This window comes from Zootoca vivipara, chromosome 10 (genome assembly GCF_963506605.1).
Source record: "Zootoca vivipara chromosome 10, rZooViv1.1, whole genome shotgun sequence".
Taxonomy (NCBI): domain Eukaryota; kingdom Metazoa; phylum Chordata; class Lepidosauria; order Squamata; family Lacertidae; genus Zootoca; species Zootoca vivipara.
In genome coordinates, this window is record NC_083285.1 from 71,774,243 (window position 1) to 72,052,374 (window position 278,132).

A 278,132-nucleotide genomic window follows, 5' to 3' on the forward strand; every position below is an offset into this window, starting at 1 on the left:
AGGTCTTTTCCAAGGATTCTTCTCTTCTCATGAAGTGGCCAAAGTATTGGAGCCTCAGCTTCACGATCTGTCCTTCCAGTGAGCACTCAGGGCTGATTTCCTGAATAATGGATAGGTTTGATCTTCTTGCAGTCCATGGGACTCTCAAGAGTCTCCTCCAGCACCACAATTCAAAAGCACACTTCTTCAGATATGCACACGAAAGCTCATACCAATAACAAAATTAGTTGGTATCTAAGGTGCTACGGGAAGGAATTTTTCTATTTTGTTTCAACTACGGCAGACCAACACAGCTACCTACCTGTAACTATAACTCTAAATATTACATTTCCATCAATGGCCATGAAGATTCCTCTTGACAGCATTAAGTCTGAGCCCCTTAAACTGTCTCTTCCCTTACCAGGAGTTGGAGCTTATCCTGATTCTGTCATGGACGCTTTAGTTGAGACTCCTGCATTGGACTAGATCAGTCCCCGAGTCCCCTTCAACTTTACTGTGGTTTGATTCTATGACCACACTTCATGTCTTAAGGAGTCAGCAACATTCCGCATTCAGCCTTGGTAATGCCAGTGGCCACTAAACCTCTGTGACTCAGTTCCCATCAGCCTGACACTCCAATTTTGGCGTCATAAACAAATCAGAAATAAATGTCAAAAAAGAAATATTGGGCAGAAAGTGGTCTTGAGAAACAGGGTCAACCTTTTTGTTATGTTGCCAAAGTAAAAGACCTCTGTTTTTGGAGGACAGACTCACAGCTGTCCATGGAGGCGCAGGTCAATTCTGTGTCTAGGGCGGCTGTCTACCAGCTCCACCTGGTACGCAGGATGAGACCCTACCTTCCCGCAGACTGTCTCGCCAGAGTGGTGCATGCTCTAGTTATCTCCCGCTTGGACTACTGCAATGCGCTCTAGGTGGGGCTACCTTGGAAGGTGACCTGGAAACTACAACTAATCCAGAATGCGGCAGCTAGACTGGTGACTGGGACCACATAACACCGATCTTGAAAGCTCTACATTGGCTCCCAGTACGTTTTCGAGCACAATTCCAAGTGTTGGTGCTGACCTTTAAAGCCCTAAACAGCCTCGGTCCGGTATACCTGAAGGAGCGTCTCCACCCCCATCGGTCTGCCCGGACACTGAGGTCCAGCTCCGAGGGCCTTCTGGCGGTTCCCTCGCTACGAGAAGCTAAGTTACAGGGAACCAGGCAGAGGGCCTTCTCGGTAGAGGCGCCTGCCCTTTGGAACTCCCTCCCATCAGATGTCAAGGAAATAAAAAAACTCTTATCACTTTCAGAATACATCTGAAGACAGCCCTGTATATGGAAGCTTTTTAATATTTGATGTTTTATTATGGTTTTTATATATGTTGGAAGCTGCCTAGAGAGGCTGTAGCAAACCAATCAGATGGGTAGGGTACAAATAAAATCACTACTACTACTACTACTACTACTACTGTAATCCTCATCCTCCTCATTAAATCATCCGACAATTAAATTTGTACACAGTTATTACTATGGTTCCCCCCTGCTGTGAGTTGTTTGATGGTCCCTGAGGTGGGCGTTGTGACTGAAGCTCTTTCCACCTTCCAAGCACTTGTGTGGTTTCTCTCCCGTGTGGATTCTTTGATGGGAAGTGAGACTTGCCCTCTTAGCGTAGCCCTTTCCACATTCCAAGCACTGGTATGGTTTCTCCCCGCTGTGAGTTCTTTGATGGGAAGTGAGACTTTCCTTCCGGGTGAAGCTCTTTCCACATTCCACACACTGATAGGGTTTCTCCCCTGTGTGAATCCTTTGATGGGCCTTGAGATTAGAGCTCTTTCTGAAGCTCCTGGTACATTCTGAGCAGTGATATGGTTTCTCCCCTTCATGAATCACCTGATGAGCTGTAAGATGAACTTTCTCACTGAATCTCTTTCTACATTCTAAGCACTGGTAGGGCTTTTCCACTGAATGAATTCTTCTTTTATGAGCCGTGAAGCTTTCCTTCCGACTGAAGCTCTTTCCACACTCTTGGCATTGATGGTGTTCTTCTCCATGGTGAATTCTCTGGTGTTGGTGGAAGGCTTTGCTTCTCTTAAAGCTCTTTCCACATTCCAAGCACTGATATATTTTCTCCTTACTGTGAATTCCTTGATGGGAAGTGAGACTTTTCTTCCAACTGAAGCTCTTTCCACATTTCAAACACTGATATGGTTTCTCCCCAGTGTGGATTCTTTGATGGGCCATGAGATTAGACCCCCTACAGAAGCTCTTCCCACATTCCACGCACTGATGTGGTTTCTCCCCTGTATGGGTTATTTGATGGGCCGTGAGATTGGAGCTCTTTCTGAAGCTCCTTCTACACTCTGAACACTGATATGGTTTCTCCCCTGTATGAATTCTTTGATGGGTCATGAGATGGATGTTTTTACGGAATCTCATTCCACATTCAAAACACTGATACGGTTTCTGATCGCTGTGAGTTCTTTGATGGGAAAAGAGATTGGCCCTCTTAATGAAGCTCTTTCCACATTCCAAGCACTGATATGGTTTCTCCCCGGTATGCATTCTTTGATGGGAAGTGAGATTAGCTCTCTGGTTGAAGCTCTTTCCACATTCCAAGCACTGGTAGGGCTTCTCCCCGGTATGAATTCTTTCATGGCAAGAGAGATTGGCCCTTTGGCTGAAACTCTTTCCACATTGCAAGCACTGGTAGGGTTTCTCCCCACTGTGAGTTCTTTGGTGGGCAGTGAGATGAGAGGTGCGAATGAAGTTCTTTCCACATTCCAAGCACTGATATAGTTTCTCCCCACTGTGAATTCTTTGATGGGAAATGAGACTATCTTTCCACTTGAAGTTCTTTCCACATTCCGAACACTGATATGGTTTCTTCCTAATGGGATTTATCTGATGGGAAGTGGAATGCAATCTCTGTCTGAAATGCTCTCCACACTTCAAATATTTAGATGGCTTTTCCACTGTGTGGATTTTGCCCTGTTCTCCTTTGTTCTTACTTCCCAGTTCATCACCACCTGCAGTACAGAGAGAAATGGATTAGACCCTCAGGAAAAAATGAACTCCCAAATTATTGAACAATGCTCATGAATGCTTGTGATAGAGGAAGAACTGAAAGGAGTTCTTGCTCTCTGATTGCATGGAGCCCCGACGCCTCGTGGTTTCCCTGGAGCTGAGGGCAATGAAATAATTGCTGAGATGGCTAGAGAGCCAGTGGTGGAAAACTCATTCTGAATTGGACTAGACACTGGTTAGAGCTCAACATTGAGCCTACCAAGTGGTGATAGTGATGGCGAGGACTTTCTTCACCGCCTCTATAGCATCTGCAGAAAACGGCAGCAGGAGATTCTTTCAGGTGGTTCGCGATATAATGGAACCACATTTGCCATTGGGGCCTGGCGAGTACCCCAAGACGTCCTGCAATGATTTTGCAGTTTTTTGAAGATAAAGTTGCTCAGTTTTGGAAAGAGGTAGACTGCACCATGGTACCAGGGCTGGAGAAGGAGAATCCTAGGGTCCTGTCTAGTCAAGTTGCATGGGATCAATTGTTACCTTTGAGGACGCGGACAGGATGCTTGGGCGAGTGAAACCAACCACCTGTCTCTTTCATCCTTGCCCATCCTGGCTCATAAAAGAGACTGAAATTAGACTCATCATGGGACTGAAACTGCCTTGGTCGCGCTGGTTGATGAGCTCCAGCAGGCTAGGGGCAAAGGTGAAAGCTGTTTCCTGGTTCTGCTGGATCTCTCAGCAGCCTTTGATACCAGCAACCATGACATCCTTCTGGACCATCTAGAGGAGTTGGGAGCTGGGGGCACTGTCATACAGTGGTTCTGCTCCTTCCTCCTGGGTCGTGTCCAGAAAGTGGGGGGGGATGAGTGTTCAGACCCCTGGGCTCTCACTTGTGGGGTGCCTCAGGGCTCCGTCCTCTCCCCCATGCTTTGTAATATCGATATGAAGCCATTGGGAGAGATCATCAGGGGGTTTGGGCTGGGTGTCCTTCAGTATGCGGATGATACCCAGCTCTACCTCTCCTTTAAATCAGAACCAATGAGTGCGGTGAATGCCCTGTGTGGCTGTCTGGAGGTGGTTGGAGGATGCATGGTGGATGGAGGCTGAATCCCGACAAGACAGAAGTACTGTTTTGGGGGGACAGGAGGCAGGCAGGTATGGGGGCTTCCTCTTCTTGAATGGGGTAGCTGTGTCCCTAAGGGGCCAGGTGCGCAGCCTGGGGATCATTTTGGACTCACGGCTGTCCATGGAGGTGCAGGTCAATTCTGTGTCCCAGGCAGCTGTCTGCCAGCTACATCTGGTACGCAGGATGAGACCCTACCTGCCTGCAGACTGACTTGCCAGAGTGGTGCATGCTCTGGTTATCTCCTGCTTGATGGACAAGATGAGCGCCGCACCCCGAAGTCACCTTTGACTGGACTTAACTGTCCAGGGGTCCTTTACCTTTAGCTTTTAGTACTGCAATGCGCTCTACGTGGGGCTACCTTTGAAGGTAACCCGGAAATGACAACTAATCCAGAATGCGGCAGCTAGACTGGTGACTGGGAACGGCCGCCAAGACCGTATAACACTGGTCCTAAAATATCTTCCCTCACTCGCGTTCCATTTCCAAGCACCAAAGTGTTATTATTAATAATAATATGCTCCCTGTATGTTTCCAAGCACAATTCAAAGCGTTGGTGCTGACCCTTCAAGCCCTAAATGGCCTTGGCTCAGTAGACCTGAAGGAGCGTCTCCACCCCCATCGTTCTGCCCGGATACTGAGGTCCAGCTCCGAGGGCCTTCTGGCGGTTCCCTCGTTGCGAGAAGCCAAGTTGCAGGGAACCAGGCAGAGGGCCTTCTCGGTGGTGGCGCCTGTCCTGTGGAACGCCCTCCCATCAGATGTCAAAGAGAAAAACAACTACCAGACTTTTAGGAGACATCTGAAGGCAGCCCTGTTTAGGGAAGCTTTTAATGTTTAATAGATTATTGTATTTTAATGTTTTGTTGGAAGCCGCCCAGAGTGGCTGGGGAAACCCGGCCAGATTGGCGGGGTATAAATAATAAATTATTATTATTATTATTATTATTATTATTATTATTATTATTATTATGTGAGGTCTTATGACGGAGTTGAATTTTGTTTGGCCCAATCATGGAATCTGTTCCATCTCCAACGTCAGCCATCCCTTTGGAGAACTGAAAACCAACAGAAGCAATAACAAAGGACCTGACAGAAGCTACTTCCACAACAACTCTGAAGCCTAGATTTTAAAAGGCCTGGGTGGTTCAGATCAGCCTGTTTAAAATGGCAAAAATGGAGCAAGAATATTTACAGACAAAACAGTCAATAGTCCTCCATTCAAGATGAGCTGTATCCCAGATAAGAATCCCAGATGCTGTAAGTGGTTCTGTTCAGTGGCGTATTAAGATGGGGGCGGTGAGGGTGTGGCGCCCCGGGCTGGGGGGGGGGCAGCAGGCTGGACGAGGCGGACCACCTCTGACAGCCACCGTCGCCACATGATGTGGCTGCCGCCATCGAGGACTTAAATCTCGATGCAAGCGAGACTGCCTCACTCCGCGGCTTGCTTGTGGGGTTTGCCGCGTTGCCGCATCATAGGCCTCCTGCGCGCGCATGCATCGTGCTTCAAGACGCGTGTGTCGTGCGTCACAACGCATGCGCCGTGATGCGTGATGCATGCATGCGACGGATGCCCCGCCCCCTGGCAGAGTGCCTTCAGGTTTGCCGCCCTGGGCAGCCAGAAGGCTAGCGACGCCACTGGTTCTGTTGAGCTCCATCAAAATCTGAGAGGTTCATCACTGAGATTATGTATGGAATTTCAAAACACATATTATGATCCAGCAGGGAGCCTTACTGAGAGAGGCCATGATCCCAAGATTCTCTGCCATGACTTCCTTATGCAGAGCTCTTTGGTCAGGATCCAGCAATGCCCACTCCTCATATGTGAAATGAACAGCGACATCTTCAAAGCACACTGGGCCCTAAAAGAAATAGATAAAAGTCCTCCTCTCAGACATGCATATATATATATATATATAACACATAACCCATTTTCCAGGTGGAAGGATTCCCCCTCTCCTCTCCCTGTGTGCTCTTCTGAGGGGGAGGGGCCCTTCTGTTGCCCTAAAGCCCACTTCAAGGGGTGCAGGGGGCACTGGAGGGGGGAGGAAGCACTGGGAGGGAAAGAAGTCCCGTTGTGAAATGGATGGGGCTGGGTAGGTCCATCCTGGCCACTGTTCTGTATGGTTTGTCAACAGCTTAGAAGCCTAGTTACAGGTAGGTAGCCGTGTTGGTCTGAGTCGAAGCAAAATAAAAGAATTCCTTCAGTAGCACCTTAAAGACCAACTAAGTTTATATTTTGGTATGAGCTTTTGTGTGCATGCATCTGAAGAAGTGTGCATGCACACGAAAGCTCATACCAAAATATAAACTTAGTTGGTCTTTAAGGTGCTACTGAAGGAATTCTTTTATTTAGCTTAGAAGCCTGTTTCAGCATCCATCGATCAATCAATCTAGAAATAAAATTATAATGACTGATAAATCAGACTAGGGACATTCAGAAGGCAAGTTAAGGCAAGGTGCCTGATCCTTTTTCTCTGCACATTAACCTTCTCAGATGGCATTTCCAGCCCTTGTTAAGGGCAGCTTTGACAGAAGCCAAGAGGATGAGAGAGATTAGTTTGAGGACAAAGGCACCCTGGCTGCCCCACCCCTCAGCCCCCTTCCCCACAATGCTCTTTCCCCCTACCTGATCTGGTTCCACAGCCGTTGCTTCTCCTTCACCACCAGGAATAGATGGAAGAGGAGGTCTAGCTGGCATCATCCGGTCACCTGTAAGAGACAAAGGTAAGTGGGAAGCCAGGAGTGCAGCTCCTCTCCAAAAAGTCTCACCTTCTGAGTGTGGGAATGTTGTGGGTAGCAGGAGAGGACATATTGATTAAATATTATCCTTCCTAACTCACGCTACTGAGTTTATTCATACAGCAGAGTTCATCCCTCTCTTTACACAGCAGTTAACTAGTTGCAGATTTGTTAGAATCTCTTAAGTTCTAATATTCCTGGTAAGACCCCTTTGATTATCTCCTAAAAGAATAAAGACACAACATTCTTCTTTTAAAAGTAACAAGAAGTTTACTCACATTCAGTTCACAGTTGGATCCCTGAAAGCAGGCTTTAGCTTAGAGTTACAAGGGAGGGTTTGAGTTCATCCCATATGAGAATGAGCCCTTGTCCTGGTGGCTGAGAGCCAACAGTGCAGTCCAAGAGAAGAAAAGGCAACAAAAGAGGGAGGTGGCTGCGTGTCTGGACCTTTTGTGGGGTCTGGAAGGGTCACGCCCACCTACCTGGCTACATGCAAAGGAAGGATGAAAAGAACCCATGGATTCGTTTTGATATCCACAGAAAGGGACCAAATGGAGAACGGATTCCTTCCTTACCCAGCAGCCTCTCTCTGGTGCCCAACGGAGTCCTTTCTGTCTCAGAGGAATCTGGGCCCATTTCTGCAAACAGATCCTGTCTCTGAAATAGCAACAAGGATTCAAAACAGAGAATATGAAGAAGGGTTAGAAAAGGAATGACAAAGGCAAAAACCTAAGGGAATCTGATAACATTCAATGGCTGCTTTCCAAAAAAGGATGGTAGATTAATAGAGAATTTTCAGATACTCTCGCTCCCATTCAGAGCTCCTTTGTAATATCTAGAGGAAAGTCTCTCTCACCTGCTTTCTCTCTGCCTGCTTCCTCTCCTCTGCCTGACTCAGGAGGAAACCTTCGGCCAGGGCCACTGCCTGGGAACTGGTCTCTGCTCCGCATTCCCTCACCCAGCTCTCCATCTCTGGGGGAAGGACAGCCAGGAACTGCTCCAAGATCACCAGGTCCAGCATCTCAGCTTTCATGTGTCTTTCTGGCTTCAGCCATCGATGGTAAAGGTTGTAGAGTCGGCTGCAAACCTCTCGAGGTCCTTTGGCCTCCTGAAAGCAGAACTGCCGGAACTGCTGGCTCTGCACCTCGGAGCGGAGAGTGTCCTCCTCACCCAGGATCTTCTGCACAGCATTTCCCCAGAATCCCCCACTGCTCCCAGTTCTGACGGCATGGCCTCTTCCTCCTTCAGGGCCAGCTGAGTCTTGCTCATCCATCTGTGCTCTCAGGAAGACTCCAAGAGATCAGAATGAACCTCTTGATATTCTGCCAAGTTCTGTCTGTCCAAATTAGAGGTGCTAGCAAATACTACAAAGGAAATAAATTGTTCTATTATGAAATTGACATATTGCCTGGAGGAGAAAAATATACCCTGAGCAAGCATGGATGAGTCTTGCTAGGGACCAAGGCTGGACTGCACCACAACCCAGACTCTACGGTATGATCCTTGTTTATAAAACCAAACCAAAATTTATTTCCAAAAGAATGTGAAAAGGCAGCACACACATCTACGATCCATCTGTGCTATAGCTGGAAAAGAGGGCGAGATCCCTTCAAAGAGTCATGGTGGCTTCCTCCCAAGAACCCTTGGTTTGTTCAGAATTCTGAGAACTGCTAGGAGGCAATTATCCCCAGAGTGGTTTCACAATCCGGGGGGGGGGAGGGTCTTCCAAGCACCCTAAGCACTGTGGGTGCTGCCTCTCCCCCCCCCCCCAAGCTGTGATACCTACATTCCTGAAATGTGGGAATCACAGCTAAGCTTCTCCAGAGGGCTTTCTGTTCAGTCTCAAAATATCCTCTGAACATCGGAGGGGTTGCATGTCTGAAGGGACACACCTGTGTCAGCCAGGAGTCTGGACAGAAGTCCTGCCTGGTTGATGGGCTGTTGGGGGTGGGGAAATCTTTGCTTCTGATGGAAGGAGAACGGAGGGCCCACTTGCATGTGGAGGAGCTCAGCATCGGAAAGAGGAACCATGCAGGATCAGGCCAAAGGGCCCCCCTTGAGTCCAGCCTCCTTTTCCCACAGGGGCCAACCAGGGGCTCCTTAAGGGAAGCCCACCAGCAGGACTGGCGCGCAAGAGCCCCTCTCTCCACCTGCAGCAAGTGGGACTCTGAAGCCTTGCAGCCTCCGACGGGGAGGCAGAGCAGAGGAGCCCCCCCCCCCACGGAGCAATGGATTCAAACTTCAAGAAAGAAGATTCCACCTAAACATTAGGAAGAACTTCCTGACAGTAAGAGCTGTTCGGCAGTGGAATTAGCTGCCAAGGAGTGTGGTGGAGTCTCCTTCTTTGGAGGTCTTTAAGCAGAGGCTTTACAAGCATATGTCAAGAATGCTTTGGTGGTGTTTCCTGCTTGGCAGGGGGTTGGACTGGATGGCCCTTGGGGTCTCTTCCAACTCTAGGATTCTATGATTCTATTATTCTAACTCCTCCCGCCTGTCCTAAATCTTCCCGCATTTCTGACTGAGGCCAAGCAAGCTCTCATTTTGGCTTCAGTTAATAAATGGAAATCTGAATTTGGGGTTTGGGGTTAGCATGCCTTCCCCGCCCCCGACCCAAAGACCCTCCCCAAAGGGGCCAGCAGCTCATTGGGGCAAAGGAAGCGCAGAGCTGCCGCCGGCTCTCCTGCCCCCTCGCCCGCCCCTCTCGGCAGGACCCTCTGCTCCTTGATTTGGGGGTGGTCGTCCGTCCCCCCCATGCACGCCCCCCTGCAGCCCTGGGACCCCCCGTTCTCCCAATGGGACCCTCTGGGTCAAGGGGGAGGAGACTCACCGGGTGGGAGGGAGGGGGGGCCACGGAGGAAACATGGGCAGAGAAAGACAACAGCCCCCCCCCCTTTTTTATTGGCGGGCCTCTCTAGGAATGCAGCTCAGTTCCCGGTAAGTTCCTTCTTGAAGGGAGGTCCTTTTCCTCTGGAGGACCTGCCCCCCTTTAGCTCCTGTCCCTTCTAGGAATCCAGCTCTGGTCCTTTTAACCCTTGGCTAGCCGAGAAGTGACAGAGATCTTGCCAAGTCTTATTAAAAAGAAACCCCACGGACCACAACCTCATCCTTCTGATTCACGAGAGTCCAAACAAGCTTGTTTTCTCCTGCTCTCCCTCCTTGTAGGTTTCTAAGCAGAGGCTGGCCTTCTGTCCTGGATGCTTTAATTGAGATACCTGCATTCCTACCATTTTATGAAATACATAGCTATACACGTGTGGTGTGTGTGTGTGTGTGTGTGTGTGTGTCAAACATACATGTATTTGGCTCCCAATTAATTGAGGGCTTTCTTGCTTTATTTCAGCTTAGGAGTCAGGAATCATAGAATCATAGAGTTGGAAGGGACCCCAAGGGTCATCTATTCTAGTCCAACCTTCTGCAATGCAGGAATCTTGGCCAAAGCATCTGTTATGGAAAATGAAGGGGGGTGCACTTCGTTCTCAGTCGCATAAGCACTACAAAATAGTTTGTCATTGGTATGAGCTTTCGTGTGCATGTATCTGAAGAAGTGTGCATGCACACGAAAGCTCATACCAATAACAAACTTAGTTGGTCTCTAAGGTGCTGCTGGAAGGATTTTCTTTTATTTTGTTTTGACTACGTCAGACCAACACGGCTACCTACCTGTAATAAGCACTACAGTCCACCATAGCCATAAACTTGTACGTTAGGAGTAATCCGCTGCTGAATTGTAAACTCAATGTGCATCAATGAAAAGGGAATACTGTATTACGGTTTTATGAACTCCATATTTTGTGAACCACCTGAGGTCAACCAATAGGGAGCTTTAAAATCTGACAGATACCTGAAGAAGATGCTTGAGAGCATCTGGCTTGAGAGCAGTACATGTGAAAAGGATCTAGGAGTCTTGGTAGACCACAAACTTGACATGAGTCAACAGTGTGATGCAGCAGCTAAAAAAGCAAATGCAATTCTGGGCTGCATCAATAGGAGTATAGCATCTAGATCAAGGGGTGTAATAGGACTTCCGCTCGTGCTCGTGGGAGTTATGGCTGACCCGTACCATCACTCCCGACTCCCATGAGGAATTTTGGCGGCTGCCAGGGGAGTAAGGCAGTCCCCTGACCCCCCCCCCGGGGGTGACGGGGGGGCGCTGGCCCGCGGGTGCCCCTTAACCCACCCCGATTCCTGAAGGGGTGGGGGGGACTGGGCTAAGCACTCATGGGAGCCGGAACTCCTGGAGGCCCCCCATGCGAGCACGAACGCCATGATTAAGAAGAATAATTAGATTTAAAACCATGGACATGCTTCAAAGGAAAGGGAAGAAGATACTGCCAGGACTTTATCAGCTTCTGAGTGAGAAGAGCCGAGAGAGTATTTTATCAAGAGAAAAGAATGACTGGGGCGGAACGAAAAGGGAAGTGAACTTTCTATTTTCATATTTTAAGACGTACATATAACTTTCCTGGACGGACAGCCTGACTATTTTAGACAAATGAGAAATGGAAATGAACTGTGTGGCATTGGATCTTATTTAAATAGAGGATTATCATCTGGTATGATTTTAGAAAATGTTTTTTTTAACTGGAAACCCCCCCTCCCCGGAACGTTTATCAGTACTGCCTGAATGCCGCTGACGAGTGGGATTTACGAGCTGTGGCGTCTTTGGAATCTGAGAGCTAATTGTGGTTTAATCGGAGTCTCGGACTGCAGGGTTCAGCAGAAAGGTGAGGAAAGCTATAAATCAATTACGGCCCCTCGCTAAAAAGCTGTTCTCTCGCTAAGTTCATAATCAGTTTGGAAGAAGAAGGTACATCCCGAGGCACTCAAGATGGCGCTGAGTTGTGGCGTATGTGAAAATTGATGGATAGTAGCAGCCAAACGGGAGTCTCGGAGTGCGGGGACCAGCTGAAGGACGAGGAAGGCTGTAAGTCAATCATAAGAGGTTATACATAATGTGAAACAGCGGTTCCACGCCAAAAGCTGGACTCGTGCAAAATCTATAAGAAGTTTGGAAGAAGAGTGCATAGAATCCGAGATTCCTAAAATGGCGCTGGTTTGTGTCGGACTGTTGACGTGGCAAGAAAGGCATACTGGACTAAGAGAGATTTATGGGGAGGTTGGACTGGATAAAAAACCCACACAGGAAAAATGGACAGTGTTAAATCTTGTTTGATGCTTATCTCAGAAGCTGCGACGAAAGATAAAAGAGAGAGGAAAACATCTAGAAGGATTATTTAAAAGATTGGGACTATGATGGATAACAGCAAGATTTTGACAATAGGATTAGGATGGCAATGTTAACAGCTGCTTAAAATCCCAGGACTTTGGAGCATGGGGAGTCGAAAAAAAAATTGTTTTAAGGATTTGGCATAATATTTGGCTTAATTGATATGTATATGTATAATTGGATATAATTGAAATAATTGAATTTTTTTTTAATTGGAAAATTTAATAAAAAAGTATTTATTAAAAAAAAAATAGATCAAGGGGTGTAATAGTACCACTGTATTCTGCTCTGGTCAGACCTCACCCGGAGTACTGTGTCCAGTTCTGGGCACCACAGTTCAAGAAGGATACTGACAAGCTGGAACGTGTCCAGAGGAGGGCAACCAAAATGGTCAAAGCCTGGAAATGATGCCTTATGAGGAACGGCTTAGGGAGCTGGGTATGTTTAGCCTGGAGAAGAGAAGGTTAAGGGGTGATATGATAGCCATGTTCAAATATATAAAAGGGATGTCATATAGAGGAGGGTGAAAGGTTGTTTTCTGCTGCTCCAGAGAAGCGGACACGGAGGAATGGATTCGAACTACAAGAAAGAAGATTCCACCTCAACATTAGGAAGAACTTCCTGACAGTAAGAGCTGTTCGGCAGTGGAATTTGCTACCAAGGAGTGTGGTGGAGTCTCCTTCTTTGGAGGTCTTTAAGCAGAGGCTTGACAGGCATATGTCAAGAATGCTTTGATGGTGTTTCCTGCTTGGCAGGGGGTTGGACTGGATGGCCCTTGTGGTCTCTTCCAACTCTATGATTCTATGCACAAGAAAGCTCATACCAATGAGAAACTTAGTTGGTCTCTAAGGTGCTACTGGGAAGAATTTTTTTTAACTTACAGGGAGAAAGGCTGTGTAAAAAGCAGGAAAGCCCATTGGAGAATCAGGGAGTGGGAGAGCTGGAAGGGACCCTCAATGGTCATCTGGTCCAATCGCCCGCAGTGCAAGAATCACAGTGCAAGAATCCGAGACAGATGACCATCGAAGCCACCATCTCATGGCTTTGGATGCAGGGCTGGAGAGAGAGAGAGAGAGAGAGAGAGAGAGAGAGAGAGAGAGAGAGAGAGGACACCCCCAACTCAGGCCTTGACCCAGTCCAAGGCCACCTTGTCACTCTCCTCCTCCTCCTTTCCTGGGAAAGTGGAAACATTCTATCTGAGCTGTTTCACAAAGGAAAGCTTGTATTTTTCAATGAAACTTCATAGAAAATCATTCGTAAATGTACGGTTCTTTCTTTTGGAACTTGTGTGCTGTGTTCCCCCATGCATTTTGGGAAGCCTACTATCTTCCATGAACTTCTTTCAATCGATGGGAGACAAGCCAATTATCTTCAAATGTTGTACTGTTTGCCCAGGTGTGCTGCCTGAGGGGACGAACCCCAGGAAAAACCTATTTCCAGGGTCAATATTGGCCTTGTGTCAGCTGTGTCTGGAATATGTCAATTCTCTAATCTTCATGGAACCCTGACCTGTCTGACCCCCTTGTAGCCTCCCCACCCCAGTTGTATTTCTGACTGCTGCTTGACAAGGGAGCGTCCCAGATTGCAAATATTTAAAAGACAGTTGCACACCTTTTCCCAGGCTGCATTTTTTTCTTCGCTTGCAGGGACACTGAACCTTGATCACAATCAATAGAGACAATCTAAGACTTCAAAGTGCATTTTGCTTCTTCTTTTCCCTGGTTACCTTCCCATTTTTCCTTGCTCTAACAGAAGGACCCAACAACAGTTGGTGGGGTGTCTCAAAGGGGGTATCACCATAAGCCAGCCCCCCGTCCGTCCGTCCTGGTAAGGGATGAAGGGAGGAAGGCCATTTGTTTTTCTGCAGTGCTTTGAGTGCTGTGAGTGCGCTCTAGTTTATCTCCCCATGTTGAGCCCCCACCGCCTTTGCTCAGAGGTGCTCTGGCCCTGCCCATCCATCTCTGTGCCACCTTCCCGCTTCATTCGAGGTGCACAGCTAAGGAGCTGGGTCTTCCACCAAACTCCCCCAGAGAACCCTAATCTGAACACTTCACCCCAAATGTGAAGTGAAAAATGAGCCGAGTGGTGGAATACAATGGATTTATTAAAAAATAAGCAAGGGTTTCAAGGTAACTTTGTGTACATAAACGTATGGTTTCAAATGTTCCCATTTCTTTTCCTTTTTGTTGCTACTTTACTACAACTGCAACAATGGGGATTATAATGCTATCTCTCTACTACGGATCTAACCAGCCCTGCTCCACAATTGCCACCACTCTCTCATTCCATTCCACTCCACCTTCCCATCGTCTCTACTGAAGAGGCCAGAGACCATCTTGGCTGCAAGTCCTGGGAGATGTGCTCCCTCCTTACAGGCCTTTCCCATTTGGCCTGGGAGGGACCGGACTGACTCCAGCTGCAGAAGCGGAGGGTGCTGAACAGACTCCTGGGCTTAGTGGGTGGGGGTGGGGTTTGTTCCTGTTGGTTTCTTGTATCTTTGTTGTAGATTTTGTTGTGATTTATATGAAAATTGTTCAGTTTGGTTGTGCATTTTTTTTACTTACGGTTTATCACAACTTTTGCTGCGTTGTTTTTATGATTCAATGATTCTATTCAACCGCCTTTTCAAACTCCCAGCCAGTCACCACTCACCCCAGCATTCCAAATTCACGCTATCCCCACCCCTAGCTAACATTAAATCTACTATTACACTGTAGTTACCATTATTACATTATTTTGATACAAACACCAGAAGGTCGCACCCGAACTTTAAGCAGACCCACATGGACGCACATTTTCTGAGAGTCTTGTTAGAGAGCCGGTGTGGTTAAGAGCTCTTCAACAGTGGAACAGACTCTCTTGGAAGATGGTGGTTTCTCTATCCTTGAAGGTCTATAAGCAGAGGTTGGACTAGATGATAATCAGGGTCCCCTCCAACTCTACAATTCTATGATTCTCCCCACTGTGAGTTCTTTGATGGGAAGTGAGATTGGCTCTCTTACTGAAGCTCTTTCCACATTCCAAGCACTGATAGGGCTTCTCTCCTGTATGAATTGCTTGGTGGGAAGTGAGACTTTCCTTCCAGGCAAAGCTCTTTCCACATTCCATGCACTGAAATGGTTTCTCCCCGCTGTGAGTTCTTTGATGAGAAACGAGATTTGAGTTGCGACTGAAGCTCTTTCCACATTCCAAGCACTGATGGGGCTTCTCCCCTGTATGAATTCTCTGATGAGAAGTGAGACTGTCCTTCCACGTGAAACTCTTTCCACATTCCTTGCACTGAAAAGGTTTCTCCCCTGTATGAATTCTTTGATGGGAAACGAGCCTTTCCTTCTGAGTGAAGCTCTTTCCACACTCTAGGCATTGAAATGGTTTCTCCCCACGATGAATTCTCTGATGTTGATGGAAATTTGTGCTTACATTAAAGCTCTTTCCACATTCCATGCAATGATATGGTTTCTCTCCTGTGTGGATTCTTTGATGGGAAGTGAGACTTTCCTTCCGACTGAAGCTCTTTCCACATTCCACACACTGATAGGGTTTCTCCCCTGTATGAATTCTTTGATGGGAAGTGAGATGGGCCCTGTGACTGAAGCTTTTCCCGCATTCCATGCACTGATAGGGTTTCTCCCCTGTATGAATTCTTTGATGGGCTGTGAGGTTGGCCCTTTGGCTGAAGCTCTTTCCACATTCCATGCACTGATAGGGTTTCTCCCCTGTATGAATTCTTTGGTGGAAAGTGAGATTGGCCCTCTGACTGAAGCTCTTTCCGCATTCTAAGCACTGATAGGGTTTCTCACCAGTATGAATTCTTTGATGGGAAATGAGACTCCTCTCCGAATTGAAACTGTTTCCACATTCCATGCACTTGAAAGGTTCCTCCCCTGTGTGAATTCTTCCATGTGAGGTGAGACTTTCCTTCCAACTGAAGCTCTTTCCACATTCCAAGCACTGATAGGGTTTATCTCCTGTATGAATTCTTTGATGGGATGTGAGACTTCTCTTGGAATTAAAGCTGTTTCCACATGCTAAGCACTGATACGGTTTCTCCCCACTGTGAATTCTTTCATGAGAGGTGAGATGGGTGCTCAGACTGAAGCTCTTTCCACATTCCAAGCACTGATATGGTTTCTCTTTGCTGTGATGGGCAGTGAGAGGGCTGGTCAGACTGAAGCTCTTTCCCAACTCAGAATATTCATATGGTTTCTCCAATGTGTGGATGTTGTCATTGCCTCCCGTGTTCTTAATTTCCAGTTCATCGCCACCTGCAACAAAGAGAAATGTATTAGAACCCGAGAAACAGATGGAGACCCCGATTTTTGAACAATACTAATTAACACTTGTGATAGAGGAAGAACTGAAGTGAGTCTTACTATAGGGTTCACTTAATTTGTTGACTGGCATTAACTGATATATTTATGAGGACCTGAGATTTGAAAAGCCTAGCTCTTTCCTGGGATGAAATCTGTTTGACCCCATCAAGGAATCTGCTCCATCTCCAATGACAGTGGTCTCTTAGCTCAACCAAAACCAACAGAAGCAAAGACAGAAACTCCCGACAGAAGCTACTTTGACTTCTGTCCCTTCTCTAAAACCAACAGTTAAAAAGGCCCAGGCAGTTCACACCAGGCTAGTCATTGGAGGAAGAATATTCAAAGACAAAACAGTATTTAGCCCTCCATTTAAGGTGAGCTGTGCAGCATATTAGAATCCCAGATGCTGTAAATGGTGCTGTGGAGTTCCACCAAAATCTGGAAGGTTGATCAAATTGAACTATGTATGGAATTTCCAAACATGTATTATGATCCAACAGGGAGCCTTACGAAGAGAGTCCACGATCCCACAAATCTCCTCCATGACTTCCTTATGCAGAGCTCTCTGGTCAGGATCCAGCAATGCCCATTCGTCATCTGTGAAATGAACAGTGACATCTTCAAAGCACAGGGAACCCTAAAAGAGAAAGAAAAAGGTCCTCCTCTTAGTCAGAATGAAGAACACATTGCTCTGTTCTTTTCTTTTTTCTTTTAAATTTTTTAAAATTAGTTTTCCAATATACCCCCAATAATAGCCAAATTATAACAATAGCAATTAATTCCCAAATTATACAATTATCAAAGTGCCAATCAACTTCCAATTAATACATTTTAGTTAAAGTGACTCCCCACATGATGGTTTGGGTGTTCCATAACCTAATTAATGTCAATTACATTTCACTAATAATAATAATAATCCCTTAGCCAACAGCTACATAATTATTTCCATTTGTGATGTTACAATAGATCAATTTATAAAGCTTCAAGTGAGGAACTGAAACTATTATCTTTATTCTGCCCTGCGTGTGAAAACTGTTATATCCATGGAGATTCCTTCTGTCCATATATGATATTGTCTTTCACTTCCCAGTTGTTGTTTTCTCCTATCATGGCTTGGGATGGAACCGAATCTCGAAGTTTCTCAGAGGTCTTCTCTCTCTGTCCTTTGCGTCGATGTCTTGGAACAGGCAACAGTATGCTAGAAACTATTCTGTCTCACTAGTAAAACAATGTCACAGATCTTCACTATTTCCCCCTCACCCTAGGAAATGGTGGGCAGTTTTCAAACATGCTAAAGATTTAATACTCCTTTCCAACTCCCAGAATCTCTGTAGCCTTATCTCAGCCTCCAAATTCTTTTCCTTACAACAAGAGACATGGCCCAATTGAACTTTATCTTCAAATACCATTCTGTCAGTATCACACACAAATCTCACTCTATTTTCCCTTATCTCTTGTTTTTAAACGGGGGTGAGGGGAATTACTGTCTTTCCAACACAGTCATACTTGAACTTCCCCTCCTCCTCCTTTCTTCATTTCAGATCATACACGGTTTCCATTTTTGCTTGTTCATATCAATATTACTCCAACATCCCTTCCTCACTTGTAAATAGCTATTTATCTTATTTTCCAGAGAGGGTGGCTGAATCATAAATATATAAAAGAAACTTAGAACAAACAAACTGTGGGCTTCCCTCTCCCCAACCGACTCTCACGCCAAAGAAAATCTCAATTCAAACCTTTGATCCATGTAGCTGGTACAGTGGTACCTCGACTTACGAAGACGATCTGTTCCGTGGCCGTCTTCATAAGTCGAGGTTTTTGGATGTCGAAGCACGCAGACGGTGCATGTGCGAAGCATGATTTCGCGCTTCTGCGCATATGCCGACATTCTGCGCATGCGCCAGGAACGCACGGCGAAAAGACTTCCGGGGTTGTCGACTTCGGAAGTTGAAGCGTTTGGATGTCGAGGTATGACTGTATATTCGAAAGTATGTTGTTGCAACCCTTTTCCATCATGTGCTGGTACTTTAAAGCCAATTAAAGATCCAATTAAATGGATCTAGTTACAGGTAGGTAGCTGTGTTGGTCTGCCGTAGTCGAAACAAAATAAAAAAATTCCTTCCAGTAGCACCTTAGAGACCAACTAAGTTTGTCATTGGTATAAGCTTTCGTGTGCATGCACACTTCTTCAGATACATCATGCACATGAAAGCTCATATCAATGACAAATGGAGAACCTCTTCTTCTTAATGGCGGCATAGGAGGGTTTTCGCCAGGCAAAGTGCTTTTGCACTCAGCACCTCCCTGCCTCCCATATTCCATGCAGGAGCAAATGCCAGGTACCAATCAAAGTGCAAGTGAAGCCCATTCCCACCCCTCTCTGGGGGGAATTTGCAAGGATGATTTGCCTTCTGCCATCATTGCATTTTGTTCACCGCTGTTATGGGATGGGGGCTGCCTCCGTTAAGGCAGGTGGGACTGGAAGCCTGCCCTGTAGTTCTCTGTCTGTTCTCTGCTGTGTCGTTTTAATGGGATCCCTTTGCCAGTGCATTTTATTGATGCTTCTTTTAATGTCTCCATGGAATTATTTTATCGTGTATTTTAATGACGGACATTAATCTTAGTGTAAACGGGTGGAACTCCACATTGTTTTCTTCAGATCCTCCCAGCTGCGTAACATCCCCCTTGGCCAGACAGGAGGATTTCCGCTCTTGTTTCCCTGTGTGCCATTCAGGAGGGGGGAACCCTCTTGATACCCTAAAGCCCATTTCAAGAGGCACATGTGGGTACAGGGAGGGGAGGGAAAGCCTCCCAGTGAAACTGATGGGGCTGGTTAGCTGAATCCTGGCCACTGTTTGGTATGGTGTGTAAACTGCATGGAAGCCTATTTTAGCATTCAGTGGTGACTCTAGAAATAAAGCTGCAATGACTTCTAAATCATACTAGCGACATTCAGAATGCAAGCTCAGAGGAGGCAGCTATTTCTTACTCTCAGCACATAAATGAATGACATTTGCAGCCTTGTTTAAGGGCAGCTTTGATGGAAGCCAAGAGGAGAGAGATTTGTTCAGGCCCAGAGGCAACTGGCTGCCCCCCCCCCCGGTGCTCTTTCCCCCTACCTGATCTGGTTCCACAGCCACTGCTTCCCTTCTGCCACCTTGAAAAGATGGATGAGGAGGTCTTGCTGGCATCCTTCTGTCACCTGCAAGAGACAAAGGTGGGTGGGAGGCCATGAGGGCATGCTTTCCTCTGACGTTGAGCACTAGGTATCAAACTACAGGCGGGCCTCTGAAAATGTCTCGTCTGCTGAGCACATTTTGACATTGGGACCCATTTCAAAGGGGCAGGTGGGACCTGTCAACCTGGGAAGGTAACCCATCTGGGAGGTGGAGAACTCTGATCCTAAACCTCCGCTGCTTTGTAGCTATGCTCATTTGTGAGAAAGGCTTCAGGAGTAGTAAAACTTGAGGGGAAATCCATGGCTGCTGCCTTGAAGTAAAGCAGAGTGGGGTCCCTAAGATGGTTGAATAATAATAATAATAATAATAATAATAATAATAATAATATATTATTATTATTATTATTATTATTATTATTTATACCCCGCCCATCTGGCTGGGTTTCCCCAGCCACTCTGGGCGGCTTCCAACAGAAAAATAAAACACAATAATCTATTAAACATTAAAAGCCTCCCTGAACAGGGCTGCCTTCAGATGTCTTCTAAAAGTCTGGTAGTTGTTTTTCTCTTTGACATCTGTTGGGAGGGCGTTCCACAGGGCAGGCGCCACCACCGAGAAGGCCCTCTGCCTAGTTCCCTGCAACTTGGCTTCTCGCAATGAGGGAACCGCCAGAAGGCCCTCGGAGCTGGACCTCAGTGTCCTGGCAGAATGATGGAGGTGGAGACGCTCCTTCAGGTATACTGGACCGAGGCCATTTAGAGCTTTAAAGGTCAGCACCAACACTTGGAAACGTACTGGGAGCCAATGTAGATCTTTCAAGACCAGTGTTATGTGGTCCCGGTGGTCGCTCCCAGTCACCAGTCTAGCTGCCGCATTCTGGATTAGTTGTAGTTTCCGAGTCACCTTCAAAGGTAGCCCCACGTAGAGCGCATTGCAGTAGTCCAAGCGGGAGATAACTAGAGCATGCACCACTCTTGCTAGACAGTCTGCAGGCAGGTAGGGTCTCATCCTGCGTACCCGATGGAGCTGATAGACAGCTGCCCTGGACACAGAATTGACCTGCGCCTCCATGGATAGCTTTGAGTCCAAAATGACTCCCATGCTGCGCACCTGGTCCTTCAGGGGCACAGTTACCCCATTCAGAACCAGGGAATCCTCCTTGTAGACCTGGCACCTTGTAGACCTTCCGACAACTCTTGCAGCCAGGCAGGCTCCAAATGTCTTGCTCTGCTTTCCTTGGCCACATAAGCAAGGCTGAGCGGGGGGTCAGGACCTCCAGACACTCTGCCCTCGCTTGCTCTCCGGGGAAGTTGGTGCTAACACAGCAGTCTGACTTCACCCCCAGGGAAACACTCCATTGACTCTGGAGACAACTCACTTCATATTTTAGCTCTGTAAAAATACTGTACATCTATCTCCCTTCCTTGGAGTTCTTGTTCCCAAGTGCCTTCTCCCAAAAGATGAATAGAATCCACGGATTTGTTTCAAAATCCACAGAATGTCACCAAAGAGCGGGGGACACACACACATTCCTCCTTACCCAGTGGCCTCTCTCTGGTATCCAACGGAGTCCTTTCAGTCTCAGAGGAATCCAGGCCCATTCCTCCAAACAGATCTTTCCCCTGAAAGATCAACAAAGATTCAAAACAGAATGGGGAGAACTATTAGAAAATAAATGGCAGAGGCATCCAATCTCATTCCTTGGGTGCTTTCCAAAAAGGAATGGGTCATTAGTAGGGAATTTTGGGATACTCTCTCTCTCTCATGTTCTGAGCCAGAGGAAAGTCTCTCTCACCTGCTTTCTCTCCTCTGCCTGACTCAGGAGGAAACCTTCGGCCAGGGCCACCGCCTGGGAACTGGTCTCGGCTCCGCATTCCCTCACCCAGCTCTCCATCTCTGGTGGAAAGACAGCCAGGAACTGCTCCAAGATCACTAGATCCAGCATCTCAGTTTTCGTGTGCCTTTCTGGCTTCAGCCATCGATGGTAAAGGTTGTAGAGTCGGCTGCAAACCTCTCGGGGTCCTTTGGCCTCCTGGAAGCAGAACTGCCGGAACTGCTGGCTCTGCACCTCGGAGCGGAGGGCGTCCTCCTCACCCAGGATCTTCTGCACAGAGTTTTCCCAGAATCCCCCACTGCTCCCAGTTTGGATGGCATGGCCTCTTCCTGCTTCAGGACCAACTGAGTGTTGATCATCCATCTGTGCTCTCAGGAAACCTCCAAGTTCTGTCTGTCCGAATTAGAGGTAATAGGAAATTCTACAATGAAAGCACATGGTTGCGTTACAAAACTGACACATTGTCAGGAGAAGGAAAGGATTCCATTAAGAAGCATGTATGAGTCTTGGGAGAGCCAGCTCCTGACTGCGCCACAACCCAGACCATGAGGTTTATTTAAAAAGGAAGGAGAAGGAGGAGAACGAGAAGCAAGTCTCTAGCCCTCCTAGAGGGAAAGTGACCGTGCAAAATGGGCAGGGAAGTGCTGGACTTTCTGAGAGATGAATCAGCCCCAGGAATCACAGCTAAGCTTCTCCAGAGGGCTTTCTGTTCAGTCTCAAAATATCCTCTGAACATCGGAAGGGTTGCATGTCTGAAGGGACACACCCGTGTCAGCCAGGAGTCTGGATAGCAGCCCTGTCTGGTTCATGGGCTGTTGGGGGTGGGGAAATCTTTGCTTCTGATGGAAGGAGAACGGAGGGCCCACTTACATGTGGAGGAGCTCAGCATCGGAAGAGAAGAGGAACCCTGCAGGATCAGGCCAAAGAGGCCCCCCAAGAGTCCAGCCTCCTCTTCCCACAGGGGCCAAACAGGGGCTCCTTAAGGGAAGCCCACCAGCAGGACTGGGGTGCAAGAGCCCCTCTCTCCACCTGCAGCAAGTGGGACTCTGAAGCCTTGCAGCCTCCGACAGGGAGACAGGGCAGAGGAGCCCCCCCCCCCCGGCCACCGCCCTCTCCTCCTGCTCCACCAACTGGCCTCATCCTCTTTCAAAGGCACCTCGGTGGTGCCCATTTCTGCCCCTTACGGGAACCAGTCCCAGGAAGGAAGGACTTTCTTTTATCCGCCTTCAATCTGCCCAAAGTCTCTCTCTCTCTCTCTCTTCTCTCTTTTTTTATTGCATCGGCCAAATTTAATAATAATAAAAAAAAATTTTATTTATACCCCGCCCTCCCCAGTCAAAAACCGGGCTCAGGGCGGAAGAGGAGGCTGGACTCTTGGGGGGGGCCCTTTGGCCTGATCCTGCAGGGTTTCTCTTCTCTTCCGATGCTGAGCTCCTCCACATGCAATTGAAGGTTTTAGCGTGTACAGTATTTCACGTCTGAATGTTTCCGTCCGGCTGCAACCTCTATTCATAAATGAATTGGATTCCCCCCCCCAACGCCTTTTTTCCTCGACGCCAAGACCCTCCCCAAAGGATCCAGCTGCCGTCCTCCTGCCAACTCGCCCCTCCCTCCCCTGCAAGACCCTCCGTGTCCTTCTTTGGGGTCCCCCCTCCCCGCTACACCCTCCCTCCCCCTGCTGCCCTGGGACTCCCCTTCTCCCCAGTGCACCCGGGGGGGGGGAGAGGAGAGGGGAAACTCACCGCGTTCCCAGCCGGCTCCAATTCGCCCAAAGAAACAAAAGCGCCCCTTCCTCGCAGGGAAAGACTGGCGAGGGAGGGGCTTTTGCTCTGGACTTCCTGTCCTCTATAGGAATCCAGCTCGGTTCCTTTTAACCCTTGGCATGCAAGCTGAGCTCGGCAAGCTCCCTCTTTTCTCCCTCTCGAGCGCACCAGGAGCACAGGAGGCTTAGAATCATAGAATCATAGAGTTGGAAGAGACCCCAAGGGCCATCCAGTCCAACCCGCTGCCAAGCAGGAAACACCATCAAAGCATTCCTGACAGATGGCTGTCAAGCCTCTGCTTAAAGACCTCCAAGGAAGGAGACTCCACCACACTCCTTGGCAGCAAATTCCACTGTCGAACAGCTCTTACTGTCAGGAAGTTCTTCCTAATCATAGAATCATAGAGTTGGAAGAGATATAAACATATACGGTATGTATACTGTATTTACATATGTGTATATAGAATCATAGAAACCTAGAGTTGGAAGAGACCACAAGGGCCATCCAGTCCAACCCCCTGCCAAGCAGGAAACACCATCAAAGCATTCTTGACATATGCCTGTCAAGCCTCCGCTTAAAGACCTCCAAAGAAGGAGACTCCACCACACTCCTTAGCAGCAAATTCCACTGCCGAACAGCTCTTACTGTCAGGAAGTTCTTCCTAATGTTTAGGTGGAATCTTTTTTCTTGAAGTTTGAATCCATTGCTCCGTGTCCGCTTCTCTGGAGCAGCAGAAAACAACCTTTCTCCCTCCTCTATATGACATCCTTTTATATATTTGAACATGGCTATCATATCACCCCTTAACCTTCTCTTCTGCAGGCTAAACATACCCAGCTCCCTAAGTCGTTCCTCATAAGGCATCGTTTCCAGGCCTTTGACCATTTTGCTTGCCCTCTTCTGGACATGTTCCAGCTTCTCAGTATCCTTCTTGAACTGTGGTGCCCAGAACTGGACACAGTACTCCAGGTGAGGTCTGACCAGAGCAGAATACAGTGGTACTATTACTTCCCTAGATCTAGATGCTATACTCCTATTGATGCAGCCCAGAATTGCATTGGCTTTTTTGCAGCAGCTTTTTTAGCTGCTGCATCACAAGCAGAGGCTTGTTTGGGGTTTGGGGAGGCGCTGGCTGGGGGCTGGGCTGAGCTTCTCCCTCCCTGGCCCAGAAACAGGAGGAGCAACTTGCAGGAGGAAAGGCTGGACAAGAAGCAGGGAAGCCCCTCTGAGAATCAGGGAATGGAAGAGTTGGAAGAGCCCCCCCCCAAAAAAAGGGCATCAATCGCCCGCAGGGCACGAATCACAGCGCAAGAATCCCCAGCTGAAGCCCCCAACCTCTGCTGCCCCAAACGGGCAACAAACCATAGTCCATCGTTAAAGACAAAGCGTCTCCGCTGCGCATCACCAACCCGTTCCCTCGCGCGCATTCTCTGCCTTTCCCCCACCAAGTCAAGAGAAAAAGACAGCAGCATAGGAGTCATGTTTAGCCTGGAGAAGAGAAGGTTAAGGGGTGATATAATAGCCATGTTCAAATATATGAAAGGATGTCATATAGAGGAGGGAGAAAGGTTGTTTTCTGCTGCTCCAGAGAAGCGGACACGGAGCAATGGATTCAAACTACAAGAAAGAAGATTCCACCTAAACATTAGAAAGAACTTCCTTACAGTAAGAGCTGTTTGACAGTGGAATTTGCTGCCAAGGAGTGTGGTGGAGTCTCCTTCTTTGGAGGTCTTTAAGCAGAGGCTTGACAGGCATATGTCAAGAATGCTTTGATGGTGTTTCCTGCTCGGCAGGGGGTTGGACTGGATGGCCCTTGGGGTCTCTTCCAACTCTAGGATTCTATATCTGCAAAGCCTTGCATTGCATCTGCAAGGGAGGCTCCTCAGCTCAGGACCCTGCGACTCCCCACCGAGCCAGACCCGGGTCTCCAACAGAGGAAAACAGGGAAAAGGCCAATACCCAAGGGAGCAATTCGCTGATAAACGTATCTGTGTCCTGGCTTAATGGGAAAACTTTAGAAATTCATAAGAAATCACTCGCCGCATCCGTCTTCTCGGTTCCAATGGCATTTAGGGCCCAGGGAAGTGAGGTTTTAGGGGAGGGGTCAGGGAGCCCACCATAATCCCCGAGATGCACAGTCACATGTCTGCCTGGCAAGATACAGCCACGGGGTCATGACCGGTGATATTCAATACTTTCCTTTGGGAGTACATGCCAATATTTGATTGACAGGAGCATGCTTGGTTCCCAGGTTCTACCTGAGACCACGCCCTTTCTGTGACAAGCCTATGATGTCTTGATGATGCATCCTGAGATGCATTAGGGGGAACTTTAAAATACGGATGTAACCATGGTTTGGGGGCTTCTGGCTGCTTTGTCTTTGTGGTAGCTGGAAGTCTGGTTGCAACAATAAAGATCAGACCCACAGGCCGCTGTTTTGCTTCTATCTCCTGGCGGAAGTCTCTTGCTTGTGACCCCCGACCAGAACCTATGGGAGTCAAGGTTAGGCAATTGTGGGGTGCTCCAAGGACTCCCTGTTACACCACCCCCTTGGAGGGCTTTTTAAAAAGACAAATTCACGGAGGTGGAGAGAGCTATGGATGGCTAGTACAAGCCACAATGCCTATGCTCTACCTCCACCGAAGGAGGCAGGAAATACTTTTGAATACCAGTTTCTGGAATCCAGAGGAGGGGAAAGGACTCTTGTGCTTGGATCCTGCTCACAAGCTTCCTATTGGGACTTCTGGTTGGCCACTGTGAAGACAGGAGGCTGGACTAGATGAGCCATTGGCCTGATTCTGCAATCTTATCTTAGGTTCTTAATATTATTCTTTTTGCAGATGTAAGGGCCCAGAGAATCCATTTACGTATATTCCTGCGTATAAGACTACTTTTTAACCCCAGAAAATCTTCTCAAAAGTCGGGGGTCGTCTTATACGCCGGGTCGTATTTCTTATATGGCGAGTATATCCCAAACTCTATAATTTAACTGGAAAAGTTGGGGGTTGTCTTATATGCCCAGCAATATATGGCATGTTGACCATTTGCCATGCCCCATGGATTAAGTACATAGTTTCAGATGATGCTATCTAATAATACTAATATATATATATATATATATATATATATATATATATATATATGTAGAGGGTGAATGTTTGTTCCAACGAACCTTTCTCCACAACCGCTTACCCGATCGTCCTCAAATTTGCTCACTGTCAGTGTTTTGAAAAAATATGCCAAAGCTTCTGACCTGCTTTGCCTGGCACAAAAGACTCCACGAAGAGTGTCCTTGCAGAGTATATTCTGCTTTTATTCTTAAAAGCCTTTAACTGCAGAACGACAGACATCAACACCACCAGCTTTCTCCAACCAACCAACCACAACAACAACCAACTAACATCCAGCAAACACCACCAACATATATACAGGTATAATACAATTAGGTGAAAGGTTGCATGAGTCACTGCAGGCTGCTGACTCATGCTGACCCAGCTCCCCAGCATTAAAGAAACAGCGGCCAATTTTTAGCCGTGACACCCCTTCTGTTTCTTTAAATGCAAAAACTCCAACAGAAAACAAAACATGCATATACTATATACATAAACCCAGTTTTGTCATCAATTCCCTATGACATGTTGCTGGCAAAGGCTTGGTAAACAAATCAGCAATATTATCTTGTGTTTGACAATACTCCAATTTGATTAACCCATTCTGTACACAATCTCTAACATTTGCATAACGGATGGCAATATGTTTCGATGCGGATTTCATTATTTCTGAGCCCGCTAATGCAATGCATGATTGACTATCTTCATACACTTGGATAGGCAAATCTATTTTACAATCTAGATCTTTTAGAATCTGTATAAACCACACAATTTCATTGCATGCTAGCGACAGGCTCCCATATTCTGCGTCACAGGATGAAGTTGCTACAAATCCTTGTTTCTTCGAACGCCATCCAATTATGGAATTTGCAAACATCACAACCATTCCACTTGTAGATTTTCTGGTAGTTACGCAGCTCCCCCAGTCTGCATCAACAAATACTTCTAGCCTCTCATCTTGTGTACTAGATATCTTTAAACATACACTTGATGTCCCCTTTAGATATCGAATAAGCCTTTTCAAACCACACCAATCAACAGTACTGGGTTTAGATACACGTTGGCTCAGAACATTTGTAGCACATGCGATGTCTGGCCTTGACCACTGGCTTAAATACAGCAATGATCCTATTTTTGAGCGATACAACTCAGGCTGATCAAATTCATCATCACACACTATCTTTGTGAAATCTGGTATCATGGGAGTTTGAACTGGTTTGCAGTTTTCCATACCAAACTGCTCTATCAGATGATTAATTTTCTCTTTCTGGCTCAATAGAAAGCTTCCATCAGCTTCTCGCCTTACTTCTACTCCCAAGTAATTGCTTACAGGCCCCAAGGCTTTAAGCTTAAACCTCTTTTCCAGCTGACTAGTGAGCTTCTGGATTTCATCTGTGGAACTCCCTGCTACAAGCAAATCATCTACAAAGACTAAGAGCATTAGATATTTGTTGCCTGTCCCCTTGGTGTACAGGCATGGATCAGCCACACTCTTTTTAAAACCTAGTTTTACAAGGGCTTCATTTAAACATTGGTTCCAACATCTTCCACTTTGTTTGAGTCCATAAACAGCCTTTTTTAAACGCCAGACTGCACCATTCCTCTCTTCAAAACCTGGGGGTTGTTTCATTAACACTTCATGGTCTAAATTTGCATGCAAATATGCAGCATCAACATCAAAATGGTGGACTGCTAGTTTTCTTACAGCAGCAATGGAAAGCATTAAACGAAAAGTTTCACTCCTTAAAGTGGGAGAAAACACTTCGTCATAGCTCTCCCCTTTAATCTGAGTGAACCCTCTGGCTACTAATCTGGCTCTGAAACGTGGCTCCCCCGATGCAAGGGTTTTTCTTTTGTAGACCCACTTGCATGACACCACTCTGCCACCAGGTGGCGGCACTATGACCTCAAACACTTTGTTACGTTTAAAAGAGTCCATTTCTTCTTTCATAGCTTGTTGCCACAAAGCACGTTCCCCAGGGGGTAAGTTTAAGACTTCATCATAACTTTGTGGCTCTACACAATTCATATTACATGCTCTCACTCCTAAGGTCAAACGCTGAGGAGGTACACCCTTGTTTGAACGCTGAGAACGTCTAGGCAAAATTACTTCTTCCTGCTCACTTATCTCTGGCTCTTCTTCCTCTGCCTCTGGAGAAGAAGTATCATCTATTGTCACATCTTTTGGGGAAATCTGTGCCTCCTCCTCATCCTGCTCCTGTGTTGCCAATGGCTGAGAAGAAACCTCCTCTCTTACTTGCAGGGGCAGTAGGCAATCTGGGTTCGCGTGGATCATGGTCCACCTGTCCTGGTCAGCGAAGTCTGCACTTCGTGACAGAACCACGCGTCCTGGGCGTAAACTGAAACGCCACCCTTTGCCATAGGACTGATATCCTACAAAACGCAGTCTCTGTGCTCTAGCGCTCCCTTTTTGGCGCTGAGCTTTGGGGATATTTACATGTGCCCAAGAACCCCAGTTATGGAGCATCGTCCACTCTGGTTCTTTCCCAAACAACACACGATAAGGAATATCCTTTATAGAGCTAGACCAGGTTCTATTAATCAGGAAGTTCGCTGTGAGAAAAGCTTCACCCCACAGCCTATGGTTGTGACCTAATCCTGCATCCACTAGCAGACAGTCCTTTACTGATTGTATTACAGCCCCACGTCTTTCACACAGACCATTTTCTGCAGGACTATAAGGGTTAGTTAAACGATGAGTGATCCCCTTACGTCTCAACCATGCCCCAAACTGTTTATTCAAAAATTCCCCGCCCCTATCTGTTTGCAACTGCACAACAGGGCGATTGAAGAGCCTTTCAGCTTGGGCAACCCATTCTCTGAATGTGGGGAAACACTCTGACTTCTGTTTTAGCAAAAACAGCCAACTAAAACGTGATTTATCATCTATCACCAGAAAAGCGTATCTGGCGCCCCCTTCAGTCTTCTGTGGAAAAGGGCCTATCACGTCACAATGGACAAGTTCTAAAACCTCTTTAGATACTCTGTCACTTTTAGAAGCCACAGGCTTCCTCTTAGATTTGGCCATTTTGCATACATTGCAGTCTAAAAAACAGTTACAGCTTTTTACTTTTAGGTTCTTGCACACCTTTTGCATCTCTGAAAGCACACGAAAATTTGCATGACCCAGTTTCCTATGTAGTTCATGTATACACCCCTTATGAACTGGCAAATTCTCTTGAACCACCTGGGCTGCTTTAACAGGCTTGTCTTGCATTACATACAGCCCATTTTCTATCTTTGCATGGCCACATACCTGAGTTCCTTTCTTTATCAGACAACCATCCTGCGTGAACTCAACACTATACCCTGCTTTAATCAAACAACTTACAGACAGTAAACAATAGTCCAAACTGCTTACAAACAGAGTCTCTGGCAGAGTAGTGTTCAAACACTGCAGGAAACATGTTCCCTGGCCATTAATCTTGCTTTTATGACCATCAGCAAGATAGATAGAGTCTTTTCCATCGACTGGCTTTCCCAGGGTCTTAAAGTCCTTCCGTTTGTTGCAGATTATGCTGCTGCTGCCAGAGTCCAGCAACCACGTTCCTCGAGGTATCTTCCTCTCCTCTCGAGAAAATGCAGAAACAAACTGAGCAGAACGCGTGTTCCTCTTCCCTGAAGAGAGCCCCTTCTGCTTACGTTTCTGTGTCGATTGCTGTCTCTGCTCCACGTCGTCTCCTGGAAGTCTTGCCCTGCATTGACGCTGGAGATGCCCTGGTTGGTTGCATCTAAAACACCTCCTCACTGCCATGGCCAAGTCCAAATCTTGACTTTGCTCCTTTGGCAGATTCTGCTGCTGGCCCCCTCGGCTGTAACTCCTCCTCTCTTGGAGTTCAGCCTGTCTATCTGACCTTCTCTCTGCTTCCTCGGTCAATCTTCCAACCACATACTCAAGGGTCAGATCTCTGGGACGCATACTCTCCATGCTGTTAATCACGGGCATCCAGCTATCAGGCAAACTCGAAAGAATAATGTATGTTTGATCAGTTTCATCATAACGCTTACCTCTCTGCTGTAGTTGTAGAAACAGAGATTTCAGCGTTTGAAGATGAGTTGCCAAACTCTCACCTTCTTTCATAACAGTCCTGAACAGCCTTCTGGTCAGAGAAATGATGGTTCCAGCAGTTTCTCTGACATGCACTGCCCTTAATAAATTCCAGCACTCAAACGCTGTGCTGGCATTCACAACATGTAGTAACTGGGAGTTGCTCAAACACAGCATAATTTGGGTACGAGCCCTTTCATCCAGTCGTTTTTTATCAGCAGAGTCCCATCTTGAAACCTCAGTCTCAACACAGTCCCATAGTCCATCTCTCCTTAGCAACAACTCCATTCTTATTGACCAACTCAGCCAGTTGCTTTCTGAGAGAAGTTCAAAAGGAATGCCTCCCCCAATATTTACAACTTGGGAAGACTGGAAATCTGCCATCTCTGCTGGTGCTTGCTGAGCCCCTTCAGAAGGGCCTCCAGCAATCTCTCCAGACTCTTTCTTTAGAGTCTGACTGGATGGTCCTGGCTGGCACTCACCGGCTTCTAGCTGCTGCCTCTGTTGACCCTCAGGTTCCACCTGGCTCTGCAACCAATGTAGCCGCTCTGTGAGTCGCCTGCTGCGGTCCTGTAGTGAGTCAAGCTGCTCCAGTAGCCCATGCTGGGTGCCTTCCTGCTGCTCCAGCGTCGCTGCAGACAGTTACAGCTTGTCACCAACTGCTCCAACGCACAGCCACTGGCTCAATGCACCACCAGGACTCACCAGCTCCCTGCTGAGATGCTGTTAGTCGTTTTGCACTCTGCACATGCTCAGAAACACTGGGCCCATAACCTGTCAGTGTTTTGAAAAAATATGCCAAAGCTTCTGACCTGCTTTGCCTGGCACAAAAGACTCCACGAAGAGTGTCCTTGCAGAGTATATTCTGCTTTTATTCTTAAAAGCCTTTAACTGCAGAACGACAGACATCAACACCACCAGCTTTCTCCAACCAACCAACCACAACAACAACCAACTAACATCCAGCAAACACCACCAACATATATACAGGTATAATACAATTAGGTGAAAGGTTGCATGAGTCACTGCAGGCTGCTGACTCATGCTGACCCAGCTCCCCAGCATTAAAGAAACAGCGGCCAATTTTTAGCCGTGACAACATCGGGAGCACATGTGAGAGTGTCTCTATCCACGTACATTGTCCATACACACACCTTGGACAGGTAGAAACCCGGATTTGTATACAAAAAAATTGCTCCCTCCAGTGGACATCCAACAAACAACATCCAACATACTGCCAAAATCCCGCCCACTCCCCATCCACCCCACCAAACAAAATCAAACATACACTCAAAATCCCGCCCACTGGCAAAATGACGGCCACTCTCCATCCACCCCACCATCCCGGGACATAGCCCACCCCGGAGAACAGACCTCTGCCAGGGACCAGGCCACCCCAACAGTAGCCCATTCCCCAAAGACCCCTCTCACTAGGGAGGTACCTACCCCAGAGATCCCCTCTCTCTCTAGAGATCCCCCCATAGGTCTCGGCCTTCACCATCCTACCCGATCCACAATCCGTGCCCTCCGTGGAGATCTCCGCACCGACACAAAACAGCTCAGTGGGGCCTACAGGGGAGTCTGAAGGGGGACTCTGAGGGCCTATTTCACAGACTAAGCCACAGCAACGCGTGGCAGGGCCAGCTAGTAGTAATAACAACAACCTAACTGGCTGGGTTTCCGCACAATAGATTTCTACATGCTAGTATTCTCCCCCCCCCCCAAAAAATGGCAATGTCAAACACTGTCTAAACATATGTTTCAACAAGGCATTCTCCTAATTGCAACAACATGTTGTCACCACTAGAACATGTTTATGCTATCATAATGGATAAAATCTAAATAAAATCTTTTGTTGTATGAGACATTGTTTATAATCTAATGACACATTAGATATTGAGGCTGGAACATTTTCCCATTGTTTAATTGAGATGGGGCCATTAGTTCTTTATTCCATTCATTTTTCAAAGTCTGAGAGTTAAATTGATTAATTGACACTAAACATCTATAAAAAGGAATACAGTAACTGTTTTTTTAGCCTCTAAGAATTCGATTCGATCAAGTGTTTGAGTATCTCAGGCATCTTGGATGTGACAAAAGCTGCTGGTCCAAATACAGATGTTAGCAGATGTTGCATATATGGGAGGATATACATGACATATCCTCCCTAAAAAGGATATAATAAACCATCTGGGGCAAAACCAGGTTATTCATTGCTCCAAACTTTGGACCTCTGGCTATTTGCTGGGGAAAGCCTGCCTGCCTCTTCTTCAGGGCAACTCCCTTCCCTCTGCCCCAGTCTGAGGGCAACGTTGTTGTTGTTTAGTCGTTTAGTCGTGTCCGACTCTTCATGACCCCATGGACCATAGCACGCCAGGCACTCCTGTCTTCCACTGCCTCCCACAGTTTGGTCAAACTCATGTTCGTAGCTTCGAGAACACTGTCCAACCATCTCATCCTCTGTCGTCCCCTTCTCCTACAGTAGTACACTCCATCTTTCCCAACATCAGGGTCTTTTCCAGGGAGTCTTCTCTTCTCGTGAGGTGGCCAAAGTCTTGGAGCCTCAGCTTCAGGATCTGTCCTTCCAGTGAGCACTCAGGGCTGATTTCCTTCAGAATGGATAGGTTTGATCTTCTTGCAGTCCATGGGACTCTCAAGAGTCTCTTCCAGCACCATAATTCAAAAGCATCAATTCTTCGGCGATCAGCCTTCTTGATGGTCCAGCTCTCACTTCCATACATCACTACTGGGAAAACCATAGCTTTAACTATACAGACCTTTGTCGGCAAGGTGATGTCTCTGCTTTTTAAGATGCTGTCTAGGTTTGTCATTGCTTTTCTCCCAAGAAGCAGGCGTCTTTTAATTTTGTGACTGCTGTCACCATCTGCAGTGATCAAGGAGCCCAAGAAAGTAAAATCTCTCACTGCCTCCATTTCTTCACCTTCTATTTGCCAGGAGGTGATGGGACCAGTGGCCATGATCTTGGTTTTTTTTATGTTGAGCTTCAGACCATATTTTGCGCTCTCCTCTTTTACCCTCATTAAAAGGTTCTTTAATTCCTCCTCACTTTCTGCCATCAAGGTTGTGTCATCAGCATATCATCTGAGGTTGTTGATATTTCTTCCAGCAATCTTAATTCCGGCTTGAGATTCAACCAGTCCAGCCTTTTGCATGATGAAATCTGCATATAAGTTAAATAAGCAGGGAGACAATATACAACCTTGTCGTACTCCTTTCCCAATTTTGAACCAATCAGTTGTTCCATATCCAGTTCTAACTGTAGCTTCTTGTCCCACATAGAGATTTCTCAGGAGACAGATGAGATGATCAGGCACTCCCATTTCTTTAAGAACTTGCCATAGTTTGCTGTGGTCGACACAGAAGTATATGTCTTTCTGGAACTCTCTAGCTTTTTCCATAATCCAGCGCATGTTTGCAATTTGGTCTCTGGTTCCTCTGCCCCTTCGAAATCCAGCTTGCACTTCTGGGAGTTCTCGGTCCACATACTGCCTAAGCCTGCCTTGTAGAATTTTAAGCATAACCTTGCTAGCGTGTGAAATGAGCGCAATTGTGCGGTAGTTGGAGCATTCTTTGGCACTGCCCTTCTTTGGGATTGGGATGTAGACTGATCTTCAATCCTCTGGCCACTGCTGAGTTTTCCAAACTTGCTGGCATAGTTCCAGCCCCGCGCACATCCCGCCTCCTGGTCCCCAAAGCAACAGCTGCTTTGGCAAGGCCAGCCCAGTCAAGCAGGAGGTGGGTTAGCTGCCCAAGCCCGGAAGCAGCTAGACAATGCAGGCTGTAGGAGAGACAGAAGTTTTGCTGAGCAGATAACCATTTAATATTTTTTTTGCTTCGGGGGGGGGAGGCAGCTGCCCCCCTGCCCCTCGCTGGGTACGCCCATGGGTGTTGCACATTTTCAGCCTGGAGAAGAAGAATAGAATCATAGAGTTGGAAGAGACCACAAGGGCCATCCAGTCCAACCCCCTGCCAATCAGGAAACACCATCAAAGCATTCTTGACATATGCCTGTCAAGCCTCTGCTTAGAGACCTCCCAAGAAGGAGACTCCACCACACTCCTTGGCAGCAAATTCCACTGTCGAACAGCTCTTACTGTCAGGAAGTTCTTCCTAATGTTTAGGTGGAATCTTCTTTCTTGTAGCTTGAATCCATTGCTCCGTGTCCACTTTTCTGGAGACAGAGAGGAGACCTGGCGTAGTCACATGGGAGTGGAGCATGTGAAGTTGAGCCTGAACCAATGCCTTCAAATTACAAGAAAGGAGATTCCAACAAAACATCAGAAAGAACTTTTTGGCGGTAAGAGCTTTTCAACAGTGAAACAGATTCATTGAGAAGGTAGCAGCCTCTCCCCTCTGGGTATGTCCCCTGTATGAATTCTTTGATGGGCAGTGAAGCTTTCCTTCCAGGTGAAACTCTTCCCACATTCCAAGCACTTATAGGGTTTCTTCCCTGTATGAATTCTTTGATGGGCAGTGAGATTGGTCCTTTGACAAAAGCTCTTTCCACATTCCAAGCACTGATAGGGCTTCTCCCCTCTATGAATTCTTTGATGGGCAGGAAGACTGTCCTTCCGACTGAAGCTCTTCCCACATTCCAAGCACTGATAGGGTTTCTCCCCTGTATGAATGCTTTGATGGGAAATGAAGCTTTCTTTCCATCTGAAGCTCTTTCCACATTCCAGGCATTGATAGGGTTTCTCTCCTGTATGTATTTTTTTATGGGAAGTGAGACTTTTCTTCCTGGTGAAAATCTTTCCACATACCAAGCACTGATGTGGTTTCTCACCTGTATGAATATTTTGATGGGAGGTGAGACTGTTCTTCCGAGTGAAGTTTTTCCCACATTCCAAGCATTGGTAGGGTTTCTCCCCTGTATGAATTCTTTGATGGGAAGTGAAATGGTCCCTCTTATAAAAGCTCTTTCCACATTCCAAGCACTGATATAGTTTCTCCCCTGTATGAATTCTTTGATGGGAAGTGAAGCTTCTCCTCCTGATGAACTTCTTCCCACATTCCCAGCATTGAAAGGGTTTCTCTCCTGTATGAATTCTTTGGTGGATCGTGAGACTTTTATTTGTGGTGAACATCTTTCCACATTCCAAGCACTGGTGTGAGTTCTCTCCTGTATGAATTCTTTGATGGGAAGTGAGACTGTCTTTCCGACCAAAGCTCTTTCCACATTCCAAGCACTGATAGGGTTTCTGTCCTGTATGAATTCTCTGATGGGAAGTCAAATGGGCCTTCCTACTGAAGCTCTTTCCACATTCCAAGCACTGATACGGTTTCCCCCCTGTATGAATTCTTTGATGAGAAATGAAATGGGCCGTTTTACTGAAGCTCTTTCCACATTCCAAGCACTGATAGGGTTTCTCTCCTGTATGAATGAGTTGATGGAAAATAAGACATTGCTTTGTGGTTAAAATCTTTCCACATTCCAAGCACTGATATGGTTTCTCCCCACTGTGAATCCTTTGATGGGAAGTGAGATGAGTGACCAGGCTGAAGCTTTTCCCACATTCGAAGTACTCATAAGGTTTTTCTCCGCTTTGAATTCCTAGAATGGAAGTGAGAGGGCCGCTCTGGCTAAAGTTGTCTCTACATTCCAAATATGGATATGGCATCTCCTCTGTGTGGCTTTTCTCACAGCCTCCCCTGTTCTTAAGTTCCATTTCCTCGCCACCTGTAACAAAGAGGGAAATGGATCTGAACCCGAGAAACAAATTGGGACCCCAATTAGTGAACAATACTGATTAACATTTGTGATAGAGGAAGAACTGAAGGGAGTTAGATGTGAGAACTTTCTAGATTGTTCCCTGCCCTTGGCATGAACTGAAATATCTATGAGAACCTGAGACTTGAAAAGCTCGTCTCTTTTCCGAGATGGATTTGGTTTGGCCCAATCATGGAATCTGCTCCATCTCAATGTCAATAGTCTCTTTGGTCAGCCGAATACCAATAGAGGGTAAAAACAAAAACAAAAGAACCTGACAGAAGCTAATTCAACTTCCCTCACTACTCTGAAGCCTTTATTTTGAAAGGCCTGAGCAATTCAGAGCAACCTGGCCATGGTTTCAAAGGCATAAACGGAGGAAGAATAGTCACAGAGAAAGCATCAACCTCCGTTCAAGGTGAGCTGTGAGGGGTGTTAGAAGCCTAGATTTTTGCAAGCTGAGCTGTTGAGTTCCGCCAAAATCTCTGAGCTTCATCACATACAGATATTTATGTAATTTCCAAACAGATTTTATGATCCAACAGGGAGGCTTACTGAGAGAAGCCAGGATCTCACGATTCTCCTCCATGACTTCCTTATGCAGAGCTCTCTGGCCAGGATCCAGCAATGCCCACTCCTCATCTGTGAAATGAACAGCGACATCTTCAAAGCACCGTGAACCCTAAAAGAAATAGATAAAAGTCCTCCTCTTAGACTGCCTAAAAGATACACATCATTGCTCTGTTGTTTTCTGCCTGTTCTTTGCTGTGTCTTTTAATTGGGTTGTTTTGTGGATGCGTCTTTTAATGCCTTAATGGAATTACTTTATTGTGTATTTTAATGATGGGCTTCAAACTTTGTGTAAATGGGTAGAACTCAATATTGTGTTATTCAGATCCTTCCAACTGTGCAAGCTTTCCCATTTGCCAGGCAAAAGGGTCCCCACTCTGCTCTCTCATGTGATGTTCGGGGTGGGACCTCAAAGGGATAGGAAGAAGTGGGATGGGGAGAAGCCCCCGAGTGCAACTGATGGGGCTCTTGAAGTGAATCCTGACCATTGCTCAGTATGGTTTGTCAGCTGTGTAGAAGTCTACTTTAGCATTCAGTGCTTAGAAAGAAAACTCATCGACACTTCTGGGTTTGAGGAATGGCAGAATGAAGTCTTCTCTTCTGGCTCGTGACTGGCAGAGATAATTATGCCGTGATAAGAGACGGTCAGGTTGTTAATCTGGCCCTCTAACCTTGCTTAGGGTAAGGGATGGTCAAAGAGCAGACGCCTCAGATGTTCTGAGAGACATCCGTCATCCTACCGGGAAAAGATAAAATCTCCGGGTTGGTGGCGGAGGTGATGGACAGAAGAGGAAGGGGCCTGTGTGAGAGAGGGATTTTCCCACGGTGAGAGGCTGAGAAAGGAGGAAGCCTGCCATGTGGGAGAGGGGAGGATGAAATTCTCAGTATGTGGATCAAAGATTAAGATAAAATGAGAACTATATATGTGTTTTGTTGGGATTGTTGTTATGATAGTGGTTGCATATTTTATTTTCTCTCTCTTTTTTCTTTCTTTTCTTAATATTGTTCTTTATTATTATTTCTACATCAGTTTGTTTCTTATTGCATATGTTGAAATCCTCTATCTATCATCTATCTGGACCGTCTAGAGGGGTTGGGAGCTGGGGGCACTGTCCTACAGTGGTTCCGCTCCTCCCTCCTGGGCCGTGTGCAGAGAGTGGGGGGGATGAGTGTTCAGACCCCTGGGCTCTCACTTGTGGGGTGCCTCAGGGCTCTGTCCTCTCCCCCATGCTTTTTAACATCTACATGCAGCCGCTGGGAGAGATCATCAGGGGGTTTGGGCTGGGTGTCCATCAGTATGCTGATGATACCCAGCTCTACCTCTCGTTTAAATCAGAACCAGTGAAGGCAGTGAAGGTCTTGTGTGAGTGCCTGGAGGCAGTTGGAGGATGGATGACGGCTAACAGATTGAGATTGAATCCTGACAAGACAGAAGTACTGTTTGTGGGGGACAGGAGGCGGGCAGGTGTGGAGGACTCCCTGGTCCTGAATGGGGTAACTGTGCCCCTGAAGGACCAGGTGCGCAGCCTGGGAGTCATTTTGGATTCACAGCTGTCCATGGAGGCGCAGGTCAATTCTGTGTCCAGGGCAGCTGTTTATCAGCTCCATCTGGTACGCAGGATGAGACCCTACCTGCCCATGAACTGTCTCGCCAGAGTGGTGCATGCTCTAGTTATCTCTCGCTTGGACTACTGCAATGCGCTCTACGTGGGGCTACCTTTGAAGGTGACCCGGAAACTACAACTAATCAAGAATGCGGCAGCTAGACTGGTGACTGGGAGCGGCCGCCGAGATCACATAACACCGGTCCTGAAAGACCTACATTGGCTCCCAGTACGTTTCCGAGCACAATTCAAAGTGTTGGTGTTGACCTTTAAAGCCCTAAACGGCCTTGGTCCAGTATACCTGAAGGAGCGTCTCCAGCCCCATCGTTCTGCCCGGACACTGAGGTCCAGCACCGAGGGCCTTCTGGTGGTTCCCTCGCTACGAGAAGCCAAGTTACAGGGAACTAGGCAGAGGGCCTTCTCAGTGGTGGCGCCTGCCCTGTGGAACGCCCTCCCAACAGATGTCAAAGAGGAAAACAACTACCAGACTTTTAGAAGACATCTGAAGGCAGCCCTGTTCAGGGAGGCTTTTACTGTTTAATAGACTATTGTGTTTTATTTTTCTGTTGGAAGCCGCCCAGAGTGGCTGGGGAAACCCAGCCAGATGGGCGGGGTATAAATAATAATAATAATAACAACAACAATATATTACTATTATATCTATCTATCATCTATCTATCTATATCATCTATACAGTCATACCTCGACATCCGAACGCTTCGACTTCCGAAGGTTTCGACTTCTGAAGTCGAGAACCCTGGAAGTCTTTTCACCACATGCGCCAGGTGCGCGCGGTCTGCACCTGCGCAAAGCTGCACGCACGGTTGGCGCATGCACAGAAGCGCGGAATCGCACTTTGCGCATGCGCACAAGCGGCGCTTTGACATCCGGAAACCTCGACTTACGAAGACGGCCGCAGAACGGATCGTCTTCGTAAGTCGAGGTACCACTGTATATCTGCAATGACTGAGAAATCATACTAGCGACATTCAAGAGGCGAGTTAAGGTGAGGTGGCTGTTCTAGATCAATCTAGAAATAAAATTATAATGACTGATAAATCAGACTAGCGACATTCAAAAGGCAAGTTAAGGCAAGGTGGCTGATCCTTATTCTCTGCACATTAACCTTCTCAAATGGCATTTCCAGCCTTTTTAAGGGTGGTTTTGACAGAAGCCCAGAGGAGGAGAGAGATTTGTTTGGGTCTGGAGGGACCCTGGCTGCCCCACCCCTCAGCCCCCTTCCCCACAATGCTCTTTCCTTCTACCTGATCTGCTTCCACAGCCATTGCTTCTCCTTCACCACCAGGTAAAGATGCAGGAGGAGGTTTTGCTGACATCACCTGGTCACCTGCGGGAGACAGAAGTAAGTGGGAAGCCAAGAGGGAATGCTCACCTGAGAGGTTCAGCAGTGCCTCTCTAACTCCAGCTGGCCCTTCACAAAAGTCTCACTCACCAAGGGCATGTTGACCTTTGCACCCATTTCATATTATAGTTTTGTAAAAATACATCTCCCCTCCTTGGGGCTCTGGGCCCCACTTGTCTTTCCAAAAACAAAAAAGATTAAAAGATTAAAAGAAACCACAAATTAGATTCAAGATTCACAGAATGCGACCAAACAGAGAAAATCTACTTCCTCCTTACCCAGTGGCCAATCTCTGGTGTCGCACAGAGTCCTCTCTGTCTCAGAGGAATCCAGGCCCAATCCTGCAAACAGATCCTTTTCCTGAAAGAGAAACAAGGATTAAAAACAGAAAAGGATTAGCAGTGACACAGGAAAAAACTTGAGGGGTATACAATCTCATTCCTTGGATTTTTTTTTTAAAGAGGAGGAGCCATTAGTAGAGAATTTAGGGATCCTCTCCCTCCTGTTCGAAGCCTCTTGGGAGTATCTAGAGGAAAGTCTCTCTCACCTGCTTCTCCACCTGCTTCCTCTCCTCTGCCTGACTCAGGAGGAAACCTTCGGCCAGGGCCACCGCCTGGGAACTGGTCTCTGCTCCGCATTCCCTCACCCAGCTCTCCATCTCTGGGGGGAGGACAGCCAGGAACTGCTCCAAGATCACCAGGTCCAGCATCTCAGCTTTCGTGTGCCTTTCTGGCTTCAGCCATCGATGGTAAAGGTTGTAGAGTCGGCTGCAAACCTCACGAGGTCCTTTGGCCTCCTGGCAGCAGAACTGCCGGAACTGCTGGCTCTGCACCTCGGAGCGGAGAGTGTCCTCCTCACCCAGGATCTTCTGCACAGCGTTTCCCCAGAATCCCCCACTGCTCCCAGTTCTGACGGCATGGCCTCTTCCTCCTTCAGGACCAGCTGAGTCTTGCTCATCCATCTTTGCTCTCAGGAAGCCTCCAAGAGAGATGAAGGAATCCCTTGATCTTCTGCCAAGTTCTGTCTGTCCGAATTAGAGGTGGTAGGAAATTCTACAAAGCAAATACATTGTTCTGTTACAAAACTGACATATTGCCTGGAGGAGAAAAACATTCCCTGAGCAAACATGGGTGAGTCTTCCTAGGAACCAGGGCTGGACTCCACTACAAGGCAGACTCTGAGCTGTCTTCAAAAAGAAAATGGAAAAAGGAGAAGCAAGTGTCTAGCCCTCTTTACGGGAAACTGACCATGCAGAATGGGCAGGGATGAACCAGCCTGGGAGCTCCTGTCCGAACCCAAAGACCCGTCCCCAAAGGAGCCAGGCAGAGAAAGCGCAGAGCTGCCACCCTCCTGAGACCTCGCTCCTCCCTGGCAGGACCCTCTGCACCCTGAATTGTGTGGGATGCAGGAGAGGATATCTTGTTTGATTATATCCTTTCCAACTTGTGTTAACCAATTCCACAATTTAGCAGAGTAACACCCCCCTTTTAAACTTACAGCGGATGCATTTCCTCAGGCTCGCTAAAGCCTCTATAATAACTGTCCTGGTATTTTCCCTTTATTCCCTCCTAAAAGATAAGACACGACACAGTCTTCTATAAAAGTATAAAAAGAGCTTACTCACACATTCTGTTCACAATTGGGTCCCAGAAGGCAGACTTAACTTAGAAAAGTAACATACACCTGGAAACTATCCCATAAGGAGACAGTCCCTTTGTTCTCTCTTGGCTGGACAAAGCATATTAGGCTGAGCAGATGCTGCTTCTTTGAATGTGGTCCAATAGAGAGAGAGAGATGGCTGACCAGACCTGCTCTTTTGTTACCTGCACAGGTGAGGCCACGCCCACCTCTAGTCACATGCAGCGGAAGTCTGTCCCAGCCTAGGAGAAACAGGAAGTCCCGACTGGCTGGTCCAGACATCCCCTTTTATGTCCACTCTAGGGATGTTGTACTTGACAGCTCTTGTCTTTTACACCCCACAACTTGGGGGTCCCCCATCCCTGCATGGGTTAATCTGCCCCCCCGGGCCCCAGGCACCCTCCCCTGCAGCCCTGGGATCCCCCTTTTCCCAACATGCCCTATGGAGGGGGAGAGAGGAGACCCACTGGATTCCCAAAAGCACCACTGAGGCAGCATTTGCAGAGCAGAGACAACTGCCCCTCCCCTCTCAGGAAGGGACTGGCAAAGTGCTTTTGCTCAGGAGGAGCCCCCACCCTGCGCGCCTTTATTATGCAGCTCAGCTCTTTGTAACCCTGGCAAAGCCTCGCATAAGGCGCTCCCTCCTCTCTCCTTTTCTGTTTGTGTTTCGAGAGTCGCAGCCCAGGAGGAGCGACCGAAGTCCATTGCACACACGCCCAGGCCTGCTTTATTTAGGGGACCCTCCTGGCTGATGTATGGAAGTGAGAGCTGGACCATAAAGAAGGCTGATCGCCAAAGAATTGATGCTTTTGAATTATGGTGCTGGAGGAGACTCTTGAGAGTCCCATGGACTGCAAGAAGATCAAACCTATCCATTCTGAAGGAAATCAGCCCTGAGTGCTCATTGGAAGCACATTTCCTGAAGCTGAGGCTCCAAGACTTTGGCCACCTCATGAGAAGAGAAGACTCCCTGGAAAAGACCCTGATGTTGGGGAAGATGGAGGGCACAAGGAGAAGGGGACGACAGAGGACGAGATGGTTGGACAGTGTTCTCGAAGCCACCAACATGAGTCTGACCAAACTGCGGGAGGCAGTGGAAGACAGGAGTGCCTGGCGTGCTATGGTCCATGGGGTCACGAAGAGTCGGACACGACTAAACGACTAAACAACAACAACCTGGCTGGCAGGAACATGGGACCCCCAGGGACATCTGGTCCAACCCCCTGCAATGCAGGAATCTTAGCTCAAAAATTCCCCACAGTCAGCCATCCAACCTCTGCTAAAATCTGCAAGAAATGCTGTGAGATTCAGGCAGGGCCCAGCTCTGCTTCTCTTTCCCTCCAGGGTGGGGCAGAGGGTGCAAACCCCTCCAGCTCTGGGCTTGTAAGGATTTTTTCCCAGTAATTTTGCCAGTGGCAGGATTAGCCCCGACGCTAGACACCTCAGGAAGCAGCCCAGACACACCCAGCCCAGCCCTCTGCTTCCTACAGGGGCTGCCCAAAAGGCGGGGGAGCTTCAGAGGTAGACTGCTTCAGCATGCGGAGCTTTCACTGTGCTATCTGATGCCACGCAGAACGGGAGGAGAGAGTGCCTTTGCACACCAGGACTCAGCCCCACATGGCTTCTTAACACACCTGTAAGAAAATTGGGGCTGGCTCTAAAAGCCCAACTCCCCATCAATAGGCCAGCTTATATTTATTCCTTTTGACATTGTGCCTGTGCCTGCCTCCGCTTTCCTCTCAGGCCATTAGTTAAAGGGTTTGAGACCCATCAGAATACTTTCCTAATAAATATTCTGCTGGGCCCCGGGGACAAAGCCTGGCTGGAGGCAGGGAGGGACAAGTTTCAGAGGGAGGATAAGGAGCCCGGCTAGCAGCCCTTGTCTGCTGGGGGCAGAGAGAGATGGCAAGTGGGGCAGACCAAGCTGCTTGTCTCCTTCATAGGACTTCTTTCTTCCCAGGCAGGACAGGGCTCTGCTCAGCACCCCCAGCCCAGGAGAACCTGGGGGTGAAGGCAGGAGCAGCCGCTGCTTCCGTAGGTGGAAGCAGCAAGCTTCTGAGCCAGAGGCAGGAGGGGAGAGGGCTCTGGGGCACCAACCCTGCTTTGGGGCTTCCCAATGGGGGCATTGGTTGGTCACTGTGAAGCAGGATGCTGGCCTAGATGGGCAACTGGCCTGATCCAGCAGCTTCCTATGTCCTAAGTCAGGCATCCCCAAACTTCAGCCCTCCAGATGTTTTGGACTACAATTCCCATCATCCCTGACCACAGGTCCTCTTAGCTAGGGGTCATGGGAGTTGTAGACCAAAACATCTGGAGGGCCGCAGTTTGGAGAAGCCTGTCCTAAGTTCAGTCCACTAGGAGAGGCAGAATCAGGTCTTCTGAAGATACTCCAGTTTTGACCAGAGCGGCTCCCTTGACTGACTAAAGGGCCGTCTTTAGCAAATGCGGTGCCGGGGTGCAAAGATCAACCCAGCGCCCCCAAATGTTCATCTTACTGCTGCCTCCTCCTCCAGAGTAGTAATAAATGCTACTTTCACGGAGGGAATACTGGGGGTGTGGGGGGAGGGAGGGAGGCTTGGCAGGCAAGCTGCGTGCCCGTCAGCCATATTGTTGGTGAGGCACAGCTGGCGGGCGTGCAGGGAAAGGGGAGGCCACCGGCAAAGCCACACAGCTTCCCCCCACTCACTGGGGCACCCCTGAAAGGCTGGCGCCCTGGCACAACGTATCACTAAGCCCTATGGGAAAGACGGCTCTGACTGACTACCTTCTTTCTGCAGCTGCCTGTGGGGCTCAGGGGCCCAGCTAGGTCACTCCTTGGCCGCAGAGCCAGCAGCCCTTCCCCCCTTGTCAAACTTCCTCTCTTGTAAAGTGTTCCTTCATCTTCCTCCCCTCTCCTCGAGAGCCCTCCAGCCAGCCACTGCCACCCCCCGGTCTCTGAGCCCCACCCCAAAGAGAGGTGCCTCCTCACACCGCCTTACAGGGGCCTGGAAAGAGGATGGCCCCAGTCTTGGTGGCCTGACAGAGACAGGCCAAAGGTGAAAGCGAGGCCACCCCCTTACTCACCTTGGGAGGCAGCAGCTCCCCTTCCGCACCGGACCCTCGGCTCCCAGGCAGGCACCACACACAGCAAGCACAAGGAAGGCCGGCAGAGCGCCTGCCGGCCTGGCCTCCCACTTGTCTGCCCGGCCCCAAGAGCAAGGGCTGGTGGACTGGCTGGCTGGGCTCCCTCACCCACCTGCTTGTTTACTCTGAGGCTGCCTCAGCTCCTGGCAACCAGCACCCCCTGGCCAGCCCCAGAGGACCATTTGCCCAGGGAGCTTGCAGCCAGGGCTGCTGCAACAAACAGCCACAGAAGTCTTTGGGAGGTAGAGACGCTAGAGGGCAACCTTTTGAGCTTGGTGTGTCAAATTTTGCCAAAAAACCGAGCATAACTCAGGTCGTGTGTCACTTTGAGAAAAAACCATAATTTCACGATGTTTTTTTTTTAAAAAAAAAGGAAAAAGGGGAGAGAAAAAATTATTAAAGTTTTTTAAAAATAAAAATAAAAAGGGGAAAAATAAGGCAAAACCCAGAGGGCTTTCCCAGTGGGACCATAGCTGCCAAGTCCGGGTCGTAAATATCCGGGATCGGCAGCGCGCGCATGACCGGAAGTTGCGTGACGCAACTTCCGGTGGCGCTTCGCCCTTCTATGGGCACCAGAAAATGGCGCCGCCGGCGCCGGAAGTCGCTTCCGCGCATGACCGGAAACACGTAAAAGCGACTTCTGGCGCCGGCGGCGCCATTTTCTGATGCCCATAGAAGGGCGAAGCGCCACCGGAAGTCGCGTCACGCAACTTCCGGTCATGTGCGGAAGCGACTTCTGGCGCCGCCATTTTCTGGTGCCCATAGAAGGGCAAAGCGGCACCAGAAAAATGGCCGCCGGGCAGAAGCCAATTTAAGGGACAATACCGGGATTTTCCACCAAACGGGAGACCGCCGGGAAACGGTAAGAAAAAAGGGGTTTTCCCGGCGGATACGGGATACTTGGCAGCTATGAGTGGGACTCTGGGCTCAGGCCTTCCTCATGGCCCTCTTCAGCCCACCTCTCCCCTCACTCCCACTCCTTGAGAGAGGAGTTTTAAAATGCATTGGGATTGACCCCCCTCTTTCCCTTGCGGTTGTTTTTTTTTGCGCCCACCGATCTCCTGCTTCAGTCTCTCAGATTTTTAACAGCTTCCCAGCTTTGTTCCACCCAGCCTTCTACCGCAGTATTTTACTTATTATTATTTTAAAAAAGATAAGGGGTGGGGAGGGGGAGGGAAAAGGCTCTCCTCTCAAAAACAGTCAGACAAGCAGGTTTTAATTTAATGGCAGGCCAACCAGCAGTCAAACAACAGTGACAAAAGTGGGAGTGGGGGGTGAGAAGTGGGGTAGGTGAGGATGATAAGGAGGAGATGAGTAAAGGAGGGGATTTGGTGTATAAAATGAAGGGGGGAGTCTATGTATTAAAAGTGGGAGATGGGTGATAATAGTGATGTAGAAGTGTTGATATTGGGGGGAGGGGGGAAAGGGGGATTTAAAAAAAAATGAAGTTAAAAAGTAAACGTAATAATAATAATAATAATGGTAAAAAATGTGGGAAGAAAAATTTAAATGGTAAAAAGTCTAGCTAAGGGGGGGAAACGAGGAGGGTGGGGAAATAAAGTGGTAATAATAAAAATATTGGTTAAATTTTTTAAATTATCTATAGAAAGGAAAATGCATGAGATTTTCACTAGCAGTAGCTGCACTTGCGATATAATTATTAATTTGTATAATAAATTTCCATATATTTAATACTAATATATGTTATTATCGTGGAAACTAAACACATAAATTTACTATTGTACTGTAAAATTGTCCTGTGAAAGAGTTCTAGAAAAAAACAGCCAGCCCACTGGCCAATTCTCCTTTAAACCAAATGCAGAACGTCAAACTAATAAGTATATAAGTTAAAGCAAAATTAAATTTGAAAACTCAGCAATGTTGTCAAATATAACACAAGCCACTCAGGTCAAGGATAAAGCAACATAGCTGCCAAGTTTTCCCTTTTCTCGCAAGGAAGCCTATTCAGCATAAGGGAAAATCCCTTTAAAAAAGGGATAACTTGGCAGCTATGTAAGTTGCAAAAAGCAATTATTGCAAACACGGGAACTAAAATAAATTGAGGAACTTAGCAGTACCAAATGAGAAGAAGTGTGTATCTGAAGAAGTGTGCATGCACACGAAAGCTCATACCAAAATATAAACTTAGTTGGTCTTTAAGGTGCTACTGAAGGAATTTTTTTATTTTGCAAATGAGAAGCATTACTGTTGCTATGCAGGCACAAGCGATTCAATGTAGCCGGCTGATAGGCGTTAAGTATCCAGCAGAGTTGCACAATGTGGCCTTAAGTACCCAGCAGGAAAAAAAAACAATTACTGTTCCCAGCCAAGAACTTGGTATGATAACCAAGGAGTAATTAAGTTGCCGGGAAGGGGCTGCAGAGATGCTTAAAAGTTTTAGGAATCAAAAAAAATAAAGGAGGCTGAGTATTCCTCTCAATAGCATCCACACACCCACCCCAGCAATGACCCAGAGGAGAGGGCAGCTGCTTGCAAGAAATTCCCCCAGGTAGGGAATCCTCCAGTCCAGAACTCAAGCACCAAAACAATTGGCAAAGCAGGGGAAACCCCACTAAACGCGAAATTAGCGGACTTAGGGTGGGGGGCAGTCAAATTGAAAGGGGGGGGGGATAAAAGAGGCGGGGAGGCAGCAACCAGCAGCACAGAGAAATTAATGCAAGCCCGAAAGACCTTCACAGAAAGCGTGAACAGTCAAACAGCCCCCTCCCTCACGCTCAGCTATGCTCATAGCTGCCAAAATAAAAAAAATTCCTTCAGTAGCACCTTAAAGACCAACTAAGTTTTTATTTTGGTATGAGCTTTCGTGTGCATGCACACTTCTTCAGATACGTGCATGCACACGAAAGCTCATACCAAAATAAAAACTTAGTTGGTCTTTAAGGTGCTACTGAAGGAATTTTTTTTATTTTACTTCGATCCAGACCAACACGGCTACCTACCTGTAACCATAGCTGCCAAGTTATCCCTTTTTTACAGGGATTTTCCCTTATGCTGAATAGGCTTCCTCGCGAGAAAAGCGAAAACTTGGCAGCTATGGCTATGCTCGCCTGGTCTTCTCCCCCCATCCCCACACACCAGCACACAATACTCCACGGAGATAGGGCAAAGACTGCAGAGCGAAAATAATAATTACACCCCCCCCACACACACACACGCACTGAGCTACTCTCACATTGCCAATACTTACCCAGGAGAAGCAGGAAGGTAATGAGGCTCAGCAGAGGCTGCAGAAAAAAATCCCTCCGAAGGCAGGTGACGATGTGGTGCAGCAGCAGAAAAAGGGTTTGAATGCTGCTGCCGCGCCGGCCAAAATGTAGTCAAACCCCGCCCCCCCAGCTGGCCCCATAGGCCAGCCAAGAGGCTCTGCAGGGATAGGCTGGAGCAGGGGGCCGAAACACGCCCCCTGCTTAGCGATGGAAGCTGGAAGCGTTCGGCTCCCGTGTCAGTGAAAATGGCTTCGCGTGTCAGCACTGGCGGCACGCGTGTCATAGGTTCGCCGTCACAGCGCTACAGGGCATCAGAGGAGGGAGGGAGGGAGGGAGGGAGGGAGGGAGGGAGGGAGGGAGGGAGGGAGGAAGGAAGGAAGGAAGGAAGGAAGGAAGGAAGGAAGGAAGGAAGGAAGGAAGGAAGGAAGGAAGGAAGGAAGGAAGGAAGACACTGGCTGGAAACCCCTGGTTTAATACACTGAAAATGCTTTTGATTGACTTATTGAAACCGCCCCTGTGAACTGTGCACTGTGCAGCTAATCCTTTTAAAAGTCTGTAGCATCATGTCCTTCTAATGCAAAAAGTGCAGCTGGGCAGGCCATCTTGAGAGAAGCTTCCTTCTCTCTCTCTCTCTCTCTCTCTCTCTCTCTCTCTCTCTCTCTCTCTCTCTCTCTCTCTCTCTCTCTCTCTCTCTCTCTCTCTCTCCCTCCCTCCCTCCCTCCCTCCAGGGATGCTCATCAGACGCCACCTACTTGCCTGCGCTGCATCACCTGCCAGCCCAGAAGGCTCTCCTACTCCTTCAGGACTCTGGTTTTTATCGCCATGCAACACTTTAGTGGAGGAATCTATACGCGTTTAAAACGGACTTTCGGCTGAGCTGGCATAGCTCAGTTGGTAGAGCATGACTCTTAAAGCTCAGGGTTGTGGGTTCAAGTCCTACGGTGAGCATCAGATTCCTGCATTGCAGGGCCCCTGGAGTCCCTTCCAACTACAATTTTGTGTTGGCACTAAGTTTTCCTTAGCCTTCCTGCTGGCTCTGCTGCCCATCCCCTTTGCTGGCTGCAGTTATTAGCCCACCGGGCTCGGAACGGTCTAGGCAGGGAAAAGGAGCGCATCCTGCCAGGCGCTTGAAGCCCTTTGCCACCACGGATCATTCTTCTGCAAGATGACCCATCGCCACAAACTCTCTAATACCACTCACATCGTTTGTACAAGATCTTCCTCTTTCAGGTGCAAAATCGTAATACTTTATTTGAAGGTTTAAAATGAGCTGTTTTGCCTCTCCTCCTCTGAAGAGTCAGCGCCTGACATGGTTCTGCCATGTGGAGCTTCTCTGGTGTTCTTTTACTCGACAGAAGATGGGAGACGCTCATGTGGAAATGTGTTTGGTAGACATTGAAAAACATTGTGTGGGATTTGGCCTATGGAGCTTTGGCCGTGCAGGAAGTTTTTAGCGTTTGACATTTTTGCTACACTTTTATTATGCTGGAAGCCACCCAGAGGGACTGGAGCAACCCTGTCAAGGGGGTGGGATAGAAGTAATAAATTATTGTTATTCTTAGCAGGGTGTTTGCACATAACTGGGCACTTTATGCATCCATCTCCCCCAATTCAGTGGGTCTACTCTGAGTAAACTAAGCTGGGTTCCCTTCCTGTCTCCAAGAGCATCCTTTTCTTTCCTCTCAGTTGGCTTAGGGTGGGGAGAGCCCTGGGCAACGGGGAGGGGGCCGTGCCTCCATGGTCCACATCAGTCGAAGGCCACCTTCCCCCTGTGCCTCCAGGTGCTATAAGAAAGCTGTAGATATTGTGCAGGATAGTGTGCACCCCGGAAATGGTCTCTTTCAGCTTCTGCCTTCTGGAAGGATGTATAGGGTCATAAAGACCAGGACTAGCCACCTGAGAAATAGCTTCTATCCAAGCAGGGCCGGCTCTAGGTAGACCCCTGGTGGTGCAGGGCACCACGGCGCCGGCCCGCCAGGAGCGCGCCGCGAGCTGTGCCCGCCCGGTCCGCCGGTTCGACAACCACGCTGTGCCTGCCCACCCGCCGCGCCTGTGGCCACCCACCGCGCTGGTAAACGGGGCAGGGGGGCGCCGGAGGGATCCGTTGTTCCACAGCGCCAGGGGCGCTTAAGACGGCCCTGTATCAAAGAGTGATTTTGGTTTTGAATGCAGAGAAAGGCAGTCTGTGAGGAAGGGTCTGTATTCAGTTGTGGTGCACCAGAGTTTTAGGGGCAAATCAGGAGGGGTATTAGAGGTTTTTTTAAAGGGGTTAATTAACTTATATGCAGAATTCACCATGCAAAAGGCTGGACTGGATGAATCCCAAGCCGGAATTAAGATTGCTGGAAGAAATATCAACAACCTCAGATATGCTGATGACACAACCTTGATGGCAGAAAGTGAGGAGGAATTAAAGAACCTTTTAATGAGGGTGAAAGAGGAGAGCGCAAAATATGGTCTGAAGCTAAACATCAAAAAAACTAAGATCATGGCCACTGGTCCCATCACCTCCTGGCAAATAGAAGGGGACAGCAGTCACGAAATTAAAAGACGCCTGCTTCTTGGGAGAAAAGCAATTACAAACCTAGACAGCATCTTAAAAAAGCAGAGATATAACCTGGCCGACAAAGGTCTGTATAGTTAAAGCTATGGTTTTCCCAGTCGTGATGTATGGAAGTGAGAGCTGGACCATAAAGAAAACTGATCGCTGAAGAATTGATGCTTTTGAATTCTGGTGCTGGAGGAGACTCTTGAGAGTCCCATGGACTGCAAGAAGATCAAACCTATCCATTCTGAAGGAAATCAGCCCTGAGTGCTCACTGGAAGGACAGATCCTGAAGCTGAGGCTCCAATACTTTGGCCACCTCATGAGAAGAGAAGACTCCCTGGAAAAGACCCTGATGTTGGGAAAGATGGAGGGCACTAGGAGAAGGGGACGACAGAGGACGAGATGGTTGGACAGTGTTCTTGAAGCCACCAACATGAGTCTGACCAAACTACGGGAGTCTGACCAAACCAAACCCGAGCGCAGCAGGCTCCCCCCTCTCCCTCCCGAAAGCAGGAGCCGAGGGAATTGTGCACAAACAAGGAGCCCCTCGCGAGGTGCTCTATTGTGGGGGGGGGGGCTCTTGGCTGCGGGCCGAGCTGCCCTCTCCCCGGGCCAGAAACAGGAGGAGGAGCTCGCAGGGGGAAAGGCTCTGCAAGCAGGACAAGAGCCTCGCAGCTGTTGCTCCTGGAGGAGACGTTGCTGCCCGCCTGCCCTTCTGCGCCCCATCTTGCCGAGATGCATGCACAGAAGTGCCTCGAAATGTTGCCTTAAAGCTAGGGCTAAAAAAAAGCCAAAAGCAAAACCAAACCGCTCAAAACTCTGTCCCGATTTTCACTTCGGGGAATATGGCAACCCTACTTAAAGCACAACACTTCTCACCAAAGCTTCCCCAGACCCCATGGTTGTTCCCATCAGGGCCTGCGCCCCGAGCTCCCCTTTAACCTGTCAGAAGCCCCCCCCCCGCCGTTTATACCCTGATGGGCGGGGTATAAATAATAAATTCATTATTATTATGAATCCGAAGCTGTCAAATTCGTGGCTCCGCAGCGCCCCCCAATGGCCAAAACGGAAACAGCCGACAAGCGCTGCTCTCTGTCGATTGAAGAATACCTGCAGGAAGCTGGGGGGGGGGCACTTGCATCAGGGCACAGGAGCAGTGCCCGATTTACATATAAGCTAAACAAGCTCCAGCTTAGGGCTTCACTCTCTTGGCCCCCCCAAACCATAAAAAACAAATAAAATAAAACCTACTTACAGCAGCCGTGTTTTGTGTTGTGTAGGCTCCTAGGATGTAAGCCATGGGTCCCACCTGCTCCCTCAAATACCACTGTTAGGTCCATCAATGACCATATAGCATATATTCAACAACAAAAAAACAGTGACCATTTGTTGCTGACAAAGGACAGCTGGACACGTAAACGGCCCCATTACCTTCAGTAGCTAAGGGCCTCATCAAACCTAAATCTGGCCCGGAGCAGGCACGCCTTACATAGGGAGTTTTACTGGGGGAAGCTTGTACAGAATTACCGGGATCATGCAACATCAGCCCACAAGGATCTACACTGGTTTGCAGTATGTTCCCGAGCAGAATCCAAAGCCCTCTATGGCCTCTGCCCTGTTTACCTGGAGGGTTTCCCCTCGACCTGCCCCACCCGCTTGCCCCCTTGAAGCAGCACCTCCATCCATTGACCGCCATCCATCCTGCAGACACTCACACAGGACGTGCCCTGCCTTCCCCACTTCCGATTTAGGGGAGCTCAATCGGGGCACCGTCCACGTCCTGGTGATCTCACCCAGCGGCCTCATGCAGATGCTGGAAAGGCTGGCGGAGAGGAGAGGGCCCTGAGGCAGCCCACTTGTGGGTGAAGAGGGAACCCATGAACCCTTGTCTACCGGTAGCAGCACTGGTGAGATTGTGGGCCCATTCTTCGCTTCTGTCCTTCAGCTCAGCCCATTCCCATTCCCAACATTTGCCAGCCAGTTTCCCTATAAAAAGCTTTATTCAGAAGAGCAGTTTGCACCACCCACTCCAGAAGAACAAATGAAATTAAAAACAAGACCAATTAATTGCACATTTATTCCAAAGCCTGTTAAAACGACTGAGTTTAATTCAACAAAGCGGGTGAACTGGATCCAGTGACGCCAGCGTTTCAAAGACTGGTGATCCTTTACTCCTCCAGCGCCCCGTCGGGGAATCTTATTGCCCCCCCAAAGGGGGGCACTACCCCCCGCATTGGGAACCTCTGGCTTAGACAAGGGGGGGTGTAAAAAGGCAATAAATAAAGATGGCCGAGGCAAAGCTCAGCAGCAAAGGCTCCTGACGACCAACACATATTCATTTACTGCCGCTGCACAGCAGGCACATCCAGACACACATGGGGGGGGAAGGGGTTTGGGGGGGCAGGGTGGAGGGACTGCCTCTTGCCCTCACGCAGGGCCATGAAGGAGAGGGGCTTGCTCACGCCAGGGCCACTGCCTGCCTTGCGGAAGACATTTCTGCCTTCTCCGGCACAGGGGAGACGTGGGCGCAGCAACTGGCAGGAGAGGGTCCTGCAGGCAGAAGAGCTTCTGTGGGGAGGAAGGGCGGCCCCCTCCAAGAGCCCACGGGGCGCCCCACTCCAGGCCCAGCCTGCCAAGATGGGGGGCAGCTGCCTCCCCACAGTTGGGTTCCTCCGGCCCAGGCAGCCTTTACTGGGGGCCCAGGACGGCCTGGAGGTCCTCCGGCAGCGACCCGACGGTGGTGGCGATGTAGAGGCCCACCCGGTGCAGAATCTCCTCCTTCACGGGGAGGCGGTGGCACCTAGCGCGCACCTGCCGGGGGAGGGAAGGCACAAGAGTTAAGGCAGCAGAGAGCTGAACTCTGGAATTCCCTGCCGCAGGAGGTGGCTGTGGCTTGAAAAAACACATTAATGGAGGAGGAGGAGGAGGAGGGGGCTCTGCCCTCCAGAGTCAGATGGAAAAATGCTTCCGAGCGCCATTTTCTGGAAAGCACAGGAGGGGAGAAGGCTGCTCCTGGGCCCAGATCCTGCTTGGGGGGGGGGCATCTGGCTGCCCACTAAGGACAGGATGCTGGCTGAGATGGGCCCCTGTGGCCTGATCCAGTCTCAGGCTCTTATATTCTGAAGACCAGTCCAGTGGGAGAGGCAGAATCGGGTCATTAAAAGTGACTGACTGACTGAAGCCGCCCCATAATCTGGGCAGCCCGTCCTTTCCAACGTCTGTATCACCATTTCTTTCTGACGTACCAAGTGCCCACCTTGAGAGAAGCTGCTCCTCTCTCCATTTCGCAACAGGGGATGCTCACCAGGCGCCAACTGCCTGCCTGCCTGCTCCCACAGACGGGCACCAACCCATCGCCTGGCGACCCAACAGGATCTCCTCCTCCTTCAGGACTCTGGTTGTTGCCCACATGCCAAAGTTTAGCGGAGGGATCTCTGGTCCCCTGAGATTTCCTTAGGGGATTCCCAAGGCTGAAACAGGCCTGGCCAGAGTCTGGAGAGGCCAGCCAGCCAGGCTCCGCTCTGCTCCCTCGAGAAGAGAGCCCTGATCTGAGCACCTTCCATCCATCAGGCACAACTCGCTTGGGAGCATCCTGCTTACCAGCTTCTCCTGGAGCTTCAGGACCAGGTCGACCACCTCAACCTCAGACTTGTCCTTCACCCAGGACCGGATGTTCTGTGGGAAGAGTAGCTGACTCAGCTGGGAAGACACCTCCTTGCTTGCTCCCCCCCCCCCAGAGCAGAGCTGGGCAACGGCGGCCCTGATCCTGGTGCCACTTTCTGGCGCACCTGCTAGGAATCTTGCAAAGCACGGGGGGGGGGCTGTCTGGGTAAATCTGAGCCCGACTTAGCTGGAGAGGAGCCCAGCCCAGGTGTGTCTTGCTTGGCTCTTTGTGAAATGCTGAGCAGCAGACGCTTGGACTCTGCAAAGCCCTCAAGCGGACGGCGAAGAAATACTAGTCAAGGAAATGGAGCAAATGCCCATCTCCTTTCCAGCCTTGCTGCTGCCCGAAGGCGGTGATGCGAGCCCAGCTCTGATCTCCACCCAGGAAACCTGGTCAGGTAAAGCAGCAGCAGCCAGGGGGGGGGGGGACTGGGGACCGGGACCAGTGCCGATTGTTTGAGGCTGAATCGCCCAGGAAAGTGCTGGCCTCGCAGGCAGCAGCAGCAGCAAACCCCTGAGGGCTGAGATTGCCCAAAGTATAGCAGCCCCAAGCGGAAGGAGGGCGTGTGGGCAGCCCCCCCAATGCAGGAGCCCCCCCCTCGCCCTCCCATTCCCCACGCACCGCCTCTGAGATGGCTTCCAAGTGCAGGGCCTCCAGCTTGTGCATCATCTCCCGGTGCCTCTGGCGGTACCAGCCATCAAAGTTCGGGGATCGGAAGAAGCGCCTGGTGGTGGGGAGAGAAGGGGGCTGGGTGGGTGCTGCAAAGGGGCCACGGGGGGGGGCGGGCTGGGGTTTCAGACAGAGGCTCGGCCTAGTCCTTAAACCACAGGAGCAAACTGGGTCCTGCAAGGCCTGCCGGGCCTTCGTTGGCTTCCAGTCCTCAGTGGCCCCGAGAGTGAGGGATGGCCGAGTCCCATTTGCGATGGGCAGGGAGGGTCCGGCGCTTATCAAGGCTGAGATCTGCAGCTGAGACCCAGTGGAGGGAAGCGGCCCAGAGTGGGGTGTGCAAGGAGCCGAGCCAGGGGATTTGGGGCGCCAGGGGAGGACTGCAGCCTAAGCCACGTCTGCCAAGGAGCCGGGATGTCAGCAAGAGGGAGCTCCATTTTCTGAGTGACGTGATGCAGACAGAGCCAGCTCCTTCCCTCTCTTGCTCTCTCCCTCCTACCCTCGGCTGTCCTCTTCTGGCACATGACCAGGGCAGGGCTGGAGCTCCGGGGCAGAGCCTCTCCCTCGCGTGCAGAAGGTCCCAGGCAGGGCTGGCAAGGAAAGCTGAGCTGTGGACCCCAACTCAGGCTCGGAAAGAGGCAGCAGCAGCTTCCCACACCAAGTCTGGCCCTCTTCCTCTAGGGCTGCCCCCAAGGGCTGTTGTGAGACGGGCGAGGGGGCCTGCTGCTAATAGCTACAATGTCCCCTTCCCTGCTTGTAGAAAAGGAGGTCCCCAGGGAATGGCCTCTCACCAGATTCAGGAGTGAACAGCTAACCCACAGTTTAAGGGAAAAAGCAGCCTTCTTTTTGGATTGTGTACTATTTCGAAATATGATTGGAGTGAGTTTGGAGGTTCCCCCATAGGACCAACTCCCCGATGCTGAACATCTTGCTCCTAAGGGCTCCTGCCTGCTTTGCTCCTTGACACCCTAGCTTTCCCCACACAGGGAAGAGCATTGGGGTTTGTATGGGATCAGCCACCTCCCCCCTGGTTGAGCCCTCCTGGGGCTGAGCTGTCCCAGTCGGGAGCTTTCTGCCAGCCCAAGGCCTACCTGTACAGGCCCACCCAGTCCCCCTTCAGCACGCAGGTGAGCTGAGGCCCAGCATGCTCCAGGGTCTTGAGGAAGTCCTCCTGCTGGAAAGGGCGGATCTGAGGGGGGTTCTGAGCACGTGAGAGAGAGAGAGAGAGAGAGAGAGAGAGAGAGAGAGAGAGAGAGAATGAACCCGTGGCAAACTGGGCACTCCCTCCTTCCATGCAGGGGAGCCATGCTCAGCCTGGCATGCCTCAACCTCCTCCCACAGCCGAGCGACACCCATTCCGGCCAGGGGGCTGGAGCCACAAAGTCCACTGTGGTCCGCAGAGCATGCGCTCAGCCAGTTGTTCCACTTGCCTGCATGCGCCCTGCAGGACTGGCCCCTACAGCAGCCGGGCCAGAGGAGCCTGCGGGTGACCCAGGGGGTGAAGACCCACTGGTGCTGCACCAGAGGGCAGCCCTGAGAGCTCAGAACTGAGCGGGGGGGGGGGGACCCGACCACATACCTTCCAGGGGGTGATGGCCCTCTGTAGTGGCATGAGGCTCGCCATGTAGTGCTCCTAGAGAAGGCCAGGAGGGAGGGAGAAATCAGAGGACCCCCTTTCAGCTCTGCCGAGAAGAGGCCTCCCCCCCGACAGTCATGCAGCTCCAGGGGTGGGGGGTGGGGGTGAGATGGCCTGAAATAGGCAGCCTCCTCCCAGGGGGCAGCAGGAGGACAGCAACCTCCCATGGCCCCCCCATGGAAGAGAACCTGCTGGGCATGCAGAAGGCCCCCAGGCCCCACGTAGGGCAGGGAGAGAGCGCCCTGGCTGCCAGTCTGTGGGGGCAACAGGGAGGGGGACGCACCTCCATGCCCACGTCAGTCAAAGGCTGCCTTCCCCCTGTGCTCCCTTGTCCTCCAGGCCTCCGCATTTCCCTGGGAAGGCCGAGGCTGGGGGGAGGGGGCACCTGCCCCCCTCCAGCTGCCGCTACTCACCAGGGGAATAATGAAACTCTGCGTGAGCTCCAGGAGGTGGCGCCGCAGCAGGGCGCTCTGGGCGTCGGAGGGCTGCTTCTTGTGGATGCCCTGCAAGGTGGGAGGGGGGGTCATTGCGCTTGTGGGGCCACTGGCCTCTCCCTGCACGGCTCTGACCCCCAGGGGGGAACTGGGCTCCAAGCAACCAGCCCCTCCCCACCCGCAGCGCCCGCTCACCTTCAAGAGCTGCTTGATCAGGTTCTTGTCCTTGTGCAAGAAGGTCTTGTAGGAGGTGTAAAGTCCTGCAGCCAGAGACACCCCCCCCCCCAGGAAGTGAGGCCAGGAGGGTCCTTCGCAGGGAACGCCATGGAGCCCCCTGTGTTTCCCAGGTGAGTGAGAGGCACCTGATGCAGCCCCCCACCAGCAGGGGCTGGGAGAGCCCCCGAGAGGCTCCTCAAGGCACCCTGAGGCCCACCTTTGCGGCCCCTGGGGACAGAGCCAGAGCCTTGCTCCTTACCCGGCTTGGCGTCCAAGGACTTCAGCTTGGCCAGCTTCTTCACCTTGACCTGCTTGGGCAAATCCCCTAGGGAAAAACACAAGGCCAAAGGGTGGGGGCTGCGGCTGCTGTGCTCCCTCCCGACACAAGGAGCTGCAAGCCAACCCGTCCCTGAGCCTGGCTGGCCTTCCGGGCATGGGCTCCTGTGGCCCTGGCTGAGCCCTGGACTGCTCCCCCTCCCTCTCCAGTTCCCAAGGGCCAGGATCCTGGCAGGCAGGCGGCCCCAGAGCCCCTCCTCACCGGCCATCTTGAGGTCCCCCAGGCGCAGGATGTGAGGCCAGTGCTGCAGAGTCTTGATGAAGAAGGGATTGGTGACGCCCAGGACAACGCTTGGCCTGGGGGGTGGGGAGAAGGGGGAGGTCAATCCTCAGCTAGGAACCCCCAGTCTGCCCCCCCGGCAACACCCCCCCGGACACTCACGGGGCCTGTGTCCGTGTTGTGTACTCCTTGAACTCGCTGTCGTGGATGGTGAAGTAGGGGCGGAAGTCGCAGCAGAACTTCAGGGGGGCCAGGCAGCTGGGGGAAAGGGAGGGGGCAGTCTGTCAGGGAGCTCCGACAGGCACCCCCAAACCAACCAGGGGGGCAGGGAGACTGCTATAGGTGCTGGCAGAACCCCCCTCATTGCCCTGATAGGGGGTCCTCTTTGTCCTCCACCCTCCCCTTCGCCAAGGGGCTCTGAGGGTCTTTTAACCAGGGGCAACTCTGGAGCCCAACAGGCAAACCGGGCCTAGGCGCCCAGCGGCCCCCCCCCCCCCACCTGGTCAGGGCAAGGACCATCTCGGAGGAGGCGGCAGGCGAAGGTGCCATGACCACAAGGGGCTCTCCCAGAAGCAGCAGCTCCCACAGCGCCTGCAGGTGGATCAGGACCGGCTGGAAGCACCTGCGGAGAGAGCGGGAGGGGGGCAGGTGGGGCCAGGCCAGGGCAGGCTCGCCTCGGGGCAGAGGCACCCTCACCCCTATTGCCAGGCCCCAGAAAGCGGGGCGAGGTGGCGCATCGAAGCCTCCCCAGGCTCCCAGCCAGCAGGCCCCCCAGAGACAAGAGCCGCTTTGTCCCCAGAGCAAAACTGTCCCCATGAGCCTCTGGGGCTCCCACCACCAGATGGGGGGGGATGAAAGGAGCCCCCCAGGGTGAGGGGAAAACTCCTAAGAACCCCAGAAGAACCAGCTGGATTAGGCCCAAGGGAGCCCCAACGTCCTCTTTTCACAGGGGCCAAGCAGATGGGGATCACGCAGGATCCGAACTCAAGAGCAGGTCTCCCTGCCTGAGGTTTCCAGCAACTGGGACTCAGCAGCAATCCTGCCTCTATCTGGGGAGGCTAGGAGCCAGCCACTGCCCTCTTCCCTTCCATGCATTTGTCCATCCCCCTTTAAAGCCACCCAAGCTGCCTTTCACTGAAGCAAAATCCCCTCCCTGGGGAGGCTCTGGGCCAAGGGGGAGGGAGGCAGGCTCCCCCGAGAGCCCCCCTTTGCCCCTTCTAGCAGGGGGCAGAAAAAGAGAGTGCTCTCACCTGAAGAGGTCCAGTTCGTGGATGCTGGGAAGGACTAGGGGGGCTGGCAAGAGGTTCTGGGAAGAGGAGGGGAGGAAGGGAGTCAGTGGTTGACCCAAATGGAGCTTCAAGTCTCAGTCCAAATCACAAGGGAGTCACGGTTAGCATCAGAGGGAAGGGCAAGAGGAGTCATAATAATGACAACAATAATTTTATTATTTCCGCCCCGCCCATCTGGTTGCGTTTCCCCAGCCCCTCTGGGCGGCTCCCAACAGAACACTAAAAGCAGAATAAAACTTCAAACATTAAAAACTTCCCTAAACAGGGCTGCCTTCAGATGTCTTCTGAAAGTCAGAGCGAGTGGCATTTAGAGGTCCTTGGAGGGATGCAATCTGGCAACTCCAGGCAGAGACCAGCAACAAGCCCTCCCCCTGGTGGAGGCCCCCACAGACCGAACCACAAGGGCAATCTCTGCCCTGCGGAGCTGAAGAACGGCATCTTGCCACCCAGGCTTTCTGACACGTCACATCTAGTCCCCGCTCCCCTGGAATGCAGGAATTGTTGCTAAAGCACCTCTGACAGGTGGCCCCCCCAAGCTCTGCTTAGAAACCTCCAAGGAAGGAGAGTCCACAGCTTCCCGAGGGAGACCCTCGAACGCTGGTTACTGTGCTGCAGGGAAAAGTATGTGCCATGGCAGGGTCCCCCCCCCCAGCACCTCCAAGTCCCAGCAGCTCTCACCTCCTGATTCTGGGGCTTGGCGGGGCTGGAGCCAGGCTTGTCCAAGCGGGAGGGAATCCTCACCTGCGCCATGAAGAGGGACAGGCAGAGTGAGCGCCCAGAGCCCAGAGCCCCCTCCCCTGCTGCCCCCCGTCCCTGCCAGGTACCTGAATGACGACACCCATCACTGGGAGATTGAGGATCTGGCCGGGCACAGGAGGCGGCCACTGGTCAATCTCGCTGCACACTGGAAGAAGCAAGGCCGTTTTAGGAGGGGGCCCTGGACTCCCCCACCCCAAATGCGGTGGTCCCCGCCTCCTTCCATCCCATCCTGGGGGAGGAGGGGAAAGGCCAACATAGTGGCAGCCATCTCTCCCCACGTATCTGGGAGATGAGAGGCTGAGAAGCAGGGAGTGGGGCGCCTTGGAGATAAGACAGAAGGGGTTCCTCTTGGGATGGGGTGAGCAGCAGGTCACCCTGCAAAGCTGGCCGGCAGGAGATTCAGGACAGGCAAAAGGGCCCCCTCTGCACGGTGTTCCCGGCAGCCTTGGCCAACCTGGTGCCCTCCAGGCCTTTCGGACCATGGCTCCAATCAGCCAGCACAGCACAGCTTCCCGTCCCCTGTGCTGGTTGGGGCTGCTGGGAGTTGTAGTTCAAAACACCTGGAGGGCGCTAGGTTGGGAAATGGTGTTGCCTGCCAGGGTCACAAGGGGTAACCAGTCCCTCCTCACCTGCCTCCAGGCACGGATCCAGCTTGTCAAAGTATTCTGGGGCTATGAGCTGCAGCAAGGCCTGGAAGAGGTTCACGTAGGGGAGGCGAGACACCAGGACAAGAGACTGGAGGAGAGAGGGAGAGAAGGAGGGAGAAAGAGAGAGAGGGAGGGAGAGACATGGACTTCTGGAGCCAATTAATACAGAAAACTGAAGCAACAGCAGACAACTTACACAAAATATTACAAGAACATAGGTAAAGGTAAAAGGACCCCAGACCATTAGGTCCAGTCATAGAATCATAGAGTTGGAAGGGACCACAAGGGCCATCCAGTCCAACCCCCTGCCAAGCAGGAAACACCATCAAAGCATTCCTGACAGATGGCTGTCAAGCCTCTGCTTAAAGACCTCCAAAGAAGGAGACTCCACCACACTCCTTGGGAGCAAATTCCACTGCCGAACAGCTCTTACTGTCAGGAAGTTCTTCCTAATGTTTAGGTGGAATCTTCTTTCTTGTAGTTTGAATCCATAGCTCCGTGTCCGCTTCTCTGGAGCAGCAGAAAACAACCTTTCTCCCTCCTCTATATGGCATCCTTTAATATATTTGAACATGACTATCATATCACCCCTTCTCTTCTCCAGGCTAAACATGCCGAGCTCCCTAAGCCGTTCCTCTTAAGGCATCGTTTCCAGGCCTTTGACCATTTTGGTTGCCCTCCTCTGGACTCTGGGGTTGCGGCGCTCATCTCACTTTACTGGCCAAGGGAGCTGGTGTACAGCTTTTTCCGGGTCATGTGGACAGCATGACAAAGCCGCTTCTGGCGAACCAGAGCAGCGCACGGAAACACCGTTTACCTTCCCACCAGAGCAGTACCTATTTATTTACTTGGACTTTGACATGCTTTTGAACTGCTAGGTTGGCAGGAGCTGGGACCAAGCAACGGGAGCTCACCCCGTCGTGGGGATTCGATCCGCCGACCTTCTGATCGGCAAGCCCTAGGCTCAGTGGTTTAAACCCACAGCGCCACCCATGTCCCTTATTACAAGAACGTAGTTACGTATAAAAATGTTACGTTAATACAATATTCCTGATACAGTAGTGTCACAGGCGCGGTAGCGGCTACTCTAGAGTAACGACTCCTCCAGGCGTTGTCTTTTCATGCTTTTATTCAGTGCTGATTATTTACAGTGCAGAACAGTGCTATATACATGTTGTCAGTTAGGGGTCAGAACCTCCAAATGGAGATTCGCGCATTTTCTTCCAGCAAAGTAGTCTAGGAATACTGAATCTCCGCCCCCGTCGTTTCCTGCGCAATTCCGAGGTCGGCGGGATTGGCCTTCTTCCCTTGCCTCCCACTTCCCTTCCCACACTGGGCATGGGCTCCGCTACCTTGCCTGAGCCTCGGTCACCACTTCCTGAGTCGCCGCTGGAGATATCTCCCTCCCCACTAGCACTAGCGCTGGGCGACGAGCTGGTACTTAAGATGGGAGGGACCTGCCTGTAGCTTCTGTCCCTCACAAGTAGCTATACATCAATACCGAGTCCTGGTCCTCCCTCTCAGCCTCCAGGTTCTCACCCAGCCAGGGTCCAAACAAGCTCTTTGCTCACCCACAGAGAAGAGTTCTCAGAAACAGCAGACATCTTCCTCATCTCTCCCTCTAGACTCGCCTTTTATGGGCAGCCCAAGGTGGATGGTGCTTCCTCAGGCTGCCCACAGCTGTGCCCCATTCAGCCTCCCTCTCCACACCCAGCTCCTACACTGGCAAGGAGCGACTCCAGCTTTGTGCAAAGGAAAAGGCTGAGCGGCCAGGCTTGGCTTGCGCCTCCACTCACCTTCTGGAAGTAGCCTCTCTTCACAGAGCTGTCCTTGACTTGCCGGAAGAACACATAGCCAAAGTAGTGTGCAGGGTCTCTCTGGGTTGGGGAAGCAGAAGTGTCTGTGAACAACCCCCCACAATCACTTTCAGCCCCAGTGCCACATCCCCACAGCTACAACCCTCTAGAGCAGGGATAGGCAACCTAAGGCCCGGGGGCCGGATGCGACCCAATCGCCTTCTCAATCCGACCCGCGGACGGTCCAGGAATCAGCATGTTTTTACATGAGTGGAATGTGTCCTTTTCTTTAAAATGCATCTCTGGGTTATTTGCGGAGGATAGGAATTTGTTCATTCCCCCCCCCCAAAAAAATATAGTCCAGCCAACCACTTGGTCTGAGGGACAGTGGACTGGCCCACGGCTGGAAAAGGTTGCTGGCCCCTGCTCTAGAGACTGCTTTCCATTCAGCAGGAACTTGCCACCCTCACATCAATCCGCCTGGCACATGGGGGCCCGAGTCCTCCAGGAGGGGCACAGGGTGTGCCAATCCAGACACAGCTTGGCTTGCGCATCACTAGGAACCCATGGAGGGAAAGGCTCTCCCCTCAGAGAAGGAAACACTTGGGGATTGAGCCAAGAAAGGAGAGCCCCCGGGGGTCTTTCTCCTCAGCCTGATGCTGAGCCTGGGTCTTGCGGTGCACTCACTCTCCCAAGGACCAGCTGACACACACACACACACACCCCCGGCAATTGCTCCATTTCTGCCTCTCCGCAGAACAGTGGTCTGAGAAAGCCAAGTTCATCCCCAGAGATGCTGTTCAGAATTGATGCATTTCAAATTTAACATTTTTTTAAAGTAAGTTGTTTAAAGTCTATTTTTGGTTCTAAACGACAAGTAATAATAATGATAATAATTTACAGCTCAGAAATGCTAAAAACTGACGTGTCGTGGAGAAAAAACCCAGACCAAAGGCAAGCATCTCAACCCTTTTGCTTTGAACCCTGAAAATATCACAACTGACCTGTAATGATACCGCAGCTTCCCTGTTATATTCAAAGTCATCCCCAAACAACGCATTTCGCTGCCCCCCAGACTGTCGGAAGCGAAAGCTGAACTGGGTGTCTCCAAGGCTGCCTGGGATGCACAGAGACAGGGCAGGAGAAACAGAGCAGCTGAGAAAATGGATTCAAGAGGATTCTGCCCTCCTCAAAAATCAACAGGCCTGAAGCCATCGTCCAGGGTGACTGCAGGGCCCCACACAAGCTGGAAAAGGACACCGGCGTGAAAGTCCAGAGGCAGAGGACTCCTCTGCCCTGCCTAAGAGTTGCTGTGGGCAGTATTCAGGTTGGATGCATAGCACTAATCCTGATAGGGGACAGAACCTCTACCCGTTACACCAGTGTTTGCAACTCCTTCCCTAACAATTCTGAGTGACTGCAGAGACACAGACTGAATGCTACCAATTAAGACTCTGCCTTTTTCCAGGAATCTGTGTGGGGCATTTTAGAAAGTCCATAGAAAAGCCGTTCTCTGTTGAGCCACCGCTTCAACCGCCTAGAACTTGACGTTGTTGGAAAAACACAATACAGTCATACCTGGGTTTAAGTACGCCTCTGTTTGAGTATTTTCAGTTTAAGTACTCTGCGGACCTGTCTGGAACGGATTAATCCACTTTCCATTACTTTCAATGGGAAAGTTTGCTTCAGGTTAAGTACGCATCAGGTTAAGTACGGACTTCCAGAACCAATTGTGTTTGAAAACCGAGGTACCACTGTACATGTAGTAAAGCAGTTCATATCAGCCGGGGGTTCAATGACTGTAATGCCTCCATATTGCACTCTGTCCTGACCCTGTGCCAAACCCACTTACCTGAGTAAGAGTCGGGGAAGGACAGGTAGCAGATGGTTGTTTTCTGGAACACAGGAAGTGAAGAGGGTGTGAAGAGCAGCTCCTCCCCCCACACCCTACCCCACAGGCTTTGGGGCCAGGGCAGCAGCGGGGACACAGCCCTCTCACCTCTTTTTCCGTCAAGGTGTAGTCAGGGGGATACACCAGCTGCAAAAAAGGAGAAACTCTCAGCGGTTGGACATGGCAGGGAGACCAGCTTCTTACGCCCTCTGAGCCGCAGGTGGCAGAGTCCAGCCCCTCCCAGCAAAAGCCACCTCGATTTCCTTGCAGCATTTGGAGGGGGCACTGGAGACTTCTGGAGGCTCCAGAAGTCCATGTCTGCACCTGCTCTGAGAGGCAGCCTGGCCCGGGGAGATTGCCTCACCTGAGGCTTCTGCTAGGGTGGCCCTAAAGTTATCTCCTTCTTGGACTACTGCAATGCACTCTACCTGGGGCTCCCTTTGAAGGTGACTTGGAAACTACAACTAATCCAGAATTTGGCAGCTAGACTGGGGACACTGGTCCTGAAAGACCTACATTGGCTCCCAGGACGTTTCCGAGCACAATTCAAAGTGTTGGCACTGACCTTGAATGCCCAAACCGGCCTCGGCCCAGTATACCTGAAGGAGCGTCTCCACCCCCATCGTTCTGTCTGGACACTGGGGTCCAGCACCAAGTGCCTTCTGGCAGTTCCCTCTCTGTGAGAAGTGAGGTTACAGGGAACCAGGCAGAGGGCCTTCTTGGTTGTGGCACCCTGGCACCCACCCTGTGGAACCCCCTCCCACCACATGTCAAAGAGAGAAACAACTACCGTGTTTCTCATATTATAAGACACGTCTTATATTTATTTTTTCCTCAAAAAAACACACTATGGCTTATTTTCAAGGGATGTCTTATTTTTTTCCTCCTCCTCCTGCCGCGGCCAGCATTGCTGCTGCACCTATCACTATGTCTTATTTTCGGGGTATGGCTTATATTCCTTGAATGCTTAAAAATCCTGCTATGGCTTATTTTATGGGGATGCCTTAAAATATGAGAAACAGGGTATCTGACGTTTAGAAGACATCTGAAGGCAGCCCTGTACAAGGCAGCTTTTTAATGACTGATGTTTTAATGTATTTTTAGTCTTTTGTTGGAAGCCGCCCAGAGTGGCTGGGGAAACCCAGCGAGATGGGTGGCGAATAAATAATTTTTGTTTTTATTTTATTATATTATCTTCTCTCAGAGTGTCCCACCCAAGAGAAGAAGTGGGCAAAGGGGCCGCACGGCTCAGTGTCGCCACAAACCGGGAGAGCCCCGAACCAAGAAGCAACGGGGGAGAAGCTGCTCCGCTTCCCGAGGCGACTGCCTGACCTGCGGAACTCCCCCCGGGCGCCTCTGGGCCTCACCCACCTCCACCGCCTGGCCCAGCTCCAGGTCGAAGGTGACAGCGCACACACACTCCAGCCACGCCGACAGGCGCCCCCAGGGCAGAGCCGAGCCGCCGCCGGCCGAGGGACTCCCGGGGCCCGGAGAGGAGAGGCGCCGGCGGCCGCGCATCGCCTCCAGCCCGCCCGGAGCCTCCATGACGGCGGCGGCGGCGGCGGAAGCGGGCCCTGCGAGGAGGCCCCGCCCCTTCCGCCACCGAGCGCGCCGGGCCTAGAGAGGCCCCCCGAGCCCTCCAGCGCCCCCAGCAGGCCGGAACGACCGAGAGCGGGGAAGGGGGGGCGAGGGGCGCCGCGGCGGCGGCAGATAGTCCTCGCGCCCGGGAGGAGGGGGAGGCGGCGTTTGCCGTTTGCTCCCGCGAGGCCGGCCGGGTCCTCCGCCTCCTCTGGCCGACCTGGGTCGTTGTGCGCAGGCGCGCCTGGCCTCTCCCCCTCCCGCGCTCTCTGTCGGCGCCGCCATTTTGGAGCTGAGGGGAGGCCGCGAAGCCGCGAGTCCCGGCGGAGGGAGAGCGAGGCAGGCCGGCCGGCCCAGGAGGCGCCTCGGGATTCCCTCCACCTCCGCCCCAGGTAAGGCCTCCAGGGAGGGAGGGAGAGAGAGCGGCCTCCTCCGGGTTATGGAAACGGAACCCCCCTCCGCCCCCTCCCCGCCTCGCGTGGGCCTCTTCCTCAGGTAGACTGCGCCTGGCCCTGGAAGCACCACCGAGCGGCTCCCCTTCGGCGAGCGAGAAGCGCCCCGCAGAGCCGGCAGCGACGGTCCCTCTGCCCCCCCCGGGGGGGCTCGTGGCGGGTGGGGGTGGCTAGCCTCCGGCAGCTCCCGAAACCCCGGGCCTCTTCTGGGGAAGGGCCAGGCCCTGCCCGCTGCGCCGGGGGACTGCTACCTGCAGGCCCGCCTCCCGAGAGGGAGCTCACGGGCCCCGCCGCCTTCCCCCGGCCTGCTTCTCCTGGAGGGGGCGGACGTCAGCGGGCAGGACTTTGGCGTCCCCAGGGAGGGAGAAGAAGAGGAAATTCTAACCAGAAATGGAGTAAAGATTGGACCATGTTCAGAGAATATCTTAAAAGACTCAACAACAACACAAATCTCCTGACAGACTTGGATTGAATCTTGAAGATGAAGGAAATTATAAAGTAAATTTTTTCCTGATAACTAACTGAAAAGAATAATAAAAATGATGTGCGTATAGACTTTGTTGTTTAGTCGTTTAGTCGATCGGGGCTGACCCCATGGACCAGAGCACGCCAGGCACTCCTGTCTTCCACTGCCTCCCGCGATTTGGTCAAACTCATGTTGGTACCAAAATAAAAAAAATCCTTCAGTAGCACCTTAAAGACCAACTAAGTTTTTATTTTGGTATGAGCTTTCGTGTGCATGCACACTTCGTCAGATACACTGTTGTCATGTTGGTAGCTTCGAGAACACCATTCAACCATCTCGTCCTCTGTCGTCCCCTTCTCCTTGTGCCCTCCATCTTTCCCAACATCAGGGTCTTTTCTAGGGAGTCTTCTCTTCTCATGAGGTGGCCAAAGTATTGGAGCCTCAGCTTCAGGATCTATCCTTCCAGTGAGCACTCAGGGCTGATTTCCTTAAGAATGGAGAGGTTTGATCTTCTTGCAGTCCATGGGACTCTCAAGAGTCTCCTCCAGCACCATAATTCAAAAGCATCAATTCTTTGGCGATCAGCCTTCTTTATGGTCCAGCTCTCACTTCCATACATCACTACTGGGAAAACCATAGCTTTAGCTATACAGACCTTTGTCGGCAAGGATGTCTCTGCTTTTTAAGATGCTGTCTAGGTTTGTCATTGCTTTTCTCCCAAGAAGCAGGCGTCTTTTAATTTCGTGACTGCTGTCACCATCTGCAGTGATCATGGAACCCAAGAAAGTAAAATCCCTCACTGCCTCCATTTCTTCCCCTTCTATTTGCCAGGAGGTGATGAGTGGCCATGAGCTTAGTTTTTTTGGCCACTGGTCCCATTACCTCCTGGCAAATAGACTAGTAAGGTATACAAAGCACAGTGAGGTGAATCAGAAGTTAAAGGGTACGTAATGTCAAATGAGGTGTTGTTAGTGTCTATGGTCTGTTTGTGTTGTTTTTTAATGTGTTTATTTTCTGTGTAAATTCTTCTGTAATAAAGAATCTAAAAAATAAAAAAGACTGCTTCCCCACCAGATGGAGGTGTGTTGGTGCAGGATCAGGGCTTGGAGGCAGCCAGGGGCCTGGAAGCAGGATCCCCGGAATATGGAGGGTTGAGGGAGAGCTTCCCCAGGAACTTGGTCTCTGGCCTGCTCCGGATGGAGTCCTGCTTGCCTTCAAAGGGGCAGCTGCATGGCCTGGGGGGCGGTTGTTCCTCAACCCACCTTTGCCCTTTGAGGTCCAGGTGGCTTCTGTGGCTAAGAATATTCTCCCCCCCCCCCCAGTTATGGCTGGTTCGCCAGCCAGAGCTGTTCCTGAACCAGGGCAGTGGAGCCATGGTTCTGCATGCTCTGCCAGTCTCCAGTTCCAGTGGTCCCAAAATCCAGCGCCCCAGAAATTCCACGCCCAGTACAACTGAACTGGTCATTCTCCCCTAGATCCACCCTGGGTGCTGCTCACCTCCCAATTCTGCCTTGGGCCCTGTGCATAGGGCACCCATGGGAGGTGGTCGGGGGGCTTGGTTTGATGTGGCTAGTGCCGGATTCTGCTGCTGTGAGGGCTACCTGGCACCTCAGGGACACAGCACCTGCTTGGGCTGCCGAGGGGGCTTCGTTGGATGGGTGAAGCCCTGGACGACTTGGGATGTAGGCATCTGTGAGGAGGCTCACCTTCAGCAGAGGTAGTCCTGGTAAACATGGGACTATCCCTGCAGCTGTAAGAGGCTGTGGAAGTTCATAAACCCATGCATGATGTGTAGAGAAAGTGGATAGTTTTGTCCTCTCTTTCATAACACTAGAATGGAGGGATAGCTCAGAGAATGAGACTCTGAACCGCAGGGTGATGGGTTTGAGCCCCACATCAGGCGAAAGATTCCTGCATTGCAGGGGGTTAACTTAGACTAGATGATCTTCTTGGTTCCTACCAACTCTTTGATTCTATAATTCTGGACATCCAATAAAGCTAAATAATTGGAAGAGTCTCCCCTTGGAGAGGCTCCCTTGGTGCCTTCATTGCATACCTTTAGGTGCCAGGCAAAAACGCTTTTCTTCAACCAGGCCTTGGGCTGATTAACATTCTATGCCTTTTAAATTGGTTTTTTTGGGGGGCTTATTGGTCTGTTTTTGTTTCGTAATGTATTTTGTGTTCTCGGTTTGTGTTTTTATGTTGTGAATCACCCTGTAATATTCACGCGAAAGGCGGTATAAAAATTTAATAAGTAAATAGATAATAAAAAGATAAAAGAAAATGCTTAATCAGGCAGCACATAGTTAAAACTCTGGAACTCCCTCCCACAGGAGGCAATGATGGCCAGCTACCTAGAGGGCTTTGGAAGAGAATTAGGCTAATTCATGGAGGAGGAGAAGGCTCTTAATGTCTGCTAGCCATGGTGGCTGGTGAAAGGGATCAGGCTCTTATGCTTGGGACCTACTTGCGGGTTTCCCAAAAGGGGGCTCTGCTTGGCCACTGTGAGAACAGGACGCTGAACCAGATGGGCCACTGGCCTGATCCAGCAGGCTCTTTCAACTTTCTGACGTTCTGGATCAGACCAAAGGGGCCCATCTAGTCCAGTTGTTCTTTTGATACCATTGGGCATCAGGTTGCAGAAACTGAGATGTCCTTTGGCTTTTGAGCTGTGGGATGCCGCATGGCCCTTACGGTCTCCAGTGCTGTTTAACATCTGGAGTTGAGAGTGGTCATTAGGAGTTTCGGAGCAAGGTGTCGTGAGTTTGTGATGATACCCAACTCTGTTTCTCTGTAACATCTGAATTGGGAATGGCTGAGTAGGTGGGCTGGAGGAGGGCTAATAAGCTGTGCCTGAAGCCTGGCATGGGGGAAGAAGCTCTGTGGGTGAATCGTTCCTGCGTTTGGGAAGTCTGCAGTTGCTTGTCCTAGATGGGGTCACGCTATCCCAGAAGCAGCAAGTGTGCAGTTGGACTGTTCATGGATCCCGCTCTCCTGCTGGATGCGCACATGTTCTGGCAGCTAGTTGGGCATTTCTCTGACCTTGTTTGGTAAGACAGCTGTGGACGTTCTTGGCCAAGGGTAGCTTAACCACAGTTGTTGGTGCATTGGCAACCTCATGGTTTGATTACCGCAATGCACTCTGTGGGGCTGCCCTTGGGGTTGGTTTGGAGGCTGAAGCTGGTTCAGAATGGAGCAGGCTTTCCTGAGAGGGAAACAACTGCCAGCAAAGAACACCTGGCTTGGCACGGGGCCAAAATCAAGGTGTTGGGCTAACATAGAAGACCCTGTGCAGCGCAGGACCGGGGTGCCTGAGAAGCCACCCTTTGTCTTATGCACCCAGTAGGCTGCTGTGGCCTGTAGGAAAGATTCTCCTGCAAGTTCCAAAAATTGGAGCAGAGCCCCTGTTCTGTGGAATAGCATTCTTGCTGAGATCTGACAGGTTCCCGCTGTCTGAATTTTCTGGAAACAGTTGAAATGAAGACATTTCTGTCCTGGTAGGCTTTTCCAGCTGGATGAATGGGCCTTTGCCAGGAGTGGCTATTTTGTAGTGTTTTATTCATACTTCAAATGTATCTTCTGCTACTAGTATCTGTTACTAACTGTATTTTGCTGTTTTTATTGTACGTTGGCTTGAGATGATGGTGTAGAAGGAGATTAATAAATTACTGATGATAGAGGTGTGTAAAATTATGCATGTGGATAAACTGGGGCCTCCCACAAAGCTGAATGGGAAGATTCAGGACAGACAAAATAAAGTTATTCACGTAATGCATAGTGAAACTGGGGAATTTGCTCCCAGAAGATGCCATGATGAACAGCAACTTGGATGGCTTTAAGAGAGGATTCTGGAAGGAGAACAAGGTTACCCATGGCTCCTAGCCATGCTGGCTGTCGTCTCCACTGCTAGAGGCAGCCAATGCCTCTGAATACTCGTTGCCTAAATCAGTGCATGGGGTAGAGAAAAAGGGATGGAAGGTTTGTCTCCATCTTCCAATATGTAGTGACAGCCACTAGCTAGGATGGTTTTCATGGGATTCATTTTGCAGGTGCCTAGGGATTGTTGGCTAATCGCCGAAGAATTGATGCTTTTGAATTATGGTGCTGGAGGAGACTCTTGAGAGTCCCATGGACTGCAAGAAGATCAAACCTATCCATTCTGAAGGAAATCAGCCCTGAGTGCTCCCTGGAAGGACAGATCGTGAAGCTGAGGCTCCAATACTTTGGCCACTTCATGAGAAGAGAAGACTCCCTGGGAAAGACCCTGATGTTGGGAAAGATGGAGGGCACTAGGAGAAGGGGACGACAGAGGACGAGATGGTTGGACAGTGTTCTCGAAGCTACGAACATGAGTTTGACCAAACTGCGGGAGGCAGTGCAAGACAGGAGTGCCTGGCGTGCTATGGCCCATGGGGTCACGAAGAGTCGGACACGACTGAACGACTAAACTAAACTAAAGGGATTGTTGGAGCACAAAATGTGGTGGTTCTGTCCCCCACTAGGACTGGTGCTGAGTGTCCAACAGTGTCTGCTCACAGCAACCCTACTCTAATGGGAATATTGAACGAGATGTTTTGCTTTTCTCCCTGTTTTCATCCAATTCCTTGTTTAAGAGTGGAAGTTTCTTTTCCTTCCATCTCCTCCCCCTCTCCAGCCAGCCCTCCCCCCCCCTCTACATCTGCAAGGGCTTCCTTGCCTCCTGTCTGTTCTTCCTCTTTCCTAACTTTCTCTGTTGTAACTTCTGTTCCATTCATTTACTGCTGACTCTTGCACAGGGTTTGGCCAGTGTTAGAAACTCAGGTGTATAAGCTAATCGTCAAATGGCACTTTTCTGTCCCAGTTTCTAATACTGCCCCCAACCGAAAAGGAGCCTCTGAGGATTCCCTTCTGCCTGGGCCCACAGGGGAAGCAAAGCCCAAGGCATTCTTGGTCAGCCACCGCCAGCTCAGACCTCAGTAGCATCTATGTAATGCTAGGATATTTTGCCCCTGCGTGCATGCTTCCCCTTACGCTTGTTAACGCTGCATCCGATTTTTCATTTTAAAACTCATTCACCCAGTTTGGAGAGATCCTTTTGGAGTAGTAGTAATAATAATAATAATAATAATAATAATAATAATAATAATAATAATATATTATTTATACCCCGCCCATCTGGCCGGGTTCCCCCAGCCACTCTGGGCGGCTTCCAAAAAAACAGAAATTCTAAAATACAGAAATCCATCAAACATTAAAAGCTTCCCTAAACAGGGCTGCCTTGAGATGCCTTCTAAAGGTCTGGTAATTGTTCTCTTTGACCTCTAGTGGGAGGGCATTCCACAGGGTGGGTGCCACTACCGAGAAGGCCCTCTGCCTGGTTCCCTGTAACTTGGCTTCTCGTAATGAGGGAACCGCCAGAAGGCCCTCGGAGCTGGACCTCAGTGTCTGGGCAGAACGATGGGGGTGGAGACGCTCCTTCAGGTATACCGGACCGAGGCCGTTTAGGGCTTTAAAGGTCAACACCAACACTTTGAATTGTGCTCGGAAACGTACTGGGAGCCAATGTAGGTCTTTTAGGACCGGTGTTATGTGATCTTGGCGGCCGCTCCCAGTCACCAGTCTAGCTGCCGCATTCTGGATTAGTTGTAGTTTCTGGGTCACCTTCAAAGGTAGCCCCACGTAGAGCGCATTGCAGTAGTCCAAGCGAGAGATAACTAGAGCATGCACCACTCTGGAGAGACAGTCAGTGGGCAGGTAGGGACTCAGCCTGCGTACCAGATGGAGCTGATAGACAGCTGCCCTGGACACGGAGTTGACCTGTGCCTCCATGGACAGCTGTGAGTCTAAAATGACTCCCAGGCTGCGCACCTGGTCTTTCAGGGGCACAGTTACCCCATTCAGGACCAGAGAGTCCTCCACACCCGCCCGCCTCCTGTCCCCCACAAACAGTACTTCTGTCTTGTCAGGATTCAATCTCAATCTGTTAGCCGCCATCCATCCTCCAACCGCCTCCAAGCACTCACACAGGACCTTCACCGCCTTCACTGGTTCTGATTTAAAAGAGAGGTAGAGCTGGGTATCATCAGCATACTGATGGACACCCAGCCCAAACCCCCTGATGATCTCTCCCAGCGGCTGCATATAGATGTTAAAAAGTATGGGGGAGAGGACAGAACCCTGAGGCACCCCACAAGTGAGAGCCCAGGGGTCTGAACACTCATCCCCCACCACCACTTTCTGAACACGGCCCAGGAGGAAGGAGCGGAACCACTGCATGACAGTGCCCCCAGCTCCCAAGCCCTCTAGACGGTCCAGAAGGATGTTATGGTCGATGGTGTCAAAAGCCGCTGAGAGATCCAGCAGAACAAGGAAACAGCTCTCACCTTTGTCCCTAGCCCGCCGGAGATCATCGACCAGTGCGACCAAGGCAGTTTCAGTCCCATGATGAGGCCTGAATCCTGACTGGAAGGGATCCAAATGGTCCGCTTCTTCCAGGCATGCCTAGAGTTGTTCCGCAACCACTCGCTCAATCACCTTGCCCAAGAATGGAAGATTTGAGACTGGGCGATAGTTGGCCATAATGGCCGGATCTAAAGATGGTTTTTTAAGAAGCGGTTTAATAACCGCCTCTTTCAGCGGGTCTGGGAAGGCTCCCTCATGGAGAGAAGCATTTACCAACCCGCGAAGCCCATCGCCCAGCCCTTCCTGGCTAGCTTTTATAAGCCAGGATGGGCAAGGATCAAGGAGACAGGTGGTTGGTTTCATTCGTCTAAGCAGCCTGTCCACATCCTCAGAGGTAACAGATTGAAATTGATCCCACAAAACTTGACTAGACAGGACTCTAGCACTCCCCCGCCCCGGCCCTGCTCCCACGGTGGAGTCTACCTCTTCCCGAATCTGAGCGACTTCACAGCCTCTTCTAGTTAAAAACCACCATGAACAACTTGGTGTCATCAGCAAACTTTGCTAACTCATCTCCAGGAACAGCTAGAAAACACTTTGTCTCATGCTGCAGACTTGGGTTCAAAAAGCAAGCATTTACCCAGAAAATCTCACTCACTGTCACCAAGAACGAGAGTAGAATGGTTTTCTTAGGGTTGCCATATTTCAAAAAGCGAAGATCAGGACACAAAGGTTGTTAATTTTTTTTTTTTAAACACACCCAAAAACCCTGCTGATATGGGCTGCTATATACCGAGTTTCCCCAGACATCTTAACCGCTTTTATGAAATTCTGCCCAAACGCCATTTTCGAAGGCATTATTGCTTGGACTCGTGGCAGTCCTAGGTTTTCTAATCTATTAGAATAGAATCATAGAATCATAGAATCAGAGAGTTGGAAGAGACCCCAAGGGCCATCCAGTCCAACCCCCTGCCAAGCAGGAAACACCATCAAAGCCTTCTGGACATATGCCTGTCAAGCCTCTGCTTAAAGACCTCCAAAGAAGGAGACTCCACCACACTCCTTGGCAGCAAATTCCACTGCCGAACAGCTCTTACTGTCAGGAAGTTCTTCCTAATGTTTAGGTGGAATTTTCTTTCTTGTAGTTTGAATCCATTGCTCCGTGTCCACTTCTCTGGAGCAGCAGAAAACAACCTTTCTCCCTCCTCTATATGACATCCTTTTATATATTTGAACATGGCTATCATATCACCCCTTAACCTTCTCTTCTCCAGGCTAAACATACCCAGCTCCCTAAGCTGTTCCTCATAAGGCATTGTTTCCAGGCCTTTGACCATTTTGGTTGCCCTCCTCTGGACACGTTCCAGCTTGTCAGTATCCTTCTTGAACTGTGGTGCCCAGAACTGGACACAGTACTCCAGGTGAGGTCTGACCAGATCAGAATACAGTGGTACTATTACTTCCCTTGATCTAGATGCTATACTCCTATTGATGCAGCCCAGAATTGCATTGGCTTTTTAAGCTGCTGCATCACACTGTTGTCTCATGTCAAGTTTGTGGTCTACCAAGACTCCTAGATCCTTTTCACATGTACTTTTCTCAACCCGGGTGTCTCCCATCCTGTATTTGTGCCTTTCAATTTTTTTTGCCCAAGTGTAGTACTTTACATTTCTCCTTGTTAAAATTCATCTTGTTTGCTTTGGCCCAGTTGTCTAATCTGTTAAGGTCATTTTGAAGTGTGACCCTGTCCTCTGGGGTATTAGCCACCCCTCCCAATTTGGTGTCGTCTGCAAACTTGCTCAGGATGCCCTCAACCCCATCATCCAAGTCATTGATAGAGATGTTGAATAAGACTGGGCCCAAGACAGAACCCTGTGGCACCCCACTAGTCACTACTCTCCAGGATGAGGAGGAGCCATTGATGAGCACCCTTTGGGTTCGGTCAGTAAGCCAGCTACAAATCCACTGAATGGTAGCATTGTCTAGCCCGCATTTTACCAGCTTCTTTACAAGAATATCATGGGGCATCTTGTCAAAGGCCTTGCTGAAATCAAGATAGGCTACATCCACAGCATTCCCTTCATCTACCAGGCTTGTAAATCTGTCAAAAAATGAGATCAGATTAGTCTGACATGACTCATTTTTCAGAAACCCATGCTGACTTTTAGTGATCACAGAGTTTCTTTCTAGGTGCTCACAGACCGTTTGCTTAATGATCTGCTCTAGAATCTTTCCTGGTATTGATGTCAGGCTGACTGGGCGGTAATTGGGTCCTCTCTTTTCCCCTTTTTGAAAATGGGGACAACATTTGCCCTCCTCCAGTCTGCTGGAACTTCGCCTGTTCTCCAGGAATTTTCAAAGATTATTGCCAGTGGTTCTGAAATCACCTCTGCCAGTTCTTTTAATACTCTTGGATGTAGTTCATCTGGCCCTGGAGACTTGAATGCATCTAAACTAGCCAAGTATTCTTGTACTACCTCCTTACTTTTTCTGGGCTGTATTTCCCCTGCTGAATCATCTACTCCATATTCTTTCTGGGGGTTAGAGGGATCCTGAGGTTGGCAGCCTTCCATTCTGGATCTAGCTGGGCTCCGATCAATATGTTCCTCTGAGCAGCCAGCAGGATGAGAAGCCAGAAAAGACATTGTTGCCATGGTTGGGAAGTTGTGGGAGGGGGGACTCCCCACACGGCAAATGGCTGCTGGATTGGCCCCATTTGGCTTGTGTATGGAGACTTGGCTGGACATTCACAGCCAGCTGCCTTTTGGGAATGGGCCTTTGGCAGAGGTGGCTGGGGGCAGGCAGAGCCCGGCTCTCTCACTGGGCTCAGGTCAGGAAGGGACAAGGAGACTCTCTTTGCCCCACTGACCTTTGGCGGTTTGTGGTGTGCCATTGGAAGTGACACGTGCATGTGTGCCTGCGTGTTTGTGGACCCCAGAGCATGTGAAAGGATTGAAATTCTTGTTCTTTGGGAAGGAGTAAGAGGAAGCGAAGGCCACAGGCCACAGCATATTGTGTTTTGGCAGTGTGTTGAAAATGTTCCCTGTTCAGCACCTCCAGGTCTGTGCCCCCAGGTCACCAGATGTTGGCTTCTGCCCCTTTCGCTTTGTCCTCATTGCCTGGAAATAGCACCCAGTGCTGAAAAGAACTCAGTGGCCTTGTGGAGAGTCCGCTTTCTTTCCTAAAGGGCCTCCTTAAAGGCCCCCGACTGGTTTGAGTTTGATGTGGTTATGGGGTACAGGTGGGTAAGCCAGGCTTCGGATGGGCCCCTGGGGTTCAGCATGTTTGCTTTGTGAGGTGGTGCCTTTTCTCTGGCTTCAGGCATTCTTCAGTTCAGATTCAGAGTCCTTCCAGGCTTGGGGAAGGCTTCCTGTTGCCACCTTTTGGCCGGCTGGTGTACCTTTGGGGGCATTTCTTATTGCATCTGTTACACTGTGTTGTTGCTCTTTCCCCCAATGAAATGCCAGGTTTCCCTTCCCCAACTGTCTGGACTGCTGAAGGGAAAACCCAGTCAAGGTCTGCTCAGAAAGAGCAGAAGGGAGAGATGGGCTCGGTTGCAGCCAGGCTTGGGCTCATGCAGGGATTTTGGGGACATTACCTGGATTCCCTTTTGCCTCTTTCATGGAGCAGGGGGCCTTAATGAATGCGCTGTGCTTGTATTCTGGTGGTGTGAGGATTTTTGGAATGAGGGGAAGTAGCCTTTGGGTTTCCTTGACAACCTAGATCTTTCTTTTGAGCGGTGTCAGGAAAACAAAATGTGTGTTCTTCTCTTTTCACAGCTGAGTCTGCAAACTGAAGGGGGCTGTAAGGAAAGGCTCCCTCAATCCTTTGCTGAGACTTGGCTCCGAGTAAATACGTACAGTGCAGGATCAGGCTAGGCATGTGGGAAATGGCACCCTTGTCCATTTAGCCACCCACCCACTGGCCCTCTCTATCTGGTGCAGTTTCTTACACCTGGAGGCCTTCTGCTTGGTTTGTGCTTTTCAGTATTAATGGTGTTTTCATTTCCTTTTATTTGTCAGGCAAAAACAGCAACTAAAGGTAAACTGAGATCAATGGAAGGTGTTCTCGAAGTGGAGTCCTCTGTTGAACCAAGAAGCCAGATGTACCTCTGTCTGTGGCGAAGGTCTTGCTTTTGAAACAAGGTTTGCACAAGAGGTAGGAGCTGTTGCTGGCTTTTCTTTATCGTTTGGCTTGTGGGCACTGCCAAGGAGCAGGAGGGGGTGTCCATATTTGGTAGGAGAGGACCCTCAGAAGTATGCGAAGGAGGAGCCTGGGTGTGGGGTCCGTGAGAAGTGCCTTTGGGATGAGGCCAGAGGACCCTCTTGGTCTGCTTCTGGCATTGGCCAGGAAGGTTCCCCAGGAAAGCTCCCAAACAGGACTTGAGGAGGAAGGGGTGTGTGTGTTTTGGAACATGGCTTCTTTCTTCAGAGACGGGTTTTGGCAAGCAGCTGTGACAGTCACAGTTTCAGGGCCTTGTCATATCTTCTGATCAGCTGCACTTCTGCCTGGAGCCACTAGCACTCTCAGAAACAAAACTCCCTAATGCCACCAACTCTGGGGGGCTGCTGGCAAGTTGCTTTTCCCTTCTGAAAAGCAGAGGCGTAGCAAGCCCAGGTGGTACCTGGTGCAGAATTTGTTTTGTCAAACACCCCCCCCCCAAAAAAAACGCGGCTCTGGCTCTGGTGAAAAGTGAAAAACATGAATTGCAAAAAACTAGAGCTTACAGAACAAAACCAACTTCAGATATGAAATCAGCATTGAAAGAACATATAAGAACAGTTGAAAAATCTCATGCAACAGGAAAGAAATGTTCCCCAGTGGGGGGCGCCGAGTGGCACCCCCCCTCCAGGGTGGCACCCAGGGTGACCCACCCCCATCGCCCCCCCTTGCTACGCCACTGCTGAAAAGGATAGCTCAATATATGGTCAGATCCAAATAGGATCTTATTAGTGTGCCTGTGTAGAAATCAGGCAACCCTGTTCAGTCTGGGTGTGTTTAGCCTGGAAAGCTGAGAGGGAAAACGATAGCCATATCTGAATATCTAAAGGGCTGTCATGTGGAAGATGGAGCAAGCTTGTTTTCTCCTGCTCTGATGGATTCAAGTTACATGAAAGGCGATCCCAACTACTGTAAACATCAGGAAGAACTTTCGGACAGTTAGAGCCGTTTGGCAGTGGAATGGACTCCCTTGGAAGGACTCTCCTTCCTTGGAGGTTTTTAAGCAGAGGTCGGATGGCCATCTGTCATGGGTACTTTAGCTGAGTTTCCTTGATGGCCCTTGGGGTCCTTTCCAACTCTATAATTCTATGATTCCGTCTGTTTTGTCCTGAAAGAGAGTGTTGCAGCTCTCTTCAGATATCAAAGAGCCCATGAAACAGCAACTAGCCTTCCTCAGTCCTCAGCCTCAGAGCCTGCAGGAGAAGGTAAATGGAGCAGCACAGAAGTTGGAGCTGACTCGAAGCTCGGACTGGGTCTGAGGCCTGACAATGAGGAGCCACTGCTGTTTCTTCAGCTGAGCAGCACAAAAAAGTGGGTGTTGGTTGGCATCCACTTGTGGCCTTGGCATTGAAAGGCAGCTTCGTATGGATGGAAACTGCCTGCAGAAAATGGCGATTGTTTGATGTAACATTTGGGAAGAATTAAAGTCTTGAGCCTAAGTTAAAAGCTCCTTTGATGGCTTGTCTGTCTCCCTGGTGCTTTCACATCCACTTCTGTCTATTCAGATCTGAGTTCCCCAAAGGAAGTTGCCACAGCTCCAGACGGCTTTTACCTTTCTTTCTGTGGAGTTGCAAACCTGCCAGTGTTGGAGCCCCCGTGTTTTGGCAGAAGGCTCAGCACCCAAATTCAGTCCCAGGCAACATCCCTGACGCTGCCAGTCAGTGCAGGGATGGACCCCTGAGGCCTAGCTCCGTGTAAGGCAGCTTCCTCAGAGCATTGCAGGGCAGGGAATGGGGAGGCTACACTGGGCAGAGGTGCCCTCCCTGTGCCCACCTCTCAGGGGGTCCTGGCTGGAGTCCCTGGTGGGAACTCCGAAGCTTCACAATTGTTGGTATGAAGTAGCTTCCTTGCGGCCAGGGTGGATTTGATTTAAATCACTAGTCAGTAAGGCTTGATTTAAATCATAGTTTTCTACGTAAAGACTAATTCTTGCTGGTATAACTTTAATATGCAAGTAGATGAAGGTTTTTGGAATAACAACTTTTCATATTAGTTTTTTATCCCCAGTTTAATGGGTTATTCATATTTGGACAACTTTACTGTTGTACTTAGGAAGGAGAAAAATAATCATTACCTTAATAACAATTTAAATAGATTTATTCAACTGAAACAATAACATTACAGCATATGTTATTTGCTTAAACAAACATCCATGTTTGTTAACTAATTTGGCTAAACAAAAACAAAATATATATATTTTAAGAAACTTAGACTGTCAGCCCAGCCTACACATGAAAAACTTAAATACTGTCCACTCCAAACAATCAGAAAAATATTGTTTCTATTCTATTCACTGAACTTCTTGAAACTTAGCACTGAAGGGGTTGTTTCTGTATTCATAGGTTTGTAGAACAATAGGATTAAGGTCTTTTTCTCAACTCTGTTCATGTTATAACATTTTTGCTGTGAAGAAGAGGCATGTGATCTCTGTTGAGTCAAATTCAGTTTTGAGAACTGCAAAAGTAAACCAAGCATCTGTGATAATATCTTGTAGGCAGAGAAACTGCCCAATAATCTTACAAAAACCTCTGGAAGAGCATGACATTGTGAATGGATTAATGGAATTTATTTATCCAAAAAATTAAACATATACAACCTTATTCTACAAAATTAAAAAACTAATCTTTATTTCATGATGGAATAACCTTAGGATGGTAATATATTTTCCTCAAAAAGCATTTTATTTTAAAAAATTCAATTTAAATCAAAAAAATCGATTTAAATCAAAAAAATCCGATTTAAATCAAAAAAATCCGATTTTTTTTATTTTTTTAAAAAAAATCATTGATTTTTATCCACCCTGCTTGCGGCTTTCCCCCTTTTGTCAGGGGATGTTTCATGCAGGCATCTGCTTGGACCCGGTGAGCACAGGATGCTGGACTAGATGGGCCCCTTTGGGCTTGATCCAGCCACAGGGCTCTTCTCAGGTTCTTACCTAGAGATGCGCACAACACGCAGTGTTGCACCAAGAGGCTTCCACATGGGAGGTGGTGGAGCAAAGGACTCCCTGTGTCTCCCTGGGAAGGATGGGGAGACTGTCTTCCAGTTGGAAGTAGCTTAACAGGGACAATGTCAGGCGGCCCCAGGAAATGTGAGCCTTGCACAACCTCAAAGGGAGCCCCAGGCCCTGGCTGGTGGAGCATGAGCTAGAAGCCAAGAGGAAAGGCTTTGGGGTGTGTGGGCAGGGCAAGCGCAGGCCAAACCTGGCAGGCACATCTGCCTGACTTGGGAGGGTGGGGGTGCAGGCAGGATACTGCCCCCCCTTTTCCAGCATTGCAGGGGAGGGGGACCTGCTCTTGGGTAAGACCCAACGACTCTGCTGAGACCCCAGGCAGGGTTCATCCTGCCAAAGCCCTTTTGTTTCAGCTGGCCTAATTCTGCATGCCCTTGGGCTCCTTATGCCATAGAAAGCAGAGAGTCTCTTGCCACGCACACATGGGGCCAGAGGTTAGGTCAGGGTGGGCCTTGTGCTCCATAGTCCAGTAGCAAAGGAAGGGGAGGTTGAAAGCAGAGCTCCTTTGCAGCCCTTGCTTGCTGGCTTGCTGACATTTCTTGCGCAGCCCCATTACAAAGAGCAGTGGGGCTGAGGCTGCTGGCCCTGTGTGCTTTGCAGTGCTGTAGGGTGCAGGATGGCCAGAAAGCTCTCGGTGGGGGGAGGGGATATACTGATGGTGAAACTGCCATCGTACTCTGCCCCGGCAGAGGGAGAATCAAGCTGAATCAGTGAAGTGCCGATGCAGCTTGTTCCTTCCTCTGCTTCTTCAAGCTGCTTGGCTGAGGAGCGCGCTGCTGCTGCCCTCGCCTCAGCCAAGCAGTTTTATGGAGCCCATGCCAGCGAAGGCAGAGGGCGCTTGGCCAAGCACCCCAAGGTCCTTGCTGTTCCAGTGCGAGTGGAAGGGGAATCGGGGCTGGCTCCGCTGGGGGCAGGAGCCTTTCCGCCCCCCCACCCCCACCGGCTGAACAGCCGGCGGGGGCCAGCTGTATTGGCCGCAGCCTGCAAGGTGCTGGGGTGAAAGCACCTCAGCTTCCACCATGAGAGCTGCAGCAGTTTCTCCTGGCATCTCGCTGGCTGGGGCCAGTGCAGCTTTTTTCAGCATCATGGTATACAGTGGTACCTCGGGTTACAGACGCTTCAGGTTACAGACTCCACTAACCCAGAAATAGTATCTTGGGTTAAGAACTTTGCTTCAGGATGAGAACAGAAATTGCGGGACGCCCCATTAGCTAAAGTGGTACCTCAGGTTAAGAACAGTTTCAGGTTAAGAACGGACCTCCGGAACGAATTACGTTCTTAACTTGAGGTACCACTGTATCACCAAACTGCAATGTTTGTCTGGGATACACCATGATGTTGAAAACCCAACATTGCCTAGCCTTAGTGCCCGGGCTGAATGATGGGGGTGGAGACACTCCTTCAGGTATGGTGGATGCTTTCCCCAGGAAGAGAAAGAGAGAGAGTCTAATTTGAAAATGATTCAAAAGAGTGTCTTAAACTCTCCCATTTTCTCCTGACATTGAGCAGAAGTTAAACACTGATCTTCCCTCGTTTAGTCCTTAAACACATTATCTCCTCCATAATCATCCAGCTCTCGAACTCCATTATTCACTTTTGCATCAAATCTTAACTGTTGCAATGGGTGAATTGCCTGGGAGCAGCGCTCTATTTAATTCATCCCATCTCTATTGTCCAGTGATGCTTCTTTAATCAAATTTAGAAGACTTTTCCCTTAGCCACAGAGGAGATGGAGGGCTGCTGCCTTCAGGGGACTCCCAAGTGGGGGGCTCAGGCTGCCCTTGGAAAGATGCCTGGGGGGGGCCCACCATTTCCGTCTTGGAGTCAGGTGAATGATGCTTTTAAAAACACAAGTTCTTGGATTAATTTAGGTGGGCTTTAAATGTATTACTATTTTGTTATTATTTTTAGTTAAAGTTCTATGCTGCCCTTCATATGAGTATCATCACAGGGCAGTTTCCAATATAAAAACATAAAAATACATACCATAGTAACACAAAAAAATACTTCCCCCCCCAAGGGCCACGGATTGTTTAATCAGTCCAAGCCTAGGGAGAAGAGGAATGTTTTTGCCTGTTGCCTAAAGGTATGTAAGGATGGGGCCAGGTGAGCCTCTCTAGGAAGAGCATCCCCCAAAGGGGGAGCCACTGCAGAAAAGGCCCCTTCTCATGTTGCCACCCTGCTTGGGGTATTGCGGTTTTAAAATGCCTGTTCCATTTTCCTGTTAACCCCAAGCAGCCAATAAATTCCCTGAAATGTAACTGAAAATAAAGACTGTGTAGCCTCTGTAAACACAGGAAGACGGTCACCAGAGTGGTGGGGTCCAGAAGCCAAGTCCTGCAGGTCCAGGGGCTCTATTTCCAGCTCACAGGCAATGTTGCAGGAGCACCTTTTAAACAAAAAAGGGGGGGTTGAATTATAGTAATTGGTTATGTTTGTACAGGTTACATATAGAGGTCATATAGAGGAGGGACATGTACAGGTCATATAGAGGAGGGAGAAAGGTTGTTTTCTGCTGCTCCAGAGAAGCGGACACCGAGCAATGGATTCAAACTACAAGAAAGAAGATTCCACCTCAACATTAGGAAGAACTTCCTGACAGTAAGAGCTGTTTGGCAGTGGAATTTGCTACCAAGGAGTGTGGTGGAGTCTCCTTCTTTGGAGGTGTTTAAGCGGAGGCTTGACAGCCATATGTCAAGAATGCTTTGATGGTGTTTCCTGCTTGGCAGGGGGTTGGACTGGATGGCCCTTGTGGTCCCTTCCAACTCTACGATTCTATGATTCTATCCTAGTTTGCAAAGAGAACAAAATATCTGGTGAAAACCCTGAAGAGCCTTTCTTCTGCTCAAAGGTGATAGATCTCCAGTCAGCTTGACTTGAGCTGAATGGCATCTGGTCCACCGCTGCCCTGCTGCCTAGGAGTATGTATTTTGCAACAAGCAATGTGTTCCCTTCCACCCCCAGGCCCCGAGGTAATATATGTAGGGAAGGAATGTTAAAAGAGTCCTAGCTGGGGGCCAAAAAGCTGTTTGACTAGGAGCCAGGCCTGTCTCCCTCAGGGAAGTGTTTCAGGACAAGAAATCCCTGCCGAAAAGCCCTTTCTTGCTTGGCCACCTTCCACACACCCCTTGGAAAAGGTTTATGCAGCCACCCCGTGAGATGGGAGGGGGCCAGTTTTGTTGTGTCCCTCACTAGCATGGTGCTTTTCAGAGTATCCTAAGCTGAGGGAGCCAGCCCTGCACCAAGGAGTTTCCTACCTGAATTATGCTGGGGGGGGAGGGGACAAACTGTTTGGGCATCATTTCACTTGGGGAATATTGCAGGAGCCAGCATTTTCTTGATGGTTTCCAGAAGACTGGATGTGCTCCCTTCATCTGAAGCATCCATTGAATTTGGAGTGGAAATCTACCTGCAGCCATGTTAAAAGTGACTGCAAGAGGGGGTGAGGGGCAGCCCAGTCAGCGCCCGGGGGCCACAGGGCAGCTGAACCATAGCTGCCAAGTTTTCCCTTTTCTCGTGAGGAAGCCTATTCAGCATAAGGGAATTTCCCTTGAAAAAAGGGAGAAGTTGGCGGGTATGCAGCTGAGCAGTATTGCAGCACAGAAGGAGGGCCCTGCCTAACTCTGGATGGCTGGCAGCCTGACTCCTCCGGGGGCCGTTGGGCTTTGCACAGTCCTTGAAAAGGGTGGGCTGCAGGGACCTGCATGTCGGTGGAGGGACTGTGTGCCCCCTGATGGTGTGGGAAACGAAAGAGGAACCTCTAACCTGAGGAGAGCTCAGCCTTAGCAGGGGCAGGGAAACTGCAGGATTTGGTCCCTACTGACTGCAGCCCCCCACAAGGGTCTCCTGATGTTTGTGGTCAAGGCTTTTGCTTTTAACTTGTTTTTAATTTGTTATGATTTTGCTGTATGTTTCGTTTTCCTATATTGTTGTAAACCGCTGGGATTTATTTCTGTGATACAAGCAGCATACAGTGGTACCTCGGGTTACGAACACGATCCGTTCCGGGACACAGTTCGTAACCCGAAATGGTTGTAACCCTAAGTGTCATTTTGCGCATGCGCAAAGTGCGATTTTCATGCTTTGTGCATGCGCAGAACGTGCATGCGACGAAAATACTTCTGGGTTTGCAGAGTTCATAACCCGAGGTACGACTATAAATACAGTGGTCCCTTGGTTCTCAAACGCCTTGGTACTCAAACAGCTTGGAACCCAAACACTGCAAATGCAGAAGTAAGTGTTCTGGTTTGCAAACTTTTTCTGGAAGCTGAACGTGCTCCATTTTGAGTGTTACGCTTCCATTTTGAGTGTTACACTGAGGTCTGCCTATTTGTTTTGCATTTTTGTTTTTCCGGCTCTTTTTGTTTTGTTTTTGTGAGTGTGTGCAAACCAGTTCAGCTACTGATCGATTGATTCTGTGACTGCCGTACATTGTTTCTTGCTTTCATTTTATGGATCAATGGTCTCATTAGATAGTAAAATTCATGTTAAATTGCTGTTTTAGGGGTTGTTTGTAAGAGTCTGGAACAGATTAATCTATTTTGCATTACTTTCTATGGGAAAGTGCGCCTTGCTTTTGGAGAGCTTTGGTTTTGGAACAGACTTCCAGAATGGATTAAGTTTGAGAACCAAAGTACCACTGGTTTTTTTTAAAATAAATAAATAAATAGAATCAGTAAGGGAGCTCCGTAGGAAGAGGCTGTTTATTACCCGTTTCTGCATAGCCTGGACTCCTGCCCAGTTAGCAGAAGATGGAGTTTCTCCAAGGGGCGGGCTCGTCTGTTACCCAGTTTTCCCAGAGTGCACCTGTTCCTGTGAGGTTCTCGGGCCCTGGCCCAGGCATTCACAGAGTCTTTCAGGGAAAGGGGACGTGGGGCTCTCTTCTGGCCTAGCGTTATGCTGACTGTGCTGCTGCTGCTGCTGCTCTCTCCGGCTCCTTGCAGGTCGGTGCTCACACTCACCATGTTCTGGAAATTTGACCTGAACACCACGTCGCATGTTGACAAGCTGCTGGACAAGGAGGATGTGACTCTGCCCGAGCTGATGGACGAAGATGACATCCTCCAGGAGTGCAAAGCGCAGAACCACAAGCTGGTGGACTTCCTGTGTCAGCAGCACTGCATGGAGGAGCTGGTCAGCCTCATCACCCATGAGCCCCCACTGGACATGGACGAGAAGGTCCGCTTCAAGTAGGTACCTGGCCCTGGAAGTCCTGCCAACTGGCCTTCCTGATAGGGCCCTGGGGCAGAGCGGGGGGAGCCCTTCGTTTCTTTGCATGCCAGCTTCATACAGCACTCTTCAGCAGTCCCTTCCCAGCTAGTTTGCAATGAAGCAAAACAATAATAAAATCCCAAAGCCAGTTGTTTATACAAAATGGCATGCACATAAAAAGAATGGAGGCAACCAAACAAGCCAGCAGCACGCGAAGAGGCAGATCTGTGTGGGTATCCAGAGGCTGAGGGCATCCTGCACCGTCGGGGCTGTCTCTGAAGAGGCCCTGGGCAGACAGCAAAGGGGCCCAGAGCCTGAACGTGGCCGAGTCCCTGGGCCAGAAGGATGCTCCGCTCTGCCAGGGAAGCTGGGATCCTGCTGCGTCCAGCCAGCGCCATGGCAGAGAGGCTTTGGAGCCATGGAGGCTGGTGGAGAGGAGCTCTGAGGGATCCCAGGCAGGGGTGTCACCCTGGCAGTCTGGTCCCCCCAGGCGTAGCCCTGCTTATCCCAGGGGAATTGCCATTCACATCACCCATCATGAGAACTTCCAAGAGGCAAGTTCTATTTTGTGAGCCGAGATTTATGCTGGCAGACAAACTGCCTCCTCCATCAACCCGTCAGGTGAAGGAGAGTCTTTTGCTCTGGCAGAAGCTCCATATGGACTGCATGTCCAGCTGCCCCGAGTTTGAGATGGCTGCCTTGTCCTCTTTCCCATTTCAGGGCAGAGGTGGTGGGGGTGGGGTGTCTTCCGAAGCCCCCTGGCCTCCCTGGTGGGTCTCTGCCTGGCTGCCTTTGGGCTCCATGGCTCTTGGCACCAGCGGCACCAGCGGCAGCAGCTTCCCCTCTTGGTTTTGGCTCTGTCCCTGCAGGTACCCCAACACAGCCTGTGAACTATTGACGTCTGATGTGCCGCAGATCAACGACAGGCTCGGAGGGGATGAGGCCTTGCTGAACATCCTCTACGACTTCCTGGACCACGAGCCACCCTTGAACCCTTTGCTTGCCAGTTTCTTCAGCAAGACCATCGGCAACCTCATCGCCAGGAAGACGGAGCAGGTCAGGCGAAGTCCATCCGTCCGTCCCCCAGCTTAGACTCAGCCTGCCTCCTTTGGGTTTTGACTGTTCTTTGGTTGGCAGCTGAGGGATAATTCACAAGGCTGTCTCTAACTAGCTAGCTCTCTAACCTGTCTTTTTTTTCTTTAGGTGATTTCATTTTTGCGGAAGAAAGCCAACTTCCTCGACTTGGTACTGAAGCATATTGATACGTCTGCCATGATGGACCTCCTCTTGCGACTCATCAGCTGCGTGGAGCCAGCTCCGCTGAGGCAGGAAGTACTAAACGTGAGGGATGCTCTTGGGCTCAGAGGGTTGTAGAATTGTAGAGTTGGGAGGGACCCCCAAGACTCCAGTGTCCCTGGCCTTGCTCCTTTGCTTTCTCTCTGCTGTCCGGCTTGGCCTTGGCCTCGTGGGGAGCTGGGAAGAGCAGCTGCGCAAGGCTGTTCTCCGCTGGCTCCTTCGGATGCTGGAGGCTCCGTCCACGTCCCTTTGCTGAGGCCAGGCTGGCCTGGAAGCAGAATGGCCTCGTGACATGTGCTCTTTATTTATGGAAGTGTTTAGGTGCTGCCAGTTCATACCATCAGAGCAATGGGCAGCAGGATAGACAATAAATTATGAACGACCATAAATACAAGGAGTCAAGTGAAGGGCTGGTCAGGAAATTCCAATGGTTGCCCTGTCTCTTTAAGAAATGGAGACCGTGATCTCTGAGGAAGCACCTCAGTTGGCTCCTCTTGGGCCTTGTACAGTCGTACCTCGGAAGTCAAGCGCCTTGCAAGTCAAACGTTTTGGCTTCCAAATGCTTCAAACTCAGAAGTGAGTGTTCCTCTTTGTGAACATTCTTTGGAACTTCCTGCAGCCATTTGGAAGCTGCATCCTGGTTCCCAAACATTTTGGAAGTTGAACAGACTTCCGGAACGGACCCCATTCGACTTTCGAGGTACAACTGTATTCTGGTGCCCCCCCATGACTTCTGAAGGGACTGACATAGCCAGAGTCCTGAAGCTGCTGTTTTTGGTGGCGGAAAGTGGAGCTTCATCTGGAGGGCAGAGAGAAGCCAGCTCCAGACTGGCAGGGCCATGAAGGGAACTCGTCCAGCCTCCTTGGCCTGGCGTGGGCCATGCAAGGGTGACTTTCTCACTGGGGCGGCTTCCTCTTCTCTCCTTCCCTGCAGTGGCTGAATGAAGCACGGATCATCCAGCAGCTTGTGGAGCTGATCCGCCCTGACCAGGATGAGGATGTGAGTGCAGCCTCCTGTCTATGGGGCTCTCCAGCTCTGTCTCTGAGAGCATCTTAGCAGAAACCTTTCCTTTGTTTGGTTTAAGCTGTTTTGCAGGGAGAACCTACCAAGACATTTTGCCAATGAGCAGTGGGAGTGGGTGGGCAGGAAGCTCTGGGCAGTGCCAGCGTAAAATGGGCAGCTGTGGTGGCGACGCTTAATTGTGGAAAGGAATGGTTACAGGTAGGTAGCCGTGTTGGTCTGGATCGAAGTAAAATAAAAAAATTCCTTCAGTAGCACCTTAAAGACCAACTAAGTTGTGGAAAGGAAAAAAGGGCCTGGTGCTTCTGTGGAGGGAGGTTCCTGAAAGGAAGAGAGGGGCTGCCTCCTGGGTCCCAGGCGGGGCCAGGCAGTGCTCTGCTTGCCCCCAGCACCCCCCCTCCCCTCTGCAGTCTGGTCTGCTTCCCCCTTTGGGTGCCAAGTTTCAAAATTTCACACACCCATTAGCACCTCTTGTGAGCTTTGGCTCAGGTCCACCCAGTGTTGAGCTGCAGCCTCTTCAGAGAGCTTGGAGTGGGCCTGCCTCCCCAGTCCCACAAGTGAGAGCCTCTGCCACCCTGGTGCGATAGATCTGCTTTTGCTTTGGCCTGGGGTGTCCTGTCCAGGGACCCCACTCCCCGTGGCCTGAAACAGGTGGGGAGCAGGGGGCCCTCCCGACAGTAGTATGGAGGGTGGGAATTGTCATCCATGAACAGTTGGGGGGCGACAGGTTCCTCATCCTCGAGTGAAAGGGCCTGATCCTGCTCTCCACCCTCTGGGCTTCCTCTGATTTTGAGGCAGTACAATCTGGGGTCATGTGCCTGCCTAATAATAATAATAATAATAATAATAATAATAATAATAATAATTTATTACTTATACCCCGTCCATCTGGCTGGGCCTCCCCAGCCACTCTGGGAAGCTCCCAACAGAATAGTAAAAACACAATAAAACATCACACGTTAAAAATTTCCCTTAGTGGAGCTTTTAAGCTGGGAGGTGGAGGGGAGAGTGTGGAGTAGCCGGCTTGTGTGTTTGTGTGTTAGGGCAGAACCACTCCTGGGCACAGAAGGCAGGCAGGAGTTCAGTCTGGGACTCCTCACCTTTGGAGTCATTTCCTGCTGGGCTGCACCATCTTTACCAGGCACCCCCAAACTGCAGCCCTCCAGATGTTTTGGCCTACAACTCCCATGATCCCTAGCTAACAAGACCAGTGGTCAGGGATGATTTAGGGCCGAAGTTTGGGGATGCCTGATCATTACGGCTTTAGCCCAGGCGAGAAGCTCAGTCAAGAGGGGGACACTGGCCCCCTCCCTCCCTCCCTTTCTAGGGGTTTGGGGTTCTGCATTGCTGTCAGCTGCCCTGCCCCCTTTTCTCTGAAGGCTGAGAGAGAGGAGACCACTTTTGCCACGGCTGACTCGTCTCCTGTTTGCAGAGGCAGTCCAACGCTTCCCAGACCTTGTGCGACATCATAAGGCTCAGCAGGGACCAGAGCAGCCAGTTCCAAGAGGTGGCTGAGCCCGACCCACTCCTGGCAGCTCTGGAGTCGTAAGTACAGTGGGCAGAAGCACCAGGGGCTGCTCTCGGCCACTTTCTTGTGGAAGTTCTTAAAAGACAGAGCAGGCAGGCGCCTCCTTTACTGATGAGGAGCACAGCTTCCAGGGCACCGGACCTGATTTGGGTCTCCCCGCTCGGTTAGCTTCTCGTGGGGATGCTGTGTTCGAATCATAGAATTGTAGAGTTGGAAGGGACCCCGAGGGGCATCTAGTCCAACCTCCTGCAATGCAGGAATCTCAGCTAAAGCAGTCGTGGCAGGTGGCCATCCTCCATGTGACAGCCCTGTGGAGATTTCAAAGTCAGTGTGATGTCGTGGCTGGAGGGTTGGACTTAGGAGGCCCAGGGTCAAACCTGTACTCAGCCAGAGCCTCATGGAGGGGGAATTGTTGAATATCAGTGTCCACTGCTTAAGAAGGCTGATGGCCCAGCTGCAGCCAGGGAGGGGGGAGAGGAGGGGGAGCAGTGCACAGCCAGGCAGCTCCCCCTCCCCCCCATTCTCTGGGCAGGCCGTGCCAGGTTGGAAGCCAGGGGTGGGGAGGGGGGCAAGGCTTGGGGGCTCGTTTGGGGGAAAATGCTGCTGCATCTTGACTTGTGAATTCGCCCCCCCCCTTAAAAGTAGCCTCTAACTTGTCCTTGGTTTTTCCAGGCAGGAATGTGTGGAGCAGCTTCTGAAGAACATGTTTGATGGCGAGCAGACGGAGAGCTGCCTTGTGAACGGGACTCAGGCGCTGTTGACGTTACTGGAGCCGAGGCGCACCAGGTAAGCTGCTTTGGGGGCCAACCAGATGTATCGCAGCAGAGACTTCGGGGTAGAACTTTAACTCTTGGGCGCCTGGCAGGCGGTTGACGAATGCTTGCTCAAAATAAATAAGCGGAATACGGGAGACCCCAACTTATGCCTGTTTTACTTAGATGATTGCAGCTTTGTGAGAGTGGCAGGAAAATAAGTAAATAAACGGAGAGCTTGTGGGGAGGGAATAGTTGGAAGGAGCTGTCCAAGATCTTGCGTGACCTTCCCAGATCTTGGGAAGCAAGACGGAGAAAGCTATTTCTGCCTTGCGTTTCCTGCTGCTGAAAGCGTTTTTAAGCCCTCCGCCTTGCTTATCGTCCCCTGGGAAGGTTGTGTGAGGCCTGTGAGGTCTTGCATGGCCTCCCATGACCTTCCCCGGAGCTCTGAGATAGCGATAGCCACGCAGGGGTTGTTCTGGGGGTCTTCCCAACTTCTTTGCCCTTGTGTGTGAACTCCTGGAACGTCACTCCCACCTCGTAAGCTGCAGGCCTTCTGTATGCCAAACATCTTTTTCACCAGCTGCAGCTAGATGCTTGGCGGAAGGCCTCTAGATGGAAGGCTTTGTGCCTCCTCCACTCCAGGAGCAGCCGGGCAAATGCAGTCAGCTCCTGGAAGAGCATTCAGGACAGAGGAAAGAAGGGCCTTTTCCACAGCACATCGCTGAACTGTGGACTTGGCTCCCACAAGAAGCAGTGTTGGCTTTCAAAGGGAATTGGGCTGGTTGATGGAGAATCAGTCCGTCGGTGGCTGCCAGCCATCTTAGCTGGGCTCGACTTTGGAGGCAGTCAATGCCTCTGAAGGCCAGCTGTTTTTATGCTAGCGTCCTGTTTGGGCTTCTCACGGAGGCACCTGGTTGGCCACTGTGAGAACAGGATACTGCACCAGATGGGGCCCTTTGCCTCATCCAGCAAGCACCTCTTATGCCATTATGGCCAACTTATTCCCTCTGAGCCCTGCCCCTCTACGTTCCCTCTGGAACACCACCAACTCCATATTGTGAGACGTGCTGACAGCGGAGGGTCTCCTCCTCTTGGCGCCGGAGGAGCGGACCCACTTGTCTAGAGCTCTCCAACTCACGGGGCTTTGCTTGGTCTGAGTCTTGAGCCTGGTTTGCCTCTCTTCCCCCGCAGTGTGGAGGGGCTGGTGGACTCTTTCTCTCAGGGATTCGAAAGGTCTTGCACTGTCAATAGCAGCATCCTGGGGGGCATTGAACCGCGGCTGAAGGACTTCCACCAGCTGTTGCTGCACCCACCCAAGGTAGGGAGATTCTCTTCCCCCCCCCCCCGCTTCTCAGGGTTAGCCCTCAAACCCTCCCTCAGTCTTCCCAGGAGGCTGTGTGTGTAAATATAGAGGTGTATTGGTGATGGTGGGGTCTGTCAGATCCAGTTAGTACATTGGTAATCAGAGGGGAAATCCAGGAAAAGAAGTGTTGGAGGATCGGGCATCTATTTTGCTCAGACTTGGTCTCGGTTTGTGGAATTTTTTAAGTTTCACCAAGGAAACACTGTAGAGTAAAAGACACAAAATGAAATGCTTTCTGTTATGGGATTGGAAAAGGACAGAATCTTTTGAGGTGCAAGGGACTCTTCATCAGGTGGAAACCTGAAAGCTTGCGTACTTCTGCAGCAGCTCAGATCCGTCCCCTAAAAACCCCTGCCATCCCTGTTGTGCATTTCTTGGGTGAAGGGCTGAGTACAGGTTCTGTGCAGGCAGAGACTGACTTCTGCCTCCCTCCAAACAAACCACCCTGTTAAGGATTCCTGCAGCTTTGTGCTCTGCTGTTCTGACCCCCAGCCCCCTTGCTGTGGGGTGTAGGGCAGGGGACAGGAGGAGCCAAGGCTCTCTGCAGGGGCGTCACATTGGTCTGGCCTGAGAAGCCCATTTTTTCTCTCTGCGGGCGGCAGGCGGCATCCATTCTGACGACCATCGGAGTCTTGGAAGAGCCGCTGGGCAATGCTCGCCTCCATGCTGCCCGCTTGGTTGCTGCCCTTCTGCACACCAACACGCCCAGCATTAACCAGGAGCTGTGCCGGCTCAACACCATGGACCTGCTGCTGGTGAGGAGCGCCTTGGCTGGTGGGGACGGGGAGAGGCTTCAGCTTGGCCTGCGCTGGGTCAGGCTGCCTGCTCACCTTTGACAGGAGTTCCCCATTTGGGCAGCTCTGGCTCCTCCTTCTTTGCCCTCTGGGGGTGGAGGAAGTGCCTTTCTACCTTGGAAAAGCTCTGCTCACTGGCCTCCTTGGTTTTGTTCCAGGACCTGTTTTTTAAGTACACGTGGAATAATTTTTTGCATTTCCAAGTGGAATTGTGCATCGCAGCGATCCTGGCCCATTCTGTGAATGAAGGCAAACTGGCCCCAAGTGAGGCGGAAGGGAAGGAGGGAGCGGACGGGAGCGCAGCCTCGGGGAACTCGGAAGCCCCGGAGAACAGCAGCAGCTGCTGTCGCGAGAACATCATGGTGACCCACGTAAGGAGGCTCCTAAGCCCAGCCAGGATGGGCTTCCCCAAGCTGCCCTTGGAGCTTGTCTGCCTGCATCCAGGGCGGAGAGCGGAGGGCAGAGGGAGCGGTTCAAGGCCCTGGATCAGAACCCCCAACTTGCCAAAGGGCCCATTGGTGACACCTCTCTTGGTTTGCTCCTGGCACCTCCTCACTTCTCGGAGGCTCCTGTCCAGGCGGGAGGGAGGTCTGTGTTGCTGGGTGGCTGCAGTGGGGTGAGAGGCCCTGGGCGGGAGCGGTGCTAAACCCTTGGAGAAATGGAGCTTCATGGCTCTTGAGGGTGGAGAAGCCCCTGGCTGCTGTGATGGGGCTCAGGGTTGGGGGCTGGACCTAGTGCTGCCTCTGCTCTCGGGGATAGCCCTGATGTGCCTGTCCCTCCTCATTTCCCTCCAGCTGTTCCAAAAGTGCTGCCTGGTCCAAAGGATACTGGATGCCTGGGAGACCAACGACAAAATGCAGTAAGGCTCCTCCCCCCCCCCCTGCTGGGGTCTTGGCTCTACATATTCATCCAAATAGCCCCGTCCCCCATGGCACTGGCAGGCCAGTGGGCAGGAGGCAGGGCAGCTGCCCTGCAATGCAGGACAGGCCCAGAAGGGTCCGCACCAGCTGGCCATGACTTTATCGGCCGCAGGCCCTTGGGCTGGAGGGGGCCAGCAGGAAAGAGGCTGTGACATGCCACTGGCCTTTTGTCATGGGCTGATCTCCACCTGGTGAGGGTCCCTTGGGTGGGTGTCCCACCTCTACGAGGTTAGTGAGGCCTTCCTGACACCCCTCAGTCCCTAAGTAATGTGTCAGTCTGGATTCTGCCCTGGCTTCAGAGCGGCTGTCCAGGGTATCGTAGAATGCTAGAGTTGGAAGGGAACCCGAAGGGACATCTAATCCAACCTCATGCCCTGCAATGCAGGAACCGCTGACCTTCCGATTGGCAAGCCCAAGAGACTCAGTGGTTTCGACCACAGCACCACCCACAGCTCCCTGTACCTTTGCCTTTTACAATGCAGCAACCAGTAGACAATGAGGGGTGTAGAAAGGTGATAAGTACTAGCAATAAAATAATCTTAACTAAAACCTCACTGACTAGGCCATCCGACCTCTGCTTAAAAACCCACAGAGAAGAAGAGCCCATTCATTCCACAGTCAAAAGGCTGCTCCTCTTTGGAAAATTCTTCCTGGGGCAGAAGTGTCTCTGGGTGGGGATGTTCCCTTCCTGGGCTGGAGATGCCCTCGGGAGTTCTGCACTCCAGGCAGGTGCTCTCTGCCCCTGAGCTGCTGCTGTCCTCCCAGCCCACAAGCGGCTCAGGCAGCAGCTGAGGAGAGACCTGTCCAATGTGGAGTCGCTCCTCATGGTTTATTTTTCCAGGGCAGAAGGCGGAATGAGGCGAGGCAACATGGGCCACCTGACGCGGATAGCCAACGCAGTGGTGCAGAATATGGAGAAGGGCCCCGTCCAGACCCAGATCAGCGACTTTGTCCGAGGTAGAAGGAGCCTCTGGCATCTCAAGCCCCTTCTCTTTGCAGAGCAGTCTGGCTGCTGGGCTGCTCATCTGAGGGGGGGTGGGTCTGGGGAGGGTGGCTCCCTCTCTCCCTCCCTCTAGGATCAGGGGGGGGGTCCTAGAGAGGCCCCAGCGGCTTCCTGGCCTCAGAGGGAGCCGGCTGCTTCCTCCCTTCTGGGCGGCTGCAAGGCCTCGCCCGTGCCCTCCCTCTCGAAAGCCTCTTGGGTGCTGAAGCTGAGGCCGTGGGCTGTGCCCGCACCCACAGACGCCTTTGTCCTGCTGGGTTTTAAACAGCCCCACACCCAGTTTGGAGCAGTGTTTTCAACCCCTTTCTGTCTCAGGGCCAGCCTGATCAGGATGGTTGGCTCCTGCTCAAAGCTGCAAGTCCTGAAGGGTCCCAAGGGTCATCTAGTCCAACCCCCTGCAATGCAGGAGCTGCAGCTCACGGATCCCTGGCAGATGCCCCCCCTCCCCCCTTGAAGGAGAGCCCACCCTCTTCCCCTTCACAGCACCTTTCCAACGGGCTGCTTGCCTCCACTTTTCTCTTTGGTTTTGTTCTGCTTTTTCCTTACCTGCCCTTTCATCCTCTGGGGCTCTTACTGGGAGGGTTTTTCATGTGAGCTGCTCTGCAAACCCTTCAGAGGTGAAGAATGAGACAGAAATTTGTGGAGGGGGGGTGTCATTGTGTAAACATGTTCCAGGTTCTCTTAGCTAAGGAGCTTCATGGGGTGATGGTCTGAGGAGCTGTTTGTGGCAGGCAGAAGGGACGCCGTCTGTTTCTCTTGGCAGAGGGCAGTCTCGGGGGTTTGGAGGAAGGCCGGTGGCTCCTGCTTTGCCCAGAGGGCAGAGGAGCCCTTTGCCGTGTGTAGCAAGCAGGGTGAGCAGGGATGAGGGGGCAAAGAGGCAGCAATGGGGCAGTGGCTGGGGGGGGAGGCATGGGGAAGCGCTTTGGGGTCCCTTTCTCCTGGCTGGGGGACGACGACGACATCCGTTCCCTTCCTTGCTCCGCCACCCATGTGTCTTTAACACGAGGCTGAGCAGCGCTGTCGTTTTGTCCTGGGCCCCCAGCCCCATCAGGAGGGCTAGATAATGAGGGAGGGTCTCTGATAGTGGCCAGTCCCTTGTTGGCCAGGGACGTGCCCCCTCCCCAGCAAGGAGCAGCACAGGGGTTTCCTCCACAGCAGGATCCCTAACCCAGGCCTGCCTCTCCTTTTCCTTGCCAGGGCTGCCTGAAGATTGCAGAGGGCGGTGGGAGAGCTTTGTGGAGGAAACGCTGATGGAGGCCAACCGGAGGAATACGGTCGACTTGGTGAGATTTCCCGGGGGCTGCTTGCCCTCCCCTCCCCTCCCCCTGTTTTGGGAGGGTTCTGAGGATACACTGAGTCTCCATGTACGGGGCTCACTTCCCAGCAGAGGAAGCTGGTTGTGGGAAGTGTGCCGGGGGGGGGGGGAATGGGGAGGGCCAGGGGCTTGTGCCCCTGCCCCTTCCCTTGCTGGCTGAGATGTTCACCTTGGTTCACCTTCTCCTTCACAGGTGAGCACGCACCACCTGCACTCCTCCAGCGAGGACGAGGACGCGGAGGGAGCCTTCCCCAACGAGCTCTCTCTCCAGCAGGTAGGGCTCCTCCCAGGAGGTCCTCTGGCTGTTGCTGTTACAGAGCTGTCCAGGATCTCTGTTGGAGAGCCTGCTGCTGCCTGGCCAGGGGGGCGGCTGCATTGCAGGGGGTTGGACTAGAAGACCCTCTGTGACCATTGGGCAGAGCTCTCTCTGAGGGCTGCCCAGGTGAATTGCTTGGGCTTTGCAGCAAGCAGGTGTCCTCCAGCAGGCAGGCAATGGAGGGGAGTCTTACCCTGGGCATGTTCTCTACCTGCTTGCACCCAGGGGCTGGGGGGCTGGGATGCTTTATATCATTTCTCTGTATTTGTTGCACTCGCATCCAAGGAGCACAAGGTGGCGTACTTGGCTCTCTGCCTCCAGCGCACCCCGTCTCCTCATTTAATCCCCACAACAGCCCTGTGAGGTAGGTTAGGCTGAGAGGGGGAATGCCTGCCGCCGCCATCATTGTAGTTTCCTTTTTGGTGCTGGGTTGAAGTCTTTTGTAGTTGGCTCTGGCCTTGTAGTGAGAATGTGATGCTGTTAGCGTTTTGTTTTATGGCTCCGCTGTGTTTGGATTTATTATGAGTTTATCTTGGTTGTTTGGCTGTGTTTCCTGAAGAGCAGCTTGAAAAGAATAATACAGTAATGTAATGATTAACGGCAACAAAATGCCACACACCCAGAGCATCTCAATACAGGGCTTGGGCCTTCAGGTGTCTGTGGAAGAAGGAAGTCAAATTCTCTCTCTCTCTCTCTGACATCTGGCGGGAGGGTGTTTCACAGGGCAGGCCCCACTACCGAAAAGGCCCTACATAAACTGTGGCCCAAGGTATGGCTTTTCTCACCTGGAAGGAAGCGCTTGGTTTTCCTCAGTGCAGGTGTTTCCTCTGCAGCAGCCGCGGTGGCTGGGATTGGGACCGTCCTTGCACTCCCTGTTCCCACTCTGCTTTACAGCATAGAAATCATCACAACTTGCTCAAATCCAGCTGTTCAAAGAGGCAGAAAGAGCACAAACAAGGTTTCTGAGGAGTATTAGAGCACCAGTCGCTTGCTAGGCCCCAATGCTCGCTGAAGTAACAATCGCTTGCAAGGAGGAGGGCAATGCAGGCCTCCTGTGGCAGGGAGTTCCACAGCCTCAGTGTAGCTCCTCTCTCTGTGTCCTGGCTAGAAGCCACTCAGGAGGGGTGGTCTGTGAACATCTTGGTTCACAAAGTGGCTTCCAAGCGCTGACTGGAGCGGGCAGGGGGCTCAGCGCCAGCGCTGTGTAAGTGGTGCAATGGCTGTTCTCCCCTCTCCCCACCCCTCCCCTGCCAGGCCTTCTCGGAGTACCAGATCCAGCAGATGACAGCCAACTTTGTGGATCAGTTTGGCTTCAACGATGAAGAGTTTTCCGACCAGGATGACAACATCAAGTGAGTGCCCCCCCCCCCGGCCCTTTGGTCTTCACCCCACGAGCAGGTCAGTCTCCCCATCTGGGAAATGGAGCTGGAAGGCAGAGGGGCAGGGCAGGGCTTTCTCCTGGGGGCCACAGGGGACCCTGTGAGGGAGTGCTTGAATCATTCGCTCAGCCCTTTGTTCTGCTGCTTGTGGGTCCCCTTTTGGCCTCCAGAGGGCCCCACTTGGATAGGATGCTGTGCAGCGGGGGTGGGGGAGCGGAGGAGCAGGCAGCTGCAGGGACCAGTCAGGGCAGAAGAGCCCCCTCCCCTTTGGGAAGCTTCTTTGTGAATGAAGACCTGGGTGAAGGGAGCAGCTTTGGACAGAGACCCCTGCAACCCCCACAGCCCCCTGGTTTGCTGGATAACAACAACAACAACAACTTTTATTTATACCCCGTCCTCCCCGGCCACAACCAGGCTCAAGGTGGCTAACACCAAATATATGATACATTAAAAACACAATCAAATGATTAAAATACAGCTTAAAATTAACATCTGAATGAAATTAAATGGCAGCCCACGAGTCACAACTATAGGGGTAGGGAAAATCCAGTGTTCTCCAGGGCCAGCTATCCATGCTGGTCCCATATGAGCCGATAAAAAGATGTCCTCCCTCTGCCCTCCATCCTCACAAGAGCCTGGTTGGGTCGGCTAGCCCATCCCCTCTGAAGAGCAGCTTCCTTGCTCAGGGTCCCTGAGGTGGGAGCTGCTTCTGGCCCCCTCCCAATGGGCTTCTTTCTCCCTCTTTTCCAGCGCACCTTTTGACAGGATTGCGGAGATCAACTTCCACATTGATGCCGACGATGACAGTGTAAGTAGCTGTGCTCGGTGTGTTTGGGCATCTCAGTCGGGGGAGCCACCTTGCTCCACTTTGCGGCCTCTCTCTTGCGACCTGCCCTGCCCCCAGCGCTGTTCAGCACCTCCAGTGAAGCCGCTGGGCCACGCTGCCGGGCAGTTGGGGCTGCAGTGCCACCAGCATGTGGGCAACATGCAGCTCTCCCTCTCCTTGCCACCTCCTGAGGAATCGGCTTGTGCAGCGCAGGGGGGAATGTTCCCTGGGGAGGATGCTGTTCCCTGGCGTCGCCTCTGTGAGGGCAGGAGGCTGTCTTAGCTCAGAGCAGAGGGAGGATCTAGAGCATCCCAGGATGCCGTCTCTTGGGGCAGCCGCTGGAGACGGACTGCATTTCTTCCCCACCTCTGGTGCCCCTGGTTGCCATCTCTATTCAGCACCTTCCTGGGCACCTGGAGGGAGAGGTGCAGGCCCAGAGCTGGGCAGGCGACTGCGGCAGCAGCTTCTCTAGAAGCCCCCCGAATCCTAACCCTCCGTCTCCCCCTTTTGCTGCAGCCCAACGCTTCCCTGTTTGAAGCCTGCTGCAGCGAACGAATCCAGCAGTTTGATGACAACGAGGAAGAGGAAGACATCTGGGAGGAGAAAGAAATAAGCTACACCGCCCAAGTCAAGTCCAGGACGCGGTAAGGGGGCTTTCTGCCTCTCCTTAGGTCTGTCCAAGGGGCAAGAGGATCATAGGGTTGGAAGGGGTCCCAGGGGTCATCTAGTCCAACCCCTCCGTAATGCAAGAGTCTCAACTACTAAAGCATCCTTGACAGATGACCCCCCAACCTCTGCTTAAAAACCTCCAGTGAAGGAGAGTTGACCACCTCCTCTATATGTGATGGAGGGACCTCCTATTTGCTTGTGGTGACTGAAGCACAATGGACCCGATTCCTTCTTAAAATTCGCGTCAATTTTCTCAACTGAGGGGCTCACAGGATTATTCCTTCTGAAGCAGGAAGTCCGTGTCTCACCTGGGTGGCCTGGTTGGGCGGCGGGGGGTCAGTTTACAGGACCTTGAAGTGCACACCCAGGCGTCCTGAGAGTGTCCGAGTAGGGGGCTGATCCCAGAAGTTGCAGGGGCCACCCCTGCCTCCCAGGGGCATCATGGCTGCCTTGCCTTCCATTCCTGTGCTCAGGTTTGGCATTTCTGGCACGTCAGAGGGATCCTCCAAAAGTGACCTGGAGAACGGAGGCCACGAAGGCAGCCCAGACTCTGGGGAGGAGGAGTCCGAACGGGCTGCTGTGCCACAGCCGTCGCCTCCTGCACACACCGAGGGCAACGGCAGCCTCCCGGAGGGCAGAGGGGCAACAGAGCCCCCTCCTGAAGGTAAGGGGTCTCTGAAGGAGCAGGGGGGGTGGCTGCCAGCCTGGGACCGCTGCACAGCAGGTCTTTCTGGTGGATCTGGAGGGGCTGGCCAGCTGGACGGCTGCCTGGCCACAGCACCATGCCTTTTGGGGGTGAGCAGGAGAGCCTGCTGGAAAAGAAGGGAGCTGTGGGAGGAGAATCACTCCAGGCCGAGGCAGGGCAGCCCCTCCCCCTTGGTCGGCCAGTCGGGGATGAAGAACAAAAGCCACGGGGGCTTGGCCAGGAGCTGCTCCTGCGACCAGCGGCCTTGAGCAGGTGGGCTTTGCTCATTTTCATGAATGAAAGGTTTCTGTGCTGCTTTTCATTTCCCAAAAGAATTGCCAAGTGCCTCACGCTGTAGTAAATGGTAGCAATTACTTCCAGCAATATTCATTTGACAGTCAGGAATAAAAAGGCAGAAATCCTCACTAAAGCCTAGTAAAAACAAGGGTCAGGGGGCGCTCAACTGAGCAGGTTGGTCTTCATTTGGGGACAGAAGCACCCCACGGTGGGGGTCATCCCATGTGGCGAGTGCCAGAGAAGGCTCTTCCCCCCCTCCCCACTAGAGGGAGCCGTGTCCTGGGCGCTCCCCTGGCTTACCTGCTTCTGGGCAGTTCAGGGCTTTGCACACCAAGGTGGGCGCTTTGAGTTTGGCTGGGCAGATAGAGCATCTTCCTTGGCCACAGGGTTTACGGGCACCAGAAGCCGCCCTGAGTACCCAAGCTGCAGTCAAGACAGCCCTTCAGCGGGAGGTTGCCCCTGTCAATTGGATAATATGAGCCCTGGTCTCCTCCCCCGTCCCATGGCCATGGCTGTAGCTGCTCCTTGTCTGAAGGCAGCTGCTCAGCCCCAGCTGGCTGATCCCCCTGTGGTTGTGATCTCCCCTCTCTGGCCATAGCTGCCAAGTTTTCCCTTTTCTCGCGAGGAAGCCTATTCAGCATAAGGGAAACTCCCTTAAAAAAAGGGATAACTTGGCAGCTATGTCTCTGGCGGCTGAGCCAGGCTCCTCCTGGCAGTTGCAGCGATGCAGGCCTGTAGCCACCTGGTGAAGGCTGGACTCAGAGGAGCTGCTGACCGATTGCATCTCTGCAGGGTCTGGGTGGGCGACTGCCTTTGAGCCAGTGAACGCCAAGGGCCCAACGTCATGTGTGGCCATGGATGTCGGATCCAGCGTGTGGGACTCTGCCACCCCAGACGCAAAGACCCCGGAAGAGAGAGGCTGGGCCAAGTTCACAGACTTCCAGCCCTTTTGCTGGTGAGTGAGCAACAGCTGTCCTCCGGGACACAGATGACCATGTGGAACGGAGAATGGGAAACGGGCCTGATCAGGTCAAAGGTCTGTCTCCTCCAGCGCTTGGCTTCTGTCCACAGCCAGACAGTTCCCCCCCTCCCTCCCTCCTTCCAAGGCCAGTGAGGCCCCGGCCCTCCCTCTCTTCCTGCTGGTGCCCCCCCCCCCGGGGCTTTAGGCAAGATCAGGAGTCGGCAACATTTTTCAGCAGCGGGCCAGTCCGCTGTCCCTCAGACCTTGTGGCGGGCCAGAGAAGCGGCACGGGGGGGGGGGAGAGCTGGATGAAGAGGCGAGGGGGGGCAAGTAGTCCTCCCCAGCCCCAGCCTCTGCGCTTCCCTTCCCAGGGGCTGCTGCCGCCGCCGCCACCGGCGGATTCTGGCTTCGCGGCGCAGGCTGGATTTAGGAGCCGGGTGGGCCTGATCCGGCCTGGGGGCCTTAGTTTGCCGACCCCTTGGCAAGATCCTATCACACTGCAGCCCCGTTTCCAGCGTGAGCAACACCCCCCTTCAGAGCCTTTTCCCTTCCAGCTCAGAGGCCGGGCCCAGGTGCAGTTCCCCCGTGGATCCCGAGAGCAGTAATTCGGAAGGGAAGCCCAAGCAAATCCAGGACAAGAACTGTGAGTGCTTCCTCCCCCCCCCCCCTGGAGCTGGGGAGGCAACTGGTGGGGCTCATCTCCTGTGAGGGGGGCGTTTCAGGCTGTGAGGGCAGCTCCCAGGCCCTTTTCCCTGTGGGTGAGTGACCAGGGGAGGGGGACTGGCCATTTCTCCAGCCTGCCTCTGTCCTTCCTCCCCATATCAAGAGGTGCACTTCCCCCGGTCCAGCCAGCTGGCCACTCAGGACATCCCCCACCCCCGTTTTCAAGATTGGGGTGTCCTGGGAGGCAGCAGGGCGGCTGCTGCTCTGGCGTCCTAGGAGAGCCCTGCAGGGTGGGCCTCACACCCTCTCCCCCCGTCCAGTCAGCGCTGCCTCTCCTTGCGTGTGGAACGTCTGCGTGGCACGGAAAGCGCCTCTGGTGGCCTCAGACAGCAGCTCCTCTGGCGGCTCGGACAGTGAGGAAGAGGAGGAGAAGGCGGGTGTTGTCACGGAAACCATCAGCACAGGCTCAGGCCAGGAGACCATCAAGCTGACCATGGATGCCAAGAACGAGAAGGCGCTCTTTACCAGGTGTGAGGGGGGGGCAGCAGTAGGGGGGGAGGAGCAAAGGCCAGCGGGGTGGGGGGGGTGGGGATGAAGGCCAGCCTGCTCTGTGTGCAGGTCTCGGGCAGGCAGTGGGCTGCCAAGGAGCGCCCACCTCTGGCAGCTTGGGTGGGCCATGCTGGTGCTGCTGTGCAGAGACCCCCAGGTGGGCAGCCTCTTTCCGGAGGGGATGCGAGACACGGCAGGGGCTGGAAAAGGCTTGTGGTGCAAGAGGGCCTGGAGAGGCCATGTTGCCTTGCTTCCGCCCTTTCTCCCCAAAGGCAGTGCGCAGCTTGCGCCACCAAGCAGCTCTCTGGGCTGCAGGAGCCTCAGAGCAGTGGGTGCTGTGCTGGTCCAGAGAGGAGGTGTAGAAAAGCCTCCCCTGCAAGAGCTGTCCCCCCCCCAAAGAATAGCTCCCCTTCCCTGACGAAAGGCCTCTGGGGCTTCCTCTGACTCCTGCTCAGTTGCCCAGAAGCTCCTCGGAGGCCTCCCAGGTGGGCCCTTCAGGGGAAGCTGTGCAGCCAGGGGAGAGAAACCACCAACAGAGGCTTCTCAGGCACCACCTGAGCGGTTTTCCTTCTCTTTGCGTCCCTCTGAGAATAACGCCGAGTTCTCGTGGCCTGAGATTTTGTGGAGAAAAGGGCCCTTTGTCAGTGCTGCCTTCAAATGGGGACACATGGCAGCAAAAAGGACGAAAGAGAGGCTACTTAAAGCTTAAGATCAGAAAAATGATCGTTTTTAGGAATTATGGAAACAGGATCTTCCCAGAGCTGCTACGTGCTGAAAGCTAAACTGGCAGTCTCCTGGGGACAGATAATGCCCCGTGGGCAAATGAGCCAGAGGCCAACATAGTCAGCTCTTGTGTGGTGGTGTTGCCTAGCCCCAACCCTGGGTGGACGAGGGGCAGAGTTGGCATGTTGGTTTGTTGCCGGATTTGGCCCCTGCAGTTGTGGCTTGGCTGTTGCTGGTGAGGACGTGTGGGGGGAGGAGGTTATCTGCAAGCAGGGTCAGCTCCATGGCCTGAGGGGTGGGGCGGGGGCAGGTTTGGGGTGCAAATGCCCGGAAAAGGCTTGAGGTTGTCGCTGACACGCTGGTTTTTGCTGTAGGCGTGAAAAAACGGCATTTGCTCAGCTTCTCTTGAGTGTCTTCCTGGGTGCCACTGAGCTTCATTGAGTCTCCTTTGTTGTCATTCCTTTGGGCTGTGTTTTTGTAGTTCCAGAGATTTTAGGTATAAATTTGTATCTTCAGGTACAATGTGCAGCCCAGCAAGCTGGAAGGACAAAAGGGTGACTCTGGAAAGTGGCCTTTGTGGTGCTGAAGCTGGAAGTGGCCAGTGGGGTCCCGCTCTCAGGTGGCGGCCATGTCCCTCTGGTGGCCACAGGCCTTGCCAATGCCACCTCCCCTTGCGCCAGGGCTGGCTTGTTGCCTGGAATCAGTGCTGTGGCCTGGGCAGGCCTGGCTGGCAGTGGGCAGAGGGAAGAGCAGCAGCCTTACTTTGGAAATCCCCCCGTTGCAGTTCCTTATTTCCTCCCTGTTGCAGCCGGTTGGGGGCAGGGAGGAAGGGGGTCTTCAGATGAATGTGGACTTTGCCGGTGCTGTTGTTTGCCGAAAGAGCAGCCAAGTGGTCCGTGGCCTGTTCATAGTTTTCCTCTTGCAAATGCAAAGAGGTTGCAGTCCTCTTTTGAGCATTTCCCACAGCAAAACTGCCGCAGGTGCCAGGGAAGCCCTGGGCAGCCTCTTTCAGGGCAGGTGGAGGGAGGCTTTGGGGGGGGGCACGACACCTGTTTCTTACCTGCTAAATTTGCCGCCAATGTTTCCATTCCTTCTGATGCTGAAATTTCTACTGCTCTTGCAAAGGGGGGCTTTAGATGAGCAGAGGAGTCGTGCTGAACACTTGAGGTTTGGCCAGCCCTGCCCCCTCAGCTGACCCACAAAGGGGCCCCTGGCGAGTGGGCATGCGAGCTCAGAGAGTGCCCTCTCACTGGATGTGGGGCGCAGATCCCGTACACGGGGATGTACGGAAAGTCTCACCAGGTGCTGCCATGCCAAAGGTGGAAGCAGCCCCTTCTTCCTTCACAAGAGTTCCTTGTCGTGTTGAGATGGCATGTGAAATGCTGGGGGGGGAATGGGATTGTGCTTGATTTCTTTCAGTGACTGTAGGAGATTCTACCAGTTGCTTCCCTGATCCCTCCCAGCAGGCAGAAGTCAGCAGAGTGCCAGGTGGGGGTGGGGTGGGGTCCACTCATGCAGGAGGACCTCCCCCCTGGACTCCCTGCACCTGTTCTGGGGCTTGCTCTGACCTTCCAGCCTTGGCAGAGGATGGGGTCGGAAGTCCGCTTGCCAGAGTGGATCGTGTTCCCTCGCCTGCAACCTAGTGGACTCCTCCTGGTGGCTTTCCTGGTTGGGGGCTGTGTCAGCCCCTCAGCTTCTGCTTCAGGGGTGCTTTTGAGGTCTGGGACTGGCTGGTGGAGGCATTCTGGGTGCCCTAGTGGAGAGGGAGGGGTGATGGGTGGGGCCAACAGTGAGTAAGCGAGGAGGGTGGGCTGGTTTTGCAGCCATTTTTATCTTTCCCTTTCTCTCTCTCTCTCTCTGTGTCTTTCTCTCTCTTTGTGGGTCTTGCTCAGAATAATAAGGCCTGGCGCTGGAGGGTATGTATCCTGGCCCCCACTGCAGGGTTCCAAACATCCACCGGACAATGCACTTCTGTGCAAAGGAGACGCAGAGTGGCACCTAGCTAGCCAAGGGGGCTTTTCCCTGCAGGGGCAACCAGGGCAGAGGTCCCCCCCTCCCTCCCTCCCTGAGTTAGCAGCCTCTTCCACCTCTTCAGGAGCTCGTTCTGCAAGGAGGGAGAGAGAGAGGGAGAAGAGGGCCTCTGCCCAGCCGCCCCAGGGACCCCCACCACAGCTGCAGGGGGTGGAAGGGGGAGTCTCTAAAGTGCAGTTCCCTCAAGGAGGACCTGTCCCCCCTCCTCTGCAGTGCTGGCTGGAAGCTGCCCCGTTGGGGGAGCTCTTTGCACAGGGAACACATCACCCTAGAGAACAAGTAGGCAAATTTCTTTCAAAGTTAAAACCCCAACTTTTCACAAATCCAAAGAGCAGCCTTTTTGTAACTGAGGTTGGAGTGGAAGGGGACCAGTTCTCCAGCTCAGCCAGCTTCTCCCTTGGTGGATGCAGGGAGCGTGTGAGATGGGCAGGATCCTGTGCCCCGCCCCCCCCAGCCAGGCTTCTCCCAGGAGCCTTCAGTCATCTCGGGTCTGCCTGGATCAGGCAGCGGCTCAGCCTGAGAGGAGCTTGCAGCTCTCCTGTGGCTGTCGCACATGACCCACCCCCCTCGGCCTGCAGAACGGGGACCTTGAAGGAGACTGATGTTTCTTGGGGTCCGTCCAGGTCTTGGCTGTGTTTCTGGCTTGGGGGCTCGGCTGTTTCCTGCGTGTTCTGAGCAGCCCCTGCCCCCTCCCCACTTTATACATCTCTGCCTGAACCCCCATAGCTGCTGCTGCTGCTGCTGCTTTCCTTTGCTGTCAGACTCAGGAACTGAATCAGGAGGCAGACGGGGGGTGGGGGCTGCTGGGGCTGCCCTGCCCTGCCCTGCCCTGCCCTGCCCTGCCCTGCCCTGTCTAGATGGCAGCGGCATTGCTCCAGTAATGTGGTGAGCAGCTCCATCCCTGGCCAAGGGGCTGCTCTGAGCCTCCCTCTCCCTCTGGAAGAAAGGTGTGGGGCCCCCTTGCACCCCTCGAGGCCTCTGCTCAGCTGCACTGCACCCCTTTTTGAGCAGAAGTTTGCCAAGGCCCTTGGCTGGGGGGCAGGGCCAGCAGGGGTCCTCTGGCCAGGGAGGAGCGCAAGGGGGCCTGGCCGCTGGCCCCTCACAGCCTCCCCTTGGCTGCTGCAGGAAGCATTGAGCCCCAGCTTCTCATTGGCCTGAGAGCAGTGGGGCTGCGTTGTCCCTGTGGATGTTTAGGGCTCTCCTGGCGGGGGGCGCTGCTTCCCATGCCTGCTCCTCCTGGACCCTGCATGGCTTGGGGCTTCCTCCTCCCCCCCCACACCCAAGCATGCCCCCTGCCCCCAGCATGATGCCAGATGCCCCACCAGCCCTGCCACTAACGGAGCCTGCTTGCCAGAGCACCTTCAGCAGATCCTTTGCCCACTAACCCAGCTGGGAGGCCTCCCTCTGCAATATCTGGCCCTCCCAGCCCCACTGCAGTCTGCTTGAGCGGCTGGACTCAGTTTCTCCCGTCATCCGGGAGCGGCTCCAGAGCCAGACGTGAAAGTGGACAGTGTGTGGGTCCTGGGCTCAGCCCCTCTCAGGGGTGCAGAAGCTTCTCCATTGGGGTTTGGAAAAGCAGCTCTCACTGGGAGGGGGGCTGCTGGCCTGGTTGCTGCTGGGGAACCTGTGTGGCTTGGCATGGCTGCTGTTTGCATCCAGCCTGTGTTCTCTGTGTGGCTTTGGGGGCCAGTTCAGACCAGTGGACTCCTGGGTGGTGTATGCCCAGGGACTGCCCCCCCCCGTCTCTGCTGGAGCCTGAAGCCGTGTGTGTTTGGCATCTAGTATGGCTGTGGGAATCTTTTCCCTATTAATTTAGCAAGCAGCATCAGGAAGACCCCTCAGGCCAGGATGGGTGCAAACCTGGGTGGCTCAGCAGCAACCCCCCCCCCCCGGTGCCAGCACTCTCCCCTGGCCAGGCTTTTCTTGCCTCCTCCTGCCCGACTTTGGCCCTGAGAGGCACCTGCCAAAGGAATGGCCTGTTGGCCGCTCTCTGGTGAGCTGTGGCCTTCCGACAACAGCAGCAGCAAGGCCATTTTATTCCATCTTCCCAGAGGAAGGAGAGGCATCGGATGAAGCAGCTGCTCCTGTTGCCCTTCAGCTGGGCAGTGGCTGTGCCAAGCCTGAGCCATTTGCTCTGGTTGACACGGGCACCACTCAGAGCCCCTCGGGAGCGTTTCTCTTGCCCATGGGCCTGTGGCGTGGGAGGCCATTGCTGCTCCTCTGGGCTGCCCCATTGGGGGCCCTGCCAGGGCTCTCCCTCCCAGAGGTGAGCAGGGGGAGGGAAGCCTCTTGCTGCAGGAGGGAGTTTCCTTTGGCGGAAAAAGGAGGCTCTGGTTTCCATCTGAGGGGGGAAGCAGCAGCAGGGAAGGGAAAGCAAAGCCTGGCCCAGGGAGCAGGCGGGGCCTGGGAGGAGGTGGCCCCATTCTCCTCCTCAGGGCTGAATGGCATTTACAGTGGTACCTCGGGTTACAAATGCTTCAGGTTACAAACTCCGCTAACCTGGGAATAGTACCTCGGGTTAAGAACTTTGCTTCAGGATGAGAACAGAAATCGTGTTTTGGTGGCGCAGCGGCAGCAGGAGGCCCCATTAGCTCAAGTGGTGCTTCAGGTTAAGAATGGACCTCCGGAACGAATTAGGTTCTTAACCAGAGGTACCACTGTACTACTCAAAGCATCACTTTCTTTGAAGAAGTCTTTATCACATACATTTTTATACTGATATATATATATATGCGGAGTGTGTCTGGCTTGGGGTCCGCAAGTGGGGGGCAGAGCTGCTGAGCCTGTTGGGGGGCAGGAGGGGGGGGGGGCTGGTGGGGCAAAGCTCCTCATGAGCACAGGAAAGGGCGGCCCTGAGGTGGCGGCAGCAGCTGCCCCAAATGCTGCTTTGCGTGGAGGTTTTGACCCAGGGCTCAGAAAGTGGGAAGAGCCACCCAGAGTCAGAGGATTGGGGTTTTTTTGGGGGGGTTCAAATGCCAGGAAGGGGCCAGGGGGATCAGGATGGGCCAGAGCAGAGGAGAGGGTGGGATTCTGCCTTAGTGCGCTCCTTCCAATCCCCAGGTTGCTTCTGCCTCGGCTTCCATGGGAGGGCAGGCACTGCCCTCCCCTCCAGCGTGGAGCCCCTGAGCCCCCTCGAAATCCCCCTTCCACCCCAGGGCAGGCTTGCGGGGGGGTCTGGACATTCCTTCTGTGGGGAGTAGGGCGTGTGTGTGTGTGTGTGTGAGCTCTGATGAGTTTGGGACCAGGATTTGGGGGCCCCACTTTCAGGGCTTCCATTCTGGCAGGTGGTTGGGCCTCTCCCTCCTCCTCCTCTTCTGTGCCCCCCCCCTCGGGGAGTGGTGTTTCTGGGTGTTTGGCCCTTTGCGGCTGATGCCCCCACCTGCCTTGGAAGAGCAGCGTCAGGGTCTGCTTTCTCCCAGGAGGGACCCCCCTGGGTGCTCTTTAATGTGAGCTTCCGTTCTCTCCCTACAGCATGGGGGCCTCCCAGGTCGCAGACAAGCCCCCCAGCACCGTGGAGAGTGGATCCCCCCAGCCCTTGAGCAGCAGCACTGCCCCTGCTGCCATCATGCCGCCTGAGGGTCTCCTGCCGGGTTCTCCTGCCCCTGCTGCTGCTGCCACCCCAGAGGCCAAGAGAGACAGGTGAGGTGGGGAGTGCTGGCCGCTGTGCCATCTCTGGGTCTTCCCTGGCTGGTTGTGTGTGTGTGTCTGTGTGTGTGTGTGTGTGTGTGCGCGCGCTGGAGAGAGCCTGCCAGCCTGGGGTGTTGTGTCTGCAGGGATCAAGTCACAAAGTCACAGCTGCCACGAGAGCGTCTTGCCTGGCAAAGAGGGGAAAGGAGTGAGCCGACGGGAGCCGCTCTTGCTTCTTCCTTCCTGTCCTTTATGCTATAGGGTCATAACATTGCAGAGTTGGACGGGGCCCAAGAGGCCAGGTAGTCTAACCCCTTGCAATGCTGGAGAAGCGTTTATAAACGACTTAGTATTTCAAAAATCTCTTAAGGACCAAAAACAATCATTAAAACAAAACCAAAAAAACCTAAAGGCAGTAAAGCAGCAATGTAAAAAAAACCCTAAAGGTATATAAAAGCAAGTAAGAGAAAACCAGAGGATCCAGGCAGGCTTTAATCTGATGGCTCACAGGAAGCCTGGGCAGAAGCCACTGAGGGCAGAGGGAAGGAGGGCACCTCACAGGATGGGGCAGTAGCAGAAGGCGCCCCCTTTGGAGCCCCTGCCCTGCGCCGGATGGCCTCTGCCAGCTTGCTTTTACCAGGGCAGGCTAAGGCCTTGAAGCACCTGAGGCAAAATGGCCCACTGCTGCTGCCCCCGCAATGGGGGGGGGGGGGAACTCTGCAAGAGCTCCTTTCCGGATCCCCCACCGGGCTTTGCAGGGCTTTGCACCGGCTTCTCCCTTCAGGAAATATTCCCCCCCCCCCACGGAGGAGGGGCAGGCTAGTCCTTGGGGGTCACCGCTTGAGGCAGCCAGTGGGCTGGCTCTGCTGCTCCCTTCCCTCCCTGGCCCACCTTTGGACTGGGAGGAGATGCTAGTGCTGGGAGACTCTTGCTGGGCTCTGTCCCTTGGACAGTGGGGTCTCCTTCATTGGAAGTTTATTATTATTGTTATTATTATTCATAAACCAACAAAAGATAACAATATAAATTAAGTATTGTCATAGAGACAAAAACAATTATTCATACACCTCATAAAGAAAAAGAAAAGAAAAAAGAAAGGAAATTATAAACATACTTATAAGCAAAAAAAGATTTTTCCTTCCATACAGTTGACTTCCCATTCATTCCATATTTCTTCAAAAGTAACAAAACTTGATGCATCAGTTTTTCTGTTAATCAATGTTAAGTTATTTTTATACTGGATTCTTTTTTTTCTTTCATAAATCTTTTACAGAAATTGTTCAAGGGCTACGACAGAATTTAGATTGCAACAATTACTTTTGAGATTTTTTTTAAGAACTTCCCAATTAGAAATAAGTGTCTATTTAGAATTATCTTTAATTCTCCATGTGAGATCTGCCAAGTCTACATACTCTACCAGACCAGATTAATCAACCATTCAGATATTCCAACTCCATGGGAACTTTCTCAGCAGAGGTGGCCAGGCATTGCAGGGGGGGGTGGAGTGGATGACCCTCGGGGGTCTCTTCCAACTCTACAATCTTCTGATTCTGTGGGGAGAAGCTGCTTCCTCCCCGCTTAAGGCTCCCCCACAAGGCTCCCTCCTGGCCCTGGGCCCCCACCTCCCTGGCAGGTGCCAAAGGCAGCCAGGCCCTCAGTGGCAGAGGGAATGCCATGGGCATCCTTGGGCGAAGCTTCTCCTGAAAGGGCAGCGTCTGCCGGCCAGCCCCTCACGCCTCCCCCTCTCCCCCTCTCTGCAGGACAGAGGAGCCGCTGCCGGGAGGAGAGCCCACCTTGAACGGTCCGGCCTGACAGACTTCCTGGGCCCAGACGGTGGGGATGCAGCTGGCCCTCCTTCGGACAACCTAATTTAATTTTGAATCACAAATGCTGCGTTGTCGAGAGGACTGGCGCTCGAGAGCCGAGGTGCCGCATCAGGGTGGCCACCCTGTTCTGAGAGGAGGCCCTCCCTGTGCAGTTGACATGTAGCATTGGCCAGTGGCCGCCCAGGTGTCCTGCCTCCGCCCCCCAACGGACGCCGCCTCCTGCACCGCAGCGTCCCTGGCACACTCTGGGGTGGGCGTCCTGCCCCGCCCCCTTGTCTTCTTGCTTCCAGGATCCAGCTTCTCTTCTGGAGGGCAGGAGCTGCTCCGCGGACACTGGGACAGCCTTTTGTATAGCAATAATGCCTTAGCGGAAACGTTGGCTGGCAAGAGGAAGCAGGAGGGTCCCGGAGGCAGCGGCCGGAAGGCAGGGTCTTCTCGCCACACTGTTTTTCTTACTGTTTCAGGGAAGGAGCCTCTGCTTGGCCTTGCCTGCTCTTTTTCCGAAGGCACCACGCCAGCCCCTGGGATTGGGGCTGCTGGCGCTGGGCTCTGGGGGAGGAAGCAGCAGCCTCCCCCTAGAAGGAACTGGGGCACTGGCCGGGCATCTCCGGAGGGTCAGAGAGGCTCCTGGAAGCGGGTCGCTTTCCCCCGATGGGATGGGCTCCGCTCTGTTTTGTAATGTTGTTAATGGATGCAGGAATTGCAACACTTTGCACTTTGAATCTCTTGCCAGCCTTGGAGGTCGGAGGCAGCGGCGGCAGCTCCCCTCAGGCTGGGCTCCTCTTGTTACTGCCGGGCAAGTTGGCAGGAGGGGAGGGAGAGGCTTGGCCCAATGGCTGCTCTTCCTCCTCCTTTCAGCCATGGCAGAATCTGGCGTCTGCCCTGTGCCCTGGCTGTGCCCTGGGAGGGGACTTAGGAACTGCCTTCAGCCAGGGGGCATCTGGGGGGGGGGAGCCACTCTCTGTTTATCTTCAGTGGCTGCTTGCTGGTTGCCAGTAACAGCTGAGCTGGAAAATCGGGCCCTGGGGAGTCCCTGGGACTGACGAAAGCAGCTTCTAGGCTGATTTGAAGGTCTGGCTCTGTTCTGGTGGGTCTCTCCCCTCAAAAAAACAAGAAGCCACCACCAATTTGCTTTTGGAAATACTCTTCCTTAAAATGTGGGACTGTGACTCCCCGTTATTCTGCACATTGTGAAATATTTCCATTGAGGCCAAGGGCGGCTTCCTCCTGCTTCTTCAGCTGCTCCAATTTGGGCTTCTGTGACGTCAGGGCACCTGTGGCATCAACTCCTGGGGGGAAAGAGTTGTGGGAGGGGACACACCACTGTGCTGCTTGGGCAAACCGCCCCCTTCCCATGTAGCTCAGCCTTTCCATCTGGGGGTCAGGGGTCAGTCAGATGCGGTTGGATTCCCTTTCTGAAAAAACCAGGCTGTGGCTACCTTGGAAATCCTGGGACGTATCCTGGTCTCCCCCTCTCAAAAAGGATTGAGGGAGAGGTCCTGTAAATGGGCCCCCAAGGGAGGGGCTGCCCCCGAATAGGGATGGCGATTCCATCTAGCAATTGTGGCCAAGTTGAGTGGAGCAAGAGGCCTCTGTGGCTGCCCCCCCCCCACCTTCCTTGTGGAATGAGGGCTATGGGGAGGGACAGGGTTGGGTTCTGCCCCCTTCCCCCTCGATCCGGGCGGCCCAACTCTTCATCCCGAGTGGGCCACGAGTACTTCAACATGAAACCTGTGGGCCGCACACTGCCTTGTCGCTTGGGGTGGGGGAAAGTGAGGCCAAACTTTGAGGGGGGGCCCATCACTTGCTGCCTTCCCAAAGCCAGCTAAGTGAGGCAACAGGCTTTGGGAAGGAGGTACAAGGCTCTGGCAGGGTCCTAGAGCGCGCCCCCCCCTTCCCAAGGCTGAGAACGCACTGAGGCTTTGAGAAGGAGGAGGAGGGCTCTAGGACCCTGTCAGAGCCTCCTGCTTCCTTCCCAAAGTCCATCGCCTCACTTAACTGGCTTTGAGAAGGCGCATGAGGGTCACCAAAAAGGGCCTTGAGGGCCGCATGCCTTGGACCATTCTGCCCTAGAGAGTGCTGCTCTCATGTGCCAGGTTTGGGGTTGAAAAGTCAAGCTGAACCATGTTTTCGCTGCCCTTTGATTGGGCCCTGCATTTCCATGCGAGGGAGACTTTGGGAAGGGGTCTCCTGAGCCAGGCTTGGACCCCTGTGGCATCTCCCTTGCCAGTCCAAGGGCCTCGCGCCAGCAAGGGGTGAGGAGTTGGGGCCTTGCATTGCTTGTGTGGCGGCAGCAGCAGCAGCAGCAGCAGCACCCAGCCTAGCGCTAGTAGCTTTGCCTGGTTGTTGATTTGAGAGCAGCAAGGCCAGAGGTCAAGGCTGGTCCCTGCGCCTTCCTCTCCCCATTGAGATGCACCTGTAGGGCACACAAAACAAGGCATCCCTCAGCACCTGGGCAGCCAGTGGGTGTGGCAGGGGCCCTGCTGGCCTGAGAGGAGCTTGCTCCTGGCCTGCAGCCGTCTTGTAGTGTTATATTTGCAGAGAAGATGCCTCTGTTACAGCTGGCCGTGTGGCTCCAGAAGCAAGAGGCCGGTGGAGGGCTTTGCGCATTTGCCTCTCTGCTGCCAGCTGCTTGTGTGAGGCCTTGTGGTTTTCTGGGAAGCGGGTGTCTCCCCTTGGATGCCTTTAACTTGGACAGACTGGGATGAGGAGTGTGGCTGTGGGAAGGGTGCAGGATACGTCCTGTCTTCCTCCGGTAAAAGAGCCACCCCCATCGCATAGCAAGGTCAGGGCTGTGAAGAGTCACATGCCTTTTGCCCAGCCCCAAACACTCACTACACGGAATAGTTGTGGCGTCCAGCATGTTCCAAATGTCCTTTGAGCAGAAACCCGCATGGTGGATTTGAAGCTGAAGAAGGAGGTGGGCAGAGGCTCCAAGCCAAGAGTAGTAAGAAAGAGACACTTGTGTCTTCAGGGCATGAGCAGAGAGCCAGACCAAGACACACACATTATCAGTGCTCAGCTTGGTGGCGGAGGGGAATCTCTCTCATCTTAAGTTCTGGGCTTGACATAAGTTTGCAGTTAGAGCCACAAGCAGTTGCCTCCTGGGTTGACAGGAGACCTAAGGGTCATCTAGTCCAGCCCCCAACAATGCAGGAATCGCAGCTAAAGCATCTGACAGGTGCTTTCAAACCTCCAAGGAAGGACAGCTGGGGTGGCCTCCTGTTTTCCGTACACATGAACTGCCTTGAAGGAAGGTCAGAGGCTGCTCTCCCCCCCCCCCCCGGAGGATTGGCGGCCTTTTCTCCCGGGCAAGAAATCCTCTTGGTGTTTGTTCTCCCTTCCCTCCCTATCTGGTCTCTTGAGTTCCCCGTGGCTTCTCCAAAAACAGTGTTTGCTTCCCCTCTGACCTCCTTGACCCACAGCCCTGCTCCGGGCGGTGGGCTCATGTCTTGTGTTCAAGGGCACCACGATCAGGCTGGGAGGAGTCCGTCCATCTCCCTGTGCAAGGTGAGCGGTGGGCAGCCCACCCTCCGCTGCACGGCAGCCCAGCTCTGCCTGGAGGTCTGGGCAGGGGGCTGGCTGGGCTGCTGGCGGCTGCAGGGCCTGGGCTGCTTCAGCAGCGGAAGCGCAGCTTGAGGGGGGGGGGAGCTTGCAGAGTCTGCTGAGCGAGACAACCAACCTCCTCCCTGTAGCAATGGCCACTTCCTCAACTGCCAAATTTGAACCCACCATCTCAAGGTCCCAATCCACAGATTTGCAGCTGGAGCTATTGCGACAGGATCTGTGGCAACTTTTTACAAAAGCAGTCTATAAAACGAAATGAAATGTCTTCTGCCTGAAGTCTTCTTTCTTCGCTGCCCTGTTTATTGTCTGCCTGCACATCCCAGGTGATGTCTCTGGAGGGTCTTCCACCCCCAGCTCAACCGGAACTGCTTGGTCCCTCTTGCCTCTCTGCTGGAAGAGAGGGCGATGGGGGCATGGCAGCCCCTCAGGGAAACGGGGGCCGCCCCCTCCCCCCCTTCCTCGTGGATTTAGTCCCCACTTGGAAAGTGGAAACAGAAGCAGAATGAACACTTCATGGAAAATGGCAGGAACACATGCCAACCTCAGACTCCGCCTCTTCTCCAAGTTGTCCAGGCTTGCCCAAGGTCACACTCGCAGCGCTTGCTTTGCCATTCCCACCACCACAGTGTTGTCTGCCCCCCCCCCTGTGCCACTTCACCAGCTGGCTTTCTTAGTGTTTGGTGCCCCCCTCCAATGTCCACTCAGGCAGGGGAAAGTTTTCTGAGAGGAAGCCTCCAGCCTAGCAGAAAAGCTCCCAGGAGGATGCAGAAAGGATTTTTTTGAGGAGCAAGTATCACTTTAAATTAACAGCAATTTGAAAATTATTTGTATCAGAAGCTGGGGAGCCTATTTGGCTGTCCCCCCCCTTTTTTTTTGTCAGGAACAGCCTTGACCGCAATGTCCTGCCCTTTGGTCTTGAGAGGCAGCAAATGCCTGAGGCATCTCTGGAAAGCAGAATGGATAAACATTTTTATTAGATTTTCCCATTTAAATATCAAATCCATTTTCAAATTATACGAATTATGCAGATATCAATTAAACAATCCAAATCTTCTGCCAAATTATACAAATTTAATCGGGCTTCCCATGCTTCAGACTCAGAAGGCCTAGCCATAGTCACTGCATTTCTATTCAGTATTAACCTGATCGTATCCAATAATCTATTATTATCTTTCTACTTTCAAGTCTCTGAGTTGTTCCAGCAAGCATGTTTAACCAAACAATATAGATTCTGTGTGAATTTATGCCTATATTTCCCTTGTAAGTTAGCACTGGCTCTTCGCACGCTGGTATCTTGCCAAGTCAGTCCAGAACTCCAAAAGTCCCCCTCACATCTAATGTCTTATCTCTGGCTCGCTCCCCCTTTGGCTGCTCTCGTAGCCAGCTTTATCTCCAATATGTCGGACTGATTTATAATGCGTCACATCTCAGAAATTTCTTGACAAGTTTCCAACTGTTATTGCTTCTCTTTAATGTCCATAAGTTAGGGAATTTTTAGCCACGTTCCAAGTGAATCCAAAAATATAAACTTGGATTGTTTATAATTTCAGTTCACACAGTTTATATATTTAAGAAATCATATTGTCTCAATAAATTTTCATATTTCCAGTCTTGCTTGCTTTGTAAGTATTATACGGTTCTTCTGGGAGGAGTTTTGTTAAGTAAATAGTGAGGCACAATAAAGCACAATTATAAAGTCCCCCCCCCCCCCCGCTCTGTCACACATACCATTTCTTGCTCTGCTGTAAACATTCCTCGGTTATCTTTTATTTTCTCAGTGGCTAGGCTTAGCAGAATAAATCTTCCTCCTTTGTCTGAAGCATGTCCACAATTTAAATCCAATTTTTCTCTAAAATCTTGGAGCTTGGTTCGCTCGTAGAATCAGCGTCCAGGAGATCCAGACTCCCACGGGTGCTTTTCATCCAGTACCCCCAGCCCCTCCTTCCTTGCGAAGTCGAAGCTGGTTGATGAGCATGTGTGGATGAGACTGCATCTTCCCGTACTCCCGGGAAGATTTGGGGAGGCTGCATACTCCCATTACAGCCTCTAATTACCCCCTGGGAGCCAGAGAGATGGTATTTTCCAAGTGGAAGCCTATGCCTGGAAAGCAGAATTGATTGGCTGCAAGAGTGGGAAGGGAGATGCCTTGGTGGGAGGCAGGAGAGAGTCTTCGTTGTTTTTCAAAAAGTATAGCCCGTTTTTTACCATTTAGGTCTGAAAGTTGGCGTCTGTCTCAGGAGACAATGGAGGAGGGCCTTTGGAGGTGAATTCAAACTGTTGGAGGGTTGCAGCGCCTGCTGTGGCTGGAGAGACCGACTTGGGAGAGATGTTTAGTTGCAGCTGGGGCAGATGAAGGCATCCGGTTGTGCTGGGGCAGATGCACATGGGCATTTCTTGTCTCTCCGCTTGTCCCAAAGTCTGGAAGTGGCATGCAAATATATAAAACACAAGCAGTTTGGGGGAGGGTCGTCTTAATAGTGGCAGCTGCCCTGTGGAGCACCCTCCAATCAGATGTCGGGGAGAGAAACGAACTTTTAAAAGACAGGTGAAGGCAGCCCCATATGGGGAGGTTTTTAATGTACAGTGGGACCTCGCAAGACGAATGCCTCGCGCAACGGAAAACTCACAAGACAAAAGCGTTTTGCGATGTTTTTGGTGACTCGCAAGACGAATTCTTTTTGCAGGGTTTTATATTCATATAAATATTTATATTTTATGTATTTTGTGTTTTTATCTTGTGATTTTATCTTGTGAACCGCCCTGAGACCTGTGGGTATAGAAATTAAATGCATTAGGCTAACACCATTCAAATGACACTTCCAGTGATTAACAGATTTAACACGTTCTGTTCATTGTACCATCTGGGCAAACCTAACAAGATAGCTTATCAATCACGCTTACGGAGACCCATTGTTTGGGAGAAACCCTGCCTGAACCTGAATGGATTATTGCCTAAGTAGCATCACACTCCAGGGATATGGTAGCTGTGGTTTTTGGCCATTCCTCCATGTGATCGCTGTTGCATGCTGACAGCTTCTTGGAGCCACAGATGAGCTGAGTGCAAGCAGGGGAGGACCATTGGTAACTACCCTGAAGGAGCACATCTGTGCTGGCTTGATCTGGTCCACAGAATGGAGGATAGCAGGATCGCCAAGGACATGCTCTGTGGGGAGCAGCCTTCCAGCACCAGACCCATTAGCAGACCAAGTCTGTGACAAAAATATGTCTGCAAGCGTGATATAGAATCCTAGAGTTGGAAGAGACCACAAGGGCCATCCAGTCCAACCCCCTGCCAAGTAGGAAACGCCATCAAAGCATTCTTGACATATGCCTGTCAAGCCTCTGCTTAAAGACCTCCAAAGAAGGAGACTCCACCACACTGGCAGCAAATTCCACTGCCGAACAGCTCTTACTGTCAGGAAGTTCTTCCTAATGTTGAGGTGGAATCTTCTTTCTTGTAGTTTGAATCCATTGCTCCGTGTCCGCTTCTCTGGAGCAGCAGTAAACAACCTTTCTCCCTCCTCTATATGACATCCTTTTATATGTTTGAACATGGCTATCATATCACCCCTTAACCTTCTCTTCTCCAGGCTAAACATACCCAGCTCCCTAAGCTGTTCCTCATAAGGCATCGTTTCCAGGCCTTTGACCATTTTGGTTGCCCTCTTCTGGACACGTTCCAGCTTGTCAGTATCCTTCTTGAACTGTGGTGCCCAGAACTGGACACAATACTCCAGGTGAGGTCTGACCAGAGCAGAATACAGTGGTACTATTACTTCCCTTGATCTAGATGCTATACTCCTATTGATGCAGCCCAGAATTGCATTGGCTTTTTTAGCTGCTGCATCACACTGTTGACTCATGTCAAGTTTGTGGCACAAGACTCCTAGATCCTTTTCACATACACTGCTCTCCAGCCAGGTGTCTCCCATCCTGTATTTGTGCCTTTCATTTTTTTTTCCAAGTGTAGTACTTTACATTTCTCCCTGTGAAGGCTGGCAACATCAACCCCACCATGTGAGAATCCCTTGCAGGCAGCCGCAGTGCCTGGAGACAGGCAGGCAGGTCGTGAGTCCATAGCAGTGACGAGAGGATGAATGACCCCTGGGAGGAGCAGAGAGAAGAAGTGCCAGGGTGCGGGTGCCTTCATCTGCCCCAGCTGCAACTAAACAAGCCTCTTCCACATCACTCTACAGCCACGGCAGGTGCTGCAACCTCGCAAAAATTTGACTTCACTCCCAAAGGCGCATTACTTTATTGTTTCCCAAGACAGATGCCAACAAGGTTTCCCAGAATCCCAATGGATATGGGTGATTATTGTCATTTTATTAATCATAATAAAGCATTCAAAAACCATTTTATAGAGTATTTTATTTAGAAATTACAATTTTCTTGAAAAAGCAGTTAATTTATCATTTCTGGGCATAAGAGGAAGTCTCCATACCCTACTGTGTGAGTTGCTACATTTTTACCGTTGACCGCTTCATTAAGAAACTAGTGCATTTCCCTGCTTTGCTCTCTGGCCACTGGAGGGACTGTGGCACAACTGCTTCGACAGCAGAGCTTTGGACAGCTTGACACTGGCATTTGCAGAATGTGAGCCTCTCTTGAAAGGGTCCTTTGCAGAGAGAGACGGATGCCTTTAAGGGGTGCTGTGCTTAGGATAGCACACTGGTGTAACATACACAGCAGCCTCCCCTCCCGCCTCAGCCAGGTCTGCCTCCAGACCCAGAAGGGGCCATGGCTGGAGGCATGGGTCCCCTTGAGGAGTTGCTCCTCCCCAGCTGGGCTTAAGCCAGGCGTCGCCCCCCCCCCCAAAAAAAAACTCCCTTAGGCACTTGCTTCTTTTTCTGCCTTTTGCTGCTGCTGCATCTGTGAATGGAGCTGTTTGAGAGAGGCAGGAACTGTGATTCGATGTTTGTGTTCCAATGTGAGTCACATGCACTCCAGCATTTCACAAATCCCACCCAGGACACCCACTTTTTCTCACAGGAAGGCTCAGTGCCTGAGCACCCACAGCACCAGATGCTGCTGAATCAGGCTCAGGTGGCCAAGCCCTTTGCAGGCAGAGGGTTCCCCCAGCTCAGTCCCCAGGAGCCTCTCCGGCTGAAAGGGGAGGGTGGGAAGGCAGCAATGGAAGCACCCCCTCCCCACCCACTGCCAGGTCCCATGTTTAGCCTGAAAAGGAGACCAAGAGACATATTAATGGGAGGTGTCAATCGAAGATTGAGGAAGCACCAGGGGGAAGATCAGAAACCAAGGATTCAGGTGGCAAGAAGGGAGATTCTGGCTAAACGACAGGAAGAACTTATTTATACCCTACCTTTTTATCCTAACAAGGACTCAGTGGCTGTGTTGTTAACAAAAGTGCAAACATCTGTTTGTGTATTAAATTTTATTTAATACATACTTTAAATCTATTCAATTAAATATACTAATTGTGTGTTTTAACTATATTGCAAATACTTTAATTAAAGATTTGGAAATTTAATTCATCTTGTGGCCCATGGGTTCAGTGTCAAAGTACCCTTGTAGTCCACTTGGCCTGAGAAGTTGGACCACCCTGGTCCAACTTCTCAGGGCTTTGGACACTATATAAGTGTGCAAGAACTTGACCCACTAGCAGATGGGAAGCCAGTGTCGGTCTCAGATAATAATAATAATAATAATAATAATAATAATAATAATAATAAATTATTTATACCCCACATATCTGGCTGGGTTTCCCCAACCACTCTGGGCAGCTTCCAACAGAAAAATAAAATACAGTAATCTATTAAACATTAAAAGCCTCCCTAAACAGGGCTGCCTTCAGATGTCTTCTAAAAATCTGGTAGCTGTTTTTCTCTTTGACATCTGATGGGAGGGCGTTCCACAGGGCGGGTGCCACTACTGAGAAGGCCCTCTGCCTGGTTCCCTGCAACTTGGCTTCTCGCAACGAGGGAACTGCCAGAAGGCCTTCAGTGCTGGACCTCAGTGTCCGGGCAGAACGATGGGGGTGGAGACGCTCCTTCAGGTATACTGGACCGAGGCCATTTAGAGCTTTAAAGGTCAGCACCAACACTTGGAAACGTACTGGGAGCCAATGTAGGTCTTTCAAGACCGGTGTTACGTGGTCTCGGTGGCCGCTCCCAGTCACCAGTCTAGCTGCCGCATTCTGGATTAGTTGTAGTTTCCGGGTCACCTTCAAAGGTAGCCCCACATAGAGCGCATTGCAGTAGTCCAAGCGGGAGATAACTAGAGCATGCACCACTCTGGCGAGGCAGTCCACAGGCAGGTAGGGTCTCAGCCTGTGTACCAGATGGAACTGATAGACAGCTGCCCTGGACACAGAATTGACCTGCGCCTTCATGGACAGCTGTGAGTCCAAAATGACTCCCAGGCTGCGCACCTGGTCCTTCAGGGGCACAGTTACCCCATTCAGGACCAGGGAGCCCTCCACACCTGCCCGCCTCCTGTCCCCCACAAACAGTACTTCTGTCTTGTCAGGATTCAACCTCAATCTGTTAGACACTATCCATCCTCCAATTGTCTCCAGGGACTCACACAGGACACACAGGTTGGTGGTGTTCTCATCCCTGAGCAGCCCCAGCATTCTGCACCAGCTGAAGCACCTGGGTCAGGACCAAGGGCAGCCCCACGCACAGCCTGCAGCAGTAATCCAGTCCTGAGGTGACCAGCGCATGAACTACCTATAGTAGTCAACTATAGGAATGGCTGATAAAAGGCATGCCTTGCCATAGAGGCCACCCAAGTCCCCCGTGACAATGATTCAAGGACATAGCTGTTCCTTTAGGGCAGGCGACTGGCCTGTCTCCCACATCCAAGCACCCCCCACCCACAGTCCCCCAAGCCTCTGTCTGCCAAGGCTTTAGTCTCAGCTGACCGGCTCTCATCCAGTCCACTGGTCCTGGTCTTTCCCTGGTCTTTCCCAGCCTCTCCTAAATCAGATGCACTGGGGAAACCGAGCTGGGCAGCACCAGCAGACTGAGGAGCCCTTCCTCCCCAACTCCCTACAGCTTCATCTATGCTAGAGGTTCCCTTTGAAAGCCTCCAAGAGAGGGAGCAGGTGAGGGAGGGTGGCCCTCGCGCCTCTCTTTCCTGCTAAAGGCCCTCCATCAGGCAATGCTGGCCAGCCCAGTCCCCAAACCAGCTCTGACACCACATGGAAATGAATTGAGATCATCCGTCTGCTCCAGAAACGCCTGAAGTTGCTCCACCACCTTCATCCAAACATGGAGTGTTGGCAGCTTAAGGAGAAGGGGCGGCCCGGCTTCTTTCACCCCGCCCTGCCAAGGAGCGCTCACCCCGCCCTGAACCCAACCAGTCCCCCCACCCGGCTGGCTTTCCTCTGCCAGGACAAGCTCTTGAGAGGTGCAACAATCAACACGTTGTGTATTTCTTTTTTATTATTAAATTCCATTAGTTTTTCTCCCCCTCTCCATATATTTTTTCCTCTAGGCACAATACAATACAAGAACTCTGCAGGTTTGACACAATGTACAGAAACTTCAGTAATCTACAACTGCTCAAGGAAGTTACAAAACCCTCCGATGCACACCAGCCACAACCGTTATTGTACAAATAAAAAAGGGGGGGAGGCAAAGGGGGCAGCTGGGGCTCCAGACTATGTACAACGCTTCAGGGACAGGAAAGGGTGCCCCTTTGCCTTTGAAAATGTGGAGGGTGGGGGCTGCCAGGCCAAACTGGAGCTCCAGGGGAAGGAACCCCGTCTGCTCTGGCAGGGAAGCAGGCTGCATGATCTGCCTTGGGGGGGGGGGTCAGTGCAGGACACACAATTGCAGGTGCTGAGCTGCCCCCAACAGCCAGCCCCCAGCCTTCTGCAAGGATGCCACAGAGGGAGCTGGGAGCGCAGCAAGACACCCGCCCCTCGGGGTGGGGGGGAGCCTGGCCAACCCCGCTCTTCGCTTGGTGCTTCTCCCCAGGACAGAGTCCCTTTCCCCCCAGTCACAAAGAACTGCAGGGGAGCTTGTGGTTTGCAAGGGGGAGGCAAGGAGGGCCAGAACCCCCACCCCACCCCACCCCTCTCCCCCAATGTCCCAGAGGCGGGACAGGGGCGCTGGAGGCCCTAACACTGTTTCTGCCCCCCTCCGCTGCTCCAGGTCACCAAGCTCCCCACCCCTGCCTTCCCTGGCAGGGGGCACCCCTGGGCAGCCAGTGGGGCTAGGGAGGCGGCAACAAGGCGGTTTGGCACATCTGCCACAGCCTGCGGGTGCTCATGGGGAAAAACTGACGGTGGCCAGACCCATCTGCTTGGGGGGCCCTGCTGGCCACGTCACACCCCCCAACCTGACCTGCCAATGCACCTGAGGCAGAGGGAGCAGGCGGACCCCATCTCCCCAGGGGGTCCCAAGGGGGCCTCTTCTATGCGCCCCACAGCACCTCTTCCAGTCCTGCCTGTCCTGGTCCAGCTCTGGCTTCACTTGCGGAGGCCTAGAATGGCGGCCTCAGGGCAGCCTCAGGCGTCAGACAAGCAGCTCTGGATGCGGTCGATCCACTGCTGGGCCAGCTGCACATCCTGGGCGCAGAAATAGTAAACACGCTTTGTGGTCTTCACCTGCAACGAGACAAGGGGTGAGCGGAAAGGTCTGCCTCTGGAACCCCAGCCTTCCTCCCCCCTTGGGCAGCCGTGGGGAGAAGCCACTCACGTCAAAGAAAGCCTTCTCCTCCACCATCTTGGGGGCCCCCATGGTGGGGGTGCCTGGGGTGATGGACTCCACCTCCGCCAGGTCAATGACGCCTTTGCACTCCAAGTCCAGGCGGCTGTCGTAATATCGCAGCTGCAAGGAAGGAGGGCCACAGGTCAGTGCCCCCAGGAGAAGGCCCCCCCTTCCCCATCCCCCTTCCCCTTCCCCACCTGCAGCCACCCACCCACCTGGTGCTTGGTTTTATCCAGCACAAACCAGCGAGGCTTCCAGGGCTTCATGAAGGCTCCTTTCTTGTACAGTGTCCCCTCATAGGACCTGTGGAGGGCAGAGGGGGTCAGTGGGGGGAAGGCGGGCAAGCAGAGACCAAGACCTCCCTCCCTCCCCCCCCCCAAGGGCCGTGTCTCGCACCGATTCTCGCTCTCCGCCGTCTGGAACTGGCTGTAGAGGGTGCTGGTGCTCCTGCGGCCTCCCTGCTTCCCACTGGAGGGGGTGGAAGCGCTGCTGCTGTCGCTGTCCAGGCTCAGGTTGAGGGTGGAGCTGCCCCGGCCGCTCTCCTGCAGGTAGACCCCGAAGGAGCGCCTCTGGTGCGACAGGCTGGAGGCCATCAGCAAGGAGCCAGCCGCCACCTGGGGGCAAAGGAATCTCCTCCCGTCAGAGGGTGGCTCTGCGCAGGGTGGGCACAGCCCCCCAGCCCCTCAGCCCCCCAGCCCAGAGCCCTTACTCTGCCGCTGGGCTCCGCCGGCACCTCCGACCGCTGAGAGGCCTTTGCTTTGTCCCAGAGGTCCTTCCAGCGCTCAGGGACCTGCCCCAGCTCCATCTCCAGGTTCTGCAGCTCCTGCAAGAGACAGAGAAGGGGCAGTTGGGAGGCAAAGGCAAAGGGGTTCCTACAGCAGCAGCAGCAGGCTCCTCTCTCTGCCCCCAAAATAGATGGCCGCTGCATGTTCTCAAGCTCACCTGCCTTGAAGGAAACAAGATTCTCACGGTGACTCCCAGCTTTGATTCAAGGCGGCCAAGAAACGGCCAAGAAAGGGAAGAGCTGGGCCAGAACAAGAGCAGGCCCAGTTGCCCTTGTCCTAGCTGCACCCCCTGCCCACAGCTCCCGCCTGCTTCTCGCCCAAGGCCCCCACTGACCTCCAGCAGCCGTGAGATGGCGTCTGGCTCGGTGCGGCTGCGGTTGTCATAGCAGGGCCAGACGATCTTGCGCCGGCTCTGCGGGGCGCTGGTGTCTGGCTGGGCGGCCTCCTCCACGGGGTCCGCCTGGCTCTGCACCAGCTCCCAGTCGTAGGAAGGTCCTTCCGACAGGGTCTCCTGCGTGTAGTAGTCCCACACCTTCAGGTTCGAGACGTTGCTGTACGGGCGCAAAACCTAAGGGCAGGCAAGGCAAGAGCCGAGGAGTCACTGCCCCAAAGGCCACGCTTGGCACCCGCCAGTGGCACCCAAGGCAGGGAAGCCTTTGGCCCCAGCACCCACCCACCAGCCAGGCCCCACTGCCCCCGACCCACAGCTGCAGCTGCTCACCTCCCCATCCTCCGGGGCATACATGTAGTTGAAGAAGGCCGGCGTCTTCTTGTTCAGCCGATCCAGGTAGTCCCAAACGGACCGAAAGAGCTGCGGCCCCTTGCGCTCCCCTTTCTCTTCGTACAGCAGCCCTGCCAAAGAAGCACAGCCTTTGGCTCCTGCCACTGTCCCAGGGGCCACAGGGGACCCCCTTCCCCAGGCCCCAGGGGCTCCTTACCCAGCTCCAGCCGCTCGTAGTCGGAGTCCAGCAGGAAAGTGCGGAAGCGGCTGGAGACCGAGTGGTAGCTGAGGAACTTCAGGTAGTACTGGCTGAACTCAAACTCCATGGGGAACTGTAGGTGGATCTGTGGGGGGAGAGGCAGCAGGAGAGTGGGGGGGGCAGGAAGAGGGTTAGAGCTTGAGGTGTCGCCCCCCCTGGAAGCATTTCTGGGGTGTGTGTGTGTGTGACCAGCACACCTCACCCCAGGGACAAGGAGGGCTGGGGCAGCCTCCCTCCCCCAGAGGCTTGGACTGCTCTCCTCACCTGATGCACACAGTCCAGGAACTGCAGGAAGATGGGCGTGAATCCGCTGCTCTGGCTGGCCAAGGTCTGTGCCCCTCGGTGGCTGAAGCGGTGCCCAAAGGAGAGCCACTCCTTCTCCACCAGCAGCCGAAAGCCCTCCATGGTGCGGTAATAGGGGTCCGACAGGAGCTGCACCAGAGACACCACCTGGGGGGCAGAGGAGGGGGTCACGGCCGGCCTCCGGGGCAAGTGCTGGGGGGGGGGGGAAGGAAGGAGGCTCACCTGGGTGGTGATGTCCCAGCCGTCCTCCAGGCTGACCAGCACAGAGGAGCCTGTGTCCAGCAGCTCCACCACCAGCACGGAGATCTGCAGGATCTTGTGAATCTGTGGAGAAAAGCAGGATCCCAGAAGGTGGCCGAGGCATCGCACCTTGAGCAAACAGTCCAACATGCACAGCAAGTGCCAACCTCTCCCTGACCTTCAATGGGACAAATCTCTCGCAGAAGCTCCTGCAGACCCACCTCAGAAACACCCAGAGCCTTCCTGGCAGCTGCAGGCTGGGAAGCCACACTCTGCTTTCTGCTTGCGCAACACCCAGCCTCCCCGCCACTCCACTGGGAAATATATACCTTCCAGATACCTTTCTCTTGACCACTTCCTTTTAATTTACTGCTCTTTTAACCATTTTACTAAACTCCTGAGCTTGCTAAGCTCCTCCAGTTCTGCATCACAGGAAACCTGGAAACGGCCCCCTGCCTGCCTGGCCCAGGAGCTGTGGATGGACAAGGTGGTTCCTGTGACAGAAACAAGACTCAGCAGCCAGGGCCTTCTTGCAGCTCCAGGGCCTGGCAAGTTTCTGCCTGCCAAGTCTTTGCTGACCTCAGAAACGGATGGACTTTGTTCCTTATCGGGCGAATCTCAAGTCCTCCTCTGCCTTGACCTCTCTGGAGTCTTTGGGACCAGGAGGATGGAGGCGACTGCAGCCGAGAACGTCGGCCTGGCCACTGACCTGGATCAGCCACTCAGACTCCTCCAGGGAGCGCAGGTAGGTCTGGCCGGGCTCGGCGGAGGGGTTGCCCGGCACACAGGCCTTCATCAGCTTCTTGAAGCTGGTCTTGACTTGCCGGGCGTCAAACACCTCGATGGGCACCACCTCCCAGTGCTGCAAAGGGTCCGGCTTCACGCCCTGGATGCGACCAAGAGACACCATCAGGAAGGGGCCCCACAGCCCCCCTTCCCAGCCGCTGCCTCTCTGCTGGGCACCCAAGAGAACCATACCCGCAGCTGGGACTTGTCTCCGATGATGTAGAGGGAGGCGCGATGCTGGCGCAGGAAGCTGACCTCGGAGGGGGCCCCATTGGCTTGCGTGCTCAGCAGCTCCTTGCCGGCCAGGCGGGAGCCGACCTCCATGTTGAGAGCATAGCTGCTCATGCGCCCGCTGGCGCGGATGCTGCCCCATTTGCCTACAAGGGAGGGGGTGTCAGGTGGCGCCCAAGACTCCGCTCTCTCCTGCAGGCTGACCCTGGAGCCTGCTGCCCCCCTCCCAGCCAGAGCTCTAGGCCAGGGGAAGGTGGCCCCAGCCATACCCACCCAGGAGACGGGACGCAGCGGCCCCGGCCAGCCGATCCTTACCTAGAAGGGGCCAAGAGGCAGGCCAAGCCAGGCGGAAAAGCATGCTGTGAGGCTCCGGAAGGGTTAGCACAGAGGGTGGGTTAGACTGCCTGCCTGCCTGCCTGCCTGGGGGTGGGCACCAGTGGGGCGAGTTAGCAGTGTGAATGCCATGTCCCGGAGGTTAGTGCCCCGTACTGTACCTCGGGGGGAGAGGTGTCCCTTTGTTGCCAGGCTCTTGGGGCTGGAGAGGGTAATGAGCCTACCTCTGTGACCTAGGGCTGAGAGAGGACAGGACGGAGAGGCATCTCAGCAAGGGTGGGGGGGGGAGGAAGAGAGGGAGCAGCGATGGATGGCAGACGGATGTTTGTCCCCAATGGAGAGGGCAAGACAGATGGGCAGGCAAGATGGAGGGACGCAGCCAGAGGCGGCGGCTGTGAGCAACAGCCCTGGGGTGGCCGGGCCCCCTTCCGTCTGCTGGCTGATTGGAGAAGGCCCAGCCCAGCCCCCCAGGAGCCAGACGGCCCTTCCGTGGCTACTCTACGGGGGCCGCACGCAGCATCTCACCTCCGCGGCTAAGTGGCCCTTCGTCCTTCCCTCCCATCACCTGCTTCATAAGAGATCCCAGCCTGGGCTGCCGCTTCTCAGAAGAATCTGTAGCACCAACAGAAGGTGGACGTTCCACACCCAAGGAAAGCAAACCAGCCCCAGAGCTGCAAGGCCTCTTCTCTCCCTGGGTCGTCCCCACCCAAAATCCGGCAGGGACCGGGGGGGGGGGCACTGGCCCCTCCCACAACATGCCCAATGGCCTCTCCCGGCAGAGCCAGAGGGCTGCTTGGCTCCAGAGGGCCGGTTGGGGCTCTTCTCTCCAGGATGGCTCAGACAGACGACAAATGGAGGGGGGGGGGCTGATGGGGATGGCAAGGGCCCTCGCTGGCTGCTCCACCAGCAAGGATGGTATGGAGGCAATACAACAGCTGCACATGGACAAGACTCACCTGGGCCTGTGGCCCCATGGCCTGGCAGTCGAGGGGATGCTCTCTCCCGCTGCACGCCCAGGACCCCACCTACCGCAGCTGCCTCTGAGCCCAGGGCAGCCCCCCCCCCAGGCCCTCACCTGAGCTGCTCATGTGGGCCGAGGTGAAGCCACTGAGCGTGTTGCGGCCTCCACTGTCGGCGTAGTGAGGCATGGAGTTGATGACGGCCTGCAGGTACTTCTCTTGCTCCAGGCTGGTGGAGTCGGCCTGAGAGGGACCTGAGAGGAGCAGCAGGGAAGGAAGGGGTCAGCCTCAGGGCCTCCTCGGGAGGGAGGGAGGGAGGGAGGGGGGAGGCAGCTGTACCTGTGGCAGGAGCATTCTGGGACTTGAAGAGGCCCGCCATGCCCTTCCCATGCAGCCCGCCTGAGCGCAAGAGGACCGCCTTGGTGCGCGAGTTCCGCCAGCAGACCACCGGGAAGCGGTTCTGGCGGTAGCAGCGCGAGATCCGCTGGATGGCATTGTCTTGGATACTCTGGGGGACAATGAGCAGCCCAGGGTAGCTGCAGGGAAGAGAGAGAGGGATGGGTGGAAGGATGGAAGGATGTAAGTTATTCTTCTTAAGTATTATTTTAGAGAGGAAGAGGGGGTGCGGCTGTCCACCGAAACACTTCTGTGCAACCTCCTGGGTGGTTATCTCCCAGTCAAGAGGCTCTGGGTCAGGACTAGCTTCCAGAGTGGACCCCTCTGCCCCAGAAGGCGCCGTGCGGCCATTTCAAGAGGCAAAACGGAATATGCAGCCCCACTTCCCCCCACCAAAAGCAGGGGCCCCACCAACAGACGGGGCCACAGTTGAGAGAAGGCCAGGAAATAGTGGGGCTGAGGAAGAGGAAACAGGGCATGGGCAGAAAACATTTCCCTGCAGAGGCGGCCTGTTCCCTGATCTGGATTGGGGCCTCAGAGTGCAGTCAGAGGAATCAGGCAGGTGGCCAGAGAGCCCCCCCCCTCCTCAAGAAGGGGGAGCAGGGAGGGGGCAGAGCATCCCCAGCTGGAGGAAGAAGCTTGGACCATGGACACAGATACACCCCCTGGCATCCAGTCTGTGAATCCCCCTTGTCAGAAGCCCAACTCGCTCCTTTAGGGTGACAGATGGACGGACTGTGGGCGAGTGAGGAGCGCTAGGTGCCCTGTCCCTGGACCTTCACAGGGAGGCTAAAGGAGGAAGGTGCAGACCCCTCTTCTAGCCCAGAAGCCCACTGGCTCAGAGAACCTGCTGCTGAACTCCTCCTGATCCCGTGCCCAGACTCTGAATCCCAGGTCTCCCCTCAGCTGCCTGTCTGGCAAGCATAGCTGCCAAGTTATCCCTTTTTAAAAGGGATTTTCCCTTATGCTGAGTAGGCTTCCTCGTGAGAAAAGGGAAAACTTGGCAGCTATGCTGGCAAGGGCCCCCCATGGAGACCCCCCCCCCCGTGCCCTGCCCATGTTCTGGGCATCCTCCCCACTCACCTCCGACAGATGGCGTACATGCGGTTGACCGTGGAGATGCGGAAGGGCTCGTTCTTGGAGCGGGTCAGGCTGTTGCTCAGCGTCCCCAGGCCCAGGCGCTGGTAGTCGCGGCAACAGGCGCGCTCTACTAGGTGGCTCATGGTCATCTTGTCCGAGGGCCGGATGGTGGTGGACGGGGTCAAGGTGCTGCGGTCCACTTCTTCAGACACTGCAGTCAGCCAGGCAGGGTTGGGCAAAGCTCAGGAAGAGGACCCTCCACCCCAAGCAGCCCCCCCCGGGACCCAGGGCCACCCATACCTGAGATCTCGTCCTCATTGTCCTCCAGGAAGTGCTGCTGGTTCCCCCGCGCCTCCCAGGGAGGGGGCGTGTACTTCTTGCGCGTCACATACTGGCGGCCAATCGTCCTCTTGGCGTTCTTCACCAGGTTCCTGGAGATGGTCCTAAAGCAGGAAGAGGGTGAGAGCCAGTGAGCTCAACTGCAGGCTTGGTGGGGGTGCAAGAGAAACCCCGTCGTCAGTGCCTCCCCCCACCCCCACCCCCAGCCAGCAGGAGCAGAGCAAGGCAGAAGGTGGAGCAGCTGTGGGGTGAGGGGTGAGGAGAGGGTGAAGGCCAGGAGAAAGGGCAGCGCAGCCCAGCCCAGCCCTTCTAGGACACAGAAAGAGGGAGGGAGCTGTTTGGCTGGCAGGGGGGCCACACCAGCCCCAGCAGGCAAGACGGGGAGCTGGATGGGGCAGAAGAAAGCTGCTCCTTTCAGTCTTAAGCAGACCCTGGAACAGCAGCCAGCCAGCGCAGGCTGGGGAGAGCCACATGGGGACAATGTCCCCCTGTACCCCAAAAGGGCCCCCAAGAGTTGGAGAGGACAGGGCACTGGCTGTGGGACGGTGGTAGCAGCAGCAGCAGGCGGGAGGGAGGGAGGGAGGGAGGCGCCTCTGGGGGGCCGGCTGCAGCCCCTGCTCCGTGCCCTGCTGCCTCCTCGTGTGGCTCAGGGGCCCCAGGGGCCCCAAGGAAACAACACCCGCCAGCAGAGCTTGCAGCATTGCTGCCTCCAACTGGGCGCTGGTCACTAAAAAGGCACCACCCACCAGGGGGCGGGGGGTTCATCTCAGAGGCCAGCGAGACACTCACATGGGCCGCAGGCAGGACAAAGCCTGAAGCCAGAGACCCTCTAGGGAGCACCACCCAGCCCCACCCAGTCAGAGGGTCCTGCTTCTGAAGGGGGGACCCCCAAGTCTCCCTCCCCCAAACCTGAGCTATGCTCCTTCGGCACCTGCTCGCACCTGAGTGACGGGTTCTTCTCCTTGACTTTGGGCTGCAGGGCAGCCTTGCTCAGGTGGCCCACTGTGAAGGCAAAGGTGTCGGAGGCCTGCTGGGGGTAGCGCAGCTTATTGAGATGCTTCCGGAAGGTCTCTGCGCTCTCAGAGGCCACCTCCTCGTCAAAGGCAATGCGCAGCAACTGTGGGCCAAGGCAAGGCAGGGTCAGGTCTGGCGGAACTGGGCCAAGCTGACCCCAGCTCAGAGCACGGCTGCCCTCCTCTTGGGAGGGGCTCCGAGGTGCCTCCCCCCCCTCCCCCCGGGCTCACCTGGAATGTGCAGGAGCGCAGCTGGAGCTGAGCGCAGCCCTCCGTGATGAACTGGTCCACCTGGGCCTGGACTGTGATCTTCTCCTCTTTGGTCAGGGAAGCGATGGGGAAGGAGCGGACCACCACCTGCTCCCCGACTGCAGAGAAAGAGGCAGCGTCAGCCCAGCTGGCGGCTCAAAGCTAGATGGGCGGCTCTGCTGCCAGAAGGGAGCTCAGCAAGTCCCCCAAGGACAGGGCCGGCCAGCAGTGAGAGCTCCCTCTTTCCCTCCCCATAATAATGATGATGTCATTACTGGGATCCCTCCCACCTGGCTCTCACCTAGTGGATCTGTTGGGGTGCCCTTGAAGATGACGCGGTAGGTGGTGAGGAAAATGGCGCCTTCGGCTGGAAGCAGGGGGGGTCCTCCCCCAGCCCCCCCAGATGCCTCTTCCCTGCCATCCGGCATGAGGTAGACGCGCAGCCCCTCCATCACGCTCTCTTCGCCCATCAGCAGGCTGGGCCGGAGCAGCTTGGGCTGCAAGAAGCCAAGCGGGAAGCGGGGATGGAGCCAGGGCTGGGCAGGAATCTCCCTGCCCTGACCCCACAGCTCCTCGGAGGAGCCCCTGAGTGGAACAGCCCCTCCCCACCCCACCCTTCTTGCTCAGGACCCCCACCCTCACCTTCTGTATTGGGGGGAGCCTCTTGCTTTCCCTTTGCACGGCATCCAGGGTCTCAATGTGCATCTGGACAATGTCTGGGGGGAGGGAGGAGGGCAGGGTCACAGGCGGAAGAGAGAGGAGACCCCACTGACCCCACTCGGCACCAGAGGGTGGGGGGCAGAGCACCTACCGGGGATCATGACATGCAGCCCCTTGAGGTGCTCGTTGGTGACGCCGCTCTCGGTGCAGACCTTGTCCACAAAGCGGTTGATGAAGCGCACCACGTAGTTGGCCACGTCCGAGCTCTCTGCCTCCTCAAAGCCACTCTCCGTGTCGTAGCTGTCGGCCACGCTTCCTGCGATGCTGGCGAGGCAGAGGGGAGGCTGAACTCCTCTGGGGCCAGGACTGCCCTCCCCACGGCCGAGACGCCTCCTCTCCCCCTCCTAGGTGCCTCCCCGGCCGAGCCCCACAGGCTACCTGTTAGTGATGAAGCTGTTGCTGACGCTCTCGGCATCGCCCAGGCCGGAGCCGCGCAGGAGCCGGTTCTTGCTGGTGTCGAGGGGCAGGAGCAGGTAGCTCATGCGGTTGGCGTAGTGAATGGCCTGGCTGAAGACCGTGCTCTCCTCCTTCTGGATCAGCTCCTGCTGTTTCTCCCGGCTCACAGTGGGCCACAGGCGACATTGCTCAGCCGCAATCTCCAGGGCCGACTTCTCCTCTTGCGATGGCCCTTCCTCATTTGCCTGGGAGGGGGAGCAGGAAAACCATTGTCCACAGCCCACGGGCACACACCGCCCCCGCCCCAGGCCCCCTTCTCCCCTGCTTCTTTCCTTACCTTCTCCACGTGGTTCTCCCCCTCGTCCTCGATTCCCTCCAGGTACAGAGCCCGGATGTGGTTCTGCACGTCAGAGTAGAACATGGCCTCCCAGAACTGGATGTTGGTCCACACCAAGTGCTCCTGCACACAGCTGTAGGCAAACTGGGTGATCCCTGGGCTCAGTTTCTGGGGTGGGAAGAGGAGGAGGAGGCAGCTTGCGTAAAGGCCACAAGCTCACTAGCCCAGCCACCTTCATCTTGGGCCAGCTTGGGCCCAAGGGAGCCCTCTCCCCACCAGGCCCAAGGGCTACTCACGCGGCAGAAGGCAGTCACCAACGGCAAGAGCGCAGCCGCCACCCCATGTTCGTCTGAAGCACTGCAGTCCTGAGGCGGACAGGAGGGGAAGTCAGCATGGAACCCCGGAGAGTCCAGAGCCTCCCCCCCCCGGCCCGGCCGCTCCCTCCCTCCCTGGGCCCCATCCCACCTGCAAGCAGCAGTTCATCATGCGGACGATGAAGTCAAACTGCTGGTGGTCCAGCACCGCCCGGTTCTGCTGCACGTGGAGGTTCAGCTCTTGGGTCAGGCAGTGGCGGGCAGCCCGGCTCTTCATGGCACGGAGGACGGCCGGGAGGAGCTGCAAGGCGGCAAGAGCAGCGCTGAGGTGGGGGCCCAAAGGGGCGAGGCCAGCCCACCCTGCGCTGCCCAGGGACCTCCCAAACACACACACACACACACACACACACACACAGTACCACCCCCCCACCAGAGTGAGGCTCCAAATCGTCCATACAAGAAAGCTGAGAGACAGAGGGGGGGGGCTGGCTTTTCATTTCCCACCAACTGCAAGGGGAGGTCTGGCAGCACACGGAGGCCCCCAAGTGAAACCTGCCAGTCAGTGGAGAAGCAATGAAAGTGGGCAGAAGGAGAGAGCCAGAAGAGCTGGATTCTGCCTCCTCCGCAGGCCCCTCTTGGGGGAAAGGGGCTGGAAGGCTCCCAGGAGCTCACCTTCTTGGCCTCCAGCATCTTGCTCTCAAAGACATAGGAGATGCAGTTCCTGACCACCTCCAGCCGGCGGGCGCTGTTGGCCAAGATGATGCCATTGCGGTCCATGATGGCCCCTGGGGGGAGAAGGAAGATGCCCGTCCCCATCACGGCCCCTTCCCTGCTGCATCTTGGACACACCCTACATGGGGGGCAGGAAGAGGAGCCTCCGCAGGGCAATGGACAGAACCACAGGGTTCTGCAAGGCTCAGGGATGGAAGAAGAGGGCCAGCAGGCCTATGAGGCTGCCATGGCCTCCTCCGGAGATCGCAAGCACTGGTCCTTTCAGAGCCCTGGTTCCAAGTCAGAGGCCCAGAGAGAGGCTCCGCTGGCACTCCTGCTCCTGACCACTCTCCAAGGGGCCAGCGGCCATCCAAGGAGCAGACAAGCATCTCCAGGGACCACAGCTGCCAAGTCTCCCGTTTTTAACGGGAAACCCCCGTTTTTAAAGCCATTTATCACTGTTATCCCGAATGGCGAAATATCCCGTAATTCCCCCGGATTTTCAAAGCAGCTCCTGCCGGCCAGGGAGGTTCCTTCTGCGCATGTCTGGACATGCACAGAACCGATTTCGGGTGCCACTCTGCCCATGTCTGGGCACTGGAAACCGGGCAGTGCCGGCACCGGAAGTCGCTTCTACGCATTTCCAGACATGCGTAGAAGCGACTTCCGGTGCCGTGCCGCTGCTGATCCCGGATTTTTCACTCCGGGAGTTGACGGGTATGCCAGGGACCCAGGCAACCCACAAGACTTCCCTGCCCACAGCACCACCTAGAGGCAGGGGCAAGACTCTGCATGCTCCACATACCCAGGGGAGGCCCAGACGGCACCATGCACTTCTTCTCTGCCTTGACTAAGGGGGGAGCCGTTTGCAGCTTGGCTGTTGCCTGGTCAACGATCCACTGGATGGTGCCTTCATCCAGGCGAGGGAAAGGCCGCTGGTGCAGGCGCAGGTGGCAGCCTTCCGTAGGCTTCTGTACTTTGTGCATCGTCACAGCAGGATACGGGTTCTCCTGGGCAAGCAAAACCAGGGGAGGGGGGGTAATCAAGGAGGCTCTGAAGGAGGCCCTCCCTCCTGAGCTCAAGCTCAAGGGTAGAGAGCAGCAGCACAGCCTTGCTCAGCTGCCATGGGGGAGAGGAGGAGGAGGAGGAGGAGGAGGAAGGGCTGCCACTTGGGGAGAAGAGGGGCTGCTGGATGTGGCAGGAAGGGATTCCAGCAAAGTCTGTGGTGCAAGCTGGCCCCCCGCTGCCTGTTCCACTGTGTGCCAGGGACAAAGGGACAGAATTACCCCAAGCTTGGGGGGGGGCATCATCTGCACACACAACACCCACGTACGTTTTTGTACAGGTGCTCTGCCAGTTCCTTGATGTGGCGCCGCACCCTGGCCTGACTCCCTTCGTCCGCCTGCATCCGCTTCGCTTCATTGGCCACCAGCTAAGAGAGGGAAAGGGCGGGAGGAGAGAAGGACTGGGTGACTGGACCTTGTGGCCGTGGAGGGCCCAGGGGGAGATCTCCTCCAGCCGCCACTCCTCACCTCATCAAACAGGTCAATCTCTCGGTAGGGGGGCCCCCTCTCCGTCACAAAGCCAGCGAAGGCCATGCCCTCCAGCACCTTCGGAAGGAAGTCATCTTCCACCAGCCCCCTCTGCCCTAGGAAGGCTGCCTAGACCGAGGGAGAGGAAGAGGCACTGGTGGGTCTTGTGGGAAGCATCTCAAAGCCGCTTCACAATGCAATCAAAACACAGGCAGAACAGCTGCACATCTAGAAAGCCATTTCAAATCCCAGAGAGACACCGACTGAAAGAGGATCTTCCCCATGCGCCCAACAGGCAACAGGGATGGTTAGGATGGAGCCCTCGATGCTTGTCCAACTCCGGAAAGACAAGGTTTGCCAGCCTGGCGTGCAGAGCGGGAGAGCCAGAGCAGCAGTGGCTTCCGAAAGGGGGGCTCCTGCTCTGTGGGCCCTCGCAAGGAGACTCCTGCCTCTGGCTTTGGACCCCTGAGCCACTGGACTTTTGTTCTTCATGTTGTGCAACCCACCCAAGAGCGGAGGGTGAAGGGTGGGCAACCCATGGCAACCCTCCTCCGCCCCCCCCCCTTGCTACCTTGTGAAAGCGAATGACTGGCTCCGGGTGGATGCGGATGATGTGGAGGCACCAGCGGTAGCCCTGGAGCAGCTGTGCAAATAAGCGGAGGAAGACAGCCCGGATCTCCTTGTCCTGCAGCCCAAGACGGAGGAAGGGGAAACGGTCAAGCAGGGGGAGCTGGCTGAGGAGGGCAGCTTCGGCCAGAGGACAGGACGATGGGCTCTGCAGCACCAACGGCTGCTCCTCCAAAAAGGGTGCTCACGCCTTCCCCTGGCCGGCTCTTCCTGGCTGTGGGAGTGAAGGGGCTCTGCACTCCCCACCCAGAAGAACACAAAAAGAGCCTGCTGTTGTTGCTGCGGCTGCTGCTGCTGGATCCAGCCAAGGGCCCATCTAGTCCAGCATCCTGGGAAGGAGCCAAGCCAGGTGCCCCCTCCTGCCAGCAGCCTGTACCACTTACCTGCATCTTGAGGGAGGATGCAGAGATGGTGGGCGATGGGGGGAATGCCAGGTCTGCAATCTCCAACTCTGGATCCAAGACCTGCACAGAGAAACAAGGGCAAGGGCTCAGCCTCCAGCCACACACCCCTCCTTCCCCTGCCCCCCCTGCAAGCCCAAGAGCAGAATCACTCTCCCCCCCTCTCTAATTACTTGGAGAATCAGTTCCCAGGCTTCATGACAGATGGTCATCTGTCGTGGATGCTTGACCCTCGGGATCCTTTCCAACTCTATGATTCTGTGTAAATCATATGGGCACACACACATGCCCAGTTTTTACAAATAATGTGGGGGGAGCTTCTCTCCTCCAAAACATCACTCCATGGAGAAAACCAGAAGGGTTCCACTTTCCCCTTTCCCCCCAGCATCCAGATTCTCACTTTTCCATTCCGTTATTTATCATTAACAATATTCATTGCAAGATGGCAAGTTCATCCACTGACGAGTCCTTGGCCTCTTGGCCTTGTGGGTTCGGGATGCAGCCCCCTTGCAGCACCAAATGCCACTTGGCAGTGCCAGGTTCCCCCATGACCAGCTGCCACAGATCCCCCTCCCCCGGCTGCCTACTGGCCATGAAACCCAAGGCAGAGGGTCTTCAGGCCTCTTGTGAGGCGCAGGAGCCAAGGGGCAGCACTCACCATGGACAAGGCTTCCCGCGTCTGATGGAGAAGCGGCTCAGGCAGCAGAGAGATATGGATGCACTCAGGGACAGTCACCGTTCCCCCATCCAGGTCAGCGATGATCACATCCAGCTGGGAAAAGTCCGAGAGCAATGGCAGAGTCCACAAGGGGCAAAGAGGGAAAGGACACAGGCCAGGCTACCGAGAGGCCCCTTTGGCCCCAGACTGGCTCCCCCTGTCCCAGGGCACCAGGGAGGGAGGAGTTGGGGGGTCTGAGGGGGCTCCTTTTTCGGAGGAGAATCTGTTTCTGACACCCAAGACAAACTCACCTGTCACCCCAGGAGAGAAAACAAGTTCCCAAGAGAAGAATGGGATGACCCCCCTGCTCCTGAAAAGCCCCCCTGGCAAGCCTAGCCTCCGCTGTCCCCCAGAGTCCTCCTTCCCTCCGCTGAGCTCAGGCTGGCTCAGAGACTCACCAGCTCCTGTGTCTCTGCCTGGAAGATGGAGCTCACGCCAATTATGAAAGGGGTTGGTGTGGTGAGGACCTCCAAGAGCTGAGCAGGCAGGATGGGCACGTATGTGAAGCTGGAACCAAGAAACCACCAATGCAGGCCGGCAGACTTGGCAACAAAAGGCGCCCCTCTCCAGGGAGCACCCTCCCCCTCCCTCCTTGCAGGTGAGCTCCCTTTGCTCACCTGTACTTCAGGGGGAACAGGAGGGCCAGCAGGGCCCGGCAGGCGTCCGTCAGCCTCTGGTAACTGCTGGAGAGAAACAGGATCTTGTGCTCTGTGAGGGCCGCGCAGAAGAGGCACAGCACGTTGGTGATCCCTGGGAGGGAAGGAAGGGAGGAGTTGGAGAGGCCCCTCCCAGCTGGGTCACCATGGAGCAGGGCAGGGGGCAAGCCCTGCGCCCAAGGCCCAGCCAGAGCACCACCCTCTCTCTAGAGACACGGACTCCCTCCCAAGTGGGCCTGAGGCGGGTCTCACCGAGCTGTCGGAAGAGGAGGGCCACGCTGCAGTTGCTGATGGGAAGGGAATCATTGATGGGCGTCTGGATCACCTGCCGGTCGCCTGCGCCCAGAGAGATGGTCCTCTGGAAGAGACAAACACAATCCCCACGGCCAGCAGTCAGTCAGAAGCAAGAAGCCCTTCGCTCCTCCCTTGGGCTCCAGAAGGCAGACTGGCAGGAAGCGCCCCCAAGACACCCCTCACCCAAGGGGGTGCACATGGGGAAGGGAGCTCCCTGCCTCCAGGGCCAACTGCAGGCCCGCTGTTAGGAAGGGGATCTCAGAGCTTGGGCTGAAGAGCACTTGCACCAAGGAGACAGTGAGAGAAAGAGAGACGGACAGAGACACAGAGAAGAGGACAGGCAGCTGGCACAAATGTCCAGCTCCCTGGGAGCTTCCAGGCACTGCGGAAGGACCTTGTCAGCCTACGACGCGTGACATTCAGGGCTGGCCTATGAAGCCCTTGCCCCCGCTGAGGCAGGACACTTGCTGTTCTCCCCTCCCTTTCTGTTCTCTCTCAGTCCCTGCCCCCCTCCCCAACTCGTAGGCACTGCCCCACACCAAGGGCCACAGAGAGCTGTGCGCTGATCTTTCCTGAGAGGGACGTACTGAAGCAGCACCATCTCAACCCCCAAAATGCCTCCGAGGAGAGAAAAGTTGTGCATACCGCTCCTTCGTCCTCCGTGTCAGGCTGAGATAGAGACAGACAGAAACAGCACAGAAAATTAGAAACACGGGGCAGCGGACGGACAGGCGGGCAGCGGGCGGGCAGGCAGGCAGGCAGACAGCCACACAAGAGGGAGAGGCAGCACGCCAAGAGGGACACAGCAAGCCAAGAGCACATGGGGGCACCCCACAAGAGAGCCAGGAGGGGCACAGGCTGCCCAGCCAGCCAGCCGCTCTTGGAGCAGGATCCCCAAAGCCAGAAGCATCCTCCCAGCATGCTGCCAGCTGTGCAAGCTCTCCCTGCCCACAGGGCACCTGGCAAGCTGTGATCAGAAGAGGTCTCAGCCCCCTTGCCAGGGAGAGGGCTGAGGGGCCGGGGAAGTGCTCAGCCAGCCAGCCAGCCAGCCAGCCCCATGAAGCTGCTTGAAAGGCACTGCCACTCTCCAGCCAGGTATCTTTCACCTGATCACTCCCTGTGATGCACGAGAAGCGGGACTGAGCGCCAAGCAGAGGAGGCTCCATCCTGGGAAGACCAAGCAAGTGAGGGAGCTCTACCTAACCTGCTTGAGACCCCTGGCCACATCAGCCCCCAGTGCTGGAGGGGCCTGGGGGAGAGCCTGTTCCCCAGCACTCACAGGGCTCCATCTTGCCTAGAGGGCAGCCTGGTGGAAATGCCAGGGGGCATCAGGAACCCACCTGGGCACCTCCTGTGATGGGGATGGTGCAGGTCAGGAGGCTCCCGATGACCGTCTCCAGGGAGGTGTTCAGTCCGTCCACAAAGATGGTGTAAACCAGCCCCAGGCAGTTCTGCAGGTGAAACAGGATAAGTTGACATGCTGGTGGGTTATTGGCCAGGGACAAAAGCAAGAAGAGACCTGCTCAAAATAGGGAGCGCCCCCCTCCCAGGAGAGCTTCAGCCCCAAGGCAGAAGAAGGGGCCAGGAGGTAGCTTCACCTTCTGTGCCGTTCAGGGGCAGAGCTATAAAGAGAGCAAAGAAATGGCGGCTCCACATGGAAGGACTCCGCATGGCCGGCCCTTCCCGTCAGTTGCCCCTGGCAGGCAGCACCCGGGAGGCCATGGGCCAGCCACTCAGGGAGCGGAGGAGCAGAGGGCTTGGCTCATGGTGGAGTCCCTCAGACAGAGGTTTCTCTGGCCTCCAACGCCTCCCCCCCCCCCCAACCTTACCCGGAAGACCTCTGCGTGGTCCAAGCGGGAGACAAGCACCAAACTCTTTGGGGCAAAGAGTTGGGCTGGCTGTATGAGGGCGGCCACCTCCCCCTCCTCCTCCTCCTCGTTCCTAAGGTGGTTCTGCAGCTGGCAAGAGAGAAAGGGGTCAGGCCGTCCTGCTGGCTGAGGGCAGCCACCTTCATGAGGCTGGTTGTCAATGCCCATCACGCTTTGTGGGGCTCGTCCTCGGAGGCAGGTCTGCCCTGCAAGTGCTGGAAAGACCCAGGAAAGCCCACTGCCCCCCTCTTACCTGGCTGCTCTCAATCGCCTCCCAGAAAGTGAAGCAGGCACAGTAATGCCGCTCCGAGTTGATGTCGGTCAGGACAGCAATGAAGAAGGTCGGGGGGTTTCTCTCACTGAAGAGCTGCCACCCGCTTGGCTGGCAAAACTGCAAGAGCAAAGGCAAGGAGGCAGCTGAGCAGGCCTCTCTTCCCTGTGCAGGGGGGGCTCAGGATGCCCCTGGTCCCCAACCGAGCAGAGTTCCAAGGCCACCCCCTGGAGCCAAGAGGCAGAGGAGAAGCCAGCCTGTGCCCTTTGTTCCTCCACAAGGAGATTCACTCATGGCCAGAGGTTCTCCATTTCCCATACAAGTCTTGCAGAGAGCGGGGCAGGGGTGTCCCCCAAACACAGTACTTACTCACAAGGAAGCTTCCGAACAAACCACAGACAGACAAGCCCAGATTCCCAGGAGGACTTGGGAGTGGTGGCTCCACCCCAGAAAGCTCTTTCTGTCTGCTGGCATCCTGGGTGAGGCCAACACCAGGCGTCCTCAGCTGGCTGTGACACCAGGCCGGCCGGCCCCACCCTCTGGGGCACATTGCAGGTGCAACAGGCACCAGCCCACACCTGCCCATCCCCTTCCAAGCCTGGCCCAAGGTGGCAAATCCACCCCACCCACTGTGCTGCCTCCAGCAACCCGTCCCTGCTCCCGGTCTTCCCTCCATCAGGGCAGCAACAGAAATAAACGGTACCCAGCAGGGTCTTGTGGAAGGCAAACCGTCCCAGGCCCCTCGGCACAGAGTGTTCAGGGCTGGAGGTGCAGCCCAAAGGCTTCCTGAGTTTAGCCAAGCCACAGAGAGTGTTTCCCGTGTCCCCTCTTGCCAATGCCCGCAGCCAGAGAAAGGAAGGGCTTGAGGCAAACAGCCTCGGGACGGAAGACTGGCAAACGTGGAAGAGCACGGTGGCTGTGGGAGCTCACAGGAGCTGGCCTACAAGCTGCCACCGACAAATAAGATAAAATGCAAACATTGTGGACACAAATACAGTGGGAGCTCGGGTTATGGACTTAATTTGTAACCTGAAACGGTTGCCGTGCTGCCAGTGCGCGATTTCCGTTCTCATCCTGGGGCAAAGTTTGCAACCCGAGGTACTACTTCCAGGTTAGCAGAGTTTGTACCACGGTACAGAGAGCTGCTACATGTCACGGGTGGTGGAGAAAAAGGTGAAAGCCTTCGGTTTGTGTTTAAGTACAGAAAATGTTGGTGGTAAGGAAGAGGAGGAATAATCCACAAAGAGACCTAACCAAATCCAGCTGGCAAGACAATGGCGGTGACAAAGAGCTCCCTGCTCTGAAAGGGAATGAAGTGATAATGGGGCTTTTCAGTTGGTTATGGTTAGCTCAAAGCTCAAAGCCAAAAGGTGTGGAAAAAGCCTGCCTGTCTCTGAGGGAGAACAGGGCTTCCATTCCCTCCTCTATGTGAATCAACTGGAGCAAGCAAAGATTTCAGCTTAAAGGAAGAGGGGAGCTTAATCTCCTTCCACAATGTAAGCTTTCCGCAAACACTCAGTCCTAACATTGCTTCCCATTTCAAACTATTAGCTTGAACTGCAAGAGACTAAATAGAAAGATGAAGTGATGGGCTAACGTCAACCATTTATGAAATGTCCCTGTTTTCAGCCCCCTGAAGGAGGTGGCTTGAAATCTGCCAGCAAAACTGACATTCCCAGGCAGTGACGGTCACCAACTTGGATAGCTTGAAAGGAGGATTAGACAAATTCATGGAGGAGGAGACGGCTCCCAATGGCTACTTGCCTCAATGGCTATGCTGGGCCCTCCAGTCAGAGGAAGAAATGCTTCTGAACACCAGCTGCTAGAAACTGCAGGAGAGGAGAATGCTCCTGGGCTCAGGTCCAGGCCTACCTGCCTCACACCTGCCGTCACAGGTGACTCCAGGTGTGGGTCAGGATCTGATGTGGCTACAAAGGAACTATCAGAGGCTTAAAGTATGCTCCCCTTTGCTCCTTTGCTGAAGCCCAGTGCACTCCCACTTCCGGTCAACCAATGGGCAGTGGGAACTGCAGTATGAAGTGATTTGGATTGAATCTGTTGTTAAAATAGAGCTTTGCCCTTCCAGTTCAAGACAAAACACTTTCTGCTCCAGAAGCAAATCAAGCCCCCAGCCCCAGCCCCTGATGGGTGGCAGGAAGGCCCCTTCCTCCAGGAGCACCAAGCAGTTTGCATTAAAAACAGGGGGAAGCTGTCTTCCAAGGTGGTTTCAGGGCAAACTTTGGCAGGTGGGTGGAACAACCCACATGGCAATCATTTGATGTCATAATGACATCAGGCAAACACAATGGGTATACCTTGACCAAGAAAACATAGCTGAAGAAGAATAATCGAAACAGGGCCTTGTCCTGGAATTTATTTCAACTGGAATTTGTCTCATTATTGGAATTTATCTCAACTGGAATTTGTCTCATTATAAAGAAATAAAACTGCTTGAAGACTTTAAATCAATCTCCCTTCTGGCCCGAGTTCTTGGAACCTCTTCTCATCTCCAGCCAGCATGACCAGTGGTCAGGCACAAAGGAAGCTGCATGTAGCCTAAGGTATATCCAGTTCTCATCTTGATCTCTTTGGAGAATATTTAAAGAGGTCCAATGGTCAAATAAACCTTCAGGTAGTACTAGATATGTGAACAGCAGAAACAACAACTAGGTTATAAACTGAAAATGGTTGATGTAAGAAGAAATGCAGCATAACTAGGAACAAATATGAAACCACGGAGGAAATAAGAGAAAAATAAAAATATCTGGAAGTTGTATATATCAAATTCTGCAAAATGCACTAATAATAATAATAATAATAATAATAATAATAATAATAATAATAATAGGAATCTGCAGCCCACCAACCCCGGTGCCAACTGCTTGTCTCCTGTTCCTGTTCCCTTAAAACCCACTGTGTGCCGTGAGATGGGATCTGGGAATGCCAGACTCTGTGGTCTGCAGCCGCCCTCAGCCGCCCTACTCACCAGTTCAATGCCCTGGGGGAAAGGGTTGTCCTCCCAGTCCTTCTCTGGAAAGCGCTGCAGGATCTGCCCCTGGCCATCTCCGCTCCCTGCAAATGAGGAGGCAAACAAGAAGCTTTACACATGAGCAGGACCAGAGCCCACAAGAAGCTGTTGAGTCCAAGAGGCGGCTCCTGGCCCTAGAGCCAGAGAGCACAGCAGACACGGCTCTGACTGAAAGGTTTCCCCTGGCCTCTCCCTTCTTCACCCTCAACATGAAAACACAATGCCCGCACTTCTGCAGCAGCAATGATGGGCAAGAACCCCAAATTCCACCACTGATGCTGCCTCCCCCTTTCTCTTAAGTAGGCAGACCATTAAAAGCCTGTAAACTCAGCCAGGAATCTGGATCAAGGGAGTCAGGCGAGGTCAGGGCCTGGATCCCACCCAGGCAGAGGGGGCTCCTGGACTTTCACACCTAAAATAGTGAATAAACACACAAAAAGTGGTGCCCAAATTAGACGTCACCAGAAAAAGCTCTGAAGGGCGGCACCAAATAATGACATTATAAACCAAGCAACTGAAACCACCAAGGCGGCCATTACCAGACCCCTAGGCCCCTGCCAGGCCCCCACTAGGCCCGGGGGGGGGAGAGGGGGAGCACCCGGATCGCAGGCCGCAGCACGCCCTTTGGTTTATGTCGGCCCCTAGGCCCCTGCCAGGCCGCCAGGCCCCCACTAGGCTCGGGTGGGAGAGGGCGGTGGGGGGGAGGGAGAGGGACAAAACAATTAAAAAAACCCAATCCACAAACAATGCACAGCCTTTTCTAAAAGTAGGCATTGCTGGCCATTGTTACCAGGCCTGACTCTGCCCAGCAGGCACACAGGAACACACTGGAGCCTGGGAGGCTCCAGGCTGTGAGTCCTCTCCACTGCCAGCCAGTGGTTGGAGAGGTCTCTGTTTATTCCTGCTTGCGGTGTCTTTCCCCTTTGGACCAGGAGAGCCTATAAGTAGCATCTCTTGGCTTGCTTAGTCCTTGAAATAGAGCTGCAGGCGGCTTGTGGGAAGAGGAGGGCCCAAAATAGTCTGACAGAGGGAGACACCCTGCAGGTCCCAAGCCCAAACCCAAGCAACAACTTAAGTTATCTTCAGAGGGTATTTGAGAATGCAGCTGGATTTGCTGTTGTGCAGGTTCCTGTCCCTGAGTCTGGTGTGTAATTAGAGGTGACAAATCTCCCCGACAAAATCTGGGCCTTGAGTGCCACAGCTGGTGGGATGGCCCAGCTAGTCCTGGGATTTGGTGCATCACAAGTGTTTCCGCTGAGTTGTGACTTAGAATCATAGAATCATAGAGTTGGAAGAGACCACAAGGGCCATCAAGTCCAACCCCCTGCCAAGCAGGAAACACCATCAAAGCATTCCTGACATATGCCTGCCAAGCCTCTGCTTAAGGACCTCCAAAGAAGGAGACTCCACCACACTCCTTGGTAGCAAATTCCACTGCCGAACAGCTCTTACTGTCAGGAAGTTCTTCCTAATGTTTAGGTGGAATCTTCTTTCTTGAAGTTTGAATCCATTGCTCCGTGTCCGCTTCTCTGGAGCAGCAGAAAACAACCTTTCTCCCTCCTCTATATGACATCCTTTTATATATTTGAACATGGCGATCATATCACCCCTTAACCTTCTCTTCTCCAGGCTACACATACCCAGCTCCCTAAGCCGTTCCTCATAAGGCATCGTTTCCAGGCCTTTGACCATTTTGGTTGCCCTCCTCTGGACACGTTCCAGCTTGTCAGTATCCTTCTTGAACTGTGGTGTCCAGAACTGGACACAGTACTCCAGGTGAGGTCTGACCAGAGCAGAATACAGCGGCACTACTACTTCCCTTGATCTAGATGCTATACTCCTATTGATGCAGCCCAGAATTGCATTGGCATTTTTAGCTGCTGCATCACACTGTTGACTCATGTCAAGTTGGTGGTCTACCAAGACTCCTAGATCCTTTTCGCATGTACTGCTCTCAAGCCAGGTGTCCCCCATCCTGTATTTGTGCCTTTCATATTTTTTTTGGCCCAAGTGTAGTACTTTACATTTCTCCTTGTTCAAATTCATCTTGTTTGCTTTGGCCCAGTTGTCTAATCCAGGCACCCCCAAACTTCGGCCCTCCAGATGTTTTGGACTACAATTTCCATCATCCCTGACCACTGGTCCTGTTAACTAGGGATCATGGGAGTTGTAGGCCAAACATCTGGAAGGCCGCAGTTTGGGGATGCCTGGTCTAATCTATTAAGGTCATTTTGAAGTGTGATCCTGTCCTCTGGGGTATTAACCACCCCTCCCAATTTGGTGTCATCTGCAAACTTGCTCAGGATGCCCTCAAGCCCATCATCCAAGTCATTGATGAAGATGTTGAATAAGACTGGGCCCAAGACAGAACCCTGTGGTACCCCACTAGTCACTACTCTCCAGGATGAGGAGGAGCCATTGATGAGCCCCCTTTGGGTTCGGTCAGTCAGCCAGTTACAAATCCACTGAATGGTAGCATTGTCTAGCCCGCATTTTACCAGCTTCTTTACAAGAATATCATGGGGCACCTTGTCAAAGGCCTTGCTGAAATCCACCCATAATTCATCTTAATCCAAATGTAAATTCATTTTCCCATCCATCTAACCTCTATTGCTCCCCTTAGCCTCAAATTTATACCAAAAAAAATCCATATATTCAAAATTTACTTCTTTTTATCATAATAACATTTAAACACTTAAATCTAATTCAGCCCCCCCCCTCCCCTGGACTCAGGGTCTCCCAGATGAATCAGCCAGTTCCATAAGTCATTCCAGTTTCAGGGCATCTTGATCAGTCAGAAAATAACACCCATTATTACTCCTCACCCCACTCCCGCTCTTTTACCTCCTATCCACCACTCTCCCTTCTTCATCCCCTGCTGCCTACCCAATTTCCTAGCTGTTGCACAATACCATCCAACTACATTTCCACTTTTCAGCCCTGTCTCAATTTTTGTTCCCCTTAAGTTCTGCCCCAGCATGGATCCTGTCCTCCCTCTCTCACTCACTGGGAGGGCATTATTCCATGCTGGTTCTTCTTTGAAGGCTCTTTGAATCAAACATGAGTTCTGTCCCCCTCCTCTCACTGAGGGAACAATGTTCCATGCAGCTTCTTCATCATCTTTGAATTCAATTACATTGTCCATTGCTCACTGGAAGGACAGATCGTGAAGCTGAGGCTCCAATACTTTGGCCACCTCATGAGAAGAGAATAATCCTTGGGAAAGACCATGATGTTGGGAAAGATTGAGGGCACTAGGAGAAGGGGACGACAGAGGACGAGATGGTTGGACAGTGTTCTCGAAGCTACGAACATGAGTTTGACCAAACTGTGGGAGGCAGTGCAAGACAGGAGTGCCTGGCGTGCTATGGTCCATGGGGTCACGAAGAGTCGGACATGACTAAACGACTAAACAACAACAACATTGTCCATGGCTGATGATTGTTCATCTTGCTTCTCTTCATGCTTTGTTGGGATTAGTCCTTTTTCACTTTCCGCACAGTTCTGTTTTATTTTATCAATCTGTATAGTATTCTGACGCAGTTCACTTTTAAAATCCAAAAGCAATTCCAAAAGTTCCTTTTGAGAGTCAATAAAGTCAGATGATGTTGTGTCTACTGACATCCTGGTCGTCTCCAATTTCGTGGGAACAGCACAGATTACAAGCAGGAAATGGCGCAGTTCGTATTTCCAAACTTTAGAAACAGAAATTATGCCCGATCTGGTCACAAACTCTCATTTTTAATTCTTCTTCATATCTGAAAACTCATATTACCATTTATGAAAAGAGCATCTGTCAAACTTCTTATTCACAACTGTGAGGGACAGGGGATATCGCGAAGTCCCTCCCCTCCTGAGTTCAAGCCCGTCCCCGAGCAAAGGGGAAAGCAGGGAGAGTTCCGATTCCAGTGGGGAAGCAGGAAGTCGTGTCCGAGGCTCAGGCAAGGTAGAGGAGCCAGGGTCCCAGGTGGGACAGGAAGGGGCAAGTAAGGGGGGAAGACCCATCCCCCCAACTCCAGAATTACGCAGGAAGAGGAGGGGCAAGAGGATGGGTCTGCCAAAGCTTTTGTGTTGGAGAAAGACGCGCCAAAAGCCATTAGGAGGTTCTGAAACCGACTGACAACATCGCTCCGTGTAAATAGCAATGACTTGAGCACTGTAAATACGCAGCACCAATAAAAGAATAAAATGCAGAGCTGCGTAGCGTCGTTACTCTGAAGTAGTCCACTCCGGCCACTGTGACAGCAACCTCCTAATCATTTTTGGGCTACTTTGGAGTTGCCGGGATGAGCGTGTCAGAGGCGGAGAAGTGGCGGCAGATCGCTGAGCAAGCCCAGCTAGAACTGCAACAGCTGTCGCTGCAGGCGCAGGGAGAATTGAAGGCAGCTAAAGAGGAGACTAAGAAGGTCCAGGACGACCGGCTACAACTTGCGGAACAGGTGAGAGAGCTCCAGGAAAAAGAGCAGCATTTAAGGGCGGTGGCGGTAGACCTCCAAAACAAGCTGGATGCAGAGAAAAACAAGGCGGGAGGGGCACCCCAAGTCCAAGTGCTGCCAAGAAGGAGAGCCGGGACCCTAGTAAGCAAGTTCAATGGAGACCCGAAGGAGTTTCAGGGCTTTGAGACTGAGATTGTGTATGCTCTTGAGCTGCACCACGATGAGTTCCCTGATGATGAGCACAGAGTAGCGTTTATTGTGGAGCACCTTACAGGGGCGGCCAGGGAGTGGCTAAGACCGTTAATTGCAACAAGGAATCCTTGCATGAAGAATGTCAAACTATTTCTAGAAGGTTTGAAAACGATGTATTCGTCCGATAGTCATATGGACCAGACTAAGGAGGAACTTCATAATTTACGCCAAGGAAATATGACAGTTCGCGCGTATTGGGCGAAATTCACCATGCTGGTGCACAGATTGGGGTGGGATCTGGAGTCTGCCCCAATGCAAGCGGCGTTTTACTTGGGGTTGCATGAGGAGGTAAAGGATGAGCTCTCGAGAGGTCCAAAGCCCAGTAATATGGATCAACTGAGCAAAGCGGCTCTGGCGGTGGGGGTGAGGCAGGAATCCAGATGGAGCGACAAGCAAGCAACGCGCGCAAAGCGGGCTTGGTTCCCACGGTCGCAGGAGAAGCCACTCCCTCAACAACCCTTTCAAGCCACGCCTGGGGCCAGTCAGGACCAGGAACCCATGCAGATTGATAGCGCGCGCGCGCGGGCTTTTCAAACCCCAGCGGCGCCAAGACGCAAGGAGGGAAGGGGTGGGAATTGCTTTCTCTGCAACTCCCCCCAGCATCTCGTCAGAGACTGCCCACATCGCAGGGAGTGGCAAGGAAAGGCGGGAACGGTTGTGCCCTCCCCCACTGACGCAGCACCACAGCAGGGAAACGGGAAAGCCTGGCTGCAGGAGACAAGGGGCGGCAGCCAGGCACAGTCAGCAGACAACAGCCCCAGCCCACCCACCCGCACAGAGAGGAGCAGAGCCAGCCCACCCCTCCCAGAGCAGGAGTGGTTCTAGAAGTGACGCTCACGCTCCCAAATGGCTATCCATTGACGGTCCTCGCCCTAATTGACAGTGGTGCCTCAGCCAACTTCTTCTCGAGAAACTTTGCAGAAGAGCACCAGATCCAGCTTCTGCAGCTGGATTTTCCTCTGCACGTGGCAACCATTGACGGCAGAGAGCTGCTGGGAGGGGCCATCACTCATCAAACCCCCCCCATGAGAATGACGGTTGGAAGGCACTCAGAGACACTGGCATTCAACGTCACCACCATCTCAGACCCCCCAATCGTTTTGGGCATGAGCTGGCTGGCGCGCCACGACCCCTCCATAAGTTGGCATCAGAGATGCATCACTTTTGGATCGGACTTTTGCCTGGAACATTGCATGCAGCACCAACCAGGGGAGGGGCCTCCGATAGCCACGGTGGCCACCATGCACGTCAAAGGGGGTGAGGCGATACCCAAACCATACTGGGACCTGCAGGAGGTCTTCAGTGAAGCGGAGTCCGACCACCTGCCCCCACACAGGCCTTTTGACTGCCAGATCAACCTGGTGCCTGGGGCAACTATACCCCCAGCCAAGCTGTACGCCATGTCAGACCAGGAACTGGAGGATCTGCGCGCTTTTATCGACAAGAACCTCAAGCGGGGGTTCATCAGAGAAAGCAAGGCAGCAGGGGGCAGCCCGGTCTTCTGGGTGGACAAGAAAGACACGCAACAGCGCCGTCTTGTGGTGGATTTTAGACGGCTGAATTCGGTGACAGAGCCAGTGGCTTTCCCCATGCCCAGAGTGGATGATCTCCTGACAGCGGCACGCAGAGGCAAGATTTTCACCAAGCTAGACCTGAGGGGGGCGTACAACTTGATCAGGATCCGGGAAGGCGATGAGTGGAAAACCACGATGTTCACGCCTCTGGGCTCTTTTGAATATCTGGTGATGCCCTTCGGGTTGCAAGGGGGCTCAGCATGCTTCCAGGCCTTCATGCACCACGTCCTGGGGTCCCTACTCTTCAGGAAATGCTTGGTCTTTCTGGATGACATCCTTATTTACTCCAACGACCCAGTGCAGCACGTGAAGGACGTCAGGGAGGTGTTACAGCGCCTGAAGGAGAACCACCTGTATGTGAAGCTGGAGAAGTGCAAGTTTCACACCAAGGAGGTGGACTTCCTGGGCTACAAGCTGTCAGACAAGGGGCTGGCAATGGACAAGGACAAGGTGCAGACCATCCTGGACTGGCACAGCCCCAGGACGCGCAAAGATGCCCAACGCCTACTAGGCTTTGCCAACTTCTACAGGAAGTTCATCAAGAACTTCTCTCGAGTTACGGCTCCCATCACTGACTGCCTGAGAGGCAAGCAGAAGTTCAGGTGGACACCAGAGGCGCAAGCAGCGTTCGAAAGCCTCAAGAGGGTGTTCGCCTCAGACCAGAACCTGTTCCACGTGGTTCAGGACGCGCCCCTACGCATTGAAACAGATGCTTCTGATAAGGCTGTGGGCGCCATTTTGTTGCAACTGGACGCCAACAGAGAGTGGAGACCCTGTGCCTTCTTCTCCAGGAAGTTGACCCAGCCCGAGCGAAACTACACAGTTTTTGATCGGGAACTTCTTGCGATCCACGCGGCGTTCCAGCACTGGAGACACTTCCTGGTGGGCGCCAAGCACCCCATCCAGGTGTGCACAGACCACAAGAACCTGGAGTTCTGGAGAACTGCCAGGGTGCTCAACCAGCGGCAGATACGGTGGGCGGAGTTCTTCTCGAACTTCAACTTCTCCATACACTACATCCCAGGAGAGCAGAATGTCAGGGCGGATGCCCTCTCCCGCAAGCCAGAGTACATGGAGGAGGAGGCGCCACCAGCCCCAAGGCACATTTTCCCCCCGTCGGCATGGTCCTGCGGAGCAGCAGTGGTGAGCGAGGCAGAACTCACAGCACTGACGGCAGCGGATGAATTTGCCAACCGCATCTTCAGAGAACTGAGAGGGGGGAGGGAGCAGGCAAAAGACTTTGCAGAACGCAGAGGGCTGCTTTTCTACAAGGGTGCGCTGTACCTACCCACCACCCAGCTTCGACGTACGGTCCTCAAGCAGATGCACGACAACCCTACAGCGGGGCATTTTGGAAGGGACAAGACCACTCACCTAGTCATGAGACACTTCTGGTGGCCAGGGGTGAGGGAAGATGTTCGAGACTATGTAAGGGGCTGTACCACCTGCCAGCGGGCGAAGGTGGTCAGAGCAGCGCCACCAGGGTTGCTGGAGCCCTTAGCCACACCACACAGGCCGTGGGAAGTGGTGTCCATGGACTTCATCACAGATCTGCCTTCGTCCAGGGGTAAGACTGCAGTGTTGGTGGTGGTGGACCTCATGTCCAAAATGTGTCACTTTATACCGTGTGCCAGGGCAGTCTCGGCAGAAGAGACAGCCAAACTGTTTGTTGATCACATTTTCAGACTGCATGGATTACCTTTAAGGGTTATTTCGGATCGTGGCCGCCAATTTGTTTCCAGGTTCTGGCGGCGGCTCATGAACCTCCTGCAGGTGGAGGTCAGCTTGTCGACGGCTAGACACCCGCAGACCAACGGACAAGCGGAGAGGGTCAACGCCATTCTGCAGCAGTACCTGAGATGCTACGTCAGCCAGCGGCAAACGGACTGGGTGGATCGCTTGCCACTAGCAGAATTTGCCTACAACAATGCAGTGCACGTCTCCACAGGGGTGTCGCCCTTTAAGGCCAATTACGGGCGCGACCTCAGATCTTTCCCAGAGAGGGAGAGGGAGGAGGAGGAGGAGGGCCCACAGGCTGAGGATTGGGCAGAGGAACTGGAGACGGTGCACCAGCAGCTCAGAGAACACTTGGAGAGGGCCAAGGAAGCGTACAAAAAGGGGGCAGATCGCCACAGGCGACAAGGGGAGGTCATCAGGGTGGGGGACAAGGTGTGGTTGTCCTCGGAGGGCCTTCCCACCAGAGGGAGGTGCAAAAAGCTGGCACCCAAATGGCTGGGCCCCTTCACGGTCACGCAACAGGTCAACCCGGTGGCATACAGGCTGGCACTGCCAGAGGACATGAGGGTGCATCCAGTGTTTCATAGATCGCTGCTGTCGCCGTACAGGGAAAGCAGCAGGCTCAGAGACAGCGAACAAACCCCCGAGGGAGGGGGGGAGAGGGAAAGCAGGGAGCAACTCAATGAGGCCACGGCCATCCTGGATTCAAGGTGGGGGGTGGGGGGCCTGGAGTACCTCATGGCATGGGAGGATGCTCCACCGTCCCAGAATGAATGGGTTCCCGCCACTCAGATACAGGAGGAATTCTTGGTGGAAGAATTTCACGCCCTCTTTCCCCACAGACCCAAGCCCTGGCACATGGAAAGGGAGGGGGAGGAGGAGGAGGCACGGGAGAACAGCTCACCATGGCGCTGGGAAGCGGAGTTTGAGGAACCAGAGGATGAGGTATGGGTGTCGCCAAGATCCACCCAGTCAGAGGAAGGAGCAGATTGGCAAAACATTTTTACCCCCACCAGCTCTGACGCCACGGACTTTTTGGGATTCCCGTCCTCCCAGGCGGAAGGGGGGGGCTCGCAGGACTGGGGGGAGGTGTTCACACCAACGGGCTCGGAGAGCACCGAGTTTTTAGGCTTCCAGTCGTCACCGACACATGGGGGGGGCCTGGGGAGGGGTGAAGGAGAGCTTGGGAGGGGGGTGGATGTGAGGGACAGGGGATATCGCGAAGTCCCTCCCCTCCTGAGTTCAAGCCCGTCCCCGAGCAAAGGGGAAAGCAGGGAGAGTTCCGATTCCAGTGGGGAAGCAGGAAGTCGTGTCCGAGGCTCAGGCAAGGTAGAGGAGCCAGGGTCCCAGGTGGGACAGGAAGGGGCAAGTAAGGGGGGAAGACCCATCCCCCCAACTCCAGAATTACGCAGGAAGAGGAGGGGCAAGAGGATGGGTCTGCCAAAGCTTTTGTGTTGGAGAAAGACGCGCCAAAAGCCATTAGGAGGTTCTGAAACCGACTGACAACATCGCTCCGTGTAAATAGCAATGACTTGAGCACTGTAAATACGCAGCACCAATAAAAGAATAAAATGCAGAGCTGCGTAGCGTCGTTACTCTGAAGTAGTCCACTCCGGCCACTGTGACAACAACCTTATATTTTACGCTCTCTTCAATGTTGACAGTTTTCAGCCTCAAAGAGATAAACAAATTCCATCCTATTGTGAAGTCATAATGGCGGCTCGCTGATCCCTCCAGGGACCCGACTCCAGTTTCCAGGGGGACTTTCCCCAGACCGAATTAAAGAACCTTTACACGGATTTTGCAGAATTCAACCTTTCTCCTGCCTTAGGGGGAAAGTTTTAAGTCTGATTTTTGGTAATTAAAAACTTCCTGTCAGTTTCCCGGCTTCGGGCAAGTTAACTGCGTCTCAATTTGCTCAATGGGGGAAATAGACTTCCTGTTTTAATCTCCTCCTGTGTCCAAATCTTTTCAATTAAAATTTTTAAAAGCCTTTTCCTTTACTCACGGTGTCCAATGTTTTCAAATCCTTTGAGTCTGGAAAAATCCACCACTCCACAGGCTGCCGGCTCGGAGCGTCACGTTGCGAGGGTAGCAGATTAACTCAAGGCACCACGCCTCCACTCCGCTCGCTCTCGGCTCCCGTAATAGGGCTTAGCAGGGAGTGGAGGAGACAGAAAAAGGTGCTGCTGATTCCCCACGTCTCCAGAACGCTCAATCTGGAGCTCTTTTGGGGGTCCGCGGCACTCTCGCGGCTCCCCCCTCCCTCACAGCGCTAGAGAATCTCGGAGCTCGAGATTCTCCTGCCGGTCAGCAATGGCAGTAGACCGGAAGTCTCGAGCGTAGCAGTTTCTGTGCCAAAACCCCAACTGAAAAGGATCTGGTCAATAACTTGCCTAAGAAGGGAGATTAGCAACTGGCAGGTAAAATTACTTTGATTTTCCAAATCCAGGGAGGGAATTCTTGAGAAGTGGTTTCACCGCTGCCATCTTCAAGCAAGCAGGGACCACCCCCTCCTCTCACAAGGAGGCATTAATGGCCTCCCCAGCCCAACCAGCTGCCCCCTCCCTGCTAGTTTTTATTGGTCAAGAGGGGCAAGGGGTCGCTAAGGAGACCCACGGAAATTGATGCTAATAACAGAAACCTAATTTCAATAGGTTTACTATAAAAAGAACTAGCATGCAATACATCCTACAGTGCCTTAAAGACCAGCTTAGTGTGGAAAGAGCCGACTTTCATTAGGTAGCTGGCATTCTTCATGAACAATGTCGTCACAACAAGCTGACTGACAAGGCAGTAAAATGTCAAATATGGCTCAGCTAAGGCAAGTATAAAGTGATGAACACTGGAGCAAAATAATGCCAACCTATATTCTGATGGAGGCTGAGCTGACAAAATAAAAAGTGGGGGTTTTGGTGGAGAACTCAATGAGTAAAGGTGGGAATGTTAGAGGTGCTGTGGGGAGAAATGGGATAGGAAGGTGTTTTTCTAGCTCTCATCATATGAGAACCCAGCAGGGCCACCCAATGAAGCTGAACATGGTGAGATTCGGGGCAAGGAAAAAGGAAGGATTTCTCTACAGACCTAAAATATGGACTTGGTTACCACAAGATGTAGCAATGACCACCAACTTGGATGGCTTTCAAAGAGGTGAATCAATTCATGTGTCTGGATCAGGCCATCAAAGGCTTCTAATCATGATGGCTCTGCATTTCTTCCAGCACCAGAGGCAGAAGGAGGCCTCTGAACACAGTTGCTGGGGGTTGTGAGCAGAGGAGCGCGCTGCTCACACTCAGGTCCCGCTTGTGGACTTCCAGGGTCTTGGCCACTGCGAGAACTGGATGCTGGGCTGGGTGGGCCTTTGGTTTGAGGCACCAGCCAGGCTTGGCCCATGCAGCAGAAAGGCCTGGGCACCCCCCAAGGGTGCCTTGGGGGACTCAATGGATGTGCTGCCAGTAGCAACTGGCCTGGCCGACCACAACCTGGCCCATGGAGGAGTGGGCCACATCCAGTTCTTAGCCACTTGGCACACAGCACAGTTGTTGTTGTTGTTGTTGGTTCTTCTCCCATAGGCAGGCTATTATTTTGAAGGTCCGTCCCATCACTCAGCAAGGAGGGAACAGGCTGCGCATTGTCTCTGCTGCTGACACTGGTTGCGCTGCTTAGGAGGGGCACTGAAATGCTCTTACTGCCAGGCCATGAGGCCTCAGATGTGCATTTGCATACTGGGACGTTGGGCTGGGCAGGGAAAGAGAGGAATTGTGGCTGAGGTTTCACTGGAGGAAGGTTCAGTGAAAGAAGCACCTCCTCCAGAAGCCCAGCAGAGAGGAAGCCACACACTGCATAGCTGTCTACTAGGTTTAAAAGAAATCTATTGGGAAGGATAATAACAATAAATATTATTATCACTATGACTATTATTAATTACCTGTACCCGCCCATCTGACTGGATTGCCCCTGCAACGCTGGGTGACTTCCAACAGAATATAAAACAAGATATATCACAGTGCCAGATTTAAAAACCTATTACGAGGTGTCCTGTCTGGTATGGATTAGAGAATCATGATGGCTGGTTTTAAAAGACACAGACTTGTTGGACTTGGAGGGGGTTTAATAACAGGTACGGGTGGCACTCGTAGCTGTGGTACAACAAAGTAAAAGTCCACAAGGGATTCCTAATTCATGGATTAAGAAAACCGATATTTGAGGTACAGGAAAGATATAAAAACTTGCTGGAAAGGAAAACACCTAGGTGGTTATCACCCACAGAAGCCCTGACTGTCAAGAAAAAGAATATGGAAACCAACTGGCTAACATATGAGGAGATGACAGTACAGACAGATAAAGGTTGGAAAATTAAGTCCTTTGAGCAATTACAAGGGAGAGTAACGGGATGGTTACAGTACCACCAGATTAATGATTTGTTTAAAGAGGACAAAAGAACTAATGGATTTGAATATATTAAATCTAAATTCCAAATAGAATTGGTGGAGGGGAAACATAAACTGTTGTCAAAAATGTATGATCTTATATTAGAGTGGAACACCAAGGATGAGTGGATGAAGGAGGTGATGATCAAATGGGCAGCAGACTTTGGTTATAACATCGATTATGATTTGTGGCTTAAGTTATGGAACCAGCATATAAAATTTACAGCATGTATAATCTTAAAAGAAAACATCATGAAAATGATGTACTGCTGGTACCTGACACCAGTCAAGTTGGCAAAGATTTATAAGAAGAAAAATAAATGGAAATGTAACCAAAAAGATGGAGAAATATATCATATGTGGTGGCAATGTGAAAGAGTAAAAACATTTTGGGAATTAATTTACATTTAGTTAAAAAAGATGTTAAAATACTGTATACACTTCCCAAAAAGCCAGAAAGTTTTCTATTAGGATTGATGGGAAATGAAATTAAAAAGGAAGACCAAAAACTATTCATGTACGCCACCACAGCAGCCAGAATGGTGTTGGCTCAAAGATGGAAATCAACCGAAATTCCAACAATAGAGGACTGGAGGGTTAAAATGATGGAGTATTCGGAGTTAGCTAGAATGACAGGAAGGATAAGGGAACAAAAGGACCAGAAGTTCCAAAAAGATTGGAGGAATTTTGTGGAATACCTAAAGGAGTACTGTAAGACTATAAAGACACAGGATTGACATAAAACCTACAACAGATACAACAGATACAATATAGATATATTTAAAATATGGTAATGTAATCAAGAAGATGATAGAGATATGAATGAAGAAAGCGCAATATGTATGATGATGACTTAGAAAACCGAAAAAGGAGGAAGTTACGTTCGGCAGAACAATAGAATGTATACAGTAAATAATAATAGAAATGTAAAAGATGACTTGGTTTTTTTATTATGGATTATTTTTCTTGTTTGTATATTGCAATTTTGTGCTTAAGAAAACAATAAAAAAAATTTAAAAAAAAGATATATCACAGTGCCAATGCAGATGTCTACAGAACGTAGTATAATTGGTTATCTCTTTGACATCTGATGGGAGGGCATTCCACAGGGGGGGCGCAACAACCAAGAAAGCCCTTTGCCCAGTTCCCTGTAACCTCACTTCTCACAATGAGGGATCCACCAGAAGACCCTCGGAGCTCGACCTCAGTGTCCAGGCTGAACAATGGGGGTGGAGATGCTCCTTCAGACATACAGGGCCAAAGCCATTTAGAGATTTACCGGTAAAGGTCAGTACCAGCACTTTGAATTGTGCTCGGAAACGTACTGGGAGCCAATGCAGGTCTTTTAGGGCCGGTGTTATATGGTTCAGGTAGCCACTCCCAGTCACTAGCCTGGCAGCTGCATTCTGGATTAATTGCAGTTACCAAGTCACCTTCAAAGGATCACACCTTTCTATTATTTGATGTTACAGCATTAATTTGTATTTACTTATAAAAATAAGGTAATATTGCAAAACTCAACAACAAATATTTTCCATAAACATTTTCACACACAAACACAAGACATATGAAACGACAAGCTCATTATAAGCTTAATAGACATCTACAGATGGGTGCTTTAGTTGAGATTCCTGCATTGCAGGGGGCTGGACTAGATAACCTTCAGGGTCCCTTCCAGCTCTGCGATTCTGTGATTCTACATACATATGCCAATACAAAAACTATCCTAATAACCAACTCTCACAGTCCAGAGTCTTAATGACACCCTTCTACATGTGGAACTCGTGTGCTATGAGGAGCATGAAGGTGCAGCCCCACATGTGTACTGCTTGACCATGCTTGTGCCCACACATACAGGTCGCAGGCATCTTGAAACGGCTGCGGAGCGTTTATTCCACTGGCCAGATCTGCTGTGAAGGCAGCGCAGGCGATTTGTGGGCACAACGGGGTTTCCTTGCGCTCCCAGTGATGCATCCCTGTGGTTCCTGCGATGGAGTGTGGCTTCTGGGGGAAGCCTTGCACCATTTTGGCAGATGCAGAGGGGAAGATGGTAAGTCAGATGTGGGGGGGGGGGGCTGGCTGCACAGAGAGTGCCCACATGGGAGAAGTTAAAATTTGCAAGTCATACTGGCATTAAAGGTCATCCATCTCAATACTATATGCAGCATCTTCTAACTCTCCACTTAAGAATCAATTATAACATTATTATTATTATTATTATTATTATTATTATTATTATTATTATTATTACAGTGGAACCTCAGTTTTCAAATGTAATCCATTCTGGAAGTCCGTTCGACTTCAGAAACATTCGAAAACTGAGGATCAAAGGGCTGTTAGCAAGTTCAATGGGGAAAATTGAGAAGCGCACCTTGGAAGCCATTCGACTTCCGAGGCATGTTCGAAAACGGAAGCATTCACTTCCAGGTTTTCAGCATTCAGCTTCCGAAACATTTGGCAGGCGAGATGTTCAAAAACCGAAGTTTGACTGTATTAATTATCATCCTCCTCATCCTCATCATCATTTATATATCACCCTAAACCCAGAGGTCTCAGAGTGGTTCTTCACAGAACAAAATCAAAATATAAAACCACAAGATATAGAATCAAAAGAAAAACAACAGCCTTAGCCCCAACCCAATATTACAGGGATAGGTAAAGGTAAAGGGACCCCTGACCATTAGGTCCAGTCATGACCAACTCTGGGGTTGCGGCACTCATCTCGCATTATTGGCCAAGGGAGCCGGCGTACAGCATTATGTGAATGAGCCACACGGGGTGTCAGGTCCCCTCCTTCCCTCATGTGCCTCTAGTCCTGCATCTTGCTAACCATGGTCTCTTGTATCATCCAACCTGATAAACTGTGGTTAACATTAACTATGGTTAGTTTAACCAGGCATGGCCAAACTTGGCCTTCCAGCTGTTTTGGGACTACAATTCCCATCATCCCTGACCACTGGTCCTGTTAGCTAGGGATGATGGGAGTTGTAGTCCCAAAACAGCTGGAGGGCCAAGTTTGGCCATGCCTGGTTTAAACCAAGCTAACTTCAAACTGTGATTGCTGTTAAACTAACCATAGTTAAGGTGAACCAATTTCCCATCTGGATGACACCGTGAGGTGTGCTTACGGCTCCCCCCCCCCCAGCCACACCTGAGTGTCATGGGTCAGGAGTCGGCTTCACCTGCAGAGCAGCAGCCTGAAGGAGCAGAAGGCAAAGTGATAATCTGAGAGGAGTGGCTAATACCCCAGAGGACAGAATCACACTTCAAAATGACCTTAACAGATTAGACAACTGGGCCAAAGCAAACAAGATGAATTTTAACAAGGAGAAATGTAAAGTACTACACTTGGGCAAAAAAAATGAAAGGCACAAATACAGGATGGGAGACACCTGGCTTGAGAGCAGTACATGTGAAAAGGATCTAGGAGTCCTGAGGGGTTCGGGTCAAAGTTTCAGGGAGGAGGAAAGCCCTGTTTTGGGGGGGGGGGTGCAGGGCTAAAACGTTGACCTTTCTTTTAGAGGAGCCAAAGTTGTTGAGCTTCTTTGGGGGGAGCCAGTGATCTACCAGTGATCTACCTGTTGGACGTGCCTGCTGTATACTATGCAACCCAGTTACCTCCCTCCTTTGAGTTACTCTTCTCTTGTAAGACACAACACGCACACAATCTTTAAATAAGTGACTTAAGGACCAAGCAACATAGCAGACACCCCTCACGTGGACTAGCAGTCAACTCTGCCACTGGCAGCATACGAATCAATCTGGCTTATCTGACCCAACAAGTGCTCCCAACCCTTCACAAATGCAACAAACCCCATTGCAGGCAACCACAGACAGCCAACGTCTCCCTGCCCCCCAATATCTCTCGCTACCAAGGAAATGTAATAAACGAAAAGAGAACCTACCCAGTTGAGGCTGACACAAAACCCCACACAGACACTATGCAAAAGAATATAAGCCACCCTTCCCCCCTCCTCTCCCCCCTTCTTCCCCAAGCTTGTATGTACCTGTCAGAGGGCCTGGTATGGCTACTCTAGAGTAACGACTCCAGCATGGTCTTTTAAGGCTTTTATTAAGTGCTGACTATTTACAGTGTTCAGAGCAATGAAAATGCATCCTTAAGGTGAGGTGTCAGAACTCCCGAATGGCGATTGGCGCGTTTTCTTCCAGCACCAAAGCTTTGGCAGACCCAACCTCTTCCCCCTACGTTTGCGTCGCAATTCGGGAGTTGGGGGGATTGGCCTCCCCCCCCCCCGTGCGTCCAACTTCCTGTCCCACCTGAGGCATGGGCTCCACAACCCTGCCTGAGCCTCGGACACCACTTCCTGACTCTCCGCTGGAGGCAGAGCTCTCCTTACTCTCTCCAGCGCTTGGTGATGGGCTGGAACTTAAGATGGGAGGGACTTCCCTGTATCCCTTGTCCCTCACAGTACCCAACATAAAGTCTCACAACAAATGAAACTGATTTGTAAGAAAGACTTTACAACCTGAAGAAAGAGACAAGGCATGTACTTTTGTAAACCAAGAAAATCTATACTGTATATATAAAAATGTAAAAATCGTGAAACTGCGTTTTCCACTTTTCTCCGTAACCGCTTGACCGATCGTCCTGAAATTTTGACACAATGATCCAGGCCACTCCCCGAGCGTTGCTGGGGACAAAAATCCCTCAAATCACACAACACACCTGGGCAGGTATAGACCTGGTTTTCCACCAAGTCAAACAGCGCCCTCAAGTGGCGTAATACCCTCCTCCGCCCCCTCTCTTCCTGTGAAATCTAAGCCATACCCACAAACCAAATGACATCATCAACCAAGCAACTGAAACCACCAAGGTGGCCATTATCAGACCACTAGGCCCCCACCAAATAAGCAACATTGCCAAGTGGAGGCAGGGGCCTGCCTGGAGGGGATGCGGGGGGGGGGGAATAGGGAGCAGGGATACATAATGGGTCAGAACAGGGTGGGGGGAGACACAGGGATGATACCTGCCCTCTCGACAGTATCTCGCCTCGACTCAGGGGGACTCTGAGGCTCAGGGGGATCTGAAGTGGGGCTATTACCCTCCATTTCACAGACTAACGCACAGCAACACGTGCAGGGCCAGCTAGTCTTTAAGAAAAATAATTTTTAAAGAAACACAAACTTTGCCACTGGTCCTTCTGCCAGCACAAATGCAACTGACCCTGGAGCCCCTCCCATCCCAGCAGCACCCGCCCTGTCCAGCTGTGATCTTAGGGCCCCCAAGTGATGCAGCTGGGCTGAACGTGCTGCAACTCTCCAAGATGCTAAACAGATCAGAGGGGGAGCCCTTGCCAGAGAAAGCGCTGGAGACTCAGGCCTTCCAGGCTCTCCGGAGCTCAAGTAACACAACAGAAACATGGAACAACCCTGCAGCTGGGAACCATTAACTGCTTTTCTTCCACCCCACATCATCCATTCAGGTCTCACAGAGCCTGCAGGATCAGTTTTCTAAGCAGAGTATAGAGCAGGGCTGAGGGACTTCAGGCTTGGGGGGCCATATACGGCCCTCCAAGCCTCTCCAGCTGGCCCTCAGGGCTGTCCACAAGTCATACTCATAGAATCATAGAGTTGGAAGAGACCACAAGGGCCATCCAGTCCAACCCCCTGCCAAGCAGGAAACACCATCAAAGCATTCCTGACATATGCCTGTCAAGCCTCTGCTTAAAGACCTCCAAAGAAGGAGACTCCACCACACTCCTTGGTAGCAAATTCCACTGCTGAACAGCTCTTACTGTCAGGAAGTTCTTCCTAATGTTTAGGTGGAATCTTCTTTCTTGTAGTTCGAATCCATTGCTCCGTGTCCGCTTCTCTGGAGCAGCAGAAAACAATCTTTCTCCCTCCTCTATATGACATCCTTTCATATATTTGAACATGGCTATCATATCACCCCTTAACCTTCACTTCTCCAGGCTAAACATACCCAGCTCCCTAAGCCGTTCCTCATAAGGCATCGTTTCTAGCCCTTTGACCATTTTGGTTGCCCTCTTCTGGACACGTTCCAGCTTGTCAGTATCCTTCTTGAACTGTTGTGCCCAGAACTGGACACAGTACTCCAGGTGAGGTCTGACCAGTGCAGAATACAGTGGTACTATTACTTCCCTTGATCTAGATGCTATACTCCTATTGATGCAGCCCAGAATTGCATTGGCTTTTTTAGCTGCTGCATCACACTGTTGTCTCATGTCAAGTTGGTGGTCTACCAAGACTCCTAGATCCTTTTCACATGTACTGCTCTCAAGCCAGGTGTCTCCCATCCTGTATTTATGCCTTTCATTTTTTTTGCCCAAGTGTAGTACTTTACATTTCTCCTTGTTAAAATTCATCTTGTTTGCTTTGGCCCAGTTGTCTAATCTGTTAAGGTCATTTTGAAGTCTGATCCTGTCCTCTGGGGTATTGGTCACCCCTCCCAATTTGGTGTCGTCTGCAAACTTGCTCAGGATGCCCTCAAGCCCATCCTCCAAGTCATTGATAAAGATGTTGAATAAATACTCCCTCCCACAAGCTCTACCCTCCTGGAGTGAATTTGCCTGGCGGGAATAGGTCTAACTCTCATTGCCTGGAAAGAGGTTGGAGATACATATGGTGTGTTCGCCTGTGTGGAAACCTCCACCTTTTGCATGACCAGAATGCAACATCCTGTTCCAAGGTCAGGGCCTCACATCCACTGCTCTGCTCCCTTCTGGCCCCACCCATTGCAGAAGACGGCCCATAATGGCATGCGGACTTTGTGAACCTAAAAAGGGCTCCCCATCCCAGTATGGACAAGTCCCTTTCTCTCATGTGCACATTACTCTGAAGACCCTTGTCAAAATCACTGTGCAAGTGAGGAAGTGGGCCACCATTTCACCTCTTCAAACTTCCCTGAATGCAGACATGGGGAAGGGGTATTCTGTTGGCAGACAGGTTTGACAGGAAGCTCACCACAACATCTTCCTAAAGCGCTGGCCTTCACCTCATGGATCCCCCTTACTGTGACATCGGAACCTCCCTTATGCCAAGTGAGGCTACTGGTCCAATGAGACTGGCAGGAGGGAAGCCTTTCCCAGCCTGAGTTGACGGAGATTGAACCCGGGGCCTTTTGCATGCAACTTAAGTGCTCCACCACTAAGATCCTTCCGTTCACTGGGGTAGTGCAGATATTTTCTAGTATTTTTTCCAAGAGCAGATGCACGGGCAGAGGGAGAAAGAATAAAAGCAGGCACCTGAGTTCAAGAGGGGGTCCTGTGTTGCAGGTTGAGGTTAAAGGCAGGCGCCAAGTCTGGAAAAGTTGACAACTAATTCCTGAACCTGCAACCAAACCCCTTCTTGCATCCAGACCTTCCAAAATGCAGCACTTGAGATCCCAAGTGAGTCACAATTACCGCAGCCCAGGAAGGTACGAAATGTTGCTTCTATATAAGGAAGAAACTGATGCGCCAAGCCTGCCTCAAAAACCATTCAGCTTCCTGATCGTCCTGCTCCCCACAAGACGGCAACGCAGCACCAGGCAAGCAGCACAGCAAGACTGACACCAGCTCAGCCCCCAGCTGCTCCTGAGGCAGGTCTGCTACCGCTAGCAAAGGAATGAGGGGCTGCCCAGACCAGCACCACTCCTGGGGTGCCGGTTGACATGGCACCAGGAAGCACAAGAGAAAAGAAGGCGCTAAAGGAAACTCCCTTCACCAAGTTTAGCCTCCACAGATTGAAAGCAGCTTGGCGGAGGGGAGGGGGATGCAGAGAGACTCCATAAGTAACCTAAGCCCAGTGGCAGAGCAGAAGGTCCCGGGTTCAATCCCTGACAGCTGCTCCAGGCAGGCTGGGACAGAAAGAAAAACATGTGCCTCAAACCCTAGAGAGCCAATGCTGCCAGTCAGTGTAGCAAATACTGAGCTAGCTTTGAGAACTGAAAGAGGAAAAGTCACATGATTCAGGGACTGTCTGCATATATATTGGTCTATTCCAACTTCTTTTTCTTAATGGTGACTGCTCCTGCTCAGGCTGCACAGAAAAAGCATTTTGGTTCAATCAGGCATCCCCAAACTGCAGCCCTCCAGATGTTTTGGCCTACAACTCCCATGATCCCTACTAACAGGACCAAGATGGGAATTGTAGTCCAAAACATCTGGAGGGTCGAGGTTTGGGGGTGCCTGGTGTGGATAAAATATAACTGATAGAATTCTACAGGATAGGGGATTCATGTATGAAAGCAGCACAGAATCCAATGATCCCCAGGCAGGCACCTCTATGGTGGAGATGTCCGGCACCACAAGTGGTTGAAAGCCAGGTGCAAAATGTGCCTGGAGCCTGGCTAATTTCAAACACTGCTTCTGCTATGGGGCAGCTACTGTATATAAATTAAGTAAATAAATACAAGCAAAGTGTCAGAGAAGGATCTGAAATATTTTCCTTGAAGCTTGAATTTGTTTAACTCTGGATTGTTTTATTTGGTGTTTTAACGTGTTGTAAACCGCTTTGAGAAATGAAAAGAAAAATACTACCGGTACTACTACTACCGGTAGTAAATCCCACTGGGGTGGGGTGGGGAATGGCGCCTAGACCTTCTATTGTGGTGACGCCAACCTAGGTTTAAGGTGCCATTTGGCAAGTAGCTGATATATCTGAGTTTCTAACACAGGGCATAAGGAAGCCAAACATCCATCCAGCTGGACGCACCACACCTCCCTTAGGGTGGGGGCTGCTACTAGAAAATTGTGAAATTATGTTGTGACCCAGACCACAAGCAGCTCCCAGGTTGCTGATGCAGAAGAGCCAGGATCAGGGACAGAGGCAGGCAGGACTTCTGAGTTGTCATCTACTTCATGATCCAATCCTGTTCTGTCTACACTTTTTTGTGTCTGTGCTACTGTCACAGCTAGAATACAGCCATCACAAAATAACATTGCACATAGTGGCTGCCTGCAATGTGACCGGCTGCTTCTTTCTGCACTAGCAGAGGACCTAGCATGAAAAGCAACCATTACACCAGCGACTGCTAAATTAGAAGGATCAAGAGCAGAATGGCTGTATTTGGATTATATATGAGATTATGTGCAGGATTTAGGAATAATTATCTCCAAACACTTTTGAATTATGGTGCTGGAGGAGACTCTTGAGAGTCCCATGGACTGCAAGAAGATCAAATCTATCCATTCTTAAGGAAATCAGGCCTGAGTGCTCACTGGAAGGACAAATCCTGAAGCTGAGGCTCCAATGCTTTGGCCGCCTCATGAGAAGAGAAGACTCCCTGGAAAAAACCCTGATGTTAGGAAAGATTGAAGGCACAAGGAGAAGCGGACGACAGAGGAGGAGATGGTTGGACAGTGTTCTCAAAGCTACGAACATGATTTTGACCCAACTGCGGGAGGCAGTGGAAGACAGGAGTGCCTGGCGTGCTCTGGTCCATGGGGTCACAAAGAGTCGGACACGACTAAACGACTAAACAACAACAATCCCCAAACGATCAGAACATAGGAAGTCACCCAATTTGTTTAATTTGGAATGTATAATCTTCTATATATATAAAAATGTAGGCATTGCGCACGTGGATGAAACAGCCTTTCTCCATAACCGCTGAACCGAATTGAAACAAATTTGGGCAGAACGTACCTTGCCCATCAGGGAGGGATCTGGCATTTAAAAAATATCAAAAAACCACACCTTTCACACCTAAAATAATGATTAAACACAAAAAAGTGGCGCCCAAATTAGACGTCACCACCAGAAGCTCTGAAGACTCCAACAGCTGCGCTGCCAGATGACATCACAAAATTCCACAGCAACCAACTGAAAACAGTCCTTTTGCAGCAACAAGGCCCAGCTTTTTCAATAGGCCGCAGCATTGCCAAGCAGGGAAAAACAAACAGAATAGGGCCTTTCACAACGGGGGGGGGGGGGGTGTCACAGGGATGAGGCACAACAAAGGGAGGGGGAAACACATAGCCATGGGGGGGGGGAGGACCCTGAGTCAGCCAAAGCAGTGGGGGGTGGGTTGGGACAGGGAAATCTGAGTAGGCCCGACCGCCAAAACGGCCATTCCACCTCCAAAGCCCAAGCCCAAAGCCTCTCCCAAAGGCTGCATTAATAAATGCCTGGCAGCATTAGGCAGTCGTTCATCATTTCTCCTAACACGCACTTGGGAGCATGGCGAGGGGTTTTTGCTTTTTAATTTAGTGGGCGTTGTGTCACATGCGAGGCTACGGTGGCCATTTTAAGTAAGGGCAGTCGTGCCCCTTTTAACTTAGGCTTTATACTATGGCTGATTGCCAGCCTCTGCGTCTTTAAAAAAACAACAACCAACCATGCACTTTCTCTCCCCAGTTTAAGTCCTCAAACCAACACCAGATCCTACATTCAAAACACCTACTCCAAAATTAGAAAATCCTAATAACCAAAACAAACAAACCACAAAACACACAACAACGCCCAAATCATACAATACCCACCAAAATAAATGACAACCCCAAAAATAAAATTAAACAATAGTAACTTCTGCTTCTGATGTTTTTATTTAAAAATAATAATAATCAATAAATATATAAATGTTCACGATGTGTGCGCAGTAGCCAATGTACAGAGATACAGGGGGGAGGGGACAACACTCCCCGGGGACAACAGAGAGCTCAGACAAAAATGGCATGCTGGGAAACAGAACCCAGAAGCTGACAGTTCCTTCTCCAAGGGTGGGGGCCAAGGGGAGGAGTGGAGGGAATCACAGGGATACGTCATAGGGTAGGGGAAATCACACAAATAACCCACAGCAATGCGTGGCAGGGCCAGCTAGTTGGCTTTATAAATTGTATTATGATTTGACATGATTTGATATTGTAATGTAATGAAAAATGAATAAAAATTATATTTAAAAAGAAGAAAAGAAACCCTAACCTTAACCCAGACAGTACTGTATTGCAAAGAAGAGGCTCTGCCAACTGTAAGGCTCAGGACTCAGAGGGAGACAGGCCACTTTCCCAATCCAAGACCACCTCCCCACCCCCATCCCCAGCTGACAGCGTTCCCACCTACTGTAATCTGGATTGGATTCCTGTTTCTCACCCAGGCCCCGCCTCCCATGGCTCCCAGATCATTCAGGGTTTCTACTACATCCTCAGGAAGATACAATCAACAAGTGCAGAACAAGATGGAATTGTGCAGCATCCCATAAGCAAATGACCACCATCACCTTCTGGGACCTTACCCTCCAAGAACAGCTGGAAGCCACCTCAACACAGCGCCTCCTGGACCCATCCTTGCAAGGCATCCCAGCAAGAGATCTATGGTGGCAGCGGCTGCTAAGAGCGCCAGGACACCCAGCAAGGCCATATACAAGTCAGACTAGCAGGAGCATCAGAGGAGCTAACATGCACCTCAGAAGAGATGGAGTCAGAGGACTCTTGATGGGTCAGCGAGGCTAACCTGGCCTTTGTTTACCAAAGGGCCAACTGCACCAGTGCTGAGCAGAGCAGCAGCACTGTCCACAGGGAAAGTACCGTATTCCTGCTAATACAACCCAACATGACATTGGACTTTTGTATTATAGAATCATAGAATAGTGGAGTTGGAAGGGACCCTGAGGGTCATCGAGTCCAACCCCCTGCAATCCAGGAATCTCACCTAAAGCATCCAGGACAGAAGGCCATCCATGGAATCGTAGAGTCAGCAGGTCACACAAGAATTGGCAGAAAGCAAGACGCTAGGAGGAGCCTGGAAGTCCAGGCCATCTCCTGACTGTGTGGTGCAGGAAGAATTGCCCCTAAAGGCTGCTTGTGATTCAGGCCATGGAGGCTGCAACTGCAAGCTCTGAGGCAGCAAGCAGGGAGAGAGCACCAGCCTCAGCCCATCATACGTCACTGGCCTATGGCCACTTGGAATGTTTAAATGCTTCCCCAGAGGGTCTGCTGGCAACCCCCCACTGGATCAACATCATCCCAGAACTTGGGCAATGTCACACTTCATGGGAACCACTGATCAGCACCAGACCTCAGACTAACTCTCCGCTGAGCCCTCCAGACCCTTCTCTGCCTGCTCCAAGCCAATCCTTCTGCTCCATTTCCCCAGAACACTCAGGCCAGGCACCTGGCCAGGCGACCACTCCCCTGCCCTTCCCCATGGACACACCCTGGGTTCATGTGCCATGGCCAGTCCTTCCACTCTGAACCGCCAGCAAGCTCTTGCTGCAGAAGGGGCAACTGGCTGCACATCTGGCGACCAAGCAGGTTCCAGAAAGCTGAGGCTCCCAGGCAGTCAGGCTACCATGGCCTCTAGCCCTGTAAGGAACACACAGGCAGGATCTTTTCCTCCAAATGCTCATATTGAACACATTTGACTGAGAAACTCCCACACAGTGCAGTCCAAACCTCAACCACAAGGCAGCTCTTCCAAAGAGAGACGTGGCTGCTTTGGCACAGCTCCATTCAATGCACAAAAGCCCGTTCTGAGTCAGAGCAACACTGAGCTCTCCCACCCCCACCCCTTGGAAGCCTACTGCCCGGATGCCCCCAGGAGAAGCTTCACTGTGCCCCACACACCCAAGCATCTGCACAAAAGGGGGCCTGATGCCCAATGCTCCGGCCCCTGGGACAAGTGGGGGGGGGGTGCCAATTCATCGGGGGGGGGAGCTCCGTCTGCTAGAGCCCCATCAAGAAGTAGCTTGAATAGCCAACAAGGGGGGAAAACCTTGAAGTGTGCATCCCCTATCAACACCTTCAGCCTCTATCTAGTTCAGGGGTCAGCAAGGTTTATCTTGCCTGGGCAGGATCAGTCCCACGGAGATCCCTCCATGGGCCGGATCATGAGCGCGTGTGCCTGCGACTTCCAGCACTGCAGAAGTGAGTCCCCGTGCCACGCTGCGCCAGTTTAGCGCAGCACGTGAGCAGGCAGTTCGGTTCGGGGGCAGCTCGGGGGCCAGTCAAACGACCTCCACGGGCCGCTTCCGGCCCATGGGCTGTAGGTTGCTGACCCCTGATCTAGTTAATATCAGAAACACATACCAAAGAACAGTTGCCATCTCAAAGGCTGCCCTGCCTCAGGAAATAAAGCTCTCCTACGTACCAGACTGTGGATCACAAGCATAATGTGATGTGATGCAAAGTGTACTTGGAAAAAGCATCGGACAAAAGCCTTGGAAAAAGCTGCAGGAGTCGAAATTGCCAGAGCTGGCAAGCTCATGAATGCTACAGTAAAGGGCAGGGTGGCCAAGGAGGAAGAACCAAAGGGACAGGAGGCAGGTGGCTTCCAGGAGCTACTCTGTTATTTTCCCTCAGACCAGGAAAGTGGGGGAGTTTGAATAAATGCTGCAGGAACATTATGGGCAGAGAACAGAACATGCTGCCGAAAGCAATGTGGTGGAAGAGGGGCTCAGAAGGCAGGAATGAAGGGGTGGCTGTGGGCAGGAAGAATGCCAGCAAGCCCCCCACTCCATGAGGGAGAGAGAGCCTGCGGAAGACTTGGCCTGGGGCTCCATAGGCTGGTTTCACCAAAGCCTCTGGCTAAGGCAGCCTTTCCTGAAGGAATTCTTCCACAGGCGATGAGCCAAAGGGCTGCTACGGTAGTTCCTTGAGCATCACACCACCAAACACAGGCAAAGGGCATGAGCCTCCACAGCAAAAGGGTCACGGGTGTCAGACCTTCATAAAATGCTAACAACAAGAGTCATTCACATATTTGAAAAGGGTGGCATCAGGGCACTTATGAATAAACAAGTACAGTTTTAGTTTTTTAAAAAAGCCTAATAATTTTATTTAAATTATATACTTCCAATGATATTAAGCGTCTCTAAAAATAACTAGTTTTAAAATTAAATCTGAACACGAGCATGTTAATGTCTACAAGCACAAAACTGTAGAGTTGGATGGGATCCCAAGCGTCATCTAGTCCAAACCCTTGCTGTGCAGGATCTCAGCTAAGTTCGGGTCCTACCCTCCAGGGCATTAGAAAACAAGCTTGTTCCACCTTCCATATGACAGCCCTTTAGATGTTTGAAAATGGCTATCATATCTCGTCCATCTCCCCTTTTCCAGGCTAAACATACCCAACTCCATCAACTGTTCCTCCTTAGGCTTGGCTTCCAGACCCTCCATTGCACACATTCCAGATTGTCAATATGCTTCTTAAATTGTGGTGCCCAGAACTGGACACAGTAGTGCTCCAGGTGTGGTCTGACTAAGGCAGAAGAGAGTGGTATTATGACTTCCCTTGATCTAGACACTAGACTTCTGTTGATAGAGCCTAGAATTGCATTAGCTTTTTTTGCTGCTGCATCACACTGTTGACTCATGTTAAGCTGGTGGTCCACTAAGATCCCTAGGTCCTTTTCACATGTACTACTGGCAAGCCACGTGTCCCCCGTGTTATATTTGTGCAGTTGGTTCTTCCGGTCTAAGTACAGCAGCCCACTGAAATTCAAGTTTTCCAATCTGTTAAGGTCATTGTGAATTCTGATTCTGTCTTCTGTCCCTCCCAGTTTGGTGTCATCTGCAAATATGAGCATCACCTCAATTCCTTCATCCAAATCCTTTACAATCACTGGGAAAGAAAAGCTAGGAGGAAAATGGCTTCTTGAACGTGGTTTGTGGGCACCAAAACAGAATGTCTAGTCACCACTGTGGAGGTCAGCAACACTTTTTGTGCCTTCTCAGTAGTGGCCCCCGCCCTGTGGAACGGCCTCCCACCAGATGTCAAAGAGAAAAACAACTACCACACTTTTAGAGGACATCTGAAGGCAGCCCTGTTTAGGGAAGCTTTTAATGCTTAATAAATTATTGTATTTTAATACTTCTGTTGGAAGCCGCCCAGAAGTTGTTTTGTTGTTGTTGTTGTTGTTGTTGTTGTTGTTGTTGTTGTTGTTTTGATAAGCATGAATTAATATGCAATTCACACAAGTGACACATTGTTAATATCACATTTTTAGCAGAAATTGTTAATACATGCTTAACTTGGTGTTGAAAAATATTGATACCATACTTCCCATTTTCAAAACACTCTACTCTTTATTTTAAAACTCCTTAACATATACTTGGGTCTTCAAAGCACATACATTTCAGTACGGTAATCTTTGAGTGTCAATCACGTCCAAAAAATGGCACCCGGACTTTGGGAGGTGCTCGGAAATGGAAAACCTTTAGATGCAAAATGCACCTGGCGCCCCGGTAATTTCGAACCCTGTTTACAACAACAGGCCCAGGAAAGAAGCCTTTGGCACCCAACTTGTCACTTTTTCCAGGAAGATACAAACAGTGACTTCGTCCAGCCCAGATTTTACCAGCTTCGCCACAAGGATCTCATGGGGGACTTTGTCAAAAGCCTTACAAATTGAGATACACCACATCCACAGCATTACCCTGATCCACCAAGCTTGCAACTCCACCAAAAAATAATGAGACTGGTTTGGCATAACTGTTTTTTTGAGAACCCCATGCTGAGTAATCACAGCATCCTTTTCTAAGTGCTCACAGACCATCTTTTTAATCATCTGTCCCAGAAACTTTCCTAATATCAATGTCAAGCTCACCAGTCAGTAATTACCTGGATCTTCTCTCCCCCCCCCTTTTGAAGATGAGGAGCTTTGCCTGCCTCCAGTCTGCAGGACCTCACCTGTTCTCCAAGAATTCTCAAAGATTATAGACAGAGGCTCTAAGATTACATACACAAGATCACATCTACTCTAGGGCTAGGTGATATCTGGTTTTCAATATCATGATATATCACCAGCTAAACATTGTGATATCTCGATATATCACGATGTCTGAAATAAGGCTGCAGCTTATAAAAATCTGGGAAAATATTGTGGGGGGAATCTAAATTTGATGTGTATAATTAAATGAAAATTTACTCAGTGATAGCATGCTTAACTAAACCATTAAAGATTTCTGGAGAATATATTGCTGTTCTGTTAAGGGCTTTATATACCCATAGTAACACCTTGAACTTGGCCCCGTAACAAATTGGGAACTGGTGTAGATCAGTGTTAGACAGTCAGGTAGACAATTTAGATGCCACACGGTGCCTGAAAACTGGGTTACTGGTGGCCATCCAACCTCTTCTTAAAAACCTCCAAGGAGAGTGTACCACCTACCTAAGGAATCCTTTCCACTGTTGAATAGCTCTTACTGTCAGAAAGTGCACACTTCTTCAGATACCATGCACACGAAAGCTCATACCAATGACAAACTTAGCTGGTCTCTAAGGTGCTACTGGAAGGATTTTTTTTTAATTTTGTTTCAATTACTTACAAGCCATAAGGAACACCATTTCAGATAAAAATCACAGCAGACTTTGCTACCAAACTCTGCCATTTTGTCCTTACCCACAGCCACTTCAAATTAGGTGATGACCTGTTCCTCCAGATCAGCAGCACAGCAATGGGCACCCGCATGGCCCCACAGTATGCCAACGTCTTCATGGCAGATTTAGAACAACGTTTCCTAAACTCCCACCCACTCAAACCTCTCTTGTACCTGCGATACATTGACGATATTTTATTACCTGGACACATGGTCAACCGACCCTGGAAACCTTCCACCAGACATTCAATGACTTTCACCCCACCATCAACCTAACAATGAACCAATCTATACAAGAAATACATTTTTTGGACAAGATGGGCGTATAGACACCACCTTATACCAGCAAGCTTTTTCAGCCATGGGCCGGTCCACCGTCCCTCAGACCATGTGGTGGGCCGGATTATATTTTTTTGGGGGGGGGGGATGAACGAATTCCTATGCCCCACAAATAACCCAGAGATGCATTTTAAATAAAAGCACACATTCTACTCATATAAAAACACGCTGATTCCCAGACCATCTGTGGGCCAGATTGAGAAAGCAATTGGGCCGCATCGGTTGCCTACCCCTGCCGTAAACCAAATGACCGACAAACATATCTACATGCTTCTAGCTACCATTCAAAACATACCAAACAATTCATTGTATATAGCCAGGCCCTACGTTACAACATCATCTGTTCCAACTCTACAGACAGAGACTCTCACCTAAGAGATCTACAGCAAACCTTTTTAGAACTAAAATATCCACCCGATGAAGTTAAACAACAGATCAACAAAGCCAGACTGATACCCAGAGAGAACTTGCTGCAAGACAGACCAAAAAAAAGAGAAAATAACAGAACACCACTAGTCATCACATACAGCTCCCAAGTTAAAACAGTACAGCGCATCATCAGAGATCTACAACCTCTCCTAGAGTCAATGACAGTTCTCTTTCTCAAGCTCTGGGAGGAAGACCTTTCATTGCCTACAGACAGCCACCCAATCTTAAACAACTTAACATGGACACTGGTACCAGAGCCTGCAATAAACCCAGATGCCAACTTTGCTGCCACATACACCCGGACAACACCATTACTGGCCCCAACAACATCCAACATACCATCACAGGACTATTTAATTGCTCATCTTCTAACATTGTGTATGCCATCAAATGCCAACAGTGCCCTTCAGCTCTCTATATTGGACAAACAGGCCAAACCCTACGCCAAAGGATAAATGGACATAAATCTGACATCAGGAATCACAAGACAGAGAAACCAGTAGGAGAACACTTCAGTCTCCCAGTCTCCCAGGACATTCTCAAAAGTAGCTGTCTTATTACAAAAGAATTTCAGAAATAGACTGGAAAGAGAAGTTGCTGAACTGCAACTTATTACCAAGCTTAAAACAATGGAGAGACCTGGTCTGAATAAAGACATTGGATTCTTAGCTCATTATACATGATAAAGCTGTCTTTAGCCATCTCACCCCTTGCTTTTTCCTGTAAGACCATTGCAGTTGTTAACAGTAGTCAACAGCTATCAGTCAATCACCCATTCCCACCACCGTTCTGAGTAATACCCTTCCCCACCCTCTCACTATATATAAGGGTCTGGTGGCTTCTGTTTCAGTGTATCTGAAGAAGTGTGCGTGCACATGAAAGCTCATACCAATGACAAACATAGTTGGTCTCTAAGGTGCTGCTGGAAGGAATTTTTTTTATTTTGTTTCTCTCTTTTCTGCCAGTGAGTACCAGCTCTTATTTCTGGACAGCCTTCCAGTGAGGGATCTTGCAGCAAGTCCTTGCGTGGGTACCAAGAGACAAACAGAAATCCTTGGTTTCAAAATTGCTCCCCTTTCTTAACACATATCCATAGTGCAAAACACATGTGGGCTGCATGAGTAATTTTTGTCCCATCTGCTGGATTGAGGCTGGAGTGGCTTATGTTAGGGAGAATTTGAATGGGTTGGAGAATTCTACTTGGGGTTTTTTTTTTTTTTTGGTAATACTGATTTCAAAATAAACAGCCAACTTTATACAAGAGACTCTGGATAATACTCCTAGATGTTATGCAGGCTCCACAGAATTATAGACTTGTAAGGAACCCCCAAAGATCATCTACGATCCCCTCCAATGCAGGAATCACAGCTGAATAATGTACTTCGTAACTATTTAATTGTCATAGCAACTGTTTAAGAAACATATGAATTGCAATATAAATGGCTGACTTCAATATTTCCTTGGAAGCTTCCAGAGGAAGCTGGGAGAAGACTGAAACATCCAGTTTTAGCTAGAAGATAGCCTGCTAAGGACATGTGCTGCAATGCATGCCCCCCTAAGGCCCTTCTAGACTCTTTACCTGAAGCATCCCTGAAAGATGTCGATTCAGTCTTTCCTTGAACACCTCCAAAAAGGAGCTCTGTCCAACATCATTGTGTCACAGAAAGACCGAAGGACACAGAAACCTGTTTCCTTCAGTATGAAACCGGCATGTGGGAGGAGACTATTGCCTAAAATAACCCAACCAAAAACCCCTCCGTCTAACTATCCAGGCCATTTCAGCAACAGAACCAACCCTAAATGTGAAAAGCCCTCCTTTGCAGCTGCCAGACAAGACATTCTAGAGGCGGAAAGAGGCCCAGAGACCCTGAAAGACACAGCGAGAGGCACAGACAGGGCCACCAAGAGGAGGGGAGCCCAAGTCAGAGAAGCGGCAGGTGCACCTGCTGGACAGGCAGAGACCTGCCTTTCTCGGGCCAGGATCTACCTGATGAGTCAGTCAGGTACCAGGAAGCAGAAGAGAGTCTGGCAGGTGAGGAGATGCAGCGCCTGGTCAGGACCCCAAGCCCCCCAGAGCAAGCCGAGGACCTCTTGCCCAGCCAGAAGGGCTCTCCTTTCTTTCCCCCTCCTGCCCCGAGCGGCTTCCTCCCTCTGCCCCCAACCTGCCCGGGAGCTGCTGAGGGGGACTTGTCACGTCACTGGCACCACCCGGCGCAGGCTCCCACGTGGGCGACGCACCTGCCAACTCGGGGTCCTCACGTGCACCTGCGTGCAGCTGGCGCCCCGGGATGCCCCGTCAGGCAGCTGGCTTGCTTTCATGGGTACCAGGCCAGTCCTGCCGCTTCCGTCCCCCTGGCGCGCCAAGCCGCCCCGGCCGGGACCCCAACCTCGCGCAGGCCCTTCCGCCCCAGCCCGGCCCGGCGGAGGGCGCGCCCGCTCTGACCGAGGGCGGAGGCGCTGGGCCGGCCCCAGGGCCCGGTCTGCAGCGTGAGAGGGGCCTGGCGGGCCTCCCGGCTCCCTCCCTCCTTCCGTCTGCCCCCCCCCGGACTCACCGCGCTTCCCGTGCGCGAAGGAGACCACCACGAAGTAGTCGGCGAGGCGGGCCATGGCGAGGCGCGCGAGGGCGGCGTGGGGCGCGAGGGTGCCGCGGCTCATCCCCGCCCGGCCGCTCCGCCTACCGCTGCCGCCGCCGCCGCCGCCGCCTCCTCAGACGACGCGGCCGCCATCTTGCCTGGGCGGCGGGATGCGACCTAGCCCGGGCGGCCCCAGCAGGCGCCGGCGCCCGCCAGCCAATGCGCGGGGACAGGCGGCCGGGGAGGCTGCCCATTGGCCCTCCGCGGGGCGAGAGCCCGCCCCTTCCTTCCTTCCTTCCTTCGGTCGCCAGGGGGCGGGGCCTCACCGCCCGCCCGCCCGCCCCCGGGTCCCTCCGCCGCCGGGACTCTGGAGACGGGGCCTCCGACGGAATATGTACATCCTAGGAGCCTGCGCAACACAAAACGCTGTTGCTGTATGTAGGTTTTGTTTTATTTGGTTTTTTAATATTATATTTTGGAAATGTACATCCAGTTTTTTTCTCCTTTAAAATTTTTGGGGGCCCTAAGCTAGAGCTTGTTGAGCTTAGACGTAAATCCGGCCCTGGCTGTGCCCAAAGCAGCTTACAACAAACACCAGAACGTGGAAATGCACAGCATTGGAAAATACAAAATACAGAACGCACCAATAAATTCAGAATTGACAAAAGACTACAATTTGGCAGTCAAAGAATTAAGCCTAGGTTGTTTATATGCATAAGTGCAGGAAGACTTTGCTTCATGTACACAGCTGGCCACATTCCTCAGTCCTCACCATGGAACTTTAAAATGGGCCTTTTCCCTAAGTTGTCAGGAACATGAGAAGAGCCTGGCTGCTGGATCAGGCCCAACGGAGCCCATCTAGCCCAGCATCCTGTTCTCACAATGCCAACCAGATGCCCCAATGGAGGACCCACAAGCAGCAGCAACTCTCCCCTCCTGGGGTCTCCAGCTCCTTGTGACCAGAAGCCCAGCTGCCTCTGACTGGGGAGGCAGAGCCTGGCCCTCAGGACCAGTAGCCATTTGAGAGCCAGGATTAGGACAAATGTTTCAGACTTCCCAAGGATCCACCAATTTAGAGGGCTTGGCGGCTGGGCTTGAAGTGACCTCCTCTTCTCCTCTTCAGCCAGCACAAGTTCTGTAGCCTCGTAGGGCCTCCCCCAGGCCCTCTGGCCTTTCTGCTGGCCTGTCTTCTGTCGGGCACCTGGACTTGCACATCCCCCAGGACCCCCCTCTCCCCAGAAAGTTAGCCTTTAACCTTGTACATAATCAAATTAAATGAGATCAGAAGTGCCTGGGAAAGCCCAGTATTGTCCTGGGCGAGGGGCATAAAGCTCAATGTACCTTTCCTTTCCAGGTGTTGCCTTATAACGCTTTGTCCTAAAATCCTCTCTGACTTGCAGAAGAGACTTAACCTTTGCATGCAGTAGGGCAAGAAGTCCAGGATCACATGCAGAAGTGTTAGCAGAGGGTGAGGAAGACTAAATGTGTGTTGACACTACGAGGCTTTAAATGTGTCTCCTTTCCAGAATGCAACATATGCAAGGTGGAAGGCTAAACCGAGGGTCTCCGTTTTTGCCGGCCGCCTTCCGGAGCCTGGATCACTTTCGGATCCCTTCCTGGAGGGTGACTAGTTGCCAGATTTAGAAGAACGAAGGGCAGGCAAGATTGTGCTCCCAGCCTCGCCGCTTCTACCAACTCTGAGTCAGCCACTGTTCTTTGATGCCTCCCAGTGTTGTCAGCTTAAGGGTTAGGAGGCAGGTGAGCTGGCTGCAAATCCTTCTTGCATTCTGCACACAATCCAGCTGGAAGAGAACCAGCTGCCAGACAAAAGAAAGTCTTGAGAGGTTGGCGACGCCTGCTCCTTTCTATGAGATCCCCCTGGGAGACGGAGAGGCTTTGTTAGACTAGTCCAGGCGTCCCCAAACTGCGGCCCTCCAGATGTTTTGGCCTACAACTCCCATGATCCCTAGTTAACAGGACCAGTAGTCGGGGAAGATGGGAATTGTAGTCCAAAACATCTGGAGGGCAGAAGTTTGGGGGTGCCTGGACTAGTCAGGGCAGGTGCTCTGGGGTGCAGCAAACCCCACTGACTTCACCTGAGTCCCAGGTGAGGCACCCTCAACTGTTGGACTAAAGGTCAGCCTAGATTAGGAGAAGCTTACTAAAATGAGTCGCCGCTTATATACTCAAACAAACAAACCATAACAGCCGCAGGAAGTTTTCGCAGCACACCAACAGCAGAACGATCATCATCAGCCGGGGGGGGGGATGTAACTTTTTACCTGACACCAAAAATATGTCAGCGTCGGTGCCAGGTGGCCCTCACCGGGGAGAGCATCAAACAGGCAGGAGGCATGACTGAGAAGGTCCTTCTCTTCTCTAATAATAATAATAATAATAATTTATTCCCCAGCCACTCTGGCTGGCTTCCAACAAAATATTAAAAATACAAGGAGTGGGGCCTCCGATGAAGATTTAGACATTCAGATACATTCCTATTTGGAGAGGCATTCCAGAAGGTATTGGGGCCCTGAGCCATAGAGAGCCCTTTGGACTGGGCTGGGAAGGGTCCGAATGTGGGCATTAGCCGATCTGATGCAGCGAGGCAGTTCTAATGCAGCTTGTCAGATGCTACAAATCCCAGAATCTGGATGGTACAAATATGAGTCAGCCTCATATTTGAAAGCTGGCAACTGGGGTGCCCTGCCTGGTATTAAGAGGAAGATTATCCTCTGGCAACAGCTGCAAGATGATTAAGACACAGAGCGAGTGCCAGGATCATTACATTTGGGTGCTCTGGTGTCAACAACAGTTAAGAAACACCGCGAAACAAAAGGTATACATGTTTTTTCCTCTCCACATCCTATGGACACGACCCAGGCCGCATCTAGTCCCACCAAAGGCCAGGAAAATGTTCTCCTTCTGCAAACCATTTGCCTGGGCTGAGGGTGACCATACCTGCGTCTGGGCCTGGAGGGTGCAGAGAAGCTGGACAGGAAAGCAACCCCTACTTGGTTGGCCAGATGAGGGCCAAAGGACAGGGACCTCCCAGCATGTATTCATCCCAGGCCTGAACAGCCCAGACTTGGCTTCATCCTGCCTGCCAAACATGGGAGCTCGCGGTGGGTTTTCTGCAGGGAAGGCCTTCCCAAGCTCACACGCTTCTCTCCCAGCACAAACCACGGGAATTGTTGCTGGCGTGTAGCCAAAGAAGGTTCAAACCCCCCTTGACTTGGAGAAACGAAGCCTTTCTCTGCTTTGAGCAAGAATGAGTGAGTGAGATGGCTAGGGAAAAGGCCTGAGGTGTCACCCTCTGGTCATGGGCATGGCAGGGTCCTTGAAGAGCCTCCAGGCCAGCAGGCACAGGGAGACCCCAATCCTCCTGGCACCCCTGCATCCCCTTCTGCCCAAGGAGTTCTTCCTTCTCCCACCTGCCCCCCTGGGACCCATGGCTGACCTTCCCACCCCATAGGCAGATGGATGTCTCCAGCGTTGCATGAGGGAGATGGGCTGCACCATCTAGTGACTTCTCCAGTCTCTGATAACGGGAATAAAGATGGAGTCTTGTGCGAGGGAAACGGATGTTTCATCTTCCTTGCAAAAGGAAACCTATAACTCGGCCTTCAGCCTCTTCCTCCTGGACCACAAGCATCCACCTTCAAGGACCTGAAAGCCAAGGCTGAGGTGTGTTGGGCTGGCTTGCTGTCCACAAACTTGCTTGCAGTCTGCTCAAGTGTGGTCCATGCTCTGTCTAGCCTGTGACCCCCCAGTTCAGCCACAAGCTTGGACCTCACAAGTCCATTTGTTTTAAAAAAAGCAAACACATTATTTGGCGATTCTGAAGAAGTGAAACTTTTGGAGAAGAGCCTGACTTCCTGCAATTTTGCTGCAACCTGCTTGCATGAAACAATACAGAAACTTTTTCTTGGGGGGGGGTCCTCTTTTATTGGCCTCTGAGTCTGTGAGTCATGAAATTGGCCCAGGTTTCCTATATCAACAGGGGAAATTATGGGTAATCATTTCTGTCTAAAAGGTTCAGGTTGCATTCCATGCTGTTTGCAGTAAGAAGGACCAGATCTAGACATCACACACCTCTTCTCCCTCCCTCTTGCTCCTGTTCTGGATGAGGGCAGCTGCAATGCCCTCTCTTGACCGGAGAGAACTATACACTTGTACAGGGGCAGATGCTGGAGGTGGGGCCCCTCTGCCAATAAGACGCTTCCTTGGCAAATCCTCCCTTCCTCGGGGAGTCTGAGTCCCTTCAATCCAGAGCAGAGTCTGAGAAAGCCATTTGGCTGACCAGGACAGCTTTCAGGAGCCCAGAGTGGATTCCTGCCACCTGCTCCTTCAGAAGACTCACAATGCCAGCCAGGATCAGGTCCCTGGTCTGTGGGTGCCAGGCAGCCTCCGCCTCCACTTCTAGAAATGTGGCTCAGGGCCAGATCCCTCCTGGGCTTTGCTTGCTGCCTGTCTGACCCTGGCATTACCTGAATGGAAACCCCCCACCACACACACACCGCAAGCCAGATCTCGTAGCACCTTCAAATCTAGACCCTGACACACACACCCCACTTCACCAGTGGGGGCTCTTGGTGTCCAGGTGGTGGAAGAAGCACCCACACACAGATGCCCACAGTACCAGCTCTCCCTTCTCTTGGAGACTGCTACTGCCCTTGGTCCATGGGCACAGCCGGGGGGGGCAGGGAGGGGCAGCTGCCCCCCTAAATCAAGTACAGTGGAACCTCGGTTTATGAACACCTCGGTTTACGAATTTTCGGTTTACAAACGCCGTGGACCCATCTGGAACGGATTAATTCACTTTCTATTACTTTCAATGGGAAAGTTCACTTCAGTTTATGAACGCTTCAGTTTATGACAGACTTCCGGAACCAATTACACCCATGCTTCGGGTTAAGTACGCTTCAGGTTGAGTACTCCGTGGACCGTCTGGAACAGATTAATCCACTTTCCATTACTTTAAATTGGAAAGTTCGCTTCAGTTTATGAACAGACTTCCGGAACCAATTGTGTTCATAAACCGAGGTACCACTGTAAATAAAAATACTAACTGACCAATTATGTCACAGATGCCTTGGTTCTGCTCCACCCCCCAACATAAAGCCTGCCACCCCAACATACGTCCTGGCTATGCCCATGCTTGGTCTTTCTGATTTTAACTCTAAAGCACCAACCGTAACCTATAGAAGGACAGCACAAAGGAAAGGTCCCTGCCCCAGGAGCCTTACAGTTCAGAGACATCCTGCATTGCAGGGGATTGGACTGGATGACCCTTGAGGTCCCTTCCAACTCTACAATTCTAGGATTCTACAATCCAGTCTTGCCCCGGGATCATCTCCTACTTCTTCTTCTTCTTTGGCGATCCCTCGTAGCTGAGTAAGATTGTCTTCCACAAACATGGCTTTAACAATGAGTCCGTAAGTGACTGTGGAGGCCAATTCTGGATCCACACATCCTTCCACAGCGGGGACATTGGTTTCCGGGTGGGAGTTGATCACGGTGTGGATTTGCCTTCCTCTTAGCATGTTTCTCCCTTCCGTCCTGAGTTCGAGTATCTTCAAAGCCCGTGATACTTTTGGTAAAGCCTGTTCTCCAACTGGAGCACTCGCAGGCCAGTGTTTCCCAATTGTCAGTATTTATACTACATTTTTTTAGATTTGCCTTGAGACAGTCTTTAAACCTCTTTTGTTGACCACCAGCATTACGCTTTCTATTTTTAAGTTTGGAATATAGTAGTTGCTTTGGAAGACGATCATTAGGCATCCGTACAACATGACCAGTCCAACAAAGTTGATGTTGAATAATCATTGCTTCAACACTGGTGATCTTTGCTTCTTCCAGTACACTGATATTAGTTCACCTGTCTTCCTAAGTGACGTGTAAACATTTTCCGAGACACCATTGATGGAATCTTTCAAGGAGTTGGAGATGGCGTTTATAAGTGGTCCATCTTTCACAAGCATATAGCAAGGTTGGTAGTACAATAGCTTTGTAAACAAGCATTTTTGTTTCCCTGCGAATGTCCCGGTCCTCAAACCTTCTGCACTCCAATCAGGAGAAAGCCACACTCGCAGAGCTCAGGCGATGCTGGATTTCGGCATCAATGTTGGGCCTTGTGGAAAGACAACTGCCCAGGTAGGGGAAGTGATTGACATTTTCCAATGTTACACCATTGTGTTGGATTTGTGGCGCTGCAGAGGGGTTATTTTGTACTTGTTGGTGCAGCACTTTGGTTTTTTGGATGTTGAGTGATAGGCCAAGCTTCTCGTAAGCTTCTGCAAAGATGCAGAAGATCCCTGGGTGTCAAGAGCCCTTCCCAGCTGTGAGGGACAAGGGATACAGGGAAGTCCCTCCCATCTTAAGTTCCAGCCCATCCCCAAGCGCTGGAGAGAGCAAGGAGAGCTCTGCCTCCAGCGGAGAGTCAGGAAGTGGTGTCCGAGGCTCAGGCAAGGTTGTGGAGCCCATGCCTCAGGTGGGACAGGAAGTTGGGCGCACGGGGGGGGGGAGGCCAATCCCCCCAACTCCCGAATTGCGACGCAAACGTAGGGGGAAGAGGTTGGTTCTTCCAAAGCTTCTATGCTGGAGGAAAACGCGCCAATTGCCATTCGGAGATTCTGACACCTCACCTTAAGGATGTATATTAACCGCTCTGACCACTGTAAATAATCAGCACTTAATAAAAGCCTAAAAAGACCATGCTGGAGTCGTTACTCTAGAGTAGCCACATCAGGCCCTCTGACACCAGCCAAAGGAATGCACATGGCAGATAGTTGACTCTTTATTGTCAAAGCTGACACAGCATTTTCCACTGCTCTGAATCCCCACGCAAACCAGCCTAGTGTCTAGGCAGCTATACCTCACTCTGGAGATTATTATTATTATTATTATTATTCCTCCCCCCATCTGACTGGGTTATCGCAGCCACTCTTGTTTGATTCCAACAAATTATTTTCTCGACATCCTTCATTGGCGGCAGCAGAAGCCATTCCCCCTCCACCTGCTGATGTATCTCCCCCCAACTCTGCTTGCCTGGAAGCTGCCTCTGCCCTTCCCGCTGGTTCTGGGAGACAGTGGGGGGCAGGAGAGGGTGGGGAAGCCCCGGGCCCCTCCTTTGCCTGACCTGCCTCTTCCTCCAGTGCTACCCCCTCCTGCTCTGCAGCTCCCCTGCCTCTTCTCTGAGTCAGACTCCGGCTCCGCTCCCCCCCCCCCCGCCAGTACCTGACTCTGGTAAGGAGGCACTGAGACACCTCATAGGGTTTGTGGGTGCACCCCCCCAAGTGGGATCACCAGGTATTCTGAGGCAAAGGGGGAAGCATAACTGTCTTCTTAAGGGTGGTTTAAAAAACAGAAGCCACAAGACGCCCACACGTGCAGGATGATCACCCTCTTGACCACAAGGTGTCGAAATGTCCTCCTTTTGCCTCCTGTTGGTTTCTGGTTCTCCTTAATTTCTCTTTCCCACAGAAAGGAAGAGAGAAAAGACTCTGAACCTGGAAAAAAAGGCAGAAGAAATGAGATTAGCCCAGGGGTTCCCAGAGTGGTTGGTACCACCACCTGGGATTCCCCAGGGGGTGATGGTGGGGGCTGGAGGTATAAATGACCACCAAGCTTTGAGAAGCATCTATCACTGGATCAAGTTCATCAGTTTTGTCAAATTATTTAAACTACGTAACTTTAATTGGATTTTGAGTAAATGTGCAATTGACTGCTGTTTTGAATTCTGTTGTGTTGTTCTCCTCCTTCGTGAGTCATGCAAACCACTATTCTGAATATTGCTTTTTGTAGGACAGGGTAGGGGGCAACAGGAATAAGTTTATGGAACCGGGGGGGGGGCTGAAAAATGCATAGGAACTGCTGGTTTCAAGCTTCAGATGATGAGATTGCTGGGCCTTGCGGACAGTTGCTTACCTCCCTTCCCCCCTCTGCCTCCTGGCTTCTCATCCTAATTCCTCTCCCTGGGGGAATTTAACATCCCCACCCCAGTCCTTGGCCAGACAGGGAGTGAAGGCAGTAGGCTAATAATAATATTATTATTAACGCTGCCCCATTCTGTGTATTGAAGCTGCCCACCTCTCCTGTGCCCACGGTGTGTGTGGGTGTGGGTGTTTGGAGTTGGCCTCCTTGGCAGGAATCCTGCCCTGGATCTGCCAGTCCCCAGGGGTCATTCTGTGCTCAAGCAGAGCTCCTGTTAACCTAATTTTGGAGATCCTCTTAAAGATAACTCTGGATCCCTGGATTGAGCTGCTGAGAGGACACTTAGTTGAAAAGCCTCCCAAGTGATTTAAAAATGGATAGGTCACAAATTGCAAAGACATCATTCTTTTAACGCTGATGAGACCAGGAGAGCCAGGCTAGTTTTCATTTGCAAAGTAGAATATACACAGAACCAGGGGGGGGGGAGCTGGATCTGACCGTGGCCTGAATCTTCAGCCCTCCCACCCTCTGACAGGAGGGCGAGGATCCAGTTCTTCTTTGCCAGCTGCTTCACGGTGATCGCAAGCCCTGCTTTGGGCGGGGGGGGGAGCAGCTTCGCCCCCTTTCCCTTGCCCGATCTCAATTCAAAGCGCCAGCAAGACTCCCAATCTGCCCCACCCCGACCCCCCTTTGAAACATGGCCTCAGGTGTGGGGCAGGCAGACAGGTGTGCTTTGCGGATGGGGCGGGGACCAGTCCAAAGGGGCAGGCCTGGCCACTAAGTCTGGGGTGGGGAGCGGGGCGCCTCCCTGCCTGCGCAGAGGGGCTTCCAGCGAGGATGAAGGAGCCGCGCAGGACCCCCCCCCCCGCCAGGAGTCCCTCCGTTGCGGCTTGTCTCTTCGTACTAGGCGACCAAATCTCTGGCCAGCCCTGGAGTCCAGGCGCCCCCTAGTGGGCGGCGCAGACCCTGCAGGCCAGAACCTCGGTGCGAATTCTTTTTTTAAAAAAAAAATGTATTTATTAAAGATTTTTTTTAAACAACAAAAACATACAAAAATACAAAACACAAAAAAAGAAATACAGAACACAAAAAATGCAAAATACAAAAAATACAAAAATGCAGAAAACCAAAATTCTAATTTATAACCCTTATTTCTAATCTATTGACTTCCTCTTTCCCCCTTCTACTGCGATTCTTTACATTTCATGCTTAGTAAATTCTAAATCTTATATAAACTCTAATTATTACTTCAATATTACCTTATTGCTATATCTTTTATATCTTATCCATATAAACTCGATCGATATCTACTTCTTAATTAATTTATCCTTATCTTCTTTCAATACATATTTCACACCCTTGTATTATCTACAACCTCTTTGTATCTCCCTCACTTCCTTTGGTTCAATCTATTAGACGCTTATTTTTCAAATAAATTTTAAATTTCTTCCAATCTTCTTCCGCTGCTTCTTCACTCCGATCCCGAAGTCTCCCCGTCAATTCAGACAGTTCCATATATTCTATCAGCTTCTTCTGCCATTCATCCACAGTTGGCATTTCTTCATTCTTCCAATTCTTTGCCAGGAACCTCGGTGCGAATTCACCCAGGAAGGCAGGAAACCCGAAGGCGCACTCGACGGGAGACTCTCCCCGGTTTCTCCGCCTCCCCTCGTCCCCGCGGCGGGGAGGGGGTCGTCAGCGCAGAGAGACCAAGGCGGCCCGTGGGAGCTCTGGGGAGGTGTGACCCTGGACGGCCATCCCGTTCTCCCGGGCAGCCCCAGCCAGTCAGTGGCGGTCTTGGATGCCCCGCCCCGTCGCGGAAGGAGCCTCCAGAGGCAGCGCCCAGGGGCCAGGAGGCTGGTATTTAAGCTGGCTCAGGCGGCGCAGGGAGGCAGTTTGCTGCTGCTGCGGGATATATGTCCCGAAGGCTCCCGGAGCCGTCCAGGAGGAGAGCCAGCGCGCCGTCCAGCTCACCGTCCAGGATTCCCGGGGAACTCTCACCTCTCCGAAGGAACGGGCAGCCCGAGCTCCACCAGCCAGCATTGCATTCGACTACGGCACTGGAGCCAAGCGGCTCCCCTGCGAGGCAGCGCCCCTCACCGGGACCTCGCGCCCCTCAGCCCTCTCCGCCGCCATGAAGCGCCAGCTGCTGCGCCGGGAGCCCGCTTGCATCAGCCGCGGTCGCCTCCTCCTCCTCCCGCTCCTCCCGCTGCTCTTTCACCTGCCGGGCGCCGAGTCCGCCTCGCCCGCGCCATCGGGGCGCATCTCGCCGCTGTCGCCCAGGTGAGTCCCTGTCCGTCCGCCCGTCGGAGAACTCTCCTCCTGCATCGTCCCCTCCAGGGAGGGCGAAGGTCGGCAGCCGTGGGGTGGGATGGGGTGGGTGTCTGGGTGCCTGAAATGAGGCCGGGAGGTGACCAGAGCCCTGCCCCGATAGAGGCCCGCCTGCTCAGCCCCATTTCATTGCGGGGCCTGGCACTGGGGCACACAAACACAAAGCGCACATAGAAGCAGACACATGCACACACTTGCCTAGGGGTTCCATTTACAATGAAGCGGTATATAAATGTTGTTAAATAAATTCTATATACAAGTGTGAAAAAGCCTGCCTGCTAAGAGAGAGGGCGGCTTGACGAAGCAAGCCCAGCTCTATACTGATTTTCTCTGTGAAAAGGGGGTGGGTGTGCAAACGAGAATTATGCAGGGAGGGGGCACATGACAGAGAAAATGGGTTTGGGCCAGCTGGGCCTTAACACAATTGCAGGGGAGAGAGAGAGAGAGAGAGAGAGAGAGAGAGAGAGAGAGAGAGAGAGAGAGAGAGAGAGAGAGAGAGAGAGAGAATTGATCCCTGCTATTAGTGATCCCTGGAAGGACAGATCGTGAAGCTGAGGCTCCAATCCTTTGGCCACCTCATGAGAAGAGAAGAATCCTTGGAAAAGACCCTGATGTTGGGAAAGATTGAGGGCACTAGGAGAAGGGGACGACAGAGGACGAGATGGTTGGACAGTGTTCTCGAAGCTACGAACATGAGTTTGACCAAACTGCGGGAGGCAGTGCAAGACAGGAGGGCCTGGCGTGCTCTGGTCCATGGGGTCACGAAGAGTCGGACACGACTAAACGACTAAACAACAACAACAATTAGTGTATAGGTCCTCAGAAGTTGCTGACTGCACAGCTGGCAACTGCATGGGGGCATGTGAGTGTGGCATGACTTGGCACCCTTGGGTGCTTCAACTCCAAGCATCTGGGCTGTCAGAGCATTTCTGTCAGCCCGGCAGGGAGCGGGTGCGGCTGAGTGGGTGAGGGTTCAGGCCGAAGGGGGTGGTCAGGCACTCCGGGCTGGATGTCTGGCTCATCACCTGACCATCGGATGGCTGGGGGGAAGTGAACCTGAACCTGAGCTGCCCCTGAGCCAAGGCAGCGGAAGGACAGGCCAGGGTTCAACGGGCATCGTTGGGGCTCAGCAGAGCTTGGAGCAGAGCTGGGCATGCTCCTGGCTGCGCTGTGGACTAAGCTGTTGGCTCTCCCACTGAGTAGGGAGGAGTTCCTCCACTCGAGGCAAGTGGGCAGGCTACTGGTCCCTGCAGAGAAGGATGGAGGGTTTTCAGCCAAGGGCTGGTGGGACTCCCCAAGGCTCTTCTGCTGCTGTTGAAAATACAGCTCCAGGAAGTATGTTGACATAGTGGGGGGTGGGGAGACCCTGTAGACCTTTGACCACTGCAGCCCACTAGTTCTGCTCAGAGGATGGGGGTAGGTGGCAAGGCATTGGGGGGGGGCTGACTTCTGTGTCATGCTCCCTCCTTTGTCTGTGAGCCAGGGGGTGGAGGCATCCAGCTCATTGCTTGGGACCACAGCTGGGCAGGATGCCAGCATCTTCTCTGGTCCCTATAGCCCCTGTTCCAGTGCTAAAGGGGGTGAGGAGCAGCAGGTGGAAGCCCAGGAGATGAATGGGAGCCCATCCGAACCCTTCCTCCCCTCCACCATGCAGCACTTGGGAGCCTGGAGATGGGAAAGCAAGCAAGGCTTCCATGAAGGGCAAGCGGAACAGCTTCCTAAGCAAGAGAAGGCCGTGGTCCCCACAAGCACCTCCTGCCCTGTTTACCCAGCCCTCAGTGGCAGAGCAGAGGCTGCTTCCTATGCAAAGGATGGGGAATGAATTACAGCCCCACCTGCCCTTCCTCTAGGGCAGGGGTAGGCAACCTCAGGCCCTTGGGCAGGATGCGGCCCAATCGCCTTTTTAATCCGGCCCACAGACGGTCCGGGGATCAGCGTGTTTTTACATGAGTATAATGGGTCCTTTTCTTTAAAATGCATCTCTGGGTTATTTGTGGGGCATAGGAATTCGTTCATCCCCTCCCCCCAAAAAATAATAGTCCGGCCCACCACATGGTCTTAGGGATGGTGGACCGGCCCACGGCTGAAAAAGGTTGCTGACCCCTGCTCTAGGGAGACCCACATCGTCCCAACAGTCCTGTGAAGCAGAACAGCCTAAGGGTGAGAGACTGGTTCGGGGTCAGCACAACCAAGCAGAGATTGGAACTGGAGTCTTCCCAATTGAAAGACAAACTTTTATTGAGGCACCTACTGGGAAGTGCAAATTATGATTCTTGGCTTAGGTTTGTGGCTCCCCTACAGGCTTCCGGCTGTTGCATCAGCTCTTGCGACATTTTTCCTTTTCAAGCAAATGGCAAGAGGTGCTGCTTTGCCCCCCCCCCACACCCTGTGTGTGTAAAGAATGTATGGGTGTTTATGTGTGGAGGTGGGCAAATGTTGTCTCGGTCTTCAAAAGGGGAGAGGGGAGTGTCTCTAAAAACTACTGAATGGTCAATACAAGATGAGTAAGAGGTCAGTCTGTGGCCATCTAGAAAATAAAGCATTGCTGACTAGGAGCCAGAATGGGTCGAACAACTGTATGGCTTGCAAGACTAACCTTTCCTCCTGTAATTTTGTCTAGAGTGACTAGTCTAGTTGCTTTATCTACAATGAACATGGTATATCTTGATTTCAGCAAAACATTTGACAAAGTCTCCCATGTTATCTTGTTGACAAGTAGGTAAAATAGAGGCTGGACAACACTCCTTTGAGGTGGATCTAAAACAGGCTGAGCAGCTGTGCCCACTGAGTGCCCACGACTGGTGGCTCTGTGTTGGCCGACAGGGAGGTCTTGAGCTGAGTGCCAAGGGACACTGTCCGGCTCAGCATTGCTTTAGATTCCTTGGAGCCTTGGAGCCTGGCGGATGCTGATGCCAAGCTGGGAAGGGAATGAGGACCTCAGAAAAGGTTCCAAATATCTTGACAGGCTGGAAGACTGGGCTGAAACCAACAGAATGAAAACCTACAGTGATAAATGTAGAGTCCTGCATGTAGAGTCCTGGGCTCTCAAATTTCAGTGGTGCAACAATAAATTTGGCGACCCCTGTCTCTCCTGCTCCATTCTACATCATTGTTGCGGGACCCCCTGTGGCGCCAACACCCAGTGGGGCAGAACCAGTTGTGCTACCCTAAAACCACCTCTGTGCAAAGAATCAGGCACAAGTATAGGATGGGGAGCCCAAGTGGGCAGAAACGATCTCAGGGTCTTAGTGGCTCCCAAACCGAACAGAAGCCCCGGTTGTGTGATGTGCCAGCTCAAAAAGCTGGTGCAATGCTAGGCTGCATTTGCAGAAGCAAACACCTCTCTCTCTCTCTCTCTCTCTCTCTCTCTCTCTCTCTCTCTCTCTCTCTCTCTCTCTCTCTCTCTCTCTCTCATACACACACCACAGGCCAGAGGACCACGGCCTCTGCAGAGCCAGGCAGTCACCACACCCACCTACCCACCTGCAGTTGTGCCAGGCGCCCTCACTTGTGGAGGTGAGAGGCAGCTCCTCCTGTCCTGTTACCTGAAACTGTGGTGACAGTTTGGAGAGAGACTGTGTGTGGGCTGCAGGCCTTTGATGCAGCTGGCCTCTGCTCCCTCCCTGCTCCCTCCCTGCTGCCTGCCTGCCTGCCTGCCTGCCAAGCGTACGTGTCCTGTGGCAGGTATAGCTCCCTTGCCTTGCATGGGCTCCTCCCCCCTCCCGCCCTGCTCATTCCCTCTGGCCATCTCCCAGTCTCTCCCTCCTCCTTCCCTCCTCCAGACCAGTTCCTCTTCCCTGGTGGAAGGAAGCTGACATCCTTCTCCATGCCCCAACCTGACACATGCTCTCTCCTCTCCCCCCCCCCCAATGGAAAAGGTGGCTGAGCTGGTTGCGTCAGGGCCAGGTTACACATAGTTTCTCTTGTGGTCTGGAAGAGATGGTTGCAGCCACCCAGAGAGATGTGCTGCCCGTCATGCGTCTCCAGGCCTGGCCTCAAGGAGGGACTGCTGTTAGAGGGAGCTTCTGGGCTCAGCTCACGAGTCTCTTCACGGCTGGTGCAGAGCATGGCCCTCAAGAGATGACCCCCCCCCTGCTGTGTCCTGCCACAGAGGTGGGGGGCTGCCCTTCTGGAACCACCGCCAAGGAAGCTGTTTCTTCCTAGGTGGATGGCCAGGTAGGCAGGTCTGTCTCTGATCAGTTACGAAGGCCAAGAGTTGAGCTTTTAACAAGCGCCTGTCAAAAGCAAAAGCCGAGGTTGAAGTCTACCAATTCCAAGCAATTAAATGTTGCGTCATTTAAATGTGTTAAATATTCCTTCTGCCCCATCTGACTTTTTGCCCCGTTGATATGAGAAGGGCCATAGTTAAGGGACAGAGCACCAGCTCCACATGCAGGGCCCAGGTCCAATCCGCAATGGCGCAACTAGGGCTGCGCATGTTCCTTGCCTAAAACCCTGCCTGGAGAGCTGCTGCCAGTCAGTGCGGACAGTACTGAACCAGATGGAGCAGGGGTCTGATTTGGAATTTGGCAGCTTCCAAGGTTCCCAACAGGATTTGGGCATGGGGACCTGTGGGAGCTCATCTCCCCACCCAAAGGGGGGCTCTGCCCCTGCTTCTCCTCTCCCACGATCTCATTCAGGATCTGGGTCCCCCACAGAGAGAATCCTCCCATGAAGAATTGGGGGGGGGGAGCCCTTTAAAAAGTGGCTTCCTATTACAGTAAAGACTTCTGAGAGAGAACCAAATACAAAACATTAAGTTTTTTAATGGGAGTGAGTGGAAGAGGCGCAGTTGTCTCTGAGAATGGCAACCATCTCCAATGGCCTGGGAAGCCAGCATGTCTATTGGCCATAAAAGGACACAGCAAGGAGAAGGGGACACAAGTCACAGCTATACGAACGTACACATGTGCACGTATGCGCGCGCGCACACACACACACACACAGCAAGGGTGCCCATAGTCACACACTCTGCACAAGCTCCACACACAAAGGCCAAGTCATATTTTCTGACTCCCTCAGTAGCAAACGTCACAAGATTTTCTCCAAGAAAGAGAAATGGACTTTAGGAGGGAACACTTTGGCTTTCTTGTCTATGACATTGGAGACAAAATGGTCTTTCTCAGGCAGCCCATTCTAAAAATAAAGTGCATGTCCCAAAGGGCCTTATTCCTGCTGCTGTTTGGATGGAGGGGGAGTCCCCAGCCAGAGCCCTGAAACTCAGTGGCCACTGGGCCACCAGACCACATTTGAGGTTGCGGAGATGGAGATTCCTTTGGGCTATAGGAAAATTCACCTGGGGTGTGAGGCTTGCCCTTCTCGGGCCCTGTCTCCCAGGTCCAGTGCCAACCTGATGGACCTGAGGGGAGGCTCTGGCAGTGGGGTCTTCCCTGCTCACTTTCAGGGCTGGCCGGTTCCTGGAGATGCCCATGCGTGCCTCCAGGTGAGCATCGGACAAGCTGTTCAGGGGTTGGAAGGTAACCACGAGTACAGTACTTTGAATTGGGCCCAGTGGCACCCCACAGGTTTCTCTCCCCGAGAGGCTGCCCTGTACCCCCTGCCTGGACCATCCCACCTGAGAGGCAGACTCACCTGGGACGAGTGCTCCTCCACGAGAAAGAATGGTGAGTGCAGGTTTGGGGCAAGGGCAGCCAAACCGTTTCAAGCCACATTCCACGAACCAGGCTCTGGGCCTGGGCAGTGCAAAAGTAGGTGTGGCCCCTGCACCCCCAGGGACCACACAGGCAGGTGGGGGAAAGGAGGCTTTGATCTCCCTCCCTCCTCCACATCCCATAAACAGGCTGTGGCTGCTCTGTGAGCCCTGCTCCTGGAAGTAGTTGTGCTCCTGCTCCAACATGCCTCTTTCCCTCCTGCTGCCAGCTGGAGCCTCATGGCACCTCTTCCATCCTCTCGTTGCAGGAAGCCCTTGGCCAGAAGCCACCCACCAGCCTGGCTGCAGAAGGGGCCTACGGCAGAAGAGCTTTTGGGCAAGACAGCCAGGATGTGGCCCGCCTGGAAGCCTCCCATGGTGACGGCAAGAAGCCGGCTCCCCCTCTCCGTCCTCCCCAGGCACAGACTGGATCCCCAGCAGCCTGGCAGCCGCCCCCTCCACTGGCTCCCGTGGACTCCAGCCCCCCGTCTAAAGCGCCATGCAGCCCCCCGCCTGCACCGTGCGCAGCTGGTGCGTGTCGGCTGCGCCTTGGGCACCTGCCAAGTGCAGAACCTGAACCATCGGCTCTGGCTTCTGAAGGGCCAGTTGGGACGTCAGGAATCGGCCCCCATGAACCCCAGCAGCCCCCACAGCTATGGATGAGGGAAGCAATGGACCCTAGGACTGGAGAGGGTCTCCTGCTTCCCCCCTGGCATGTCCCTGAGAAGTTGGCCTGGCCTCTCTGGTGGTCTTGACAGGGGTTGGTTTCTGCACTGAAGGGACACCTCCATCCCCGCTGGAGGGGCCATGAAGAAGCGACCAGGGCCCAAGCCCTGACTATTGCCGGCTGAGAGGTGTCTTGGCCATCCGATGGAAAGGAGCGGAGCAGCAGACCTAGACTGCCCTACAGGAGAGGCGAGTGCATAGGAGGTCTGGAAGGACTGGGCACAATGTTACACCAAACACAACTCCCACATTTCCACTTGTTATGGAAAAAAATAAACATCTATCTGAAGAAGTGTGCATGCACACGAAAGCTCATACCAAAATAAAAACTTAGTTGGTCTTTAAGGTGCTACTGAAGGAATTTTTTTATTTTGTTTTGTCAAGAGAGTTATCCTATGCATTTGGGGGTGGGGCTCAGGCCATGCCCATTTCTACAAGGAAGTACCCCCCACAGTAAAAAGAAATGCCAGACTCCCCGCCCCTCCGGATGTCCCTTGAGCCTCAAGGAAGGTTTCTTGAGGCTCGGCAGGGGCAAGCAGTCAGCTCAAGAGCCAAACACCCATCGAAGCAAACTGAAGGATGTGAGAACAAGGCAGCCAAGAGACCGGCTTCCTTTTTTAAAATTTATGCAATGTATTTCTATTTTGCCCTGCCATCAAACAACAGGGTGGTGTACAACAATAAAATGTAAACCATTTTAAAATGTGGGAATTCCCATTGCGGGGGGGGGGGGGGAGAGAGACACAACCAGGGCCCGATTGAGGTTGGATGAAGCCCTCAGCTCCTGAAGGTAACGGGGCCCTTGATATGTCCAGCTGTCCTTTGTCCACAACAAATGGTCGCTGTTTTTTTCTGTGGAATATATGCTACATGGCAATTTATGGACCTCATCGGTATCTCAAGCCATTTGCACCTGCAGAATGTAGGCACCTTCTATCTAGAAAGGAGCAAACCAGGGATATTTGAGGCCCATGACTCCATCACAGGAGCCTACACAACACAAAACACGGTTGCTGTATGGAGGTTTTATTTGCTTGTTATCTTCTATTTTGGAAATGTACACCCAGGTTTTCTTTTTCCAAGAGAGGGGGGCGCTAAGCTAGAGCTTGTTGAGCTTCGACGTCAATCCCCCAAGGGAGCGGGGAGAACTTTCTCTGGACTCCTCCTCGAAGGCGGATGCATGGAGCAGCGAGGGAGAAAGCCCGTTCCGAGGGGACCCCCGGGGCCATCTAGTCCACCCCCGGCAAGGCCAGAGCTCCCAGGGGCCGCCTCCCGGCAGGCCTTTCTCCGCTCCCCTCCGCCCGGCGGGGCAGCGTGGGCCTCCCGGGGGGGGGACCGGAAGAAGCCCGTGGGGCGACGGGGCGAGGCTCCGGAAGTGCGTCATCCCCGCGCGCCCAGGCGGGAAATTCAAAGCGGAGGCGAGGCTAGCGACGCGCCCGAGGCTCCCTTCGCCGCAGTCTTCTTCCGGAGCTGGAAGACCCTCCGTCTCCCTCTCTCGGCCCCATGGCGCGGCGAGGGGGCTCCGCAGAAGCAGCGCGGCGGCCGAGCAGCAGCGCGAGGTAAGTCGCCCCGGACTCAGGACGCCTTGGCTGGGCAGACGGCGAGGGAGGTCGGCCCCTTCGGTAGAATAGAAATAGGGGGGGGGGGACGCCTTGACGTGGCGTAGGAGGAGAGAGGCTCAACTTCCCATGGAAAGGGTTAAACAAGTGAATAGTACAGATGAACTCAAAAGAGATGGCATTCATTCTGTTATTTGGATCTTCTTTTGGAAATATGGCCCCAATTCCATGGTCTGTGTTAGGCTGGGGTGTCTTAGTTGATGTGTGTATGATGCTGTAGGCTGCAAAAACCCAATAAAAAGTAGAAAAAGAAATGGAAACAAATCGACATCTACCGCCTTTAAATCTTTTAAGTTAATAGTGTTCAGTGGCATGGAGACATATATAGGTGCTCTTCTGAAGGGAATTGCGAGTGAAACATGTTTGCCAACCCTGGAGTAATTCTTGCCTTTCTGCATTGAAGATGAACGCCAGAAACATGAGAAGAGCTGCTACTGCAGGCCAAAGAGCCCCCCTAGCTCAGCCGCCTTCTCCAAGAGGCCTCCCAGATGCCCCAATGGCGGAAGCCCCTGGGCAGAACCCAAGAGCCCTCTCCCCATTTGTGACTCCCAGCAACTGGTATTCAGAAGCATCGCTGCTCCAACAAGGGAGGCAGAGCATAATCATTGTGACTCATAGTCATCGCTAGCCCTCTCCTCCTCTATGGATTTGTCCAATCTCTTTTAAAGCCATCTAGGCTGGTGGCCATCCCTGCCTCCTGTGGCAGGGAGTTCCAGAGTTTAACTTTGTGCTGCGTGAAGAAGCGCTTTCCTGAATCTTCCAATATTCAGCTTCCTTGGAGGGCCCAGAGTCCTAGGGTTGTGAGAGAGGGAGAAGAACCTTCCTCTGCCCCCTTTCTCCAGGCCATGCATGATGTATACTTCAGTTTCCACACTTTGTGTTTCCTTCCTCTGGCTGTTAAATTCAAACAGAGCCTTTTGACTTCCAACACAGACAGGCCATGGCATTGAGTTCTGAAGCTGCACTGAATGTACAGGCTCTGAGAGACTCGCTCACAGTGCTGAGGAGAGAGTCATCCACCAGAGCACTTCATAGTGAACCCATTGAAAACCAGCCAGTCTCCCATACTAAATTGTAAATGTCCGAACATTGTGTGCTCCTTGCCATATGCCACCGCAGTGAAGACTTTTGATTAAAGCTTCTTTCTGTGCATTTAGAATAGGGCTGTGCAATGGCTAGCCACTTTCCTTTTACTGTTGTCTGCTTTTCAGCTCAGCGAGTTCAAGCAGTGATGACGAGTTTGAAAACTGTAAGTAAAAGCTAATTTCCTCGGTGGGTCTAAAGATAAGTTATAGCATGAAAAAACCCCTCAGAAAAAGCTGCTTGTGTAGGAAAGAGAAGAAGCCAAGATGAAGCCCGGAGAAGGAGCTACAGTGGTACCTCGGTTTGCGAATGCAATCCGTTCCACCAAGACGTTTGCTCGTCGAAGGTACGCTTCTGCGCATCCGAGTGCCGTGGACCCCGGATGTAAATACTTCCGGGTCTGCGGCGTTCATAAACGGAGGTAGGCTTAAACCGAGGTTCTACTGTACCCTCATTCTCTGGGTTGCAGCAACCCAGAAACTTTTTCTTATGTACTGATAGGTTCCCCATCTATTACCCTTTTGCTCTCAACTAAAATTGGTTCTTTTCTTGCCTTAGGGGTTAACCTGGTCCCCAGCTTGATCAGGGTGCAGGGAGCCTTGTGCTTTCTTCAGATGGCTGCACTCTCCGCATCTCTTCTCACCCAACGAAAAGCATTTCTGCCCTCGACTGTCAGTCCTGTTTCTGCCATGGACCAGAGTCTCTTGGCCAAGGGTTTCTTCTGTTCTGTTCCACAGCTGCTGGGGTGAAGCCCTTTGGCTGGCAGGCAGATTCCCTTTCCCTGGAGCTCAGTAACAGAGGCCACCTGCATATTGATGCCGCCTAACATTGAAACGCAGCACAACTTCTTAGTAGGACTTGGTGGGATGCCACCCCAGGAGGGCAGGCTCAGGTGGGGGGGGGGGCTCAGCAGCAGCCTGCCATCTGCTTCTGGCTAATTTTGGGTCAACGGATGGGAGGAGGAGGAGTACGTCTGTAAAGATGAGCAAGCCTGACAGTTTAACCTGTGACCCGTCTCTGGTGGGTCCTCCTGGGTGCCCCAGAGGCCTGCTTAAATACACTGCATATAAACAGCCAGAAGAATCGCCAAATCAGATGTCAGTGGAATGTTCAGCCTCTCCTTTGAGGTCTTTCTGCTGGGAGCAGCTTTAGGCTGGCATCCGAGCCCCTTGAATGTGGACCCAGTTTGTTCCTTCATCCCTGGTTTCATTTAAACGCTGACTAGTTTTTTTTAAGCTGCCACCTTTGTGGGCTTTAGAAGAACAACTTTCAGGAAACAAAAAAATGACATTTCTCCCCCTTTCGTGGTTTTGACTTAGTTCTATCTAAAATGAAGACCCCCAAACCTGCATCATGCTGCATTCCAAGGACACAGAGCAGGTGGGTTATGCCAAAGGGGGGAGGGTTGGGTTGGGTGGGGTTTTTTCAAATTGGAAATTGTTTCAGCTGCCTTTAAGTGAGTAGAGCTCTGACTTGGCATGTTTATTTGAATTACATAAGCCCACAACTTACACACCTTTAACTTGTGTGTGTTCAGCTTCATGTCCTTGCCTTGCATAAATAAATTACGGTAGGGAGGGAGGGAGGGAGATAGAGAGGAGGTGGGCATCTGGGGAAAAAGACTATGGCAACCCCACCCACCAAAGAGCCCAGTGTGTGTTTGGACTATACAAAATTTTGTCTTCAGGCACGATCCTGGAATGCAACCCCTGTGTAAATTGTGGGCTTGCTGTATATTTCACAAACAAGACCACGGACTTGTTCTGCATCCTTGTTTGCCTCCTGACGCTGCTGCCTTCGTCTCTTATGTCCCAGATTGGACGATTCCAAGGATGATTTCTTCAGGTACCTCACAAGCAAATATGGATCTGGCAAAAAAGGCAAGTAGTAATGGAAAAACCCTGCTGCCAGTCAGAGGAGGCTGGCTGAGCTGTTCTGGTCCAAGGCAGGTCATCCATGTGTTTGTCCAGGGGGCAGAGTAGTGTCCTGGTGTGTGTGTGTGGGGGTCACTTCGAAATGGCCTTTCTCCTCCTCCCCCTCCCTCCAGGCTGTGTTTTACGACTCACGCAAGAAGCCTGCTCCCTCCCTGGGGACCCTGCGGAGCTCTGAACCTGGGGGGCAGTTGGTGGCCTCCTTTCACCCCACAGGAGTGCTGGAATTTGGGCCCTATGTTGGGGCAATATGGGATGGGTGATTTTATGGGATGGCTGTGATTTTTATTTGTGTGCCCCCCTTCCACAGTTCAAACCATGCTCAGGGCAGCTTACAACATAAAACAGTACGCCATTCCAACACAACAAAAATAGTCCTAAACGATACGTAAAACATTACAAAATCCAAAACTCATACTTACGGGACCGCCTCTCCTGGTATGTCCCGCAGAGGACCCTAAGGTCCATGAATAATAATAACTTTAAGGTCTGCTAGAGCCATAAAAATCCGAGCCGACCTAGTTAGTAGTGCCCAAAAATTTCAGGACAGAGCCAAAGATGATCCATTGCTACCATTTGCTGTACCCTCCCAAGTAGTGATACCTTCTTTTATCTAATAATTTTTATAATGGTTAAAGTGGTTGATATTTATATTTTAGATTGTATTTTAGATTGTTTTATGTATATATGTGTATGCTGCTCGAGAAACTTGGCAATGAACTAAACTAAACTAAACTAAACAAAACTAAAAGCTTAAAGGTCCCAGGACCTAAGGAAGCCAGACTATCCTCCACCAGGGCGAGGGCTTTTTCAGTGACGGCTCCAAGCTGGTGGAATGCTCTGTCCCACAAGACTAGAGCCCTGCGGGACTTGATCTCCTTCCGCAGGGCCTGTAAGATAGAGCTATTCTGTCTGGCCTTTCATTTGAATTAGCCTGATCCTCTATTCCCTTTTCTATGAAGAAACCCTTTCTGGGACCCCACATTTAAATTCTTCCCTGGTCTCCTTGCTGGCCCTGGTGATCATTCGATGTCTACTGACTGGGTTTTGGTTTTTTCTCCCAAAAATGACCCCTGAATTTTTTAATTTTGTTGATATTGATGCTGCATTTTATGTTGTATTCTATGCTGTTTTTAAGTCACATTTTAATCAATGTTTTATATTTGCTGTTAGCCACCCTGAGCCCGGTTTTTAAACTGGGAAGGGCGGGGTATAAATATATTATTATTATTATTAAACCAAACTGAACAATTTCCACACAAATCACAACAAAATCTAAAATAAGGATAAAAAAAGGAAAGCAGCCACAACCCTCTGCCCAAACTAAAATGCCCAGCAACATCCCAGCCCAAGAGCCTTGTAGTACTTCAGAGGAAGAGTGGAGTTGGGGCACTCTCATGTTCTCTAAATGCAGTGATTGATCTGCCCCCTAACCCTAACCCAAGAAGCGCCTGGGAAATGTTTTTTGCTGCCTTGCAGGCCCGCGATCTGCTCAGGTGCAAGAAGTGCCTGGAAAGGAGGCTGCTCCTTCTGCCTCGTTTCTGCCTCCACTTGTGTTCAGCGAGACCGACAGTGACGAGGACTCCGTCTTTGCCGAAGGCTCCCCAGGGAACCCCCAGCAGCCCAGACGAGCACGCCAGACCCCAAAGTGGACCTCGAGGAGCTTGCCACGCCCTGTCGCTCGCAGGGGCAGCCCCGATTCTCCCTTGAGCAAGGGGGAAAGGAGTGGTGCCCCGGAGCCGTCTGGAGGCACCGCCCGGAGCCAGGAGCCGAGAGCAAGTGCTATGCTGGGATCCGACACCTCCGACGAGGAGATGGACAGCCTCCTGGAGCGGCTGAAGCAGAAGATGGTCCTTTCTGCAAGGAAGGCAGCAGCGGCAGACCCCAAGGGCATCGCCGGTAAGAGAGGCAGCCCTGCTCCCACCCTCACCCTGGAAGAGCTCTGGGTCAGGAGGGGGCCGGGGGGGTGTAGGAGGAGGGGGCTTCCAGGGTCCTCCCGCCCTCAAACCCCATGGCCACAAATCGGAGATCTCTGTAGCTTTGGGCCTCCGTTTGGTTGGAGGAAAGGAAGTGGGGGGGTGTTTTGCGCAGACGTAATGTTATTTTTAAAAAGAGAATTCCTGGACTGCTTAGGAAAGGCTGGGGCCGCTCAGTCTTTCTCGGGAAGGAGAGTGAAGGCAGGCAGGGTCCTCAGCACCCATTCAACACCTTTTGGGGGTTGCAGGGCAAAGGGGGAGATTTCCTGAAACGGCAGCTGTAGAACCTTGTTTGCCTTGTGGAAAGTGGGAGCTTGAGGGGAAATGGAAGCAGCAAAGAATTTATGTATTTCTGTATGAGGGAGAAGAGCGAAAGCCAGCTAGATTGGACTCCCCGCCCCCAGGGTACCTGTGAGAAGCCATTTCTGGCTGGATCCTGTGCTGCTTGGGGCAGGTGTCCACAGGTGGCGGGTTGCACATCTCTTTGCCTGCGAGGCTCTCCGTACTGGAGCCGTGAAGAAGTGTCCTCCATGAGTACATTCTCCATAAGCTTGAAAACGATCTGCAGGACTATTCCCCTCACCCCCAGTCCTCTTCACACTGTCGTATAATTAGAAGTATCCTCATTTTAAGTAATGTTAGCACAGTCCTGGTCCCATCTTGTGTTAACAAGTTCTATCATTTAACATTCCCCTTTTAAACTTTCACAGCGGATAGGTTTGCCAGGCTTGTATAAGCCTCTAAAATAAGTTTCCTGGTAAATCCCCTTTTATTCCCTCTTAAAATAGACACAACACAGTCTTATATAAAAGTGAAAAATAGTTTCCTCACACATCCTGTTCACAAATGGATCCCAGAAGGCAGACTCAAGTTACAAAATATATACACCTGGAATCTATCCCATAAGGAGTTAGTTCCTTTCCAAGAGAGCATCTCAGGAAGGAGATGTTGCTTCTTTGAGGAATGGAGTCCGAGAGAGATGGCTGCCTCCCCTGTGCTGTTTTGTTACCTGCACAGGTGAGGTCATGCCCACCTCTAGTCACATGCAAAGGAAGTTTGTCCCAGCCCAGGAGGAAACAGGAAGTTCCGACTGGCTGGTCCAGCCATCCCCTTTTTATGTCCAGTCTAGGAATGTTGTATTTGACTGCTCTGTGTTTTACACCCGACAGGGGGCGTGGTTTTCTCTGCCTCCCGTAAGGGTGCAAGTCCTCTGGGTCACCTGAAGGGTTCAGGGCAGGCAGACGTGCTGCTTCTGCTGTGCACAAGGTGTTCACTGACCCTCTTGCGGGATATGGGGGTGGCCATGGGCTCAACATCTGCAGGTGTTTGACACTGCCGGACCCTTGATTGGGGAGCAGAAAGGGCTTGTGAAGCTCTTTGGCCATGTGCCCTGGGCGGCAGCTCTCAACCTGCAGACCAAGGACCTGGTGCTTCCACTTGGGGCCTTGCCTGCCTGTGCTGAACCTTTGGCTTGTGATTGGTAGAGAGAAGAAACGTCCCACCTCCCCTTGGAAGCACCCGCCCGGCTGTGAAGAGCGAGAGTGCCCTTCCCACGCGGCCCAGATCGCCTCTTCCGGCCCGGCCGATCTCTGCGCAAGCTCCGAAGAGCAAGGTGCTGGGTGACATCACCCCGTCCCACCAGACCCAGACGAGGTGAGCTCATCTTCCGCTCATGCTTCTGTTCCCAGATTTAGACTCTGGCAAAGCCGCTGGCCCCGGCATGAAGTGGTGAGCCTGGAAGATCCAGCAAGCCCTGAGAGCAAGGGGGGAGCCCTCTGCCTTCCATTCCTGTTGGCAGCCTGCAGGCTGGGATGCACGTTCTGTATCCGGACCCCAGTGTCTGTGGCTTCCACACAGAAGCTGCAGAAAAATGTGGTTGCTCAAGGCAGCCAAGGACTCCAAAAGGTTGGCAACCCTGGTGAGTTTGACGGACGGAGCCTGGGCTGCCCTTTCCTTCCCTCTCATGGGTCTTTGCCTCCTCAGGAGTTCCTGCCAGGTGCAGGGCTGCTTCTTGCAAGAGCTGTCTGACCCAGAATCCCAGCACGCGAAGCATTTCCGGAGAAGGAAGGGGGAGCTGGCCCAGACCCTCTATGAATTCTACAACCGTTCCGTGTTTGAGCAAAAGGTACAGAGCTGGAATGGGGTGGTTTCTGCATCGCTTCAAGCAGGTGGGCTGCTGGGTCTGGCTTCTGCTCGTGGCTGCCGACCACTTCTCTCTCCTCCTATGGATCCTGTGGCCTCTTGAGCAGATTTGGGGAAGGGAGAAGAAGGGCGGCAGCAGCAGCGAGGGGTTCCTTGCCTGCTGTATGAGCTGCCTCTGGACTCTTGCCTGGATTCCTGCATCAGCAAAGCTGAAGTCAAGAGTCCGGCAACTGAGTGGGTGCTGTGCAAAAGTAATGCTGGACAGAGAGGAAGGTGGTCTGGTCTCTGCTCCTCCCCAGAGCCAAGCTGCACAAAGAGGGCTTAGTGCACGCCTGCCCTGGGGAGTCAGGGAAATGAAAGACCGGCCAGCTGGGCTCCTCTGGTCTCTGGCCAGCCTGGCCGTCAGCTCAGAAGTCAGGAATGCAGCTCTAGGACCAAGGGGGGGGGAAACTAAGCTGCTTCTTCCTCTTGTCCTTTCAGTTGCCAGAAAAGATGGAGATTGTCTGGAACAAAAAGATGCGGAAAACGGCCGGGTGCTGTGTGAGTGGTCAGATGAAGGGCCCTGAGGGGCAGCGCTATGCCCGGATCATGCTCTCCGAGAAAGTCTGTGACTCTGCAGGCAAGTGGGGGGAGGGGGTCTTCCTGGGGTCCCGAAGCTCTGTTGAGTTGCTGCAAGGCTAATTCTGCGTTTGGGTGGCAGTGCACAGATTCAGATCCTGTAACTGGCTTATAAAGGAGCTTTGAGGTTGAAGTAGAGGGGAGTCTGGTGGTATTATTTTTATTTCCTTGTATCCAAATCCCACCTTTCTTCCACCCTGAAGCCCAGGGGGGTGTCCATGTGGCTCCTAGACCATCACCCATCCAGGCACTGATCAGACTTAGGTCTGCTTGATTTCAGCCAGGGTGGGGCCTTATCCCAGCCCACCAGGCCACATTCTGCCCCCCACCATAGTAGAATTGCTGGCTTGGCGCATTATCCTAAGCATTCCTCTTTGTATATTCTGGGTTAGCGTTAATGCCATACTGTAAATCAAGACACCAGGGGTAACATCTGAAGGCAGCCTTGTTTAGGGAAGTTTTTAATGTGTGATATTTTAATGTATTTTAATCTTTGTTGGAAGCCGCCCAGAGTGGCTGGGGAAATCCAGCCGGAAGGGGGGGGGTTTACAAATAATAAATTATTATATTATATAACAATGTATTAACAGACCTTGACCAAGCGTGGCTTGCTAGAAGCAGGCAAATTTCCCTTCCCCGGCTGGTTCTCTGGTCTCCTGGGTAGACTTGTTCAAGGAAGGGCAGTGCAAGGGAAGAAGGTGTGGGAAGGTGGGGAGTGGGGCTGGGCGATAGATTGAAAAATCATCCCAAACTGGGTTGAAGTCCATTTTGTGATATTGGTTTCATAATTCTTTCATGTCTCTGTGTGTTATGCAAAAATTATGATGCGGGGAAAACTGTGAAGCCAGCCAATGCCTCTCCATAGCTCCCTCCTTGTTTCAGGCGTTGTGATACAGTGGTGCTCGACTTACGAATTTAATCCGTTCCGAAGGCACCTTTGTAAGTCAAAAAATTCGTAAGTCGAAAAACGCCATTGGAAACGGAAAAATTCGTAATTCGAAGCAACCCTATCTAAAAATTCGTAAGTCGAAAAATCCCTATCTAAAACCGCCACAGATTTTTTACGGATGTCAAGGCATTCGTAAGCGCACAGCCATTACCCCTATTCATAAGTTGAAAAATTCGGTTGTCGAGTCGTTCGTAAGTCGAGGTACCACTGTATACCACTATATTGTGATGTTTAGCTGGTGATATATTGTGATGTTGAAAGCCAGAGATCTCCCAGCCCTCGTGGTGAGCCTGGTGCTTGTGCGCCTGCGCATAAACTGGAGTCACGTCTCCTCGCTCCATGACTCTCCTGTCTCATGCAGATCGACTTCGGGACACTCTGATCCATGAACTGTGCCACGCAGCTGCCTGGCTGATCCACGGGGTCCGAGACGGCCACGGTCGGTTTTGGCGCTTGTATGCGAAGAAGTCAGCTTTGGTCCACCCAGAGCTCCCAGTGGTGTCCCGATGCCACAACTATGAGATCAAGTACAAGTTCACCTACGAGTGCTGCCGGTGCAAAAACACGTGAGTGAGGATCGGGCCCTGTTCCTGGCGAGGCATTTCAGCCCCGGTGGGCAATTCTAACCCCCATCCTGCATCCTGGCTGGTAGATTACTTGGTATCCTGCCTCAGGTATTGCCGCTAGTCCTGAGTGAGGCCCATATCCTGTTCTAAGAGAGTCTCTGCATCTGCTATGGACTCTAAGAATCTCCTGCTTTCCAGGGCCCTGATCCTGTAAGCCCTAATGGTTTTGTGGGCTAACCCCACAGAAGGTGGTCAGACCCCACCCACCCTGCCCCCTGCACTTCAGCTTTTGGAATGAAGTTTGGAAGATATCCAGGTATATCGGATTTTACAGTCAGTGCCTTGTGAGGGAATTGGGAGTGTGGGGCTGCATCCTGGCCCCCAGGAAGAGTTTTCTCCACTCTTGAACTCTGCCCTGCTTAGCCCTTGAGTTCTACATCAGTTTGGTCTCCGTGGTGCGGATCAAGGGGAATGAGGGTTTGAGAGCTGAAGGAGAGCCCTGTGGCTGCTGGGTCAGGCCAAGGGGGCCCTTCTAGTCCCCCCTCCTCATCCCACAGAAGCCAGCCCAGGAAGCCCCCAAGCAGCAGAAAGTGGAGAGGGGAAAGCTTTTCTCCCTCTCATAACTCCTGAACCCGTGGACATCCAAGGACATTGGAAGATTCAGGACAGGCAAAAGAAAGTACTTATTTCTTCACATGGCACATAGTTTGTGGAATTCATTCCCACAAGAAGTAATGGCAGCCACTACCTTGGGGGGCTTCAAAGGAGGATTAGTCGAATACATGGAGACAAAATGCTCTCTGCTCCCTCCCCTGTCGGAGGCAGTAAATGCTCTGTTGGGAATCACAAGTGGGGAGATTTGCTGCTGCTTCTGGGACCTGGTGGGCACTTGGTTGGCCACTGAGGAGAACAGGATGCGCCCCTTTGGCCAGATCCTGCGGGCTCATCTGACGTTCAGTACAAGGTGAACCAAAGCCCATCCTCACCAGATGCCTAACTTAAAAATGCTCCCTGAAAAGTGCCAGGCTAAAGTGCCCAGTGAGGAGAGCATGGGCACCTCATAGAATAACAGACCTCCCAGGGCGGGAGTCATTATAGCAAAATAAAAGGGGTGCCCAAACCCCCAAAGTCCTCTGCCTCTCTTCCCACTGCTTCTCCATCGTTCATATAAAGCCAAGGCCAGAGCTCGACCTGGATGATGGTCTCCCTAATACTCTGCAGGAGGAGTAACATCATTGGAGTAGATAAGGACGTCTCATGGTGGCTGCAGAATTTGTCTTCCCGGGAATCATCAGGGAGATTCTTGGCCTCAAGGTTGAAAGCAGCCTGCTGAGGCTTGCTGTCTTGGACACAGCTGGGTGGCAACTGGTCCAGGGACCAGTTTGAAATTGGCTCCCTGTTTGGGGCCTCCCTACCTACCCAGAGAGACTAGCCAGGCCTGCTCACAACTCATAGTTCTAGGGGAATAGTTCTTTCAAGAAGGGCTTCTGTTGACCAACCAACCAACGTGTCTAGATTGGCTGATTGTGGGCCTGTTTTGGGCTCTGATCTGCATGATGAGCTCAAGCTGTTTTATTCTCTTTTCATGTGTATGGGTGGGTTTCATCCTGAAGCAAGACGAAAATCTCTGGAAAATAGAGTTGTCAGTTCACCTCCCTTTTGGTCCTTGCGACATCCAGTGGGGCATCAGGAGTGCTGGCCATGTGGCCTCTTGCTGAATCCAGCTCCCAGTTAGTGGGTTTCACTTCCGGCCGCCTCCTGCGCCCGCCTGCCTGCTGCTCCCTCAGGCCTCCTCTTGTCTTTGCTTTCCAGGATTGGGCGTCACTCCAAGTCTCTGGACACCCAGCGCTTTGTCTGTGCCCTTTGCAAGGGGCAGTTTGTGCTGTGCCAGCCCATGCGGAAGAATGGCACACCAGCGGAAGCACCACTCACACCCTTTGCAAAGTTTGTGAAAGAAAACTACAGCTCTGCTAGGCACTCGCAGAAGGGGCTGAGCCACGGAGACGTCATGAAGAAGCTCAGTGCAGATTTTGCTGCCCAAGTTTCTCTCGCCCCACAAGCAACTCTCCCACACTAGCAAAGGGTTGGGGCAGCAGCTCCAGACCCCTTGCTGTACGTCTGGGACGCTTTCCTTCCCAAGAAGCTAACCAGGTGGTGCTGGGGCCACCTCCTCAGGAACTGCCCAGTCTTCTCTTCCCTTCTTCCCCCATTCCAAATGTTTTTTTTTTACAATCCTAGCGTGTCTGATCGCATTTGTCCAGGGATTAAATCAGTTTGGTAACACGTTGAGTTATGAATAAAGCAAACTATTTGCGTGTCCCCTGAGTATTGTTTTCTTCCCAATTGTGCTTTTGAGCACAGATGACTCGCTGGAAGTCTATGGATTATCTCACACCTGCTCCAGCTGGTCTTCTGCCGCCTGTTGCATCTCGCGCGGGGGGGTGGGTGGTGGTGTCTGGAGGGCCTGACCACTCCTGTGATATGTGCCAGGGGCACACCTGTGGCGCAAAGGCCATTTCACGACCAGGGAGGTAAGCTCTAGCCAGGAGGTCATCATATACCCCCCTCCCAACATGAGCGGGACGTCTCTGTCACCCACCCCATCTGAGAAATACTTTCTTACTTGCTTGTGCTATTTGAGAAGCCTGGAGCAGGCCAGTGCTACCTAAATCGGCCAAGAAACAAACGCCGCCACCTAAGATTGGGCTGGGAAGTGGGGGCTCTGTGCTTTGTGCTATGGCGGCTTCAGAGTGGGATGTGGTGATCCTGGCTCCCAATGCAGTAGAGATGCAGTGCCAGAATCTCACCACTTGGCTTGTAGCTCCTTGTTTGGGGCAATCTATGTAGGAAGATAATCACATCCTTGCAGCTAAGATGTCTTTGATTCAGAAAGAAAATAAGGATGGGAGACACCTAGCTTGAGAGCAGTACATGTGAAAAGGATCTAGGAGTCTTGGTAGACCACAAACTTGACATGAGTCAGCAGTGTGATGCAGCAGCTCAAAAAGCAAATGCAATTCTGGGCTGCATCAATAGGAGTATAGCATCTAGATCAAGGGAAGTAATAGTACCACTGTATTCTGCTCTGGTCAGACCTCACCTGGAGTACTGTGTCCAGTTCTGGGCACCACAGTTCAAGAAGGATACTGACAAGCTGGAACGTGTCCAGAAGAGGGCAACCAAAATGGTCAAAGGCCTGGAAACGATGCCTTAAGAGGAACGGCTTAGGGAGCTGGGTATGTTTAGCCTGGAGAAGAGAAGGTTAAGGGGTGATATGATAGCCATGTTCAAATATATAAAAAGATGCCATATAGAAGAGGGTGAAAGGTTGTTTTCTGCTGCTCCAGAGAAGCGGACACGGAGCAATGGATTCAAACTACAAGAAAGAAGATTCCACCTAAACATTAGGAAGAACTTCCTGACAGTAAGAGCTGTTCGGCAGTGGAATTTGCTGCCAAGGAGTGTGGGTGGAGTCTCCTTTGGAGGTCTTTAAGCAGAGGCTTGAAAACCACCTGTCAGGAATGCTTTGATAGTGTTTCCTGCTTGGCAGGGGGTTGGACTGGATGGCCCTTGTGGTCTCTTCCAACTCTATGATTCTATGTGTAGAACTACTTTATGCTACGGTACTTATGAATAAGACTGTGGTGTCTATTCTTTTTGGAGGGATCTCTTACCAGGAGTAATAGAACATATCTCAATCTGAGCAAGCCAGATTGAATTGTTTATTGTCTTAAGAGGCTCACACGAGTCTGCAACCGGTTTTCTGCTGCATAAGAAGGGGAATGCCCTCTGCTATATAAAGAAACTTGCTAGCGTGAGTTAGGAAGGCTATTATTAATACATCCTCAACATTCCCACAGAGCCGCCACAGCCAATGCTCAGGGGTGATGGGACCAACAATACCTGCAGTGCCACAGGTTCCCACCCCTTCCACTAATGTAAGTTTGTGCTACTAATGCACTCAACTACGAACCCTCTTTGGCCATTGCCCAGAGGAGGCAGCAGCCTGTGTTGCCCAATGTTTTGCAGCCTCTGCCTCCTGAAGCGGGCAAGGGCTATTGCCCGAGGGCTGGTGGGTGGCAGCAGGCTGCCTCAAGAGCCTATGAGAGGGCGCAGGTCTTGCTGCTGGCTGTGAGGCCAATGGGCTTGCCTGGGAGTAAGCAGAGGCGCAGCAACCTCTTCCTCCCGCTTGCCCTGAGACCCCCATAAGAGGACAGGAAGCTGCCATCCAGCACTGATGCGCATCCACACACATCCTTTTAATTGAGGGGTGGGGGTTTGGTCCATGTTTCCTGCCGCCTCGGATACGAAGCGAAGAGCAGAACGCATGAGCTGCTGCACTCTCCAATCCCCGAACTGCTGGTTGCCTGTCTCTGAGCCGGGATTTCCGCCTCAGCTTTCAGAAGTCTGCACTCAGGCCTTCTCACCTTTGCTCACACGCCTGGAAACCGCTCCCTCTCTCAAGACTGCTGGCTGCTTGTGGGCATCACTTTCTGCTTGGGGCTGCTCTTGGGGCTCCAGAGTGGTGGCAAACCTTCAGCGGAAGCTGCTTGAGCATCCCTCTTTGCGGGCCCTTGAGCGCTCGCGCCCCGAGAGGCGTTTTGCCCGCTCTTGGGAGGCTGGCTACTGGGAGTGGGGCCGGTCTTCTGAGCCCCCTGTTCCTGGAGCCAGCGGCGCTTGTGCGCCAGGCCCTTACCATACTGGAGCTCCCGCAGGAGCTGCTCCTTCTGCTCTCTCAGCTGCTGCCGGACGGCTTTCAGGCCTTTAGCTCGCTGGATGAGGCCGAGTAGCTCGTTGCGCAGCTGCCTGTTCTCCTCCTTGACTCGGTTGGTGTGCTGGATGAGGCTGCGCACGGCTTCCTTCTCGGCCTTCTTGGCCAGAGCCTGGACCTTCTGGTCTGCCTGCACCTCATACTCCGCCTTCTGGTGCAGGTACTTGCTCTTGAGCAAGCGCATTTGCTCCGAGTGCTGGATCTTCATGGCCAGCAGCTCCTTCTCCAGCTCCCGGATGCGGCTGAGCTGCTCTGTCTGCAGCTCCTTGAAGGGCTTGAGCTCCTCCACCTCCTTGGTCATGAGGGAGAACTTGGTCTCCATCTCAATCAGCTGGCTCCTCATCTCCGTCTCCTTGTCCGTGTACTGGGAGGTCAGCTCCTCCTTCTGCTTCAGGACTGTGGCCAGGTCAAAGAGGTTTTGGTCATTGAGGGTTGTGATGAAGTCCTGGCAGCGGACAGCACGCCTGTTCAGGTAGCTCTGGTAGGCCTTGCTGTTCAGCCGGATCTCCTGCGCTTCCTTGTCCAGGAGCTCGTTTCTGCTCTGGAACTGCTCCACCCGTTCCGTGTAGGTGTGGATGTGCTCCGCCAGGATGACAGACTCCTTCTTCAGAGTCTGTTCTTGCTCCGTCAAGAGCGGCCCAGTCATGCTCAGGCTCTTGGCGATGCTCTTCCGAGATTTCGACTTGGTTCTCTTTGTCGCCATGCTGTGGCAGGGTCTGCCCTCTGAGGCACTGACAAAAGAGAAATGCAATGGGATTTTATTTTAAATGTTTTGGTACCACGTTCTGGGGTACTGAAGTCCTCAGTCAAGTTTCTAAAAGCAGCAACATACAAACAATCAGTTTCAATAGAAACAGAATTTTTATGAACTATCATTTGAACTGTTGATGATATTTTGGATCTGCACTGAACCAGCACCATTATCCATGTGTCATGGACTGGTTGGGCACAGAGGAATTGTGGGAGGAACCAACTGGGGAACTGCCAGGGGAAGAAGGCTCAGAGTCGGGGGCTTGGTGGTGAGACGACAATGAGTGGGAAGAGGGTGAAGAGGGAGCAGACTGGGGGAGGAGGTGGCAGAAGCTGAAGAGGTGCCAGGATTTAGTGAGCAGGGGGGATGGGGTCTGTGGCAGAGTGAGGTCTAGTATCAGAATCAGAAGCGTAAGCAGGAGAGCGGGCTGAGGGAGGCCAAGAGGCAGAGATGAGTCAGGCTGGTGAAGAAACACAAGTGTCTTCCACACACCCACACCCTGCTGTGACAAGCTTTCCTCCCAGGATCAGGAGAGGCATGAAGCAAGAGGAGTATAGGCAGAAACACAGGTGCCATCTCAGATTGCTTGGGAAGGACCTGGCAGAGGAAGGCCCTTAGCTGTGGGAAGGTGGGGACTTTCTGGCTCCACAACTGCCTCATAAGGATCAGACCTACCAAGGAAGACTTGCTGTGCTCATTAGGCTTGGTCCTCCTGTTAGTTAACTTCACCCACTCCGGGTGATATACTGCTTGCTGGCTCCCTCCTGACATCACATGAGAATGGTCAGAAGCATTTGAGGCATGTATAAAAAGAGTTGGAGAGAGAGGGAACTGGGTGCCCCCCCCATGGAGCTCTCCATGAGCAAGGGGCTGTTTGCCAGATACGGGGCTGGAGGGGGAGGTGCTCCACAGCACCCAGTCCATAAGGATGTAGTCAGCATATCTCTTTCTTGAGCTGAGCACTTGAAAAATGCAGCTATGCCAGAATGCATGATCTGAGAGATTTTGTTCTGGGTATCTCATAAGACCTATTTGCTTGGCTGGCCTTAAAGCTAGCTCAGAACCTGATTAGTGCTTTGTGCTGAAGCTTCTTCAATTGATTGGGTTTTCGCTGTGCATTATGTTAATTTAAAATTTATTAAAATACAATGAAGGGATGGGGCAAAAAGTAAATGCCCTCTATTAAGTTTTTTTTGACAGAGAAGCTAAGGGATTTCCCTGTTGTTTCTCAGGCTGTGACACCCTTACTTATATCAAAAGACACTCACTTTCACTAATAGTTGTTGTGAGGATCTTGGTTCTTGGCTTCTGTGAGTATAAGAAACTGCTAATCCACCTAAGACCACTTTCCAGATGTTTCCTTTCAACATACAAACACCTGAAGACTCCCTTTTATGTTGGACTCCCTTTTCAGTTAGAAATCTTTCAAAGTTATTAGAGGTAAATTCACCTCCTCTGTTTGACTGCACTCCAGTTATCTTTGCATCATATTTTGCTTCCACCCAGTTTACAAAATTCGCAAACCTCTATTTAGCTTCTCCTTTAACAAATAAATGAACCCCAAATGCAAGAAATTGTCAACAATTATAAGATTAAATTTAGCTCCTCACAGAGTTTTCTGGAATGGATCTGCTCAATCTATATGCAGAAGTTCTAGAACTCGCTTAGGATTTCTTTCACATTTTGTGTTAATTGGAGCTGTTGTTGATTTACACTCCCTCAGCATTTACAGAGTCTACCTTTACAATGTGGGCAGAGAAACACCCCCTTTTCCTCTGTAATTTTCTTTCTCTATCTGTAGATTTGTAATCCAAATGTTTCCTGGGGCAATTTCCTTTAAGGTGATTGCCTGATCCACAGTTGTAGCACCTACAGATTCCATAAACTTTCAATGTGTTGTCACTCTTTCTTTCTTCTACATTCACTTCTTTATTTTGGCTTGTTGAAACAGCTCTCTGCCATCTTCCCTTGCTCCTGTCTTCTTTCCCATTCATATAGTTGCTGCCTGCTGTTTTTCTCACGTGCAAATTCTTTAAAGTAGTCCAAACTTCTTCTGCAGTTAACAGCCCTCTAACAGTCAGTAACTGGCTGTCTTCCAGATCAATAATTATTGTGTCTCTTGCTCTCTCCTCTCTGTGAAGCCATTCAGGAGAAAGTAAAAGTAAAAAAAGGTAAAGGACCCCTGGACAGTTAAGTCCAGTCAAAGGTGACTGTGGGGTTGCGGTGCTCATCTCGCTTTCAGGCCAAGGGAGCTGGCGTTTGTCCACAGACAGCTTTCCGGGTCATGTGGCCAACAGGACTATACCACTTCTGGTGCAACGGGACACTGTGACAGAAACCAGAGCGCATGGAAACACCATTTACATTCCTGCTGCGGCAATACCTATTTATCTACTTGCACTGGCATGCTTTCGAACTACTAGGTTGGCAGAAGCTAGGACATAATAATGGGAGCTCACCCCATTAAGGGGATTCGAACTGCCGACCTTCTGATTGGCAAGCTCAAGAGGCTCAGTGGTTTAGACCACAGCGCCACCAGCTCCCTTCTCAGGAGAAGGAGGGTCTGAAGGTGGGTCATTCATACAGGGTCTCCAGAGCAGCATCTCCATCTTGGCACACCAACTGGCATAATTATTTTCTGTTAGTTTCTCCATACTCAGAGACACAGACATCATGAAACTTGCTTGCTTCCCTCCTGCAGTTAAACGTTCTGCAGCTTCCAAAACCACTTAGCCACATAGGATTCACAGACCCCCTTTGCCCCCGAGTTATCTGCAAAAATTTCCTTGACTGTGATGAGTTCAGATTGCTGGTTTCCAAAGTGTGGGGTTGATTTCAGGAATTCTCTTATTGCTCTCTAGTGCTACCTGCTGCCCACCCTGGGCCCATAACCTTTGTTGGTTGTGCTTCTGCAGCACAGCAGGTTCCCCTCGGACCCCAGTGCTGAAGTAACCACTTCTCAGAGAGACTGAGGAAGATGAGTTTTTCATTCAGAGGTAGCATTTAGATGAGCCAACAGGCAACCAGTCTAATGTAAGGATTTAATACAAAGTCTCATTCTCTCACATACAAGAGGGTGCAGTCCTTTAAGTACAAGAAAATGGTGCACTTGTTACAGGAGTCCAAGGTTGCTTGCCTGTCACTTTGTTCTCCTGGTAGCAGAGGATGCTTCCTAGCAGAAAGTTCTCCAGTCTCTTTCACTCTGCAGCAATTCACCCAGCCAGCTGTAATCCTCCTGCTGCAGGTCCCTGACAAAATGCTTGACATTCACACTATCTCCTCAACCTCCGACAAACTCTGCATTATCCTCTCACACCCAACTCTACACCTCTGCTAGCTTGCATACACAGTTCCCTTTTAAGGAGACTGTTCACGAGAGTCACAAGACAAAACACACTGACTCAGAAGCTGGACCTTAGTTATAGCCACCTGTTTCACAGCTGTCGCAGTTAACTCCTTTATGTAATTTATCCTTTGTAAAACACAATGGTAACACATATACCAACAATGTGTTGGTATATTGGTAACAATGGTTGGGACGCGGGTGGCGCTGTGGTCTAAACTGCAGAGCCTAGGGCTTGCTGATCAGAAGGTCAGAAGGTTGGCGGTTTGAATCCCCATGATGGGATGAGCTCCTGTTGCTTGGTCCCTGCTCCTGCCAACCTAGCAGTTCGAAAGCATGTCAAAGTGCAAGTAGATAAATATGTACCGCTTCGGTGGGAAGGTAAATGGCATTTCCGTGCACTGCTCTGGTTCGCCAGAAGCGGCTTTGCCATGCTGGCCACATGACCTGGAAGCTGTACGCCGGCTCCCTCAGCCAGTAAAGCGAGATGAGCGCCGCAACCCCAGAGTTGTTCGCAACTGGACCTAACGATCAGGGGTCCCTTTACCTTTATACCAACAATGACTTTTTGAGCAACCTTTTTGGAGAGTGTCAGGAGTATGGGCAGGAGTCAGGCTCTGGGGCCTGTAGTGCTTTGTAGGACTGGGGCCTGCCTCAGCTTGTGCTGGAGAAGCAAGGAGTGGCCACTCAGGTGAGGCCACTTGATACTCACTGCACCTGGTGGCAGGAACTGGGAGGGATAAAAGCTCAGTGTTTCCCTTCAGCTCTTTGCCACAGCAACGCTATTCCCGCCTTGTTGCATCTGGCCTCTTGCTCCTTGCTCCTTGGACCCTCGCCCTGCCGACGCCTTGCTCCTTGACTCCCAGACCTTCGCCTCCTCCTTGACCCTGCGACTGCCTGCTGCTGGACCCTCAGCCCTGCACCTGTTCCTGCTTCTACACCACCATCTTGCCTCTGGTCCTGACGTCCTCAGCCAGGGCTTCAACCGCCCGCTGACCGGACTGTGACAGAGAGGCACCATAGCCTGATTTGCATGTGGAAGGAAAGAAAGAAAGAAAGAAAGAAGGAAAGAAATCCAAGTTCCATCCCTGGCATCTCACCTAGCAGGTGGTGAGAAAGACCCTTCTCTGCCTGAGGTTTGGGAGAGCTGGGACTAGGCTCAAAAGCTATTCTGGGCTGGATGAACCTGACCTGGTCCAAAGCCTTGGGCAAGTCACCCAACAGGTGCCAAACAATGATGGCTCTTGTCATAGTGCCCGGCCAAAATGTCTCGTTTTAACACTGCAAGGACTAACAAGGAGACTGTGGTCTGAAGATAAGTAAGACTATACCTATCCTGCCCTGTGCTGAGGTGCAAAGGAGATCTGCTTCAATGCATTTCTGAAGTTGGGAGAGGGGTGGGCAGCCCCCAGGCAGCTGTGAGAGAATCTGAGGCTGAAGGAGGGGGTGTTTCCTCACCTTTCCTCCAAGCAATGGGTGCTGGTGGTGCTGGCAGTGGGGACAAGTCTGGAGAACGGAGGTTTCTGTTAATATGGGCCCTGCTAAACCTGAGGAACTATCAGCAGCAGCAGCAATCCTGAGGAAGGAGCAGAGCAGCTGCCATGAAGGGCAAGCTCAATTCTGTGCCACTTTGTAGAAACGTCTTGAACATTTTTGCCCCACCAGAGTGTCAGTCATGCGAGACGTTGGCCTCTTGGATGATGGACTCTCCTGAAAAGCTAAAAGGCAAAAAGGACACTCAAGAGAAGAACTCTGGTGTCACAATGGAAGTGGAATCATCACATTGTTGAAAATGGAAGGTGTCCCAAGAGCAGAAAACCATCAGAACCATCAGAACCATGGGCTCAAGAGAAGAAGTCTGGTGTCACAATGGAGGTGGAATCATCGCATTGTTGAAAATGGAAGAGAGGAGCCCTACTGTTCTAGGCCAAAGCCCCCACCCCAAGCCCTGACCACTTTGTCCACACAGGCAGAATTGGGAACACTTCTACAAAGCTGCAGAACTCTCCAAGATGGAGAGCATCTTACTGCGAGTCCTGGAGGACCTGCTCCCTGCCCAGAGGTGTACTTAAGGGTTAGTGAATTTGGCCCCCGCCAAGGGTGCTGGCCTGGGGGGAGAAAGAATCACATTGCTGCTTGGCCCCCTTGGGTTGCTGGTGGTGGGCCGAGGGCAGTGGGAGAGCAGACGGGATCTTACTGGAACTTGAAGACTGGGCAGGTGAGGGGCTTAGTTCTGAGTAAATGGGCCCAGGAGTAGGCTGGGAAGCTGAACTGCCCAGCTCTTCCCAAACCCCTTGATTCCCATCCACCTTTGCCATGTGAAATGTTTTAACAATGACTTTGTAGCAAGGGCATCTCTCTCTCCCTGACCTCCACTCCCAAATCTCCATTTCGGCTCTTATTTCAATGACTTTGTAGCAAGGGCATCTCTCTCTCCCTGCCCCCCACTCCCAAATCTCCATTTCGGCTCTTATTTCACCTCTTCCGTTTTCAGACAAGACTTTGGTCAAAGGAAGAGAGAGAAGAACAGGAAGCCCTTCTTGGGAGCCTCCTTGGGAGGCTTCTAAACAGAGGTTGGATGACCATCTGCCATGGAGACTTGAGGCAAACAGGAGAACCTAAAGAATGTACAGGACTTGTTGGCGTGCAAAGAGGAGATGTAGTGGTGGAGGAGAGGAAAACTGAGACAGACAAAGAAAGCTGTTTTGTTGATGTAAGAAATAAATGCCTTTATGGTTGGAGAAGATGGGGCACTATCACAAATGGTGGGCTTCAAAGGGAGAGAGATGAATGCATAGCAAGAAGCTTCAGGGTCACTAATAACTGTTGTGAGGAAGAATTGGGGAAAGTGCAGAAATAAGGGCTATAATATTAAGATTGTTATAAGCAAAAATCTGCCCGTATTCCCTTATGGGGTACACAAGAGCCCTTATTGGGTTCTCCATCGGTCGGAGATATAAGAGAGGCCAACCAGAGAATTTTGAGAACCAAAGCCTTTAATTTTGCTGTTGCAACAGGGTCCTTCCCCTCACGCAGGAGAACAAGGAAGGAACCCAGAAGAAAAGAGAACCTCCACTTTTATCAGTTTTCCCATCACCAAGAAACACCCCCAATACATCATTCCTACATCACAGCTATGTAATCAATACCTCACAAAAAAGGAGGGTTCAAGGTAGAAATCTGAAGATCTGATGGAATCCTGGGAAAGAATGGAACAACGAGAAATGGACAGTTCTGGACTTCTAATGAGAATAAAAAATTAAGAACTACTTTGGGGCAGAAAAAGATGAATCTGTGGTGTCTGAGAAGAATTGCGTTTGGCAGACTGCTTAGCAACTCTTTAATGTGATACAGCTAGGTGTTTTGCTGTAGTGTGTGCTTCAAATAATTGGAATGATTATAATATATATAATTGGCAGATGGAGAATTAGAAGTCCCTCTTTCTTCTTATTCTCTTTCTTTTTTAATTTAGCTGTTTTTGACTCTTAGAAGTCCTCTAGCTTGGATTGATGAAGACATACACAGGAAGGGGACAGATGGAAGATGGGGGCCCCAAGTGGAAGGCAGGGAAAGAAAGGATCTCCTGGGGGGGGAGAAGCAGAAGCTCCCAGGTGAAAGCAGGGAGGGTCTACCTTTCTGTGTATGGATAAAGACAGGATGTAATTGATGGCAGAAAGTGAGGAGGAATTAAAGAACCTTTTAATGAGGGTGAAAGAGGAGAGCGCAAAATATGGTCCTGAAGCTCAACATCAAAAAACCCAAGATCATGGCCACTGGTCCCATCACCTCCTGGCAAATAGAAGGGGAAGATATGGAGGCAGTGAGAGATTTTACTTTCTTGGGCTCCTTGATCACTGCAGATGGTGACAGCAGTCACGAAATTAAAAGACGCCTGCTTCTTGGGAGAAAAGCAATGACAAACCTGGACAGCATCTTAAAAAGCAGAGACATCACCTTGCCGACAAAGGTCCGTATAGTTAAAGCTATGGTTTTCCCAGTAGTGATGTATGGAAGTGAGAGCTGGACCATAAAGAAGGCTGATCGCCGGAGAATTGATGCTTTTGAATGATGGTGCTGGAGGAGACTCTTGAGAGTCCCATGGACTGCAAGAAGATCAAACCTATCCATTCTGAAGGAAATCAGCCCTGAGTGCTCACTGGAAGGACAGATCCTGAAGCTGAGGCTCCAATACTTTGGGCAGCTCATAAAAAGAGAAGACTCCCTGGAAAAGACCCTGATGTTGGGAAAGATTGAGGGCACTAGGAGAAGGGGACGACAGAGGACGAGATGGTTGGACAGTGTTCTCGAAGCTACGAACATGAGTTTGACCAAACTGCGGGAGGCAGTGGAAGACAGGAGTGCCTGGCGTGCTATGGTCCATGGGGTCACAAAGAGTCGGACACGACTAAACAACAACAACAACAACAATTATCCATCTGAATTTTGCCCTAACACCATCATATCGCGAAAGTCATTCAAGGCTGCCACAGGCATCATATTATTACAATAATCCTTTAAATATTTCTATACATATCCCATTTCCTAACAAAATAAAAATAAAATAGAAAAATTCCTTCCAGTAGCATCTTAAGAGACCAACCACGTTTGTGATTGGTATCTGAAGAAGTGTGCATGCACACGAAAGCTCATACCAATGACAAACTTAGTTGGTCTCTAAGTGCTACTGGAAGGAATTTTTCTATTTTATTTCTATTTTGTTTCTTATAGCAAAATTCCAGCTTAAACTGAAGAAAGTAGGAAAACCCACTGGGCCAGTAAGATACAATCTGAATCAAATCCCTTATGAATTCACAGTGGAAGTGAGGAACAGGTTTAAGGATTTAGATTTGGTGGACAGAGTGCCTGAAGAACTATGGATGGAGGCTCGTAACATTATACAGGAGGCAGCAACGAAAACCATCCCAAGGAAAAGGAAATGCAAGAAAGCAAAATGGCTGTCCAACGAGGCCTTACAAATAGCGGAGGAGAGGAGGCAAGCAAAATGCAAGGGAGATAGGGAAAGATACAGGAAACTGAATGCAGATTTCCAAAAAGCAGCAAGGAGAGACAAGAGGGTCTTCTTAAATGAGCAATGCAAAGAAATAGAGGAAAACAATAGAATGGGGAAAACCAGAGATCTGTTCAAGAAAATTGGAGATATGAAAGGAACATTTCGTACAAAGATTACCATAATCAAGGACAAAAGTGGTAAGGACCTAACAGAAGCAGAAGACATCAAGAAGAGGTGGCAAGAATACACAGAGGAATTATACCAGAAAGATATGGAGGTCTCGTACACCCCAGGTAGTGTGGTTGCTGACCTTGAGCCAGACATCTTGGAGAGTGAAGTCAAATGGGCCTTAGAAAGCACTGCTAATAACAAGGCCAGTGGAAGTGATGATATTCCAGCTGAACTATTTAAAATTTTAAAAGATGATGCTGTTAAGGTGCTACACCCAATATGCCAGCAAGTTTGGAAAACTCAGCAATGGCCAGAGGATTGGAGAAGATCAGTCTACATCCCAATTCCAAAGAAGGGCAGTGCCAAAGAATGCTCCAACTACCGCACAATTGCGCTCATTTCACACGCTAGCAAGGTTATGCTTAAAATTCTACAAGGCAGGCTTAGGCAGTATGTGGACCGAGAACTCCCAGAAGTGCAAGCTGGATTTCGAAAGGGCAGAGGAACCAGAGACCAAATAGCAAACATGCGCTGGATTATGGAGAAAGCTAGAGAGTTCCAGAAAAACGTCTACTTCTGCTTCATTGACTATGCAAAAGCCTTTGACTGTGTCGACCACAGCAAACTATGGCAAGTTCTTAAAGAAATGGGAGTGCCTAATCACCTCATCTGTCTCCTGAGAAATCTCTATGTGGGACAAGAAGCTACAGTTAGAACTGGATATGGAACAACTGATTGGTTCAAAATTGGGAAAGGAGTACGACAAGGTTGTATATTGTCTCCCTGCTTATTTAACTTATATGCAGAATTCATCATGCGAAAGGCTGGACTAGATGAATCCCAAGCCGGAATTAAGATTGCCGGAAGAAATATCAACAACCTCAGATATGCAGATGACACAACCTTGATGGCAGAAAGCGAGGAGGAATTAAAGAACCTTTTAATGAGGGTGAAAGAGGAGAGCGCAAATTATGGTCTGAAGCTCAACATCAAAAAACCAAGATCATGGCCACCGGTCCCATCACCTCCTGGCAAATAGAAGGGGAAGAAATGGAGGCAGTGAGAGATTTTACTTTCTTGGGCTCCTTGATCACTGCAGATGGTGACAGCAGTCACGAAATTAAAAGACGCCTGCTTCTTGGGAGAAAAGCAATGACAAACCTAGACAGCATCTTAAAAAGCAGAGACATCACCTTGCCGACAAAGGTCCGTATAGTTAAAGCTATGGTTTTCCCAGTAGTGATGTATGGAAGTGAGAGCTGGACCATAAAGAAGGCTGATCGCCGAAGAATTGATGCTTTTGAATTATGGTGCTGGAGGAGACTCTTGAGAGTCCCATGGACTGCTAGAAGATCAAACCTATCCATTCTTAAGGAAATCAGCCCTGAGTGCTCCCTGGAAGGACAGATCGTGAAGCTGAGGCTCCAATACTTTGGCCACCTCATGAGAAGAGAAGAATCCTTGGAAAAGACCCTGATGTTGGGAAAGATTGAGGGCACTAGGAGAAGGGGACGACAGAGGACAAGATGGTTGGACAGTGTGAGGGACAGGGGATATCGCGAAGTCCCTCCCCTCCTGAGTTCAAGCCCGTCCCCGAGCAAAGGGGAAAGCAGGGAGAGTTCCGATTCCAGTGGGGAAGCAGGAAGTCGTGTCCGAGGCTCAGGCAAGGTAGAGGAGCCAGGGTCCCAGGTGGGACAGGAAGGGGCAAGCAAGGGGGGAAGACCCATCCCTCCAACTCCAGAATTACGCAGGAAGAGGAGGGGCAAGAGGATGGGTCTGCCAAAGCTTTTGTGTTGGAGAAAGACGCGCCAAAAGCCATTAGGAGGTTCTGAAACCGACTGACAACATCGCTCCGTGTAAATAGCAATGACTTGAGCACTGTAAATACGCAGCACCAATAAAAGAATAAAATGCAGAGCTGCGTAGCGTCGTTACTCTGAAGTAGTCCACTCCGGCCACTGTGACAGCAACCTCCTAATCATTTTTGGGCTACTTCGGAGTTGCCGGGATGAGCGTGTCCGAGGCGGAGAAGTGGCGGCAGATCGCTGAGCAAGCCCAGCTAGAACTGCAACAGCTGTCGCTGCAGGCGCAGGGAGAATTGAAGGCAGCTAAAGAGGAGACTAAGAAGGTCCAGGACGACCGGCTACAACTTGCGGAACAGGTGAGAGAGCTCCAGGAAAAAGAGCAGCATTTAAGGGCGGTGGCGGTAGACCTCCAAAACAAGCTGGATGCAGAGAAAAACAAGGCGGGAGGGGCTCCCCAAGTCCAAGTGCTGCCAGGAAGGAGAGCAGGGACCCTTGTAAGCAAGTTCAATGGAGACCCGAAGGAGTTTCAGGGCTTTGAGACTGAGATCGTGTATGCTCTTGAGCTGCACCAGAATGAGTTCCCCGATGATGAGCACAGAGTAGCGTTTATTGTGGAACATCTCACCGGAGCAGCCAGGGAGTGGCTAAGACCATTAATCGCAACCAAGAATCCTTGCATGAAAAATGTCCAACAATTTCTAGAAGGTTTGAGGACGATGTATTCGTCCGATAGTCATTTGGACCAGACTAAGGAGGAACTGCATAATTTACGCCAAGGAAATATGACAGTTCGCGCATATTGGGCGAAATTCACCATGCTGGTGCACAGACTGGGGTGGGTTTTGGATTCGCCTCCCATGCAAGCTGCGTTTTACTTGGGTTTGAGCGAGGAGGTGAAGGATGAACTCTCGAGAGGTCCAAAGCCCAGTACTATGGATCAGCTGAGCAAAGCAGCTCTGGCGGTGGGGGTGAGGCAGGAATCCCGGTGGAACGACAAGCAAGCGACGCGCGCAAAGCGGGCTTGGTTCCCACGGTCGCAGGAGAAGCCACTCCCTCAACAACCCTTTCAGGCCACGCCTGGAGCCAGCCAGGACCAGGAGCCCATGCAGATTGATAGCGCGCGCGCGCGGGCTTTTCAAACCCCAGCGGCGCCAAGACGCAAGGAGGGAAGGGGCGGGAATTGCTTTCTCTGCAACTCACCCCAGCATCTCGTCAGAGACTGCCCACATCGCAGGGAGTGGCAAGGAAAGGCGGGAACGGTGGTGCCCTCCCCCACTGACGCAGCACCACAGCAGGGAAACGGGAAAGCCTGGCTGCAGGAGACAAGGGGCAGCAGCCAGGCACAGTCAGCAGACAACAGCCCCAGCCCGCCCACCCGCACAGAGAGGAGCAGAGCCAGCCCACCCCTCCCAGAGCAGGAGTGGTTCTAGAAGTGACGCTAACGCTCCCAAATGGCTATCCCCTGACGGTCCTCGCCTTAATTGACAGTGGGGCGTCCGCCAACTTCTTCTCGAGAAGCTTTGCAGAAGAGCACCAAATCCAGCTTTTGCAGTTGGATTTTCCTCTGCACGTAGCAACCATTGACGGCAGGGAGCTGCTGGGAGGGGCCATCACACATCAAACCCCCCCCATGAGAATGACGGTGGGAAGGCACTCAGAGACACTGGCGTTCAACGTCACCACCATCTCAGACCCCCCCATCGTCTTGGGCATGAGCTGGCTGGCGCGCCACGACCCCTCCATCAGTTGGCACCAGAGGTGCATCACGTTTGGGTCAGACTTTTGTCTGGAACATTGCATGCAGCACCAACCAGGGGAGGGGCCTCCGATAGCCACGGTGGCCACCATGCATATCAAAGGGGGTGAGGCAATACCCAAGCAGTACTGGGACCTGCAGGAGGTCTTCAGCGAAGCGGAGTCCGACCACCTACCCCCGCACAGGCCTTTTGACTGCCAGATCAACCTGGTGCCAGGGGCGACGATACCCCCAGCCAAGCTGTACGCCATGTCAGACCAGGAGCTGGAGGATCTGCGCGCTTTCATCGACAAGAACCTCAAGCGGGGGTTCATAAGGGAAAGCAAGGCAGCAGGGGGCAGCCCGGTCTTCTGGGTGGACAAGAAAGACACGCAACAGCGCCGTCTTGTGGTGGACTTTAGACGGCTGAATTCGGTGACAGAGCCCGTGGCTTTCCCCATGCCCAGAGTGGATGATCTCCTGACAGCGGCACGCAGGGGCAAGATTTTCACCAAGCTGGACCTAAGGGGGGCGTACAACTTGATCAGGATCCGGGAAGGAGATGAATGGAAAACCACGATGTTCACGCCTCTGGGCTCTTTTGAATATCTGGTGATGCCCTTCGGTTTGCAAGGGGGCTCAGCATGCTTCCAGGCCTTCATGCACCACGTCCTGGGGTCCCTCCTCTTCAGGAAATGCTTGGTCTTCCTAGATGACATCCTTATCTACTCGAATGACCCAGTGCAGCATGTGAAAGATGTCAGAGAGGTGTTGCAACGCCTGAAGGAGAACCACCTGTATGTGAAGCTGGAGAAGTGCAAGTTTCACACCAAAGAGGTGGACTTCCTGGGCTACAAGCTGTCAGACAAGGGGCTGGCGATGGACAAGGACAAGGTGCAGGCCATCCTGGACTGGCACAGCCCCAGGACGCGCAAAGATGCCCAACGCCTACTAGGCTTCGCTAACTTCTACAGGAAGTTCATCAAGAACTTCTCTCGCGTTACGGCTCCCATCACGGACTGCCTGAGAGGCAAGCAGAAGTTCAAGTGGACACCAGAGGCGCAAGCAGCGTTCGAAAGCCTCAAGAGAGTGTTCGCCTCAGACCAAAACCTGTTCCATGTGGTGCAGGACGCGCCCCTACGCATTGAGACAGATGCTTCTGAAAAAGCTGTGGGCGCAATTTTGTTGCAACTGGACGCCAACAGGGAGTGGAGACCCTGTGCCTTCTTCTCCAGGAAGCTGACACAGCCTGAACGCAACTACACAGTGTTTGATAGGGAACTTCTTGCGATCTACGCTGCGTTCCAGCACTGGCGACACTTCCTGGTGGGCGCGAAGCACCCCATCCAGGTGTGCACAGACCACAAGAACCTGGAGTTCTGGAGAACTGCCAGGGTGCTCAACCAGCGGCAGATACGGTGGGCAGAGTTCTTCTCGAACTTCAACTTCTCCATCCACTACATCCCGGGGGAGCAGAATGTCAGGGCGGATGCCCTCTCCCGCAAGCCAGAGTACATGGAGGAGGAGGCGCCACCAGCCCCAAGGCACATTTTCCCCCCGTCGGCATGGTCCTGCGGAGCAGCTGTGGTGAGCGAGGCAGAACTCACAGCACTGACGGCAGCGGATGAATTTGCCAACCGCATCTTCAGAGAACTGAGAGGGGGGAGGGAGCAGGCAAAAGACTTTGCAGAACGCAGAGGGCTGCTTTTCTACAAGGGTGCGCTGTACCTACCCACCACCCAGCTCCGACGTACGGTCCTCAAGCAGATGCACGACAACCCTACAGCGGGGCATTTTGGAAGGGACAAAACCGCTCACCTAGTCATGAGACACTTCTGGTGGCCAGGGGTGCGGGAAGATGTTCGAGACTATGTAAGGGGCTGTACCACCTGCCAGCGGGCGAAGGTGGTCAGAGCAGCGCCACCAGGGTTGCTGGAGCCCTTAGCCACACCACACAGGCCGTGGGAAGTGGTGTCCATGGACTTCATCACAGATCTGCCTTCGTCCAGGGGTAAGACTGCAGTGTTGGTGGTGGTGGACCTTATGTCCAAAATGTGTCACTTTATACCGTGTGCCAGGGCAGTCTCGGCAGAAGAGACAGCCAAACTGTTTGTTGATCACATTTTCAGACTGCATGGATTACCTTTAAGGGTTATTTCGGATCGTGGCCGCCAATTTGTTTCCAGGTTCTGGCGGCGGCTCATGAACCTCCTGCAGGTGGAGGTCAGCTTGTCGACGGCTAGACACCCGCAGACCAACGGACAAGCGGAGAGGGTCAACGCCATTCTGCAGCAGTACCTGAGATGCTACGTCAGCCAGCGGCAAACGGACTGGGTGGATCGCTTGCCACTAGCAGAATTTGCCTACAACAATGCAGTGCACGTCTCCACAGGGGTGTCGCCCTTTAAGGCCAATTACGGGCGCGACCTCAGATCTTTCCCAGAGAGGGAGAGGGAGGAGGAGGAGGAGGAGGGCCCACAGGCTGAGGATTGGGCAGAGGAACTGGAGACGGTGCACCAGCAGCTCAGAGACCACTTGGAGAGGGCCAAGGAAGCGTACAAAAAGGGGGCAGATCGCCACAGGCGACAAGGGGAGGTCATCAGGGTGGGGGACAAGGTGTGGTTGTCCTCGGAGGGCCTTCCCACCAGAGGGAGGTGCAAAAAGCTGGCACCCAAAAGGCTGGGCCCCTTCACGGTCACGCAACAGGTAAACCCGGTGGCATACAGGCTGGCACTGCCAGAGGACATGAGGGTGCATCCAGTGTTTCATAGATCGCTGCTGTCGCCGTACAGGGAAAGCAGCAGGCTCCGAGACAGCGAACAAACCCCCGAGGGAGGGGGGGAGAGGGAAGGCAGGGAGCAACTCAATGAGGCCACGGCCATCCTGGATTCAAGGTGGGGGGTGGGGGGACTGGAGTACCTCATGGCATGGGAGGATGCTCCACCGTCCCAGAATGAATGGGTCCCAGCCACTCAGATACAGGAGGAATTCTTGGTGGAAGAATTTCACGCCCTCTTTCCCCACAGACCCAAGCCCTGGCACATGGAAAGGGAGGGGGAGGAGGAGGAGGCACGGGAGAGCAGCTCACCATGGCGCTGGGAAGCGGAGTTTGAGGAACCAGAGGATGAGGTATGGGTGTCACCGAGATCCACCCAGTCAGAGGAAGGAGCAGATTGGCAGAACGTTTTTACCCCCACCAGCTCTGACGCCACGGACTTTTTGGGATTCCCGTCCGCCCAGGCGGAAGGGGGGGGCTCGCAGGACTGGGGGGAGGTATTCACACCAACGGGCTCGGAGAGCACTGAGTTCTTAGGCTTCCAGTCGTCACCGACACATGGGGGGGGCCTGGGGAGGGGTGAAGGAGAGCTTGGGAGGGGGGTGGATGTGAGGGACAGGGGATATCGCGAAGTCCCTCCCCTCCTGAGTTCAAGCCCGTCCCCGAGCAAAGGGGAAAGCAGGGAGAGTTCCGATTCCAGTGGGGAAGCAGGAAGTCGTGTCCGAGGCTCAGGCAAGGTAGAGGAGCCAGGGTCCCAGGTGGGACAGGAAGGGGCAAGCAAGGGGGGAAGACCCATCCCTCCAACTCCAGAATTACGCAGGAAGAGGAGGGGCAAGAGGATGGGTCTGCCAAAGCTTTTGTGTTGGAGAAAGACGCGCCAAAAGCCATTAGGAGGTTCTGAAACCGACTGACAACATCGCTCCGTGTAAATAGCAATGACTTGAGCACTGTAAATACGCAGCACCAATAAAAGAATAAAATGCAGAGCTGCGTAGCGTCGTTACTCTGAAGTAGTCCACTCCGGCCACTGTGACAGACAGTGTTCTCGAAGCTACGAACATGAGTTTGACCAAATTGCGGGAGGCAGTGGAAGACAGGAGTGCCTGGCGTGCTATGGTCCATGGGGTCACGAAGAGTCGGACACGACTAAACGACAATTTTGTTTCAACGGCAGACAAACACGGCTACCTAACCATTTCCTAATGAACTTTTGATTGGTGTGTAAAATGCGGGCTAGAAAATGCTATCATTCAGTGGATTTGTAGCTAGCTGACTGACCGAACCCAAAGGGTGCTCATCAATGGCTCCTCCTCATCCTGGAGACTAGTGGGGTCTTATTCAACATCTTTATCAATGACTTGGCTGATGGGCTTGAGGGCATCCTGAGCAAGTTTGCAGATGACACCAAATTGGGAGGGGTGGCTAATACCCCCCCCCCCGAGGACAGGATCACACTTCAAAATGACCTTAACAGATTAGAGAACTGGGCCAAAGCAAACAAGATGTTTTTTAACAGGGAAAAATGTAAAGCACTACACTATGAAAGGCACAAATACAGGATGGGTGACACCTGGCTTGAGAGCAGTACGTGTGAAAAGGATTTAGGAGTCTTGGTAGACCACAAACTTGACATGAGTCAACAGTGTGATGCAGCAGCTAAAAAGCCAATGCAATTCTGAGCTGCATCAATAGGAGTATAGCATCTAGATCAAGGGAAGTAATAGTACCACTGTATTCTGCTCTGGTCAGACCTCACCTGGAGTACTGTGTCCAGTTCTGGGCACCTCAGTTCAAGAAGGATACTGACAAGCTGGAACGTGTCCAGAGGAGGGCAACCAAAATGGTCAAAGGCCTGGAAACAATGCCTTATGAAGAACGGCTTAGGGAGCTGGGTATGTTTAGCCTGGAGAAGAGAAGGTTAAGGGGTGATATGATAGCCATGCTCAAATATATACAAGGATGTCATATGGAAGAGGGTGAAAGGTTGTTTTCTGCTGCTCCAGAGAAGCGGACACGGAGCAATGGATTCAAGCTACAAGAAAGAGGATTCCACCTAAACATTAGGAAGAACTTCCTGACAGTAAGAGCTGTTCGACAGTGGAATTTGCTGCCAAGGAGGGTGGTGGAGTCTCCTTCTTTGGAGGTCTTTAAGCAGAGGCCTGACAGCCATCTGTCAGGAATGCTTTGATGGTGTTTCCTGCTTGGCAGGGGGTTGGACTGGATGATTCCATGATTCCTTTTTTTTTTTTTGTTCTTGTTAACTACGCTGTTTTTATTTTGCATGTCTTTCTTTTTCCAATTCATCTTTATTGGTTTTTAACAACAGGAATAACTTTCTTGACACAAAATCCTAGCGTCCAGTTTCCGTTTCTTGTTGATGTGCCTGTGTTTCTAAATCCTCAGAAAGAAAAACCAAGATCTCTTCTTCATCCTTCGACTCGTTCACATTCTAATTCCCTCCGTGAGTGAGTTCCTTTTGCATTCATTTCTAGGCTGCCCGCTGCCCGGCGATCGAGCCTCCTTCTCCCCGGATCCTGCAGGGGGGGAGCTGGGCGCGCCCGGCTTGACAAGGGTTACAATGAACGGAGCGGGATTCCTAGAGGGAACCGGAAAGGAAGGCGGAGCCGGAAGCCCCGCCCTCCGCGTCTCTTCCTGCGACCCTTCCGTGAGTCTCTCTCGGCCCCGGGATCGAAGCGGTTGGCAGGGGGAGTCTGGCCGGCCTCCGCACAGCCCCGGGACAAGGCCGCCAGGTCGCAGCTCCAGCCTGGCTCGGGGGGGGGGGGGCTGGGAAGGAAGGAAGCGAAGCCCGGCCTGGCGGGAAGGGGGCGGGCGGAGGGTTCGAGACCCACTGGTTTCCCTCCCTCACCTGCCTTGGCTGGCCAGGTGAAGCCATTCCCGGGATTCCTGGGCGAGAGCTCCCCAGAAGGAGCCTGAGGTGTGTCCCCTGCCAGACACCCTAGAACGAGGATCATAGGAGTAACAAAGGATCCAAAGAAGTAGGCCGAATCTTCATGTTATTTGTATATAACAAAAATAGCACAATAAATGGGCAAGAATATCTCCGGCATGTGGTTTATTACTAGTGGTCAATATATGAGTTCTTGGTTCATGAATTGGTTTAAACCGAAACAAAACAGCATGTTGTGGCTGCTTTAGGTGAGATTCCTGCATTGCAGGGGGTTGGACTAAATGACCATCAGGGTCCCTGGCAACTCTATGATTCTATGAAAAGGGAGATAGGATAGAACAGAGTCAACAGAGAACGTTCTAGGGCTGGGTGATGTCTAGTTTTCAGCGTTTTAATATAGCATACCAATATATCACAGTGTCTGAAATTAGCCTGGAACTGTGGAAAAGCAAATGAAAACTAGCAACTACTACTACTTAGGGGTCTAAAACGGATACATTTTTAATTACCTTTAGCATATTGTTGCAGCAGTTATTTTATAGGACATATAATTTAAAAATTAGCACATTTTCTCTAAAGCTGTAGAAGTAATAAGTAGCATGGATATCAAAGGTAAGGTAAGAGAATGTTCCCCCCAAAATTAATTACATTACTAAACAAGAAAAAAGCCAATTCTCTGTCTCACTTAGATGTTAAAATATTATTCACTATTGAGTCTCAATTGAATTTGTATATACATCCCAGAACACCAGTTATTTGATTGTTTGGTGATTTTCTTTTATAAACCAGTTCAAACTAGAAAGAATGGACAAAATTTTACCAAACAAAAATTTATTTTTAAAAATGCATATATTTTGCCAGGAAAAATTGAATTTTGGTGTTCTCTGGCAATCAAGAGACACACAAAAGGAGAGCGGAGGGAAGAGGCTTAAACAACAGGACAAAGTTTATTTTATTTTATTAATGTAATAGCCTGAGAAGTAATAACCCCTGTTATTAGTCAGAAGTAATAACCCCAGTTTATTTTTCCATCGGACTAGCTGCTGCTTCCAAGAGAGCTCCGGCTGAGGGCAGCAGTCGTTCAAAAGACAGGAAAGGACTTGGGGAGGCAAGGAGGAAAGGGCTTCCTGCTCTTGCGAGGCCTCTGGCAAAAGTTGGGGATCAGGAGGCGCCTGCAGGCGGACCCTGCCATCTGAGAGAGCCTGGAGAAGGAGCAAGGAAGGGAGAAAGGGGCTCCCAGCAAGAAGCCCAGAGCCGCCTCGGACCAGCCTCTCCCTCCATCACCTACCAGCTTGACCCATGCACTGAAAACAAGAAGCTGATGGTTTCTCTGTTCCTGAGGAAAGGTCCTGGGTTGGCTGCTTTCTTCAGCACCTGCTCTTCTGGTTTGCTGCCCCTCACAGGAGGCAGGGAAGAGCTGAGTTGACAGAGCAACAGGGGCGGCAGGAATCACGAAAAGCAAGGACCAGCTTCACAGTTTCCCCCACATGGTCACTTTTTACATAGGGCCAGCACTCTTTGTCATTCACGCTATATTGCCACGTTGAATGTTATGAAACCTCTACCATGATGTGGACTTCAGACTGGTTTTGGATGATGTACCGATTTATCATCCAGCCCTAGTCTGGAGCCCTTGTGTTTGTGCTTGTTGGAGATTCATTCCCCGTGTGCAGTCATGGGTTTGTTGTCTATCACATGACTGTATATATTTACATTTCACAGAATGGGAAGTGTCGTAGACAGGGTGTCTGTCTTACTGTGTCCTTTGTTCTTTCTCTTTGCTGTCTGATGCTAGAGAGAGAGGGATCAATGTTGCAGTGCTCCATGTGTGTTTTATATGTAAATAAAGTAGATTAGCCAAAATTCTGAGTTCGGTTACGCAACTGCGCAAATCTCTGTGGATCCCAAGTGTACTGATGTCTTCTGACATCAGTCGTTGTGATGTTCAGCTAAGGAATGCTTTTGAAGCTCCCGAATGCCCAGGAGGGAGGGAAAATGCCAGTCGGGCATGTGTCTCTGCCAAGGTTCTACTTGCGAGTAGAACATCCTGACAGTGCTTAGATTAAGTAAGAGTAATGGTGGAACGGATTCCCTCAAGAGGTGCTGGACCCCTTCCTGGGAAACTTTGAAGCAGAGGTTGGAGGGCCATGGATGCTTTAATTGAGATTCCTGCATTGCAGAGGGTTAGACAATAATCCTCAGGGTCTCTTCCAAGTCTATGATTGTATGTCACTAGTATTATTTATCAGTTGTTGTTGTATTTCAATATTGATTGTTGAATGCTACATTGGCTTCTAAGCAGTTGACAAACAATAGTAAACAGTGGCCATGTACCTAATCAGTTCCCTCAATTGCACAATGAGGGTTTCCCCCCTAAAACAGTGCACAGGGAGAAAAGAACACAATGTGGAGCTCTACCCATTTAAACAAAGATTTCCATCATTAAAATACACAATAAAATTATTCCATTAAATGTTAAATAAGCATCCATAATTAAAATGTGCAGCAAAACAATCCCATTAAAACAACACAGCAAAGAACAGGCGGAAAACAACAGACCAAAGTATAGTAGATATTTTTTATGCTATCTAAGACAAAGACCTTTTTCTTTTAGGGTCCAGTGTATTTTGAAGATGTAGCTACTTGTTTCACAGATGAGGAGTGGGCGTTGCTGGATCCTGACCAGAGAGCTCTGCCTAAGGAAGTCATGGAGGAGAATCGGGGGATCTTGGGCTTTCTTGGTAAGGCTTGGTTGGATCATAATATCTGTTTTTAAATTCAAGACCTATATCTATGTGATGAACTTCCCACTTACACAATCTGGGATTCTAACACCCCGCACAGCTTACCTCGAATGGAAGGCTATCTACCGCTTTTCTGTGATTATTCTTCCTCCATAGTTCTGGTTACAGGTAGGTAGCCGTGTTGGTCTGGATCGAAGTAAAATAAAAAAATTCCTTCAGTAGCACCTTAAAGACCAACTAAGTTTTTATTTTGGTATGAGCTTTCGTGTGCATGCACACTTCTTCAGATACAGTGAAATGGAAGTTTCCAGGCACTTATGTAGAGAAGGGGTGGGGAGGGGTGGGGATGGGGAGGGGGGATCACTCAGAAGGGTGGTGGAAATGGGTGATTGACTGACTGATAGCTGTTGATGACCGCAAACGACTGCAAATGGTTTTGCATGAAAAAGCAAGGGTTGAGATGGCTGAAGATCGCTTATCATGTATAATGAGATAAGAACCCGATATCTCTGTTCAAACCAGGTCCCTCCATGGTTTTGAGCTTGGTGATAAGTTGCAATTCAGCAACTTCTCTTTCCAGTCTATTTCTGAAATTCTTTTGTAGTAAGACAGCTACTTTGAGATCTTGTATAGAATGTCCTGGGAGATTGAAGTGTTCTCCTACTGGTTTTTCTGTCTTCTGGTTCCTGATGTCAGATTTATGTCCATTTATCCTTTGGCGTAGGGTTTGGCCTGTTTGTCCAATATAGAGAGCTGAAGGGCACTGTTGGCATTTGATGGCATACACAATGTTAGAGGATGAGCAATTAAATAGTCCTGAGATGGTATGTTGGATGTTGTTGGGGCCAGTAATGGTGTTGTCTGGGTGTATGTGGCAGCAAAGTTGGCATCTGGGTTTATTGCAGGCTCTGGTACCAGTGTCCATGTTAAGTCTGGTGGTTGTATTATTGTGGGTGAGGAGTTGTTTAAGATTGGGTGGCTGTCTGTAGGCAATGAAAGGTCTTCCTCCCAGAGCTTGAGAAAGGGAGCGGTCATTGTCCAGGAGAGGCTGTAGATCTCTGATGATGCGTTGTACTGTTTTAGCTTGGGAGCTGTATGTGATGACTAGTGGTGTTCTGTTATTTTCTTTTTTGGGTCTGTCTTGCAGCAGGTTCTCTCTAGGTATCTGTCTGGCTCTGTTGATCTGTTGTTTAACTTCATCAGGTGGATATTTTAGTTCTAAAAAGGTTTGCTGTAGATCTCTTAGGTGAGATTCTCTGTCTGTAGAGTTGGAACAGATGCGGTTGTAACGTAAGGCCTGGCTGTATACGATGGATTGTTTGGTATGTTTGGGATGGTAGCTAGAAGCATGTAGATATGTTTGTCTGTCAGTTGGTTTTCTGTATAAGGTGGTGTCTATACGTCCATCCTGTATTTTTATAGTAGTGTCCAAAAAATGTATTTCTTGCATAGATTGGTTCATTGTTAGGTTGATGGTGGGGTGAAAGTCATTGAATGTCTGGTGGAAGGTTTCCAGGGTCTGTTGTCCATGTGTCCAGATAATAAAAATATCGTCAATGTATCGCAGGTACAGGAGAGGTTTGAGTGGGTAGGAGTTAAGGAAACGTTGTTCTAAATCTGCCATGAAGATGTTGGCATACTGTGGGGCCATGCGGGTGCCCATGGCTGTGCCGCTGATCTGGAGGAACAGGTCATCACCAAATTTGAAGTGGTTGTGGGTAAGGACAAAGTGGCAGAGTTTGGTAGCAAAGTCCGCTGTGGTTTTATCTGAAATGGTGTTCCTTATGGCTTGTAAACCATCATTGTGTGGGATGTTGGTATATAGAGATTCCACATCCATAGTGGCTAGTATAGTATTGTTAGGAAGATTGTTCAAATATTGTATTTTCCTCAGAAAATCTGTGGTGTCACGTACGTAGCTGGGAGCACTAATAGCATATGGTTTCAGAACAGAGTCCATATAGCCGGAAACACCCACTGTAATGGTGCCAATACCTGAGATGATGGGGCGTCCTGGGTTTCCTGGTTTGTGTATTTTGGGTAGAAGATAGAAAGTTCCTGGCCGAGGTTCCGCTGGTGTGTTTGTGAGGATCTGTTCTTGGATGTGTACACATCCAAGAACAGATGTGTACACATCCAAGAACAGATCCTCACAAACACACCAGCGGAACCTCGGCCAGGAACTTTCTATCTTCTACCCAAAATACACAAACCAGGAAACCCAGGACGCCCCATCATCTCAGGTATTGGCACCATTACAGTGGGTGTTTCCGGCTATATGGACTCTGTTCTGAAACCATATGCTATTAGTGCTCCCAGCTACGTACGTGACACCACAGATTTTCTGAGGAAAATACAATATTTGAACAATCTTCCTAACAATACTATACTAGCCACTATGGATGTGGAATCTCTATATACCAACATCCCACACAATGATGGTTTACAAGCCATAAGGAACACCATTTCAGATAAAACCACAGCGGACTTTGCTACCAAACTCTGCCACTTTGTCCTTACCCACAACCACTTCAAATTTGGTGATGACCTGTTCCTCCAGATCAGCGGCACAGCCATGGGCACCCGCATGGCCCCACAGTATGCCAACATCTTCATGGCAGATTTAGAACAACGTTTCCTTAACTCCTACCCACTCAAACCTCTCCTGTACCTGCGATACATTGACGATATTTTTATTATCTGGACACATGGACAACAGACCCTGGAAACCTTCCACCAGACATTCAATGACTTTCACCCCACCATCAACCTAACAATGAACCAATCTATGCAAGAAATACATTTTTTGGACACTACTATAAAAATACAGGATGGACGTATAGACACCACCTTATACAGAAAACCAACTGACAGACAAACATATCTACATGCTTCTAGCTACCATCCCAAACATACCAAACAATCCATCGTATACAGCCAGGCCTTACGTTACAACCGCATCTGTTCCAACTCTACAGACAGAGAATCTCACCTAAGAGATCTACAGCAAACCTTTTTAGAACTAAAATATCCACCTGATGAAGTTAAACAACAGATCAACAGAGCCAGACAGATACCTAGAGAGAACCTGCTGCAAGACAGACCCAAAAAAGAAAATAACAGAACACCACTAGTCATCACATACAGCTCCCAAGCTAAAACAGTACAACGCATCATCAGAGATCTACAGCCTCTCCTGGACAATGACCGCTCCCTTTCTCAAGCTCTGGGAGGAAGACCTTTCATTGCCTACAGACAGCCACCCAATCTTAAACAACTCCTCACCCACAATAATACAACCACCAGACTTAACATGGACACTGGTACCAGAGCCTGCAATAAACCCAGATGCCAACTTTGCTGCCACATACACCCAGACAACACCATTACTGGCCCCAACAACATCCAACATACCATCTCAGGACTATTTAATTGCTCATCCTCTAACATTGTGTATGCCATCAAATGCCAACAGTGCCCTTCAGCTCTCTATATTGGACAAACAGGCCAAACCCTACGCCAAAGGATAAATGGACATAAATCTGACATCAGGAACCAGAAGACAGAAAAACCAGTAGGAGAACACTTCAATCTCCCAGGACATTCTATACAAGATCTCAAAGTAGCTGTCTTACTACAAAAGAATTTCAGAAATAGACTGGAAAGAGAAGTTGCTGAATTGCAACTTATCACCAAGCTCAAAACCATGGAGGGACCTGGTTTGAACAGAGATATCGGATTCTTATCTCATTATACATGATAAGCGATCTTCAGCCATCTCAACCCTTGCTTTTTCATGCAAAACCATTTGCAGTCGTTTGCGGTCATCAACAGCTATCAGTCAGTCAATCACCCATTTCCACCACCCTTCTGAGTGATCCCCCCTCCCCATCCCCACCCCTCCCCACCCCTTCTCTACATAAGTGCCTGGAAACTTCCATTTCACTGTATCTGAAGAAGTGTGCATGCACACGAAAGCTCATACCAAAATAAAAACTTAGTTGGTCTTTAAGGTGCTACTGAAGGAATTTTTTTATTATTCTTCCTCCAGTTATGCCTTTTTAATCATGATCAGGCTGAACTTCTTAGTCCTTTTTTGATGGGGAAGTGGAAGTAGCTTCTGTCCGGTTTTTTGTTTTTGCTTCCGTCAGTTTTTGGTTGACCAAAGAGACAATTGACTTTGGAGATGGAGTGGATTTCATGAGCCAAACAAAATCCATCCCAGGAACGAGCCAGACTTTTCAAATCTCAGGTTCCCATAAATATGTCAGTGAATGCCAGGCAATAAAGGCAGTGAACCCTATAGTACAGACAGAGCTTGCCAAACTTTTCATATTGGTGACACATTTTTTGGGACATGCATCATTTTGCAACACAGTAATTCAGTTTTGCATCATTTCGTGACACAGTAATTCAGTTTTACAAGCAACTAACCCCTTTCTAGCCCCAGGAGGAGCGTGGGATGTGTTTGTGCAAAAGAGCTACACACTGCAGTTGATACGCTAATATGTCGCAGAACACAGTTTGGAAAGCTCTGTAGTAAGACCTCATGACTAATGCCCCTCAGTTCTTCCTCTATCACAAGTGTTCATTAGCATTGTTCAATAATTTGGGGCTCCATTTCTTCCTGAGGCTCTAATCTGTTTCTCTCCTCATTGCAGAAGGTGATGAATTGGAAATTAAGAAGGGAGGCTACCACAAAATCGGCACAGTGGAGAAGCCATATCAACACTTGGAGTGTGGAGCGAACTTCAAGCAGAACTCCCATTTCACTTCCCAACAAAGAAATCCTACTGGGGAGAAGCCCTATCAGTGCTTGGAATGTGGGGAAAGCTTCAGCCAAAAGAAGACTCTCACTTCCCATCAAAGAATTCATACAGGAGAGAAACATTATCAGTGCTTGGAATGTGGAAAGAGCTTTAAAAGTAGCGGAAACCTCCGCCAACATCAGAAAGTTCACAGTGGGGAAAAACCTCACCAGTGCTTGGAATGTGGAAAGAGCTTAAGTAGTAAAGAAAGGCTCTCTTCCCATCAAAGAATTCATACAGGGGAGAAGCCTTATCAGTGCTTGGAATGTGGAAAGAGCTTCCGTGCGAGGAGCAATCTCATGGCCCATCAAAGAATTCATACAGGGGAGAAGCCTTATCAGTGCTTGGAATGTGGAAAGAGCTTTAAAAGTAGCAGAAACCTCCGAGAACACCAGAAAGTTCACAGTGGGGAAAAACCATATCAGTGCTTGGAATGTGGAAAGAGCTTCCGTTACAGGAGCCATCTTAGAACCCATCAGATAACTCATACAGGGGAGAAGCCCTATCAGTGCTTGGAATGTGGAAAGAGCTTAAGTAGTAAAGAAAGGCTCTCTTCCCATCAAAGAATTCATACAGGGGAGAAGCCTTATCAGTGCTTGGAATGTGGAAATAGCTTCCGTGCGAAGACCAATCTTGAGATCCATCAAAGAATTCATACAGGGGAGGAGCCATATCAATGCTTGGAATGTGGAAAGGGCTTTAAAAGTAGTGGAAACCTCCGAGAACACCAGAAAGTTCACAGTGGGGAAAAACCATATCAGTGCTTGGAATGTGGAAAGAGCTTCAGTTACAGCAGCTACTTAACTTCCCACCTAAGAATTCATACAGGGGAGAAACCATATCAGTGCTCAGAATGTGGAAAGAGCTTCCCACAGCGGTCCAATCTTACAAGCCACCAGAGAATTCATACAGTGGGGAAGCCATATCATTGCTTGGCATGTGGGAAGGGCTTCCGTGTGAGGTCCACTCTCACAGCCCATCAAAGAATTCATACAGGAGAAAAACCATATCGGTGCTCAGAATGTGGGAAGAGCTTTAACGCAAGCGCAAACTTCTATCGGCATCAGAAAATTCACCGTGGGGAGAAACCACATCAGTGCTTGGAATGTGGAAAGAGCTTCAGTCATAGGTCCACTCTCATGGCCCATCAAGTAATTCATACAGGGGAGAAACCATATCAGTGCTTGGAATGTGGAAAGAGCTTCAGTCAGAAGTCCAATCTCTCAGCCCATCAAAGAATTCATACTGGAGATAAACCATATCAGTGCTTTGAATGTGGAAAGAGCTTTAACACAAGCACAAACCTCCATAGTCATCAAAGTATTCACCGTGGGGAGAAACCATTTCAGTGCCAAGAGTGTGGAAAGAGCTTCACGTGGAAGGAGAGTCTCACTTCTCATCAAAGAATTCATACAGGGGAGAAACCATTTCAGTGCTTGGAATGTGGAAAGAGCTTCAGTAAGAGGGCCAAACTCACAGCCCATCAAAGAATTCATACAAGGGAGAAATCGCATCAGTGTTCAGAATGTGGAAAGCGCTTCTGTCAGAAAGACAAACTCACAGCCCATCAAAGAATTCATGCAGGAGAAAAACCATTTCAGTGCTTGGAATGTGGAAAGAGCTTCAGTCAGAGGTCCAATCTCACAGTCCATGAAAGAATTCATACAGGGGGGAAACTATAGGTAAAAGGTTGTTGTTGTTTTACATCTTTATTGGTTTTTCTATTGATTTACAACCACCCTTTTCATACACGTCAACATTCACTATAAACAATTGAAATCTCTCAACATTCCACCATTGAACATGTAAAGGTAAAGGGACCCCTGACCATTAGGTCCAGTTGTGACCGACTCTGGGGTTGTGGCGCTCATCTCGCGTTATTGGCCGAGGGAGCTGGCGTACAGCTTCCAGGTCATGTGGCCAGCATGACAAAGCCGCTTCTGGTGAACCAGAGCAGCACACGGAAATGCCGTTTACCTATTTATCTACTTGCACTTTGACATGCTTTCGAACTGCTAGGTGGGCAGGAGCTGGGACCGAGCAACGGAAGCTCACCCCATCATGGGGATTCAAACAGCCAACTTTCTGATCGACAAGCCCTAGGCTCTGTGGTTTAACCCACAGCGCCACCCGCATCTCTATATTGAACATGTATGCATAAACAAAAAATAAAATAAAAATTATGTTACTTATCTACTTATGTTGTTACTTTGTTTGCACTGGACTTCCTTCCACCTCTTCCTAGGGTCCATAGAATTCTTTGTTGTATGCCTTTCCAGTTGTATCTAATCTTTTATTTACCATCGTTTCCACTGTTTCTACTGGTTATCTTTACAAGAGTCAATCTAGCCCAGTCAAAAATTTTAAATCACTGCAGTAATCTTTCAGATATTTTAAAAAATTACTCCAATTGCTCTTAACTTTTTGGTACTCTTGGTCTCTTAACTGCCCTGTCAGCTTATCCATCTCTGCATATTCCATCAGTTTCGCTCTTTGTTGGAATTTGGTCTCCTTTCCAGTTTTGTGCTGTCAATACTCTTGCTGCCGTGGTGGCTTACATAAATAACTTCTTCAGATCTTTGGGGAATCTCACCCTCAATGATTCCTAGAAGGAAAGCTTCTGGCTTTTTGGGAAACGATAATTTAAACATCTTCTTTAACTCATTGTATCCCATAATTCTATTTTTTTACATCTCTACCATGCATGATACATTGTTCCTACTGCTGGTCTGAATAGAGACATTGGATTCTTATAAATTATACATCTCACCCCTTGCTTTTTCCTGTAAGACCAATTGCAGTTGTTAACAGTCGTCAACAGGCTTACCACACCTATCAGCGAATCACCCATTCCCACCACCCTTCTGAGTAATACCCCTCCCCACCCTCTCACTAAATATAAGGGCCTGGTGACTTTTGTTTCTGTGTATCTGAAGAAGTGCATGCACGTGAAAGCTCATACCAATGACAAACTTAGTCGGTCTCTAAGGTGCTACTGGAAGGAATTTTTTAATTTTGTTTCGACTATGGCAGACCAGCACGGCTACCTACCTGGAACACCCTTAATGTAAACGGACTGTGCTTGAATGTACTGTCACTACTGGAGAGGGAGAACTTCAATATAATGGTTTTGCAAGTTTTTATTTTATTTTAAAAAATGCAAAAGTTGCCTGACTGGGTCATCAATGCTCTGCCCTGGCAGCCAGTGCAGTCAGGCCAGGATCCATGTAATAGGCTCAGACCATCTTGTCGCAGTAAGCAACCTGGCTGCTTAATTCTGCACAGCTGAAGTTTCCCAACCATCTTCAGATGCAGCTCCAAGTATAACATGTTCCAGTAATCTAACCTAGGGATTTGGGGTTAGAGTTAGGGGTTCACTAGCTGGAGCTGCACTGAATCCCCCTGAAACCTTCAATCCAGAGCCATTGCAGTGGAAATAGTGTCAGCTGCTCCTTGCAGTCTCCTCTGGGCTCCCCATCTGGCTGTGGCAGGGAGGGCAGAGCCAAGAGCCATGGGCCGTGACTGGCCTTCTGAAGGTTGAGCCCACCAGGGCTTGGCCTTGAGGGCCAGACCTTTGCTTGGGTCCCACAGGGTTGAAGATCCTTCTTCACCTCACCGAGTTGCAGGCCAGCTGGGTCTCTGGTCCCACCTAGCCAGCAGGGCCGGCATGTCCATTTAGACAAACTAGGCAGCTGCCTAGGGCGCCAAAATGAAGGGGGCGCTGGCCAGCCTGCCCCCCGGTGCTGCCTGGGGCTGCCTCCACTGTGGCTGTCAGCTGTTGAGCGGCTTCAGGCCGATATCCTGAGGCGTGCGCGTGCCTCCGGAGAGCGGCCTGAAGCCGCTCAACAGCTGACAGCCGCAGTGGAGGTGGCCACCCCAGGCTCGCGCTCCCAGCATTAAGCTCCGGAGGCGCGCGGGGAGCGTGAGGCTGGGGCTGCCTCCTCCACGCCTGTCACTGTTGAGCAGCTTCAGGCCGCTATCCCGAGGCACGCGCGTGCCTCAGGGGAGCGGCCTGAAGCCGCTCAACAGGCAGCTGCCCCAGACTTGCGCTCCCAGCGTGAGGGGAGTGCGAGCCTGGGGTCACCTCGCTGCGCCTCTCAGCTGTTTTTTATTTTTATTTTTATTTTTCCTACTTTTTATTTTTTCTATTTTTCTATTTTCTATTTTTTTAATAAAAAAATTAATACAGTATTTATATTTATTTATTTATTTATTGGGGGAGCGGGGGGGGCAGAAGGTGATCTTGCCTAGGGCGCAAAAAACCCTAGCACCAGCCCTGCTAGCCAGGGATCCCCAAACCCACTTGCTCCCTAGACCTTCTTGGAGGTCCCAGTTTCTGCCTCTAGCCGGGAGTCTGCCACAAGACTCTTTGATCGTTCTTACCGCTGAGACATGAGGTGATTTGGTCTCTCTGAATTGCTGTACTGTGCCCCTGCACTTACAGTGTTACAATTTCTCAACTGCCCACATTGAAATTTTCATCAGTTTTATCATCTGCATCCCAGCAGAGAGATTCAATCCAAACTGGATCTCTCTCAGTTCCTCTTGGCTTTCTCCCCCTTGATAAGTTTAAAAGCTGCTCTGCCACCGTTTTTATTTTTGGTGCCAGCAGTAGTCTGGTTCTATCCCTGGTTGAAGGGGAGCCTGCCCCTTTTCTACAGGCCCAGCTTGCCCCAGCTTGTTTCTCAGTGCCTAACAAATCCAAACTCCTCCTCCTGACCCCACCGTCTCCTCCACACATTAAGACCACAGAGTCTGCCTGGCTTTGTGGCATGGAACTGGCAGCATTTCAGAGAAAGCTACCTTGCAGGTCCTGGCTTCCAGTATCCTATTGAGCAACCTAAATTTGGCTCCTAGGACCTTGTGACTACATCTTCCCATGTCTTTGGTGCTAACATGCCCCATAACCACTGACTCCTCCCCAGTACTATCTAGCCAGGCTATCTAGGTGACAAGCGACCTCCTCAGCTCTTGCACCAAGCAGGCAATCTGGCCTGCAGTCTGTCCATTCATTGCATATCCAACTATGTAGATTCTGAGTGATTTCCCTGTCTCCCTGCAAAGTGAGCTGGAGTCTGGCTAGAGGAACAGTGGGCATGGTATCATGATAGGGGATAAATTTCTCATTCCAGATGTTACCAGAAAGATGATGGTTAATTGCAGGCAGATGTTTCCATAGTATCCAGCGACCAGGTGGCTCATCAAGGCAAGACAGTTTGAGCATATCACACAGATCCTAGCCTGACTGCCCTGGCTGCCATTTAGTTTCCAGGCCCAATTCAGAGCGCTGATTTTAACCTATAAAGCCTTAAATGGCACCTAACACCAGAGAAAATGGCCATTTTTAAAGCTCAAGCACAGAGACATGGGGTCAGAAGGGCCCTGGGTCGTTCTCTGTCCAAGCACAGCAGTTCTGCTCCTAGCCAGACTACTCTTTTGCTGCAGTACGTGGGCATTTATGACTGCAGTGGGAAATTTATGGTCTCACCCATCATGCACCTGATCCCCATTGACCAACCCTGCTTAAACCCAGCAGTGCCCTTTAACCTAAGAGGAGAGATGTGTGTTGGTTGATCTAGCTATCTTGTGGTACCACATCTGTCATTTGAGTTCCCCCCTCACCTGACAGCTTCAGGAAGGCAGTTGCATCTGATGCAGGGAGAAAGGGCACAGCCTCTTCCTCAGCACTGCAGACCTGGTCCTTTGAAGGGATAATAGACTCTGAAGAAGTGTGCATGCACAAGAAAGCTCATACCAATGACAAACTCAGTTGGTCTCTAAGGTGCTACTGGAAGGAGTTTTTTTTATTTTGTTTAGGAAAACTTCATAATAGGATGTACCAGAAGTAATAAGCAGGAGAAAGTCAGTCAGGAAACAATGGGAATATTATAGGATGTGTTCCAATTTTAAATTGACTGCAAACTTGGGGCCCATTTTCCAATCTCTCTGACATTTGTAAGTCACCCCAGAAATCTGTCACTAGTTGTCTGTGTAAGGTCTTGAGTTTAGACAAGAGCTGGGAGCTGAGTGGTGGGAGAGATGGCAGGAAGCATGAAGGTAGACTGTGAGAGACTATGGAGTTTATGGTGTGTATGTGTGTGGCAGTGCATCGCTGCTGTCACAGCAAGATCACATGTGGGAGAAGGGATCTTTTCTGGTGTGTGTGTGTGTGTGCCCATACAGCTCCTTGCCAGGGGTGCAAGGGACCTAGGAACGCTTCTGCACTTCCCTGCAAATTATGATGGGATGATGATGATGCTTAACTTAATTCTGTTCTTTCTATTCACCCATCAAACAAGAAAAGAGTTTTGTTTATGTTCAATTTATTGGAAATTTTCAAGCAGAGAGGCTTGCAATCCAGAGCAAGATGACTGACCAGCCCAGACACACTTTAAAAAAAACAATCACTTCCCCTCATTCATATAGAAAGAGGGCCATTTCCCTCCCCCATGGGGTGTGGCACAATATGCAAATGCTAGTGCAGGAAGCAGCAGCTGGATTTTGATTATATGGCAGTAGGTAGACGTTTCATCAAAGGGGATCTCGAGAGAAATGCTGGAATTCATTCAGGACCATGGAACTCAGAGTCTGCAACCTCTTGTCCACTTTGAGAGATTTTTTCCTTTGCAATGTTTCTTCCAAGCATACCTAAAAGTCAGAATGAGAGCAAAAAATGAAGCGAGGGAAGCCACATGACTTCCAAGCAACTACAAGGGAGATGGATCTTCTTTAAAAGCTCCACCACATTTCCAAGTGAGGCATTTGTGTCGGCTACAGAGTATTTCTTCCTGTTCATTGTCTCTGCTGATGATTATTTTTGGTGGTCAACGGGAAATCTACCTATTAACAGCCCATGATGCCCTGCTAGCAAAATGTTGCTTCCCATCCTCCATGGAACTTTACTGCTCAGTCATGGACAGAGCTGCTGAGCTTCTCAATGGCCTCATTCCTTGAGTCAGAATGACTGGATCTGTCTGTATCCACCACCCACGTGCCGGTTCCTGACTAGGGGCTTCCAGATTTCACGGTCTTGCCCACGTAACCATTTGGCAACCACTATGGGACTTTTCAGGGTTTCGCTTTGGTTTTTTTTTAGAAGTGTGAATTTGTTTTATGTGTTTTATGTTATGTGTGCTGATCAACGCACAGTCTTTGCAGTAAGGCTCTGTTCTGATGGCATGAGTATAACAATGGCCAGTAAATTCTTATCTGCTGCAGCCTTCACCCGCCTTCACAGCCATTGTAACATACCGCTTGTGTTATGTACTGAGCTGAATCATAGAACAATAGGATCCAGAATCAGCAGTCTGATTGGTCCGCAGGAGCCACCCAATCCAAATTCCAGGTGGAAGTGAATCTGCAACCTGATTGGCCTGCAGGAGCAGCCAATCAGGCGGCTGGCAGAAGTGAATCCGCAACCTGATTGGCCTGCAGGAGCAGCCAATCAGGCTGCTGGCAGAAGTCAATCCACAAACTGATTGGTCCACAGGTGTAGCCCTGAAGTAGCCAATCACGCAAAGCCCATTGTGTAAATAATGTATATAAGCAGATGGTTTTGGGGAAAGGGCATTCTTCTCTTCTTCTCCTTGATGACTACGAGCGGAATAAAGAGCATGAAATTCACTCTTGACTCCGAGTATATTTCAGCTTGTTATCTTCCTTTTGTTCTGCTGTTGGATTATTCTTTGTGTAGCTCCTTCCCTTTGACCGTACTGCCTTGGGTGACCCTGCTGGGAGTACGGGACTCCCAACAGCTTCGCTCACAAGGGTCATGCAAGCCCACGAGGGAGAATCCCATTCAGAGGCACATTGTGCCTAGCAATGGAGGTGGAACAGAGTCACTGTGGCTGCTAAGCATGGGTAGCTTTCTGTGAAAGACCTCCAAGCAAACTTGGGAATGAACCATCTGCCCCAGGATTTCGCTCCAGCCCATGGCAGAACTTAGACTCTCTCCTCCTTTCCTGCATTCCAATTTATTTATTACTACATTTATACCCCACCTTTTCTCCAAGGAGCTCAAGGTGGCATACATGGTTAGACAAACACTGTGGGGCAGGCTGGGCTGTGAGACAGTGACTGACTCAATGTCAACCTTTGAACTTCCTGGCTGAATCAGGATTTGATCTCTGGTCTCCCAGTTCCTCTCTTACACATTGGCTCAGTTGCCAAATCATTTCCTTAAATCCCCACCAAGACAGCTACTAACAGCTCTTACCGGTAGTAGCCACCAGCCACCCAGGTGTTTGCTGAGTGGCTGGCTTTGTGATGTGGGTGGGGCTGTGGTCATTTCCTAGCTTCCAGCACGATGCTGCCAGTTACTCAGAGGAAGGGGGGAAATGCAGCACAGGGTCCCAGAGCAGTGGGGGCACTACTGGCTGTACATTGAAGGAAGCATCATCTTTAGCCCTTGACAGTGCCTATTGAGGAAGGTCAAGTGGAACCATCTTTCTCTACACAGTTATGTGAACTGACAACTTGGCTGGTATTGAATGTTCCAAGCACTGAGATATAAGCACTTACCATGCATTCATCCCTTGGGGGTCACGGACAATCCTCTTGGCACAGTTAATATCATTTGTGATGTCATCATTTAAGAACGCTGGCAAAGATTTGTCAGAAAGCAAATGAGGTTACTGGGGATTCCTAAAATGCAAATCCCAGAATACAAACACCCCCAAGGTTGCAGGGGCTGCCTCTGGACTGTGGAATGCCTTTTCCTAGAGGTCCAGCCAACACTAAGCTTGAATACTTTTGGGGAGCACTTAAAGCGTTTCCCGCTTGAGCTGGCATTCAAACATTATAGCACCAAGCAGGGGATCCCTTCTAGTCAGCTGCATTCTAGCCAGAGAAAGAAATCAGTTCTTTATAAATGGCCCATTTCATCCTCCATCCAGACAAGCAAGGTCACAGTTCCAGGACACATTGCACCCAGGTAAAAGCAGGAGGATACAGAGCAGAGGCAGTGGGACAGCATGGCCTAGTGAGAGGTCATGGCCTAGGGCAGGGGGTCAGCAAACATTTTCAGCAGGGGGCCAGTCCACTGTCCCTCAGATCTTGTGGGGGGCTGGACTATATTTCGGGGAAAAAAATATGAACAAATTCCTATGCCCCCCACAAATAACCCAGAGATGCATTTTAAATAAAAGGACACATTCTACTCATGTAAAAACATGCTGATTCCCGGACCATCCGTGGGCCGGATTTAGAAGGTGATTGGGCTGCATCCGGCCCCCGGGCCTTAGTTTGGGGACCCCTGGCCTAGGGCAATGTTTCCGAGTTTGTGGGTTGCGACCTGCAAGTGGGCAGCCAAACCAGTTGAAGTGGTTCAGTTGCTTGAGTGCTTTCTCCCCCTGTTGAAATACTTTGGTAAGGAGTGCTAGGACCTTTGTTCACACAGCTGCCTGCCTCCAGATTACTTGAAATGAAAGGTTGGGAAAGAAAGGAAGGAGCTGTGGGGTTATCCCTGTGTGCCCAGGCTGCTGCTGCTGCTGCCTGCCAGCAAGCAGTGAGCGCCTTGTTTGCATGGTAAGTAAGGCTAAATGGAATGGAGGGGTGGGGAGGAGCAGCAGGGATGCCCCGGCACATTCAGGATTCTGCTATCCCCCAACCACCAGCAGGTGCCTCTTTTGCCTTGTGCTGGGGACGTTTTCTTTAAAAAGGGATGGAAAAGTAAAGGAGAGGGAGAGGTCTCCTTGCTGGGTCAGGGGAATGTTGCTGCCCGCTAGGTGGTGCTGTTGGCAGATGGTTCTTGAGCTTTATGAAGATGCTTTTTAGAATTGGGAGTTTAGTGCTCAAGTACGGAAATGTGTGTGTGACTGTGAGAGAGACGTGCAAGTTGTGTGAGGAAGGTGGGAGAGATGTATTTGTGATGTGTGTGTGTGTGTGATGGAGGGAGGGAGGGACAGATTTACATGTTGTTTCATGCAAGTGAGAAAAAGGGGTTACATGTATGTGTGCTCAGAAGGGAAGATATGTACAGTACTTGAGCGGAGAGGGAGAGCAGTCTGTGTCTCTGAGGGGCTGAGGTGTGGTGTGGGGGGCCAGGGGGGGCTATTGCCCCAGCACACATTTTTGAGGGTGTGCTATCAGGAATCCCCACAAGCCCTGGCAGCTGAGGCACACTGGCAGACAGGTTGGTCTGGTGGGCAGGTGGGTGGAGGCAGCAGTCAAAGAGCCTGTTGGAGGCAGGCTCCATCCACCCTCTGCGGGGGCTCTGCAGACCACCTCCTGGTGCCCGCCCCAACCACCCAGTCCACCAGGTGAAGGGGGTGGCAACCCACACTACGCTAATGGTGAGGGGGGAGGAATGCACACATGCACATGTGGTGCATATGAGAGAGAGAGAGATCGAGATCGAGATCTGAGTGTTTGTATATCTGTGCGGTATAAGGTGGAGCGAGAGACACAAAACTTGCATGTATGTCTGTGGTCTGTATGTGCGAGGGCATGTGTGTGCTCTGTGTGTATGCAATAGTGTCGTCTGGCTACCTTGTGTAGATTTTCCTGGTACAAGGAGTGCTCCCTGGTGTTATTGGACAACAGCAGTACCAGTGTGTACGTTTGCATGTAAAAACAACTTTAAGTGACACAGTCAGGAGAAACAGGGCACAGCTGGCTTCCCATGGTAAACCTGGAAGTTTGGGGGGAGGGAAGCAGCAATGACTGTACTGTACTCTCTACAATTTCCCCTATGCTCACCCCAATGGCTTTAACTTAAACAAATAAATGGAAATTACTATGTGAAACATTTTGAATTTCATTATGTAGTTCCAATTTTTATTATTAACTGTGTCATTAAAAGTTAACCACAAACTCAACAAAGAAGGGGGCACAGGAAGAGAGAAGTGTGGGAGACACATTTTAAATTTATTAAGATATTAGTACCAGCATTTCTGGAAGTCCAAAATTCATTTGACAATAAATCTGTAGTCACCATGTCTTTTAAGTTTGGATTTGTGGGTCACCATACCAAAAACATTGGGGACCACTGACTAAGGACAGTCCTGAGAGCTGGACAGATACACCTGGGCACCCCCAGGTTGTGGATTTATTTTCTTTTTTCTTTTAATCCAGCAGTTATTTTGTGGGAAATTCTCCTGAATGACAGCTTTGTATGCATTTTTCTGTAATCTAATGCACTTTTGTATGTAATTTTTGTAAATATATCTATTTATAGGCATACTGTGCCCAATGCAGTTCAAAGAATGTGCTGTGTGTTTGTCTGTGTATTATTTCATAAAGTGCAAATTAGGTAGATTCACCTTCAAATGTGAACTGAATTAAAGAAGTGGAAGCTAGCATTCCCTATAGTATCAAGTTGCTTACCATAGCAGGAGATGCTACACCCATTGGCTGTTGGGCGATGTCCATTGTCGCACCACCAGCGGCTGCTTATCTGAAAGATTCCATACTCACGATTGCCGCTGGAGGTTTGTGGCCCCATGAGTCTGGTGTTAAATGAGCTTTGATGATAAGCGGCACAGATCCCTGGAACAAAGCGAACAAGAAAAGGGTTACAATTTGGGTACACGCTGGGTGTGCAATCTCTTTTTTTTTGTCAAAGTTGCAGCATTTTGAAACAGAATAATTTAAAAACATTCTTACAATGTTCACGGTAAAAGCTGTCTGTAACGTCTAAACCCCCCCCCCAAATGGTCCTAAATAGAAATTTTTTTCATAATCTCACATTAGTAAGGAGGATAAATTTGGTTTGGTTTGGCCCTTTAGATGTGCAGTGAGGTGAATCTTTTTATGTCTGCTTCTTGATCTTTCAAAGATTAATGAGAGTTCGGACATTCTGATGGGCAGCAGGGTTTGTGTGAACCATTTCCTGAAAAGCAGTCCCCATTTCTACTTTGCCTCAAAACACCAGAAATAGCAAAGAAAGGAGGAGCGAACTCACAGTTGGCCAGGCTGACGCCACGATATCCATCCATCCCAGCCCGTTTCAATCGCGCAGCCAGTTCACATCTCCCAAACACTTTGGCTTCATTCCCTGCAAGGAGGAGGCAGAAGAGGGTGAGGGCCAGAACCATCATCTCTGCGATTCTCTGGAGAGAGATGCTTGGATTCCCTGGGGTCCCCAGTGGCTTTTGTAGACCAAAAATTTGGGCAGAGTCCAGATGGTAAGCAGAACACTGATGGGGGGTGGAATAAATATTGACAGTAACCCCGCTCCCTGCAAAAAAAAACCAAAAAACAGACACATGGTGCAATTCTGTTTTGATATATGATTAGGAAATATCTCCATATTTATTTATCATTTTAAATGGAAGAGATTAAAGCAGGCAGCATATATGCGCTTAAAGACATAGCATCTGTGTAATAGTAAATAATTACCTAATAGGGAAAAAGGCAGACTCCTGGGACAGAGGGACATTGTCCTGCTGTAAGGGCTGAGGAGCCCAGACTCACTGGAACAAACTCTGGGGTTGGGGCAAATGTCGAGAATGCTTTAAAATGCTTTAAAATAGTTTTTAATCTGGGCCGTTTTAGTTTTAGTTAGTTAGTTAGTTTGTTTTGTTTTCCTCTGTTGGGGGTGGGATAAACATTTAGTTGGGGCTGGGGATTAGTTTAATTTTAGTATAGCTGTAAATTCTTGTTGTTGTTTTTTAAAAATTAGTTTCTACTGTTTTATTGGTTTATTGTATAGGTCCCTCTACTTATAGGTGGATGGAGGACTGTTGAAACCTTGTGGGAAGCCAAATATCTTTTACAGGAGAGTTGTCACAAAGGACCCTGCAGGGCAGAAGAACATGAGAAGAGCCATCTGGATTTGAGTAATTCTCTTGTGCAAAATCCTTCAGATCCACATCTCATACCATCATTTCTGACTGCCTGGGCTTTCTCTCCACCATCTGCAGCTCAATGGCTTGTCTCCAAATCCACAAATTGACTCCTGATTCCTCTCTTCTCCCTGGACAATGGTGGACGTTGATCTTTAAAATTTCAGTGATGCCTGGTGCAAGGACAAAACTCAGCACCCCTACCCCACACCTCATGTGGGAAAACATTGCCCTAAACCCATCTCTGCCCCAGGAACCACCAAATCTGTTCTGAGAGTCATTCCAATCTTTAGAGCAGATTTTGAGGTTACCTGGGGGAGTCTTCAGTGGAGAGGAGGGAAATGTCCTATACAAAGCAACATAAAAAGATTCCTTCCAGTAGCACCTTAGAGACCAACTAAGTTTGTCATTGGTACAGTATGAGCTTTCATGTGTCTCTAAGGTGCTACTGGAAGGAATTTTTTAATTTTGTTTCGACTACGGCAGACCAACACGGCTACCTACCTGTAACTCTACCAAGCAGTAATCTCTTGCCTGAACATGACAGCAGCCTTGGAAACAACCAAATCATTCCAGCAACAAACTTTTCTATGCCATTGATCATACTCTCTATATCCATTTTTCCAAAGGAAGGGCAGGTATAATCCTCTCTTTTCCCTGAATGCTCCTTGATCACCAACCTGCTGCTTTCTGAACTGGTCTGAATGTGTGTGTTGTGCTCTTTGTATTTTACTTGTAGTGCTGAATCAACACTTTGTTTTGATATTGTTGGCAATGGCAGGCATTGGCATAAAATTGTGTGCATTGTTGTGAATCTATGTGTCTGTGGGAGAGAGATGGGGGCTCAGAAAAGGGACACTCCAAAGTGAGGATATGGCCAACTATCACCCAGTCTCAAATCTTCCATTCTTGGGCAAGATGATTGAGCGGGTGGTTACTGAACAACTCCAGGCATGCCTGGAGGATGTGGACCATTTGAATCCCTTCCCATCAGGATTGAGGCCTCATCATGGGACTGAATCTGCCTTGGACGAGCTGCTTGATGATCTCTGGCAAGCTAGGGACAAAATTAAAAGCTGTTTCCTAGTTCTGCTGGATCTCTCAGCAGCCTTTGATACCATTGACCATGACATCCTTCTGGAATGTCTAGAGGAGCTGGGAGCTGGGGGCACTGTTATACGGTGGTTCCGCTCCTTCCTCCTGGGCCATGTCCAGAAAGCGGTGTTGGGAGATGAGTGTTCAGACCCCTGGGCTCTCACTTGTGGGGTGCCTCAGGGTTCTGTTCTCTCCCCCATGCTTTTTAACATCTATATGAAGCCGCTGGGAGAGATCATCAGGGGGTTTGGGCTGGGTGTTCATCAGTATGCGGATAATAATAATAATAATAATAATAATAATAATAATTTATTATTTATACCCCGCCCATCTGGCCGGGTTCCCCCAGCCACTCTGGGCGGCTTCCAAAAAAACAGAAATTCTAAAATACAGAAATCTATCAAACATTAAAAGCTTCCCTAAACAGGGCTGCCTTGAGATGCCTTCTAAAGGTCTGGAAATTGTTCTCTTTGACCTCTAGTGGGAGGGCATTCCACAGGGTGGGTGCCACTACCGAGAAGGCCCTCTGCCTGGTTCCCTGTAACTTGGCTTCTCGTAATGAGGGAACCGCCAGAAGGCCCTCGGAGCTAGACCTCAGTGTCCGGGCAGAACGATGGGGGTGGAGACGCTCCTTCAGGATGATACCCAGCTCTACCTCTCTTTTAAATCAGAACCAGTGAAGGCGGTGAAGGTCCTGTGTGTCTGGAGGCGGATGGAGGGTGGATGGCGGTTAACAGATTGAGGTTGAATCCTGACAAGACAGAAGTGCTGTTTTGGGGGGGACAGGGGACGGGCTGGTGTGGAGGACTCTCTGGTCCTGAATGGGGTAACTGTGCCCGGCGCACAGCCTGGGAGTCATTTTGTCCATGGAGGTGCAGGTTAATTCTGTATCCAGGGCAGCTGTCTACCAGCTCCATCTGGTATGCAGGCTGAGACCCTCCCTGCCCACAGACTGTCCCAGTAGACCTGAAGGAGCGTCTCCACCCCCAATGTTCAGCCCAGACACTGAGGTCCAGCTCCGAGGGCCTTCTGGCAGTTCCCTCCCTGTGAGAAGTGAGGTTACAGGGAACCAGGCAGAGGTCCTTCTCAGTAGTGATGCCCACCATGTGGAACGTCCTCCCATCAGATTGTGGGAATGTTCAGGGTTGCAGGAGAGGATATATTGTTTATTAATATCCTTCCTAACTTGCACTAGCAAGTTCCTTTACTTAGCAGAGTTTACATTCCCCTTCTCACGCACAGCAGAAAGCTGGTTGCAGGCTTGTTAGAACCTCTTACTATTATGCAATTCAATCTGGCTCAGATTGAATTGTATGTTCTTGGTCAGATCCCCTTTTAAACTTTACTCACGATCAGGCAGAGCACAGTGTGATCCCTGAAGGCAGGCTTTAGGCTTAAAGTTACAAACTTATACTAACAGGTTTACCCCATAAGGGAGATGACCTGGGGGACTGTTTGACTGGCAGCCAGCAGTCCAGGAAGTTTGCAGAAGAAGATCAAAGAGAGAGAGAGAGGTGGCTGCGTGACTTGTCCTTTCACCAGGTCCGGGAAGGTCACGCCCACCCACTAGTCACATGCAAGGAAGGATACTCCAGGCCAGGAGGAACAGGATGTTTCGACTGGCTGGAGTAACATCCCCTTGCATGTCCACTCTAGCAAAACAAGGAATATTGTATTTGACTGCTCCCAGTGGATTACAACCCACACAGATGTCAAGGAAATAAACAACTATCTGACTTTTAGAAGACATCTGAAGGCAGCTCTGTTTAGGGAAGTTTTTAATGTTTGATGTTTTATTGTGTTTTTAATATTCTGTTGGGAGCTGCACAGAGTGGGCAGGGTATAAATAATAAGTTGTTGTCATAATCTCTGTTCCAAGACAGTTCACTCTGCTCTATCAAGAAATTCCTCATCTTTCCCATTAGCTCAAAGTGTGGGTAGGTGGGCCTCAAGTTGCTGTACCTCCTCTTCCAGCAAGACAACCAGCTTGTGCTTGCTGGAGGAGTAATTTTGCGTATTCACAGGTAGGAGGACAAACATGGAATGAGCGTAGCCAAGGGGTGGGGTAATCTGACCTCAAAAGCTCAACAAAAATCCTGGCTATGCCCATGAAATATGGCACAGATATTCCTTATCATTCATGTCTCTTGGTCCAATGTACACTGTGAAGTAGCACTCCGGGTCTCCCTCTCAAACTCCTGGATTTGAGCTCCCAGAGACTGCAAACAGCTAAAGAGAACTGTGCTGAATCGAAACAAACAGCAATGGGGTTTTCTATGGAATGCTATTTGTTCTGATTTAGAACTAAAGAACAGGTTTCCGAGGGGAAAGCAGCAGGGCCAAGGCAAAACCTATGTCTAGAAAGCACAAGCAGAAAACTTCCTGACCTGTGCTTTCCAGGTACGGGTCAGGTGAAAGTGTTGACAGGCTCTGTATCTACACAGGTTGTACCTCCTAGAGACTAGCATGGTTATAAAAGTAATCAGCAATTCATCAGCTTGCCCATGCTGGTTATTGGACACTATTACACAGGTATTGTGGTGCAGCCCAACTTGCCTCTCAATTTCCTGGCAACCTAGCAGTTCGAAAGCAAGCCAGCGCAAGTAAATAAATAGGTACTGCTGTGGCGGGAAGGTAAATGGTGTTTACATGTGCTCTGGCTTCAGCCACGGTGTTCAGTTGCGCCAGAAGTGGTTTAGTCCTTCTGGCCACATGAGCTGGAAAGCTGTCTGGGGACAAACACCAGCTCCCTCAGCCTGAAAGCAAGATGAGCGCTGCAACCCCATAGCCACCTTTGACTGGACTTAACCATCCTGGGGTCCTTTACCTTTTTTACCTTACCTCTCAATTATGTAACAACAACAACAATTCTTCTTCCTTAATAACCAATAAGTACTCAGTGGAATCAGGGAACAGAGCAATGTTTGATTGCTTCTTGCTTTTTGCCCCTCCCATTCACCCATCAAACAGGAAAAGAGTTTTAACTGGACTCAATTTATTGAAGTTCTTAAAGCAGAGAAGCCAAGAATGCCAAGCAAGACCTCCAGACACATTTTTTTTTATTTAAAAATGCACTCTCTCCTTCCTGTAGAAAGAGAGCTATTCTACTGCACCATAGGAGTTACAGTATGTAAATGCTTGTATGGAAACAAGCAGCTGGATTTTGATTGTAGAGATCACTTTCACTGAAGGGGAAATCCAGAGAAATGCTGCATCTCATACAGGACTATGGAGCTCAAAGGCTGCAGCCAATTGTCCACTCAGAGAGATCCTTTCCTTTGCAATGGTTCTTCCAAGCAACCCTGAAAGAAAAAAATTGAAAGCAAAAAATGAGGATGGTGGGGAGTAATGCGACAGCTCTTTGGACTGCTATGGGTGAAATGGATTGCTTTTAAAAACCTCCGAAAGCTTCCCAGTGAGGCATCAGCTGCTCATTCCCTCTTGCTGTTCACTGTGTGACCTTGACTGGGCCAGACTAACCATAGAATCACATCATGTTTTGCCCCCTGGCCCCCCTCCTGCTCCCCTGCCATCTATTAAAAACCCATCCCTGATTTCTTTTCTTTTCTTTTCTTTTAACAACACAGGGACTCGTGCAATTTACAAGACACACCATGGCCTCTCCAAGAAATAAATCATTCCCAAGTTCATGTTACATACATTAAAGTTGCCAAATGCCAATAACTGTCCTTGTATTTAGTTTTACAAGATGCATGTGTAACAAGGTTCTGCCAGTGGTGTAAAATGATTGTCATTTTTTCTTTTCCTTGCATAATCTGCATTTTAAGGACAATTTTCTTTCTATTGCTAAAATCCAAACCGTTCTGTACTGTACTGTCAAGTTTAGGCTACCCAGATTTCCCCCCTGTCAGGTGATGATTTGTCCGGCTACAATTAGCAAATGCAAAATTAAGTCCTTGATAAGCTTATTATACCCTGTAAACATAGAAAGCAAAAAACATTCTGGAGTGAATTCAAGATTATCACTTGTAATGCTAATCAGTTCCCTTTGGACATTAGACCAGAACCTTCATATTGAGGTGCATTTCCATCAGAAGAATGACCAGTGTTGGTGGTCAATGTAGAGTCTACCTATCCACACCCCAGAATGGCCTGATGGAACCTCATTTGTCATGGAACTTTAAGCATTCTAAAGACCAGCTTTCTCAAAGCAGGTGCCCTCTGTATATTTTGGACTACAACTCCCATCATCCATGTCTGTTGGCTGCACTGGCTGAAGGTGATGGAAATTAGAGTTCAAACTATTGGGAAGGTGCCAAGCTGGGAAAAGCTGCTCAAGATCCTTGTATTTGTATCCATTCTCCTAGTTTTCTCATAAACCACTTTTTAACCCCCCAGGACGAAGAACAAATGGAAAAGCTGCAGTACATGAACCTAATAAGAGCCTGGCTGGGTCAGGTGGAAAGACTATCTATTGCAGCTCCTGAACCGCTTGCTGTGCTGTGCGATGCTATGCCTTGTAGTGGCCTTGAACATAAGAACATGTTCCCCAACAATTTGCCAGGTATCAGACTCTCACACTGGCTCAGGACTGCAATACCTCAAAGACCACCTCTCTCAATATGAACTGTGACCAGAACCTTGTATTGATCATCTGAGGCCCCTCTAGATGTAATAATAATAATCTGCTTATTTACAGCTACTGTTTCTGGGTATGAGGAAGCAAGGGGAAATCTTTAAAATAGTTTCAGTTTCCCAAAGTCATCTGCCCCAGGGTTTCCCCCCAATCAGCAACCAAACTCATACTGCCTCATCCTTTCCTACATTACAATCTATTTATTATTATACCTATATTCCACATTTCCTTCAAGGCACTCGGGGTGGCCTATGTGGTTCTCCCCTCTCTCTTTCTTATCTTTTCAAGAACCTTGTGAGGTAGATGAGGCTGAGAGACCAAGTATCAGCCCGTGAGCTTGCAGTGGCATAGCATGGGAGGGCACAGGGGCAGTTGCTGTGGGTGCACAATTGTTAAAGGTAAAGATAAAGGGGACCCCTGACCATTAGGTCCAGTCATGACCGACTCTGGAGTTGCGGCGCTCATCTCGTGTTATTGGCCGAGGGAGCCGGTGTACAGCTTCCAGGTCATGTGGCCAGCATGACAAAGCTGCTTCTGGCAAACCAGAGCAGCACATGGAAACAATGTTTATACCTATTTACCTACTTGCACTTTGACAAGCTTTCGAACTGCTAGGTTGGCAGGAGCTGGGACCGAGCAACGGGAGCTCACCCCGTCACGGGGATTCGAACCGCCGACCTTCTGATCAGCAAGCCCTAGGCTCTGTGGTTTAACTCACAACGCCACCCACGTCACTTGTTAGGGGTGGAAAATTTTAACACCCAGTGCTGCCTCAATACAGCTGTGCCCTTCTGTTGCTGGGCTCTCTTGAAAATGGTTTCTCCATGTGAACCCAGGAAGAGACCTCTCCAGACAACAGAAAAACTCTTCTAATCCCTGCAACTGCAATCTCCTGCGTGACACCAACACTGTTAGGCAGTGTGCATGTGTACTTCAAGCATTTCCCTTCCTCCCACTGACCCCTCTGCACGGCCCGGGTGCTGGCAACCCGTGCTATGCCACTGTAAGCCAGGATTTGAACTTAGGCCTGTCAGGTCCATCACTTTTAACCACTGCTGTACAGTTGTTAGACTGTTCCCTTAAACTCACACCTGGATACTTACAGCTCCCAATAGGCAACAGCCACCAAAAGCCACTGCTGTACGTTTAAGGAAGCACCTTGGAGGCATCACCAGTGTCTAGTAAGGAAGAATCTTTAGCTGCTAGCTGCAACAAAGCCTGGTGAAAGACACATCCCTATGCAGTCACAACGATCGAAATCTCAGCTGCTATTGAGTCTTGGCAGCAGTGAGAAGTTAGCAAGACTCACCAGGCATCCATCCCTTGGGGGTCACGAACGACTGTCTTAGCACACTCAATGTCATCTGTGATGTTGTCATCTGTGAAAGCTGTTGAAAAAAATAGCAGAAAGAAAAGGAGGGTATTTGGTTTTCTAAAGAGCTTCTTTCCAACCCCATAAAGCAAATCCTGCCTTTGCACTCAGGAAGGATACATTGGGTTGCCTCAGAATCGTGGAAGTGCTTTCCCCTTCAAACTCAAAGCCAGAATACTTTGGGTGGGTTAATGGAGAAGACTCTTTATGCAGCCAGCTGCAGTAGCCACAGAACAGCCAGAGTTTTCAACCCCCATCTTGTCTCTTTATCCTCCAGACAGGCAAGCAAGGAGGTCTCATCACAGTTCAAGCGCCCATTCAGGTGAAGCACTTGAGCGGGACACAGAACAGGGCCGTGAGAGAGGGCATGGGCAAGGGAAAGTCATGAGAGGTGGACAGATATGTCTGGAAGGCCACATTTGCCCTGTGTGGGGGTTATGTGTTTGTGTGTTAATTATAGTGACTACAAGTTCAAGAGAAATGTTTTCCCTCTCCCCTCATCATGTGTGCCCTGTGCCCTTGCCAAATCTGCTTCAGAGTGTCAGGGGGACACACCCCCCCCCCACCCTTATAACAGATTGAGGAGTCGTGCTGGGAGAGGAGAGGGGCATGATCTTCCAGTGAGGAAACAGAAATCCTTGGCTTATGGAACATTTATTTAGTGCTGTGTTGGATTCCACCCTTTGCTGGCTACTCAGTAACAGCTGTAGGAATCATAATAGTGCTACTTATTCACACAATTAATTCACCTTACTCAAACCATTCCGGCTGTCATCATGTATGGGTGAAGGCCTGAAAATGCATTTTCTTACACTAGAATCATGGAGGGCTAAAGAGTGTGTCTGGGAATAGGTAGTGGGGGTTTTTTTTGGGACTGCCTCCCCTTCCATCCTTGACTGAAGTTTGGAGAAAGGGGAGCAGAAGAAGCCGATGTGTTGATGATGGTTTCCAATAAGAACTGGATCTGGGGGCGAAGAGGAAGCAATTCTTCAGAACTATTCAACAGAGAGGGACAGGTAATGGTTTTTATTTGCTTCTCCTGCAAGACTCAGTTGTTGGCAAGGAACAGGGCACGAACTTCAGTTTGTTCTTCACCCTATTATCTTATTTGCACTTCCTGAAATAATATGCCATCTTAAAGACAGATATCTTTCAAAAGAGAACAACATAGAAAGATGCATTACATTAGTTACAGTTGCATACAAATGTATGTATATTAGGAGAAATGCAACCAAAAATGCAAATGAATGTGCTACTCTTAAAAAAAACAAAACAATTTTAGGCAGAAATATGGAGAACTGAACTTTAGACAGGGAAAATGAGAAACTGCCTTACTGGAAGGCCACTTCTAAATGGCCATTGCTGTAGTGGTGGAGTTGCAAGGGTGAGGCAAGGGACACAGGAGTAGGATGTATGAGCAACAGATCAGACCTCTCTCTAGGGCACCACAGACACCAGGAATAAACAAGACAATAGCCATGCATTAGTTACTATCACTGTATGGCGGGGTGGAAGTGGGTATGATAGCATCTCATGCCATTCAGTACAAGTGTGGAAGTCAGAACTTGTTCAGTGAGAGGATTTAATATTAACAACAACAACAACAACAACAACAACAACATTTATACCCCCCCCCCCACCATCTGGCATACATCACTCTGGTGAGACTGTGGGCAGGGGGGATCTCAGCCTGCGTACCAGATGGAGCTGGTAGACAGCTGCCCTGGACACAGAACTGACCTGTGCCTCCATGGACAGTTGGGAGTCCAAAATGTCTCCCAGGCTGCGCACCTGGTCCTTCAGGGGCAGAGTTACCCCATTCAGGACCAGGGAGCCCCACACACCTGCCCACCCCCTTTGGCTGATTAAACAATCTAGAGCCTTTTAAACAATAATAATATTATAATATTAACAATAATAGTATTAACAATAATAATGACAGGAATGGACAGATTTGTCCTCCGTTGTTGCTTCTGTGAACCAGTGACAAGGCAGGTCTCCCAAGCATGCTGGCCTCACCTTCTGGACTGCAGGGAGCCTGGTCCCTCCGAGATGGCTGGTGGGTCAGGGCAACAAGAGAGAAGCCCGAGGTTGTTGAGGTGGGCAAAGCAAGGCTAGGCCTGTCCCTGGTCTTCGCTTATTAGAACAGAGACACAAGTTGGAATGTCTTGGGGGTGGGTGGCAATAGGAATGTAGTGATAAGGTGGGGAATGAGGTTTCTAAGTGAGGGTGTGGATTGCAGTGGGAGAATGGGAACTGAAGGGAGACAAACGGGTTGCTCCCTTCAAAAACACAACCCATTCTCTTTGGGAAATCGCAGAGACCTTTTGTTAGCCTTCTGTATGACACCAAGTTGCTTACCACTGCAGGAGATTCTGCATCCATTGGCTGTTTCGCCCTGTTGATTGTCACACCAATAGCGGCTGTTTATTTGAAAAACCCCATAGTCCTGACTGCCATCTGTGTTTGGTGGCCCCACAGCACTACTTTCGTATTTGCTTTCATGGTAAGCTGTGCAGATCCCTGGAACAAAGTGAGAAGGGAAAGGGCAGAGGAGAGAGGAAACAACTTGAAAGCATTCTCTCAGTTAACTGTAGCAAATGTGTGTGACTTAAAAACAAAACAGCACTGAAAAGAAACATTTAGAGGTTATGCATTGGATTCAGGCAAAGCCTGAACAGAACTTGACTAATCTGGGCTTTCGCCAAGAATGAGTGGAGGCAGCCCTGGACTGCTGCAGATATGGGGCTATTGGCTGGGGCATCAAGCAGGGAGAAGGAGAGGCAGGGAACTCTAACACAGGGGTCTGCAAACTTTTTCAGCAGGGGGCTGGTCCACTGTCCCTCAGACCTTTGGGGGGGGCGGACTATATATATATATATTTTGGGGGGGATGAAAAAATTCCTATGCCCCACAAATAACCTAGAGATGCATTTTAAATAAAAGGACACATTCTACTCATGTAAAAACACGTTGATTCCTGGACCGTCTGGGCCGGATTGAGAAGGCGATTGGGCCACATCCAGCCCCTGGGCCTTAGGTTGCCTACCCATGCCCTAGCACTTGTAAACCAGCACCCAGGAGAAATGAATCCTCCGTTTATCAGCTGATGAGCAAAGGATTTGATGCTGCTGTGCTCTGGAGTATTGTGCTTTGCAAAGCAGCCCCCCCCCCGACTGAATCCTCAATGAAGTTGGAAGCAGAGAGGAGACATAGCTCTTAGAATCACAGAATGATAGAAGTGTAGAGTTGGAAGAATCATCTAGTCCAACCCCCTGCAGTGCTAAAGTATCCATGGCCATCCAACCTCTGCTTAAAAACTCCCTATAAACTCCCTTCATGGATCAATGCCTTGTCGTGGCGAAGGGGCTTGAATAACTCAGAGAAGCTATGAGCTATGCCATGCAGGGCCACCCAAGATGGACAGGTCATAGTGGAGAGTTTTGACTAAACGTGATCCACCTGGAGAAGGAACTGGCAAGCCACTCCAGTATCCCTGCCAAGAAAACTCCATGGACAAAGACAACAGGCATATAAAAGTTATGACGCTGGAAGATGAGCCCCTCAGGTCGGAAGGCGTCCAACATGCTACTGAGGAAGAGCGGAGGACAAGTACAAGTAGATTCAGAGCTGATGAAGCGGCTGGGCCAAAGCCGAAAGGACGCTCAGTTGCGGATATGCCTGGAAGCGAAAGGAAAGTCCGATGCTGTAAAGAAAAATATTGCATAGGAACCTGGAATGTAAAATTTTTAAAAGATGATGCTGTTAAGGTGCTACACCCAATATGCCAGCAAGTTTGGAAAACTCAGCAATGGCCAGAGGATTGGAGAAGATCAGTCTACATCCCAATTCCAAAGAAGGGCAGTGCCAAAGAATGCTCCAACTACCGCACAATTGTGCTCATTTCACACGCTAGCAAGGTTATGCTTAAAATTCTACAAGGCAGGCTTAGGCAGTATGTGGACTGAGAACTCCCAGAAGTGCAAGCTGGATGTCGAAAGGGCAGAGGAACCAGAGACCAAATAGCAAACATGTGCTGGATTATGGAGAAAGCTAGAGAGTTCCAGAAAAACGTCTACTTCTGCTTCATTGACTATGCAAAAGCCTTTGACTGTGTCGACCACAGCAAACTATGGCAAGTTCTTAAAGAAATGGGAGTGCCTGATCACCTCATCTGTCTCCTGAGAAATCTCTATGTGGGACAAGAAGCTACAGTTAGAACTGGATATGGAACAACTGATTGGTTCAAAATTGGGAAAGGAGTACGACAAGGTTGTATATTGTCTCCCTGCTTATTTAACTTATATGCAGAATTCATCATGCGAAAGGCTGGACTAGATGAATCCCAAGCAGGAATTAAGATTGCCGGAAGAAATATCAACAACCTCAGATATGCAGATGACACAACCTTGATGGCAGAAAGTGAGGAGGAATTAAAGAACCTATTAATGAGGGTGAAAGAGGAGAGCGCAAAATATGGTCTGAAGCTCAACATCAAAAAAACCAAGATCATGGCCACTGGTCCCACCACCGCCTGGCAAATAGAAGGTGAAGAAATGGAAGCAGTGAGAGATTTTACTTTCTTGGGCTCCTTGATCACTGCAGATGGTGACAGCAGTCACGAAATTAAAAGACGCCTGCTTCTTGGGAGAAAAGCAATGACAAACCTAGACAGCATCTTAAAAAGCAGAGACATCACCTTGCCGACAAAGGTCCGTATAGTTAAAGCTATGGTTTTCCCAGTAGTGATGTATGGAAGTGAGAGCTGGACCATAAAGAAGGCTGATCGCCAAAGAATTAATGCTTTTGAATTATGGTGCTGGAGGAGACTCTTGAGAGTCCCATGGACTGCTAGAAGATCAAACCTATCCATTCTTAAGGAAATCAGCCCTGAGTGCTCCCTGGAAGGACAGATCGTGAAGTTGAGGCTCCAATACTTTGGCCACCTCATGAGAAGAGAAGAATCCTTGGAAAAGACCCTGATGTTGGGAAAGATTGAGGGCACTAGGAGAAGGGGACGACAGAGGACCAGATGGTTGGACAGTGTTCTCGAAGCTACGAACATGAGTTTGACCAAACTGCGGGAGGCAGTGCAAGACAGGAGTGCCTGGCGTGCTATGGTCCATGGGGTCACGAAGAGTCGGACACGACTAAACGACTAAACAACAACAAACAACATAAAGGAGATTCCTCTACCTTCTGAGGGAGACTGTTCTACTGTCAAACAGCTCTTACCATCAGTACTAGTTACAGGTAGGTAGCCATATTGGTCTGATGCAGTCAAAACAAAATAAAAATAAAAAAATCCTTCCAGTAGCACCTTAGAGACCAACTATGTTTGGCATAGGTATGAGCTGGTATTTGAAGAAGTGTGCATGCACACGAAAGCTCATACCTATGGCAAACTTAGTTGGTCTCTAAGGTGCTACTGGAAGCTCTTACCATCAGGAATCACTTCTCCTTTCTTGTAACTTGAATCCATTGGTTTGGGTTCTACTCTCTGGAGCAGGAGTGAACAAGCTTGCTCCATCTTCCATGGGACAGCCCTTTAGATATTTGAAGACAGCTATCATATCTTCTCTCAGTCTCCACTTATCCAGGCCAAACATACCCAACTCCCACAACCATTCCTCATAAAGCTTGGTTTCCAGATCCTTGGTGATCTTGCTCGTGAATATCCAACTTGTGAATATCCTTCTTAAATTGTGGTGCCCAGAGCTGGACACAGTGGAGCATACTAGTTGGGTAAGAGAGCTGGAGGGGTGGATCACATCTGGCAATCAATGTTCCCCTTTGCTTTCAGATAGTACATGGGTTGTTGTTTGTTGTTGTTTAGTCGTTTAGTCGAGTCCGACTCTTCATGACCCCATGGACCAGAGCACGCCAGGCACTCCTGTCTTCCACTGGCTCCCGCAGTTTGATCAGACTCATGTTGGTGGCTTCGAGAACACTGTCCAACCATCTTGTCCTCTGTCGTCCCCTTCTCCTAGTGGTTCCCTCGCTACGAGAAGCCAAGTTACAGGGAACCAGGCAGAGGGCCTTCTCGGTGGTGGCACCCACCCTGTGGAATGCCCTCCCACCAGAGGTCAAAGAGAACAACAATTACCAGACCTTTAGAAGGCATCTCAAGGCAGCCCTGTTTAGGAAAGCTTTTAATGTTTGATTTCTGTATTTTAATGTTTTGTTGGAAGCCGCCCAGAGTGGCTGGGGGAACCTGGCCAGATGGGCGGGGTATAAATAAATTATTATTATTATTAACAATCCAGGGGTCCTTTACTTCTTTTTTTATTGGCATTATTTTCTGCACTCCCACCCCACTAGTATGTTTAATTAGGGTTTCAAAAACTCCAGTTAAACTTTAGCCTCAAACTGAAAATGATTCTGGGCTGAATCCTGGTTGGGCAGGATTTGTCCCCAAACACCTAAAATGGCCAAGATTGAGGGAAAGGAAGAGCAAACTCACAGTCGGCCAGGCTGATGCCGTGGTATTGATCCAGTCCATGCTGTTTCAGAAGTGCAGCCAGTTCACATTTCTCAAACACTTTGCCTTCCTTCACTGAAATGAGGAGGCAGAAGAGCGTGAGGACCAAAACCTTCATCTCTGCAGCTCCCTGGCGTGATGTTTGAGTTCTCTTGGATTCCTAGTGGCTTTTATAGTCCAGAGTTCCTGGAGTGTCCAAATGGTAAACAGGATGGTGATTGTGATATGTGCATGTGTGGCAATAGCAAAAAATGTTGCAGTTCTGAGTTGAGCTGTAAAGTAAGAAGCATGTATCAAAGCACACAAAACAAAGCCTCAACATTTACTCATCATGGAATAAAATTAAAATAGGCAGGAAAACTGAACACAGAATCACAAGTTTTGGATGTGCCTTAATCAACAAATCATTTAATCATCCATTGCCACATATTACATGAGAGATGATACAATCTCATATCTATATTCCCAGAGGCTGGAATCCCAGAATACTCCAACTATAATTTTGCCTCCCAGCAACTACAGTTTAAGGGTTGAACTGTTGTGGCTCCAGAGGTGATATATACAACCAACCAGCTTGGTTGGTTTCACACAAGGTTAGATTACTTATCTTAGAACATTTGAGTAATTCTTTTAAAAATAAATACATTACCAGGAAACCCCCCCAATTGTCTCTATTTTCCAGTGACATCCCTGATTTAGAGAAGTTGTCCTGGTTTCTGATTTGATCCCAGAATGTCCCACTTTTCCTTAGGATGTCCCTATTTTCATCAGAGAAATGTTGGAGGGTATGGAGTTATCTGACCCCCCAAGCCATCTGAAGGCAATCCTGTACAGGGAAGTTTCTTACGTTTAATGTTTTATTGTGTTTTAATATATGTTGGAAGCTGCCCAGAGTGGCTGGGGCAACCCAGAAAGATGTGTGGGATATAAATAGGAAAATTATCATTATGGAATGGGACATTCCTATTTTCATTAGATAAATGTTGGAGGTATGCATTACAAAACCCGGCATCTGAATAGGGTTCTCTTGCAGCAGGGCCTTTTCTCTGTTGATTTTGTAGCTGGGCAATTTCTCATTTTCTGCACATATCTTATTGCTGTCTCCCAGGATACTTGGAGGTAAGGTCCAACAGCATCTATCCCTCTCCTCTGCCACCCAAACAGCCTGAGCTGCACATTTTGGGGATTTGGGGTTCAGGGGCTTGCACAAGGGAGTCTGGGGGTGGAAATTATTGTGAGGCAACCAATAGACAGAGAAAAAAGAGAAGCTTTCTGGAGACAAAAAAGGGACCAGTATAGAACTTTAATATCACAGCCATGAACAATGTGTATATCTGAAGAAGTGTGCATGCACACGAAAGCTTATACCCAGAACAAACTTAGTTGGTCTCTAAGATGCTACTGGACAAAAAAATTGAATATATAATTCAGCCATGAACAATGTTATTCTTGGCCAGCTGCCCTCTGCTTTTAGAGCTCTGCTCTGTTATTCTATTGCGGTGGCTCTCAAAGGGTGTGGTGGGAAACAAGGGCATGGTGGCAGACGATGGCAACTGGGGTGGGAAGATTCAAGGACAATCAATATTATATTTGGGGAAGGATTCGTGTTCTCATGTAGCTGCATAGTTTTATATTTTCTGGATGTCCCATTATCATATTATAAAGTAGTTGTGTTCCAAGTTATAAATCAAGCACTGCTAGTTGTTTCCCTCCCCTGTCTCATGTAATTCTTATCAATAAAAAATTCAGTGTAGTGCAAGCAAATTTCTATTCTGAAAGTGTGCCCAAGAGAAATAAAGTTTGAGATCCACTATTCAGTGATTGAAGGAGACTAGGAGTAGAAGGATTTGTCCATTTTGGTTTCCTCAGTTTCACAGTTTTCCAATCTCAAATTCAGTTCATGACATTTCTGCAGCAATTTGCAATAATAATAATAATAATAATAATAATAATAATAAATTCCTAATGAAAATTCATCAGTATTTTAGTGTGATTTTCTCAAAAAAACACATTTCTGTATTCACTTTGAAGTTGTTGTTGTTGTTGTTGTTGTTTAGTCGTTTAGTCGTGTCCGACTCTTCGTGACCCCATGGACCATAGCACGCCAGGCACTCCTGTCTTGCACTGCCTCCCGCAGTTTGGTCAAACTCATGTTCGTAGCTTCGAGAACACTGTCCAACCATCTTGTCCTCTGTACTTTGAAATTATGTACACATTTTTGAAAGCATTTTCCTCTAATAGAAGGCATTTTTGTATGTTATTTTCACTAATACATTAATCTTTATGCACACTTTCTTTAATATATGCATTTTTGCAAACCTTGGTTGGAGAAGTGCAACACAACATTCAGGTAAGGGCAGATTTCAAAGGGTACCTGTGTTTCAATTTGTGTACTGTGTCATAAGGTGTGAATAGATTTGTCTTTAAAATGCTAATGAAATTGAATACCTCCCCCCATTCCTACTGGAGACCGGTAACATCAACCCTCCAAGTTTCCCTATTTTCCAGGGATGTCCAAGTTTTACAGAAGTTGTCCCAGTTTCTGATTTGATCCTAGAATGTCCCGCTTTTCCTTAGGGTGCCCCTATTTTATCAGAGAAATGTTGGAGGGTATGGAGTTACCCAACCCTTGAGCCATCTGAATAGTATAGGGACTTTAAAAAAATGTTTAATGTTTTATTATGTTTTTATATGTCTTGGAAGCTGCCCAAAGTGGCAACCCAGTCAGTTGGGTGGGGTATAAATAGTAAAATTCTTATTCTTATTCTTATTCTTGAATAGGACATCTCTATTTTCATCAGAGAAATGCTGAAGGGTGTGTAACATTTCCCCAAAGAAAGCTGAAGGCATTTCAAAAGAGGGATCATTTCTTGTAACATGCAACACTCCCTTACATCCAGTTTCACCAGCTTGTTCAGGTGTTTTTTGGGTTTTTTTCCATTGTTGCAAAACCTGAATGAACAGTCTATTTCCAATGTGCCACTTTTGCATGTGTTCATTCCTAAGTCCTTTCTTCTCTGTTGCCTTATTTGCCTTAAAAAATTCCACAAACCTTCATATTTAAACATATCTCTGAACATATTGACCTAAAATAAAAAAATACCTTCAGTAGCACCTTAAAGACCAACTAAGTTTTTATTTTGGTATGAGCTTTCGTGTGCATGCACACTTCTTCAGAATATTGACCTATTTATTGATTATACATCCTGCTGGGGGTTTTTTTGCACAAAGTTTGTGAGCAAAGTAGACAACATTAACTAGTCACTGAGCATTCATTCTGAATATTTTTGGGGGAGCTTATTTGAGGTTGCATCAAACAATTGCTGACCTCCATTTTCCAGTGCATTTCTCTACCACTTTCTGTATTGCAAAAAGTCTGGGGTTTTGGTGGGGGGGGCAGGGGGAGAAGAGGAAATATAATTTTGCAAAATAATGCCCAATCAACTTTTGCCAAATCAACAATTGCAAAACCTGAATATGTTGGTATATGATTGAATTCCAACTGAAAGGAGTGAAAATATGAAAGTGTTCCTAACCCAGGTCTGAATCCAACGTCTGTTGTGCTTCCTGGCTGTTCCTTCAACAGTCCCTTTCTAGACTACTTTTATAGCAAAACTATGCATTTTATTCTGCAGTGCACAATTGAAAATGCCTTCTTGAGTGGAGAGCTGCATTGCAACATTTGGAGAAGGGTGAAATCGGAAGGATCTGCACATTAGCCCAGGAGCTGCAGGCTGGGTCAGAGCAAGTCAGGTCAGTTCATACGGGAAATTGCAAACAACTTCTCTATCTGTCCTGAACTGAACAGAGGAGACTCCGGGGGATGTTTCTCGGATGAAGGGTCACATTCCCTTCTGAGGGCCAAACGCAAGTGGTGGGCGAGGCCAGAAGCAAAAGCAGGAGAACAGTGACTATACCTTTTGCATTTGTACAGATTAGTTTCTACACACACTCACACACCCTTCTTTATGCCCCTTTCAAGGAAGCAAGAGTCATTTTCAGTCTTTGAGGACACATTCCAGCCAGGACAAAGCACTCAAGGAAGGGTGCAAAGCATGGGCAGTGAGGGGCCCGGCAGAGTCCTGGTGTGAAATGAAGCCAGAATGCTTCTGAATAAGAGCTAGAGGGAGAGGAACAGAGTCCAGTCAAAAGTCCTAGCTGAGCCCCTGGCAACCTTGTGGTGCACAGGTTCTATATCTCTCTAGCATACCATCATTTCTCCCATGCTCTAACGCTGCTTGCAAAGTTCATACTAATATGAGCTTCAGTTTGGTGAATGCACATCCACCCAGAGTTGGGCTTAAATTTGCTCAGAAAATAATTTCCATTTTTCTGAGGGTTTTCTTTTAGGGGTTCTCCCTGAACTGATGGAAAATTTCAGCCACATGCCACCATCATCCTGAGAGTATTTAGCAAAATAGCCCACACCAATTTCCCCCCCAAAAGTGGAGAATAGGGATCCACTGTAAACATTGCTCACTCTTATTTTTGACAGCAGGAATGGGTTTGTCTTCTGTCCCTTTCTACCTTAGCCCATTGCTTCATTCGTCTAACAACATGAATTCACAAAATAGTAAATAGTACCCCTCCTTACTAACTGAGCTGAAATTTCTTAGAAGAGAATTTTCTTTTTTTGCCTCCTCCCCAACTCTTTCAAAATTCCACTGGCCACCAGAGAACATGCACACATACGCCAGTTTGCTGCTCACAAACAGGGTGGATAATTTTGGAGGCTAGTTTTGCTCATGTGCAGAAAAAAATATCCCACAAGGTGATTGCTCATAGGGGTTACATGAACTGAATCTGGTAAAGGAAAGTGAGTTTTCCATAGCTGCAAAGTGTTTTTCCGCTGTGTGAAACCTTCCTTCGCCCATGGCTTTGTAGATCTGCTTCACTACTAATACTGCACCACAGTAGTTACATACTGCAGTTATAACTACTGTGGTGCATGAGAGAATATTGCCATACACAAATTGGTGGGCTTATTTTTTGGCAGGTTTGGCCTCATTTTTTCACTGTATTCTAATTGGCTTATGTTATAGGTAGCTGTTTTGACTGGGTTTGTGTGTGAGAGAGTGTCCTTGGTTTTTCTTCCATAACATGGGTAATTTGTGGTTCTCGTTATAGTTTCACAGAATTCTCATGTGCACCTAGGCCCCTCAAAATGGGTGACTCCTGGACTAGAGGGTCAAACCCACAATGACAGTTCAGGTTTACTAATGCTCTTACATACCGGTATTTCTGCTCATGGCATTCATAACTGATGTAGGTCTATGTCACTTTGTGTTAATTCCGCTACAGATCAGGGATGGGTCATGATCCTTCTATCAACTGTACCATGGTGACCGAGTTTGTCCTGTTGGGGTTCACTAGTCACCCAGGCTTGGCTCGACTGCTCTTTGGACTCTTCCTCCTGATGTTTGCCGTGACCTTGGCAGGCAACGGGCTGATTATGACTGTGGTGTGGACTGATCCTCTCCTCCATACCCCCATGTACCTCTTCCTGGGCAGCCTTTCATGCTCTGAGACAGCCTACACTCTGGTGGTCATACCACAAATGCTTGGTGACCTGCTGGCTCCCCAGAGGCCCTTTCCCTTGGCATCGTGTGCGGCTCAGATGTTCTTCTTTGTGGCCTTAGGGGTGGCTGACTGTCTGCTGTTGACAGCCATGGCATGGGATCGCTATGTGGCCATCTGTCACCCACTACACTATGGGGCCTTCATGAGCCAACGGATTTGTTGGTGCTTAGTGATGGGGTCTGTCTGTGGTGGTTTCATTCTTTCTTCCTTCCTCACTGGAGTGATTTTCTCTTTGCCATTTTGTGCGCCCAACCATATCCCCCATTTCTTCTGTGACATCCCTCCTGTGCTGAGCAGGATATGTCCTGGCTATGGAACTATGGAAATTCTCGTTACAACCTTGGTTGCCATGATCCTCATCATCCCTTTCTCCTTCATCATGCTGTCTTACGGGTGCATTTTGATGGCTTCCTTGCACATGAGCTCGTCTCAGTACTGTCGCAAGGCCTTCTCCACCTGTGGAGCCCACTTGACAGTGGTCTTTCTTCACTATGGCTGTGCCATCTTCTCATATGCCAGACCCAAAGGCAGCTATATTGAAGGCCAGGACCATATCCTTGCGGTGTCTTACACTGTTCTCATTCCCATGCTCAACCCTCTGATCTACACTCTAAGGAACAATGAAGTGAAGGGAGCCCTTAGGAAGATGATGTGCCGGGGTTGCCTTATTCCTAAGGGGTAGAGGAAATGTTCCACTGAAAATTAGGTGGAATCTTCTTTCTTGTAGTTTGAATCCATTGCTCTGCATCCGCTTCTCTGGGGCAGCAGAAAACAACCTTTCTCCCTCCTCTATATGACATCCTAGATCAAGGAGGGAGAAAGGTTGTTTTCTGCTGCTCCAGAGAAGCGGACACGGAGCAATGGATTCAAACTACAAACTACAAGAAAGAAGATTCCACCTAAACATTAGGAAGAACGTCCTGACAGTAAGAGCTGTTCGACAGTGGAATTTGCTGCCAAGGAGTGTGGTGGAAGTCTCCTTCTTTGGAGGTCTTTAAGCAGAGGCTTGACAGCCATATGTCAAGAATGCTTTGATGGTGTTTCCTGCTTGGCAGGGGGTTGGACTGGATGGCCCTTGATTCTATGATTCTATGGTGTGGGGTTAAAAGTGTGATTGTGTTTTACTATCTGTTTTTGATGATGTGTGTTCTAACGCCTTTGTGAACTGGTCTGATATTTTTCTACAGGGAAGCTGCTATCCTGTTGTTGGATAGGGTTGGGCTGTTACCTGGGAGACCAGCGTTCGAACCCCCTTCAGCCATGAAGCTCATGAGTGACCTTAGGCCATTCACCATCTTATAGTCTAACCATGTACACCACCTTGAGCTCATGGGGGTGAGGGGAGGCGGCTTATAAATAAAATGAATAAATAAAAATAAAAAGCTTGTCTTAGTTGTGTTCTTGACAACTATAATCATGCATTGTCTGGGTCTGGTGCTTGGTTACGCACTTCCAGGGTGCCAAGCCCTGGGGCCCAGCAAGAAGACAGCAGGAAGATGAGGGCTGAGGAGAGGACTTTGGGAACAATTACTTCCCAAACACTTCCCTCCCCCTCCTCTGCCTAGTTTTGTGAGGCGTAAGGGGTTGATACCATCTGCTCCATGAAGCCCACAAGGTTCAAGGTAGAGTGAGACTCTAGAGGGAACCATAATTAAGATTACAATGTTTTAAAACAGCCCTCCTCAGCCTGCTGCTCTCCAGCTATTTTGGTCTACAACTCCCATCAGCCCCAGCCAGTATGGGTAAGAGTGAGAGCTGGAGGGAGATGTAGTCCAGCACCAACTGGGAGTGGACAGCATGTAGGTGAAAACTGTTTTGGAATGTTTCCAATGTCCCTCTGTTCTACGATATAAGACACTTGGAACACAGTTCTCTTTCTCAAGCTCTGGGAGGAAGACCTTTCATTGCCTACAGACAGCCACCCAATCTTAAACAACTTCTCACCCACAATAATACCACCACCAGACTTAACATGGACACTGGTACCAGAGCCTGCAATAAACCCAGATGCCAACTTTGCTGCCACATACACCCGGACAACACCATCACTGGCCCCAACAACATCCAACATACCATCTCAGGACTATTTAATTGCTCATCTTCTAACATTGTGTATGCCATCAAATGCCAACAGTGCCCTTCAGCGCTCTATATTGGACAAACAGGCCAAACCCTACGCCAAAGGATAAATGGACATAAATCTGACATCAGGAATCACAAGACAGAGAAACCAGTAGGAGAACACTTCAATCTCCCAGGACATTCTATACAAGATCTCAAAGTAGCTGTCTTATTACGGAAAATTTTCAGAAACAGACTGGAAAGAGAAGTTGCTGAATTACAACTCATTACCAAGCTTAAAACCATGGAGAGACCTGGTCTGAATAAGGACATTGGATTCTTATCTCATTATACTGTACATGATAAAGCTTTCTTCGGCCATCTCACCCCATGCTTTTTCCTGCAAGACCAATTGCAGCTCTACCTCTCTTTCAAATCAGGACCAGTGAAGGCGGTGAAGGTCCTGTGTGAGTGCCTGGAGGCGGTTGGAGGATGGATGGTGGCTAACAGATTGAGGCTGAATCCTGACAAGACAGAAGTACTGTTTCTGGGGGACAGGAGGCGGGCAGGTGTGGAGGACTCCCTGGTCCTGAATGGGGTAACTGTGCCCCTGAAGGACCAGGTGCGCAGCCTGGGAGTCATTCTGGACTCACAGCTGTCCATGGAGGCGCAGGTCAATTCTGTGTCCAGGGCAACTGTCTATCAACTCCACCTGGTACACAGGATGAGACCCTCCCTGCCCGCAGATTGTCTTGCCAGAGTGGTCCATGCTCTGGTCATCTCCCGCTTGGACTACTGCAATGCGCTCTACATGGGGCTACCTTTGAAGGCGACCCAGAAACTACAACTAATCCAGAATGCGGCAGCTAGACTGGTGACTGGGAGCGGCCGCTGAGACCACATAACACCAGTCTTGAAAGATCTACATTGGCTCCCAGTATGTTTCCGAGCACAGTTCAAAGTGTTGGTGCTGACCTTTAAAGCCCTAAATGGCCTCGGTCCAGTATACCTGAAGGAGCGTCTCCACCCCCATCGTTCTGCCCGGACACTGAGGTCCAGTACCGAGGGCCTTCTGACGGTTCCCTTGTTGCGAGAAGCCAAGTTGCAGGGAACCAGGCAGAGGGCCTTCTCGGTGGTGGCGCCTGTCCTGTGGAACACCCTCCCATCAGATGTCAAAGAGAAAAACAGCTACCAGATTTTTAGAAGACATCTGAAGGCAGCCCTGTTTAGGGAGGCTTTTAATGTTTAATAGATTACTGTATTTTATTTTTCTGTTGGAAGCTGCCCAGAGTGGTTGGGGAAACCCAGCCAGATATGTGGGGTATAAATAATTTAATATTATTATTATTATTATTATTATTATTATTATTATTATTATTATTATTACCTGAGACCGACACTGGCTTCCCATCTGCTAGTGGGTCAAGTTCTTGCACACTTATATAGTGTCCAAAGCCCTGAGAAGTTGGACCAGGGTGGTCCAACTGTTCAGGCCAAGTGGACTACAAGGGTACTTTGACACTGAACCCATGGGCCACACGATGAATTAAATTTCCAAATCTTTAATTAAAGTGTTTGCAATATAGTTAAAACACACAATTAGTATATTTAATTGAATAGATTTAAAGTATGTATTAAATAAAAGCTGCCCAGAGTGGCTGGGGAAACCCAGCCAGATGGGCGGGGTATAAATAATAAATTATTATTATTATTATTATTATTATTATTATTATTATTATTATTATTGAAATCAGATTGTGTTTATGGCTGTTTGTAAGATAACATGGTTGCCTGAGAGCCCCCTTTGGATGGCAAGGCCAGAGGATTCCTCCCCAGAGGTGGCAAGGGGCCAAAGGAGATCCTCTCTGGCTCTCCATCGAGATGCTCTTAAATGCCTGACAAGCATCCAGTGCCGTCCAGTGTTTTACTGTCAGACTCTGCATAAAGAAAGAAATAGCCCAGAATTTCACGGGTGGGACTAAGCTGTACTCTCTTTGCATACAACTATTACAGAATCATGCTGGCGACAAGAAATAGAATTAACTGCTTAGTTGACTCATGCCTAGGAATTGTCTGGGCATGAGAGGGGCAATCGCTGGGCTTGACCCAAATCTCCCCAGGATAACAATGGTCTTTCATGATTTTCCAATACAGTATATTGGTCTCAAGTTACTCAAGGGGTTTAAATGTCAACAACAAAATGACACTTAACTTTTATTTAAAAAATGATTTGTAGTTCTGTATTTTTATATGAATTTATATTGCCTTTTTCTTTCCTGGTTATGTCTTATGTAAACTGCTTAAAGATTTCTTTTTACATAACTGGTATAATTCATATTAATATGCCCAATTCCAATGTTATGATGTGCCATTTTTTGTGTTCTGCTCTGTTACTGCTTTGTTGTATGCTGCTTTCAATGCCATATGGATAAAAATATGTCTTTAAAAATCCATTCAAATACATACATACATACATACATACATACATACATACATACATACATACATACATAATACCCCATAGGAAGTTGGTTCTTAATTGCCTGTCTGGGACATATTCTCAGAGGTATGAAGTCTGTACATAAAACTTTTGAAATCTCTCAGGGATATAAAGACTCATGATAAATGAGTTTTCAAGTTTTAATTATAAAAATTGTTATTTTCTAGTCACACACAGAGATTGGATTTTACAGTATTCTGTTCAGATGGGGGTCTAGATTTGATGGTTCCTCAGGCCATAAAGACAAGAATTAACCACTTATGATCAGAAACTTGGTTGAGAAGATTGATTCAGCTTTCCATTGTTGCCATTTGAATCAGCAGAGATATTCTGGTCCCCCACCCCCCAATATTGTTAACACAGCCTAATTACCGTAAGTCAGATGATATAAAAAGTGTTTTTTTGTTTTTCATGGTTTTCTCAAACATTTGCTGTTTCTTAAGACTGGTGTGATAACCAGAAGAGTATTTTATTTATTCTTTAATTTAATCAAAATATTTGAAATCCCCTCGTGATGTTCGTGGATTAGATCTTCTTATGTTCTTTTAGAACTACCTATTCCTAAAGCTGCAATTATAGGCACATTGACTTGGGAGGAATCCGCAGGGTGGTTAATGTAACTTAATTTTAAAGAAATGTGTATGAGATTAGGCTGCACAGGGCTATTTGATTCAGCTCCATCAGGCAACCTATTTCCCTTTCAACAAATGTTATCCAACAGGACACCGCATAAGGTAAATATTTCAAGTTTCTTTTGTATGTATTTTACATTTTTAGTCAGAAATTTAAACTGTAATATAGCAAGCTGACTTTAGTAATTGATTCTTTTAGGAGAACACCCATTTCCCCCCATTAGAGATATTCACCACCCTATTAATACCACACAATATCATACTATAGTCACACCCACAGCATACATTTAAAGTACCTGGCTATACCCCCCAAATTTGCACTTTCTGAATCAATATGAGAACTGAAGCACAGCCATCTTCCAGAACTTGCACTTGTCCAGATTTTGTGGTGCAGTTCTCTAAGCAAGCAATGCTCACAAAAATGCCCATATTAGGAGAAAATGTATGTAAAAAGAATATAGATCTGATAATATAGAATATAGAACAAACAAAAATGCATTATATATAGGGAAGGTGCTTGCACAAATGTGTACATTAGTCAAAATTGCATACAAAATTTATTTTTTAGGATTTTTTTATTTTTTTAGGAGAAATTCAGACTAAAATGCTAAAGAATTTTTCATGAGGATAGTTTTAAAAAAATTATGCAAATTGTAGCAGACTTGTGGAGAACTGAATTTAAGATGGGGAAAATGAGAACCTGAGAGAACCAAACATGACAATTTCTTCCATCTGTATTTGGATGTGACCCCTATGACTGTAAGAATTTTTGTGACAGCCAATAAAACATTAGAGAATGGTATGTCCACTGCTACATGTGGAGTACAACATAAAATAGGACAATTAACAAGTTCACGTTAGTCAAATATCATGCTTGTTACCTCTGATAGTACCAACATGTACATGGAGAGAAAGGAATGAATGCTGGTCTAGGAGAAAGGTAATACAAAACAGCAAGGGAGTGGGAATCCTCATTCAGATGTTGTGGCCACAAAGGTGCTTCTTAGCACTTAACTCCTTTCTGGGTCGCTTTAATTTGCAAGGAGCACTTACAGTAGTGGCACAAATGCATGGCCCTCCTGCATATGGTTGGACATCAGCCCTAGCCAGGATGGTCAGGGATGATGGGAGTTGTAGTCCAGCAACATCTGGAGAGTCACAGATTTCCCTAGAACATTTAAATACACTGTATATATGATATCTGCATATGGGGTGGATTTGTACCACTATTGTATGCCGCAGGATTGGGGTTTCATAACCATGCTCCAAGGATACATTTTCCACACAGAGTGTAATTTTTTTCACATAGAAATGTGTACCGGTATATTAGGAAAAATTAGAGCCAATATGCTGATGAAATTTCACAAGGGCTTTTAAATCAATCAATCACAAACTAATGTTGATATATGGAGAACTGAATTTAAAACTGAAAAGGTTTAGAAATAGTGAGAAATTGAAATTGAAATATTCATTCATCCCTAGTTCAACAGAAAATGGAAAAAAATGTTCCCCAATAATTATTTGATGACATTATGAAATAAGCATTTCACCATTATAAAATTATCATTTTTTATTTTTTATTTTTAATTTTAATGTATTTAGTCTTGTTGTTGAGTTGTATTTTAACTAGTTGTTTTATATTTGGTGTTAGCCTCTCTGAGCCTGGCCTTGGCTGGGGAGGGTGGGCTATAAATAAATTTATTATTATTATTATTATTATTATTATTATTATTATTATTATTATTATTTCACCAACAATAATGGTGATGGGATTGAGTCACACTCCAATTACTATAGTTTGGGGGCATCTTTACTATCCCGGCAGATAATTCCACATCTTGGGAAGAATTTACAACGTCATGGTTCCTGAAGATGATAATGAAACGACACCAGAGACCTTCCTACTGACTGGGCTTTCCAGCCAGCCACTCATGCGCAAGGTGCTCTTTGTTGTCTTTCTCTTCCTCTATCTAATGACTCTTATTGGGAATGGCCTTATTGTCCTCTTGATCGTAGCAGATCCTCACCTCCTCACCCCCATGTATTTCTTTATAGGCAACCTCTCCCTTCTTGACATCTGCTATACTACCAGCACAGTCCCACAGATGCTGGCCCTCAGCTTCACGGATAGGCCCACTATTTCCAATGCCAGATGTTTTGCCCAGATGTGTATCTCGCTCTTCCTTGGAACGACAGAATGCATTCTGTTGGCTGCCATGGCTTATGACCGCTTTGTGGCGATCTGCATGCCACTCCACTATACGCTGATCATGAACAGAAGGCTGTGTGGCTGTCTGGCTGTCTCCTCGTGGGTCTTGGCCTCCCTGTTGACCCTTGTACCATCCTTCACCATGAAGATCAAACTATGTGGGCACAATGTCATCAACCATTTTGCATGTGAAGTTCAGGCTGTTGTGAAACTAGCATGTTCTGATATCTCAGCTGAAATGTACTCGGAGTCGAGAGTGAATTTCATGCTCTTTATTCAGCTCATAGTCATCAAGGAGAAGAGGAGAAGAAGAAGAATGGCTCTTTTCCCAAAACCATCTGCTTATATACATTATTTACACAATGGGCCTTGCGTGATTGGCTACTTCAGGGCTACACCTGTGGGCCAATTATATTGTGGATTGACTTCTGCCTGCAGCCTGATTGGCTGCTCCTACAGGCCAATCAGGTAGCAGATTCACTTCTGCCAGCCGCCTGATTGGCTGCTCCAGCAGGCCAATCAGGTTGCGGATTCACTTCCACCTGGAGTTGGATTGGGTAGCTCCCGCTGTTTCTGAATCCTATTGTTCTAGGATTCAGCTCAGTACATAACACCCCTCCCCTCTAAGTTCCAGTCCTGCCCGGGAAGTTGCATTCGTAGTCCCCAAGGTCTGCTGGCCGCCTCCGTGTGCGTTGTGGCCTGGGGTGTTCCTTGGTCAGGGGTTCTGGTTCTGGCTCGTGTTCCGAGGCTGCTGGCTGTGCCGGGGCTGTCTGGTCTGGCGCCACTGAACCACTAGGTTGTGGCTCTGGTTCCGGTGTCCTTCCAGCCTCGGGGCGCCCCTCTGTGCCTACTGCTTCTGCTTCCCCTGCCCACCCCTCTCGCTCTACAGGCCTCACTGCCCTGCTGTCCCCTTGGGACCCCTCTGTCCCGCTCTCCTCCCGGGTTCCTCCTGGGAATCGTCGCCGTAGCTGGTCGCAGTGGCGGCGCCAACATTGCCCCCCTTCCGTTAGTACCTCGTACGACACGGGACCGGTCACCTTGGTGACTGTGGCGGGTACCCATGCTGGGCCTGCCCCAAAATTCTTTGCGTACACTGCGTCCTGGGCCACAAATGTCCGGGGGTTCCTGCCTTTCCCCACCACTACCTCATCCTGAGCTCTGTCGGGGTGAAGTCGGTCCAGTCTAGTTGCAAGGCGCCGGCCCATTAGTAGTTCAGCTGGGCTCCGGCCCGTCGTTGTGCTTGGGGTGCTGTGCTGTGCTAGAAGAAATGCGGCAAGGCGGTATTCCCAGTCCCCTTGTGTCATGCGGCGGAGGCTGTCCTTGGTGGTCCGCACCATGTGCTCCGCTTGGCCATTGGTGGCAGGGTGGAATGGTGCTGAGCGGATGTGGCGGATGGCGTTCTGCGCTGTGAAGGTCTGGAACTCCTCTGACGTGAATGCGGTTCCATTGTCCGAGACGAGGGTGTCAGGGAGCCCGTGGGTTGCAAAAAGCTTACGTAGTACCCGGATGGCTGCCGCCGTAGAAGTGGACGGTACCAGTGCGACCTCCAGCCATTTGGTGTAGGAATCCACCACTATGAAGAATGTTTTTCCCTGGAAGGGGCCAGCGAAGTCCACGTGCAAGCGTGACCATGGATGTCGGGCGGACTCCCAGGGCTGGACTGGGGCCCTTGGGGGATCCGGGCGGGATTCTTGGCAGGTCTGGCAGTGTTGGACCCAGGCCTCTATCTCTCTGTCAATCCCCGGCCACCACACATAACTCCTGGCAAGGGCCTTCATCCTCACTACCCCTGGGTGTGTCTCGTGTAGGGCTGTGAGGACCCTTTTGCGGAGGGGCTGGGGAACAACAACCCTGCTTCCCCATAACAGGCACCCCTTGTGGGCCGACAGTTCATGTTTGCGGTTTGTGTAGCCAGCGAATTCTGGCCCGGGGCTGCTGCTGGGCCATCCTCGCCACACCCAGTCCAGGACCCGGGAGATGACCCTATCTTTTGTGGAATGGTGCGCAACTTCTTGTGCCTGAATGGGTCAGTCGGGAAGCAGCTCCAGGGTCATAACCTCTTGCGCAGGCGCTAGGTCGGGGCCTGTTTCTGGTAGTGGTAGCCTGCTGAGGGCGTCTGCATGGCCCATCGCCTTCCCAGGGCGGTGGATTAGTGCATACTGGTAGCCGGCAAGGAAAATTGACCACCTGAGGACACGTGGAGACAACACTTGGGGGGTCTGCTTCTCGGGGGCAAACAGGCCAAGCAACGGCTTGTGGTCAGTCACTATGGTAAAGGGCCGCCCGTACAAGAAATCATGGAATTTTTTTACGCCCTTCACGATTGCCAGACCCTCCTTGTCAATCTGTGAGTAGTTTCGTTCGGCTGCAGCAAGCGTCTGGGAGAAGTATGCCACCGGCACCTCTCTTCCATCCGGGAGTTGGTGTCCCAGGACAGCGCCGATGCCATAGGGAGAGGCGTCGCATGCCAGCACCACTGGCAGCCTCTCGTCGAAGTGTGCCAAGACCGAGTTCGAGACGAGCAAGTCCTTGACTGCCTGGAATGCGGCCCTTTGTCGCTGGCCCCACACCCAAGGGGCCCTTTTATCTAGGAGTCTGTGTAGGGGCTCCGCTACCGCTGCCTTATGCGGAAGAAAGGCATGGTAAAAGTTCAATAGTCCCAAGAATGACTGAAGTTCGGGCTTGCTCTTGGGCGCTGGGGCCTCACAAATGGCCCGTACCTTGTCACCGGTTGGATGGACCCCTTCTGCGTCCACCTTAAATCCCAGAAAGTCCACCTGCGGCACTCCCAGTAAACACTTTTCACGCTTCACCTTGAGGCCCGCCGTCTGGAAACGGTGCAGGACGGAGCGGAGGCGGTCCTCAAATTCCTCTGGTGTGGGCCCGGCGATCAGTACATCATCGAAGAAGGGGGTGACGCCAGGAATCCCTTTAAGGAGAGAGTCCATTAGATTCTGGAATATGCCTGGTGCCACGCTAACGCCAAATTGCAGCCGCTTTACTCTGAATGCCCCTCTGTGCGTCACAATCGTCTGAGCCTCTGCTGTGGCTTCGTCCACAGGCAACTGTTGATACGCTTGGGCCAAGTCCAGTTTGCCAAAGATTTTTGACCCAGCCAGGGTGGCGAGGACATGGCTGACCACTGGCACTGGGTATGCATGGGCCGTGAGAGCCTTGTTTATGGTGCATTTGTAGTCTGCACAGATGCGGACCGAACCGTTAGGCTTGACGGGTGTGACAATTGGAGTTTCCCAGGGGGCGTTGGGCACCGGCTCCAGCACTCCTTGCTCCACGAGTCGGTCCAATTCCTCATCTATGCGGGGTTTCAGGGCGAACGGGACCCGGCGGGCCTTGTGCCTGATGGGTCGTACAGCGGGGTCTAGCTGTAGGGCAATGGGGGGTCCTGTATATCGTCCCAATGCCCCATCGAAAACCCCTGGAAACTCTTTGCATATGGCGTCCACGTCCACTTGTAAGCTAGTGCGGTTCACTCCGGTAACGGCTAGCCCCAGAGGTCCAAACCATGCCAGTCCCAGTAAGCTAACGTAGGGGCCCTTAACTACCAGCAAGTCCAATTGTTGCTTTCGCCCTCGATATTGCACCCTGAAGGTCCCCACCCCCATTGTAGGGACCTTACGTTTCTGGAAGTCCCGGAGGGTGAATGGGGCCGGCCTTAGTTTGGGACCCCCATTAGGGCACAGTTCCCTTAATGTTCGGGCCGAGATTATGGATAGAGTTGAACCCGTGTCCAGCTCCATGCGGCATGGGGCTCCCTCTATCTGTACCTCTATATAAATTTTCTCTGTGCTGGGATGGGGCAACTGGAATACCTGGTAGTCCGTGATCTCCGTCGAGTTGCCTTGGTGCATGGTGCCGTGTGACCTGGGGCTCCTGGGTCGGTCATCTGATGCTTGTCGACGGGTGAGTCGAGCCCGACACACCCGGGCGATGTGTCCCAATTTTCTGCACTGCCTGCACTCTGCGTTGCGGAAACGACAGGTCCTCCTCTCGTGGTTCTCCCCGCAGCTTGCACAGTTCCCTCCTTCTCGTCGAGGCTGCTGTGGTGTGTGTGCTGCTTGAGTGCGCCGCTGTACTCGGTGTACTTCCTCCCTGTCAGATTCGGATTCGTCGGTGAGGTCTTCGTGGTAGACCCTCGGTTGGGATGGCGGGGCCGGTCGTGCCTCTTGCGTTGACCTCTCGGCGGCTTCGGTTGCCAGGGCTTCCTCCAGAGCAATCTGGAACGTGAGGTCTTTTTTGGCGTAGAGGCGTCGTTGCAACATCTCGTCCCTCAGGCCACCGACGAGGCGGTCACGAAGCATGTTCTCCAACTCTGAGAAGTTGCATAGCCGGGCGGCTTGGCGGAGGGAGGTCACAAACCCAGTTATGGTTTCCCCCGGGGCTTGCCGCTTTGCGTAGAAGGCATTTCGGCAAGCTACCACCGAGGGCTGTGGTGAGAAATGCTCCTTCAGCCGTTCCATTATTGTTTTGTAAGAGACGGTAGCGACATCTCTAGGTGCAAGGAGAGCCCGGGCGATTTCAAACGTCTCCTCTCCACAGACGCTGAAGAATGTCGCCCTCTTCATGGCATCGTTGGTGACTTCTTTCGCTTGCAGGAGGAAGTTGAAACGGGCGGCGTACCCTTCCCAGTCTCCTGATGCTGGTTTGAATGGCGAGAAGCTGCTGTCGGTTGCCATTCTGGGTTCCTTGGGTCCTGGAGCTGAAGCCTGGAAGCACGGTGCGATGCAGCGGTGCAGCAGGTGGCGGTGCTGCGGTGCAGTGCGTGGTGGCGGTCAGCTCAGCAGGATCCCATCCTCGTCGCCAGTGAAATGTACTCGGAGTCGAGAGTGAATTTCATGCTCTTTATTCAGCTCATAGTCATCAAGGAGAAGAGGAGAAGAAGAAGAATGGCTCTTTTCCCAAAACCATCTGCTTATATACATTATTTACACAATGGGCCTTGCGTGATTGGCTACTTCAGGGCTACACCTGTGGGCCAATTATATTGTGGATTGACTTCTGCCTGCAGCCTGATTGGCTGCTCCTACAGGCCAATCAGGTAGCAGATTCACTTCTGCCAGCCGCCTGATTGGCTGCTCCAGCAGGCCAATCAGGTTGCGGATTCACTTCCACCTGGAGTTGGATTGGGTAGCTCCCGCTGTTTCTGAATCCTATTGTTCTAGGATTCAGCTCAGTACATAACATCAGCCAATGCAGGTTTCTCACTCGGCAGCAGTGTTTTCACTCTCTTAGTACCCTTTGCCTTCATTTTGCTGACTTATGTTTGCATCAGTCTGGCAGTGCTGAGGATTCGCTCAGCTCAGCGTTGGAGCAAGGCTCTTTCCACCTGTGGCTCCCATCTTACAGTGGTTGGGATCTTTTATGGCACAGCTATGGCCATGTACTTAAGGTCGCCAGGCAGATCTTCAAACCAGGACAAATTTGTTGCTGTCTTCTATGCCATGGTCACTCCAATGCTGAACCCTCTGATCTATAGTTTGAGGAACAAGGATGTGAAAGGAGCCTTGTGGAGGGTAATGGGCAGGAAAATAGATCCCTAGCCCCTTTTAAATATATCTGAATACACCTCTTGAGTGCCTGAATGCTCTTCTGAAATTCCTTTAATGTAATACTTCATATTTTATGAATAAAATTTGCAGAAATGGTTCAGTTTTTGGAATGCTTCTCTCTTTTTTATATTTTAACTTTTTAAAATCTTATCACAGACACTGCTTTTGTAGCCTTATGCTGTGATGTGGTTTATAAATTTGAAAAATAAGCCTAAGCAAATAAGCTCCCCTCATCTCTCCCCAGGGGCCATGCAGAGCGGGGTGGAGGAGGAACTGCCATTTAAGAACCTAAGAGGGTCGGTAGGGAAAGAGGTGGTCTTTCAGATATCTGGGGCCTAAATCAGTTAGGGCTTTAAAGAATAATGTGAGCACCTTGAATGGAGCCCAGAAACAAACTTGCAACCAGTACAGTGGTTTTAAAACAGGGGTTATATGCCAGTCAATGGAGTATTACCAATCCCCGCTGTCAGAGGGCCTGATGTGGCTACTCTAGAGTAACGACTCCAGCATAGTCTTTTTAGGCTTTTATTAAGTGCTGATTATTTACAGTGGTCAGAACGATCTATATACATGCTTAAGGTGAGGTGTCAGAACCTCCGAATGGCGATTGGCGCGTTTTCTTCCAGCACAAAAGCTTTGGGAGACCCAACCTCTTCCCCCTACGTTTGCGTTGCAATTCGGGAGTTGGGGGGATTGGCCTTCCCCCCCCCCGTGCGCCCAACTTCCTGTCCCACCTGGGTGATGGGCTCTGCAACCTTGCCTGAGCCTCGGACACCACTTCCTGACTCTCCGCTGGAGGCAGAGCTCTCCTTACTCTCTCCAGCGCTTGGGGATGGGCTGGAACTTAAGATGGGAGGGACTTCCCTGTATCCCTTGTCCCTCACACCCTCTGAAGCAAAGACCAGGTTGACGTGTTGGACCATCGATGCCCTGAGTCAGCCCCATGGTTGTCATGGAGGCCATGAAGTCCTGAACCAGTCCATCTGAGGCATCCTTGACATGGATATTGAAGTCCCCAACAGCACTGTGTGAGGCTTATCCAGTATTTCTGGCACAGGCGCCTAATGGTCATGGTAGTGTTCTGTATATAGTATGCTTAGTGTTAAGGTTTTAGTCTTATTATAAGTTAAGTTTCCCAATCCTGATTGTATTGGATTTGTGACCATTATGCTCATTTGCCTTCAGTAGCAATAAAGCTCTGCTGGATGAAATACAATTGCCTCTGGTCTATTTTTTGGGAATCCTGCAACGCGTTTACCCTGTTTCTCATATTTTAAGACATACCCATAAAATAAGCCATAGCAGGATTTTTAAGCATTCAAGGAATATAAGCCATACCCCGAAAATAAGACATAGTGATAGGCGCAGCAGCAATGCCAGCCGCGGCAGGAGGAGGAGGAAAAAAATAAGACATCCCTTGAAAATAAGTCATAGTGTGTTTTTTTGAGGAAAAAATAA

The 278,132-nt window shown here is 50.8% G+C and overlaps 13 protein-coding genes across 21 annotated transcripts; 6 read left to right on the forward strand and 7 right to left on the reverse strand.

The window, feature by feature from the left end:
• Positions 1-251: 251 nt before the first annotated feature.
• Positions 252-40,678, reverse strand: LOC132592724 (zinc finger protein 883-like). 3 transcript variants are annotated; one of them, XM_060279359.1, is made up of 6 exons: positions 9,693-9,811; positions 7,722-8,229; positions 7,441-7,522; positions 6,753-6,835; positions 5,859-5,985; positions 253-3,008 (listed from the first exon to the last, which is right to left on the reverse strand). In XM_060279359.1, the coding sequence occupies exons 2-6, from the start codon at positions 8,136-8,138 to the stop codon at positions 1,510-1,512; spliced, it is 2,208 nt and encodes a 735-aa protein (XP_060135342.1). In that variant the 5' UTR covers positions 8,139-8,229; positions 9,693-9,811; the 3' UTR covers positions 253-1,509. The 3 variants fall into 3 exon arrangements, with proteins under 3 accessions (XP_060135343.1, XP_060135342.1, XP_060135341.1); XM_060279358.1 differs by lacking the exon at positions 9,693-9,811 and adding an exon at positions 8,758-9,521; XM_060279360.1 differs by lacking the exons at positions 7,722-8,229; positions 9,693-9,811 and adding an exon at positions 40,179-40,678 and having other exon boundaries at positions 252-3,008.
• On the reverse strand, positions 14,179-40,025 carry LOC118090867 (zinc finger protein 345-like). Its single transcript, XM_060279372.1, has 4 exons — positions 39,534-40,025; positions 36,650-36,776; positions 34,819-36,064; positions 14,179-16,230 (listed from the first exon to the last, which is right to left on the reverse strand). Exons 1-4 carry the CDS (start codon positions 39,603-39,605, stop codon positions 15,003-15,005), a joined length of 2,673 nt encoding a protein of 890 aa, XP_060135355.1. The 5' UTR covers positions 39,606-40,025; the 3' UTR covers positions 14,179-15,002.
• Positions 40,679-52,069: 11,391 nt separating the features above from the next.
• On the reverse strand, positions 52,070-65,300 carry DENND6B (DENN domain containing 6B). 2 transcript variants are annotated; one of them, XM_060279365.1, is made up of 20 exons: positions 65,054-65,300; positions 63,830-63,868; positions 63,683-63,725; positions 62,835-62,947; positions 61,831-61,911; positions 60,017-60,122; positions 59,453-59,532; positions 59,307-59,369; positions 58,590-58,645; positions 57,839-57,961; positions 57,502-57,597; positions 57,322-57,416; positions 57,043-57,108; positions 56,763-56,827; positions 56,547-56,636; positions 56,077-56,130; positions 55,589-55,698; positions 54,453-54,555; positions 53,768-53,842; positions 52,070-52,978 (listed from the first exon to the last, which is right to left on the reverse strand). In XM_060279365.1, the coding sequence occupies exons 1-20, from the start codon at positions 65,264-65,266 to the stop codon at positions 52,856-52,858; spliced, it is 1,794 nt and encodes a 597-aa protein (XP_060135348.1). In that variant the 5' UTR covers positions 65,267-65,300; the 3' UTR covers positions 52,070-52,855. The 2 variants fall into 2 exon arrangements, with proteins under 2 accessions (XP_060135348.1, XP_060135347.1); XM_060279364.1 differs by having other exon boundaries at positions 65,093-65,287.
• A 242-nt stretch (positions 65,301-65,542) lies between these two features.
• On the forward strand, positions 65,543-111,501 carry PPP6R2 (protein phosphatase 6 regulatory subunit 2). Of its 3 annotated transcripts, none has more exons than XM_035127189.2 (25): positions 65,543-65,691; positions 76,621-76,756; positions 84,776-85,021; positions 85,913-86,099; positions 86,247-86,384; positions 87,274-87,339; positions 88,793-88,905; positions 89,561-89,674; positions 90,835-90,961; positions 91,609-91,761; positions 91,959-92,171; positions 92,595-92,659; positions 93,562-93,677; positions 94,918-95,003; positions 95,229-95,309; positions 96,606-96,703; positions 97,481-97,538; positions 98,073-98,200; positions 98,699-98,889; positions 100,000-100,162; positions 100,723-100,811; positions 101,152-101,359; positions 103,996-104,019; positions 107,606-107,773; positions 109,522-111,501. In XM_035127189.2, exons 3-25 carry the CDS (start codon positions 84,795-84,797, stop codon positions 109,571-109,573), a joined length of 2,865 nt encoding a protein of 954 aa, XP_034983080.2. In that variant the 5' UTR covers positions 65,543-65,691; positions 76,621-76,756; positions 84,776-84,794; the 3' UTR covers positions 109,574-111,501. The 3 variants fall into 3 exon arrangements, with proteins under 3 accessions (XP_034983080.2, XP_060135340.1, XP_060135339.1); XM_060279356.1 differs by having other exon boundaries at positions 65,545-65,691; positions 76,621-76,639; XM_060279357.1 differs by lacking the exon at positions 103,996-104,019.
• Positions 111,502-120,545: 9,044 nt separating this feature from the next.
• Positions 120,546-173,596, reverse strand: SBF1 (SET binding factor 1). Of its 4 annotated transcripts, XM_035127179.2 has the most exons (42): positions 173,429-173,596; positions 141,361-141,446; positions 138,357-138,494; positions 138,065-138,193; positions 137,576-137,686; positions 136,194-136,299; positions 135,903-136,035; positions 135,684-135,792; positions 135,226-135,339; positions 134,550-134,630; positions 134,111-134,224; positions 133,540-133,668; positions 133,341-133,439; positions 132,813-133,017; positions 131,969-132,081; positions 131,448-131,597; positions 131,279-131,347; positions 130,983-131,150; positions 130,628-130,890; positions 130,341-130,513; positions 130,172-130,245; positions 129,831-130,026; positions 129,512-129,648; positions 129,209-129,384; positions 128,229-128,371; positions 127,932-128,139; positions 126,792-126,988; positions 126,569-126,706; positions 126,019-126,105; positions 125,655-125,732; positions 125,122-125,306; positions 124,853-125,029; positions 124,126-124,227; positions 123,865-124,050; positions 123,559-123,685; positions 123,342-123,472; positions 122,955-123,188; positions 122,545-122,658; positions 122,232-122,449; positions 122,051-122,138; positions 121,824-121,955; positions 120,546-121,732 (listed from the first exon to the last, which is right to left on the reverse strand). In XM_035127179.2, exons 1-42 carry the CDS (start codon positions 173,529-173,531, stop codon positions 121,634-121,636), a joined length of 5,820 nt encoding a protein of 1,939 aa, XP_034983070.2. In that variant the 5' UTR covers positions 173,532-173,596; the 3' UTR covers positions 120,546-121,633. The 4 variants fall into 4 exon arrangements, with proteins under 4 accessions (XP_034983070.2, XP_034983073.2, XP_034983072.2 ...); XM_035127182.2 differs by lacking the exon at positions 126,019-126,105 and having other exon boundaries at positions 173,429-173,595; XM_035127181.2 differs by lacking the exon at positions 125,655-125,732 and having other exon boundaries at positions 173,429-173,595.
• A 9,908-nt stretch (positions 173,597-183,504) lies between these two features.
• On the forward strand, positions 183,505-190,791 carry ADM2 (adrenomedullin 2). Its single transcript, XM_060279371.1, has 2 exons — positions 183,505-183,664; positions 189,632-190,791. The coding sequence occupies exons 1-2, from the start codon at positions 183,516-183,518 to the stop codon at positions 190,023-190,025; spliced, it is 543 nt and encodes a 180-aa protein (XP_060135354.1). The 5' UTR covers positions 183,505-183,515; the 3' UTR covers positions 190,026-190,791.
• Positions 190,792-191,492: 701 nt separating this feature from the next.
• Positions 191,493-203,293, forward strand: LOC118090894 (germ cell nuclear acidic protein-like). Its single transcript, XM_060279778.1, has 10 exons — positions 191,493-191,647; positions 192,919-192,956; positions 194,110-194,170; positions 194,606-194,677; positions 196,163-196,620; positions 198,182-198,350; positions 198,681-198,822; positions 199,320-199,458; positions 200,768-200,972; positions 202,785-203,293. The coding sequence occupies exons 1-10, from the start codon at positions 191,592-191,594 to the stop codon at positions 203,047-203,049; spliced, it is 1,605 nt and encodes a 534-aa protein (XP_060135761.1). The 5' UTR covers positions 191,493-191,591; the 3' UTR covers positions 203,050-203,293.
• Positions 203,294-205,432: 2,139 nt separating this feature from the next.
• On the reverse strand, positions 205,433-206,446 carry LOC132592764 (coiled-coil domain-containing protein 166-like). Its single transcript, XM_060279779.1, has one exon. The coding sequence runs from the start codon at positions 206,444-206,446 to the stop codon at positions 205,433-205,435; it is 1,014 nt and encodes a 337-aa protein (XP_060135762.1).
• Positions 206,447-223,913: 17,467 nt separating this feature from the next.
• Positions 223,914-234,940, forward strand: LOC118081337 (zinc finger protein 260-like). Its single transcript, XM_060279780.1, has 3 exons — positions 223,914-224,000; positions 226,858-226,984; positions 231,649-234,940. The coding sequence occupies exons 1-3, from the start codon at positions 223,914-223,916 to the stop codon at positions 233,475-233,477; spliced, it is 2,043 nt and encodes a 680-aa protein (XP_060135763.1). The 3' UTR covers positions 233,478-234,940.
• A 2,641-nt stretch (positions 234,941-237,581) lies between these two features.
• LOC118085738 (lysozyme C, milk isozyme-like) lies at positions 237,582-243,873 on the reverse strand. Its single transcript, XM_035116701.2, has 4 exons — positions 243,698-243,873; positions 243,121-243,282; positions 240,316-240,394; positions 237,582-238,443 (listed from the first exon to the last, which is right to left on the reverse strand). Exons 1-4 carry the CDS (start codon positions 243,831-243,833, stop codon positions 238,377-238,379), a joined length of 444 nt encoding a protein of 147 aa, XP_034972592.1. The 5' UTR covers positions 243,834-243,873; the 3' UTR covers positions 237,582-238,376.
• Positions 243,874-248,665: 4,792 nt separating this feature from the next.
• LOC118085749 (lysozyme C, milk isozyme-like) lies at positions 248,666-258,252 on the reverse strand. Its single transcript, XM_035116711.1, has 4 exons — positions 258,108-258,252; positions 254,006-254,167; positions 251,582-251,660; positions 248,666-248,977 (listed from the first exon to the last, which is right to left on the reverse strand). The coding sequence occupies exons 1-4, from the start codon at positions 258,241-258,243 to the stop codon at positions 248,911-248,913; spliced, it is 444 nt and encodes a 147-aa protein (XP_034972602.1). The 5' UTR covers positions 258,244-258,252; the 3' UTR covers positions 248,666-248,910.
• A 5,211-nt stretch (positions 258,253-263,463) lies between these two features.
• LOC118082087 (olfactory receptor 10R2-like) lies at positions 263,464-264,387 on the forward strand. Its single transcript, XM_035109397.2, has one exon. The coding sequence runs from the start codon at positions 263,464-263,466 to the stop codon at positions 264,385-264,387; it is 924 nt and encodes a 307-aa protein (XP_034965288.2).
• A 6,370-nt stretch (positions 264,388-270,757) lies between these two features.
• On the forward strand, positions 270,758-276,665 carry LOC118082591 (olfactory receptor 13H1-like). Its single transcript, XM_060279782.1, has 2 exons — positions 270,758-271,347; positions 276,338-276,665. The coding sequence occupies exons 1-2, from the start codon at positions 270,758-270,760 to the stop codon at positions 276,663-276,665; spliced, it is 918 nt and encodes a 305-aa protein (XP_060135765.1).
• The last annotated feature ends 1,467 nt before the right edge of the window (positions 276,666-278,132 follow it).

Coding starts and splice junctions, on each gene's coding strand:
- LOC118082087 (XM_035109397.2), top strand. CDS start 263,464: ATGGTGACCGAGTTTGTCCTGTTGGGGTTCACTAGTCACCCAGGCTTG.
- LOC118090867 (XM_060279372.1), bottom strand. CDS start 39,605: ATGTCAGCAAAACCTCCTCCTGCATCTTTACCTGGTGGTGAAGGAGAA. Junction 36,777..39,533: donor TGGCTGTGGAAGCAGATCAG/GTAGAAGGAAAG, acceptor TATTTCTTTTAG/GGTTCACGGTGCTTTGAAGA. Junction 36,065..36,649: donor TGAGATCCTGGCTTCTCTCA/GTAAGCCTCCCT, acceptor TCTTTGTTACAG/GTGGCGAGGAAATGGAACTT.
- LOC118090894 (XM_060279778.1), top strand. CDS start 191,592: ATGGCGCGGCGAGGGGGCTCCGCAGAAGCAGCGCGGCGGCCGAGCAGC. Junction 194,678..196,162: donor TCTGGCAAAAAAGGCAAGTA/GTAATGGAAAAA, acceptor CTAACCCTAACC/CAAGAAGCGCCTGGGAAATG. Junction 199,459..200,767: donor GAAAGTCTGTGACTCTGCAG/GCAAGTGGGGGG, acceptor TGTCTCATGCAG/ATCGACTTCGGGACACTCTG.
- ADM2 (XM_060279371.1), top strand. CDS start 183,516: ATGAAGCGCCAGCTGCTGCGCCGGGAGCCCGCTTGCATCAGCCGCGGT. Junction 183,665..189,631: donor ATCTCGCCGCTGTCGCCCAG/GTGAGTCCCTGT, acceptor CTCTCGTTGCAG/GAAGCCCTTGGCCAGAAGCC.
- SBF1 (XM_035127179.2), bottom strand. CDS start 173,531: ATGAGCCGCGGCACCCTCGCGCCCCACGCCGCCCTCGCGCGCCTCGCC. Junction 130,891..130,982: donor GGGAGAACCACGTGGAGAAG/GTAAGGAAAGAA, acceptor TCCCCCTCCCAG/GCAAATGAGGAAGGGCCATC. Junction 123,686..123,864: donor TCCTGGACTGTGTGCATCAG/GTGAGGAGAGCA, acceptor CTCCCCCCACAG/ATCCACCTACAGTTCCCCAT.
- LOC132592724 (XM_060279359.1), bottom strand. CDS start 8,138: ATGGATGAGCAAGACTCAGCTGGCCCTGAAGGAGGAAGAGGCCATGCC. Junction 7,523..7,721: donor AGCAGGCAGAGAGAAAGCAG/GTGAGAGAGACT, acceptor TTGCTATTTCAG/AGACAGGATCTGTTTGCAGA. Junction 3,009..5,858: donor TGGGATCATGGCCTCTCTCA/GTAAGGCTCCCT, acceptor TCTGTACTGCAG/GTGGTGATGAACTGGGAAGT.
- LOC132592764 (XM_060279779.1), bottom strand. CDS start 206,446: ATGGCGACAAAGAGAACCAAGTCGAAATCTCGGAAGAGCATCGCCAAG.
- DENND6B (XM_060279365.1), bottom strand. CDS start 65,266: ATGGAGGCTCCGGGCGGGCTGGAGGCGATGCGCGGCCGCCGGCGCCTC. Junction 63,869..65,053: donor GCCCGGGGGGAGTTCCGCAG/GTCAGGCAGTCG, acceptor CCTTTTTTGCAG/CTGGTGTATCCCCCTGACTA. Junction 55,699..56,076: donor GGGCCATCACCCCCTGGAAG/GTATGTGGTCGG, acceptor TCACGTGCTCAG/AACCCCCCTCAGATCCGCCC.
- LOC118081337 (XM_060279780.1), top strand. CDS start 223,914: ATGAACGGAGCGGGATTCCTAGAGGGAACCGGAAAGGAAGGCGGAGCC. Junction 224,001..226,857: donor TCTCTTCCTGCGACCCTTCC/GTGAGTCTCTCT, acceptor TTTTTCTTTTAG/GGTCCAGTGTATTTTGAAGA. Junction 226,985..231,648: donor GGGGATCTTGGGCTTTCTTG/GTAAGGCTTGGT, acceptor TCCTCATTGCAG/AAGGTGATGAATTGGAAATT.
- PPP6R2 (XM_035127189.2), top strand. CDS start 84,795: ATGTTCTGGAAATTTGACCTGAACACCACGTCGCATGTTGACAAGCTG. Junction 95,310..96,605: donor ACGAGCTCTCTCTCCAGCAG/GTAGGGCTCCTC, acceptor CTCCCCTGCCAG/GCCTTCTCGGAGTACCAGAT. Junction 101,360..103,995: donor GAGAAGGCGCTCTTTACCAG/GTGTGAGGGGGG, acceptor GGTCTTGCTCAG/AATAATAAGGCCTGGCGCTG.
- LOC118085738 (XM_035116701.2), bottom strand. CDS start 243,833: ATGATGGTTCTGGCCCTCACCCTCTTCTGCCTCCTCCTTGCAGGGAAT. Junction 243,283..243,697: donor TGGCGTCAGCCTGGCCAACT/GTGAGTTCGCTC, acceptor GCTTTGTTCCAG/GGATCTGTGCCGCTTATCAT. Junction 240,395..243,120: donor GTGTAGCATCTCCTGCTATG/GTAAGCAACTTG, acceptor AATCTTTGCCAG/CGTTCTTAAATGATGACATC.
- LOC118085749 (XM_035116711.1), bottom strand. CDS start 258,243: ATGAAGGTTTTGGTCCTCACGCTCTTCTGCCTCCTCATTTCAGTGAAG. Junction 254,168..258,107: donor CGGCATCAGCCTGGCCGACT/GTGAGTTTGCTC, acceptor ACTTTGTTCCAG/GGATCTGCACAGCTTACCAT. Junction 248,978..251,581: donor CCCCAAGGGATGGATGCCTG/GTGAGTCTTGCT, acceptor TTTTTCTTTCAG/GGTTGCTTGGAAGAACCATT.
- LOC118082591 (XM_060279782.1), top strand. CDS start 270,758: ATGGTTCCTGAAGATGATAATGAAACGACACCAGAGACCTTCCTACTG. Junction 271,348..276,337: donor TCTGATATCTCAGCTGAAAT/GTACTCGGAGTC, acceptor CTCACTCGGCAG/CAGTGTTTTCACTCTCTTAG.